Raw genomic sequence first — 272,500 nt, 5'->3', positions numbered from 1 at the left:
GCTCTAACTTCTTCATGTATGTGCAATGTGATGGGCATGGTGGCAGCGCTAGGCTTGCACCAACCAGCCCACAAGGGTAAGGGCGGTGACAGGGTAAAAGGGGTTTGGCCGGTAAATGAGAGGGGTTTGGACCAGGGGGATAGGGCAGTGTGCAGAATGAGAGGGGTTCAGGAAGAGGCGGGTGTCAGGGTGGCTGGGGTGGATGAGTTTCGTCCACCGGGAGAAGGACCACCAGTCTTCTCACGTCTCTTCTGATAATTGTCATGGGCAGTGAAGTACTCCTCTTCTTCCGGCCATTCACCAAGGAAACAGGAAGGCCAGTACATGTTACAATGTCAGCATCCCTGACAATTCCTTTACTGTCAGGATAAACTGTCAGAATCCGGCCCAGACGAAACTGACCTCTCAAAGCATTTGGGTCAGCAATCCAGACGAGGTCGCCGACTTTGATGTTCCTCTCTGTCCGGTGCCATTTATGTCGAATGAACAGATTTGGACCAGCTAGTTCCCTCCACTTTGCCCAGAACCGGTCAACTCCGATTTGAATAGCCCTTAGACGACGCCAGGGATGGGTCTCTAGATCAAGCCCGCTGGTGTCTCCTCTAAGCGATGCTCGACCCAGTATGAGGGAGTTAGGTGTTAAATACTCGACCGAATCCTCCTGTTCTTGAGCTCTGGCATCGATTGGGCGTTCGTTTGTCAGGTTGGCTGCCTGATAGAACAGAGTTTGGAGCTCACCCCATGTAAGAGACCCTGTAGTTCCTCCGAGGCTCATGAGCGCCCTTTTCAAAAGCTTTACAGCAGCCTCCGCAGCTCCATTCCTGTGGGGTGCATCTGCTGGGTGAAAATCCCACTTCCACTCAGTCCTGTTCTTAGCAGCTACATCTTCTATGGATGCAGTCTGCAAGCAAGCCAGATGTTTATGTAGCTCACACAGAGACGACTTAGCACCAACAAAGTTGGTGCCTCTGTCGGACCATAGTTTCCTTGGATGCCCCCTCAGAGCAACAAAGCGGGAGTATGCTTGGAGGAAGCTTTCTGCCGACTGGTCATCAGTGAGGTCCGCATGGACGGCTCTCGAAGACATACAACAGAAAACAATGCCCCAGACCTTCTTGCTCGTTCTTCTTTTAACAGCGTCCTTCACCTCAAAGGGGCCAAAAAGGTCGAGGGTTGTATACTCGAATGGGCTTGCTCTTTCGGTACGCTCTTGAGGGAGATCACTCATAACTTGCTGGCACATCTTGGCTCTTTGCTTTCTGCAGGTGACACAGTTGTTCAGCACCTTCTTAACTATTCTTCGTCCCTGTATGACCCAGGCTTTCACTCTTGTCCGTAGAAGGGTAGAGGCAACACCTTCATGGTTTTCTTCATGTGCCTCCCTAACCAGTAGGGTTGCGAGCCACGACTGGCATGGGATTAGCGGTACAGCCACTCTATCCTCATTCCAGCGTTGGATTCTCCCTCCGCAAAGCAAAAGTCCTGTCTTTTCCTCTTTCTGAACAACCAGGCGATCCAGGGTTGTGTCCCGGAACTCGATACCATCTTGAGCTGCAAGAGCTAGATCTTTGAAAGCTATTGCTCTTTCTTCCACAGACAGGTATGGTCTTGCCTCCCACTTTGACCGAACTGGGGCCTGTCTGTTGCCCAGCCAGATTTCTACCGCTTGTCTCATCCAGGCGATGGTCCCGCATAACCGTGCCAGTGAACTGAACCTTCGGGGGTCTACAAGGCGCACAAGCGCAACGCTGGTTGGGCCCAACCATTTCCTGGGCTGGGCTCCTGCTGTGACCAGTGCCGAGAATGCCTTCCTCCGTAGTTCCCCGATCTCTTCAACAACAGAGGGGTTGATCTCTCTGGCAGTTTTCACAGGCCAATCTGATTCAGGCAATTTCAAAAATTCTGGGCCTTCCTGCCAGACTGATCCTTCAGCAAGCTCCTCGGGGGATGCCCCCCTTGTGATGAGGTCAGCGACATTCTGTCTTCCTTCGACCCACCTCCAGCTATCTACTGATCCGGCCTTTTGGATTTCTCCAATCCGGTTTGCAAAAAATGTCTGATAGCCATAGCTATCCTTCTGGATAGCTCCCAGGATTGTCTGACTATCGACAAAATGGATCCACTGATCAATCTTGATGTAACAGTGCTTCTCGAAGTATGTCTTCAGGCGGGATGCAAAGACAGCCCCGCACAGCTCTGCTTTAATGACATCACCTTTCTGGTCCAAAGGGGTGAGCTTGGCCTTAGACTCAACCAGCTTCACTACGACTCCATCTTTTGTCTGCCACCGTAGGTAAAGAACGGCTCCGTAGGAAGCTTCACTACCATCAGAAAACGTGATCCCCATTGGGTGACCTATGGCTCCAAGGGGTGTGAGACTCCTGTCGAATCTGAGTTGGCCAAGCCTCACATATTGTTCAAAGAGTTTTATTGCAGCATCACGAAGACGTGGTGAAAGAGGATCATCCCAGGTGTCCTTGGAGGAATGGTATCGTCCTGCTTCCTGAAAGGACTCTCTGATGAGCATCGCTCCTCGTTGCTTGGCAGGTGAGGCCAGGCCAATGGGGTCATAGAACCCTGCAATCTGACTCAGCAGCATGCGTCGGGTAAGAGGGTCGGGAGTGCTGCCTTTGATCTCATCCTCTCGTAGATCCAGACCTGTCCTCATCTTTCCTCGCCTCCTTGAGAAGTTCACCGACGTCAGCACACGGAGTTTGTCAGCTTCGGGCTCATATCCCAATCCCAATGCTTTATTCTCCTCATCCCGCATCTGGTTGGGGAGTATCAGGGTCTTGGGTTCTGTTGACCTAACGTTGCTGGGGTCAGTGGGTTTTCCACTCCTCCCACTTTGGCCTGTCAGTATCCAGGGCTTGAGAGAGAAGCCACCTGCTTTTAGGATCTCTTCCACTCCTTCGGTCATCCTAATCAGAGTTTGGAGATCATCGTGCGATGTCAAGATGTCATCCACATAGCAATCCTCTGTCAGGATCCGGCGCTCTTCAACCATGGATGTGAACTGAGGCAAATTTGCCGTCTCTCTCATGGCAACCTGAGCGATGCATCCGGCAGGCTTGTCGCCGATGTTAACCCTGACGACGGCAAACACACCGATTTCATCTTCGGGGTTATCCCTCCAAAGGAATCGATGGAGGTGGACCTCCTCATCCTTCAACCACACTGAATTATACATTTTTTTAACATCGCCAAGGGCAGCATACAATCTGCTTCTGAATCTCAGCAAAACACCTCGGATTGGGTTGAGGACATCAGGGCCTTTGTGCAGGAGGTTGTTCAGGCTCAACCCTTTAAACTCCTGACTACTGTTCCAGACTATCCTCACTGGCGTTGAGCTAGAATGAGGATTTGGGGCAACCAAATGGCTGATGTACCAGATTGGGCCGTTCCAGTCCTCGATCTTTTCCTTCGTGAACTCGATGGCAGCTCCTCTTGATACCATCTCGCGGATCTGCTCTCCATATGCCGCTTTCCACACAGGTTCTCTCGCCAGCCGAGCCTCTGTGTTCAGGAAGGTTGCTTCCACTGCTCTGCGGTTATCTGGCAGAATCTCTGGGCTTACTTTCCATGGGTAGGCAGCATCCCAGTGTGGGGCGTCACTGTGTTTGTCCGCTAGCACATAAAAGAGGCAGTCCTTTATCTTTTCTAAGTCCCTTTCTTCTCCAAGGGTCATCTCTTTGCCTCCCGGAGGGCACTTGCTGCACTTGCAGCTCCCGCATTTCGGGTCACACGCTGCTCCAATACTATCCCACTTAAACCACTCAAACACCTCCTTATTCGTAGCAGTGGTGCTGCTGAGGGTCACTTCTTCCATCCTCTTTCGGTTCTCACTCAGGTCTTTGGTGTCTACAACAACCTCCTTGTACACCCTTGAGGATGTTCTCATAGACCTTGCAAAGTGGGTTTCAGACTGGTGCAGCGTTAGGTCCACTACCTCGAAGAGGTCAGGGTGAGTACCACCAACAGTTTTGCCCAATGGGCCGTCCCAGAGGACTAAATCTCCCTCCAACTTGAACGGCTGTGGAACTAGACGACCTTCCCTGTGGCTGATCAGAAGATCGATGTTCTCAGGGCGGACCAGCTCTTCAATAGCGACGTCAGGAAAGATCTTTTGCAGTTGTTGCGGAGTGACAGGCTGACTTATCTCCGCAATACTCTCCAGGCCATAGCAGAGCAGTTTATGTTCCATTACCGTCCCCTTGGTGGCTGCACACCGGGTTGAAAGTGATTACAAACTGAATGAATCTCACGCTTCCTTTTCACGTAGTAAACACCGGTCACATGTGCTCACAGCACACTCCTCTCTTAAAGAGGCACTACACTATTTGGGCTGATAAAGTGTTACTTGCAACATTGGTAGCTCTGGGTTAAGATAAACATTTAATTAAATATGTAAATCAGAAATAACAAACCTTTACAAAAGAAAAAACTTCACACAAAACACAACACTCACACACACACTCACACACACACTCACACTCACACTCACACACTCACACTCACACACACTCACACTCACACACACTCACACTCACACTCACACACACTCACACTCACACTCACACTCACACACACACACACACACACACACACACACACACACACACGTTTGTTTTTGTGAAATGTGGTGACATTCCATAGGCGTAATGGTTTTTATACCGTACAAACCGTATTTTCTATCCCCTTACACTGCCCTTGCCCCTAAACCTACCCATCACACACACACACACACACACACACACACACACACTCTCACTCTCACACACACTCGATTGTGATTTCGTATTTTTCTTTTTATCTTTATTTTATTAAATGCAAGTGATCGCGCAGCTCTAGCGTTGTTAGCTTGACATTTCAGCTGTTCATCATCAAACTAATGAAGTCAAACAAACATAAAGTTACACTGCTCAAATTAAATGGTCCGCTGTAAAAATCAGCCCAGCGCCCAAACAAACACATTTCTGCGCATGTGGAAGATCTGTTTTACGTAATGTAAACTCTAGGGGTGGGGCTTCTAAACCGTGACATTTTAGGGTCGTGATATTCAAATGACGTTGGTTTTTTAGCCCCACATTTATCAACATACGATCATTCGTACGATGGGATTGGCAGCATATGAATGTTTGATGAATTCCATGTGAACCCTGTCGTAAGATTATTTCTGCTGTCACATTATGGGGAGGAAAACATACAAACACCAAAGGCAGAAGAATAGAAGAATTCATATATAATAATGATTTGTGCTTATTAAATGATGGCTCAAGCACATATCTGCATCCAGGATATGGAACTTATTCTGCTATTGACTTAACTTTGTGTGAACCTGAAGTACTAATTGATTTTGCATGGCAAGTATGGAAGGATCTCTGTGGGAGTGATCATTATCCAAGGATTTTAACATCCACTGAAGAAGACATTCAACAAGATACTCCAAGATGGAAAGTGGAAAAAGCTAATTGGTATATTTTTCAAAAATTGTGCTATGAGAAGTTTAATATAGACTGGAAAGAACATCAAGATCCAATAAAGAAATTCACTGACATACTGATTGAAATAGCAGAAAAATCAGTTCCAAAAACATCAACAAAGTCATGCCGTCGGAGAAACCCATGGTTTAATGAAGACTGCAAAAAGGCTATTACTGATCGGAAGAAGGCAGAAAGAAATTTTAATAAACATCCAACAACAGAAAACCTCATCAGACTGAAAATCTGTAGAGCACAAGCACGAAGAATTATTAATGAAACAAAGAGGCAAAGTTGGAAAAAGTATGTGTCAAGTTTAACATCACAGACACCAACAAAGAAAGTATGGGATATGATACGAAAGATGAAAAATAAGGAATGAGGATTACAAATACAACATATAAAAAATCAAGATACCCTGCTAACAACGAAACAGGATATTGCTAATAAATTGGCAGAGACATTTGAGAGAAATTCATCATTAGAAAACGGTCTTCCCAGATTTAAAGAAATGCAAATAAAGCAGGAACGGAAAGAAATTGATTTCTCCTCTGATAACGCTGAATCGTATAACCAGCGTTTTACAATGGAGGAACTTTTGAAAGCCATAAAAAACTCTAATGACACTGCAGTTCGGCCTGACAAAATTCACTATCAGTTTTTGAAATATTTACCCTATAGTGTATTAGTGATTCTACTGGAAAATTTCAACAACATCTGGAAATCAGGAGAATTACCATATTATTGGAAAGAGGCAATAGTTATACCAATACCTAAACCTGGAAAAGACCATACTGATTCAAATAATTATCGTCCAATAGCACTAACTAGTTGTTTATGCAAAACCATGGAAAGAATGATAAATGACCGGCTGGTGTGGATTTTGGAAAAAGATCAAAAGATCAGTAAATATCAATGTGGATTTAGACGAGGAAAAAGTACTCTTGATCATCTTATAAGATTAGAATCTTTTGTACGAGATGGTTTTATTAAAAAAGAACATGTAGTAGCAGTATTTTTTGATTTAGAAAAAGCCTATGATACTACGTGGAGGTGTGGTATTTTAAAAGATTTGTACGATATGGGCTTCAGAGGATATTTACCCATTTACCCAGTTTTTCGTGTTTGCGTAAGAAATATATTATCTGACTTGCATGTACAAGAATCAGGAGTGTCTCAAGGAAGTATACTTTCAGTTACTCTTTTTAGTATTAAAATGAACAGTATTGTAAGTGTTATGGGGTCTAATATATTTTGTAGTTTATATGTAGTTGATGTGTGTATTTGTTATAAAGGAAAAAATATGAACGTAATCGAAAGACAAATACAAATATGTATAAATAAAATGTATGAATTGTCAGTAAAAAATGGCTTTACATTTTCTAAATCAAAAACTGTATGTATGCATTTTTGCCTTTTGCGGTCTATGCATTAGTTCCAGAGCTTTTTTTAGAAAGAGAACCTATTAAAGTCATAAAAGAGACAACATAAAGCAAATATTTGTCATTTAACTTTATCGTTCAATTATCATTTATATTTACAATCAGCAAAAAGATGGAAATTGTTTTATTTGAATTATAATTATATTTTTGTAATACCATGTAAAGAGAACCTATTAAAAACATAAAAGAGACAAATATTTCAGCAAATATTTGTCATTTAACTTTATCGTTCAATTATCATTTATATTTACAATCAGCAAAAAGATGGAAATTGTTTTATTTGAATTATAATTATATTTTTGTAATACCATGTAATGTTGGTTGGTATAACCAGCCTTTTACAATGGAGGAACTTTTGAAAGCCATAAAAAACTCTAATGACACTGCAGTTCGGCCTGACAAAATTCACTATCAGTTTTTGAAACATTTACCCTATAGTGTATTAGTGATTCTACTGGAAAATTTCAACAACATCTGGAAATCAGGAGAATTACCATATTATTGGAAAGAGGCAATAGTTATACCAATACCTAAACCTGGAAAAGACCATACTGATTCAAATAATTATCGTCCAATAGCACTAACTAGTTGTTTATGCAAAACCATGGAAAGAATGATAAATGACCGGCTGGTGTGGATCTTGGAAAAAGATCAAAAGATCAGTAAATATCAATGTGGATTTAGACAAGGAAAAAGTACTCTTGATCATCTTATAAGATTAGAATCTTTTGTACGAGATGGTTTTATTAAAAAAGAACATGTAGTAGCAGTATTTTTTGATTTAGAAAAAGCCTATGATACTACGTGGAGGTGTGGTATTTTAAAAGATTTGTACGATATGGGCTTCAGAGGATATTTACCCATTTACCCAGTTTTTCGTGTTTGCGTAAGAAATATATTATCTGACTTGCATGTACAAGAATCAGGAGTGTCTCAAGGAAGTATACTTTCAGTTACTCTTTTTAGTATTAAAATGAACAGTATTGTAAGTGTTATGGGGTCTAATATATTTTGTAGTTTATATGTAGTTGATGTGTGTATTTGTTATAAAGGAAAAAATATGAACGTAATCGAAAGACAGATCCTTTATTCCTCATATTAAAATGCTGCGAAATAGATGTTTTAAAGCAATGGATATTATAAAAGTGCTAGCAAGGATTAAATGGGGAGCCGATTGTGAAGTTCTCTTGAGACTTTATAGGACACTTGTTCGATCAAAAATGGACTATGGGAGTATTGTTTATGGATCTGCTAGGAAGTCATACATCAAAATGCTGGGCACAGTACATCAAACAGGATTGAGGACTTGCCTTAGAAGCATTTAGGACTTCCCCAATACAGAGCTTGTATACAGAAGCAAGAGAACCATCGCTATATAACAGAAGACTGAAATTGGCTCTCAACTATGTAGTTAAGCTAAAAGCCAATGAAAGTAACCCAGCATATCCTTCAGTTTTTCATCCTCAGTATTCACATTTGTATGAAGCCAGACCCACATACATCAGTCCTTTTGGAATTCGTATAAAATCACACTTGGAAAATATGGACATTAATTTGGATATCCTTACATCGACGCATCTGTGTCCTATACCGCCTTGGAATATTAAAAAACCCATCATCATGATGAACCTGGCTCAGTATATAAAAAACATAAATCATCCAAATGTCTATCAGGAGGAACTTTTGGATATAATGCACAGCTTACCAACTCATGTACCTGTGTACACAGATGGATCAAAGTCAGACAGTCGGGTATCTGCTGCAGTAGTGATTGGGTCAAAACGCTACGACAAGTGTATCTCTGGACAAAGTTCAATCTTCACAGCTGAAGCATGTGCATTACTTCTAGCTCTTGAAAAAATAGAGAAGGAACAACAACGTAACTTTTTAATTTGCACAGATTCTAAATACTGCCTACAAGCACTTGATTCTTTGAAAACTGAACATCCTATAATTACCAGCATAATAGGAAAAGTGGACTCTTTAAAGAAACAAGATGTTACTATTGTTTTTTGTTGGATACCAGGCCATATGGGTTTGACTGGTAATGAACAAGCAGATAAAGCAGCAAAGGAAGCACTTCAGTTGGAAATGACAGAATGTAAAATACCAGCATCTGACGTTAAACCCATATTGAACCTGTACATTTACAAGAAATGGCAAATGGAATGGAACGAATGTGTAAATAACAAATTATATGAGGTGAATCCAGTTTTTTAAATCAAGGAGTTATTAGTTATTATTTTGAAAATAGATATGACCAGGTTGTATATACGAGATGCCAAATTGGACATTCAAGACTCACTCATTCCTATTTATTGAACGGGGAAGAGAAACCGGTTTGTGATCTGTGTAAGAATTTCACGAGTGTAAAACATATTTTAATAGAATGTCCTTTTTTAAATAATATTAGAGAACGGTTTTATTCAGAAAACACATTAATGGACATTTTTAAAAAGGTTTCTCCTGGAGTAATTTTAGAATTTCTGTCAAATATTAATTTGAAAGATTCTATGTAATTGGTGTTATTATTGCTGTTGTTGTTATTGGTATATATGCCTGATTTTGTATAGTGATTGTTTTTAGGACAAGTTTGTTAAATTATTGTAAACAATGTATTGAAGTGATACGGCTGATTGCCATGAATATAGCCATTGTTGCTGATATGGCATTACATCATAAATAAATAAATTATTTCTGCTGTCAGATCTGCGCTCTTTTTTACGTTAGATTGATAAATTCGACCCAATGTCTGCTAGTCTTAGGGCCTATAGTCTGCTTTCCTCTTTATTGAACTCGGTCTGGAGCATCTTTACAGTAATACAATTACAAGGAGGCATAAATTCACCATGGAAAATAGATCTTACAACCAAACATGAACATGTCCTTCAGTTCATCTGTAGTCATAGATGGACAAAAGTACAGCTCTACTGCATTTAATTACTATTTGCAACATTAAACCCTTTCAAATGAAACCTGAAGTATCTCCTGTAGTGACGTGTTTTATCTTTCTGTTCTGTGTGTCATTAGTGTAAGATCAGGCTCACATGTGTCCAGCTCTGTGTCTGTGAAGAGTGACGGGTCACAAGAACTAGGACCAAACTTCAGTGAGAGAAAACCATCAACTAACAAAAGGTATCTCATGTGTTTCTTATTGTTGGTCACACACTGTTAGAAAATCTTTCAGCAAATATTTGTCATTTAACTTTATCGTTCAATTATCATTTATATTTACAATCAGCAAAAAGATGGAAATTGTTTTATTTGAATTATAATTATATTTTTGTAATACCATGTAATGTTGGTGCGCCGATATAACTGCTGTACAACATATTAAAAAATACCTATTGTCAATGCAGAATTAATTATATATTTATATTTAAATATATCCTATACTTCAACAGCATAAACTCTTTTTCTCTGTTAAAATTTCTAATAAAATTTTGCCTGAAAATGCAGTATTTTATTTTATTGGCTAACAGGCTTCAATGTGAGACATTAGACTCAGACGTTCAGACTCACAGGAAACACGAGAGTTTCAAAGATAATCTCCTCGGGATCTTCCAGGTAGGAAAACACATTTTCATACATGTTTATGATTATAACAAACAAATGGGTTAATGAACATTACTTGTGAAAACAATAGGATAAAAACTTAAAATAATATAATAATAAAAATGTAAAAAAAAGAAAAGAAGAAAAACTGTTGTTTTTGTACTTTTTGTGTGTTAAATTAATATTATGTTAATTAACATGTTTGGTTTTTAATTGGTTTCTTTTCTTCGTTTTTTTTATTACTGAATAAATCGTTTCTCCAAAATATGGATGTGGATCTGGTTAAATTGTGTTCTGTCTCTTATTTTTCTTGCTTTGTTTGTAGGATCTTGAGAACAAAATGATCACGTTTCTGAAGAATGAACTGGAAAAGTTTAAGAAAATATTACAAAAAGAGAACACAGAATCCTTTGTGAAGGATTTTAATGAGAATAGATGCAGTATCAAAGCAGCAGCTCTTGATCTCACACTACATTACCTGAGAGAGATGAAGCAAGATGAAGCTGCTGATGCTCTAGAAGGTCTGAGACTCATGGCCACCTGTCAGATTGACACTTATGAATGTAAGAGAGAAGATTAAGACTAAAACTATCTGTTTTCTGTTCCTGTGTTTAGATGAGCTGCTCTTCATTCCTCAGCTAAAGTGTGGCCTAAAGAAGAAGTATCAATGTGTGTTTGAAGGAATTGCGAAGCAAGGTGACTCCACACTTCTGAATAACATCTACACAGATCTCTATATCACTCAGGGTGGCAGTGAACAGGTCAATACTGAACATGAGGTAAGACAGATTGAAGTTGCTTCCAGGCGTCATGAATCTCAAGAGATACAGGTGGACTGCAAACATTTGTTTGAAGCACATGAACAAGACCAGGAGATCCGAACTGTTCTGACAAAAGGAGTCGCTGGCATTGGAAAATCAGTCTCTGTGCAAAAGTTTGTTCTGGACTGGGCTGAAGGAAAAGAGAATCAAGATATCAGCTTCATATTCCCTCTTCCGTTCAGAGAGATCAACTTAAAGGAGAAAGAAAAACTAAGTTTGATGGATCTTTTAACTCAATTTTTCCCAGAGACAAAAGGACTGAACCTTACAAGAAGGAATCGATTCAAAGTCCTGTTCATCCTTGATGGATTGGACGAATGTCGCCTTCCTCTGAAGTTTGACTGTAATGAGACGTGGCGTGATGTATCGTCACCAGCCTCTCTGGATGTTCTCCTGACGAACCTCATGAAGGGAAATCTGCTTCCTTCTGCTCTCATCTGGATCACCACCAGACCAGCAGCGGCCAGTAAGATTCCTCCTGACTGTATCGACCGGCTGACAGAGATACGAGGATTCAGTGACGCACAAAAGCAAAAGTACTTCAAAAAAAGATTCAGAGATGAGAATCAGGCCAACACAATCATAGATCATGTTAAAAAATCAAAGAGTCTCTTTATCATGTGCCACATCCCAGTCTTCTGCTGGATTTCAGCCACTGTTCTCCAGAACATTCTGGAGGAGAAGAGAAATAATGATGTGAAAAACACTCAGGCTGATGAGATCTCTCAAACACAGCAGGAATCAAACACTGAAGACACTCCCAAGACTCTGACACAAATGTACACACACTTTCTCCGCTTTCAGATCCAGCAGAGCCGCCGAAAGTATGATGGAGAATACACACCAGATGTTTCCTGGGATAAAGACGCCATCCTTTCACTGGGGAAACTGGCATTTCATCAGCTGGAAAGAAGCAACCTGATCTTCTATGACACAGACCTGGAAGCCTGTGGTATTGACGTCTATAAGGCATCAGTGTACTCAGGCATGTGTACCCAGATCTTTAAGGAGGAAACAGGGATCACTCTTGGCACCATGTACAGCTTTGTTCACTTGAGCGTTCAGGAGTTTATTGCAGCCATTTATGCACATCTGTTTCTAGACATCAACAAAACAAGTGTGTTTGATCATGAGTCTACAGAACAGGAAAACACAAATGAAACCATGATTGATTTACTCAAGACTGCAGTGGACAAGGCGCTCGAGAGTGACAATGGACACCTGGACCTTTTCCTTCGCTTCCTCCTCGGTCTGTCTCTCCAGTCCAATCGACGACTCTTACGAGGACTGATAACACAGCAAGACGACAATGACCAGAGCAACAAGGAAATAGTTCAGTACATCAAGCAGAAATTAGAAGATAATCCGCCTGCAGAGAGATCCATCAATCTGTTCTACTATCTGAATGAACTGAACGACCAAACTCTGGTGAAAGAGATTCAGACCCACCTTAGCAAAGGAAGTCTCTCATCTGACCTTTCACCTGCCCAGTGGTCTGCTTTGGTCTTTGTGTTGTTGACATCAGAGGAAGAGCTGGAGGAGTTTGAGCTTCAGAAATTCAAGAAATCAGACGAGTGTCTCATTAGATTATCGGCAGTCATCAAAACCTCCAGAAGAGCTCTGTAAGTCAATTAATGTTTTGTCATGTTTTGGCGTCAACCAGGCTATAACAGACCATTTAAAGTTCATATATTATCAGTTGTCATTCTATATCTCCAGATAAAAAAAAATTTTAAATGCTAAACTTCATAATAGTTTTAGTTCTGTAGTTTTAACTATATTTAAACATAATGTAAACTATCAATCAGACGATAGAAGGCCTGTAGCTGTTTTTCAGCATTTTCAGTAAAGTGTTGATCATATTGATGATCATTTAGAGGTCTTAGACATTTATACAGTATATCACATACGATACAATAGGTTTTATAGGGTTGAGTTAGCAGAGGATGAAGCACAACAGTGTTGTTGTCATATAACACATTGGTTTAGTTATTTTAACTAAGTTCCACTATATAGTTCTCTTCGGCTTCTGCTATAAAGCACAAATGCTCTTCCATAACTTCAATGCTAGAATCATTAAACCCCCAGAATCTCTACCTCAAGACTAATGTATCATTGTCATCTGAGCTTTAAATCTGAACAAAAATATTATTCAAGCATGCTTCATTTTCTCTAGCAAATATGTCACTGACAAAAACTAGCATTTCCTATATATTATTTTTGATTCACTGTAGCTCACCCTACGATTAATCGCAATTGAAAGCTTTTCTTGAAGAGTTTTAATATTTTGCTGTTTTTAATATTTTAATATTTATCACTGATACTAACACTGATGTCTCTATGAAAATGAGTTTTTTAAATATTAACGATTGACATTCAACATTACAGTATAATTGAAAGCTATCAATTTCAACATTTATTAGGCTGTAAAAAATATTGTTTAATTTAATTGAACTTAAAACAATCTTCACATAAATCCATTATTATAAATGTCATATTTACCTGTGGCCTTCCTTTCTAACAGGTAGGAAAAATACAGAAATTGAATATCAAACACTTTACAGTCTTAGCTGCATGAATTATAAATTAAACCTAGATTAATGATTATTAAAGCTACAGTTTTGTTACAGCTTTGTTCTAGCTTTGTTCCCTTTGTTCTTTGATTAACATTAATGACAGACAGCATTAGCCACTGTTGAACATTACGCAGATCTAATGCGCATCTCAGATCATTTGAGCACTTATGAGAATTCTTGACAAAACTGACATTTTGGCACAATTCTGTGTGTTATTGTTTGTTCAAGCGTGAAAGAGAACTCGATACTGGAGTGCGTCTTTCTGTGTGTTGTGTGTGTGTGTGTCAGGACATTTCCCAGACTCTTTTTTTCCTTGTCGCGCTTGAATTGTTTAAAAGCTTTTGCATGAATGAGAGCGTGATCATAAAATGTAACACTAGCCAAAGGATGACAGAAAAAATGGATGCTGCGTTAATTATTACTATTTATGTAAATATATATAAAATAATGTAAAGTATTCAATTCACATTTATTTGTATAGCACTTTTCACAATACGTATTGTTTCAAAGCAGCTTTACAGAAAATGCATGCATTACAATTTAGAGTGATTTATTATTAGAGACTTTGTCCAAGTTATGGATTTCAGAATAGTACATATACACAGTTAGCTAACAATGTATTAATAAACAATGTAGTAATTTAAGACTATTATAATAGTATATACACATGTTGCACCTAATTCTGTGGTGTAATGTATTTGTCTTGTAGGTTAAATGATTGTAAATTAACAGACAAAAGCTGTTCAGCTCTGGCTACAGTTCTTGGATCGGATACCAATCTGAAAGAGCTGAACATGAACAATAATAATCTGCAAGATTCAGGAGTGAAGCTACTCGGCTCTGGATTGAAGAGTATAACGTGTAAATTGGAGATACTGAGGTAAGTTGTGGAACAATATAAGACATTTTTAGATGTTCTTTACTTTTAAATATATTTCAATCATGACAACTCTCAGAATAGGCTTTAGCATGTTTTTAAATCTGGCAATGTAATTTTGGCAATGTATTTTTTTGGTATTTTTATCTTCAGTATTACTCAGAAGTCTAGCTACTGTATACAGGCCACCAGGGCACAATACAGACTTTATCAAAGAATTTGCTAATTTTCTATCAGAGTTAGTTCTGGCCGTAGATAAAGTACTAATTGTTTGTGATTTTAATATCCATGTAGACCATGAAACAGATGCATTGGGATTAGCATTTAAAGACATTCTAAACTCTACTGGAGTTAAGCAACACGTGTCAGGAGCCACTCATCGCCATGATCATACTTTAGACCTAATATTGTCACATGGAATAAATGTTGATACCATTGAAATTCTGCAGCAGAGCGATGATGTTTCAGATCATTACCTAGTATCATGCATACTTAATTTAGCTAAGGTTGGAAAGCCACCCCCTTATTTAAAAAATGGCTGGATAATCACTGCCGCCACTAAAGATTGCTTTTTAAATACTCTTCCTCATCAGTATCATCTCCTCAGCATCCCAGATAGCCTAGAGGAACTCGATGTTGCAACAGAAACTATTGTCTCTCTCTTTTCCAGTACTTTAGACATAGTTGCCCCTCTGCGCTTAAAGAAGATTAAAGAAAATAGTCCGACGCCGTGGTACAACGAGCACACTCTGGCCCTTAAAACAGCAGCCAGAAAAATGGAGCGCAGCTGGAAGAAAACAAAACTAGATCTGCTTATTTCTCGACTCTCTTGGAAGAAAACAAACACAACCCTAGGTATTTATTCGATACAGTGGCTAAATTAACCAAAAATAAAGCTTCAACTTTTGTTTGTACACAGCACAGCAGTAATGACTTTATTAACTTCTTTACATGTAAGATTGACACTATTAGGAAGAAAATTTTAACCATGCAGCCGTCTACCACAGTAGCACATCAGACAGAGCATTGTAGTTTCACTGAGGAAGAAATCCACTCATTCACTGCTATAGGAGAAGAAGAATTGGCTAAACTCGTTAAATCATCAAAATCAACAACATGTATGCTCGACCTTATACCGACTAAGCTATTAAAAGAGATGCTACCAGAGGTCATAGATCCTCTTCTTAATATCATTAATTCATCTTTGACATTAGGATATGTACCGAAAACTTTTAAGTTGGCTATTATTAAACCACTTCTTAAAAAAACGCAACTTGATCCTACAGAATTAGTCAATTACAGGCCAATCTCAAATCTACCCTTTCTGTCAAAAATACTTGAAAAGGCAGTGTCTTCACAATTATCCTCCTTTTTAGAAATAAATGGCATCTGTGAGGATTTCCAGTCAGGATTTAGACCGTATCATAGTACTGAGACTGCTCTCATTAGAGTTACAAATGATTTACTCTCATCACCCGATCGTGGCTGTATCTCTCTATTAGTGTTACTCGATCTTAGCGCAGCATTCAATACTATCGACCACAACATTCTTCTGAATAGACTCGAAAATTATGTTGGCATTAGTGGAACGGCATTGGCATGGTTTAAATCATACTTATCTGACCGTTATCAGTTTGTAGTAGTAAATGAAGAGATGTCACACCGATCACAAGTTCAGTATGGAGTACCACAAGGCTCAGTGCTAGGACCGCTACTCTTCACCCTGTACATGCTACCACTGGGAGATATCATTGGGAAGCATGGCGTTAGTTTTCATTGTTATGCAATAAACAATGAAAATATTGCTTATTACTTACAAAGCACTAAATGTTTTAGCTCCCCAGTACTTGAGCAAGCTCTTAACACATTATACTCCATCACGTCTACTGCGGTCTCAAAATTCTGGCCAGTTAATAATACCTAGAATATCAAAATCAACTGCAGGTGGTCGATCCTTTTCCTATTTAGCACCTAAACTCTGGAATAGTCTTCCTAGCATTGTACGGGAAGCGGACACACTCTGTCAGTTTAAATCTAGACTAAAAACACATCTCTTTACTGTGGCATACACATAAAACACTTTTTCAATTAAATGATTCTTAGGCTGCATTAGCTAGGTCGGCCGGAACCGGGAACACTTCCCATAACACCTGATGTACTTGTTACATCATCAGAAGAATGGCATCTACGCTAATGATAGTCTCTCTGTTTATCCCGAGGTTTACTGCAGTCAGCCGGATCCAGTCCGTGTCCAGATCAGATGGTGGACCTGCGCCCAGACATGACTAACGCATGACCCTGAAGTGTCTGCAGAGACCGTGTCAATTGGCCTCCTGAAATTGCCTCACAGACACGGCATCCTCAATAAACCCGTCTCCGGCGTGATGACTCCGATTGTTCGAATAATCTTATTTAATAATTGTCAAATCGATATGTTATCCTCAGTAAACCCGTCTCCGGCGTGATGACTCCGCTTTTCGATTATTCCTATTTAATAATTATTTCATCGACACATCATCCTCAATAAACCCGTTTCCAGTGTGATGACTCCGATATTTCGAATATTCCTATTTAATAATTGTTAAATTACATTTACAGTACATTTATGCATTTGGCAGACGCTTTTATCCAAAGCGACTTTGCATTGCATTGAAGGTACACATTTTACATTTTGTCAGTTCTTGCTTTCCCTGGGAATCGAACCCATGACCTTGGCGTTGCTAGTGCCACGCCACTGTTTGAGCTACAGGAAATCGATATGTCATCCTCAATAAACCCGTTTCCGGCGTGTTGCCTCCGATCTTTCGAATATTCCAATCTATTATGACCTGACCTGTAAAGTTGCCAGAATAATAATAATACGCTGTTTGTTAATTGGCCAGAGGAGAACTGGCACCCCGACTGAGCCTGGTTTCTCCCAAGGTTTATTTTTCTACTTTAGGTCACCTAATGGGGTTTTGGTTTCCTTGCCACTGTTGCCTCTGGCTTGGCTTGCTCAGTTGGGGACACAATTTTTCAACTAAATATCCAAATAAATCTAATTATTAAACTAAATTAACCATGTAAACTAAATTACTGATCTAAAGCCCACACTGTCACTGTATGATAATTGAAATGAACTGATTACATCACAGTTTTCTCCAGAATGGCTAGACGGCTGAATAAAATTCTGTTGCATTATTTTCCTGTTTAACACTGTGAAGCTGCTTTGAAACAGTTTACATTTTACAACAGTTTAAAAGCGCTATATAAATAAACTTGACTTGACTATTTGGTCTTGGCAGACTAGATCTGCTACGCAGCTGCTGTTGATTATTTCTGATGCTGTAGAGCAAGTATGTACTTGCTACTGCTAATAGATACACAGAAACACTGCTGTGAGCATGTAAAATACAGTGCATCCGGAACGTATCCACAGCGATTCACTTTTTTCAAATTTTTGTTAAGTTACAGCCTTATTCCAAAATGTATTAAATTCCTTAATTTTCCTCAAAATTTTACAAACAATACCCAATAATGCCAATGTGAAATAATAATTAGAAGAATCAGAATGAGCTTTATTGCCAGGTATGTTTACACATACTAGGAATTTGTTGTAGTGACAGAAGCTCCACAGTGCACAGAATGACAGTGACAAGACACAGATAATAAAAATAAACAAATATACAGACAATGTGCAAAATAGTATAGACCCAAAATGTTATGTTTGAAATCTTTGTAAATGTATAAAATACAATAGAAAAGAAAAAAAATCACATGTACTGAAGTATACACAGCCTTTACTTTACTTTTTTCAGCTCAATACTTTGTTGAAGCACCTTTGGCACCAATTACAGCCTCAAGTCTTTTGAGTATGATGCTACAAGCTTGGCACACCTATTTTTGGGCAGGGATCCATTTGCATGCTTTATTAGTAAGAACGTAGTCGTACAGGCAGGGTCAAACGGTAGCAGACAGGGATAACAGAGACAGGCAGTATGGTAAGTCGAAAACTGGCAAGAGGTCAGGGCAGGCAGATATCACGCACAGAACGGTGTAACAGGCAAGGGTCAAAGGCAGGCAGCAATGGGTCGAGAGCAGATAACAGCAGGATCAGTAACAGGTAGTCAGACAAGGAGATAATGCTCAGAAATGTTCACCAGGGTAATACAAGACTTTGCTTAAAGCTGAATGGAGAGTGGGTATTTAAAGAGTCTGGTAATGAGTGTCAGCTGGGGATGTAATCAGTGCAAGGCAAAGGCTTGTGGGGAATGTTGTACATCAGTGTAAGTGTGAGTTAGTTTTCGGGAGATGGTTCCCTCCGATGGCCAGAGGAGGGAATCACAGAGTTCGTCTCGGTGACATCAAGTCTGACTGCAAGCTCAATTTTGATATGCATGTCAAAGGCTGTACTTATGTATATGTTAATTTATATTTCAAAAGATTTCAAAGATTTCAAACAAACTTCTTCCGCATTGTCATTATGGGGTATTGTTTGTAGAATTTTGAGTAAAATAGTGAATTTAATCCATTTTGGAATAAGGCCATAACATAACAAAATGTGGAAAAAATGAAGCGCTGTGAATACTTTCCGGATGCACTGTATTCTGCTGCTACTTCACAAATATACATTCATAAATCCTGTAGCAGATTTAGGCAGGTTTAGCAGAGGGAGGTGGAACTCAGCCTACTGCTACCAATGAACCAGACTATTTAAATGTTGAGCAAGCAATCTCATTGGCTGTGGGATCAGCAGAGGCTAATCAGCTTGTGCCATGGTGTGATATTGATCTGGTCCCATTTGGACTATGGGAGCATAATTTATGATCATGCCAGGAAATCATAAACAGATGCTTGATATTGTGTAGGCTCCTGTGTTCTTAATCCCAAAGACTCTTTTCTTTGTTTGTTTTTGTCTATAAATGTTGAAGGGATTACCTCCCCTTTCATTGAAAGTGGTGCATCTTTGTGTGTCATCCTTTTCTCAAGTATTGGTAAATCTTTATATAAAATATAAATCAGAACTTAGTAGCATTGTTTTCCAACTTGGTGAAATCAAGTTATGGTTGATTTTCTGTATTATAAGTCTATTGATGATTTAGTCACATTTTAATGTATTTGGTGTTACGATGAGTCTCTGTGATCTGTTTTTGAGGGTGAGTTGATTTTTTTTGCATACTTTGTGAGTATTTTTTTTTAAAAGTTTGTTTTTCTCATTTCTCCTAATGTAGGTTAAGGCGCTGTGATTTGACAGATGAAGGTTGTTCTGCTGTGACTTCAGCTCTGAAATCAAACCCATCACACCTGAGAGAGCTGGACCTGAGCGAGAATAAACTAGGAGACTCTGGAGTGAGAAACCTCAGTGATCTACTGATGAACCCACAATCACAGCTGGAGAAACTACAGTTAGTATCATTATACTGTACAGTTACAGTGTGATTACAGTTCACTGTTTAGTTCAAGTTACATCATTTATACTGTAGCATTTTTAGATCACATATCACTTAAGGTGTGGTTATGAGTGTATCAGATGACCACTTCCCGCTTTTGATACGGGGCAGCAGCTAAAAATACTCTATTAACAATATAAGAACACTCCCAAAAGAGCTGTTCAGTAATTCAGAATCACTGTAAACTAGAGGGAGTTGGTCAGCTGATTTATCTGAAGGATTTGCGAGTCTGGACAACTAGTAGAGTCTTTGACCATCAACACAATGAAGACACAGTGTAATAAAATGAATTAAATGTATTAACAATAGATATGCAAGAGTAAATACTTCAACGATTATTAATTGTAGTAATGAACATGCACTTCTAAAGGATAGTTAACCAATAACCAAAAAGAAAAGTACTGAATGAACCAATAAAACCAATAAATGATGTGAACACAGAATGGATAAATACAATGCTGTTGAACAGAAAGGAGCAATGGAAGAGAATTGTATGGGAATGCTTCTTATGGAAACCACCTAATGGTTCTGGCAAATGGTGATTATCTGTTCCATACGATGCCTAAGCATTTATTTATAGACCAAACATGATAATAAATGGTTAAATCATCATCCACGCATTTGTTTATCTGTTAATGGATCTCTCCCGTGGACTGTTGTGTTTATAGTCAATAACCATTAACATAAACTGTGCTTTGTATGAAGATGAAGTGGATGTTGCAGTTTATATAAATGTAAGGCCTCTGAACATGTGTATGAATGGATTTAGATAGATCTCTGTGGCCTCTCTTTTGCTGCTGCATCCAGGAGGTCCTGAAGGATCTTTTATCACAGCTCTTGCCTAAACCTTAGGAATGAGTTTGGTGGTTAAAGTCAGCTTTTAGAGAGAAGGATATAAACTGGTGTCTGGAATGCCATCCTAACTGATGTTCCCCTCAACACATTCTGTAAGAGTTTATTGGGCTGATGCATCATTATATCCTGCACATGCTAAACTTCTCTTTAAATATGTTACAGTTTAACAGTAAATCCACATTGTTCTGAAGAGGGGCATCTTCCCCATCTTACCCTACATGTTGTTCTGCAGAAATATCATGAGATCTGCATCTGCTGCTACAATAAACAACAGAGATTAAAACAGAATGGTTTAAAAAATGAAAGAAGAAACAACAGTTTCCAGCAAACAGAACAAGTGTGACACGATTACAAGCTGAATATGGAAACTATAGACTAAATAACAGACTATATGCTGTAGCTCTTCAATAAGATGATCATCACAGATCTGAGTCATTTTCTCTTTCTGTCTTCAGTCTGAGTGTCTGCAGTATTACAGAGAAACAGTGTCTCATCCTGACTTCAGCTCTGAAATCAAACCCATCACACCTGAGAGAGCTGGACCTGAGCTGGAATAAACTAGGAGACTCTGGAGTGAGAAACCTCAGTGATCTACTGATGAACCCACAATCACAGCTGGAGAATCTACAGTTAGTATCATTATACTGTACAGTTACAGTGAGATTACAGTTCACTGTTTAGCTCAAGTCACATCATTTATACTGTAGCATTGCATCTTCTGGCCTTTGCCATTGGTCACAATTAAAATTAAGTGTTGAACTAGTGAATAATTGCATTTCAAGTATTTGAAACGGATTGTGTAAGTCTGGGTAAGATGCCCCCGGGGTAAGATGAACCACACTTCATTATTTTTGTAAACAAACTTTGAAGTTGGCTTGAGAAAGCTGGACCATAAAGTTTGAAGCGAGTGAGTAGACAGACAGATACACACACTCTCACTCTATCTCTCTCTCTCTCACACACACACACACACACACACACACACACACACACACACACACACACACACACACACACACACACACACACACACACACACACACACACACACACACACACACACACACACACACAGGGGGGGTTTGTGATATGTGGGGACATTCCATAGGCGTAATGGTGTTTATACCGTACAAACCGTAATTTCTATCCCCTTACACTGCCCCTGCCCCTAAACCTACCCATCACACACACACACACACACACACACACACACACACACACACACACACACACACATACACACACACACACACACACACACACACACACACTGCCCCTGCCCCTAAACCTACCCATCTCACATACACACACACACACATACACACACTGTAGAATGGCTGTTAATGGAGTCTGACGAGCCTCTCCAACTGTCACATTTTGAATTTTGACAGTTGGAGTTTGAATAGTCTTGGCTCATCTGAACATTCCGTCAATGAAAGTCAATGGGATTTTTAATTCTTAAATCGTCATTTTTAGGAAAACCGTGAGTCGGATCTGAAGGTCTGAGCCGAGTTTGGTGGTTGTGGCTTTAAAGCTCTAGGAGGAGATACTGTCAGAAATTTAGTCTCAGAAGAATAATCTTTGATGAAAGGCTAATTTATCTACTGGCAACTCAAAGTGCATTACACATAAATTAAAATATTAAAAAGAAAAAAAGGGAAACTATAGACTAAATGACAGACTATATGCTGTAGCTCTTCAATAAGATGATCATCACAGATCTGAGTCATTTTCTCTTTCTGTCTTCAGTCTGAGTGTATGCAGTATTACAGAGAAACAGTGTCTCATCCTGACTTCAGCTCTGAAATCAAACCCATCACACCTGAGAGAGCTGGACCTGAGCAGGAATAAACTAGAAAACACAGGAGTGAAGCCCTTATGTGCCGCACTGAAGGATTCACATTGTAAACTGGAGAGATTGAGGTCAGTCACATTCACCCACAAGAAAGAAATTGTGTTTTGATATTTGAATGAAACAGAATAAAGAGTTTGTTTTTCTCATTTCTCCTAATGTAGGTTAAGCTGCTGTGATATGACAGATGAAGGTTGTTCTGCTGTGACTTCAGCTCTGAAATCAAACCCATCACACCTGAGAGAGCTGAACCTGAGCTGGAATAAACTAGGAGACTCTGGAGTGAGAAACCTCAGTGATCTACTGATGAACCCACAATCACAGCTGGAGAAACTACAGTTAGTATCATTATACTGTACAGTTACAGTGAGATTACAGTTCACTGTTTAGCTCAAGTCACATCATTTATACTGTAGCATTGCATCTTCTGGCCTTTGCCATTGGTCACAATTAAAATTAAGTGTTGAACTAGTGAATAATTGCATTTCAAGTATTTGAAACGGATTGTGTAAGTCTGGGTAAGATGCCCCCGGGGTAAGATGAACCACCACCACCTTCATTTTTTTGTAAACAAACTTTGAAGTTGGCTTGAGAAAGCTGGACCATAAAGTTTGAAGCGAGTGAGTAGACAGACAGATACACACACACTCTCACTCTATCTCTCTCTCTCACACACACACACACACACACACACACACACACACACACACACACACACACACACACACACACACACACACACACACACACACACACACACACACACACACACACACACACACACACACACACACACACACACACACACACTGCCCCTGCCCCTAAACCTACCCATCACACACACACACACACACACACACACACATACACACACACACACACAAACACACACACTGCCCCTGCCCCTAAACCTACCCATCACACACACACACACACACACACACACACACACACACACACACACACACACACACACACAGGGGGGGATTTGTGAAATGTGGGGACATTCCATAGGCGGAATGGTTTTTATACCGTACAAACCGTATTTTCTATCCCCTTACACTGCCCCTGCCCCTAAACCTACCCATCACACACACACACACACACACACACACACACACACACACACACACACACACACACACACACACACACACACACACACACACACACACACACACACACACACACACACACACACACACACACACACACACACACACACACACACACACACACACTGCCCCTGCCCCTAAACCTACCCATCACACACACACACACACACACACACACACACACATACACACACACACACACAAACACACACACTGCCCCTGCCCCTAAACCTACCCATCACACACACACACACACACACACACACACACACACACACACACACACACACACACACACACTGCCCCTAAACCTACCCATCACAGGAGACATTCTGCATTTTTACATTTTCAAAAAACATCACTTAGTCTGATTTATAAGATGTTTTCCTCATGGGGACCTAAAAATGTCCCCACAAGGATGAGGATATTGCCATCTTTGCCATTCATAACGTAGGGATTACCAGTCCACTGCCCCTGCCCCTAAACCTACCCATCACACACACACACACACACACACACACACACACACACACACACACACACCCACACACACACACACCCACACACACACACACTGCCCCTGCCCCTAAACCTACCCATCACACACACACACACACACACACACACACACACACACACACACACACACACACACATGTTGGGTTTTCATGTTTTATGGGGACTTTCCATAGGCGTAATGGTTTTTATACTGTACATACCGTATATTCTATCCCCCTACACTGCCCCTAAACCTAAACCTAACCCTCACAGGAGACATTCTGCAATTTTACATTTTCAAAAAACATCACTTAGTCTGATTTATAAGATGTTTTCCTCATGGGGACCTAAAAATGTCCCCACAAGGATGAGGATTTCGGATATTGCTATCTTTGTGGGGACATTTTGTCCCCATAACGTGATGATTACCAGTCCACACACACACACACACACACACACACACTGCCCCTGCCCACCCATCACACACACACACACACACACACACACACACACACACACACCCACACACACACACACACACTGCCCCTGCCCCTAAACCTACCCATCACACACACACACACACACACACACACACACACACACACACACACACACACACACACACACTGCCCCTGCCCACCCATCACACACACACACACACACACACACACACACACACACACACACACACACACACACACACACTGCCCCTACCCCTAAACCTACCCATCACACACACACACACACACACACACACACTGTAGAATGGCTGTTAATGGAGTCTGACGAGCCTCTCCAACTGTCACATTTTGAATTTTGACAGTTGGAGTTTGAATAGTCTTGGCTCATCTGAACATTCCGTCAATGAAAGTCAATGGGATGATCATCCAGGATTCCCGCGGGGTCTTAAAAAGTCTTAAAATGTCTAAAATTAATTTTTTTAAATTTAAGGCCTTAAAACGTCTTAAAAACGGCCAGATTTTCGCCAGAGGTCTTAAATTTAATTTAGTTAGGTCTTAAAAAAAGTGTTATCCTCGTTCATTTCCAGAAATGCTGGCTGCAGAAAGTTATTAACGTTACACTGAAGCAAAAAAGTATCGAATCGCGAAAGCGGATCTCAAAGCGGAGCTCTAGAGTCTTTGCGCCGCCCTCAGAGCGTTCGTTCGGTGTGTTGTAGTTCTTTCTGGGGGTGTTGGTACACGTACTCAGTGATAAAACTACAAATCCCGTGATAAATGCAATTACCTGCCCGCAAAATACGTCTACATTTAATAACGTTGTATTTTTCTGGACAGAATGAGGCAGACATGCATTGTTTTATATTATTCTAAACAGTGATAAAGTCTGCACTCAATCAGCACTGCATACCTTATTATTATGACAATAGTGAAGGCTTGAAGAACTCAAATACACCATAGCTTGATGCAGTCGTGTTTATTGTCTTCGTTTCATCAGTCAAAGCGTTTCTATCTTCAGTTTATCCTACATCGCTAGCTTCACATTAGAGTGATTACTTCTCTGAGGGAAATGTGGAGTTTCTGCTCGAGGGCGCCCTCTGGCTTCCAGTATGAATGAAACGTTTGGGTAACAAATATGAAAAATAATACTTCTCTCTAAATAAATTTATATGACAACCCATATGTTTTTCTCCAATGTACAGTTTTTGCCCCACAGTGGATGCATAAGAGGATCATATTTCATATTAAATACATAGACTTTAAGAAATTGATATCACAGATAAAAAGCACAGAATTTCTTTATTTAGGGCCCAAGCCCTGAAAGGGCGCAGAGCCCTATTGTTCTTCCTCAGATTATTCTTTGTTTGTTTTTTAGGGCCCAAGCCCAAAGGGCGCAGAGCCCTATTGTTCTTCCTCTGTTTCTTATTAGGGCCCAAGCCCAAAGGGCGCAGAGCCCTATTGTTCCCCTAAGGATTATTCTTTGTTTTTTTTTTTTTTTTTTTTTTCGACTTCTCGGGTACTTTTGGGGCACTTAACATGCTCGAAAACTCTTGAAACTTCGCACAGGCGTTGGAATGCGCGGCCATCAGAGCCGGGCTGAAGCTGGTACCCGGGCGTGGCAGGGGGGCTCGACAGCGCCCCCTAAAGTGGGGTCTGAAAACTTGGTCCATATATCAAACACACTTGCACGTACATGTATGAAACTCGGTACACATTTAGACCTCATTGGGCCAAACAACTTTCGTGCTCTAAGTTATGCGTCAGCCCTACAGGAAGTGAGCTATTATGGGTTGTTCGGAAAACGCATGCTCTGGAATTTAATATACTCCTCCGAGGCCATTGTTTCGATCATTGCCAAACTCGGTCAGCATCAAGTGAACATATCCAGGATGCTAAATTGCGAGCGGATTTTTGATATCTCAATCGGTTTGGCCGTGGCGAAGCAACGAATTTATGGCGAGAAAAGGGAAACAGGAAGTGTATTTTAACTTTTGCAAACATGGACTGATTTGGATGAAACTTCAGCTGTGTGTTCGTTGTAAGAAGCCGATCACATGGATATGACTTTTGTGAGTCAAAGTTATAGCGCCACCAACTGGCAGCAGGAAGTGTGTCACTTTCAAAAATGCTTTGAATCACCATTTTATTTTGACCCGATTTATTTCAAACTTCATCAGTATAATGTGAAAACATGACAGATAGAGACTTATGAAATGGATTCCTGAAATTTCAAATACTGTTGCCATGGCAACGTGTCAAAGTTTAATAATGTTTTGGCTGTTCTGAGGCTCTTAGCATGCTTGAAATTGCTTGAAACTGCTTGAAACTCAACACACACATCAGAGATGTCAGTCAGTACACATGGACAAAGCCTCAGAAACGGGCGGGGATGAGGGGCTCTCTAGCGCCACCTTTTGACAAAAGTGGGGGGGTTAGTTTTATCTTCAGTCACCAAACTCGGTACATATATTGTTCTCTTCGAGCCGGACAACTTTCTAATTTACAGTCATTAGCTCCGACCAACAGGAAGTCAGATATTTTGGTTTGAAGATTAATATTTATGTAATTCAGGGTCTGAGTTTTTACGTTCTCCTCGTAGGCGATTTATTCAATCTCCACCAAACTCGGTCAACATGAAACAAAGATACGGAAGATGCTAAAATGCGAACGAATATTGGATATCTCAAACGGTGTTGCCATGCCGAGGGATTAAATAAGGACAAAAAAAGGGGAACAGAAATTGTCTCATATCTTGTAAAATAATATTTTGATTTAAATTAAATTAAGATTGTATGTTTGGTAATTGAACTTAGATTAATTTAAAATGACTGTACTATTTTTCAGATGAATATATATATATTTTATAAATATTTATTTGTATAATGTATTGTGCCCGTGTGTGCTGCCCTTCCCTCAATGAACACAAGATGGCAGCATTGTGTTAGTTTTGAAGCAGGATAAAAAAAAAAAACTTGTTTCTCTCTCTCTCTCTCTCTCTCTCTCTCTCTCTCTCTCTGTGTGTGTGTGTGTGTGTGTGTGTGTGTGTGTGTGTGTGTGTGTGTGTGTGTGTGTGTGTGTGTGTGTGTGTGTGTGTGTGTGTGTGTGTGTGTGTGTGTGTGTGTGTGTTTCTGTGATTTCTGAGGACATACATTTGTAGACATTTCATGTGTCCCCGTACATATATTGTTCTCTTCGAGCCGGACAACTTTCTAATTTAACTAATCTAATTTAACTAATTTAAAACTTTCTAATTTTAAATAAAAACGTCATGTGCTGTGTTTGCCAAGATCACGTATGATGCATATGCAGGGTATATGCAGGAATCCTGAAGTAAATTTTAATACCTTTTTAAGACTTTTTTAAGACCTTCTCAAAATATTTAAAGACCTCATCGGCGATGAGAACTACTGTTGAGCAATAAAATAAAAATATATAATCATAAGCTATAACAAAAATATATATTAAATTAGGTGAGTGGATAGTTAAAAAAAATTGCAATTACAAAAAGTAATTCTTGAAAAAACATCTCTGGACTAATTATCTTATCACCTGACAGCCGTGATTTCATGTACTCATTCAGACAGAACTCTTTTTTAAAACAGAGGAGTGTGAGTGTGTTTTCTATACATGTGCTTTAAGGTCATGTGCTGTGTTTGCAAAGATCACTTTTGACACATTTGTCTTTAAATTCATTATTTACTGGCATAGTTCAAATTTATTTTAAAACAAAATTCACATTGTTTTCTACAAGTGTCTGTTTATAAGTGTCTTTTTTTCACAGAAAGTTTTTGTCTGTGTGTGTGTCAGTGTCCTGTCTCTGTGTGTGTGTGTGTGTGTGTGTGTGTGTGTGTGTGTGTGTGTGTGTGTGTGTGTGTGTGTGTGTCAGTGTCCTGTCTGTGTGGATGCGTCTCATGTCAGCTAATCAAGGGACACTGACACACACACACACACACACACACACACACACACACACACACACACACTCGACGCATAGATAGACACGCGTTAGTTTCCTGCTTACATCGAGTTCTCTTTTGCTCTTGAACAAACAATAACACAGAGGATTTTGAGTATTCTCATATTAGAGTCTTAAATTAGTTAAATAACGTCTTAAATGAACTTAAAGAGTTGTGAGGAAATGAGATGCGCGGGACAGCGCGTGAGACCCGCGGCTGTTCTTAAAGTGACAGTAGCACTGATGATGCCTGTCATTAATGTTCATCAAAGAACAACGGGAACAGAGAAAATTGTAGCTTTAATGATGATTCATCTATATTTGATTTATTATTTATGCAGTTAAGGAAGGTTTGATAACTATTACATTTCTGTATAACAGGTAAGGCCATGGGTAAATATAACATTTATTATTTTGGGTTTATGTAAAGATTGTTTTAAGTTCACTTAAATTAAAAGTTGTTTTTTAAAGCCTAATAAATGTTGAAATTGGGAGCTTTCAGTTATACTGTAATGTAACGTCATTAATGTTTCATAGAGACTTTAGTATCAGTGATACTGGCCTTCATTCATAAAAAATGACAACACAACACATATTTACAATATGCTGTCTTTAAATTGTTTCTAAATTAATTTGGAGAGTAACTGAAATTATTACAATATCAAAATATTAAAAACTTAAAATATTAAAAACTTGCGATTAATCGCGATTAATTACAGAAAAAAATGTGATTAATTAGTTAATTTTTTTGTTAACGATGCCCAGCACTAATATATATATTATAAATATTTCTTTGAATAATCTATTGTGCCTGTGTGTGCTGCCCTTCTCTCAATGAACAAAAGATGGCAGCATTGTGTTAGTTTTGAAACAGGATATAAAAAACATTCCATGTCTTTCTTTCTGCCACTCTCTCTTAGGCTTTCACAAATAACTATCACTTGAAATAAAAACGTCATGTGCTGTGTTTGCCAAGATCACATATGATGCAGATGTCTTTTAATGAATAATTTACTGATATAATTTAAATGTATTAAAAGTAAATTTCACATGGTTTTCTAAAAGTGGCTGTTTATAATAAACTTCCATAAAATGTAGACACGTATCTTACTCTTACCTGACACTGATATTAAAATCATCTTTGCATTTTACTGTGATTTGGCTCAATTTATAAATTTTTTTATAAAAAAAAATTTATTGGACCACCCATATTGAAATGAAAGCACGCTTTATGGTGCATAAGATTGGTGCACAAACGGTAGCTAAGGTAGGTCAAAAACACATGAAGAGAAATGTTAGGATAATACAACATCAGCATTTGAATGGTATTGTGAACTCATTCCAATTTGACCTTTGACATCATCTGACATGAAATTAATTTAAATTTAATTGATCTCATAGATGTGGCTGTTGTGGTTCGTTGTCATAGCAGCACCAACTGCTGCAGTTAATGTGGTGAATTCAGATGACTTTGACATAGTCCTTTTAGTTTTTCCAATTTTAAATGCCTATTGCCTGCTGTGCACAGTTAAGCTGATGCCACCGGCGTGGCGGTGCCACCGGCTTGGGCCCGTCATCGCTGCTCGCAGCTTTAATTATTATTTTTCTTATCGACTATTCGGGCACTTTTGGGGCCCTTACCATGCTCGAAAACTCTTGAAACTTTGCAGATACATCGGAATCTGCGGCCATCAGAGCCGGGCTGAAGCTGATACCCGGGCGTGGTAGGGGAGCTCAACAGCGCCCCCTATTAAAATTTGGTCTATATATCAAACACACTTGCACGTATATGTATGAAACTCGGTACACATATAGATCTCATCGGGGCGAACAACTTCCGCACTCATAGTCATAAACTTCGCCCAACAGGAAGTGAGCTATTTTGGGTTGTTCGGAAAACGCATGCTCTGGAATTTAATATACTCCTCCGAGGCAATTGTTTCGATCATTGCCAAACTCGGTCAGCATTAAGACAAGATATTCAGGATGCTAAATTGCGAGCGGATTTTTGATATCTCAATCGGTTTGGCCGTGGCGAAGCAACGAATTTATGGCGAGAAAAGGGAAACAGGAAGTGTGTTATAACTTGTGCAAACATTGACTGATTTGGATGAAACTTCAGCTGTGTGTTTGTTGTAGGAAGCCGATCGCAAGGATATGACGTTTGTGAGTCAAAGTTATAGCGCCACCAACTGGCAGCAGGAAGTGTGTCACTTTTTTAAAAAAATGCTTTAAATCACAGTCTTATTTTGACCCGATTGACTTCAAACTTCATCAGTATAATGTGAAAACATGGCAGATATAGACATATGAATGGATTTCTGAAATTTCCAATACTGTTGCCATGGCAACGTGTCAAAGTTTAATAATGTCTTTGGCTGTTTTTGAGACTCTTAGCATGCTTGAAATTGCATGAAACTTAACACACACATCAGAGATGTTAGTCAGTACACATGGGCAAAGCCTCAGAAACGGGTGGGGATGAGGGGCTCTATAGCGCCACCTTTTGACAAAAGTGGGGGGGTTAGTTTTATCTTCAGTCACCAAACTCGGTAGATATATTGTTCTCTTCGAGCCGGACAACTTTCTAATTTACAGTCATTAGCTCCGACCAACAGGAAGTCAGATATTTTGGTTTGAAGGTGAAAATTTATATAATTCAGGGTCTGAGTTTTTACGTTCTCCTCGTAGGCGATTTATTCAATCTCCACCAAACTTGGTCAACATGAAACAAAGATATGGAAGATGCTAAAATGCGAACGAATATTGGATATCTCAAACGGTGTTGCCATGGTGAGGGATTAAATAAGGACAAAATAAGGGGAACAGAAATTGTCTCATATCTTGTAAAATCATATTTTGATTTCAATTAAATTAAGATTGTATGTTTGGTAATTGAACTTAGATTAATTTAAAATGACTGTACTATTTTTCAGATGAATATATACATATTTTATAAATATTTCTTTGAATCTATTGTGCCTGTCTGTGCTGCCCTTCCCTCAATGAACACAAGATGGCAGCATTGTGTTAGTTTTGAAGCAGGATTAAAAAAAACCTTGTTTCTCTCTCTCTCTCTCTCTCTCTCTCTCTGTGTGTGCTTCTGTGATTTCTGAGAACCTACATTTGTAGACATTTCATGTGTACCCGTACATATATTGTTCTCTTCGAGCCGGACAACTTTATAATTTACAGTCATTAGCTCCGACCAACAGGAAGTCAGATATTTTGGTTTGAAGATGAATATTTGTATAATTCAGGGTCTGAGTTTTTACGTTCTCCTCGTAGGCGATTTATTCAATCTCCACCAAACTCGGTCAACATGAAACGGAATGACTATACTATTTTTCAGATGAATATATATATATATATATATATATATATATATATATATATATATATATATATATATATATATATATATATATATATATATATATATATATATATATATATATATATGAACTCAATGTACACAAGATGGCAGCATTGTGTTAGTTTTGAAACAGGATAAAAAAATCCCATCTCTCTTTCTCTCTAAGGGGTTTGTCTGTGTGAGTGTGAGTGTGAGTGTGAGTGTGAGTGTGAGTGTGAGTGTGAGTGTGAGTGTGAGTGTGAGTGTGAGTGTGAGTGTGTGTGTGTGTGTGTGTGTGTGTGTGTGTGTGGCCACCAACTGGCAGCAGGAAGTGTGTCACTTTCAAAAATGCTTTAATTCACTGTCTAGCTTTCTAAACAATGTTTTATTCAAAATGTAAAAATGCAGAATGTTTTCTGTGATGGTAGGTTTAGGAGTAGGGGTAGTGTAGGGGGATAGAATGTACAGTTTGTACAGTATAAAAACCATTAAGTCTATGCAATGTCCTCTGCCTTTCCTTCCCCTCCCCCCCTCACTCTCACTTTCTCACTGTGTGTGTTTGAAGGGGGGTGGGGGTTGGCCGCTTAAGCATGCATCTCTGCCTGTGTATGTGTGTGTGTGTGTGTGTGTGTGTGTGTGTGTGTGTGTGTGTGTGTGTGTGTGTGTGTGTGTGTGTGTGTGTGTGTGTGTGTGTGTGTGCTTGTTTATGTGATTTAAGAGGACACAAATTTGTATGACATGGGTATTACACTGGTATTACATGGTTTATGACATTTCATGTGTCCAAAAAAAACCCAGACTAAACAATGTTTTATTAAAAATGTAAATGCAGAATCTATTTTGAAGATAAAACTTATTCCTATAGTAAAATAAAGTTTCAGACAATGAAATACCAACTCTCTCCCACTGTTTAGATTTTTTTTAAAAATGTTTTTATTCAATCAGAATCTCACTCTCTCTGTCCTTCCCCTCTCCTCCCCTCCCCCTCACTCTCTCTCTCACACTCTCTCTCTCTTTCTCTCTCTCTCTCTCTCTCTCTCTCTCTCTGTGTGTGTGTGACTTTCTCTCTTCATGATGATAATTTAACCCTTTCATATAGGCTTTCACAAATAACTATCACTTTAAATAAAAATGTCATGTGCTGTGTTTGCCAAGATCACGTATGATGCATATGCAGGGTATATGCAGGAATCCTGAAGTAAATTTTAATACCTTTTTAAGACTTTTTTAAGACCTTCTCAAAATATGTAAAGACCTCATCGGCGATGAGAACTACTGTTGAGCAATAAAATAAAAATATATAATCATAAGCTATGACAAAAATATATATTAAATTAGGTGAGTGGATAGTTAAAAGAAATTGCAATTACAAAAAGTAATTCTTGAAAAAACATCTCTGGACTAATTTTTATAAAATCTAATGTTCTAATGTTAATGAAAAGGTACAAATTACTTTGTGTTCTTATTAAATACATTTATAAAAAAACTATTTATATTTAATTTATATATGAATGTAAATAATTATATGGGCCTACACAAATAATATAACATTTCAAGATTTATAGTTTATTGTAAACATAATGTGCAGCTCTGTAAAGGGACAACAAATATATGATAGATACGTGAGAACAAGAATCAAAACTATGAAAATATATTAAAGCGCGGCACAATGTGCTTATGCGCATCCCGGGTGCAAAATGATGCGCTTAAAGCAACATGGAGTCAGAGCACACATTTGAACATTGAAAAGTTCACGGCATAAAGAGACGATGAGCGTTGAGCGCACAAATCCTAGTCTACTATGTATATCGGTCGGTTTCTTCACAGTTTTAAATTCCGGTTATTGTGCGTGTGATGCCTTGTGTTGTCACCCGGGTGGCGAGCACAACATCGTTCAGAAACCGCTAGATAAACTCCAGGAAGATAAATTATTTTATCTACATATCAAGTATTATAACGGGAATATATCATCTTGGAGTGAGCTTTACCGAACAGCTGACTGACTGTAACCAAACGCGACGCGCAGTTTGAATTCTGAACGGAGAATGATGGACAGCTACAGCGGAGGAAAGACATTCAGCTATGGAATGGCTTTAGATGACTTTGTACTAGCAAATCATAAAATAATAATAATGATTGCTGAAAGATCATGTGACAATATATATTTCTGATGATTATTTAATTACCACGACATGCCTAATCTGAGCAAGGGACTGCCTGTCTTGAGTTTTGTCGACAGACAGCGGTGGCACGAAATTTGACGGATGCGGCCGCTATGCAGGAAAAACCATAGAAAAACCCTGCGGTCATTGTTTAAACTCATCCTTCTCCAACCAGGAGTCCGCAAATTTACATTTCCCCATTTCGGAGTCTGTTTCGCAATGTGTGGAGGGCGACACATCACCTAACCGTGCATTTCGCAAAATATGTGACGTCACCCGTAGACGGTGCGCGCGCCCCGAGCTGATCTCACTGACCGAGCAAACCGGTTTTTTTTTTTATATAGTTATGGGGATGAAAATAAATATATTCATGAATACTTTTTGGAGTCAAACTCTTTTGACAAAGCTTGAACAAAATGTAATACCTCATAAAGGGCGGCAGTGGCTCAGTGGTTCATGTAGGTTGTCTACAAACCGGAAGGTTGGTGGTTCGATCCCCGGTTCCACCTGACCAAGTGTCGAGGTGTCCATGAGCAAGACACCTAACCCCAGCTGCTCCCGACGAGCTGGATGGTGCCTTGCATGGCTGACACCGCCGTCGGTGTGTGAATGAGTGTGTGAATGGGTGAATGTGAGGCAAAATGTAAAGCGCTTTGGATGGCCGTAGGTCTGTTAAAAGCGCTATATAAAAATGCAGTCCATAAAATCGTGATTAAGACTTTTTAATACCTTTTAAGGGCCTTCATTTTCCAAAAATGAATTTATCAACTTTTAATACTTTTTAAGACCCCGCGGACACCCTGATATGCATATGAAGAGAAGTGTTACAATAATACAACATCAGCATTTGAATGGTATTGTGAACTCATTCCAATTTGACCTTTGACATCATCTGACATGAAATTAATTTAAATTTATTTGATCTCATAGATGTGGCTGTTGTGGTCATAGCAGCACCAACTGCTGCAGTTAATGTGGTGAATTCAGATGACTTTGACATAGTCCTTTTATGTTTTCCCATTTTAAATGCCTATTGCCTGCAGTGCACAGTTAAGCTGATGCCACCGGCGTGGCGGTGCCACCGGCTTGAGCCCGTCATCGCTGCTCGCAGCTTTAATTATTATTATTATTATTATTATTTTATCGACTTCTCGGGCACTTTTGGGGCTCTTACCATGCTCAAAAACTCTTGAAACTTAGCACACACATCGGAATGCGCGGCCATCAGAGCCGGGCTGAAGCTGGTACCCGGGCGTGGCAGGGGGACTCGACAGCGCCCCCTAAAGTGGGGTCTGAAAACTTGGTCTATATATCAAACACACTTGCACGTACATGTATGAAACTCGGTACACATATAGACCTCATTGGGCCAAACAACTTTCGTGCTCTAAGTTACGTGTCAGCCCAAAAGGAAGTGAGCTAATATGGGTTGTTCTGAAAACACATGCTCTGGAATTTAATATACTCCTCCGAGGCCATTGTTTCAATCAGTGCCAAACTCGGTCAGCATGAAGTCAAGACACAGAGGATGCTAAATTGCGAGCGGATTTTTGATAACTCAAACGGTTTGGCCGTGGCGAAGCAACGAATTTATGGCGAGAAAAGGGAAACAGGAAGTGTGTAATAACTTGTGCAAACATTGAATGATTTGGATGAAACTTCAGCTGTGTGTTCGTTGTAAGAGGCCGATCACATGGATATGACTTTTGTGAGTCAAAGTTAAAGCGCCACCAACTGGCAGCAGGAAGTGTGTCACTTTCAAAAATGCTTTGAATCCCCATCTTATTTTCACCTGATTGACTTCAAACTTCATCAGTATAATGTGAAAACATGACAGATAGAGACATATGAATGGATTCCTAATATTTCAAAAAATGTTGCCATGGCAACATGTCAAAGTTTAATAATGTTTTTGGCTGTTTGTGTGCCCTCCCCTCTATCACCACAAGGTGGCAGTGTTGTATTATTTTTGAAACTCCCTTTCTCTGTATGTGTGCTTGTTAATGTGATTCATGAGGACACAAATGTGTATGATGACATGGGTATTACACTGATATTACAACGTAGTGGTTAATGTGGACATGAACTATGACACTATATCACTACAGGACTAATTTTCTAAATGACATTTGAGTTACAATTCTTTTCACCTGACAGCCGTGATTTCATGTACTCATTCAGACAGAACTCTTTTTTTAAAACAGAGGAGTGTGAGTGTGTTTTCTATACATGTGCTTTACAGAAGGTCATGTGCTGTGTTTGCAAAGATCACTTTTGACACATTTGTCTTTAAATTCATTATTTACTGACATAGTTCAAATTTATAAAAAAAAAAAAAATTCACATTATTTTCTACAAGTGTCTGTTTATAAGTGTCTTTTTTCACAGAAAGTTTGTTTGAACGTGAATATTTGTATAATTCAGTTTCTGAGTTTTTACGTTCTCCTCGTAGGCGATTTATTCAATCTCCACCAAACTCGGTCAACGTGAAACGGAAGCTTAACGCATTAAAAATATTTAACGCAAATAACGCAGCGTCCGTTTTTATATCCATTTTTGCTTAGCGTTACATGATCACGCTCCTATTCATGTAAATGCTTCCAAGCGCGACAAGACACAAGAGAACACGCTGTATGCCAATGTCCTGTGTGTGTGTGTGTGTGTGTGTGTGTGTGTGTGTGTGTGTGTGTGTGTGTGTGTCAGTGTCCTGTCTGTGTGTGTGTGTGTGTGTGTGTGTGTGTGTGTGTGTGTGTGTGTGTGTGTGTGTGTGTGTGTGTGTGTGTGTGTGTGTGTGTGTGTGTGTGTGTGTGTGTGTGTGTGTGTGTGTGTGTGTGTGTGTGTGTGTGTGTGTGTGTGTGCAGGCCCGTCGCGACAAGGCAGGCAAACCAAGCAATTGCTTGGGGCCTCGAGCTGGCCTGGGGCACCAAGACAGCGACAGGTTAAGAATAAAATGAAACGACAAACTGTGTGAGCGCCCCATTGATAGTCAATGCAGTAAAGTGCAATGACACTGTTATCGGGATCCCCCTTAAGGGGCCCCTCTCAGAAGTCGCTGACAGCAGCCAGCCAACCACGCAATCTCTGCTGTCGGCAAAATACAAAATCTTCGGATTTGAAGCGGAATTTTATGCTTCAGGAAGCCAGAAAAGAAAAAAGAGAAAGGAAGAGGAGGATAAGAAAAAACAAGATAGTGGTATGTGATAAATTACACTGGATAAAATAGCTCTACTTGTCTTGTACAAAAAAAGTGTAAGTTTGCAGCAGGTAGGCTAGCAAAAATATGTTTATGTTAGCTATCGTTACCTGCCTGACGGCAAATGCTGCTTGTAACGAACAGTTAGTGCAACTTTTTTTTCGAACAGACGGAATGACATGAGATTGCTATAGCTTTGTAATATGTTTTGATGAAAGTGGCATAGCATGCTATACTAACTATTATTTATGCTATGCATAAATAACCTGGAATAGTTAATATAGCATGCTATATTAACAATTATTATAAACATTATTTAACCAGAAAGAGGCAGAGGAACATGATTTTTTTCATAGCTTATCTTAATGTGCTAGTGTCGGGATATACGGTAGTGACAGTTTATGCAAATATGACATTATTTTTATGAGTTACCAATAGATCTTGAACAATTACTTTATTCTGTGGCAATTTTTACACTATTACATTTTGAAGTACAGTATCAGGACAACCCACATGTTTGACTGGTACTGTTTACATGTTTTACTGGTACTGCCCACGTTTTACTGGTACTGTTTATTAAACTATTTAACAAGGTATTATAGTCATCGGTTGCAACTTTACAATAACCATCCAGATAATGTTTATAGACAGTTTACAAAACAACTAGTAACCCTAAAGTATTCCCAAAGTGTTAGGAATATCTGGTCCGTCTATCTATGTAAATGTAATGTTTATAGATGTTTAAAAAATGGTTACTTAAAGGTTTAAAAAAAAAATGTAATGATACAGTGGTGTTTTTTGCAAAGGTTTTCAAATTTTATGCACAGTATTTGCAACAACAGTATTTGCACTGTAAACCTTTTTATTAATATATAGTGTGGGTGAACTTAAACTGTATGGCTATGCTGCGGTGTGTGTGTGTGTGTGTGTGTGTGTGTGTGTGTGTGTGTGTGTGTGTGTCTGTCAGTGTCCTATCTGTGTGGATGCGTCTCATGTCAGCTAATCAAGGGACACTGACACACACACACACACACACACACACACTCGACGCATAGATAGACTCGCGTCAGTTTCCTGCTCACATCGAGTTCTCTTTTGCTCTTGAACAAACAATAACACAGAGGATTTTGAGTATTCTCATATTAGAGTCTTAAATTAGTTAAATAACGTCTTAAATGAACTTTAAAGAGTTGTGAGGAAATGAGATGCGCGGGACCGCGCGTGAGATCCGCGGTTGTTCTTAAAGTGACAGGAGCACTGATGATGCCTGTCATTAATGTTCATCAAAGAACAACGGGAATAGAGAAAATTGTAGCTTTAATGATGATTCATCTATATTTCATTTATTATTTATGCAGTTAAGGAAGGTTTGATAACTATTACATTTCTGTATAACAGGGAAGGCCATGGGTAAATATAACATTTATTATTTTGGGATATAATCATGGTATATATAACATAATATATATATAACATATATAGGTGGAGGGGTGTTTATTACAACATAATCATGGTTTATGAAGACATTTCATGTGTCCCCGTAAATCAAAATAGCTTTAACAGCATATTAAACAATTTTTTAATAAAAATGTAAAAATGCAGAATGTTTTCTGTGATGGTAGGTTTAGGGGTAGTGTGTGTGTGTGTGTGTGTGTGTGTGTGTGTGTGTGTGCGATATGTAGGCTTAGGGGTAGTGTAGGGGGATAGAATGTACAGTTTGTACAGTATACAAACCATTAAGTCTATGGAATGCCATCTGCCTGTCTTTCCCCTTCCCCCTCTCTATCTGTGTGTGTGTGTGTGTGTGTGGGGGGGGGGGGGGTCTCTCTCTCACCCTGTGAGTTTGTGTGTGTGCCTTTCTCTCAGTCCTTACCCTCCCCCTCACTCTCACTCTATCATTGTGTTTGTGTGTGTGTGTGTGTGTGTGTGTGTGTGTGTGTGTGTGTGTGTGTGTGTGTGTGTGTGTGTGTGTGTGTGTGTGACTTTCTCTCTTGATCATAATTTAACCCTTTCATATAGGCTATCACAAATAACTATCACTTGAAATAAAAACGTCATGTGATGTGTTTGCCAAGATCACGTATGATGCACATGTCTTTAAATTAATTATTTACTGATATAATATAAATGTATTAAAACATAAATTTCACATGATTTTATAAAAGTGGCTATTTATAATAAACTTCCATAAAATGTAGACACGCATCTTACTCTTACCTGACACTGATATTAAAATCATCTTTGCAGTTTCTGTGATTTGGCTCCATTTATACATTTTTTATTAAAAGAAATTTATTGGACCACCCATATTGAAATGAAAGCATGTTTTATGGTGCATAAGATTGGTGCACAAACGGTAGCTAAGGTAGCTCAAAAACACATGAAGAGAAGTGTTAGAATAAAACAACATCAGCATTCGAATGGTATTCTGAACTCATTCCAATTTGACCTTTGACATAATCTGACATGAAATTCATATAAATTTAATTGATCTCATAGATGTGGCTGTTGTGGTTTGTGGTCATAGCAGCACCAACTGCTGCAGTTAATGTGGTGAATTCAGATGACTTTGACATAGTCCTTTTATGTTTTCCCATTTTAAATGCCTATTGCCTGCCGTGCACAGTTAAACTGATGCCACCGGGGTGGCGGTGCCACCGGCTTGGGCCCGTCATCGCTGCTCGCAGCTTTATTCTTAGTTTTTTTTTTTTTTTTTTTTTTCGACTTCTCGGGTACTTTTGGGGCACTTAACATGCTCGAAAACTCTTGAAACTTCGCACAGGCGTCGGAATGCGCGGCCATCAGAGCCGGGCTGAAGCTGGTACCCGGGCGTGGCAGGGGGGCTCGACAGCGCCCCCTAAAGTGGGGTCTGAAAACTTGGTCCATATATCAAACACACTTGCACGTACATGTATGAAACTCGGTACACATATAGACCTCATTGGGCCAAACAACTTTCGTGCTCTAAGTTATGCGTCAGCCCTACAGGAAGTGAGCTATAATGGGTTGTTCGGAAAACGCATGCTCTGGAATTTAATATACTCCTCCGAGGCCATTGTTTCGATCATTGCCAAACTCGGTCAGCATCAAGTGAACATATTCAGGATGCTAAATTGCGAGCGGATTTTTGATATCTCAAATGGTTTGGCCGTGGCGAAGCAACGAATTTATGGCGAGAAAAGGGAAACAGGAAGTGTGTTATAACTTGTGCAAACATTGACTGATTTGGATGAAACTTCAGCTGTGTGTTCGTTGTAAGAAGCCGATCACATGGATATGACTTTTGTGAGTCAAAGTTATAGCGCCACCAACTGGCAGCAGGAAGTGTGTCACTTTCAAAAATGCTTTGAATCACCATCTTATTTTCACCCCATTTATTTCAAACTTCATCAGTATAATGTGAAAACATGACAGATAGAGACTTATGAAATGGATTCCTGAAATTTCAAATACTGTTGCCATGGCAACGTGTCAAAGTTTAATAATCTTTTGGCTGTTCTGAGGCTCTTAGCATGCTTGAAATTGCTTGAAACTGCTTGAAACTCAACACACACATCAGAGATATCAGTCAGTACACAATGGCAAAGCCTCAGAAACGGGTGGGGATGAGGGGCTCTCTAGCGCCACCTTTTGACAAAAGTGAAGGGCTTCGTTTCATCTACAATCACCAAACTCAGTATATATATTGACCTCATCGGGCCGGACAACTTTCTAATTTACAGTCATTAGCTCCGACCAACAGGAAGTCAGATATTTTGGTTTGAAGGTGAATTTTTGATTAAATCGGGGTCTGAGTTTTTACGTTCTCCTCGTAGGCGATTTATTCAATCTCCACCAAACTCGGTCAACATGAAACAAAGATACTGAAGATGCTAAAATGTGAACGGATATTGGATATCTCAAACGGTGTTTCCATGGCAAGGAATTAAATAAGGACAAAAAAGGGGAACAGAAATTCTCTGTGTCTGCTGCTCTCCCCTCAATGAACACAAGATGGCAGCATTGTATTAGTTTTGAAGCAGGATAAAAAAAAAACTTGTTTCTCTCTCTCTCTCTCTCTCTCTCTCTCTCTCTCTTGTTTGTGATTTATGAGGACACAAATTTGTATAATGACATGGGTATTAAACTGGTATTACAACGTGTATGTGTGTGTGTTTAAAAACATACTAAAACAATGTTTTATTCAAATGTAATCAAATAGCTTTAAAATAATCATACTATTTTTCAGATCAATATATTTATTTTATTTAATATATTTCTTCTGAATATTTATTCTCTGTCTGCCCTCCCCTCACTAAAAGGTAGCAGTGTTGTTATTTTTGAAACTCTCTCTCTCCGTGTGTGTGTGTGTGGGCATGTTTTTGTTAAATATCAGGACACAAATGTGTATAATGACATGGGTATGACATAGGTATTACAAAAAGAGGGTGAAATATGAGGACGTTCCCCATGTCCTCACTTTTCAAAATGCTTATAAATCATACAGAACAAGTTTTTTTTTCACAGAAAGTGAACTGCACAGTCTCCTGTGAGGGCTAGGTTTAGGGGCAGGGGCAGTGTGTGTGTGTGTGTGTGTGTGTGTGTGTGTGTGTGTGTGTGTGTGATGGGTAGGTTTAGGGGCAGGGGCAGTGTAAGGGGATAGAAAATACGGTTTGTACGGTATAAAAACCATTACGCCTATGGAATGTCCTCACATTTCACAAAAACAAACGTGTGTGTGTGTGTGTGTGTCTGTGTTTGTGTGTCCACCAACTGGCAGCAGGAAGTGTGTCACTTTCAAAAATGCTAAATCACTGTCTTGTTTTCACCCGATTTACTTCAAACTTCATCAGTATAAATGACAAAACATGGCAGATGTAGACATACGAATGGATTCCTGATATTTTACATACTGTTGCCATGGCAGTGTGTCAAAGTTTAATCATCTTTTGGCTGTTTTTGAGGCTCTTAGCATGCTTGAAATTGCTTGAAACTCAACACACACATCAGAGATGTCAGTCAGTGGAAATGGGCAAAGCCTCAGAAATGGGTGTGTTGGAGGGGTGTTTATTACAACATAATCATGGTTTATGAAGACATTTCATGTGTCCCCGTAAATCAAAATAGCTTTAAAAGCATACTAAACAATGTTTTAATAAAAATGTAAAAATGCAGAATGTTTTCTGTGATGGTAGGTTTAGGGGTTGTGTGTGTGTGTGTGTGTGTGTGTGTGTGTGTGTGTGTGTGTGTGTGTGTGTGTGTGTGTGTGTGTGTGTGTGTGTGTGTGTGTGTGCGATATGTAGGCTTAGGGGTAGTGTAGGGGGATAGAATTTACAGTTTGTACAGTATAAAAACCATTAAGTCTATGGAATGCCCTCTGCCTGTCTTTCCCCTTCCCCCTCTCTATCACTCTCTGTGTGTGTGTGTGTGTGTGTGTGTGTGTGTGTGTGTGGAGGGGGGGGGGGATGGTCTCTCTCTCACCCTGTGAGTATGTGTGTGTGCCTTTCTCTCAGTCCTTCCCCTCCCCCCTCCCTCTCCCTCTATCATTGTGTGTGTGTGTGTGTGTGTGTGTGTGTGTGTGTGTGTGTGTGTGTGTGTGTGTGTGTGTGTGTGTGTGTGTGTGTGTGTGTGTGTGTGTGTGTGTGTGTGACTTTCTATTTATTTTTTATATTGGACCACACATATTGATTTCAAATATATTCAACATATTTTTTTCAGAGAGTGAAATAAAAAAAACTTTCTCCCACCATTTAGATTTTATTTCTTTTTGTTGTTAAAATCTTGTGAACCTTGTTCAATGTGCAGAGTGCATCTCTCTCAGTCCTTCCCCTCCCCCCTCACTCTCAGGCTCACCCTGGGTGGGTGTGTGTGTGTGTGTTTGAGTGTGCGCGCACGTGTGGTGTGTGTGTGTGTGTGTGTGGGGGGGGGTGTCTCTCTCACCCTGTGAGTTTGTGTGTGTGCCTTTCTCTCTCGGAATGATAATTTACCCCTTTCGTATCATAGACTATTACAAAAAACTATCACTTTAGTGTGAATAAGTAAAAAAGAACTACAAACACCTTGAATTAAATACTGGCCTTCTGGACTTACAAAATTTTGAGCAGGAAAATATAACTTTTATTTATTTTATCCTATGACATTAAAATGAATCTAGATTTAAATTACATCATGGGTGTGGCTTGTGGTGATAGTGGCACCAGTTGCTGCGGTAAATGTGGCATATTCGAGCGATTCTAAAATATTCTCCTGTTTAAATGCATATTGCCTGCCGTGCACAGTTAAGCTGATGCCACCGGCGTGGCGGTGCCACCGGCTTGGGCCCGTCATCGCTGCTCGCAGCTTTAATTTTTTTTTGTTTTTTTCGACTTCTTGGGTACTTTTGGGGCACTTAACATGCTCGAAAACTCTTGAAACTTCGCACGGGCGTCGGAATGCGCGGCCATCAGAGCCGGGCTGAAGCTGGTACCCGGGCGTGGCAGGGGGGCTCGACAGCGCCCCCTAAAGTGGGATCTGAAAACTTGGTCCATATATCAAACACACTTGCACGTACATGTATGAAACTCGGTACACATATAGACCTCATTGGGCCAAACAACTTTCGTGCTCTAAGTTATGCGTCAGCCCAACAGGAAGTGAGCTATTATGGGTTGTTCGGAAAACGCATGCTCTGGAATTTAATATACTCCTCCGAGGCCATTGTTTCGATCATTGCCAAACTCGGTCAGCATCAAGTGAACATATTCAGGATGCTAAATTGCGAGCGGATTTTTGATATCTCAAATGGTTTGGCCGTGGCCAGAGCCATAGAGAGAGAGAGTTGCGACAACTCCATAGACTCCAATGGAACGGTTTTTTTTACAGCAATGGCGGCTCGCGGAGACTCTCAATAGTTCCCGGAAGTAGCAGCCGCGCCATAGAGTTACAGCAGAACAGACCATTTGTGATGCACTTTTAAAAGGTAAGACGTTTAATCAGTAAGATTTTAAATTATCAGCACATTTTAATCAAAATAACTTGTACATTAAAGCCTGCTTGTGTAGATTATTCATCATTAAAAAAATATATATTTTAAAAACAACATCGCTGTAACTACATACTCATGCTACATACACATGTCGATGTGTAATAAAATTATTGAAAATCAATGCATTTATTGACTATTAATTACCCAAAAGCGCAGTTCTGTCACTGTGACTATCAATTTGAATTGCCCGTCAAAGCACTTCCTGGAACTATTCGAGGTCTACATGAATCACGTGACTATCAAGCGTTTTGAACTTCCGTTGTCGCAACTCTCTCTCTCTATGGCTCTGGCCGTGGCGAAGCAACGAATTTATGGCGAGAAAAGGGAAACAGGAAGTGTGTTATAACTTGTGCAAACATTGACTGATTTGGATGAAACTTCAGCTGTGTGTTCGTTGTAAGAAGCCGATCACATGGATATGACTTTTGTGAGTCAAAGTTATAGCGCCACCAACTGGCAGCAGGAAGTGTGTCACTTTCAAAAATGCTTTGAATCACCATCTTATTTTCACCCCATTTATTTCAAACTTCATCAGTATAATGTGAAAACATGACAGATAGAGACTTATGAAATGGATTCCTGAAATTTCAAATACTGTTGCCATGGCAACATGTCAAAGTTTAATAATCTTTTGGCTGTTCTGAGGCTCTTAGCATGCTTGAAATTGCTTGAAACTGCTTGAAACTCAACACACACATCAGAGATGTCAGTCAGTACACATTGGCAAAGCCTCAGAAATGGGCGGGGATGAGGGGCTCTCTAGCGCCACCTTTTGACAAAAGTGGGGGGGTTAGTTTTATCTTCAGTCACCAAACTCGGTACATATATTGATCTCTTCGAGCCGGACAACTTTCTAATTTACAGTCATTAGCTCCGACCAACAGGAAGTCAGATATTTTGGTTTGAAGGTGAATATTTTTATAATTCAGGGTCTGAGTTTTTACGTTCTCCTCGTAGGCAATTTATTCAATCTCCACCAAACTCGGTCAACATGAAACAAAGATACGGAAGATGCTAAAATGCGAACGGATATTGGATATCTCAAACGGTGTTGCCATGGCGAGGGATTAAATAAGGACAAAAAAAGGGGAACAGAAATTGTCTCATATCTTGTAAAATAATATTTTGATTTAAATTAAATTAAGATCGTATGTTCGGTAATTGAACTTGGATTAATTTAAAAGGACTATACTATTTTTCAGATCAATATATTTATTTATTTTAAATATTTTTTTAAATAATCAATTCTGTGTCTGTCTGTGCTGCTCTCCCCTCAATGAACACAAGATGGCAGCATTGTATTAGTTTTGAAGCAGGATAAAAAAAAATTCCATCTCTCTTTCTCTCTAAGGGGTTTGTCTGTGTGTGTGTGTGTGTGTGGTGTGTGTGGTGTGTGTGGTGTGTGTGTGTGTGTGTGTGTGTGTGTGTGGCCAGGCCACCAACTGGCAGCAGGAAGTGTGTCACTTTCAAAAGTGCTTTAATTCACTGTCTAGCTTTAAAAACATTCTAAACAATGTTTTATTCAAAATGTAAAAATGCAGAATGTTTTCTGTGATGGTAGGTTTAGGAGTAGGGGTAATGTAGGGGGATAGAATGTACAGTTTGTACAGTATAAAAACCATTAAGTCTATGCAATGTCCTCTGCCTTCCTTTTGAAGGGGGGTTGGGGGTTAGCAACTAAAGCCTGTGTGTGTGTGTGTGTGTGTGTGTGTGTGTGTGTGTGTGTGTGTGTGTGTGTGTGTGTGTGTGTGTGTGTGTGTGTGTGTGTGTGTGTGTGTGTGTGTGTGTGTGTGTGTTTGAAGGGGGGTGGGGGTTGGCAGCTTAAGCATGCCTCTCTGCCTGTGTGTGTGTGTGTGTGTGTGTGTGTGTGTGTGTGTGTGTGTGTGTGTGTGTGTGTGTGTGTGTGTGTGTGTGTGTGTGTGCAGGCCCGTCGCGACAAGGCAGGCAAACCAAGCAATTGCTTGGGGCCTCGAGCTGGCCTGGGGCCCCAAGACAGCGACAGGTTAAGAATAAAATGAAACGACAAACTGTGTGAGCGCCCCATTGATAGTCAATGCAGTAAAGTGCAATGACACTGTTATCGGGATCCCCCTTAAGGGGCCCCTCTCAGAAGTCGCTGACAGCAGCCAGCCAACCACGCAATCTCTGCTGTCGGCAAAATACAAAATCTTCGGATTTGAAGCGGAATTTTATGCTTCAGGAAGCCAGAAAAGAAAAAAGAGAAAGGAAGAGGAGGATAAGAAAAAACAAGATAGTGGTATGTGATAAATTACACTGGATAAAATAGCTCTACTTGTCTTGTACAAAAAAAGTGTAAGTTTGCAGCAGGTAGGCTAGCAAAAATATGTTTATGTTAGCTATCGTTACCTGCCTGACGGCAAATGCTGCTTGTAACGAACAGTTAGTGCAACTTTTTTTTCGAACAGACGGAATGACATGAGATTGCTATAGCTTTGTAATAGGTTTTGATGAAAGTGGCATAGCATGCTATACTAACTATTATTTATGCTATGCATAAATAACCTGGAATAGTTAATATAGCATGCTATATTAACAATTATTATAAACATTATTTAACCAGAAAGAGGCAGAGGAACATTATTTTTTTCATAGCTTATCTTAATGTGCTAGTGTCGGGATATATACGGTAGTAACTTAAAGGTTTAAAAAAAAAAATTTATGATACAGTGGTGTTTTTTGCAAATGTTTTCAAATTTTATGCACAGTATATGCAACAACAGTATTTGCACTGTAAACCTTTTTATTAATATAAAGTGTGGGTGAACTTAAACTGTATGGCTATGCTGCGGTATGCTGTGTGTGTGTGTGTGTGTGTGTGTGTGTGTGTGTGTGTGTGTGTGTGTGTGTGTGTGTGTGTGTCTGTCAGTGTCCCTTCTGTGATTTCTGAGGACATACATTTGTAGACATTTCATGTGTCCCCGTACATATATTGTTCTCTTCGAGCCGGACAACTTTCTAATTTAACTAATCTAATTTAACTAATTTAAAACTTTCTAATTTTAAATAAAAATGTCATGTGCTGTGTTTGCCAAGATCACGTATGATGCATATGCAGGGTATATGCAGGAATCCTGAAGTAAATTTTAATACCTTTTTAAGACTTTTTTAAGACCTTCTCAAAATATTTAAAGACCTCATCGGCGATGAGAACTACTGTTGAGCAATAAAATAAAAATATATAATCATAAGCTATAACAAAAATATTAAATTAGGTGAGTGGATAGTTAAAAAAATTTGCAATTACAAAAAGTAATTCTTGAAAAAACATCTCTGGACTAATTTTATAAAATCTAAAAATGTTAATGAAAAGGTACAAATTACTTTGTGTTCTTATTAAATACATTTATAAAAAAAACTATTTATATTTAATTTATATATTAATGTAAATAATTATATGGGCCTACACAAATAATATAACATTTCAAGATTTATAGTTTATTGTAAACGTAATGTGCAGCTCTGTAAAGGGGCAACAAATATATGATAGATACGTGAGAACAAGATTTTTTTTAATCATCTTTAAGTGCACAAAACTATGAAAATATATGAAAGCGTGGCACAATGCGCTTATGCGCATCCCGGGTGCAGAATGATGCGCTTAAAGCAACATGGAGTCAGAGGGCGCAGTGCACCGCGAGTGCACATTAAAAAGTTCACGGCATAAAGAGACGATGAGCGCTGAGCGCACAAATCCTAGTCTACTATGTATATCGGTGGGTTTCTTCACAGTTTTAAATTCCGGTTATTGTGCGTGTGATGCCTTGTGTTGTCACCCGGGTAGGGAGCACAACATCGTTCAGAAACCGCTAGATAAACTCCAGGAAGATAAATTATTTTATCTGCATATCAAGTATTATAACGGGAATATATCATCTTGGAGTGAGCTTTACCGAACAGCTGACTGACTGTAACCAAACGCGACGCGCAGTTTGAATTCTGAACGGAGAATGATGGACAGCTACAGCGGAGGAAAGACATTCAGCTATGGAATGGCTTTAGATGACTTTGTACTAGCAAATCATAAAATACTAATAAGGATTGCTGAAAGATCATGTGACAATATATATTTCTGATGATTATTTAATTACCACGACATGCCTAATCTGAGCAAGTGACTGCCTGTCTTGAGTTTTGTCGACAGACAGCGGTGGCACGAAATTTGACGGATGCGGCCGCTATGCAGGAAAAACCATAGAAAAACCCTGCGGCCATTGTTTAAACTCATCCTTCTCCAACCAGGAGTCCGCAAATTTACATTTCCCCATTTCGGAATCTGTTTCGCAACGTGTGGAGGGCGACACATCACCTAACCGCGCATTTCGCAAAATATGTGACGTCACCCGTAGACGGTGCGCGCGCCCCGAGCTGATCTCACTTTTTTTTTTATATAGTTATGGGGATGAAAATAAATATATTCATGAATACGTTTTGGAGTCAAACTCTTTTGACAAAGCTTGAACAAAATGTAATACCTCATAAAATCGTGATTAAGACTTTAATACCTTTTAAGGGCCTTAATTTTCCAAAAATGAATTTATCAACTTTTAATACTTTTCAAGACCCCGCGGACACCCTGATATGCATATGAAGAGAAGTGTTACAATAATACAACATCAGCATTTGAATGGTATTGTGAACTCATTCCAATTTGACCTTTGACATCATCTGACATGAAATTAATTTATTTAAATTTATTTGATCTCATAGATGTGGCTGTTGTGGTCATAGCAGCACCAACTGCTGCAGTTAATGTGGTGAATTCAGATGAATTTGACATAGTCCTTTTATGTTTTCCCATTTTAAATGCCTATTGCCTGCAGTGCACAGTTAAGCTGATGCCACCGGCTTGGGCCCGTCTTTGCTGCTCGCAGCTTTAATTAGTATTATTATTATATTGTTATATTTATTCTTAAATACTCTATTTTTTAATTTTTTTAATAATTAAAATGTTATTGTAATAGTAATATTTCTAATTTTGTTAAATATTTGTATTTATTGAATATAATCATTATTATTAGTCTCGTTAATATATAAACATTAATATATAAAATGTTATATGCATACACTTTTAATTTGTAAAAAAAAAAAAAAAAAAAAAAAAATTGCATTTTAACCAGAATAATCGCAATTAGATATCTTCCCCAAATCGTGCATCCCTAGTTTCTCCTATCTCCCTAGAGCATCCCCTGTTCAATCTCTATTAGGCTATTAATATGCTGTTTTGTAATCTATTCTATTTGAGGGCAAGTTTGTTTTAGCCTATTTTCATTTTGGGCCTAAGGTTTTGGGCATTTGGCACGTTGTTGGCTGTGGAGGGTTACTAATGTCATTGCTTTATTGCTTTTTTTATTATTTCTTTGATTTAAATAATTTTGGTAATGCATCGTATAGGTCTTAAATTTCAATCTTTATGGTCTTAAAATGTCTTAAAAAGGTCTTAAATTTGACTTTCTGAAACCTGCAAGAACCCTGTCATCACAGATCTGAGTCATTTTCTCTTTCTGTCTTCAGTCTGAGTGGATGCAGTATTACAGAGAAACAGTGTCTCATCCTGACTTCAGCTCTGAAATCAAACCCATCACACCTGAGAGAGCTGGACCTGAGCTGGAATAAACTAGAAAACACAGGAGTGAAGCCCTTATGTGACGTACTGAAGGATTCACACTGTAAACTGGAGAGATTGAGGTCAGTCACATTCACACACAAGAAAGAAAATGCTTAAAATCACTTTAGCAGTTTAAACTAAACACTTTATTCTCAATATCTCATGAAGAGCCTGAGTTCACATTATATCGGTGTAAAATTCTTCATCTTAATGATTTGTTTGTGAGATAATCTCTCTTCCTCTGTTTGTGTCTTTCTAGTCTACAGGGCTGTGGCATTACAGATGTTTCTTCTTTAACTCAGTCTTTGACTAACTCAAAAGCACAGCAGTTTTTAAAAGAGCTTGATCTGAGACTCAATAATATCGGAGACTCAAAGCAGCGGCTCAGAGACGAGCTACGAGACTCAAACTGTGTCCTGAGGTGAGGAAACATCACTGTGATATTAAAGAGAGCTTCATTTACCTCTGATATGAGAACAAACCTTTCAAATATTCATGAGAGGAAATTATCATTCAGCTTTATTGCAACAAAGGGTTTGTGTGAGAACAAAATGTGAAGTTGATTAAAATGTTTAACACAGAGGAAAGAGAACAAAAGCACACAGTCACAGCTTTACACAGCAACACCTGCTTTATTAACTGTGTCAGTAATAGAGAATCATTTCAGTTTGAAAATAGACTTGGTCAGATTGTAGGAAAACGCTGCTAAAATCAGTTCAGCTTCAGCTCACAGCCGTCCAGCCTCACATGAGAAATGTCTCTGTCTCGAGTGTGTTTTTACTGTGACAAGCAACACGTCACACTACTTTACACTCACTTTACTGTCAGTGATTTACTAAGAGCCCTACAAACATGTGTAAACTAGAGGGCAAACATATAGTAACTAATTTGCACGTTGTTCCACTGAACACTGATTGTTTTCTCTTCTGGTTCCTCCTTACAGAGATGAAGATCAATCACCAAACGTCCCTGATAGATCGATTACATCATAGTTTAAATCTGTGAAATGGCCATGAGAGGATCAGAAAGCATCAGGTGATCACAGAAGAGCCTCACTACTGTGTCTATGAGGAGATAAATGTGTGATTAATGTGTAAATGTGTCTCATACAGCTGGAAGAGACTAAGACTTTACAATTAAATAAAGCAGCGTGTGTGTTAGCATGCGTATCAGAAACATGTGATATTGAGGATTAATGTTGGTTTAGTGTTCAGCCAAATGATGGTTTTGTTTTATGTAAAGGAGGAACAGAGGAAGAGCTCAGATGAGTCTGTCAGCAGAAATCTTCAGGCTCTTCAGTATCAGGCCTACAAATATAATAATCTTTGATTGAACTCGTCCATAATGATTCAAATGTTTCTAATCATAAATGTGATTGTCAAGTATAGCACATAAATCTATCATATGATATAAAGTCTACAATGTGATATTTGAATGCGATATTTTTACATGATCTCTTATATTTTATGCACAGAATATATTTGTTTTGTGTTGTATTGTATATTAAGTTAGCTCTGTGTCTGTTAATGCTCAGATATACAGTATATTGTCTTTGTTCTGCTATAATGGATCCCCCTATTTTGACTTTATTAAATCCAAACTCCCCTCCTGAAATTATTGGCATAGCCACTGCGTGATATTTGTTGTCTTTAACTGATCATTAAGGTTTTTAACTCCTCGCTCAAGTCATGGCCTTCGCCTTTTTCATGCCCTATGGAATGTATTATAGTTTATCATTCGGCCCCCCTGTTTTCTGTAGGATTATATCTCCGGTCTTGAGGGGGGTCTGATTCTCTTTTTGTCTGATTCTCTCTGGAATCCTGTCCTGCCTGCTTTTAGAGGTCTGCGGCGACCTCAGCCCCGTGGCTGAGATGGTTATTGGCCGCTGTAACGGAGTTCTTTGTTCAGGGAAGGAGGAGGCAGGAACCGGCGAACGTTCAACAAGACTTTAATAAACAAAACAAATAAACTGAAAGTAAAAGTGTCAGCCCCTCACGGACGACTGCCACACACACACAATAATAAAACACAACATAAAGTCGTTAGTTATATACGTTAGTTTCTTTAAAGGGATTGTTCACCCAAAATGAAAATTACCCTATGATTTTCTCTTCCTCAAGCCATCCTAGTGTATATGACTTTCTTCTCTCAGACGAATACAATCAAAGTTATATTAAAAAAATATGCATCTTTTACCGCCTGCCGGTCTTGCTGTCTCCTCCTCCTGAAGGTCTGTCCCCAGAGCAGTATCTGCAGCGTGCCAATTTATTTATTTATTTATTTGACAGGGACAGTCTACATTAATTGACATTGCTGAATACTTGAATACTTAATGACATTTTCCCAACTTAAAAGCTTATGCTTTTGTAAAATGGCACAATGATGATATCTTAATGGTTTTTTATTCACAATTTTGATTGTTTGTTTATAAAGCGACTCTAAAGAGAGTCATGAAATATACCAGAGAGGCATGAAATCGCTCTCACGGAGCTTTTCCTGGGCTGTTCCCACCTGGTGGAATGACCTGCCTATCTCAATTCGTGCGGCCGAGTCTGTAACCATTTTCAAAAAACTAGAAAAATTATTATTCTATTCATTTTCTGTCTGTCTAATTTATTTAAAAAAAATAAAAAAAAAACTGTCCTGTGTGTTCTGAGCTAGATTAACTGAGACTTGCTACAGCACTTGCATACTGTTGCCCTTGACTGTTCTAGTTGCTTCTTTTGCTCTCATTTGTAAGTCGCTTTGGATAAAAGCGTCTGCTAAATGACTAAATGTAAATGTAAATGTAAAGATTTTAGTGTTGTTTTATTTGCCTGTGACCAGGTTGTAAGACAGTAAGTGATGTGAGACAGAACCATTCTGTACATGAACATTTTAGCTGCCTGAAGTGACAAGTTTGATCTTATGAACCGGAAATTTGCAATATTAAATTTGACTCGATTGCAGACCTTTTTTATCTGTGATTTAAAAGTTAGTTTAGAGTCTATTATGATAGACTATTATGATATAACTTTTATTTTTTCCCCTGTCACATAAATATCTGCATGATTATTTGCAATGTTTGATTTAGAAAAGAACATTGAAACGGTTTTATTTACATTAAGTTTTAAGCAGGATTGATTTAGCCATTCAGAGACATGGGCCATAGACTGTGTAAGTTTTTCAGCAACTTGATTTGTGTTTTTACCATGGGCATAAATGACTGTGTCATCTGCGTACATCTGAATATAGACGTCTGGACAAACAGAAGGGAGGTCGTTTATATAAAGTGAAAATAGCAGTGGCCCCAAAATAGAACCTTGAGGAACCCCCGTGGACATGGCGAGGGGCGGTGAGTGGTACTCACTGATCCTAACTGACTGAGCGATTCGATAGATATGATTCTATCCATTTTATTGCATCTGAGGACAAATTAAATTAGCTTAGTTTGATTAATAATATTTTATGGTTTACAGTGTCAAAAGCTTTTTTTAGATCGAAAAACACAACTCCAACCACACCACCTTTATCCAGTAGATGTTTGATATTTTCAATGAAAAAACAATTAGCAGTTTCTGTGGAGTGTTGAGTTCTGAAACCAAATTGCATTGAATGAAGAGAAAATGTAGTGGTATTTAAATGTGTTATTATTTGTTGGGAAATTAGTTTCTCTGCAACTTTTGACACTGTAGGTATGATGCTGATAGGTCTATAATTGTCCACTGACAACGGATCTCCATTTTTGAGAATTGGAACAACAGCAGCTGACTTCCACACACTTGGAAACATCACCTCAATAAAGGAGAGATTGACAATTTTGGTTACTGGTGTTAATAATGTGGAACTGAGTTCTTTCAGCATGCACATATCTATGCCAAATATGTCTTTAGTTCTGGAAGCTTTTAGTGATTTTATTGTCTGTAAGACTTCAGATTTTGTGACTGTGCCCAGGTTGAAAATTGGCTCCGAATTAATTATCGGACAATCGGCATCTTCCTTTTATAATTATAATAAAAATAAAGACTTTTCGGAGATATGCAGGATGCAATGCTACTCTATAGGTACTCAAGATTGACATGAGACTGACTGAAACTGAGTGTTTCCCCCCCCCTTTAAGCTTCATGAGCACGTGCACGGGTTGAAGCGCTATTTTTAGCACGAGTGTAATGTTTGTTAATAGATTTAACGTAAAAAAACATCATTCATCTTGACAAACTATATATCATTCTAAAGGTCTAAACCTCAAGCATCGAGGACAGACCACTGTTTTTCAATGAAAAGCTTATAACGGCTGTATTTTTGCATGAATGTAAGCAATACACATCAAATCAAGCATAAATAAAAACAGAGCACATACCTTTAGTGTCCTAATTACGAGCCACACACGCATCCACTGCTAAAAGTTCCAGAATGAATGGAAAGGTGAGGGTCCACTGAATAACATCCCATAGAGCATTTTAATCCAACGAAACAATAACGGTGTAATATTGATGGTTAATCCTTTGTTTACATCGCATTTCTGCGGAGCGGAGTATCATACTAGACTGTTATGCAATAAAATAATGCACCAAAAACAGTCTCCCGGTAGCATAAAGTGGCATGGGTTTATAGCTTAGAATGTTACGAACATAATACAACTAACCCCACTCAAAAACATGCAAAGATAGCCGCGATATAGTCAAAAATATCCAACCATGGCACTCGTTTTATCTGATGTCATGACGTGCTCATCCAATGATAATGTCTGTTTATCTGGAGCCAATAAAAGCATTGAATCGTCATGACTGACTGAAAATGTAGCCAATGAGCACACGATTCCAACGAGACCTCTCATGTTTATATTTGTCACATGGGCGTGAATATTTATTCATTTGAATGTGCCAATGTGGCACTATCTCCCCACGAGATGCTCCCCCATCTGACAGCTAACAGCTAACGGGCTAGTAAACAAACAGAGGTCTCTTTGTAGTTACTGTTTGCTAATCTTACTAACTGGACGGAATGTATTATCCAATGGATCGTCAAAAGAAGTTTTTATTGTGCTGAAGATGTTTTATTTGAGCTCACTCGAAGCAGCGATGTGGAAAACATTGAGGAGAGTGAAGACAGCGATGACGGTGATATGCTTGTTGATGGAACTGATCCAATAATATACCGGAGAGTTGCTATGTGTAGTTGTTTATGTATATTGAGAATGTGTGTGAGAATGTGTTTATTTTATTGTTTCTGTGTGCTAGAAAAAATGCAATATACCAGTATGCATTATACATATGCTGATATTTTGCATTTTTCCTAGCACACATGGGGAAAAAGTATATATAATTTTTCCCCATGTGTGTGTAAATAAAACATATATATATATAACACATGTAATTGTTTATATATATATATATATATATATATATATATATATATATATATATATATATATATATATATATATATATATATATATATATATATATATATATATATTGAGACTGTATTTATTTTATGTTTTTCCTGTGTGCTAGAAAAATTACAATATACCAGTATAGATTATACATATACTGATATTTAGCATTTTTTCTAGCACACACAGAAAAAAAAATATATATATATATATAATATATAAAATGCATTTTTTTCCCCTGTGCTACAAAAAAAACTAATTGACGAAAAAAGAAAAGTTCTGGACGGCCGACCATCTGTGTGATTGTTGAATGCCCACTGTATCACCGGCCATTATATTGATTGTAGGACTGTGTGCGAATGTATGGGCCGCCGTCAATATGAATGCTCACTGTATAGCCGGCCGTTAGATTGATGCTTGGGCTGTGTGAGAATGTATAGGTGGCCGTCAATATGAATGCTGTCTAACCGACTGCCCATCAGTTTCATTGTTCATGGGATGGCCTGTAATTAGAGTGAATGATGACAGTGTGATTGTTGATTAAATGGGCAAACTATACAGAAATAGGACATGCAGTGCTAATTCTCTTTCCTTTCCTTGCCATTCTACAGGCATCAGGTTGAGTCTTCAGATGAGCTATGGCATCCAAGCACCAGCCAACCAGCAGAAAAGAGAAGAACGCTTTCAGATTCTTCAAGATCTGCACTTGCTGTTGTAGACCTGAATCCGCCAGTAAAAGGCCAGTAAATGTTTTTTTTTTTACATTTGCAAATTGTGTGTGTTTTTATAGCTATATATTTATATTATATTGTTATTTATATTACTAGTTATATTTATAGTTATTATACTTATATTACTTGTTGTATTTTCAGTTGCAAAGAAGTTTAGCTCTTTTTTATTAATATTTCATTTTTATTATATTTTTATAAGTTCTGTTGTACAAATAAATCACTAATACAAAGTCTTATGGTTCTGCCTATTATTTTATAGTTGAAAAAGCATTCAAGCATCATATATGATGGCTAAAACAGCTTGCAGTACACTTCATAACATTAGGTTATCAAGTCTCCTGTAGGTTTCTTGGCACCTGGACATATTCTTAGAAAAAAGCATGCAGGAACCCCATTTTTCATGATATCTTCGTCAAATTTTAAATATAAACTGATGAGACTTGTGCCTTTCAATTCATTAACTTACTGGATTCCTCCAGGCTTATTTTCATATATTTTTACATCAAATAATAAAGTGTTCATTGTAGCACAAATCATCTTCAAGACACTTCAACTTCTATAACTGTTTGTCTTTCTAAGTTTTTTTCTACTTTAATGTTTGGGTAATAAACTCTAAAGTGTCTTCTTTTTAAAGATGTCTAAATTGTGCATGTAGTGCAAATTGTTCAGCAACTGCAATTGTTTTAGTTGGGAGATGTCATTTCTGGGGATGTGCCTCAAGCAGGCGGAGGGAGAAATGGAACAGACATAGTCTTGGAAAAAAGCTTGCAGGAACCACATTTTTCATTATATCTTCCTCAAACTTGAACTATAAACTGATAAGTCGTGTGGCTTTCAATCCATAACTGAACTGGATTCCTCCAGGTCTATTTTCATATATTTTTACATGAAATAATACAACATTCTGTGTAGTGCAAATAATTTTTGAGGCATTTCAACTATTATAATTTTTTATCTGTTTGAGAATTATCAACTCTGATTGCTTTTTATTAGAGTCCCAAGTGTCTTCTTTCCAAAGATACCTTAATTGTGCCTGTAGCACACTGTTCTCAGGAGCTATAATTGTTTTAATTCAGGTAGGTCGTTTTCAGCTGTGAGCCCCAAAGTGGGGGTGAAGCTTAACAGGTTTTAAAGTAAAAAAAAAAATCTGCTTTGGCCTTGCGTATAGCTTTAACAGTCTTATTCCTCAGTGTTGTAAATAGATTTTTAGCACTAGCTGACTTAGTTTTAATTGCATTTTTTTATGCATAATCCCTCTCTTTCATTACTTTGAGTATGTCCGAGTTCATCCAGGGAAGTATATTTTTATTGTGTTTGTATTTAACTTTACAGCTAAAATCTTTAATTGTTCTCTCAATTGTCGCCACAAAAGATTCACAGTCCATTTCACAATTGGTTCCCAACAATATTTGATCCCAGTCAATCTGCTGGACAGCATTATTAAATCCTTCCTGGCGTTTTTTTGGGATTCCAACGAACTCACGCTCTCTGACAGAATAATCAAATCTTTTTTTTTGAGAGCTTTCTGGCCACAAGGACCAAATTGTGATCAGAAAGACCAGCTAACATATTGTATGATTGAAATATTCTCTCAGGTCGGTTGGTAAATGCCAAATCAATCTGGGTGCTGCTTGATGTGGTGATTCTTGTGGGCCCTTTGATCATTTGGACTAGATCAAATTTGTCAGTTATTTGTTTAAGATAATAATTTAACAAAATATGACTTTGTCAGCAGTAGACTCTTGTCTTAACCCTCCTGTTACCCTCGAATCTAGTAACATTTGTTACCCTCTGGGGTCAATTTGACCCCAGCAATTTAAACCTCCAGAATATGATTTTTTTTTTTACAAAAGTTTATGTCTCAGGTCATTTATGTCTGACAGCATATCTGGTGGGCCCTGGAACCATATTGATGACATTAGCAGCACTATGGCTATCCTGTCATTCACGTGGGGTGGCAGGACCATAATAACATGAACTACTAGTGGTTCTCGCAATACTACAGGTATGGTTTGGTTAGGTTAGATTAGAGCCCTAAATCAGAGGGAAGTTGTTTGAATGTTACATTGAATATATGAAATTATAGCATGTTATAGTGACCTCAATAAAACAACCTAAACAAATGGGTGTAACATTTTTATATTTCTTATGTTTTATACAGCTAAATGAGCCTGGGGTCAAATTGACCCCAAGGAACACAGATGCTACTAAAATGTGTACAGGACATTGGAAAAATATCATCATGTTAATTTTATGTTTAAAGAGTTGTCCCCATTAAATTAAGAAAAGTCATTCAATCTAAAGCAAAAAAAAAAGATGTCAATCGTGTTTTTACAGACGTTAAACATTGAATGGGGTCAAATTGACCCCAAAGATAATAGGAGGGTTAAATGAAAATGCAAAGAGGTAGAGTGGTGTTTTATAAGATATTTTATTTTATTGTAGACTAAAATACACATACAGAGAATCACGGACTTGCTCCTCCCACCCTCTGGAGTTTGTTCTCTGGAGTCCGAAGTTCATGTGCTTGTTATTGAGAAACAGCCCTGGATTCTGTTCCTGTAGGACAAGACCGTCTGAACTACTGCAAGTAAGCTTTAATACTTACACCATTACATTTTTGGGGGGGAATATTCAGATTTCATATGAGTTAGTGTGATAATGATTACGTTATGACACAAGTCATGACTTATAGGCTACATTGTTGCAAAAGTATAAAAAATGATCAAGAAGTGGCCAGGAGTTACTAAAACAAACCATTTTGTAGAAATTAATAATGCTTTTTCTTAAAAGGTTTATTTGCAGTTTTAGGATCGTTTTGTGATTAATGCGGGATTGACAGTTTTCTTTGGACAATCTGTTTAGTGGTTTACTTCTATGGCCGTAGCACTGAGGCCTGGTTCTCTGTATTTTTCAGAGGTGTATAAAGGTTGTGAAATAATTGTCTAATTATTAACTTTATTTTAGTGCCACATTGATATTGCACAAGATCTTCTCATCTGAGCTGTCATTGGTCTGTCACCGCTCATCAATGTCAAAATGTTTGAGATGACCAATCAAATCAAAGTAGGCGGGCTTTATTTTCACAGAAGCTGAGATGTAAGGAGATAAACTTAACATTTCATATTTGACAGCTGTTTTATTATATAAATGTTAAACAACCGTCAAAAATAATCAGTGATGCAAACTAATAAACTTTTGTTGAGTTTTGTCCCCTTTTGAATTGAAAATACAGTAGGCCTATAATTTACATGATTCATGTAATAATTAGTATCTGTTAATGTGAGGTGAAAGAAACATTAACGAAGACATTTTCATCATATAAGGCATAAGATTAATAATGAATGAGCACATATTGTGAATTAATTTAATAAACTGAGTTTCCTAACTTTCCTCATAGCCTTCAGTAAATTAACTTGTCTGAGAAACTGATTCATAAATATATAAACTTTTTAAGTTTTTAATGTATGGGAAAATTTAAATTTAAATACAGAAATACATTGCCATTTTACACACTCCATTATCATTTTCCATATTACATTTCAAATTGAATATTGCTACCCATAAGCTTCAATACAAATGTTCACTTTCTTCGCTGACAGAGGAAAATGAAAATACTATCAGTCAAAGCTCAGCTTTAGGAGGGAAGAGACAGAGCAAGAGAAGAGACTGAGAGAAAAAGAAAGAATGATGGAGATGAGGAGAGAGCAGGTAATCTCACATGCTTTTAAAGCTAATATTGATGATTTTTATGGCCTTCATATGTCTTGAAATGCACATATGTAGATCAGAAATCAAATGTTCTCTGGAAACCCCTGAACCCCTCAAATCATCAACCCCTTATCATCAAACTAAAATCTGGGCCTTCATTGATGATAAACCCCTACGGCCCTGATTATTTCATAAAGGTAATATATAGTTTCAGCGTTGCACTGACTTTTGTCTAAACTACAAATGTTTACATTTTCATAGCAGTTTATAATAATTTTAATACTAGCCTTTACTTTTCATGCAGTCGTCATTGAATGACAAGCATTCATTTCAGTTAAAGACACAATATGTAAGATTTTTGGATTAAAATATCCCAAAACCACTTGAACAATGTTTTATTTTGTTGCCTTGTGTACTTACTTTATCACAAATATTTCCAACAATGTTTAAATCCAGAGAAATCCTCTATTTTGACCAGTGTAACGGCCCGTGTCAATGCGTCGTATCCGCCTTACCCTCGATATCCGGTTTTACTGCGGTAGAAATCATGGAAACACTAAAGCCGCTTTAATATCTGATGTGTTTTATTAGACAGGTGAGCAACTGTTTGGGTCATTGATGGACAGAAATGTTAATTCATCAGATAAAGTGTAGAAAGTAATGTAAAAAGTAATCCATTACAGTTGACACCACGGCAAAGCAACATAAACATCCTCATATTTTAACCATAATTATGAACTAGAGTTTGTGATCTAGTGTTTAAAATGTTAAAAAGAGCATCCACTGTTGCTGTTTCTCACTAAAACCAAAGGAAAATTGGTAAAATAAATATATTAATATTTAACATAGTTGTAGTATATTTTCTTTGTCTTATTGTTTAGCTGAGCATTGGTCATTAGTTGTTATTTTTCCTCCTCATTTCTCCCTCTGAACGCTCATGATATTAATCTCACTGACTCATTGTCATGTCCAGGTCATGCTGAGCATCTGATGGTCTTCAGCCACACAAAGATCCCAGCGCTGAGCTGTTTTCAGTGGCAGTTTCTCTGCAGTAATGTCAGAGGAGCGAGGAAAGGACGCTCTCTCTAAGATGAGTCTCTCAGAGGAACAGAGGTAAGACTGCCACTGTTTTCACTCAATCATTTTAAACACTACTGGAGCTTCAGGTTTGTCCTGTAAAGAGCAAAGCCTGACCAACAACCAGTGTTTCTCTCACCATTGCCGTGTCAAATGCTCTGCAAAACAATTGAGAACTTCCTATAAATGTTTTAGATTGTCGCAGGTTAAAATGGCTTGAAACTGGTTTCATATTTAGTTTACAGGAACATTTATCACAGTTAATTATGTTTAATGCACCATATATGTAAAGTCCTGTACAAACCCAGATTAAAGTGTATTGCATTACGGTTTAAAGGTGCACATTAGTGGATAGTAAATGTGAATAATGTGGAAACTTTAATCAGAACAAGTCAAATATACATGTCAAACTGGGCTTTATAGACAATATCACAGTTAATATCTAACTAATGTACAGAGCTTCTACCATGACTGTTGATGTTTTGAGACTGTGAACAAATCACTTTAAAGGTCCCATGGCATGGCATTTTTCTATTATTTTATAGTGTTTCCTGAGGTGTACTTATATTGTTAGTATGATTTTTACATCATAAAATGTCATAATTTAGAAATAAAAGGCATTTTTTCTATACTGCTGTTTGCCCTGTGGCTGAATGCCCTGCTTCAAGAGGCGTGTCTGCTGTGAGACTTCAGTAAAAACGCCCACTGTTGTGATTGGCTGACATCTTTGCATTTTCAATGAGCGGAGGGGGCGTGGTTTAACGAGGCACGAGCAGGCACGAGTCTGCCAGAGACGGATGGACCTGTGTTCACTTCTCATCAGTTCTCTCAGCATGTCTCAGTTCAGGGTGAACTGTTGTAGTTACTAGCATATACTTCAGGTTATTAGTTTATTTCTAGTCGGAGGGACTGTCACTCATGTCAGAAAGTTAGTAACTTTAGTAAATTATGGATCAGCGCTGACTCGAGACGCGAACCGTTTAGAACGATTCAGTCCGATTTGGTGAACTGGTTCGGTTCACTAAAAAGAACCGATTCAAAAGAATGATTCGTTCGCGAACCGGACATCACGGAGACGGAGCGATTGCTAACAAAGTTATTTATAGTAACTACTGAGTTATGAGAGCGCTGTCTGTCAGCGCGAGTTTATTGTGTTTGTATCTGAGAGTTTTGAATAAACACGAGTCCCAGTCACGCCGAGTCTGTCTTCATCATTATTCTGCCAACTTTGTAACACATGCAATGTACCATTACAGCGAGATGAACGAGTTAGTAAGTGTTGAGCAAAGCATTATTTCTAGATATGTTCCAATCATATGAAAAGCATCAGTGACGCCCATTGAGTAACGTTACACAGCGCAAACAAAGACACAACAGCAGTAATCGAATGTAATCCAGTTTATTGTGGGTTAGCTGGCTAGCCTAGCCCAGATATGCTCACGCTTATCCTCCTTCTGCTTAATCTCACGCCGCGTTTGGTGCCTCCGCTGTGGGCCAGATGCAGTACTGGGGGTCGGGGATGTTGAAGGCCGAGCTTCGGCGTGTGTGAGGTTTATCTCTAAAGACGTGACTCTGCTGGTGTTGAGCAGAAAAGACTGTATGCACATTTAAGAACAGATAGACGCGACGAGGACGTACAAAAACACTGACTCACAAGATAGAAAACACCTTTCTGTCGGGAGAGAGAGAAGCCACAGCGTGTGCACGAATAATAAATAATTAGCTACACATAAGAAATCAATGATCACAGATCAGAAGGAACTGAAGAAAGACTTCTGTTTTCATTTGTACATCCAAACACTGAGAAACTGCCAGCGTTCACTCGTTCACAAGTAACGTTAATGATCTCTCGAGCGTTTGCATGGGTGTGCCAGATTCTCTGGGCGGAGGAAAGGGAGGAAACCGTTCCTGCTTGGACGTCAAACCAGGAGACGTCAGGATTGGCTCGTCTGGCCTGTCATTTTCTCAAAGGCAGAGAGAGACAGCCAGAACTCGGGTTTACACCGATCAACATTTCTATCCACTTGGGGACAATATTCAGGCTAGGGGAACTCATATCAATGTTGAAATACCTCATAAAATGAAAATTTCATGCCATGGGACCTTTAACATCACACTTGATGCACACTAGGAATTACTGAAAATTAACATTGAAAACCAAAAACCTAGAAAAGATAACAATAAACACCTGAAATCGTCGCTCTTAAATCAGTGGATATTTGTAAAAGAAATGTAAAAGGTTTTCTTCTATTTTTCAGCCTCTCATTTACTGCACACCGTTCAGTTATATATAGATATAGATACTAGATGAGATTTCAGTTTTAGTATTTTACAGACATTAGTCTGTACGTTAGTCATCTGGTTACTGCGGTCAACAGTGTTTGTTTACTCCACAGATTTAATTTGTTTTAATTGGATCAGTTATTCTGGTCTCAGATCAGGAATTAATTTGTGTTAAACTGGGCTTAATTAAACATGAAACCTGAAGTATCTCCTGTAGTGACGTGTTTTATCTTTCTGTTCTGTGTGTCATTAGTGTAAGATCAGGCTCACATGTGTCCAGCTCTGTGTCTGTGAAGAGTGACCGCTCAAAAGGAGGTTTACCACCAGACTTCAGTGAGAGAAAACCATCAACTAACAAAAGGTATTTCATGAGTTTCTTATTGTTGGTCACACACCGTTATAAAATATTGCAACAAATATTTATCATGAAACTTTATCGTTCAAATATCGTTCCAATTGACAATCAGCAAAAATATTGAAATGATTTGATTTGATTTGAAATTATAATTATAGTTTTTGTAATACCAGTTAGGGTTCGGCGATATGGATATTACATTACTCTGTGATATCTCTGGTTTTTGATAAATGCATGTTGATGTCATCGCAGGACCGTCACAAGGGCTGTGCCAAGCAAGTGTGTGACCGCACAGGGCCTCGGGCACAGTAAAGTGACCGCTGACTCCATGATGTAAAGACTATAGTTAAAGCTCATGTTTTTGTCCTTCAAAATACTATAGTTAAAAGACACAGCTAAAAATGAGACTGTGTATCATGATGCCGTATTATTCTGCTCGTTAAACATGTGTTATGCAGTAACTCACAATATTTCTCTGTGTGTGTTACAGTGATTCATGCCCATGTGATCAGCGCGGCATTGCACGTCAGGCTCGTAGAGAGAGATTTATTCAGCCCATTCATTATTCTGATTTTGGCCTACTCTATCTCTACACTTCACATTTTTAAGTCTGGAAACTGCAAAAAGCAACAAAGTCAGACATCCATTTAGCGCATGTTCAGGAAAACTACTGAAAATCAGTGCTGGTTGTTCTCTCAATACTTTCTGTTTATTGAGAAAATTTATTTGACTGAGAAATTGCTTCAGATGATTCAGTGAGAGCAGTCCAAACTAATTCAAGTGGATTAGTTACCGTTTTGATCAGTTATTCAGGTCTCAGATCAGGAATTAATATGTGTTAAACTGGGCTTAATTAAACATGAAACCTGGGGTCCGTTCTTCGTACCTCGCTTAATACATCTGAGATGATTTGACAGATCCCAGATCTTTTAACAGTGATAACTGATGTCTGGCTAATTTGATTCTTCAAATGAATTTGCGGATTGGATTTAAATATCTGGATTAAGTGATCTAAAATCACTGCGCGTTCTTGTGTTCCCTGAAGAGGGCAGATGCATCGATACTCGAAACCACGATCAGCAATGCAGCGATTGGCTGTCGGCAAGACAACGTAATGACATCATATAATTAAAAAAAAAAGCCACCTGGCAAAAACCTTGACAAATTACACAAAAAACCTCCACGAATTTCTGGACCTTTATAAGGAAACAGCCAAACGACCAAACCAACATAGAAGTTATAATACATAAATTATATATTTTTTTTTACATGATTACCAATTATTTATATTCAGTCTTTACATTTTTATTTCAATGTTGTAATTTAATTTATTAATTCAATTTGAAGCAGATTTGTAACGTGACAGTATTAAAGTTTCTTAAAGATTAGATTAAACTTTATTGTCATTACACAAGTACAGGTACAAGGCAACGAAATGCAGTTTAGGTCTAACCAGAAGTGCAATAGCAGCAAGTGCAGGATATACAATGGTTGAATAAGTGCAGGACAGGGATATGTACTGAATATATATAAATATATATGTCACACCACGGTCTGTCCAGCAGAGGGAAACCAAGAGCACGAGATCTTCCTAGTTCATTGCTCGTTATTGGTTCAATGATATTACCTGTACCTAGCTTGTTAGAGGGCTAACAGGTGTATATTTAAAGACTTGCATTTGTTTGTACCTTTGCTCAGTCTTGAAGTTTTTCTTGCCTAGCCTACGTTTTTGTGTATACCCTTTTGGTCCACCCTAAAAGACTTTTGCTCAGACATTTTTGACCAGCTTCTCTGGTAATCTTTGTTTTATGTTTTGGACTCTTTTGCCTGCATCATCCAGTGTGGATATGAATCTTGCCCTACCAAGCTCTGATGCTAGATCTTTTGTGTTCGCTCAAGATTACAAGAATTACAAGAATAATAAGTGAAGACTTTCAGTTTTCCTTCTAAACCTGCCTCTTGTGATTATCTGCCAATTGGGTCCACACTGCCCCAATAGAACAGTGGTTAGAACCTTGGGTTTTCCAGCAACACACTCTGGGTTCGAATCCGGACCTGACAGTAAGACTGAGCCAAACAAGATATGGACCTGGCAGATACTGAACAAATTCACGGAGCCATTAGCAAACAGGGAGTTTTGCTTGGATCACATGAGACACAGCTCCAGAGATTGACCGATGCTGTGAACCAGATTGGGGAGTCGCTGCAACAACTACAAGTACGCTTGCCTCGAGAACCTGTGGTATTACCAGCACCAGAAACCCCACCATTAACTGCACCAATGCCCCAAGAACCAAAGATTCCACCCCCTCAGCGCTACGGTGGGAAGCCTGGTACCTGCAAGGGCTTCCTTACTCAAGTGTCACTCATCTTCGAACTCCAACCAGCCACCTTTACTTCTGAGAAGGCTAAGATTGCATACATTATCTCCTTGTTGTGTGATCGTGCACTGGATTGGGCCTCAACCCTCTGGAGACAACAGTCCCCCATATGCTCTGATCTAAAAGTGTTCACAGAGACTATTCAACAAGTATTTGACCATCCAGTCAGTGGCCGTGAGGCAGCAAGGAGACTATTAGACCTTCATCAGGGGCATCAATCTGTGGCCGACTACGCCATAGAGTTTCGTACTTTGGCTTCTGAGAGTAAGTGGGATTTAGAGGCGCTCATTTCAACCTTCTATCGTGGCCTTTCTGAGGGGGTTAAGGATGAATTGGCCAGTAGAGATTGGGGTAAAGATTTAGAGGAACTCATAACTTTGGCTGTCCGAATTGATAACCGTATTCGTGAGAGAAGAAGAGAACGTTGCACTACCCAAGACATGTCCATGTTTTCATCCCCTAACGCCCCAGAAGTTTCCCATTTAACTCAACAGACAGAGGAAGAGCCTATGCAGCTGGGTAGGGCCCGTCTTTCACCAAAGGAGAGAGACAGACGCATGAGAGAAGGTCGGTGTTTCTATTGTGGTGACTCTAACCACTTGCGCTCTGCTTGCCCTGAGTTAGCAGTAAAAGCCAAAGCTCGCTAAGGGGAGTGGGGTCCTTAGCGAGTGGTACTGCTCAGTTTGACACTCCTCACTCCCGTTTACTGCTGCCAGCTACTCTTACCTGGGGGGACATCAATGAGAAGACAGTGACTTTGAAAGCGTTTGTTGATTCCGGTGCAGCGGATAACTTTATGGACATTAATTTCGCTAAGGAAATGTGTATCCCCTATGAGACTTGCTCTTCATTCTGGAAGGTTGAAGCCCTAGATGGCAGACCGATAGGGTCTGGAATAATCAAGTTCAGAACCGTTCCTTTGTGCTTGACCATTGAGACTAACCATCATGAAACTATCTCATTTTATCTGATCAAGTCTTCCAGAGAACCCCTTATTCTAGGTTACCCTTGGCTGCGGCTTCACGACCCTCAATTCTCCTGGACCTCTGGAACTCTCCTTCATTGGGGCTCTGCGTGTGATTCCTGTATCTCTCCTGCTTCCACTGTGGTCGGGAGTAAAGAAATTCTGGCAGCTGTTGAAGAGGTGAGTGTCAGTCTCTTGAATAAGCCACAAGATCTTACACTCATGCCCCCTGAATATTATGACTTGCGAGAAGTGTTTAGCAAACAGCGTGCTACTAAGCTACCCCCTCATAGACCATACGACTGCGCTATTGACCTTCTTCCTGGCGCACTCCCTCCAAGAGGTCACCTATATTCCCTCTCTGCACCAGAGACTAAGGCCATGAACGAATATATCAAGGATGCTTTGAGTACTGGTTTTATTCGACCATCATCTTCCCCAGCTAGTGCTGGTTTCTTTTTTGTCCCTAAGAAGGACGGTAGTCTTAGGCCCTGTACAGACTATCGTGGGCTTAATAAAGTGACTGTTAAGAATCGTTACCCTCTCCCGCTAATGTCATCTGCCTTTGAACTGCTCCAGAAAGCTAAGATCTTTTCAAAGTTAGATCTGCGAAGTGCGTACAACTTGGTACGAATAAAGGAGGGAGACGAATGGAAAACAGCCTTCAGTACCCCAACTGGCCACTGGGAATATCAAGTCATGCCTTTCGGGTTAGCTAATGCCCCAGCAGTGTTTCAGGCCTTCATTAATGACGTCTTGAGGGAGATGTTGAATCGCTTTGTGTTTGTCTATTTAGATGATATACTGATTTTCTCAGATTCTCTACAGGAACACATTCACCATGTCCAACAGGTCCTGAGGAGGCTCCTTGATAATCACCTTTTCGTAAAGCTCGAAAAATGTGAGTTCCATGTGCCCCAAGTCTCATTCTTAGGCTATGTTGTCTCACAAGAAGGCATCCAGATGGAACCAACAAAGGTATCTGCCATCACCAACTGGCCCCAGCCCAAATCATTAAAGCAGGTACAAAGATTTCTTGGGTTTGCCAACTTTTACAGGAAGTTTATTCGCAATTTCAGCACTATTGCAGCACCCATCTCCGCACTTACTAGAGGATCACCTGCTTGTATCCACTGGACTGCTGAGGCTCAGCAGGCGTTCGACAGGTTAAAGGGACTGTTCTCGTCTGCCCCTATCCTGGAACACCCAGACCCTGAGTTACCATTTATCGTGGAGGTGGATGCATCAGAGGAGGGAGTTGGAGCAGTACTCTCCCAAAGGTCTATCACAGATGACAAGGTCCATCCATGTTCTTTCTTTTCCAGACGCCTGTTGCCAGCAGAGAGAAACTATGATGTGGGTAACCGAGAGCTCCTTGCTGTGAAACTTGCACTGGAGGAGTGGCGCCACTGGCTGGAGGGGGCTAAGCATCCTTTTATTGTGTGGACAGACCACAAAAACCTGGCCTACCTACAGCAGGCAAAGCGCCTTAATCCCCGGCAGGCCAGGTGGGCTCTCTTTTTTACCCGTTTTAATTTTGTGATCTCTTACAGACCTGGATCCAAAAATCTAAAGGCTGATGCCTTGTCACGCCAGTATGATGGTTCCCAGAAGGACCGTTCCCCAGAATTCATTATCCCCAGAGACTGCATTCTTGCACCGGTTTGCCGGTCCATTGAGGATACAGTGCGTGAGGCTCTACGGGGTGTACACATTCCTGATGAAGTCCCAGCAGGATGCTTGTTTGTGCCCAAGGAAGCAAGATCCGAGGTCCTCCAGTGGGGGCATGCTTCTGCCCTTGCTGGACATTCAGGAACTGAGAGGACGTTGGATTTCATTCAGAGACGCTTCTGGTGGCCAGAGATGACAAGAGCAGTCCGATCTTTTGTACAAGCCTGCCCAGTCTGCGCTCAACAGAAATCATCTAATCAGCGCCCTGCCGGCCTTCTACATCCCTTGCCTATTCCACAACGCCCCTGGTCTCACATCTCCATGGATTTTATCACAGGTTTACCAACTTCTGAAGGTAACACTGTTGTACTGGTGGTGGTGGACCGCTTCTCTAAGTCTGCACACTTCATTCCATTACCTAAACTCCCTTCTGCCAAGGAAACTGCTGATCTTATTCTTCAGAATGTTGTAAGAATCCATGGAATTCCAGTAGACATTGTTTCTGATCGAGGTCCCCAGTTTATGTCTCGTTACTGGAAAGCATTCTGGTCCCTGTTTGGCTCTTCTGTCAGTCTCTCCTCAGGTTTCCACCCTCAGTCTAACGGCCAAACAGAACGGATAAATCAGGAGTTGGAGAAATACCTTCGCTGCTTCACATCTCATCAGCCATCCTCCTGGAGTCGTTACTTACTATGGGCAGAGCTGGCACACAACACCTTACAAAGCTTCTCCACAGGTCTGTCTCCATTTAAGTGTCAATTTGGATTCGAGCCACCATTGTTTTTCAGCCAAGAGATAGAGGTTGGAGTCCCTAATGCTGAGAGATTCGTTGAGCGCTGCAGAAGGACATGGAAAAGGGCTCATATAGCCTTGAAGAGCGCTTCCACCCGCTACAAGAGGTATGCAGACAAGAGAAGGAGGGCAACTCCACACTTCAGAATCGGACAAAGAGTCTGGCTCTCAGCTAAGGACTTGCCGTTAAAGGTTGAATCCAAGAAACTTGCCCCAAGATTTGTTGGCCCATTCAAAATCACCAGACGGGTTAACCCTGTTACATACCAGCTTGCCCTACCAAGATCTTTAAGAGTAAGACCTACTTTTCATGTGTCCCATTTGAAACCCTTATTAACCTCTACTTTGTCTCCCCCAGCCCCCACCCCTCCTGCCCCTCGCATTATAGAAGGTGGTCCCACGTACACCGTGAAAAGGTTGCTTGATTCAAGACGTCGTGGCCGTGGCTTTCACTACCTGGTCGACTGGCAGGGTTATGGGCCTGAGGAACGTACCTGGGTGCCAGCACGACACATCTTAGACCCAGACCTGATCAAGACGTTCCATCACTTGCATCCTGACCGTCCTGGGCCGTCGGGAGTCGGCCGTAAAGGGGGAGGCCCTGTCACACCACGGTCTGTCCAGCAGAGGGAAACCAAGAGGACGAGATCTTCCTAGTTCATTGCTCGTTATTGGTTCAATGATATCACCTGTACCTAGCTTGTTAGAGGGCTAACAGGTGTATATTTAAAGACTTGCATTTGTTTGTACCTTTGCTCAGTCTTGAAGTTTTTCTTGCCTAGCCTACGTTTTTGTGTATACCCTTTTGGTCCACCCTAAAAGACTTTTGCTCAGACATTTTTGACCAGCTTCTCTGGTAATCTTTGTTTTATGTTTTGGACTCTTTTGCCTGCATCATCCAGTGTGGATATGAATCTTGCCCTACCAAGCTCTGATGCTAGATCTTTTGTGTTCGCTCAAGATTACAAGAATTACAAGAATAATAAGTAAAGACTTTCAGTTTTCCTTCTAAACCTGCCTCTTGTGATTATCTGCCAATTGGGTCCACACTGCCCCAATAGAACAGTGGTTAGAACCTTGGGTTTTCCAGCAACACACTCTGGGTTCGAATCCGGACCTGACAATATATATGTATATATAGAGACGGTTGTTACTATAAATAGAATTTACAGGTGAATATGTACTATCAATACAATATAATATACAGATGGCTATTACTATAAACAGAATTTACAGGTGAATATGTACTATGAATATAATATAATAAACAGATGGCTATTACTATAAACAGTTTTACAGAGAGAGGTATACAATGATATGTTAGGCTAAGATGAGGAATATAGCAGTGGATTTAGGTAGTGCAATAAAGTATGGACAGAAGCTATCCGAAAAAAGTGTAAAAGTGCAGTGGAAAGTGATTGCATATTACAGTTAGAAGTAATATGTAATACGGTGCAAAATGCAAATGTAAACAGTTGGTACTGTAAATAACAGTCTGCAGTGCAAATGAGCATAATCCAGTTAAGGTATGGTAGTGCAAAATGCATAAGTAAACAGTTGTTACTGTAATAAACAGTCAGTAGTGCAAATAACAAAGTGAAGGCAGATGTGAGGTAGGAGAGTTAGCAGTATATAAGGGAAGTGATCAACGGGGGCTCGAGTTCAGTAAAGAGACAGCTCTGGGGAAAAAAACTGTTCTTTAGTCTGCTGGTCCTGGTCCGGTGGATCCTGAGACGCCTGCCGGAGGGCAGGAGAGAAAACAGTCTGTGGGCTGGGTGAGAGGAGTCCTTGAGGATGCTGTGAGCTCGATGCAGACAGCGTTTCCTCTGGATGTGCTCGATGGCAGGCAGTGGAGTCCCTGTGATGCGCTGGGCAGTTTTCACCACCCGCTGCAGTGCAGAGCAGCTCCCATACCACACTGCCACACAGTTGGTCAGGAAGCTTTCTATTGCGCAGCGATAGAAGTTCACCAGGATAGCCGAGGAGAGCTGATTCTTCCTCAGTGTCCTCAGGAAGAAAAGGCGCTGGTGAGCCTTCTTGACCAGGCTGGAGGTGTTGGTTAAGGGTCAAGATCAAATTATCTGCATCTCTTGCGCTGCATCAAGCCATCCCAAAATATCCATGATCACTTAAATGAATGCAGGGCTCAGAGTAACTGAACAACATATGTGTAAACCTCCAATAAAATTATGAAGTAATTATTCCATCACAAATAAATCGCTCAATCAAGTGGCTGTGTCTAGTATTATACACAACATTATAATTGTATATACATTCTCATACAAATATAAAATATATAATTTTTTATATTATTATTATTTAAAATTATTATTATTGCCCCTGGTTCAGTAATGAACTCTTGTAATAAAGTAGCAGTGGCTGGGACAGATTTTAAGTATCACCTCAAGATGCAATCTAACCCTGTTTACATGAAATAAGCCTCCCGAGCAGGTTTAAGCTAAAGGACCTGTTACTATGACAGCAAGTCCAGGATGAGCGTCGAAGAACCAAACAATCCAAGATCATGCCAAATCGTCAACAATCAAATCCGGCTAACTGAGTTAGCGACGCACAAAGAACGGACCCCAGAAGTGTCTCCTGTAATGACGTGTTTTATCTTTCTGTTCTGTGTGTCATTAGTGTAAGATCAGGCTCACATGTGTCCAGCTCTGTGTCTGTGAAGAGTGACAGCTCAAAAGGTAAAGGACCAAACTTCAGTGAGAGAAAACCATCAACTAACAAAAGGTATTTCATGTGTTTCTTATTGTTGGTCACACACTGATCGCGAATATTTATCATGAAACTTTATCAATCAAATATCGTTCCAATTTACAAACAGCAGTGCTATAAAAACCTAAAGGGAGCATCAGCAAAAAGATTGAAATTATTTGATTTGAGTTATAATTCTAGTTCTAAAAAAAATAATTTTGGTGCGCTGATATAACTGCTGCACAACATATTAAAATACCTGTTGTCAATGTCAGAATTCACTATATATTTATGCTTTTATAGATTTATATACTTTAACAGCATAAACTTAAATAGCTAAAAAACATTCTGCTTGTTAAAAAAGTTTTCAAATATTTCTCTAATATTTAGCTTGAACAATATATTTTGTATTTATTTTAACAGTATTTTATTTTATTGGCTAACAGGCTTCAATGTGAGACATTAGACTCAGACGTTCAGACTCACAGGAAACACAAGAGTTTCAAACACAATCTCCTCGGGATCTTCCAGGTAGGAAAACACATTTTCATAGATGTTTATAATTACAACAAACTGAACAGCATTTCTTAATTTTAAGAACCAATAAAATAATAATCAACATGTTAGAAAACGCTATTTTTGTACTTTTTGTGTGTTAAATGGCAGCCAATTGACATTTTTGACTGGTTTATTTTACAAATATTTTTAATTACTGAGTAAATCGTTTTGACAAAATATGGATGTGGATCTGGTTAAATTGTGTTCTATCTTTTATTTTTCTTACTTTGTTTGTAGGATCTTGAGAGCAAAATAATCTCATTTCTGAAGAATGAACTGGAGAAGTTTAAGAATATATTACATAAAGAAAACACAGAATCCTTTGTGAAGGACTTTAATGAGAATAGATGCAGTATCAAAGCAGCAGCTCTTGATCTCACACTACATTACCTGAGAGAGATGAAGCAAGATGAAGCTGCTGATGCTCTAGAAGGTCTGAGACTCATGACCATCTGTCAGATTGACACTTATAAATGTGGGAGAGAAGATTAAGACTAAAACTATCTGTTTTCTGTTCCTGTGTTTAGATGAGCTGTTCTTCATTCATCAGCTAAAGTGTGGCCTAAAGAAGAAGTATCAATGTGTGTTTGAAGGAATTGCAAAGCAAGGCGACTCCACACTTCTGAATAACATCTACACAGATCTCTATATCACTCATGGGGGCAGTGAACAGGTCAATACTGAACATGAGGTCAGACAGATTGAAGTTGCTTCCAGGCGTCATGAATCTCAAGAGATACAGGTGGAATGCACACATTTGTTTAAAGCACATGAACAAGACGAGGAGATCCGAACTGTTCTGACAAAAGGAGTCGCTGGCATCGGAAAATCAGTCTCTGTGCAAAAGTTTGTTCTGGACTGGGCTGAAGGAAAAGAGAATCAAGATATCAGCTTCATATTTCCTCTTCCATTCAGAGAGATGAACTTAAAGGAGAAAGAAAAACTAAGTTTGATGGACCTTTTAACTAAATTTTTCCCAGAGACAAAAGGACTGAACCTTACAAGGAGGAATCAGTTCAAAGTCCTGTTCATCCTTGATGGATTGGACGAATGTCGCCTTCCTCTGAAGTTTGACTGTAATGAGACGTGGCGTGATGTATCGTCACCAGCCTCTCTGGATGTTCTCCTGACGAACCTCATGAAGGGAAATCTGCTTCCTTCTGCTCTCATCTGGATCACCACCAGACCAGCAGCGGCCAGTAAGATTCCTCCTGACTGTATCGACCGGCTGACAGAGATACGAGGATTCAATGACGCACAAAAGCAAGAGTACTTCAAAAAAAGATTCACGGATGAGAATCAGGCCAACACAATCATTGATCATGTTAAAAAATCAAAGAGTCTCTTTATCATGTGCCACATCCCAGTCTTCTGCTGGATTTCAGCCACTGTTCTCCAGAACATTCTGGAGGAGAAGAGAAATAATGATGTGAAAAACACTCAGGCTGATGAGATCTCTCAAACACAGCAGGAATCAAACACTGAAGACACTCCCAAGACTCTGACACAAATGTACACACACTTTCTCCGCTTTCAGATCCAGCAGAGCCGCCGAAAGTATGATGGAGAATACACACCAGATGTTTCCTGGGATAGAGATGCCATCCTTTCACTGGGGAAACTGGCATTTCATCAGCTGGAAAGAAGCAACCTGATCTTCTATGACACAGACCTGGAAGCCTGTGGTATTGACGTCTATAAGGCATCAGTGTACTCAGGCATGTGTACCCAGATCTTTAAGGAGGAAACAGGGATCACTCTTGGCACCATGTACTGCTTTGTTCACTTGAGCGTTCAAGAGTTTATTGCAGCCCTTTATGCACATCTGTTTCTAGACATCCACGAGGAAAATGTGTTTGATCATGAGTCTACAGAACAGGAAAACACAAATGAAACCATGATTGATTTACTCAAGACTGCAGTGGACAAGGCACTCGAGAGTGACAATGGACACCTGGACCTTTTCCTTCGCTTCCTCCTCGGCCTGTCTCTCCAGTCCAATCAACGACTCTTACGAGGACTGATAACACAGGAAGACGACAATGACCAGAGCAACAAGGAAATAGTTCAGTACATCAAGCAGAAATTAGAAGATAATCTGCCTGCAGAGAGATCCATCAATCTGTTCTACTGTCTGAATGAACTGAATGACCAAACTCTGGTGAAAGAGATTCAGACCCACCTTAGCAATGGAAGTCTCTCATCTGACCTTTCACCTGCCCAGTGGTCTGCTTTGGCCTTTGTGTTGTTGACATCAGAGGAAGAGCTGGAGGAGTTTGAGCTTCAGAAATTCAAGAAATCAGACGAGTGTCTCATTAGATTATTGGCAGTCATCAAAACCTCCAGAAGAGCTCTGTAAGTCAATTAATGTTTTGTCATGTTTTGGGCTCATCCAGGCTATAACAGACTATTTAAAATACATATATTATCAGTTGTCATTTTATATTTCCAGATAAAACAACATTTTAAATACTAAACTTCATAATAGTTTCAGTTCTGTAGTTTTAACTGTATTTAAACATAATGCAATGCAATACATAGATGATTGAGAGATTCACAGATAAACGTTAATCAAAAGCATGTTGAATCATATTTAATGTATACATTTTAACATGTTTTTTCTTAAACAAAAAAGTTGACCTGAAGGTGGGACATTTTAAGAATTAATCAGACGATAAATGACATGAGAATTAATTTGACACACGATTCAAACAGTCATTATGGGTATTCTCTAGCTTTTGAGCATACATTAGTTGTACACTCATTATTGCAGTGAATTCTGGGATTGAAAGAGGTTCAATTGGTTTCAGACACCACTACAAATGGCTGTCCCTTCAAATAGTGCCCTATTTAAGGGCCTAGGGGGCGATTTCAGACACAGCCATAGGTTTACTTAAATCAGTTTCACGAGTTCACACTTACATATAATTTATGGAGAGTAATTTAAATGCGTATTTGGCGTGCTGTCCGGGGGGAGGGCTTCGAGCTCGGAATTTGGCCCGAACCCAGAGTACCCCCCGTGTATGTAAGTGCTTGATAAAATAAAAGTGTGGAGAAGGGGTGGTGGAGGGATGCTAGAAAACTGTCAATGAATGGAGGTAAGACAGCTGCGTGTATATATACCTCTATTGTTGATTAGCTGAGTGCTCTCCACCTGTGTCAATTATCTGAACGTGCTCCTCCCGAACTTTGTTCATAAAACATCATTTCACGAGTTCACACTTACATATAATTTATGGAGAGTAATTTAAATGCGTATTTGGCGTGCTGTCCGGGGGGAGGGCTTCGAGCTCGGAATTTGGCCCGAACCCAGAGTACCCCCCACAAATGCTAAAGCATAGGACAGCCGCCTCGCTAAATACCCCCCAAGAAGTGCCGAGCTTGGCGGGCTGGCATTCAAGAAAGGGCCTGGTTGCTTGACCAGTAGGCCCCTGAGGGCGGTTGTGGTGCATCGTGCCGGGGGAATTGCCTGCAAGAGAAAACGGGAAAAGAGAAACATGGGAGAGACAACAATATTAAAAATATTATTAAAACATTTCCTTGCTGCGTGGAAGCCTTCCACTCTGCGTGGAAACATCAACTCTTCGTACTACGTGGAAACTTTCCACTCTTTCGTACTCGTACTACGTGGAAACTTTCCACTCTTTCATACTGCATGGAAACTTTACACTATTTCGTACTTTACACTCTTTCGTACTTTACACTCCTTCATACTGCATGGAAACTTTCCACTCTTTCGTACTGCGTGAACTTTCCACTCTTTCGTACTGCGTGGAACTTCCACTCTTTCGTTCTGCGTGAAATTTCCACTCTTTCGTACTGCGTGAACTTTCCACTCTTTCGTACTGCATGGAACTTCCACTCTTTCGTTCTGCGTGGAAAGTTCCACTGTTTCGTGCTGCGTGGAAACTTCCACTGTTTCGTGCTGCGTGGAAACTTCCACTCTTTCGTACTGCGTGAACTTTCCACTCTTTCGTACTGCGTGGAACTTCCACTCTTTCGTTCTGCGTGAAATTTTCACTCTTTCGTACTGCGTGAACTTTCCACTCTTTCGTACTGCGTGGAACTTCCACTTTTTCGTACTGCGTGGAACTTCCACTCTTTCGTACTGCGTGGAAACTTTCCAACTCTTTCAAGCTGTAAGGAACTTCCCGCTGTGCTGCGTCCATGGAAACTTTCCATTTCTTACTGGAACCTGAGAACATAAAGGATAAAAAATATGAGTGTTTGATCAGGAGATTCTCACTGTAGACTAGTCAATAAGGGTTTGGTGGGCTTTTTTGAAGTGGAACCGATTGGTCCTGATATAGCTTTGGAAAGCGTCAGAGGACCTTCTCCCAAGAGCTTGAATCTGCTGTTGGGAGAGGACTTTTTGAGCTGCTGAGGTTGCTGCCCCAATACGGAAGGAGTTGCTTGAAAAGTTCTTTGCTGGGACCCCTGATGGTTGGAGAACGGATTTGAGGTGTTTCTGGAACCAAAAGCGTGTCACAGGTTTGTTAGATTCATCTGAAACTGGGCTTCCAGGGGAGAACTTCTCCATTTAAATTAAGCCAGAACTGACTGGTCAGTCATCTCGCCTTTATTTATAGCGCTTTTTTTTACGATGCCGATTGGTTCAAAGCAGCTTCACAGTGTTAAACAGGAAAATAATGCAGAATTTGATTCTGACTGATATGATTAGATTGGCGATGAGTGGGTTGAAAATGTAGATGAAATCCAAGCATCTAAGGAAACCAGAAAAGGCTAGGAGGACATGGCGTTGAGTGTTCGGGTGGTATTGAGGGGCTGGTAGTCTGTGCGGAGGGTGTCAATACCTTTGAGGATACCAGCATTATAGGTTGTCTAGTGTCGGGACGGGTGGGCTGGGATCTTTGAATCCCTTTGATCACAGAGAGGTCGGTGAATTGTTTATCTCGGAATCGCCGTACATCAATTGTGGAAAACTGGATGCAGCTCAAGTAACCTTTGATGTATTAAGGTAGAAAATAAATTAGGTGATTGAAAGGAGAGAAATTGGGGAACGGTATGTTTATAAGAGAAGTGAAATGCTTTAAACATCTCCAGGCCGTCATGTAGGATTGAGGTTTCTGGGAAAGAACATCACTGCTTTGGCAGTGGAGAAAATTAGCCAGAGAAACTGAGCTCCTGTGAGAGCAGAAGGGACAGCACTGCTGTAGTAGTGGAGAAAATTAGCCGGAGAAACTGAGCTCCTGTGAGAGCAGAGGGGACAGCACTGCTGTAGTAGTGGAGTAAATTAGCCAGAGAAACTGAGCTCCTGTGGGAGCAGAAAGAACAGCACTGCTGTAGTAGGAGAAAATTAGCCAGAGAAACGAAGGTCCTGTGGGAGGCGAGGGAACAGCACTGCTGTGGCAGTGGAGAAAATTAGCCAGAGAAACTGAGCTCCTGTGGGGGCAGAGGGAACAGCACTGCTGTGGCAGTGGAGAAAATTAGCCAGAGAAACGAAGCTCCTGTGGGAGCAGAGGGAACAGCACTGCTGTAGTAGGAGAAAATTAGCCAGAGAAACTGAACTCCTGTGGGAGCAGAGGGAACAGCACTGCTGTAGTAGGAGAAAATTAGCCAGAGAAACAAAGCTCCTGTGGGAGCAGAGGGAACAGCACTGCTGTAGTAGGAGAAAATTAGCCAGAGAAACTGAGCTCCTGTGGGAGCAGAGGGAACAGCACTGCTGTGGCAGTGGAGAAAATTAGCCAGAGAAACTGAACTCCTGTGGGAGCCGAGGGAACAGCACTGCTGTAGTAGGAGAAAATTAGCCGGAGAAACTCAGCTCCTGTGGGAGCCGAGGGAACAGCACTGTTGTAGTAGGAGAAAATTAGCCAGAGAAACAAAGCTCCTGTGGGAGCCGAGGGAACAGCACTGCTGTAGTAGGAGAAAATTAGCTAGGGAAACAAAGCTCCTGTGGGAGCCGAGGGAACAGCACTGCTGTAGTAGGAGAAAATTAGCCAGAGAAACTGAACTCCTGTGGGAGCCGAGGCAACAGCACTGCTGTAGTAGGAGAAAATTAGCTAGAGAAACAAAGTTCATGTGGGAGAAAAAGGAGAAAAAGTTAGACGGACAAATGGAGAAACACATTGTGTAACCGAATGGACTCTTATTTTGAAATGTTTATGTCTTATTATTGCAGGATGCTCATTCAAAATCATATGAAAGATATAAAACAACAACAAAAACCTTTATTTCTATAGCACGTTAAAAACAACATAAGTTGACCAAAGTGCTTTACTCTCTCAACAGTACTAATAAAACATTGACAAAACGCCCTGATATAAACACACAAAACACAAACACACATCTCAAACTCCCAGTCCTTATGGGCAGTTGTAAGCAAGAGAGAAGAGATGTGTTTTTGACACAGATTTAAAACATCCTAAGGATTCACAAGATCTGATATGCAGAGGGAGGCTATTCCGGAGGCGTGGCGCAGCCACAGAGAAAATACAGTCTTACAACTGTATACACCGTTTTCTTTACTGTGATTTATATCATATGTTGTCATTGTTGATACGAATTTGCTTTGCATAAATGTATGCTATTCATTGATTGTGAAATGCTCTGAACTGAAGCATTCTGAAGCATTGTTCAAGCCAGTAGAACGCACAACGGTGCCACATTCAGAAACGTGATCGCTCACATTAATTCAATGAAATCATAGCCTTTGAATTTTTTCTGTTTCATAAAATATATATATAGGCCTATATATATATATGATGGTATAACAATCATTGATACGCTTGTTATACAATAGCCTGCCCTACTATAAGGTATTGATGTTACATTTAAGAAAGCGTGTGCTCCCAAATACATTGTTCAGTTCGCACACATCTATTTATAGTCACAAATGCTAGTATGGTCGCACTGTGTTGAGCCCTGTGAGCTAATGTGAGCGTCAAGTTGAGAAGTATTGAATCAAGGCGGTGATTATCAGCTGATTCCAACTAGTAGCTGATTGTTTGGCATAATATGCACTGTTGCATTGACAGCATTTTAGTGATTTAGCCTCACAAAACGTTCGCTCGCTTTACCCGCATCAAGTAAATTGATCGTTCATCACCACGGCGACCGCATGCGCGTACATGATGAACGCATTTCTCCTGTGCGAAAAGTATCTGTCTGTACTGTAGTACACAGAGGCGGAAAGATCGCAAGAAAAGAAAAGTAAAAGAGCTGTAATACATTATCTTAAGACAGGAACTGTTGTAGTTCTCCCTATTGCAAGTCTGCTGTGAGCACTCCTTTACACTGTCCGAGCACTGCTCTCGCGGTTGGCTCGTGAATGCTGATGGAAGCGGCCGAAAGGGGTTTTTAGATAGCTTATAAATTTGTAAGGAAAATATTTTAGTATTGTAGAGTTACTTCGAGCCGTGCAGACAGCGTGGGCGGGCGGGGCGAACTGCCGGAAATGCCATCCGTGCTAGAAAATTGTCAATGAATGGAGGTAAGACAGCTGCGTGTATATATACCTCTATTGTTGATTAGCTGAGTGCTCTCCACCTGTGTCAATTATCTGAACGTGCTCCTCCTGAACTTTGTTCATAAAACATCATAAAGATTTCACTGCAAAAAGACATGTGAACCTTGACCTGAAGGCAGGACATTTAAAGAATTAAACTAAAAGGCCTTTTACTTGCTAAAAAACGTAAACAATCAATCAGACGATAGAAGGCATGTAGCTGTTTTTCAGCCTTTTCAGTAAAGTGTTGATCATATTGAAGATCATTTAGAGGTCTTAGACATTCATAAAGTATATCACATACGATAAAATAGGTTGAGTTAGCAGAGGATGAAGCACAACAGTGTTGTTGTCATACAACACATTGGTTAATAGTTATTCTCACTAACTTTCACTACGTAGTTCTCTTCAACTTCTGTTCTAAAGCACATATGCTCTTCCATAACTTCAATGCTGAAATCTTTAAACCCCCAGAATCTCCACCTCAAGACTAATGTATCATTGTCATCTGAGCTATAAATCGGAACAAAAAATATTTTTATTCAAGCACGCTTCATTTTATCTAGCAAATTTGTCACTGACAAAAACTAGCATTTCCAATATATTATTTTTGATTCAGTGTAGCTCACCCTTGGATTAATTGCAATTAAAAGCGTCCGAGTTACTAAGTAAAAGATCTGGCACCCATGGTAGTTAGTCGAATCTGAGGTACCACAAGAGAAATTGATTAAATGAATACCATAAATAAGTATAACCAAGCGGAAGCACATAAATAATGAAATGAAGTGGACCCAAGACAGAACCCTGGGGAACACCAGTGGTGACTAGAGGTTCTTGATTTAAAACATTTTAATCGAATACTCTGAGTGCGTCTAGATAGAAATGAGTTAAACCAAGAAAGATCAGTATTTGTTGTAATTGCATCTTATTATGAATGAAGGCCTGTATCACTGACTCTAACACTGATGTCTCTATGAAAATAATTTTTTTAAACATTAATGATTGACATTCAACATTACAGTATAATTTAATTGTTTAGGCTTTTATTTGGCTTTACATTTTTTTATTTATTTAATTGAACTTAAAACAATCTTCACATAAATCAATTATTATAAATGTCATATTTACCTGTGGGCTTCCTGTCTAACAGGTAGGAAATGTACAGAAATTGAATTTCAAACACTTTACAGTCTTAACTGCATTAATTATATCTTAAATATAGATTAGACAAAACTAGTGTTAATTTCGTCAGCTATTCTTTAAATTAGTCTCGTCTTAGTCCTGTTTAAATGTGCTTTTTAGATTTTATCATATTTAGTCAACCGTGTCCTTTTTTTGTTTAGTCACGTTTTAGTCGATTAAATGTCTGAGCATTTTAGTCTAGGTTTCATCAATGAAAATTTTCACATTTTCGTCACACTGCACTGATAATCTAGATTAATTTGCGCAAAATTATAATTTACAACTATTGTTGTAATTTGAGAAATATATTTATTGTTGCACTTTCACCTATAAACACAACTCAATGGAATGTTGACCTATACGCATGGTTTATTTTACCTCATCTAGTTTAATTATTTTTTATAGGATATTTATCACATAGGCTTAATGGAAAAATAAGAAACTTATCTAGAAATTTAAAACCGTGAAATTTCACATTAATTTAATGTTTTTCTATTAAAACAACAGCAAAATGTCACACAGAGTAATCACAAATAATCAAGAGATCCCTGCTTGGAAATTACAGTTCATCACTGAGAAGCTTTGATAGCAGAGCTTGTGTGCACAAAAATCATGGTTGTCAGATTGCAACATTTAAGAAAACCCTGGATAGAAAAGCGCTGATTGGGGGATTTACAATAATTTAAATCTGGCAACCGCAAGCATGAACGCTCAAACGCTCCTTTGTTTTCCCCCAACAAAAAACAAAGTGATTTTGGTCATGTTTTTATTCTCTAAACCAGGGGTTTTCAAACTGGAGTCCGGGGACCCCCAGGAGTCCTCCAGAAGGTTCTAAGGGGTCCCCAGAAAATTTTAGAGAATAAAAAGACAAAGCAAAAATGAATAAAGTCTACCGAACATTCTACCCGTTTTATTTCTAAATATTTATCTCCTTTATTGCGGTATGGCCATTTTCCAGAATTGTATATATTTGCTTTGTATCTTTCTAGTGAGTTTTGCTCACTATAGTCTCCTTTATCTTGCTCACTGGGATTGTAAGGCAGTATCCTTAAGGCAGTATCCTTAACGCAGTACGGACGCTGCTTACATACATTTATTGTGAAAGTTGCTTATAAAAATAAGTTTTAATTGAAAAATGTTCTTCTTCGGGTTTATACATCCAACATTAAGTATAGCCAATTTAAGTTTTCGAAACAATATGTTATATTTATAATGTCTTACTCTAACTTAGCCTACTATTTATCTCTATGTTTTTTCATACATACAAATATATAGATGGATTTTAGGAAGGGGGTCCCTCATACAAGGTTTATCATATTTGGAGGTCATTGACATGATGAAGTTTGAAAACCCCTGCTCTAAACTACATTTTAGTTAATGATATTGCATGTTGATATAGTCATAGTTATCATTTAAGGACGTTTGTGTCATCTCGTCTCGACTTAGTCATAGAAATAAAGGTCGTCAACAAACATTTTTCATCATATTTTTGTAAACGAAGTTAACACTAGACAAAACAGACATTTTGGCATAATTCCGTTTTTTTATTGTTTGTTCAAGCGTGAAAGAGAACTCGATACTGGCACACTTCTTTCTGTGTGTCGTGTGTGTGTCAGGACATTTACAGGCGAGTTCTCTTTGTCTTGTCGTGCTTGAATGGTTTAAAAGCAAAAAAACGAATGCTGCGTTAATTGTTTTTCTATATATAAAACATTTTAAGAAATATAAAAATATATAATAAATATTAAAATATATAAATATATAAAAGAATGCAAAGTATTCAATTCACATTTATTTGTATAGTGCTTTTCACAATACGTATCATTTCAAAGCAGCTTTACAGAAAATGCATGCATCTACATTACAATTTAGAGTGATTTGTTATCAGAGGAGACTGTGTGCAAGTTATGGATTTCAGATTAGAACATATACACGGTTAGCTAACAATGTATTAATAAACAATGCAATAATTTAAGGCAGAAATACATTTAATATTTGTATATAAAAATGTTACACCTAATTCTGTGATGTAATTTATGTCTTGTAGGCTAAATGATTGTAACTTTACAGACAAAAGCTGTTCAGCTCTGGCTACAGTTCTTGGATCGGATACCAATCTGAAAGAGCTGAACATGAACAATAATAATCTGCAGGATTCAGGAGTGAAGCTACTCTGCTCTGGACTGAAGAATATAACGTGTAAATTGGAGATACTGAGGTAAGTTGTGATTAGAGGTCGACCGATTCATCGTTTTTTGCCGATTAATCAGCACCGATAGTTGATTGGTGGGACAATCGGTTATCGGCAAAAATCCACACCGATAGTTTTTCTGTGATGCGTTCGTTGCTGGAGCGGCTGAGAAGGGTGCGCTGTCATTACACAGTACAAGAGCTCTGAGAAGGTCTCTGGCAGTATATAACACGAGGGCGGCCTCTAGAGGTGAAAAAAAAACCCTCACTGACGGCTTGTATTTACATTCACACGTGAGTCTGCTCGCTGCACGGAAAGCACACGCTGCACAGAGAGCGCTAACACATCAGATGTGCGTTTAAAACACAGACAACGAAACGGTATGAATACTGAACACTACAGTACTTGTTGCCAAATCATTATAAAGTAATTCATTTCTTGATTAGATGCTGCATTAACAGGTAAAGAACAGCAGTGTGAATGTTTGTCGACGAGGCTGAGAGGACGTTAAAAAATTAGCAGTACCTCAGGCAGTTAAAACAATGTGATTAAAAACACACACAAGTCCGACCCAAATGTTGCACATATTAAATTGTGAGAAAGCAAACTGTATCGTCATGCTGCTGACAGAAATATAAAGCAGAAACGCATTTGTTTTGTATTAGATAATCTCCTTCTAATAAAGCAGACTGTTTAGATTTGTATGAAATTGTAACACTGCAATAAGATTCCATTTGTAACATTAAAGGGTTAGTTCACCCAAAAATGAAAATTCTGTCATTAATTACTTACCCTCATGTGGTTCGACACCCGTCAGACCTCCATTCATCTTCGGAACAGAAATGAAGATATTTTAGTTGAAATCTGATGGCTCTGAAAGGCCTCCATTGGTACAATGCACGTTACACTCTCAAGACACTTAAAAGGTACTAAAGACGTCATTACGAAGTCCATCTCACTACAGTGGTTCTAAAATAACTTTATGAATCGGCGACAATAGTTTTTTGCGCAAAAAAACCCTAAATAACGACTTACATAGTGATGACGATTTCAAAACACGGCCTCATGAAGCTTCGAAGCATTATGAATCAGCGTGTTGAATCAGCGGTTTGAATCGCCAAATTTCAGCAGTTTGGTGGTTTGACACGCGATCCGAATCATCATTCGGCTCACTGATTCATAACGCTTCGAAGCTTCATGAGGCCGTGTTTTGAAATCGTCATCACTATGTAAGTCGTTATTTAGGGGAGTTTTTACGCAAAAAAACTATTGTCGCCGATTCATAAAGTTATTTTAGAACCACTGTAGTGAGATGGACTTTGTAACGACGTCTTTAGTACCTTGTAAGGGTCTTGAGAGTGTAATGTACCATTGAGCCAATGGAGGCCTTTCAGAGCCATCAGATTTACACTAAAATATCTTCATTTCTGTTCCGAAGATGAACGGAGGTCTGACGGGTGTCGAACGACATGAGGGTAAGTAATTAATGACAGAATTTTCATTTTTGGGTGAACTAACCCTTTAACTAAGGTTAATAAATGCTGTGGAAGTATTGTTTATTGTTAGTATGTTATTTTCAACATTAAATTGAGTTTGAATTTTTATTTTATCTGGTAACCTTGGTTATGCACTATGAACTAACATGAATGATCAAGGTACAATAGTGCTCATATTAAATGCTATAAAAAATTTTGCATAATGCATATAGTTCATGTAAGCGAACACATCCTTGTTGCATAGGGACTTGCATAGTGTTACCTATGATATGTACATGCATGTTTCTAGGTTATAGATAAAGAAACAAATTTGACCTGTAATATTTTAATGTTTAAATTATTTTCTGAAGAATTTGTTCTGTTAGAACTTCTTATTTTAATATTCATATGTTTTTAATTTAGCACATTTTCATGAATCAGTACTGTTTTTTATTTCTTGTTATAAAGTTCAGCACTGTTTTACTTATGTTTTTTTATCCAGTATACATTTTAAATGTAAAATCCACTATCGGTCAACCTCTAGTTGTGATTCAACAGAAGATATTTTTAGATGTTCTTTACTTTTAAATATATTTCAATCATGACAACTCTCAGAATAGGTTTTAGCATGTTTTTGATTCTGGCAGCGTAATTTTGGTATTTGGTCTTGGCAGACTAGTTCTGCTACGCTAATGCTGCTGTTGATTATTGCATCTGCTGCTGCAGAGCAAATATGTACTTGCTATTGCTAATAGATACACAGACACACTGCTGTGAGCATGTAAGATACAGTACATCCGGAAAGTATTCACAGCGCTTCACTTTTTAAAATGTTTGTTTACAGCTTTAGTCCAAAGTTACAGCCTTATTCCAAAATTCTCTCTCTCTCTCTCTCTCTCTCTCTCTCTCTCTCTCTCTCTCTCTCTCTCTCTCTCTCTCTCTCTCTCTCTCTCTCTCTCTCTCTCTCTCTCTCTCTCTGCTAATGTAGGTTAAGCTGCTGTGATATGACAGATAAAGGTTGTTCTGCTGTGACTTCAGCTCTGAAATCAAACCCATCGCACCTGAGAGAGCTGGACCTGAGCTGGAATAAACTAGGAGACTCTGGAGTGAGAAACCTCAGTGATCTACTGATGAACCCACAATCACAGCTGGAGAAACTACAGTTAGTATCATTATACTGTACAGTTACAGTGGCCCTCATTTATCAATCTTGCGTAGAAACGGGTGTATATGTTGCTGTAAGATTATGCTTACACTCCTCTCACCGCCTGATTTATGAAGCTGTGCGCACCTCTGAAATCCAGGTGTACGCAATACCTGCCCTTGATAAATGCCGCGGCTAAAAACGATCGTCATTAGAATAACACGCCCCTATATATTCAAGCCTCTGCCTCCCCCACGCCCTCATTTTACGCCATGGACACACGGAAGACGGCAAAGAAGCGAAACTTCTCCTACGTGGAGAACGAGACCAACACCACCAGTGGAAAAAAACAAAATTGTTTTATTTGGGAGTTTAAAGAGTGGGATTAAAGGCGCCCACAAAAACAAAATATGGTGTACGGTGGAAATCCAGTTTAAATAGCTGTTTGGATGAGAAATTACCTATCACAATGCATTATTTTACAGCACGTGTTTTGAAACCATTAGCATTTAATTTCGTATCACGTCACATGTATTGGGGTGTACAATAGTGATTGTGATGTGATGTGGAGTACCATTCATTCACATTAATAATTGCATGACAATTTGTAAGATTCTTCTTCTTATTATTATTATTATGATTTTTATTATTAATGACGCTTATTGTTATTTAGAAGAAGAATGTCATTATTATTATTATTTTATTATTATTATTATTATTATTATTATTATTTAAAAGAAGAAAAATGTCATTTTTATTATTTTGTCAGTCTGAATTATTTTCAGTCCCAGTCTGTGCGCAGCTGCTGGGCCTAACCCTGAAATGTCAGGTAAAGCACACAGGCTCACAACTGGAGGAATACATATGCCTAAAAATCAAATGCTTTGGTAAAGTCACACAAATTAAACATTGAAGTCCATGTTGCTCAAAAATAAACACTGAAGTTTATAATTACTATATCCCTATTCGCACGGGATTAGTATTATGTGGGGACCTCTGGTGATTTGTAATAACTGCAGAGAATGTCTGTGATCTTAATCCCGTCCGAATCGGCCATGTCTGTAATTTGTAAAGTAAAAATTCCCCCGCAAATTACCTACCATATTTCGCCAAACACCGAGGTCCTGTGATAATATTAGTCCCGTGCGAATCGGCATCTCTGTGATTTGGCCGGGATTAGGCGGATTGTATATCATTTTTGCAAGGTTGTTTCCTGTGCGCATTTCTATCTTTATCTTTCACGAAGAATGGAGCACGGCTGCATATAATGCGCACCATTATGAATTCCCGTGCGGCCGCACGGATTATACTTTCACTTTAGAATGAGCACCAATTTGGGAGTAAATTGCTTGAATGGTGTGTTTAATATTATTCTTAATGAAAAACACAAAAACAGAACAGTACAATGACAACTCGCTTAAATGGGCACTTTTACATTTAGCTTTGAAACTGAATCTTCCGCCGAATATTTTTATTATATTGCTCAGTTCAGTTTTTAATTGCTTCTGTTCTCGAACTGAACGAAATGATTTGTATTACTATAAAGCACTCAAAATGATATCGATACAACTGTTTATAATTTCTTACAGCTATATATATATAACGAAAAAACATTTACAAGTCTTGACATCATATCCGGGAGATAAGTCAGTAAATTCGAGTAAAATCACAGGCTTTGCTTATCCCGTGCGAATGCGCCACGCAAAATTCAGATGTGGGGGAGTAATTTCTAAATCACACGAGGTCCCCAGATAATAGCCTACTTATCCCGTGTGAATAGGGCTTTAGTTGTTGTTGTTGTTTTTTTACAGTGGGTCATAATATAGCATATCTTTGTCAGTGCGTTTTGTGGTGTTAGGAATTGTTTTTCTGCGCATTTTCGCACTAACTCAAAACGTGCGTACACCCCCTCCTGAGCTGGCGTAGGATTTGAGCGTGCTGTACGCCAACGTCCATATTGAAAAATCTCAACGTCACTGTGGTTTTGGGTGTACGCCAGGTGTACGCTAGAAATTTGGTGTATGCACTTTTGATAAATGAGGGCCAGTGTGATTACAGTTCACTGTTTAGTTTATTTTAAGGCAACTGGACTCAAGTCAAATACTTTATAGCTCTGCACTTTCTGGTGTTTCTCCATCTGAAGAAAGATTCAGAAATACTATTAGTTAACGGCTTGTTATGTGTATCAGTAGAAGAGCATTAAACTTTGAAGCATTTGAAACTGTGGCTATAAATAGTTTCATATGCTGAAATCTGACAAATCTTTGCTTTGAAACAATACAGAAGTGAGAACAGACTTGGATTGTAACTAGTGAACTCAAATGCTCCTGTCTTGGTTTGATCATATCATTAAGTTTCCATGATTTTGCTGGTGTATTATTTACTGTATGGCGTTTATTAATGATGCATTTAAAGGACAACTCCGGTGAAAAATGAACCTAGGGGTAAATAACACATGGTTACCGAGTAGATCGTTCTCTGGGATGCGTTTTCATGAAAATCGAATGTAAAGAGTTTTATCTCTAAAAACAGACTAGCTTATAACGCTAGTATATGGGGCATATAATAAGTAAAATTAAATCGAGCGAATCGAGCCACGAATGCTGTGCTAAGTGAGCTGGTCGATAGGAGATTCCAAGTCACAGTTCATCACTTAGCACAGCGTTCTTGGCTCGACTTGTCAAGACTGTTTTCCAAGATGGCTCCTGTCTGTATACGCGTAATGTACTGTCTTTATAAAGTATCTTCTTATTAAACTGTTTGTACACATACAAAGTTCTCAATGCTTCGGTTTGCACGTAGGGACCCTCATTATGCTACCGTGTTAGTGTGAGGCTATTTTGAGCATTGTTAGTGGTATTAACTAGCAATTTAATTTGACTTATTATATGCCCCATATACTAGCGTTATAAGCTAATCTGTTTTTAGAGATAAAACTCTTTACATTCTATTTTCATGAAAACGCATCCCAGAGAACGATCTACTTGGTCACCATGTGTTAATTACCCCTAGGTTAATTTTTCACTGGAGTTGTCCTTTAACTCACACATGAACTTAACATGGATTTGAGTCATTTTCTCTTTCTGTCTTCAGTCTGAGTGGATGCAGTATTACAGAGAAACAGTGTCTTATGATTTCGTTGAATCGCACAGCTCTAGTTATGGCACTAGTTTAGAGTCAGAATTCAGATCAGTCTGTTAGAGCTGGTGAACCTGACTCAGAAAGGAGGGCGAGATCTGGTAGTTATCACTAATCTTGCAGATGGTCTGGACTAAACACTTCCTGTAGTTGTTTGAATGTTTTACTGTGGAGGAATTATGGCCAGTTTGTCCCACTAGGTTTTCCAGCATGAATTGGACATTTCAGGTCCTTCCACAGCTTTTCAATGGGACCTTTGTGTGGACTTTTATTGTGTGGCCATTATTAAAGTTCTCTGCCTTTTTGTTTTACTCCATTTTAAGTAGGGATGCACCGAAATGAAAATTATTGGCCGAAGCTGAACGCGATTTTATAATTTTTTCATAATTGCATAAATGAGCTTTTTTACTATTTTGTCTTGCTTTTAAACTAAATTACAAAAAAATTACAAAATTATGTAATTTAAAAATATGTATTTAACACTGAACATTTTTAGCATTCCAGCAGACATTATACAAACAAAGCACAATATAACTTAAGATGGCCAAATAGAAATATTTTTTTTTTTTTTTTTTTTTTAAAGTTATATTTGGCCTATTATGCCTACAGGCAGGGGCGTATACAGGGGAGGGGCCATGGGGGCACTTGCCCCCCCTGAAAACTGATTGGCCCCCCAGTGTGCCCCCACTGTAAGATTTCTTTTTTTTCCCCAATTAGCGATTGTTGCAGCGCTAGATTTTGGTTCCGTCTTTCAGTATTAGGATAGACCAGGTTTGCTGTTAGAGCATAGACCAAGATAATGCAAATTATTACAACGATCTGTGTGGCTGAATGTAATACTAGCTACATAATAACACAAGCAGGGTTTTTTCCTGGGCGATAGCCTACACAAGTTATATTGCAAGCAAGATGCCGAAGCAAATCGTATGATTATCTCACCTTCCACACTTTAACAGGGAGATACGTGACCGCACTTACGAATTTAAAGATTTCTAATAAATGAAGAAAATTAGGCTACTTGACTTGAGAACAACTAGGCCTACTCTAAATTAAACCAGTCTCGAACCACATGACTCGATAATGACTTTATAATAATTGTAATTAAACTTTCTTTCTTTTTTTTATAATTTTTCATCATTACGACATTTGACTAATATAGGCTACAAACGGCAAGCCACGGAAGCAGCGGCGTCTGTGCCTCTGATCAGAGTTTACACGGCTGCACAATGCTGTGGGTAACACTTTAGAATAATGGTCCGTCATTAATAGGTAACTATGCAGGAAGTAATGCAGGACTAATGAGTAGTACTACATTAACACTTCAGCTACTACTATTAACTAATATAGAAAAAAGATTAAAAGGGGTAGGTTTTTGTGCGCAAAAAAACCCCTAAATAACGATTTATATAGTGATGACCGATTTCAAAACACTGCATCATGAAGCTTCGAAGCGTTATGAATCAGCAAGTCAAATCATGATTCGGATAGCGTGACAAACCGTCAAATTGCTGAAATCACATGACATTGGCTATCCAAACCGCTGAATCAACTCACTGATTCACAACGCTTCGAAGCTTCAAGATGCTGTGTTTTGAAATCGGTCATCACTATATAAGTCATTATTTAGGTTTTTTTTGCGCACAAAAACTATTCTCGTCGCTTCTTAAAAGTTATTTTATAAGCCATCGGATTTCAACTAAAATATCTTAATTTGTGTTCCGAAGATGAACGGAGGTCTTACGGGTGTCGAACGACATGAGGATAAGTAATTAATGACAGAATTTTCATTTTTGGGTTAACTAACCCTTTAAGTAATCAATACTTACTGAATGAGATTAGCCTCATTAATAACTATTAACTAACTGACAAATTATAAAGAACATTATTGTGTGTCCCAGACGTAAACTATCATCTTTTTTACTTAGAATAAATTCATAAAATGCATTACTAATTACTCAAGGTTTACCTAAGCTGCGTTTCCACCGCAGGAACTTTCCCCAGGAACTAGGAACTTTGGGCTGGTACTCGGTGTGTTTCGACCGCAGGAACCGGGGTCTAAATGAAGTTCCGGGTAAATATTTCCCCCTCCAAACGGCCCTGCTCCCGAGGTAGTACTTTTTCAAAGTTCGGGAACTTTCGGGGGTGGGACTTGGGCGCTGAACATGCTGATTGGTTGAGCTAACGCAGCATTTTATTTCAACCGGCATTTTTAAAAGTCTTTTGTGAGGATCGTTCTGCGTTCAGTAAATATCAGTCTTGCTCTTTCTGTCCGATGGTGCGCGTTCGTCTCAGCAATCACACGGTCAATGTCCGTAATAGCTGATAATAACATACGTTGTCAGACGTACACGCTCTCAGAATACGCTTTAGTATCAGTGCTCGTCTCCTTTCCGCAGTTTTGTTAATGACCTCTTTAGTAAACCAATACATAACCAGCAAAAGCAGCGCTGCTTGCATCTCCTCCATACTTGTTATTGTTGCAGACAGTGTCGCGCAAAAATTATTACTGTCTGTCGCTGACTGGGAGGAGTAGCCGCGCGCAGTCCTACATCACCGGACTAATTTGCCTAATCTTCACGGTACTTTAGACCGCAGTGGAAATGGAGACAGTAGCAGGTCATGGTAGTTCCTGTACAAAAAGTTCCTGGTACAAATTGTTCCGGGTAATTTCGGTGGAAACGCGGCTCTAGTCACTATACAGGAACAACTAGTGATCTGGACCATTATTTTAAAGTGAAAAAGTTGTTTTTTCACTTTAAAATAATGGTCCAGGTCACGAGTAGTTCCTGCATAGTGACTAGGTAACACTTGAGTAATTAGTGTTGCATTTTATGACCACATTGAGAGTAAAAAAAGACAATTTCTCACATCTCAGATATGTTAATGTTGTGATTAGTAATTAATTAGTAATTCTTTATAATTTGTCATAGTGTTACCTATCAGTTCTTAGTGATGCCAATCCCCTTCAGTAATTATTGATTACCTAATAAGGAACTATCTTAGTTCTACATTTGATATTACTTACTGATTAGTTAAGCTTGTTTCTATATTAGTTAATAGTAGTAGCTGAAGTGTTAATGTAGTACTACTCATTAGTCCTGCATTACTTCCTGCATAGTTACCTATTAATGACGGACCATTATTCTAAAGTGTTACTGTCACAGGCCGGGGTGGGCTGATGGCGCAAAGCCAGACCACCGACACCCCGAACCACCACACCACCATGAGGAGCTACCCCGCGGGACAGAAGAGGTTGGACAACAGGATGCACAATTGAAACTTATTTATTAAAGGAATGTCTCTTAAAATCAAGCAGTCTCTTCCTGTGTCTCTCCTACACACGTCGGCTCTGTTCTTCCCATCCACAGGACTGGATTTCATGAGGAGGGGGACTCAATTCAGCAGTTCTGATGTGCTTCAACACAGACAGGGAACAGACGAGGATGTCAGCATTAACTCTATATTTCGTACTCACAGGACTGGGTTCCAGCAGGAGATGAACTCCATTCAGCAGCTCTGATGTGCTTCAGCACAAACAGAGAACAGACGAGGATGTCAACATTAACTCTGTATTCATACTCACAGGACTGGGTTTCAGCAGGAGATTAACTAAATTCAGCAGCTCTGATGTGCTTCAGCACCGACAGGGAACAGACGAGGATATCAGCATTAACTCTGTATTTCGTACTCACAGGACTGGGTTTCAGCAGGAGATGAACTCCATTCAGCAGCTCTGATGTGCTTCAGCACAGACAGGGAACAGACGAGGATATCAGCATTAACTCTGTATTTCGTACTCACAGGACTGGACTTCACGAGGAGGGAGATTCAATTCAGCAGTTCTGATGTGCTTCAGGACAGACGGGGGACAGACGAGGATGTCAGCATTAACTCTGTATTTCGTACTCACAGGACTGGACTTCACGAGGAGGGAGACTCAATTTAGCAGTTCTGATGTGCTTCAGCACAGACGCGGACCAGACGAGGATGTCAGCATTAACTCTGTATTTCGTACTCACAGGACTGGGATTCAGCAGGAGATGAACTCAATTCAGCAGTTCTGATGTGCGTAAGGGTTTTTATCCACTCAGTCGCCCGAACAACCTGCCGAGGTCCCACACTCGTGTGTACACTGTAAACATACTCAACTCCACACGTGAAAATATCAACTCAGCACTGCAAATCACTCCAAACTTCACAATGAATAAGGCAGTATTCGGGCTCAGATGGACACCTTGATAAATGGAATCTTCATACGCTGACATAAAACAGGACTCTATTGCACCATCATCTCCACGCCACTTATCTTCCTCATGTAACATTCATGCCACAGCAAGTTAGCTAATTAGTTGGAAAAATCCTGCTTCCTCAGTCCCCAGTCCTTCCTTTGCGCTTTTACTGCGGCTCCCGCTGTTTCTTCCTCTTTTCCCCCACCCTCCTTCGCTGTTCCACTCTCTTTTTCTCCTCTCTCTATAATGTTAGCGTCTTTTATGTTTCTCATGCCCCGATAATCAGTTGGGGTTTTCCTCTCACACGTGCCGGTGATGCCGTTCGATCAGCTCTCGCTGCACTTCCGGCCTGTTCGGGAGCCTGGAACCGGCCTGGTGTTGCACCGGAAGTGTTCCCGCATAACAACAACTCCCGTGCAACAAAGGTTCCGGCCCTGGTCACCCCGTGACATCCTCCCCAACCAATGCGTTCTAGTCCCTAGAACTCCTGACCGGAGGTCCACTCACCGTATCTCGCCGGTGGTTGCCCCCGATTGTCTCGCTACGATAGTTAGGGCAGGGCCGAAGCAAATTCCGATGCAACACCCGTCCTGGGCCCGACCTTCCTTCAGGGCGAATGGTATACACAGGTACGTCAGGGTCTCTCTGTCGTTCCACCACGTAAGGCATAACTTGAGGCCTAGCCGCTGGTGCCCCTTCGTCTGCCATCTCCCGAAATGCGGGTGCTCAACTCAGGTGGAACCCTGCCGACTACGCCAAGTGTCACAGGCCGGGGGTGGGCTGATGGCGCAAAGCCAGACCACCGACACCCCCGAACCACCACACCACCCTGAGGAGCTACCCCGCGGGACAGAAGAGGTCGGACAACAGGATACACAATTGAAACTTATTTATTAAAGGAATGTCTCTTAAAATCAAGCAGTCTCTTCCTGTGTCTCTCCAACACACGTCGGCTCTGTTCTTCCCATCCACAGGACTGGGTTCCAGCAGGAGATGAACTCCATTCAGCAGCTCTGATGTGCTTTAGCACAGACAGGGAACAGACGAGGATGTCAACATTAACTCTGTATTTCGTACTCACAGGCCTGGGTTTCAGCAGGAGATGAACTCCATTCAGCAGCTCTGATGTGCTTCAGCACCGACAGGGAACAGACGAGGATGTCAACATTAACTCTATTTCGTACTCACAGGACTGGGTTTCAGCAGGAGATGAACTCCATTCAGCAGCTCTGATGTGCTTCAGCACCGACAGGGAACAGACGAGGATGTCAACATTAACTCTGTATTTCGTACTCACAGGACTGGGTTTCAGCAGGAGATGAACTCCATTCAGCAGCTCTGATGTGCTTCAGCACAGACGGGGACCAGACGAGGATGTCAGCATTAACTCTGTATTTCGTACTCACAGGACTGGGATTTAGCAGGAGATGAACTCAATTCAGCAGTTCTGATGTGCTTAAGGGTTTTTATCCACTCAGTCGCCCGAACAATCTGCGGAGGTCCCACACTCGTGTGTATACTGTAAACATACTCAACTCCACACGTGAAAATATCAACTCAGCACTGCAAATCACTCCAAACTTCACAATGAATAAGGCAGTATTCGGGCTCAGATGGACACCTTGATAAATGGAATCTTCTCACGCTGGCATAAAACAGGACTCTATTGCACCATCATCTCCACGTCACTTATCTTCCTCATGTAACATTCATGCCACAGCAAGTTAGCTACTTAGTTGGAAAAATCCTGCTTCCTCAGTCCCCAGTCCTTCCCTTGCGCTTTTACTGCGGCTCCCGCTGTTTCTTTCTCTTTCCCCCCACCCTCCTTCGCTGTTCCACTCTCTTTATCTCCTCTCTCTCTAATGTTAGCGTCTTTTATGCTTCTCACGCCCCGATAATCAGTTGGGGTTTTCCTCTCACACGTGCCGGTGTTGCACAGGAAGTGTTCCCCCACAACAACAACTCCCGTGCAACAAAGGTTCCGGCCCTGGTCACCCCGTGACATTACCATGTTGTGCAAGCGCAGAACAATACAGGGGTAGAGGAGAATCTACGAATGCTGTTCGTTTGGATATAAACACTTTGAAATGGATTCATAAAAAGAAATGTGGTGTACGACTCGAGTATACGCACAATTTGTAACCCGAACATAACCGCCACAACCTCAAACTTTATTCACCCACATGTAAATGCGGTATAGATATGGGCTGTTTCTTATGGATAATTTGACTAATATCTAGAGATTATGAAGATATTTTGTATATGTAGCTTGTGTTTTATGACTGTCCTTATATCCACATTAGTTATTAACCTTGTTAATAATCATTAATATGTTTCAATAATGTGACCAATGTCAAACTTTAATTTAACTGTCATTTTTTCTTTTAAAAACTTAGCTTTAAACCTTTTACACGTAGGCTATTTAGTTTAGAGTTTTCCAGCTGGTCAAGCAAAGTGAAAGAAATGAGTCTCAAATTAAATTTAGTGTGTGTAGACCAGTGTTGGGGAAAGTTACTTTGAAAAGTAATGCATTACAATATTGCGTTACTCCCTTAAAAAGTAACTAATTGAGTTACTTAGTTACTTTTTAAGAAAAGTAATGCGTTACGTTACTTTTGCGTTACTTTTTCTCACCTGGGCTGGGCTTGTTTTTGTTTTGTTTTTTATAACAAAAAAGTTATATTTTTGTGCAACGGTAAAGACCTCTTCATACCAAAATTGAAATAATAAAAATGGTAAGAATGCAAATTCACGCATGAACAGTAGAGGGCGCAGCTCTGCTCTGCTGTGCTTCCATTCTGGATAATGTAGAATAGGATGCAGGAGAAAAAAGTTTTACCAATAAAAACAAAAAATCTAGTAAATTTCATCATCAAAGGTCAGCAGCAAGACATTGGTAAATTAAATATAAAGGTAGATTATGCATAAAAATAGTTGTTTTATTTAACATTTAATTATTGGAGGTTTGCATAGTACTGATTTTATTCATTTTGAGGAGGACAGAATCTTTATTGTGCAAGTTAAATAAATGCTCACATTTAGTCTGGAACTACAATAACCATCATGTTTACACACAACGCCTCTGCACTTATTTTTCTCAACATGGGGGCAGGAGAGCTGTCAGTCAAATTAATGTGAAAAAGTAACTTGCGTTACTTTTTTAAAAAAGTAACTCAGATATTTTGTTGTAAATTTGAAAAGTAATGCGTTACTTTACTAGTTACTTGGAAAAAGTAATATTATTACGTAACTCAAGTTACTTGTAATGAGTTACCCCCAACACTGGTGTAGGCCTGTGTTTTTTCTTTAGAGAAGTGACAAAACGTCCTTTGAAACATTCTCAAAACAAAACAAAAAATCATACATTATAATTTTACATATAAAATATTTGTATTATTATTGTTTAATTCATAAAGTTATAGCCTATTAATTAATTAACTGTGTAGGCTATTTATTAAATACATGATTAATATAATTCTGTTTTTGTAGGCTATAAATAAGGCTGTTCTGTAATTTTTTTTAAACCTGGTCTTTTTGTTCTTCCCATGTATAAGGTTGTGAGGATTTGTAAGGATCAATCGGCGTCTCGGTTCACAGTGAATGAACGCGGTGATCTCCGTCTGTGCATGTGCTGAGTTTAGCGTGCATTTGGGAACGTAACGGGCACCAGCAGTTACCCATTATATTCACATCTGCATTGTTGACGATTACCACATTTTAGATTTGTAATGAGCGTTTGTAAACACGTTTTCCACCAAAATACATGCTTGACTGCTGTTTACATAAAAAAAAAACTCACGCATTTGTTTCCAGTTAATTTGTTTTACAATATATGGCTATTACCATCATATAAATTATATTATAACTATTATTATTAATACTATGGAGTGTATGAGTCCCCTTTAAAGTTGAGGTTCAAGTCAGTGCTTGAAGTCAAGACTTTTTCTTTGCTCAATTTGCACACTGAATATGGGTTGGAGATCTTAATTTTGAACTCTCAAAGTGCACCACATTAATGAATTTAACATTAAAATGCACAAAATTTCCTCCGGGGGGGGCATTCCCCCCAACCCCCCTAGAGTGACAGAGGTCCACCCAAAGTTTCACTAAATCCTATGGCAAATACTGAATATCATTAAAAGATAATAAGATATTATGTTCATCACCGATTTTTAAGCTTGCTGAACTTTAAATTATTTGGATATCTACAGTTCTACATATAAAAACACAACATAAGATTGGCCCCATCTGTATTCATTGTGGCCCCTCTTGTGCCCCCCATTTGAAAAAATCCTAGAATCGCCCCTGCCTACAGGTATCATAATCAAACCATGATTTAATTTAGTTTGTTTGTTCATGAGAGGTTTTGCAAGCCTGTATAACTCAGCACTGAATAAAAACTTGCATTTGAGGGTGGTTAGACAATTCAGCAGAACAGTGTCTGCGGCCCTTTCTGCGTCTTTCTCAGACACTTTAAAGCCTTCTTTAGGCCTTGTTTATACTCGATGCGTCCGACTCCACACCATAGACTGTAAAAAAAATGAGGCGCATGCACAATCAGCGGAGGCTCGAGCTGTGGAGCCAGACGAAAGTATAGACAAGGCTTATAATGCTTCCACACTTCCGACTAGTGATGGGCAGACTGAGGCTTCGTGAAGCACTGAAACAGTTGAAGCAAATGTGTCATATTGTTTCGAAGCTTCGAATCAATCACCCGTCTCTACGGTGACACCTAGTGGTCACTTGCATGTGTTGTTCTGAAATAACCTACATGATCTTGTTTTTTTAACCTGTAGCCTCCCCATTGTGAATAACTATAGTTTTTTTTGGTCATGAAAAATGATTAATGATTAATAAAAATGATTAATAGAAATAAATAAAGCCAAAATGTGTCACATTTGTTACATGAAATTTGTATTCAAAAATATTATTTGCTCTGCTGTTGAAGGACTTAGCTGACTTCTTTTTTTTTTTACATATAATTTCTCCAGCCTTTGAAAAAATCCTCTCACAAGGGACACTTGTTGCTGGCATGCACAAATATTTTTTAGCAAGTAACTTGCATACAAATGAGGGAAAATTACTGCTATCACAAAATCACTGCAATCACAAAATCTCTCTCCTCTCACAAAAACACACAAGGTGAAGATGGGTTAACTTCACTTTTAAACTGGGGAATTGGCTTCATACAGATGTGTGACTGTGTGGTTTGTTCCCGCCCCTTTCAATCAAACGCAGTTTCGGCAGGCGCCACCTGATGAAACACTTTGCTAAACTTAATTTAGCCATAGTCACGTGACATGGGTGTTTCGAATCACAGATCGGAGCAGTGTTTCGAAACATCTGCGCTTCGGGATCTCGGCAAAACCCTGAAGCGTCAGTTTCGCGTCAGCCATCCCTACTTCTGACATGTTTGCTGCATTTAGAAGTGTGCGCACCTCTCTCACACGCGCTGGTTGCTATATTTGATTGCGTCATCAAAAACCTCATTGATTGGTAAAATTGATTTGATCTTTTCACTTATTCTATCTGAATAATATCAGTTGCCAAACATTCGGTGCATCCCTAATATTAAGTTGTCATTCTTCACTTTAATGATTTATATTGTTCTGGTGGTGTTCAGAATAACTGATTAATCAGCCGAATGTAACGTGTTCCTCTCTGTTGTAGACTCTCTAACTGCAGTGTAACAGAAGAAGGTTATAAAGCTCTGGCTTCAGCTCTGAGATCAAACCCTTCACACCTGATAGAGCTGGATCTCACAGGAAATGATCCTGGACCATCAGGAGTGAAGGAACTCCATGATTTACTACAGGATCCAAACTCTCAACTGAAGACACTGAGGTGAGACGGGATCAAATAACTTACTAAATAAATGATAGAAATATTATTTCAGTAAAACAATAAGCTGTACGATCTGTTGTTGCATCACAGTTGACAGTGATTTGAAGACAAAGATCATATAAATGGTTTTCCTCACAACAATGGCTGGATGTGTTCATTACAGCAGGTTTAGTTGAGAACTGAACTGAATCCGCTTCATCTTCCCTTCTGCAGGTTTTTGAGTCCTGCTGCAGATGAAGCCTGTCAGTATGTGAATAGAGTTGTGGGAATAAACCCGTTACTCCTGAGAAAGCTGAATCTGAGTGGACGTAAACTAGGAGACACAGGAGCGAATCAGCTCGCTGCTCTACTGCAGGATAAACACTGTCAACTCAACACACTCACGTGAGGATTGATCATTTATAATCTTACTTTACTCTTAATACTAATTTTACTGGAGCTGATATAATATTTCCTGACATGAGCCTGAGTTCACATTATATTTGTGCAACATTTTTCACTTTAGTATTTTGTGATCTGGTGAAATGAGGATGATCTCACTTTCTCTGTCTGTTTTATTTGCTGATAAAGATGATGTGACTTTACAGAATAAAGACTTTTCTTTTCTTTCTCTCTCTCTCTCTCTCTCTCTCTCTCTCTCTCTCTCTCTCTCTCTCTCTCTCTCTCTCTCTCTCTCTCTCTCTCTCTCTCTCTCTCTCTCTCTCTCTCTCTCTCTCTCTCTCTCTCTCTCTCTCTGCTAATGTAGGTTAAGCTCCTGTGATATGACAGATGAAGGTTGTTCTGCTGTGACTTCAGCTCTGAAATCAAACCAATCACACCTGAGAGAGCTGGACCTGAGCAGGAATAAACTAGGAGACTCTGGAGTGAGAAACCTCAGTGATCTACTGATGAACCCACAATTACAGCTGGAGAAACTACAGTTAGTATCATTATACTGTACAGTTACAGTGTGATTACAGTTCACTAGTTAGTTCAAGTTACATAATTTATACTGTAGCATTGCATCTTCTGGCCTTTGCCATTGGTCACAGATAAAATTAAGTGTTGAACTAGTAAATAATTGCATTTCAAGTATTTGAAACAATGAACTGATTGTATACACTGTAAGTCTGGGTAAGATGCCCCCCGGGGTAAGATGACCCACCACAACCTTCATTTTTTTCTCCCGATTCTCTAATGTTAAATAGAATTGATGATTTAGTATTTTACATTAAAGGAGGGGTGTAATGCTATTTCATGCATTCTGCCTTATTTACTGTTAAAGAGTTGATTCTCATACCAAACGATTTGGACGCATGATGGAATATTTCTGTGCCAAATACACTCCTTCAGGATTCAAACAAGCTTCAGAAAGTTTGAGTATGGCCCTGTATGACGTCATAAAGGGCGGGATTCCTTCTGTGTGCACTTCTTCTGGATATAGGACACACACACACACACACACGCACTCACTCACTCACACACACACACGCACACACACTCACACACACACACACATACACACACGCACACACGCACACACACACACACACACACACACACACACACACACACACACACACACACACACACACACACACACACACACACACACACACACACACACACACACACACACACACACACACACACACACACACATACACACACACACACACACACACACACACACACACACACACAAGCACACACACACACACACACACACACTCACTCACTCACACACACACACATCACCCAGAGCGAGAGCAAGAGCGTGTCCATAACTGAGCTTCGTTCGGGTTACGGGATCCGTCGGCGGCACTGGCGTTGTGTTTTTAGACACAAGATCAACAATGTCACTAAAGAAGTGTGTGTGTGTGTGTGTGTGTGTGTGTGTGTATGTGTGTGTGTGTGTGTGTGTGAGGGAAAGATCACCTTGTTCAGCTTCACAAATAACCCAGCGTTAAAGGGTTAGTTCACCCCAAAATGAAAATGCTGTCATTAATTACTTACCCTCATGTCGTTGGACACCCGTCAGACCTCCGTTCATCTTCGGAACACAAATGAAGATATTTTAGTTGAAATCTGATGGCTCTGAAAGGCCTCCATTGGCACAATGCACGGTACACTCTCAAGACCCTTAAAAGGTACTAAAGACGTCGTTACAAAGTCCATCTCACTACAGTGGTTCTAAAATAACTTTATGAATCGGCGAGAATAATTTTTGTGCGCAAAAAAACTCTAAATAACGACTTATATAGTGATGACGATTTCAAAACAAGGCATCATGAAGCTTCAAAGCGTTATGAATCAGTGAGTCGAATCAGCGGTTTGAATCGCCAAATTTCAGCAGTTCATCATGATTCGACTCACTGATTCATAACGCTTCGAAGCTTCATGATTCCTTGTTTTGAAATCGTCATCACCTATGTAAGTCGTTATTTAGGGTTTTTTTGCACACAAAAACTATTCTCGTCACTCCATAGTTATTGTAGTTATTGTAGAACCACTGTAATGAGATGGACTTTGTAACGACGTCTTTAGTACCTTTTAAGGGTCTTGAGAGTGTAAAGTGCCATTGTGCCAATGGAGGCCTTTCAGAGCCATCAGATTTCAACTAAAATATCTTCATTTCTGTTCCAAAGATGAACGGAGGTCTTACAGGTGTCGAACGACATGAGGTTAAGTAATTAATGACAGAATTTTCATTTTTGGGTGAACTAACCCTTTAAGGGAACAATGGATGCAGTTTGTGTTTCCGGAGTTCTGCAATTGTGTGTGTGTTTGTTCCCGGTCATGAGTGGAAACTGCAGGCGGTGACTGTGTGTGTGTGTGAGTGAGTGTGTGTGTTTGTTTCCTGTCATGAGTGGAAACCGCAGACAGTGAGTGAAACTGCATCAAATGTGTGTTTTGTTGGCAATCGGCGCATTAAGTGCATATAATGTGAACAACACCAACGTATAGTGTGTGTGTGTGTGTTCTGTGTGTGTGTGTGTGCGCGTGCGTGCGTGCATGCTTGCGTGTGTGTTTGTGTGTGTGTGTGTGTGCATGCTTGTGACTCTTCTGCACGCCTCCAAAAGCTCGGCTGTTTTCTGAAAGAATCGTATTTGTCTTCTATGTAAGGCTGCTAAAATCTCGCTTCAATGAACGGTAACGAGCTGCGGTTGAAGGTCGCTTCGCGTTTGTGTTTCCGCTGGGCAAAATGGATTTGATTATAATATTCTTTATCTGACTCCATTTATCATATTGTCGAATTTAGGATAGAATGCCAATTGGTTGTTTGGTCATTTATATTTAATAGTTAGTCACACATTTAATCATTCTGTTTTAACCTTTTGTTGCAATTATATCGTTCCATACTGGAGATCAAAATGTAACAATTTTATTAACAGTCAGGTAAATGTATAATGCCAATTACATAATCAATTCAAAGATAATTCATACATAACATCAAATATTCCAAAATAGCCAAAAGACTGAAAGATTTCCTGACTTTCTGAATATTACGTAACACAGAGCATTCGCTGTGTTACGGGCCAATCTTGATCTTATTAAAGTATTGCGCCCCGAACTCATTGCTGTATCGCTTTAAGTAACTCAGACTAGACCGAAACCTCTTTCAAATGGAAATACATGATAAAGGGAATTTAAATTGGATCAAGTTCCCATTTGCCTGAATTGAAGAAGAGACCAAATGGCTCCAAAGGCCACACCCATCATAATATGCGAAATATCTCAAAGCTCTAAAAACTCTTATTAACTTCTTGTATATTTCTATGGGGACGAGATTGTTGTACCAGTCGCACTGACACATTTCAAACAATATCAAACACATATAATACTGTATAGTGAGAACCTACATCCAAATCACACAGATTTTGGGTGATCTCTCAGCATGAGGTTGAGTGGGATGTGGGGGAAAAAGGAGAAGGGAAATTCATATAAATTAAGGCTTTTTTCAGTTGATTCGCTCAGCGTGACGTCGTCTGTGAAAAAGTGTCCTCTCAGTGAGTAATTGTTTTCCACCAGACAACTTGGCGTTATGCAAGTTTTCTCAGCCTTTCATTTATAACGGGCAGAAACTGTGTTATGCACCCTTTAATAACACTTTAAAATGTGTATAAATATTATTAGGAGTTATATCAGAAGCCATTTACACATTCTGTAAGAGTTTATTGGGCTGATGCATCATCATATCCTGCTCATGCTAAACTTCTCTTTAAATATGTTACAGTTTAACAGTAAATCCACATTGTTCTGAAGGGGGGCATCTTCCCCATCTTACCCTATATGTTGTTCTGCAGAAATGTCATGAGATTTGCATCTGCTGCTACAATAAACAACAGAGAGTAAAACAGTTTCCAACAAACAGAACTAGTGTGACACGATTACAAGCTGAATATGGAAACTATAGACTAAATGACAGACTATATGCTGTAGCTCTTCAGTAAGATGATCATCACAGATCTGAGTCATTTTCTCTTTCTGTCTTCAGTCTGAGAGGATGCAGTATTACAGAGAAACAGTGTCTCATCCTGACTTCAGCTCTGAAATCAAACCCATCACACCTGAGAGAGCTGGACCTGAGCGAGAATACACTAGGAGACTCTGGAGTGAGAAACCTCAGTGATCTACTGATGAACCCACAATCACAGCTGGAGAATCTACAGTTAGTATCATTATACTGTACAGTTACAGTGTGATCACAGTTCACTGTTTAGTTCAAGTCACATCATTTATACTGTAGCATTGCATCTTCTGGCCTTTGCCATTGGTCACAGTTAAAATTAAGTGTTGAACTTTTAAATAATTGCATTTCAAGTATTTGAAACAATTAACTGATTGTGTAAGTCTGGGTAAGATGCCCCTGGGGTAAGATGACCCACCACAACCTTCATTTTTTTCTCCTGATGAAAATCTCATCTCAGCACTTTTGATGAATGGCCACGCTATTTTAAAAATAATAATAATTTCATCTGAATATAAACATTTGTGAGGTTTAGTCAGTTGAAATGGTTTTGAGGTTAATTTATCTAATTTTGTGTGTCTGGAGAATATTTATCAGTGACATTGTATTATGTTGAATACCAACGTTTTTGTGTCTATTTGTTAATGAGGGATTTGTGGACTCATTCATGTTTTTATATTTGTGGAGTAAAAGATATAGTTTTTATTTTGAAGTGCAAAGATCAAATTAGAAGTGTTGCTATGACATATGTTGTGAACTTCCTTTTCCTCGTTTGAAGAAGAGACCAGGAGACGTTGGGATATCTTTAAAGGAAACTTTTCTCTTTATTGAGACACGTGCTGTTCTTCGCTGAGGTCATCCAATAAGTCTAACTAAAGGAGCTGTACATTGTATTTTATTTACATTTCAGGGGGAGTGTTGTGAACTATCCGGGTCACAGCACCATCTGTTGTGAACTTCGTTTGTTTCTTGAAGTAGAGACCAGGAGAACTTGGGATATCTTTAAAGCAGACGTTACTCGTTTATTGAGAATAGTGCTGTTCTTCGGCTGAGGTTCCATGTCTAACTCAAGGAGTTATACATTGTATTTTATCTACATTTTAGGGGGAGGGATTATACAACAGGGGAGGAGACACTCTGAACAATACAATGCAAATGTTGTATAGGTAAAAGGACACACCCTACATAACTGTGTCACCTGTCCAGATTCAATCAGCATAACAATGTCATTCAAATGCATAGATGCTAATCCAATCACTCAAGGGCTCCAAGAGCCATTAAAGACAAATGGTGCTCATTTTACTTACAATGAAGAGAACAGGAACTGGTCTGGAAGATACAGGTTTTGGGAAACCTGCCCATACAGAGTATCACCAATCTCTGAGCTTGTTATGCTAAATGGTCAGGAAGTGCATAAAGACAAAAGACTTAATGTCTCCAACCCATGGGCTGATTAACTTGATCATGTTAGAATGTAGTCAATCTTTACCTTAAACCAGTGTTACTCAAAGTGTGGGGCGCGCCCCACTGGTGGGGAAAAGAGACATGACAGGAAGGGCGCGACAACCGGGAGGAAATGTGGTCATTTTTGAGCCCATATTTATTACCCTTTTGAGCGGTCCCACATGTTGGATTTTTATTTCGTGACCTGAGATGAGATGTGCTGCGCTGGTGGAAACACGAGACCATGACACCGCAACTGTCAAGACGGCTCGCACAGTGTTTAGAGGATGGCGCGGTGCTGGCGCTATGCAACGCATCGCCACAAATGAGTAAATGAGTCTGGGGAGGAGCTTGCGCAGTCAGCGGAGGCTCACGCTGTGGAGCCAGGCGAAAGTATAAACAAGGCTTAAAGCAAGCCAACACGCAAACTGCCACAAGTGAAACTGAAAATAGGCAAAAACACAATCATCTTCATTAAAACGAATGAGACTAAATGCTCTTACAAGTGCTTAGGTCGCTCTCTCATATTGCAGTCTTTGATCTTGAAATGAGCTGATATAGGCTAATGCAGCTCATATCTGTTGCTTTCGTTGACATGAACTCCGTTAAATGTGCATATAGCTCAGGCCGGGAATTGAAGATCGGATTTATATTCATTTTGTAGAGAGGTGTAATGTAAGACAAACAGCATGTTTGCTTTTTTAGCGTGGTTATTTTTCGATTAGCCCATTTTGTTTGTGAGCGCCGGAGCAGCATCTGCCTCAGCTTGAAAAAAAAAGCCCTTTTTAGGCTAAACGTTTAAATTAACATTGTGATGCTTGAAATGTTTTATATCTATGGATTTTATTATAAGCAAGAGACAAGTCCAGTGTTGATTTGAGAGGCTAAATTGGTCAAACGTGGTTAACTCACTGTCGGCCACTTGGTCTTTACTTTTTTTTTTTTTTTTACTTTAATTTAACAAACCAAAAAATGCTTTAAACATTTTTCTAAATTAACTTAATAATGAAACGAAACGAAATGAAATATAACAACTTTGACATTAAAAACAAAACTGAACTATTTTAATGGCTGCAACAATGTTTAGGCCTAATAGGGAGGATAAAAAATAGAGAATAACACAGGCTTCAGTCGGACTCAGGCCGAAAATTTTGATAAGCTGTCGGACACGGGCCGGCCTAGGGCATCAGTGCTTGATTATAATAATAAAAAAACCTACTTTAGCTTTTCTTCTAAAGCAAAATGTAGCCTATTTCCGATTATCTTTGAAGCAATCCGTGTTGTAAAAAGCGCTATATAAATGAAGGTGACTTGACATATCATGCATTGTTTTCAACCACATAATGTTTATTTTAGGTTTCAAACATTTAAATACACATAAGTACTAGTAAAACAATACATTTAGAGTTTGTAAAATACACACTGGTGTCACTGGAAGCAGCAATAACAATCCATTCAAAAATAATTTGCTGACGTTTTATTAATATCAGATACACATAGGCACACATTAGTGTAAGTAACTATAAAGTTTACTCTATTCTTCTCCCAGTTCAGCGGTCACTTACTTGCATGTGTTTCGGGAGAAACTGATAAATTCAGAACTCTCTGAACTGCGACGCAAACAAACATGGGCGCCCATCTCACATTATAGATCAAAATCAAGATAATTTATGAAGGTTTTTAAATTCTCACATATTTGAGAATTGGATTATTAGATTTGATGACATGGTAAGCAGGTTTGTCAAGTTCGTCTGATATATTGGCCGAGATATATAAATACAGAAAAGCATATATAGATTTCCCTTACATTAGTTATTTGTAGTTATTCATGATCCCTCAGCCTCTCTAAAATGTGATAATGCAGTTTAAAAATAAATGTGTTTGTTTTATGGTCACAACAGAACAAAGGAACATAAAAATATATTAAAGTTCTGATAAATAAAATGTATAAAACTATGAAACGCCAACACGCATAATGTGGTTGAGCGGTGTTTCGTCCATTTTTATAATTTTGTTAAATATTCATTTCTGTCAGGTCCACTAAAGTCAAAAAACACAATAGACAAACATTTAGTACAATTTTTTAATTGCATATTTTGTAAAGATTTAGATTTGGCGGTATGGCTCTGTTCTAAATTCCCCATCCTTTCATGAGCTCCATGAAAAGCCAAGACAGGGAACAGCAGCAGATTCTGGGGACGACCTCCCATTTGACTGGGAGGGCAGAGCAAATCCCCCATTTAGAACAGAGCATGCATCAATGACAACAGAATGACATGATTAAGTTAGCAATTTAAGGAGGAGCTGGGGAGGAGGTGGGTTGCAAAGCAGCGTGCAGCAGAAGCGTCCAAGCAGGCAGATTGAAGTGAAGCTATGCTTAAGTAAGCCGCCCTGTTTGAGAGAAGCCAATTGAGAGCATAGGATCAGCTGAAACAGATCAGCTGAAAGAGGGGCGGAGTTAGAATTTCCCAATCAGCTGATAGCGGAGCTTGACTACGTGGCCTGCCAGAACTAACGCTGGCGCTTGATTTCTGTCAGGTCCACTAAAGTCAAAAAACACAATAGACAAACATTTAGTACAATTTTTTAATTGCATATTTTGTAAAGATTTAGATTTGGCGGTATGGCTCTGTTCTAAATTCCCCATCCTTTCATGAGCTCCATGAAAAGCCAAGACAGGGAACAGCAGCAGATTCTGGGGACGACCTCCCATTTAACTGGGAGGGCAGAGCAAATCCCCCAACAGACCATACCAGGCAATCCTCCCTGGCTCTTCCAGCTGATTGAAGAGACAGCAGAGGATACGAAAATGAGAAAATGTAATCTATGTGAAGCTAGCACGAGGAATGTAGCTACAGTTAATGATACGAGTAAATAAATAGTAAATAGGCGATATGGCGCTGTTCTTAATTTCCCTTCGTTATCATGGTGAGCTCCATGAAATCAAAAACAGGGAACAGCAGCAGCTTCTAGGGGCAATCCTCCTATTTAATAGACTGGAAAGTAGCGAAAATCCCCCCAACAGACCATACCGGGCAATCCTCTCTGGCTCTTCCTTCTAATCGAAGAGCCACGGAGGATCCAAGAAATAAAAAAGCGTTCCGAGAAGGTCGTCTAACTGATTTTAATTGTAAGATCTAATCGATCTACGTGAAGCTAGCATGATGAATGTAACCAGCTAATAATATAAGTAATTTAAATTTGTATATGGAGTAGCACTCATAGGTTTCTAATGGATGGCTCACGCATCAGGCCAAATATAACGATCATAAGCGGCCGAAGACACATCGCCTCATGGCCTCAATGTAGAGACTGGAGTTGCAGTTGCAGGAAGCTGCAGTTGTAGCAGCCTCTATGCACGAGAATGAGCTGTATAATGCTCTGAGGGAAGCTTGCGGTAGGCATAGCAGGCGGAGACAGGAAGCAAACCAGACTCTGGGCACAAGCTTTCCCTCCTCCAAGACAAATAATGGATCCTGTTGAACAGCTTGTGGATGGCTCCTCAGGTAGGCTAACATAGATGACAAAGCAGAGTCAGATTCAGAGATAAAACGCCGTTCATCCCCTTATCCTATCAGTTTAGTGTGCTTAGGATTATGCTGAAGTGCTAGGAATAAATTGATACATAAGAAATGTGAGGTCATGTGACCGCGAGTAAAACGTATTAGCAATATATCAGGTTTAAACTACCGCTTTAATAATATCAAATTCCCATAGTGCCTATAGCTTTGAGGAAAAGCTTATTATTTAGGGTGAGTCTAAGGGTGAAAGAGTAATCGGTGCAAGTTGATACACCAGAAAAATAGTGTTGTGGTAATCTTAATCAAATCTGAAAAGTACCTCCAAAGTTCTACTCTAAAGTTAGTTATAACTTTAAGAACAAGTGTGTTTCCAATAGCACCTACAGTTTTAAAACGAGCACGTTTCCAAACTCTACTATAGCTAACGATATCGCTTTAAGACAAGCCCATTTACAACATCTATAGCTTGAGAAAACGTAGTTCTCTTACGAGAGGTTCTCTCGTATTGCGTAAGTTCCTTACGCTACGGGAAAGTATTCTTTCTTCGAGATTTCTGAAAAACCCAAAATTATCCTTAATTTTGTAACATTGTCAACGCAGTGCGGTAGCCTGGCAGACCATAGCAGGCTATACCAGCGTGCTATTGGCTGCTCTGCTGGCAACTGCAGCAGCCTATCGGTGAGCCCGCGTGACGTGGCGACCAATGAGCCAATGACCACCTGGCTTCATTTGCCTACAGGTGGGGCGTGGCCACGTGTATATAAGCAGGGCTCACGGGCTGCATATTCGATTTTCTTTTCTTCAGCGAAGCCCTTCGCATCGCTGGATCTGGAACCCGCCGCCGTGATCGTGCAGACGAGCAAGCAGAGGACAGCGCCTGAAGAAGCCGGCAGCATCGCGCCACCTTCAGCCATCCGTGCCTGCTCTGCTATCCGGCAGCCTATATCCTTTCTTGCTCAAGTGTTGTCGCCGCTGCGTCACACTTTTCACAAAAAGAGCCGAGCGTTTTTCTAAAAATGTCTCGTTCCACCTGCGGCTCGTGTCACGCGCAGCTCAGTTCCGGGGACCGCCATGTGATCTGCGCTCTCTGCCTGGGCCGTGATCACGCCGCCGCACTTCGCCACCTCTGGCTCACACTCGCGGACATGCGAGAAACAGCCTTCCTAAACGCCCCGCTCTCCCCGTCTGGGCTCTTCGGACCAGCGGTCAAGGGGATCGTCGACCGCTTCTCTGAAGTGCAGAAAACGACGCAGGCCATGAACCTCTTCCTGCCTCGACGCCCCGGCACTGGCAATAGCTCCGTTGCTCGCCGTCCTCACGACCAGCCAGCACCGAGCTCCACGCAGCGCCCAGCGCGGCCCCCTTCGTCTCAGCGAAGACCGAGCGGCCGCCCCAGATCGGGCTCTTCCAGCCGTGGTAAGCCGCCTCCCCCTCGGGGCCCCCGGCCTAGGATCGTGCTGAAGTCCGAGCCTCCAAAGCCCTCCTAGCCAGAGGCAAGAAACGACGGTTAAGTCCCGCCGCGGCCGGACCACCGTCAAAACTCTCTTTCCTGTCAGCCCCCACCACTGTGGCTGCTGCAGATGGATTTCACGCAGCCAACGAGCCGGCAAAAACGCCCTCTCGCCTGTCAATAACCGCCGTTTTTACGGCGAACCAGAGAAATCACAAAAGTTGCATTATTTCTGGTTGCACGGCTCACGTCGTATGTGTTTCAAATGCAGTAAATGTGCCCACTTTTCTGTGTTCACCCCTGCACACAAGCACTATAAACCCCGTGTCCCCCACTCACATAAAGCGGCCACCAGCCGCTCGAGTGCTAGAGTTAGGTCACGTGTCCGCTTGTTTGCGTCCACGCCTAGCCACCACACGCGCTGTCACACAGCCACTCTTAACCGGTCATGTTCCACGCGTAAGAGTTGTGCCCGCTCAAACGCGCTCACACATTTTCGCGAACATTATGCCTCAGGCGCTACGCGCCGCGCCACACACTATTTGTTCTCCGCCCAGGGTGGCCGAAGCAATGAGTGTAGGGCCACACACAAGCCAGTCCCCGCTCAAAGCGGCAGAGATACAGTGTGTAAGGCGGCCAGCCATCGAGAGCGATCGGCTGGCCCACAGCACAGAGAGCGCGCGCACCGCGCCCGCCCCTCCTATACTGGCCGTCAAACGCGCGAAGCGCGGCGTTTCGAGCCCGGAGGCCGTTCTATCCCGTGTGGCACACGCGAAAACGTGGGAAGCCATTCCAGGTGTATCAGAATGGGTGCTGAGAACAGTGAAGCACGGCTACACTCTGCAGTTCGCTCGCCGCCCTCCGCGCTTCTGTGCGCGTACAGAGACGAGAGTGAGCGAGGAAGTAGCACATCTACTTCGAGCGGAGATAGCCACACTGCTGTGCAAAGGGGCTATAGAACCGGTTCCCCATTCTATGAGCGAGTCAGGCTTTTACAGCCGGTATTTTCTCGTGCCAAAAAGGGACGGGTCGCTCAGACCGATTCTGGATCTGAGGCGTCTGAACAACAAAGCTCTTATGAGGAGATCGTTCAAGATGCTCACGACCAAGCAGATCCTCGCGCATATTCGCCCGAGAGACTGGCTAATTTCCCTAGATTTGAAAGACGCATATTTTCAAATCAAGATAACGCCGCGTCACAGGCCATTCTTACGATTCGCCTTCGACGGCCAGGCTTATCAATACACCGTCCTTCCGTTCGGCCTGTCACTAGCACCCCGTACATTTACGAAGTGCATGGACGCGGCCCTCGCTCCCCTGAGAAACCAGGGGATGCGAATATTGAACTACCTGGACGATTGGCTCATCCTGGCGCAGTCAGAGGCCGAGCTCCTTGCCCACAAGGCAATGCTGCTCAGCCATCTGGACAGCCTGGGGCTCACGGTCAATTGGACCAAGAGCTCATTAGTGCCCACGCAATCAACCTCATTTCTGGGTTTGAATCTGGACACTGTGACTATGTCTGCCCGCCTGTCACCCCAACGCGCGCGCCAAGTTCGGCGCATGGCTGCGTACTTCCGGCCGGGCAAAATCGCACCTCTCAAGCTTTTTCAGAGGATGCTGGGACGTATGGCCTCAGCTGCAGCTGTGCTCCAGCTGGGCTTAATGCGCATGCGCCCGCTGCAACGCTGGTTAAACGCCCGAGTGCCTCACAGAGCCTGGGCTTCCGGAGGCTTCAGGATCAGAGTGACTCAGGGCAGCGTTGCAGCCCTAGAGCCCTGGTTAGTAGCCGACTGGTATCAGCGGGGAGTGACAATGGGAGCCATCTCACACCGCAAAGTCATCTCGACGGACGCCTCCACCTCGGGTTGGGGCGCCGTTTTCGAGGGCAGACCGGCCTCGGGCCTCGGGCCTCTGGTCGAGCGGAGAAAAACTCCTACACATAAACTGTTTGGAGATGATAGCGGTAGAGAACGCGCTCAAGGAGTTTCTCCCGTTTATACGAGGACACCACGTGTTGGTCCGGTCGGACAATACCACGGTGGTGTCCTACGTGAACCGGCAGGGCGGTGTCAGGTCCAGGTGTCTGGGCAATCTGACGGAACGCCTGCTCGTGTGGGCACACAGCTCGCTGAGAGCTGCGCACGTACCGGGCCACCTCAATGTGGGCCCGGACAAGCTGTCCAGGGGCCTCATTCTCCCAGGAGAATGGTCCCTGCACCCCCAGACAGTCCAGCTGGTATGGCGCCTATTCGGCAGAGCGGAGCTCGACCTCTTTGCAACAAAAGAGAACGCCCGCTGCCCGACGTTTCTGTCCAAAAGCGAGGATGCGCTGTCCCAACCTTGGCCCAGCCTCCCGCTGTATGCTTTCCCGCCGATTTCCCTATTAACCCAGGTCATAGCGAAAATCAGGGAGACGCGCCGCCCGGTGCTCCTTATAGCGCCGCGCTGGGAGAACCAGATTTGGTACCCAGAGCTGGTGAAGCTGTCGCACTCACCCCCCTGGCCAGTTCCGCTGAGAGCAGACCTCCTCTCTCAAGCAGGAGGGTCAGTTTGGCATCCCCATCCAGAGCGATGGTCTCTGCATGTATGGGTGACCAACGGATACCCGTTGACCTGCCCGAAGGGGTTATGAACACGATTTCACACTCTAGAGCCCCCTCGACGAGGCGGTTATATAGTTCTAAGTTGTCGGTGTTCACTGAGTGGTGTGCTTCCAAGGGATTGGAACCGCAGCAATGTGGGGTCCAGCGGGTGCTCCCCTTCCTCCAGGAGCTGTTGGAACTGGGCAGGTCCCCTTCCACGCTCAAAGTGTATGTAGCGGCTATAGCAGCGTTCGCTCAGACGATGCTAGGCAGCACGCTAGGAAGGAACGAGCTCATCATCCGTTTCCTCAGAGGAGCCAGACGGATGAATCCCCCGCGGCCCCCATCGGTTCCTATTTGGGATCTGGCCTTGGTCCTAGAGGCCATGAAGGCTCATCCTTTCGAACCGCTCGAGACTGTGGAACCGAGGTTCCTTTCGCTAAAAACCGCGTTCCTGATAGCTCTGGCTTCAGTAAAACGCGTGGGGGATCTACACGCACTCTCAGTGAGCCCGACGTGTATGGAGTTCGGCCCAAATGACTCCAAGGTCATTCTTAGGCCGAGGCATGGTTATATCCCCAAAGTGATAGGCACTCCCTTCAGGGCGCAGATTGTCTCCCTCTCGGCTCTGCCAGCACCCGACGAGGGGGACGGTGGCAATGTCCTCTGCCCTGTCAGGGCATTGAGGGTTTACGTCACACGCTCCGCCGCCTTCAGGCGTTCTGAGCAGCTATTTGTTTCGTTTGGAGGGCGCACTAAAGGTCTCGCCTCCTCGAAACAGACCCTATCCAGGTGGATAGTGGACGCGATTGCAGTAGCTTACGCTTCCAAACACCTGCAGTGCCCGCTAGGTGTCAGAGCACACTCCACTAGAGGCATGGCCTCTTCGTGGGCTTGGGCCAGAGGGATTTCCATCCACGATATTTGCATGGCGGCAGGCTGGGCCTCCCCGTCTACGTTCGTGAGATTTTACAATCTGGAAGTTCCTGCCTTACAGGCGAAAGTGTTATCAGTTCAATAAGGCTGTTGGTTCTGCCCAGTGATTCTGCGCAGACATAGCTCACATACTGGTAGTAAGTTCGGTACGAGGCTTACGTGAATTTGAAGGAGATCGGCGGTGCCGTTCCCTCATTTACGAAAAGAGCTGTCGTGAGTTTGAAGGTGACCGACGGTGCCGTTACCTCACTCATATGACTAGATATTGTGAATTTGAAGGAGACCGGCGGTGCCGTTCCCTCATTTACGAAAAGAGCTGTTGTGAGTTTGAAGGTGACCGGCGGTGCCGTTACCTCACTTATATGACAAGATATTGTGAATTTGAAGGCGACCGGCGTTGCCGTTCCCTCATTCATGAGACAAGGTGTGGTGAATTTGAAGGCGACGGGCAGGTGCCGTTCCCTCATTCATAAGACAGGGTGTTGTAACCACCCGTTGTAACCACCCGTCAGTTCGAACGAAGTGTCTGTATATGTGGTGGCCCGTTTTCCTTACCGGCCACCCTGCCCGAGCAGTGTTTTTTCCCCGGTTCCCTGGGATACATATGCTGTATGCGAGGCGCGCACGGCGTTGACAATATGTTCCCGTAGCGTAAGGAACTTACGCAATACGAGAGAACCTCTCGTAAGAGAACGATACTCGGTTACTTAACGTAACCTCGGTTCTCTCTAGAAGAGGGAACGAGTATTGCGTTCCTTGCCGTGCGCCCCGCGGGCTTTTACGCTTCAGAACTACGAAAACCGAATATGCAGCCCGTGAGCCCTGCTTATATACACGTGGCCACGCCCCACCTGTAGGCAAATGAAGCCAGGTGGGCGCGAAACGCCCTCATTGGTCGCCACGTCACGCGGGCTCACCGATAGGCTGCTGCAGTTGCCAGCAGAGCAGCCAATAGCACGCTGGTATAGCCTGCTATGGTCTGCCAGGCTGCCGCACTGCGTTGACAATGTTACAAAATTAAGGATAATTTTGGGTTTTTCAGAAATCTCGAAGAAAGAATACTTTCCCGTAGCGTAAGGAACTTACGCAATACGAGAGAACCTCTTCTAGAGAGAACCGAGGTTACGTTAAGTAACCGAGTATCGTTTTCCAGTAGCTATATCGCTTTAAGACAAGCATGTTCCTGACACCATAGCTTTAACAACAAGCTATTTCCAATATACTTAGTTTTACCAAGCATGTTCCCAATATCACTATAGCTATAACAACAAGCACTTCCAATATTACAGCTTTAAGAACACACATATATCCCAATATTAACTATAGCTTTAAGAACAAGCATTTCCAATATTAATTATAGCTTTAAGAACAAGCATTTCCAATATTAATTATAGATTTAATAACAAGCACTTCCGATATTACCGTAGCTTCAAGAACAAGCATTTCCGATATTAAATATAGCTTCAAGAACAAGCACTTCCAATATTAATTATAACCTTAATAAGAAGCACTTCCAATTTTAATTATAGCTTTAAGAACAAGCACTTCCGATATTAACTATAGCTTTAAGAACAAGTATTTCCAATATTAATTATAGCTTTAATAACAAGCACTTCCGATATTAACTATAGCTTTAAGAACGAGCATTTCCAATATTAATTATAGCTTTAATGACGAGCACTTCTGATATTAACTATAGCTTTAAGAACAAGCTTTTCCCATATTAATTATAGCTTCAAGAACAAGCACTTCCGATGTTAGCTATAGCTTTAATAACAAGCATTCCAATATTAATTATAGCTTTAATAACAGGCACTTCCGATATTAATTATAGCTTTAATAACGAGCATTCCCAATATTAATTATAGCTTTAATAACAGGCATTTCCGATGTTAACTATAGCTTTAAGACAAGCATTCCCAATATTAACTATAGCTTTAAGAACAAGCTTTTCCCATATTAATTATAGCTTCAAGAACAAGCACTTCCGATGTTAGCTATAGCTTTAATAACAAGCATTCTAATATTAATTATAGCTTTAATAACAGGCACTTCCGATATTAATTATAGCTTTAATAACGAGCATTCCCAATATTAATTATAGCTTTAATAACAGGCATTTCCGATGTTAACTATAGCTTTAAGACAAGCATTCCCAATATTAATTATAGCTTTAAGAACGAGCATTCCCAATATTAATTATAGCTTTAATACAAGCATTCCCAATATTAATTATAGCTTTAAGAACAAGCACTTCCGATAGTAACTGTAGCTTTAAGAACAAGTATTTCCAATATTAATTATAGCTTTACAAATGAGCACTTTCAATATTATATTAATTATAGCTTTAAGAATGAGCACTTCCAATATTAATTATAGCTTTGAGACCAAGCACTTCTGATATTGATTATAGCTTTAATAACAGCATATCCGACATTAATTATAGCTTTAAGAACAAGCATTTCCAATATTAACTATAGCTTTAAGAATGAGCACTTCCAATATTATAGCTTTAAGAACGAGTGCGTTCCCGATTTCAACTATAGCTTAAGACAATATTTCTAATAGCAACTTTAGCTTTAAGAATGAGCACTTCCAATATTATAGCTTTAAGAACGAGTGCGTTCCCGATTTCAACTATAGCTTAAGACAATATTTCTAATAGCAACTTTAGCTTTAAGAATGAGCACTTTCAATATTATAGCTTTAAGACAAGCGCTTCCGATATTAGTTATAGCTTTAAGACAAGCACTTCCGATATTAGCTATAACTTTAATAACAAGCATTTCCAATATAAGTATAGCTTTAAGGCAAGCACTCAATATTAGATATAGCTTTAAAGGGGTCATAGAATGACATTTTTGTACAAGTTAATATGATTCTTTAGTGTCTAAATGAAAAGTTTGTAATATACTTTAATTAAAAATTCTCATTAGTATTGTAAGAAAACACTCATTTTACCTGGTCAAAACCAGCTTAGTTTTCAGCAAGTCATTTCAGTGTATGTGACTTTAAATGATAATGAGCTTTGCTCACCCCGCCCCTCTGCTCTGTGGGGCGTTCGGTTCGACCCGACACAACACACGTGGAGTGTTGCCTTGACAACAGTTGAGGGTATATTTTCGAGAAATAATGGCAACGGGAGTCTCTGAGGACACATCTGAGCAACCTTATCATTTTGAACCGGAGTCGGACCAGGAACAGATGACGAACGTATCTGAATGGTTGGTTAACGTCATGTCACTTTTATCTATCTTTGTACTGGCAGAGTAGCGTAGTTGCTATGTGTTTACTGATGTGTTAGTTCATTGACAGATTGATGTTATGTTATAAGATTTTTTTTTTTTTACATTACTTCTTAATCAGTAACAGACACCGTTATAAACCATGTACAAAAGTAAGCTTAGTGTAGTGTTACCACGTTAACTTTATCACCCGAGTAACTTACACAGTTTGTAATAACAAACATAACGCGTTGTTCATTATAAACGTGGGATTATGAATTATATTGAGAACGTCATACACAGAAAGCATGCCGTAATGTAACTTACCCTGTAAACTTTAGCCTCATTCATCGTGAAGCGTGCAAGCGATTTGCAAAGATTAATATAAAGGTTAATAAAACGTTACACTCACATCTTCCTGAGGTGCAGCAGGAACACGATCCTTTTTTCAAGAGCAGCTTATTAGCAAAACCTGCTTTATACTGACGCTCGTTTATAAAGCAGTCTGCTGAGAAATGATTCGCGCAAACATTGAACAAACAATCGCTTAGACGCCATTCTGCTCCAGAGTATCAACAATGGCGGACTGATGACAGCTTGCTCAGGGCGGGTCTGTGTTGAAACGCTGTTGTCAATCAACAATCTTAGGAGGGGTGTACACCGTGTAACGTCACACGATCAGACGGCTCGATTTGAGACAGGGGAAAATATATAAGGAGATTAAAAAAAAACACTGGATGTATTTTTATCATTATAGGATGGTTGTGTACAGGCACTGCCAACACACATTTCCGTATAATCAACTTGTAAAAGTGCATGTACCATTCTATGACCCCTTTAAGAACGAGCACTTCCAATATTAATAATAGCTTTAAGACAAATGTGTTCCCAATCTCAACTATAGATTAGACAAAATTTCCCATATCAACTTTAGCTTAAAATGAGTTACAATTTACAAATACCAACTATAGAGACAAGAACAATATCCATAAGCCTAGCATTTTACTGAAAACGACTAAGCTTAAGCAATGCAGATACCATTTTCAATTACGTTGCCAATGACCTGATAATTTTAACAGAGTTAAAAATAAACGTAGCTTCGTGAAGACGGATGAATGAGTGTGAAATTGCCAGCTGAGACATAGGCTTGATATACTTAATTTGTGGAGTGCAGATTTCTCTGAAATTGTTCTTGAGTCAGTCACATAACATATGTATACCTTCAGAGAGTCCATGAAAATAATGCAGCGATGCAAACTCCAAATTAGACAGTTTGTGAACCATGCGACGAAAACGCGAGTTTACGTTTACAACCTGAATGAATGTGAGGTGAACCGTGTGGGGGCGAATTGCTCTCGCTATATTTCGCACTACTCAATTCCTTGTGATATGATTCTGTTTTGCTTGCCGAATTCCACATTTAATTAGCTCCTGACAAATCTTGTTTTAAGCAAAACATGCATTTGAGCAGTGAGTGATTTTAACTAATAAATCCCTCTCTGACGACCACCTCTCAGGATCACGTTCATGACGATCGGCCGCCACCCATCGCTGCAAACACGCTGCAATGGAGCACGTATCCCAGAGCCCGAGACACAAAACCCAGTAAAACGTTTGCCAAATGATAAAATAACAGGCTCAGCAAGTGGGGTTGCTTTCGTTGAGGAAATAGCTTGTAATGTTAGACTTGAACCGCCATACTCGGGTAAGCTGGGAAAAATAAATAAATAAATAAATCATTCGTACAAGACAGCAGTTAGTCTAGTAATAAGCTGACGAAAGTATCCAACACATGGTCATAATTGTTACTGCTCCCATTGTTATGAAATTGTACATGTCCTGGTATAAATCTGATGAAAATGCAGCTGCAGCTCATGTTCGTCTTACGCAAGTATGTAAATATTGAATACATATTTGCCAAAATAATGCTCACATTGCGTGATTGAATCATTAGCCAAAACATAGCCTACTTATCTCACTCAAAACGAACATAGAATTGCTGTAGCTCCGTTTGATACATGAATACAACGTGAAAGGCAATTGCACTTTAAAAAGCCTTGTGTATGGTTTGGTGATTTGATAAAGCAGACTGCACAAAATGCATAGATGATAAAGCATAGGAAAACCATAAATTCTTATCCTGATTGCAAAGCAGCGGAGAAGGGTCTGGCTGCAGACTTGCACTCTCAGACTTGCACGCTCAGTCAACTGCACTTCCGCTGCAAGTGACGTCACTTGCACTCTCAGACTTGCACGCTCAGTCAACTGCACTTCCTCTGCAAGTGACGTCACTTACAATCGACACCTGCTCTCCTGTGACGTCACTTGCAATCGACAAAAATAACCCGGAAATACATTTCCAGCAATTCATTCGCATTGTATTGACGCTGTTAAACGCGTTAAGATTAATTTGCATTGTATTGACGCTGTTAAACGCGTTAAGTACTTACGTGCTACAACGACATCAAAATGTCATCACATTCCCCCACCCCACCCCTATCGAAATATAATGCTGTATTATTTATTTAGCATTCATGTTAATAAAGTCCGTTTTAATAACAGCAAAGCAAATAATCAATGATACAAGGGTCTACACAATCAACAAAGAAAAATATAAACCGATGCAATTTGAGTTGTAAATGTCAATTATAGTAACAATTTATTATGTGTACAAATACACTATTCAAATAGTACAATATAAAGATACAAATTTAAAACATTTACATATTTAAAAACAAACAAAAAAATATATGTAAAAGAGACATTATGTACTTTCTTCTACTTCAGTTTTACAGAATACTTTTAGATTCATGATATCAACTGAATGGTTAAGGAACATATGCATGTCATTCACTTCCGTAAAGACAAAGCTAAAGGGTTCTAGAGCACAGATTCTGTCTTCTGTAAACTCCGCCTTCTCTAAACGGTCCATGGCTTCAGCAACATCTTGGTCTTCCATACAGAGTACTTTGGGCAGCTGAACAGTACCAAGCAGCACACTTGACTGTTCCAAACACCACTTGCTGGCTATCTTCAAATCCCCCATCAATGGATTCTGTGAAATAACAGAAAAAAAGGGAGATACAACAGTAATAAACCAAATGCATGAATGACAACAAAACCCAAAACAAAGCAACAATTATTTTGACTTAATTACTAGTCATGTAACAAAACAGTGTACCTCTTGTGATTCAAGTGGTGCATCCTCCAACACAGGATGTAGTACATTTAAACTAGCATCATCTGCCTAAAAACATAAATACAAAGAAATAAATAGTATATGCAAGTCCGGTAACTTCATAACTTTTCACTTATAGATGATTACCCACTACACAGTAAATATACCTGTGATGGCAATTCTTGAACCTGATGTTGTGGCTCTTCCTGTAGGTCAAACACCACAGCATAAGCAAAGCAAACATTCACAAGGTAATATGACATCTTAAGTGTCATATCCCCTAGTACAGTGTTTTCCAATCCCGGAGAACCCCTAACACTGCACATTTTTGACAGCTCTCGTCTGACATTCATTGGAGGGGTGTTTCTCAATCAGCTTAGTCAGGGCACTGATCAGGACATAAGTCAATGGGTTGACTCCCTGATCAGTGCCCTAACTACTGAACAAGGGAGCTGATTGAGACAAGATTGAGATCTTGGAGTCTTTACTAATGAGCTGACGAGTTGAATCAGGTGTGTTTGATTAGGGAGACATCAAAAATGTGTTGGGGGTTCTCCAGGACCAGAATTGGGAAACACTGCCCTAGTATATGCTTTCACCTGAAACCTCTCCTCCAATTTTCTTTTCTTCAGCCTAAAAACAGGCTGTCGTTCACCAATTGATGGCAATTCTTGAACCTGATGTTGTGGCTCTTCCTGTAGGTCAAACACCACAGCATAAGCAAAGCAAACATTCACAAGGTAATATGACATCTTAAGTGTCATATCCCCTAGTACAGTGTTTTCCAATCCCGGAGAACCCCTAACACTGCACATTTTTGACAGCTCTCGTCTGACATTCATTTGAGGGGTGCTTCTCAATCAGCTTAGTCAGGGCACTGATCAGGACATAAGTCAATGGGTTGACTCCCTGATCAGTGCCCTAACTACTGAACAAGGGAGCTGATTGAGACAAGATTGAGATCTTGGAGTCTTTACTAATGAGCTGACGAGTTGAATCAGGTGTGTTTGATTAGGGAGACATCAAAAATGTGTTGGGGGTTCTCCAGGACCAGAATTGGGAAACACTGCCCTAGTATATGCTTTCACCTGAAACATCTCTTCCAATTTTCTTTTCTTCAGCCTGAAAACAGGCTGGCGTTCACCCCTCAAGAAGGCTTTAGACTCCTCAGTGAAGTGTGCAAAAACCTTTCCATGGCTGTAAAGCATGCCAATATTACACATTGTTCTATTATTTATCTGTTTATATCCATAAAGTATAAAAAAATAAATAAAAAAAACTGTACCTATCCAGCCCATAGTTCTCCATCAACATCACACACCACCATTTCCGCAGTCCTGGCATGTCCAGCTTCTCAAAACATACAAATTATTACCCGCTTTGCATTTAAAAAAAATACAAAAATTATTCACACTGATTCAACATTATTGTAAACAAGTACTCACAATTGTGTAATCAAATGAGGAATCCATCACCACGTAAAATGCAGACTATACAGGGGGGAAAATCATGATGAGGCAAAAGAGAAATTAAAAACAGCCAGAGCCCAGAGGTTTAAACTAAACAAACACCCATCTTACCATCAACATGAAGACACCACAGTCATTACCATATGGTTGCCCTGGAAAGCCCTTTAATACAGAAGTAAACAGAAATAAATAAGTGACTTAAACATTACAATAAGTAACACTTTGAGAATTGACCAAATTTACCTGTAAATCAAGGCCTGTCTTTTCAGCCCATTTCCCAGGCATTATCTTGTTTGCAATGTCCCTGTTGATTAGAGGGGAAACAAATAATGAATGATAATTTGTGTTCTTTTTTTTTTAGCATTTTTTGCTTAACTTTTATGCACATTTAAATTTGTAGAACAGTTTCTCAAAATTGTGTTCTGTGAAAGAGCTAGGGGTTCCATAATTTTTTTTAAAATATGGCCTACAACAATATTGATTACAAACAAGAGCTCAAATCAAACAGGGATCCCCTAGTACTCTCAATAACCTCTAAGACAGTGTTTCCCAACCCTGTTCCTCGAGGCACACCTACAGTGGACATATTGCATCCCTTATTTGAACCATCTATTTCTGGTCCTGGAGTCTCTACTAACAAGCTGATGAGTTGAATCAGGTGTGTTTGATTAGAAAGTTCAAAATGTGTAGTGTTGGTGTGCCTCCAGGAACAGGGTTGGGAAACACTGCTCTAAGAAACCGGTTCAAGAACACAACCTTCATGCATTATACAAGAACATCTGAACAAGCCATACAAACCTATGAACTTCATGAAATAAGTCACAAAACTATGACTATTAGTGAACAACTGAACATGCAAGCATTGTTAAATCATACAGATTTCTCAGACCATTAGCTGTAAGAATGAAACAAAGGTGTTGAAATCTATGAGATCATCACTAATGCAAAAAAGTTCTGAGAAACATGAAGTACATCACAAGAAGTACAAACCTTCAAACAGATGAAAAACAGCAACTGCGTACAGCATAGAGACAGGTCATATGAACGCGACCATCTCTGAACAAAAGCGCAACCGCGCATTTTAATTAAGTTTATCCTAAAGACCTCATCAGAGCTCTGTAGCTCTCGGAACAAAATCCGTGTGGTGTCTCAGAACATTTCGAGTCTAAAAAGAGAATTACTTTCTGGGCTGGCTTCAAAGCCTGAAGAAAATACAGTAGATAATTGATTTTCTTTAGATTACATTATAACAGCACAATATACCTTTTTGTATTTTCACGTGCTACAAAAATAACACAATAAAAGCACTACTTTCATACAAAGACAATTTATTTTAATTTCTTTTTAAATATTCACTAAATGCAATGTGAATACTTACACACAACTGGTAGTGTCCTGGTGTCCAAATCGGAACCACAAGGGCATCTTTCAAGTGAGCATCATCCTGATATAAATTAGAAAGTTTAAGTGAACACATAACAGCATGCATAACAGGGAATAGAACAACATATACTTACAGGTAGACTCAAAAATGGATCACAGTTGTTTGGTGGTAGCCATGTTGATACAACATAAAGATTGCATACGTAAATGTTCTTGCCCTGCAGGGTATTGTGTGTAGGTGTCATTTTAAAATATGTACTGTAATAATATGAATATTGTAAAACTCAATGTATTTCTAAATAACTAAATATAATTAAAATACCTTTGATCGTGCAATACTTGCAATCAACTGAAAACAACTATTTCCAATCTGAAAAAGTATAAAATTACAATATGAATTAAAAATATATGTAACCACATATATAAAGTAGTATAAAACAGCTCTGATCTCACAGTTGACTCCATGTCTTTGTTCAAGCCCAGTGTCCAAAAGTCAGCACGATTTAGGACTGCGTTCGGTGTTCGAACAATCAGTTCCTTTCCTGGTCTCTCGATGTCTAGTACGTAGTTGAGCTATAAACAAAAAAAAAAAGGTTTTAACACTGAAGATGCCACAGTTAAACAGAGATGTTATTAACAATTTATTGAAACTAACTAGTTCTTTTTGAGCTGGATGATTTGCCAAAGTCCATGAAGCTCGACAGGCTGAAATAGTTTCACACTTGGTGAATGCTTCACATTGAGGTCCACAGTCTTCTGCATATGTTAAAAAAGCAGTATTAGCATGAAGACAAAAAACATTTAAACTCACAAGGACAAAAAAAAAAAATCCCCTCACCAATGTCCTGATTTAACTGTGGATGTTGCCTGACAGTTTCTCTTTTACTGGGTTGTGGGGCTGAGAAAAACAGCGTAAAAGAAGTTACTATTGTTAAGTTACTCAAAATATTGTGGTGCATAAAAAAGTAGTGTAGTATAATTATTGGCTACTAACCTAGAATTGCTTGTCCTAAGTCAGAGAGGATAATATCTTCCAGTCCATGAGGTCTGTGACCACGTTGCAACTGTACTTGAAGAAGCTTATGGTTTGTGGATGCATTCTTATGATTTATGATGTTGCGCATCATGAAGATGTGTGTTGAGGGTGCCATGTTGTTGAGGAAATAGTTGTTCTTTCGCAAACTGGCAAAAAACTGTTCGGCAACTTGACTATTCAGCCAACCATGTAGCTCTGAGACCAGACTGATTCTTCTGAGTATATCCTGGGGGTCTTTTGTGTTCGATTCATGTAGTTTGTCATACAAGACGTAGTGCTCTGTTGCTCCAGTGATGGGATGGCCCTTGATATTCAAACTTTCGTTCTTCTCAAACAACCAAGGAAGAGACACCTTCAGTTTGCCCTGCTTTGCTTTGCTGATGTTATCTGGTGTTGGCTCAGCCAGTCTTCCTTCATGAGGCTGAAATGGGACAGCTGTAGGAACACGTAAATTACCATGTGTGGCCAAGCCTCGTGCAAAGTCATAGACACTAACATTAGGAATGTGCTTCCATGACAACAGCATGTCCACAAAATCTCTTGGACTCTCTGCTCTCAAATTGAACTTGATACTATACACTACACCATGTGGGCATAGGATGACTGACCAGCCACCTGGAAAAGTCATAACAAAAACTGAATTAGGACATGTAAAAATAGGATATCTCCATTGTTATCTCATTAAAGTACAATATCATTATGCCCACCTGATGCTCCCCAGATTTTCTGGAACATTTTGTCATAGGACTGTCTGGTCTGCATCTCCGATCTCAGTCTTGTAATGAGATCCATGCGTGAACCTTTCGAGTCAATGTTACAGGCCTTGCAGAGTTTTCGGACAACGCCAACCTGTTGTATAATGCATCAGAAAAATAATTGTCTCAAAGATCATGATTCAACTGAAGTTTAATTTTATGAAGATTTCTACCTTCTGCTTCATCAGCTCATCTATAAGACGGTCTTCTGACACATTCATCATTTGAGCTTCAGCTGATGTGACCTTTGCGGTTCCAACTTTAGCATATTCTGTGTTTAACACAGTGTCATCCATCCTTGTCTTGTTTCCTATCCATGGAGCCCACCTTTCATAAGTTGGTTGCACAGCAAATGGATTCTTAGCTCGGCCTGAGGCACATGCACACATTTATTAGTCTACATTACAAATTTCGGACCCACTTTATATTAGGTGGCTTTAACTACTATGTACTAACATTTTAATTAATCATTTGATACAATGCACTTATTGTGTACATACATGTTTTTACATTGTACTTACATTTAAAAAAAATACCTGCATGTAATTACATCTGTAATTCATTTCTGTAGTTACATTTGTAATTACACAGTGACACTTCCCTTACACCTAACCCTACCCTTAAACTTACCCATACCACCACACCTGTCCCTAACTCTACCCTTAAACTGACCCACACCACCACACCTGTCCCTAACCCTACCCTTAAACTTACCCACACCACCACACCTGTCCCTAACCCTACCCGTATCCCACCTCAATATCAGCAAAGGTGTTTTGCAATACGATTTGAACACAGTAAGTACATTGTACTTATTTTTTGATGTAAGTACATTGTAGTTAAGGCCACCTAATATAAAGTGGGGCTCACACTTTATATTAGAAGAAGTTGTGGGTTAAAAGTAGAAAAAAAACACTTACTGGGAACAAATCCTCGAGCAATCATCTCAAGATTTACTGATTTCCAGAAATCCTCAATGTCGACTTCTCCTCTAAAATCAGGTGAAGGCTCTTTAAGGTCACTCACTTGAAGAAAAGAGAAAAAAAAAATCAATAAACAAGTGAGACAGGTAGGTAGATAGGTAGACAGACAGACAGATAGATCAGACAGAGACAGACAGATAGGTAGATGGATAGACCAGACAGAGAGACAGACAGACAGATATAGACAGATAGGGTCAGATGATAGTAGTTCTATCTATCTGTCTATCTGACCTTATCTATCATCTGACCCTATCTGTCTATGTCTGTCTATCTGACCTTATCTATATCAAGAAAAGTACTTTTACATTGTTATACTGGTTATTATATTAAAGCAAACAAACTCTTACCTGACATGCTGAAAACACCCTTCTTGTGCAAGTCCATGATGACCACGGGAGGATGGTAGCCACAGTTAACACAAGAATACAAGTAGTCTGTATCTGTCAAGGCCTCAAAATGACAATATCCATGGAGTATGGTGTCTCTGTTGGGGTATTTTACTCTCCGGAGGCTCTCCAAAGTGTCTATAGCCCTGGACACTGATATATGATTCTAGAATAGACATAATCGGAAAGGGTCAATAAAATTATTTGCATAGTTTAATTATTGGATAGATGTGTGTGTGTCTTAAGACACTATGCAATATAGACAAACCTGTAAACTGTGTCTTAGGTAAAGACAAAGTTCAAGACTCAGAAGTACATGATTATCAAAATTGTGGAGACCATCCTGCCATTCCTGATACCTATACATCATATTACACCCTGGGCACCTTCTGGTGTAAGTAGAGATACCTAAAAAGAGTAAGTGTAAGTAACATTCATGAATGTTTATGATACAACCTAATATAAATAAAAAAATAAACATATTTGAATGTTGAACTTACTGTCAATGACATTTTCCATGGTGACAATTTTAGCCTTTGCAGTCATCAGCTGTGGCATGTCAAGTGCTGTTTCACCACTGCAGATCATACATGTGGTCTCAACTGGAAGAAAAGTTGATGGAAATGCCTTTGATTTGGCTGCTGCTTCTGGAAGATTAGCTGGAATTTTTTTCTCTCTATATATATATTCCACAGTGTTTTGAAGGTCAATAGAAGTGAATATGTGTTCCTCTGAGTGCTGGGGTCCCAAGGTGTCACTTGATTTAGCAGTTTTGTCTGTAATGAACAAGTTCTTATTTATTTGGAACAAGTGCCATTTGGCAATGTTTTTGTGAGGGCAAGACATTCGTGGTTTTGCACATGGGCAGTGCCAAGTACAAGCAGCTGAATTGTACGTTACCATTACTCTGCCAAGACGATTATAATGATGAACAGCAGGCTCGTGTATGGAGAGAGTGATTTGTTTTTGAGATCCACCTAATGGCACCAACACCGAAATTGGAACATGAGATGTCTGAGCTATTTTTTGTCTTTTCAAACAAACTGCCTTCTTAGACTCTCCTATGAATTTAAAATGGACCATCTCATCAAGGACACTCGGTTCCAGGTGCTCCTCAAATGCTGTCTCAAAACAGTAATCCAGTGAACGAAGGTGTTCACAGAGACTAAATGTGTATCCACTGCGATGAGCAAGAAGCTGATACTGGTGACACTCCTCCAACTCACACCTACCATAATGAACTTTGCCCCAAGTCTTTCTCTGAACATGAACTGGTATAGTGAAACCATGACCACTTCTTTGAACTGCTGACAGTCCATTTGAGGGATCAATGCACACACTGGAAAGATGTGACTGCATTGTAACATCTTTCGAATGGTCAGTATGTTTTCTGTTAATGTGGATTATCAAGTTCTTTTTTAGTACAGTGTTAGAACAATGTGGGCATTTAATCACATTTTGCCTTTTGGACAACTGTGAACCTGACGGCGTTGCAGATGGCAGAGAAGACGGAGCAGGTGTTGTTGCAGATGGCAAAGAAGACGGAGCAGGTGTTGTTGCAGATGGCAAAGAAGACGGAGCAGGTGTTGATGCAGATGGCAGAGAAGACGGAGCAGGTGTTGTTGCAGATGGCAAAGAAGACGGAGCAGGTGTTGTTGCAGATGGCAGAGAAGACGGAGCAGGTGTTGATGCAGATGGCAGTGAAGACAGTGCAGGTGTCGTTGCAGATGGCAGTGAAGACGGAGCAGGTGTTGTTGCAGATGGCAAAGAAGACGGAGCAGGTGTTGTTGCAGATGGCAGTGAAGACGGAGCAGGTGTTGTTGCAGATGGCAGTGAAGACAGTGCAGGTGTCGTTGCAGATGGCAGTGAAGACGGAGCAGGTGTTGTTGCAGATGGCAAAGAAGACGGAGCAGGTGTTGTTGCAGATGGCAGTGAAGACAGTGCAGGTGTCGTTGCAGATGGCAGTGAAGGTCCCACTGCATAAGGAGGTGATGAGAGTGCAGGTGTCATTGCTGACAAATTTGATGATGGGCATATTTGTAAGTGAGCTTCCATAACGTATCTCCTGAGAACAGTTTTGCTGCAATTTGGACAATGGTAATGAGGCTCAATTCTGCAAGGCAAATGGCAATGACATATTCTTTTGCCTGTAGATAAAGCACAGTATGAAAATCAGGAAAACACATCAACACATCAATATAGAACCCATACAATAAAATAATTAGGTCCAGTATTATGAAGATTAAATGATGCCAAAAAGAATTGCATACGTAAGGTAAGATTTGTGGAAGTGTACATAAGATTGTACCCGTAAACTAAATTTGCATGCACAAGAAAAGCTTTGTAATAGTGTGTTGCATTTCAAACGTAAGTTTGTAAAAAAAATTCAAGTTTAATTGAAACTGCAGCTTCACGCTAACACAAAATAAATATGATCTGCATTCTTCAGACACTTTTGGCAGTTTTCTCCCCACCCAAATACAGACGAAAGCATTGCAAGCCTGTGAACAGCGATTTACAAGCAAAAACAACAGTTTAGAGACTGCTAAACGGATTGATCATGTAAAATGAATCTGCATGTGCAAGTGTCTAAATAAATTGTATATAGGGCAAGGTTACGGGAAACTTACCTTTACAAAGCTTCTCTTGCATATGCAAATGCTTCCAATCTTATATACAGTTCCACAAATCTTACTGTGAATGCAAATCTTTTTGGCATCATTATCAAATTTCATATGGTGTTTTTCTTAGCACAAATTGTTTCAGAGCGTCACCTTAGGTTTATTTGAAGGAAAAATATTTATGAAGGTGTTTGTGCCACCAATAATCAACTACAATTATAGTAAAATAGTGTAATGCACCTACCTTGGAAAACAATTGCTTTTTTAAAATGTCCTTCCCAGTGTTGCTTTATTCTTTTCAGGGTTGTTGGCTTTAGGGTAGGGCATAAACTGCAGTGATACAAAGTGCAACATGATGTGCACTGTGGTACCAGGGGGTTTTCAGATAGTAAAAATATTGATTGGTGCATCTGTAATGAAATCAATGATAATATTGATATTAGAACTGTGTAACTTACAGGAAATTACAATTCAAGAACTGAACTGAGGCGCAAGGTCGTATTTTACGATACGTATTTTACTAATAATTAACCCCGCAAAAAATAAAACAAAATGGACGGTAATATATACTGTGCTTTCAACGTGTAAGCCATGTAGCACAGTATTTAAGACATATGTATATAAAAAGTTTATATACCACTTTTATTTAAGAGTAAGACTAGTTAGCATGAGTAGACAAACAAGTAACGTTAGACATACTTGCGCATATTAGATATTAAAATGAGTATTTACATTGACGTAGAACGTATTATCATATATTAACCAAGTATATTTATATATATATATAAATATACTTGATAAATATACTTTATATATATATATATATATATATATATATACTTACGGCAATGATTCTTGAACCACATTGGGAGTTCTCAATCTGACACGTGCCACTAGTGTACACCTGGCGTCGGTCGCAGGAGAGTGGAGAGCAGGTGTCGATTGCAAGTGACGTCACTTGCAGAGGAAGTGCAGTTGACTGAGCGTGCAAGTCTGAGAGTACAAGTGACGTCACTTGCAGCGGAAGTGCAGTTGACTGAGCGTGCAAGTCTGAGAGTGCAAGTCTGCAGCCAGACGCTATTGAAGCAGCGTGCAGCAGAAGCGTCCAAGCAGGCAGATTGAAGTGAAGCTATGCTTAAGTAAGCCGCCCTGTTTGAGAGAAGCCAATTGAGAGCATAGGATCAGCTGAAACAGATCAGCTGAAAGAGGGGCGGAGTTAGAATTTCCCAATCAGCTGATAGCGGAGCTTGACTACGTGGCCTGCCAGAACTAACGCTGGCGCTTGATTTATCCCCATCATAAATGCAGATACCGATAGTTAAGAAAAACTTTGTTGGGGCGATTGGGGACAGGTGGGGCTCGGAACCCTTCACTACCTCCAAAGTGGGGAATGGCAGAAAAAGTTTGAGAAACACTGCCTTAAACTGTTCCAAAATATATTTCAAACATTAATACATTTGTAATCTTACAGGAGGGATTATACAGCAGGGGAGGAGACATTCAAACAAAGGAATGCAAACATTGTATAGGTTAGAGTTCGACCGATGCATCGTTTTTGCCGATTAATCCACATGCGTCCGTTGCTGGAGCGGCTGAGACGGAAGCGCTGTCATTACACAGTACAAGAGCTCTGAGAAAGTCTATGGCAGTATATAGCATGAGAGCCTCCTCTACAGGCGAAAGAACCTCACTGACGCCTTGTATTTACATTCACACGTGAGTTTGCTCGCTGCACGGAAAGCACACATTGCAAAGAGAGCGCTAACACATCGGATGCGCATTTAAAACACAGCAAAACGGTTTGAATACTGAACACTACAGTACTTGTTGCCAAATCATTATAAAGTAATTAATTTCTTGACTAGATGCTGCATTAACAGGTAAAGAACAGCAGTGTGTATGTTTGTTGACGAGGCTGAGAGGATGCTCAAAATTAGCAGTACCTCAAGCAGTTAAAACAATGTGATAAAAACACACGCAAATCTGACCCAAATGTTGCGTAAATAAAATTAGTGATGTGAGAATGCAAACTGTATCGTCATGCTGCCGCAAGAAACATTTGTTTTGATTTGTATGAAATGGTAACACTGCAATAAGAACTAAGGTTGATAAATGCTGTGGAAGTATTGTTTATTGTTAGTATGTTAATTTCAACATTAAATTGAGTTTGAATTTTTATTTTATCTGGTAACCTTGGTTTTTTATTTCTTGTTATAAAGTTCAGCTCTGTTTTACTTATGTTTTTTAATCCAGTATCCATTTTAAGAACTATCGGTCAATTAATCGGTTATCGGCAAGTGCGGTCCAACCTAGTTATCGGTATCGCCAAAATCCACTATCGGTCGACCTCTAGTATAGGTTATTGTATTGGTAAAAGGACACACCTCAGACATAACGGTGTCAGCCGTCCTAATTCAATCAGCATAACAGTGTCATTCAAATGCATAAATTATAATTCAATCACTCAGGGGCTCCAAGAACCATTAAAGGGGTCATAAAATGCCATTTTTGTACAAGTTAATAGGATTCTTTAGTGTCTAAATGAAAAGTTTTTAATATACTTTAATTAAAAATTCTCATTGGTATTGTAAAAAAACACTCATTTTACCTGGTCAAAACCAGCTCTGTTTTCAGCAAGTCATTTCAGTGTATGTGACTTTAAATGATAATGAGCTTTGCTCACCCCGCCCCTCTGCTCTGTGGGGGATTCGGTTCAACCGGACACAACACCACAACACACGTGGAGTGTTGCCTTGACAACAGTTGAGGGTATATTTTCGAGAAATAATGGCAACAGGAGTCTCTGAGGGCACATATGAGCAACCTTATCATTTTGAACCGGAGTCGGACCAGGAACAAGATGACGAACCCAACGAAGTTCGAACAGGAAGTTTCTGAATGGTTGGTTAACGTCATGTCACTTTGATCCATCTTTGTACTGGCAGAGTAGTGTAGTTGCTATGTGTTTACTGATGTATATGTTAGTTCATTGACAGATTGATGTTATGTTATAAGATTTTTTTTTGACATTACTTCTTAATCAGTAACAGATACCGTTATAAACCATGTACAAAAGTAAGCTTAGTGTAGTGTTACCACGTTAACTTTATCACCCGAGTACACAGTTTGTAATAACAACCATAACGCGTTGTTCATTATAAACGTGGGATTATGAATTATATTGAGAACGTCATACACAGAAAGCATGCCGTAATGTAACTTACTGTAAACTTTAGCCTCATTCATCGTGAAGCGTGCAAGCGATTTGCAAAGATTAATATAAAGGTTAATAAAACGTTACACTCACTTCTTCTGTAGGTGCAGCAGGAACACGATCCTTTTTTCAAGAGCAGCTTATTAGCAAAACCTGCTTTATACTGACCCTCGTTTATAAAGCAGTCTGCTGAGAAATGATTCGTGCAAACATTGACGTTGATCGGGGGGAATATTCCCTTCTAAAACAAAACTCAGCAGCCACTGGGTCTTCAGCGGTTCGGATTTAGGAACATCAAAATGACTGCTGTGTTCGTTATTACACCCAACAACACAACACCACAATCGCTTGGACGCCATTCTGCTCCAGAGTATCAACAATGGCGGACTGATGACAGCTCGCTCAGGGCGGGTCTGTGTTGAAGCGCTGCTGTCAATCAACAATCGTAGGAGGGGCGTACAGCGTGTAACATCACATGGTCAGACGGCTCGATTTGAGACAGGGGAAAACATATAAGGAGATAAAAAAAAACACTGGATGTATTTTTATCATTAAAGGATGATGGTGTACAGGCACTGCCAACACACATTTCCGTATAATCAACTTGTAAAAGTGCATGTACCATTATATGACCCCTTTAAAGACAAATGGTGCTCATTTTACTTACAATCAAGAGAACAGGAACTGGCCTGGAAGATTTGCATAGCAGACTAATTCATCTGATATCATCATTTTTACCTTAAATGCTCAATACAATGTACTTCAAACATATTCTTAAATTTGTAATCCTACATTTCCCCCTTTGAGAGTTCTAATAATTCTCACATAATACAAATTTAAACCTTCATCAGTCCATTCTATAGCTTATGTTTGTTAACATAAGCCCCATCTTTTAGTCATGTAACTTGGAAAAAGTTACAGGCACAAATCACTTGCTCTGTGTTGATTGTCTGTAGTGACGAATGACATGCTGACACAGAAACAAACATGCCACTAGGGTCTGTGTAGTTCTTACGGGTAATGTTCTTTTGTGGTTGGAACAGTCCTTGTCAGTCATATGTTGACCTTACAGGTTTCCGAACCATGAAGAATTATCTTCAGTCATCTGATGTCATTTTGCTGAAAGATCAAGAATGTCTTGTTGGATTTTGTTCAAGAGTACTTGACCATCATGTTTGTGCATAAGTGAGTCCTTGAATGCAGCCCTCTTCTTTGTTGGTGGTAGGAGCTGAATTATGTAGCTGTGAAGAGCTTGGGGTGGTGTGTGTATTTTCTCTGATAGCCAGTAGAACATAAACCAGGGTGCACCTGCCGTTGACTTGGCAGAAACAAGGTGTTTCTAGACATATTCATCAGCTCTAAGAATATGTTGTTTCTGGAGTCCATGATGATTAGTAGCAAGGCAATCTTGATCATGTTGATGGATGACTAAAGTTCCCGTAGGTGATTCTCTGCGTTGTGTTTTTTTTTCTTCTTCTAATTTTCTTTGTGACAGTTGACTCAGTAGTGGGTCTAGTTGTCCTTCAGAGGTTGTGGCTTCATACGCAGGTGAGGATCTGTGCGTATGGGTCTAGTCGTCCTTCAGAGGTTGTGGCTTCATACGCAGGTGAGGATTGGTGCGTATGGGTCTAGTTGTCCTTCAGAGGTTGTGGCTTCAGACGCAGGTGAGGATCGGTGCGTATGGGTCTAGTTGTCCTTCAGAGGTTGTGGCTTCATATGCAGGTGAGGATTGGTGCGTATGGGTCTAGTTGTCCTTCAGAGGTTGTGGCTTCATACGCAGATGAGGATCGGTACGTATGGGTCTGGGGACAGCCATTGAATCAGTGCGAACAAAAGCGGAGCTAGTGTGCAAGTGAGTCATTTTATCAGAGCAATATTGTCAACGTCAGCGAGTATTTGCATTAGTTTATTATTATTTTCTAATGTCAACAATAAAGCTTACCCGCAATGAAGTGTTGGGTCTTCTATTCACGGACCCTGATTCTGAAGGGAATATCTGCCTTCAGAAGATGACGTGATTCTGAAAGTGAAACTGTAGCCCTACACCAAGCACAAACGGTGAATCCTTTGCCCAATGTAGATAGTCCTTTGCCCAATGTCAGTGGTGGGAACACAGTGGTGTTTCCTGGGGTCGGAGTGTTCATCGCAAAGTTAGCAGGCGTGTTACGCCGGCTTCACACCGCACGCGCAAGCAGTGCGTTGGCAGGGCAGGAGTGGTGCGTATGGAGAGCGGAAGCCGTAAGTTGTGCATTCACACTGGCAGCGTTTGTCTCGAGCAGCTGAACCGCGGCTCGTGTATTGCAAATACAGTTAGGGGGCAACGTGAAGGCAGGTGGGGAGTCGCAATGACAATGACAGTAGTCCTAACTGTGCACACTCGCAAGCGCGCGCGTGCGCGTCTGTCTCTCGTCTTGTCTCATCTCACTCATGATCTCTGCCTTGCCGTGGCGAGTGATCTTTTGAACTAAACAGGTCTTGTCTACTTGTGTTTGTGTTTCATATGAATAATATATATGTGCCCCATACATGGAATCAGAGTGCCTACTGTAAGTAGTAAATGGAAAGTCTCTACAGCAAAAGGCCAACCGTTACATGCATTTGGTTTGTTTCTGCCATTTATTAGTAACGATTTACACAGTTTGTTTACTATTTACTATTTACCTGAGCATTCATTATTGTGCAATATATTGGGGGGAAAGAAGTGCTGCATTTTATCATTTAAACATGTGACTTTTCATGAAAATTCTATAATCCAAGGTGACCACCACCATATGACGTCATAATATGCAAATTAGATGGGAAAATGTATCCCTACATAAACTTTGGGTCATCCTTAATATTTCTCTAATTTACAGAAAGTCTCTATCTTTTATCACTTTCAAGAAATAGCCTTTTGAAATTAAGATGTCAAAATCGAAAGTTTTAGGAAAAAAACTCTGGCACCTAAAGGGTTAAACAAAGTTTAGTTTTCTTGTACAGACTGTTTAAACCTTCAGCCAATTTTGTAGGAATTTTGTAATTTCTGCACCTGTATCAAGCAAAAAGTCAATCTCGTTCTCTTGTATGCTACCTTTCACAAAAATTATTTGGTCATTGTGATGGATTACTGGGGAAAGGTAGCTACTCACAGCCCCAACAATCAGTTTTTTGCCTGTTATTTTTGTATTCTTAGAAGAGCCTGAGTAAGCTGTCCTAAAGTTTCAGTGTATCCTGGCTGAACTATTTCAGGGTTCTAGGCAGGCTGAGAAGGAACAGAATTATGCAAAGAATTTCTTTTACTTTCTCGCAACTTCTTCCTACACACTTTCTCCCAGTGCCTGATTTTTCACAGTAGTTACATTTGCCTTCTCACTTAGGCCATCTGTTGTCTGGATTCCTTGTGCTAAACGTAGCTGCTGCTACTCTCACTTGTGCCTTAACATCAGCATCTCTTTCCTATGTAGCTAACCTTTCTAGGTTACTTCTGAGGGTTTTGTTAGACCAAGTTAGATCAAGGAATGGTAATGCTTTTCTGTACTCGGCTAAAAGGCCATCTGACCAGACACGAACAAAAGCTCCCTGCACACATTCAGAATCATCAACTATTCCACTGTACGTTACAGCTGACTGACAAAATCTTTCAGTGAATTCACTCACAGTTTCTTCTTTCCTTTGCACACAGTTAGTGATTCAGGACCAGTCTATTTTGGGTCCCATGATATTCTCTAGAATTTTCAAAACACCTTCTCGCAAATCGCCTTCACTGGCATGTTGTATTTCAGAAGTAACAGCAGACTCAAAACTTTTGAATTCAGATTCAGTTAGAATCTGTGACATCAGCTGTATGACTTCTGTTAACGACATGTTGCAGAGACGCATTTTGCATAACAATGTCCTTCTAAATTCAGAAAAATGTGTACGTGCTGAGGGCAAGCTCTGGGATAATCTTTCTATATCTCTAGGTCCTAGCAATTTGGCAGTTTGAACTTGGACAACAGAATTAGCAGGAATACTTTCAATTACCTCAATTCACTGAGACCTTCTCCTAGCACCACACACCTTCACTGAATCAACAGGCACATCAGATACTGATTGAATGGCTACATCTGTTTCAAAGAAAGCTTGATAGTCAGGATAAACGTTATCAGGCTGACTAAATTCAGTCACATCAGTTTTCTCTGCAGCTTTGTTGCGGTTAAATTCTTAGTCAAAGAAGCTACTCTAGCACAGAGTTCTTTGTTCTGTTTCTCTAGCTCTGAGATCTGCTGAGACTGTTGTCTAGCTAGTGCTAAACCAAATTCTCTGTGACAACAAATAATGCCTTTCACATTGTTCTTGCGAATACATGCTCCTAAAACTTTTTGACATTCATCAATTGACCAAGTCTTGTCTGGATGGATCTCATTTTTCTGCGTTAGTTTTTGCCTAACTTTCTCTGTGACAATTAAATCCATTTGCACTCCTAACTGTGATTTGAATTCACTATGTGTCCACAAAGGAGCTGCGAGACCACCTTTTTCAGTTGTGGGGATCAGTTTAGCATTCTTTCTAAACATTTTTGTGAGTTTCTTTGTTACCACACAATCAAAACACTAAAACTTCTCTGATCAACAGACTTGTTAACACAGATCAACTATTGTTAATAGGGGTGTAACGATTCATCTACTACATCGATGTATCGATTTATTTTCCTATTATCTAACTACATCGATCTGTGCTTGTCAAGTTGGCCTTCTGGACGACATATATCGATCTAACATCGTTTTAAAAGGTAATCAATCGATTGTATCGATCATAGGAAATAACGCATTGGATTTAAGCACGTCAGACTTTATATGGATGTTTTTTCTTAGCACTTTTAATGATAAAGGCGTTAAACGTTACTCGATTCAGTCTGCCTATCTGTGACATCATCGCAACGCACCAGCAGCAGCGCTCATTGAAATGAATGGGATCGTGTCGCTTTGTCGCTGCGTGTCGCTGGCGGTGTGAACGGGGCTTGAGAAAACAAAACATAGCATGGCACATGGCAGAGGAGAAGCCAACGAGCGAGAAATGATCAAGCCACCAGGAGAAAGAGCTACCTGTACTTTCAACCCTTGCTAAATGTTACCTGTGAATTCCTGACACCAGTGTGCCAGCAGAGCGAGCTTTAGTACTGCTGGTGACATAGTGAACGCACAGAGAAGTGTTCTGCGGTCAGATCATGTTGATATTTTTGAAAAAGAAATCTGTAGAGTCATTGAAGAGTAGTTGGTTACATTTTATCTTTTGTTAAATATTGTTTGTTTATTAAACTGAGAGTAGTAGCAGGCCAGTTTATTCAATCTGAAGAAATGTTGGTTGCACTTTATTTTTGATATTAATATTGTATTTGTATTATTTTAATGTTGAAAAACAACAGCAAAAGTAGCAGGCAAACTTACAATTAAAGGGGTGGTTAACCACGATTTCACTATTCTAACTTTAGCTAGCGTGTAATGTTGCTGCTTGAGCATAAACAACATCTGCAAAGTTACAACGTTCAAAGTTTAAAGCAAAGGGAGATATTTGCTTTTAAAGAAATCAGTTTCTAAGAACTACAGCAAACGGCCAGTAGGCGACTACAGACATTCCTCCAGGGTTGGTGACATCAACAGGCTCAATATTTACATAAACCCCTCCTCCGAGAATATTAAATAAGGGGGGGGGGGGGGGGGGTGAGGCCATTTTGTATCGCGGCGCTGTTGTGGTATAGTTACAACACTTAGGCTGGAGTGTTGTTGCCGCGATGCCGAGGAAACGCTGTTATTTCCATCCGGATTGCAGGTCTGGGGTACTTGCTCTGTTCAGCAGTCCTTGGGACGGGGGTGCGTTGCAGAGCGTTTAACATACAGCATGTTGCACGTGTGTTTGAGTCAGCGGGGAATCAGGCGCGCGCAGGGCTCCCTGCAGCACATCTAACAGAGGAAAACATCCACCGTCTTTGCGATTTCAATTCCGGATTTGCACAACGTCAGCTGCGTGAAAAAAACACTGCCGGTGCGTGGATGCACGACGCGCGCGCTGCACATTTCACGGAGGACAACACAAACTTCCACAAACTTCGCGAGTTCAATACAGGATATGCACAACAGCTTGTCTTGAAAGCTGGATTTACAAACAGAAGCTGTTTACGGGCCACAACCTGTAAGTCTGATTTATTTCATCGATGTGTTTTCCTGTAATATGTTGTAGCAAGGAAGTAAACAGATGACAACGCTGTTCTGCAAACCAGTCTGTTAAATGCTCATTCATACTTAACGTTATCCGACGAACACCTAACATTACAAACACCAACGTTAAAATCTCAACAGCGAACCTGGCATTAGTGTAAATGATTCTTTGATTAGAGCTTTTATGTATTGTTTATCTTCAGGCATGCTAAACATGGTTCTGTGTGTGATTTGGCTAACTTACTAGTTAAAGCCAGTGCTTAGTGTTCGTTTTGGGTTAGTTCTTGCGACAGATATTTGGCTATAATCGTTCTAAAAATACAAAAGTTAAAGTGCCATTCAGTAGCGATCACTATAGACCCGCAGTCTTTACTCTTGAGGACTGAACAGGTTCTGCTCGACCATCTTCACTCAAATGTTCTGGGTCTGATTCGGGCTCATATGGTTTTATTGACGCCGACCAAAGCACAGCCTCCGGTAAAGGTAAGGGGCGTGACGTTTCCGACAACCGTGCACTGCGGTTAGCGAATCAGAACACACTGGGCCAGCTAACCAATCAGAGCCCACTGCGTATTTTTGAGGGACTGGCTTCATACAACCCGGAAAGCATCAGACCGTTTTACAAGGAGGGACAGAGCAGTGTAGAATAAAGGTCAAATATATGAAAAATAAGGCAATTTTTTTTAAAACGAAGCATGAACACATGTTACAGTGCACCCCACAAACACAGTCAAGCCTTCAAAAGAATTTGTTTTACCACCCCTTTAATTAAACCTGAAGAGAAGTTAGTTGCACTTTATTTTTGATATTAATATTGTAATATTTTTATGTTGGAAAACAAAAGCAGAAGTAGCAGGTTAACCTACTGTTGAAATGTTGGTTGCACTTACTGTGCTTTTATTGAATATGTATTGAATATTGAAAATGAGAGCAGAAAAGGTTAACTTCCTGTTAATTCAACCTAAACTGTTGGTTGCACTTTATTCAAATACAATTTTAATGCATTTGCCATTAATTGTTGTTTACTTGTTTGTTTATATCCATAATTAATTGATATACCGGATTCCCTTACAAGAAAAAACAGGAATCTTGGAAATTTCACCTGCACTGACCAGTATCCAGATATTTATTTCAGTCACACAATTTTTGGCTAAAAAGTTACTGAATCGATTTCAAGTCCCTGAATCGTTTCGGATCGTATCGTTCTAAATTAACCAATATCGTCCTTGAATCGTATCGACAACCTCAAATCGTGATACGAATCGTATCGTTGTTAAAACGAATCGTTACACCCCTAATTGTTAACTTTCCTTTGCAAGACAGAGGACAACACAACAATTAGCCTGTATGCTAATCTTCCCTGCCTGAACAGAGGCTTAAACAATTCTTCTCTGCCTGAACAGAGGCTTAATCAATTCTTCCCTGCCGAAACAGAGGCTTAAATAATACTTCCCTGCCTGAAAACAGAGGGTAACTCATCTCTAATACAAACTTTTTAGAGGATAACTTTAGTTAACCAAACCCTACAGCTGTCTGATAACTCTTCCCTGGCAGCGCAGAGGAAAACACTTGGGGTTACTTGACTGTAACCCTGTTCCCTGATAAAGCGGAACGAGATGCTGCATAAGCTTATGCAAATGGGAAATGTCTTTGACATAACCAGCTGTGAAAATAGTGTGAAAACACGTCAATGAAATTGACCCGGAGGTATTTATAGCCTCGGCCGGTGACGTCATAGGCGCACCTGCTGCACGAGGCTATAAATAGATGAGCTTCCGCTGGAGCAAACCAGATCTTCTTTGTTTGAAGACCAGTCCTGAAGCATCATCAGCACGGCCTAGCAATGCAGCATCTCGTTCCGCTTTATCAGGGAACAGGGTTACAGTCAAGTAACCCCAAGTGTTCCCTTTCAAAAGCTACACTCAATGCTGCATAAGCTTATGCAAATGGGAACGAGAATACCCACGCCGCCGTGCTTGATGGTGCCTGGACCCCTTACGGTTGTGTAGGTGTGCACAAGAACGCAAGAAGCCTCAGGCATTAGCCTGTGATGTCGACTCAAGGACATGAGAGCCCAGAGTGGCATGAGCATCCAAGCTATAAAGTCTTAAGAATGTGTGCGGAGAGGACCAACCTGCCGCATCACAAACACTTTGTAAGGGAGCACCCCTTGCTAACGCAGTAGAAGAGGCGACTCCCCTGGTGGAGTGAGCCCTTAATCCTATAGGCGAAGCTCCCATGAAGGGATCTTGGTTCTAACAGGTGGCCTCAACCGCCTACCCCACGAATGAAGCGAGCGAGTAGAGGATGTCTCCCGAGCGGCACCCCATCCACCAAGGCGTGGCAAGCCGAAAGAGCGGCCACATGAACCCTGAGAGTGGAGGGGCAGGTGCCTGATGACAACTTTTCTTGCAGAAAATCCAGAACTGAAGTTACCTGGCAGTTGACTGAATCTACATTGTGTCGTACACCACCTTTCAAAGACACCCCATTTATTAGCATAAACTTCCGAGTGGAGGAAGCTCTAGCACTTAGAATGGTCTCAATAACTGCAGGCGAAAGCCCCGTGTCCCTCAGTTGGTGCCCTTCAGGGGCCAAACATGAAGGTTCCACAGGTCGGGCCTGGAATGGAATATCGTGCTCTCTGCCTGAGACAGAAGGTCCCTCCTCGCCGGAATCGCCCAAGGCGAGCCGTTGAGGAGAGACACTATCTCCGAGAACCAAACCCTGTTCGACCAACGCAGCGCTATTGATAAGAAGCAAGACCCTTGTTGGCGAACCCCGGCTAGAACTCCCAGGAGCAGAGCGACTGGAAGGAGGGCATACAGACACATTTTGGGCCATGTATGAACCATCACACCCAGACCCAGCGGGGCTGGGTGACAGAGAGAAGCAGGGACATTGCGCTGTCTGAGAAGAGGCGAAGAGGTCCACTCCCTGTGGTCAGCTCTGTAAAATCTGATCCAGATCTGCTTGACTACTTCTGGGTGGAGTTTCCACCCCCCCATCTGTAACTCTATCTGGACAGTAAATCTGCTCCTGCCCTTGAATGTACACTGCTCGAGTGACAGGAACTTGTTCTGAGCCCAGAGAAAAATCTGTCTCGCTATTCTGATAGCGTGAGCACAGACCCCCCTGGTGATTATATACAAGATATTTAGCTGTACTGTCCACCCGCACTAGGACATGACAGCCCCTCAATTGGGGGAGAAAGTATTTCAGGGCCAGAAATACAGCCGTCAACTCGAGGCAGTTGATGTGCCAACTGAGTTGATGACCCTCCCATTCCCGTTGGGCTGGACGACCACTTAAGGCCGCACCCCAGCCCGTCAGGGAAGCGTCCGTCGTTAGCAACTTGCGACGACAAGGTACGCCTAGAGTGGGACCCAAGGCAAAAACCGGGGTCTGAACCACATAGTTAGTGTAAGAAGCCACATGGCGCGCCACTTTATTTGCCTGAGGATTGGCCCTAAGTCCTCTGGCTTTGAGCCACAACTGAAACGGTCTTATGTGCAACAACCCCAAAGGGAAACCCGTGGATGCTGATGCCATTAGACCTAACACTCTGGTGCTGATGATCAGTAAGATCTTGGTCTAGCCTGACTTTGCTCAGGGAATACTGAATGGTCTTGATTCAAGCGGGAAACCATTGTGCCCACCTTGTGACCAAAAACCGAACAAACCCTAGATAAGTCGTTCTCTGGGCAGGAGAAAGAACACTTTTCTTGGTGTTGAGTCTCAACCCTAGAGAAACTAGATGAGCCAACACACTGTGTTGAAGCACCATCTCATGTGATTGTGCTAATTTTAGCAATCGCCTTTGTAATTCAAAATTTGAATGTCCCGGAATCCCAATGGAGCCAGTAATACATCCATACATTTTGTTTATGTGCGGTTACAAGGCTAGCCAAATGGAAGACCCGAAATTGGTAAGCTTTTGCCCCCAAGAGCGAACCTCAGGAACTTCCTGTGTTGTGGCAGACTTTATATGCGAATACATGCGTCCTTCGGATCAATCGTGCCGAATCCAATCACAATGTTGAATATGCGACACGACCGCCTTCACTGTAACATCTTGACCTTGAGTACTTTAACTGCTTCACGGTTTAAGACTCGAAGATCTGAGATTAGACCCCCCCCCCCACCCTACTGGGGACCAGGAAGTAACTGCTGTCACTTGTGACAGTACGAACGCCAACTCCGCCTTCACGGAAGTGGAGACCACGCCGTTCAAACAAGGAGGATGACAAATAAATTAGTTTACTAATTTTTACTGTGCTTAACACCAATGCAGAAACGCCTGGCAGAAGTTAACACGCTGCCTGAGACTCTGAGAGTGACAATTTTAACACTTCCTGTTGAGGGGATGTTAGACGTTCTATGTCCTGGATGATAGCAGGATTTAAACACTGAACGTCTAACATTTCACTGGAAACCACTGCCCCCCCGAATCACCAGAGGCGGCGGGGATGGAGTAGTTTTGAGGATAACGGGGTGGGGCGAGCAAATGTTTGACACGCCCTGTCCCGTGGGGGCAGACTGGGCACCAGACCACCGGACTTCTTATATTGACGAGGTCTGCCCTGGGAGGTTGTTGAGGATGACGAGCCGGTCTCCAATCTTTACGAGGGAGAGCGCGACTCGCCACACTCTGCTTATTACCCCCCTAAATCTTGAAGGACTGAAGAGAGGTTGTGTGGCTGATAGCCCCTCCCCTTGAGTGCATTGAGGAAGAAACTGAGTGAACACTTCATGTTTCTTCCACTCCTTTAAATCTGGCCACTACAGAGTTAACTGAGTCACCAAATGAACCACTCAAATCCTTCAGAAGGTCAGCCTGATATGCTTGCAAGACAGCCATAGTGTGCAGCGCAGCACCAGCCTGTCCCTTTATATTTATTATTCTTATATAAATCATATACAATATATATTGATATAAAATAATATATTATATATATATATATATATTCCATATAAAATAATATACAATATATAATTCATATATATAAGCTTTGCCCATGACAGCCGATGTTTATTTTCTACATGGCTTTATGGGGAGGTATGTCTCTTTAATGAAAATGCAGACCCAGGCGAGAGATAGCTCGTGAGCGTCTCCCACCTGGGGTATTCTCACATATCCACGCGATTTCGCACCCATGATAGTCGAAAATGTCGACGTCAAGGGTACAAAAACACGTGAAGTAAATGTTTTTTTTTTTTTCTAGACAGAAACCTCAAGCTCACTGCGTTCGGGGATCTCTCATTCACGGTACCAGACAAACTGCCCTGGCCACCGCGCGAACAACCACCTCGATAAATTCCTCGTATGGATTCACCATCATGTGAGGAACGATCGCAGGTGGCTGCTCGAGGTCCGCGGACCCAGAGATTCATCATCATTCCCCGCGCGAGCCGAAGAAACGCTGGAGCGCGCTTCGGGATGACGCGGGGAAACATGCATTTGTTGAGCGAGCAAGCGAAAGGGACGGACCCGTCTCTTGCTCGTCAACAAACCCATTCGAGAGCTCCGAAAACTGGTGCGGACTGAAAGTAGCCCAGACGAGCATAAAGCATTCTAACTGTAAAGGCTTGCAATGCTCGCACTCGTCTGACTCAATGCAGCAACCGCATGCTCTTCCCCAAACACACACAGCAATACACGTGTGCATCCAGTTCTGTTTTTTGAAAGAGAACATGGATATACAGCGTTTTACTCTGCTGACTCGTTTCCAACTGATCAGATTTAACTAGAACTCTTTCCACTTATGTTTCTTTGTAACAGAGATGAGAAAGAGAGAGAAATCTGCACACTGCCATGTTGAAAACTAACTCCTAACAAAGATCTCGAGTTGAGTCTTGAAAGAGAGAGAGAATTTTTTTTTTTTCAGAGACTTTGTAACACACCATAACACAGAGTTGGTCTGAAAACAAAAAGACCTGGTTTGCTCCAGCGGAAGCTCATCTATTTATAGCCTCGTGCAGCAGGTGCGCCTATGACGTCACCGGCCGAGGCTATAAATACCTCCGGGTCAATTTCATTGACGTGTTTTCACACTATTTTCACAGCTGGTTATGTCAAAGACATTTCCCATTTGCATAAGCTTATGCAGCATTGAGTGTAGCTTTTGAAAGGGAACAAATTTTTACTGGTCTTTAAGGTTCTTTTGGATAGAGTGACACTCACCAACCCTTGGTTGTACAGAAAAATTTCAGTCTGGAACATAGTCAGATCTTGGAGCTTGAAGTTTCAATCTGGAGTCTGGATTTAGGTGAGGAGCTCCATTCGGGTCACGGCACCAAAACTGTTCTGAACATTCAAACAAAGGAATGTCTCAAACACTTACACTGCCTGACTTAATCTCCTTAGAATGTCCTCAAGTTTACCTCAAAATATTAAACACAATATAGATAATGTTTTCAGTTTTATTCTATTACATTGGAACCTAGATATAACAATTTATAAATTTGTAATCCCACAGCCAATACCGGCAGACTGCAGCCAATGGAAATGCTCCATCGGTGCGTGTTCCTCACAGAACTTCATTCCAGATCATTTACCTCTTGCGCTCTGCTTTGAAGAACTGTGATTTTGACCGAAAATCTGAATAGAAACCGTTACCACACAAATGGCGACCTATGCTGGTCAAAACTGGAAATGCAATGAAAACACAGGCCAAGCTTGTAATAGATACCTGAAAAATAAAATAAGGATTAAAAGGGATTTAAGGGAATAAAGAAAAAAATAAGAACGGTAAAAGAAGTTCTAGTCTAATTGTAGCCTAGCTGTGAGGTTGTTACAAGCACTACAAGCCTCACTACCACAACGATCCCAATCACCAGAGTACTGAGCACACACACCTGCACGTCATCACCACAGTAATCACCATCTGCACTAAAGCCCCACGCTCACACTCAGTCACTGTCCGGTATCGTTTGCACATGACCCTACATGCTTGCTTCCTCGGACTCACCTGATAACTTACCTGATCTCCTACGAACCCTGAGTGTCTCCTCGTCTCGTCCTGTCTCCTGGTCCTCGTCTCCTTCGATCCGTTGTTCCTGTGTTCAAGATTCCAAGACGTATCGTATTACCAACATATCCAGCATTACCAGCAACTCTCACTCTGACTCTCACTGCACATGCTCACTTCCTGGTTCAGTAATAAACTCTGCTTTCACTTGCCTTTGTTCTCCGTGTCACCTCTGTTTGTAAAAGAGGTAATCCATTTAGGCTAAATTCTTGGAAATAGTATTTTATTTTAAATATGCACACATTCAATATTCACTTATATGACAAAAGTGCAAAACATGGCTTATATTTTAATAAAATATGGCAAAATTCCATAAAAAATATGAACCGAATATGAATATGGCCTTTTATTGTGTCCAGCCTAAGGAACACATGTGCAATAATCCTGATATCTAATTCGCATCTTAATATGCTACACCTGTGAGGTGGATGGATTATCTCGGCAAAGGAGAAGTGCTCACTAACACAGATTTAGACAGATTTGTGAACAATATTTGAGAGAAATAGGTACATTTCTCTTGGTACACTTTAGTGTACATAGAAAAAGTCTTAGATCTTTGATTTCAGCTCATGAAAAATGGGGGCAAAAACAAAAGTGTTGCGTTTATAATTTTGTTCAGTGTATATATATATATAGTTCTTACCGTAACAGTTCAGTATCCATGTTCACACAATCACATAACACTGCAGGTTAAATCCCAGCTGATACTGGTAACACTCTAACTGGGTGTCCACACTGGCAGATTCATGTGTCCACATTCACGCCAAACTTTTCATATAACAAAAGAGAAGGAGAAAAAAACTTGAATACACATTTCACGGGTGAAAAACAAAACAAAATGCAATCTCAAAGATCAACGATAATGCATTCAACTTAAAACAATTAAAAAGCACGGACAAGCAATAAACCAATGTGTGGATGTGAATGGAATGATAGCATGATAGTGTCTGATAGCGTGTGAATGAGTGTAGTGTGAGATTGCGGCGTCAGGCACACTGACCAATTTGGCTGACGGAATAGCAAACTGGAGAGTGTAGTTCGAGCCTCGCCAGTTAACGGACCTTGGACTCGTCTTGTGAACCCTATAGAATCGCGTCCCTATAGAATCGCCAGACTCCACGTCGCATCAGACAGTTTGCACGGGAAGCGTCAGTTCAAACAAACGCCGTCTTCCACTCCACACGGTAACATCTCCTTCACTCTCGTTATCACGAATCAAACCAACACACCCTGGTGACGTGTCCTCTTTCCACCTAATGAAATAGACATCGCCTCCATTTCCCTTTCCGCCGTTGATTACTCACTCCACCCTTTCCGTTAAAAGTGAAAGTAAAAGTAAATATTGCTGTATAGTTTACTGCACTGTCACAACAGAATAAAGAGTTTGGTTTCGCTGGACCTGAGCTGGAATAAACTAGGAGACTCTGAAGTGAGAAACCTCAGTGATCTACTGATGAACCCACAATCACAGCTGGAGAAACTACAGTTAGTATCATTATACTGTATAGTTACAGTGTGATTACAGTTCACTGTTTATTTTATTTTAAGGCAACTGGACTCAAGTCACATAATTTATAGCTCTGCACTTTCTGGTGTTTCTCCATCTGAAGAAATATTCAGAAATACTATTAGTTAACAGCTTGTTATGTGTGTTAGTAGAAGAGCATTAAACTTTGAAGCATTTGAAACTGTGGCTATAAAATAGTTTAATATGCTGAAATCTGACAAATCTTTGCTTTGAAACAATACAGAAGTGAGAACAGACTAAAAACAGGTCAACAAATGACAGTAGAAAATTCTGACAGAGTTACAGTTATACTGGACTGAACGGACTATACACTAAATCTTGATTTATGCAAAATGTGTATTTTAGAGATTGCAAACTACTCTTTAAAAAGCTTAACATTGTGATTCATGTACAAGACTTTCTTGCATTGAAAATGTGAAATCAGTCAATTTAAATGTTATCTTTTCTATTGTTTCTATATTGATCCTATATTATAATTAATCTACAGTGATAAATTATCTTATTTGTGGAGTGAAGACGGATCCAGACTTGGATTGTAACTAGTGTCCTCAAATGCTCCGGTTTGATCATATCATTAAGTTTCCATGATTTTGCTGGTGTATTAATGACTGTATGGCGTTTATTAATGATGCATTTAACTCACACATGAACTGAACATGGATTTGAGTTATTTTCTCTTTCTGTCTTCAGTCTGTGGGGATGCAGTATTACAGAGAAACAGTGTCTTATGATTTCGATGAATCGCACAGCTCTAGTTACGGCACTAGTTTTGAGTCAGAATTCAGATCAGTCTGTTAGAGCTGGTGAACCTGACACAGAAAGGAGGGCGAGATCTGGTAGTTATCACTAATCTTGCAGATGGTCTGGACACTTCCTGTAGTTGTTTGAGTGTTTTACTGTTTTACTTTCATTCAACGTTCCCAGCTGGTGGAACGATCTGCCTACCGCCATCCGAAATGCTGATTCATTGACAACATTCAAAAGTCAACTAAAAACTCATCTCTTCCATGAGCACTTAACCTCTTAATAATTTTTTTTTTTTAAAAACTAACTTTCCTTTCCTCTTTCTACTCCTCTTTCCCTCCCTACTCTAGCCTGTGCTGCACTGAGAGATGTACACGGACTAAGTATTTCAGGCACTTGTTGCGCTCACTCGACTCTTCACGACCAATTGCTTATTGTACCCCCAAGTTGTAAGTCGTTTTGGATAAAAGCGTCTGCTAAATGCATAAATGTAAATGTAAATGTTACTGTGGAGGAATTATGGCCAGTTTGTCCCACTCCTCCTTGCAAAGCTGCTTCAGCTCAGTGCAGTTTGTAGGTTTTCCAGCATGAACTGGATGTTTCAGGTCCTTCCACAGCTTTTCAATGGGACCTTTGTGTGGACTTTTATTTTGTCGCCATTATTAAAGTTCTCAGCCTTTTTGTTTTACTCCATATTAAAATTGTCATTTTTCACTTTAATGAATGATATTGTTCTGGTGATGTTCAGAATAACTGATTAATCAGCCGAATGTAACATGTTCCTCTCTGTTGTAGGCTCTCTAAATGCAGTGTAACAGAAGAAGGTTATAAAGCTCTGGCTTCAGCTCTGAGATCAAACGCTTCACACCTGATAGAGCTGGATCTCACAGGAAATGATGCTGGAACATCAGGAGTGAAGGAACTCCATGATTTACTACAGGATCCAAACTCTCAACTTAAGACACTGAGGTGAGACGGGATCAAATATCTTACAAGATAAATGATAGAAACATTATTTCAGTAAAACAATAAGCTGTACAATCTGTTGTTGCATCAAAGAATTTGAAGACAAAGATCATATAAATGGTTTTCCTCACAGCAACGGCTGGATGTGTTCATTACAGCAGGTTTAGTTGAGAACTGAACTGAATCTGCTTCATCTTCCCTTCTGCAGGTTTTTGAGTCCTGCTGCAGATGAAGCCTGTCAGTATGTGAATAGAGTTGTGGGTATAAACCCATTACTCCTGAGAGAGCTGGACCTGAGTGGATGGAGACTGGGAGACACAGGAGCGAATCAGCTCGCTGCTCTACTGCAGGATAAACACTGTCAACTCAACACACTGACGTGAGGATTGATCATTTATAATCTTTCTTTAATCTTAATACTAATGTTACTGGAGCTGATATAAGATTTCCTGACATGAGCCTGAGTTCACATTATATCTGTGCAACATTTTTCATTTTAGTATTTTGTGATCTGGTGAAATGATGATGATCTCACTTCCTCTGTCTGTTTTATTTGCTTATGAATATGATGTGACTTTACAGAACTTATTTTCTTTTCTTCTCTCTCTCTCTCTCTCTCTCTCTCTCTCTCACGGGAGTGGGTTGTTGTGTGGACTGTTGTGACTGTCCCTCCTTTTCGGGTTTTCTGTTTTATTTGTTTATGTTTGTAATTTACTTTTTCTTTTTCCCTTTTGTTAGCTGTTAGTTTTTTATATTAAGGAAAGAGTACTTTGTTAGTGAAAACCCGCCATTTGGCGTGGTTTGCTGGTATGGCGTCTCCTCCAATTCAGAGAATGCCACCAATATCGCTGCAGAATGGGTGCAGGTGTGTGCCTGAACCCTGTTGAGGATGTGCTTTTAGTAGTGGGTGAACAGGTGGGGTTCGATAATATTCTCTGCGTCATGCATGAATAAAGCAGTAGTGGTGTTTTTAAAAAGTGAAGCACTGGTTAATGAGTTAACCGTGAATGGCATTTGGGTGAAGGAAACTTTTGTTTCTGTGACTCCGCTATCGGCTACTGCAACAAAGATCACTATCTCTAATGTACCCCCTTTCGTGCCTAATGAATTAATCACGAAATAACTTGTAAGATTTGGAAAAATCGCGAGCTCGATGAGATCAATTCCTCTAGGATGTAAGAACAGTATGCTGAAGCATGTGTTGTCTTTTAGAAGACAGATCTATATGTTTTTGACCACACCAGATAAATCATTGGAAATATCTTTCCGTGTTAATCACAGTGAGAGTTCGTATATGGTTTATGCAAGCACTGATAATCTGAGGTGCTTTGATTGTGGAGATGTGGCATAAGCGTCTTTCTTGTCCACATAAACAAATTAACGATCAACTGCTGCTGTCATCAGAACAAACAAACGAAAGTGGAGATACAGAGAGTAATTGAAGTTCATAACAACCTGAAGTAAAGAGTATGAAGACTACAGATGAGGTGAGTGGAAACTTTAATAATATCAGAAGTGAAAAGCCGAGTTGTAGTTATGTTGGAAATGTTGATGTAGGCCTGAGTGGTGATTTGGATTTGGCTGTAAACATTGCTGAGATTTTTGGACAGGATTCAAAGTGTGTGGATCAGGCAGAGGAGGAGTTGGGAGAAGATAAAGGGGATGATTTAGAAGTATTTTCTCAATGCACGTGTAGCGGGACCGTGGCCCTTCGCACTTGGGGCAAATATAGAAACACTGCCGCTAGCGTCACATGACTACGCCACCCTATTTAATAGGGAAATATAAATGTTACTACTAAGAATTGGTAAAAGATACACAGGAACGTAAGTAACAAGAAAAGGCTAGAGACGTGGATACCAATCATCAAAAGGTTTATTTAATTACTCACAATGATTGTTTTTAAAAGAGTATCAAAACTGGGTCATCAACATCCACAATAAAAGGGGAGACCATGAGATAAAGGAAGCCGAGGCTTAACGGCAGATACACAACCTAGTAAGCACAAGGCCTCTATATCACTCTCAGCCCCTGTGTACAAGTGTCAGCACACACACACCGCAATAACATCAAGAAATAACCACGCAGCACTCTGTGACAAGCCCGCCACCGCGTAAGGGCTCACTAGTGGCCCGCCCTAAAGCCTCGGCTCCTGTAACAAGAGCAAAACATTACTACAGGTCTCATACAATAACACTCACAAACATACACGAATAACATTTAAATTAATAAACCAAAAAAACAATAGTACAATGAAAATATGAAGGTTCAGTGCCAGCGAAATTACCTTCACTGGCCTTCTACCAAAATCTTAGAAACAAAACATAAATCAAACTAAATTAACAAATACCGTACTGCAAAACACTCAAAGTAAACCAATCAAAACAATCAACACAAACAATGAAAATTAGTATAATAGAAAGATCCAAAAAAAAAAACAAAAAAAAAATATATATATATGAACACAAATCCAATACAAAACAATTAGGAGATGTCAGGTGGAAGATATCCAGCGATCACGGTGGCACATACTAGAGGACGAGCGAGAGTCACACACACACACACACACAACACGTAGGCTGTGTACACACGTGTGTGGATAAGAGTTTGTGATCAAGATAATCTTAACATATAAAGCAGCAGCGTCAAATCAGCGTTGCTCACCAGGCGTCACAGAACATCTATTCGTCCTAAGAATAAAAACATCAGCAACTTACAATATATAAAAATAATGAGCACTGTACAAAGTGGGCGTTTCACATACCTTTCATTCACAAACCCGGCGTATAGAGGACACGGAACACAACATCCCTCCGAAGCACGGGAATGCCAGAGAGGCAGGCGAAGAAGAGCAGCCGCCACTTAAGGCTCACACAGCGAACGATCCCCGCAGCTATGAATCACATCGTCATTACCACCAGCTGCATCACTTTACCTGTGTACTGACTGCTCAGCCAACGCACACACATAAGGCTACCTCAAAGTACCCTGAGACACGGGACTGCAATAGAGGCATGTAACAGGAGAGCCGGAGCCACCCACGGCCGCGAACAATCCTGAAGTAGTGAATAAAACAGTTTACGCACAATCCCACATCAGTATTCACCGCCTAGTTCAAACAGTGCCTACCTGAAAGCGGAAGCGCTAGGCGAAAGAGGGGCGGTCCCCCGGGCAATGACGCGATACCAAACCGGCAAACACACACACAAGAGTGCCTACCGGTTCTCCCTTTTATACGGTACCACCAAGTCTGTGATTGGACTCACACTACCCCAGCAACATTAGTTTAATCACCACGGGCCATATACGTCCCACTACACACGGACGAGGGCTCAAGAGATGATGAGCAATGGTTAGATGGTTTGGATGTGGTAAAGGACTTGTATACTGTTGATGAAATTAATAGATTTCTGGATGACACAAAATGAAAAGTAGGAGTTGAAGTAAAAGGTAGTAAAGTAAAAGGTTTTTGTCAAGAATATGTTTCTCATTCCACAATGTGTATGCAAATGACTATAGAGTGGATTGAAAAATAAATTAATGCTACTGAGGAAAAGATGTTTGATGCCAATTCTATTAATTTACAAGAAAAGTGGACTGATTTGAAACGAGAATTGTATTCAGTTTTAAATGTAAAAGTTAAAACCACTCTTGTGAGAAACAACAAGGGACATGGATGGTCCAACATCGTATTTTTTTAATTTAGAGCGTAAAGTTGGACAAGAAAAGATAATGTATCGGTTAAAGGACAATGATGGACACAATACAGAGGATCCGATCAAAATGCGTAAAAACGTTGTGGATTTTTTTTCCAATCTCTATGCCATGGACAATACAGATGAACAGGTTAGAGATGATTTGTTGAAGGATCTTCCTCGAAGATAGATCTATCACAGATAATTTACACTTAATGAGAGATCTTATAGATTATGCTCATTGTATAAATAGTAATGTGAGTATTTTGTCGCTTGATCAAGAAAAAGCATTTGATCGGGTAGATCACAAATTTCTGTTTAAAACTTTACAATCTTTTGGGTTTGGTAAAAAATTATTTCAATGATTCAGCTACTTTATACTGATGCGACATGCATGATAGGAATGGCAGGTGGTTTGAGTACTCCTATAAAAGTAGAGAAAGGTATTAGACAAGGTTGCCCACTTTCAGGCCAACTTTACAGCAATCAAACCCTTTCTATGTATGCCAAGGAGTGGTTTACGGGTTTACAGATTAATACTGCTGCTTTACAAAATTCTATTAAAATAACTGCATATGCAGATGACGTAACAGTCATAATAAGGAACTGTAAAGATGTTGATTTTTTAAAGGAGAGTTTAGAGAGTTTTGGAAAGGCTGCATCTGCTAAAATAAATTGGTAAAAGAGTAATACTTTGTGGTGCAGTTCCAATGATGTGGGACCACTGCTTCCAGCTAGATTGCAGTGGGGAAAAAATGGTTTTAAACAACTTGGAGTATTCTTGGGTACAGAAGAGTACAGAAAACAAAACTGGTTAGGTTTAGTGGAAAAAGTGTGTGCTCGGTTGTCTCGCTGGCATTGGCTGCTACCCCAGCTGTCGTATAGGGGAAGGTAGTGTTGTAGTCAAGACCACCTAAACCGAGACCAAGACAAGACCAAGACTTTGAAGGGTCGAGACCAAGTCAAGACCAAGACCAAGACAGGCCGAGACCGAGTCAAGACCAAGACCAAGACAGGCCGAGACCGAGTCAAGACCAAGACCAGTGCAAATCCCCACATTGCATGACACACTTCTGATAAAATGTGGAATATGCATACGATTGGCACTTCTCTCGTGTGTGTGGGTGTGTAAGAGAGAAGTTTTGATAAAATAATCAACAGGCATTGCTGATATGTGGGAATTGATCTTTTTCTTCTATAAGCAAATAAATGCGAATAAACACTTAAGAGCTGAAATGAACTTAACCATTTATTCAGAACTCCTTTTCAATGGTTTGCCATCCACCTAACACGATGCAGGCATTTTGGCCAAAAAAATTACAAAAATTGTAATTGGGAGAACCTCAAACATTGATGACATTATATGCCAGACCTGAATGAACTGCCGTGGCAAAACACTTCTAACAAGCTTGCCACCAAGGACAAAACATAAAGCTGTAGTTAATGAGAAAAATTAAATGAAATCTGATCAATGGGAAAAGTGGGTAAAACTTTACAATACGGGTGCACTAGTATGCATTAATTCATCCTTAATTAATGCACAGATAATCATGAGTTAATGTATTACTAATGGTGAACTAACCCATTTATTAATGATCACTGCATCAGCAACTAATGAAGATTCTACATGATTAATAGATTAAGTCATCATTAAATTGTTATCAGTTAAATATATCATAATGTATTAATTCCTTAATAACATATTATACTAACTAATCATTTAAATTAATTACCACAACGGGTCAAAGCCACGCATTTCAACTTCCAGTTGTCTGCTTTAATTAATCATTAGCTAATGATTTACAAATGTGTCATTATGTTATGACTTGTTGAGGCACATGACTATTAACTAATTGATTAAGTAATATTTACTTGTGGTAATGGGTTTTGAATTAATTTTGAATTAGTTAATAGTCATGTGCCCCAACAAGTAAAGTCATAACACAATGATACCTTTGTAAATCATTAGCTAATGATTCATTAAAGCAGACAACAAGTTGAAATGCATGGCTTTGACCCATTGAGGTAATTAACACGTTGCTTTACATTATTAGTTCATATAATATGTTATTAAGGAATTAATACATTGACACATTTAACTAATAACAATTAAATGATTACTTAATATATTAATCATGCTGAATCTTCATTAGTTGCTGATGCAGTAATCATTAATACATGGGTTAGTTCACCATTAGTAATACATTAACTCATGATTATCTGTGCATTAGTTAAGTATGAATTAATGCATATTAGTGCAAATATCGATAGAAGTTTGACGTGGTCCCAGCCGTCTCAGTAAGCGTCGCGTTGCAGAACTTACACACTGCTGTATGTTTTCTTTTGGATGCATTTTTGCAGATGAACTCTTTGTGGTTTAGGTAGCAAAATTGTATAACAGAAGATTTGGCTGACATCTCTCCAACAGCCACGGTCACGGTGACGGCACAGCTTGCTCTCCTGTCTCAAGCATTCACGTGTGGAGTGTGTGTGTGATGCGATGTGGGGGTTGGCGGCGCGGCGCGGCGCAGCGCAGGGAGGGGAGTAAAAACTAAAAGTATTTAAAATTAGAGACGAGTCAAGTTTTTTGTCTAATCATCACAGTAATGATGTTAACAAATAATTTCGTGATATGCTCTCAGTTGTGGTCTTGACCGGTCTTGAAATTAAATCCCGAGTCCTCTGAGTCCGAGACCGAGACGAGACCGAGTAAAAATGCGGTCGATTCCGAGACGAGACCAAGACCTTTAAAAGGTGGTCTCGAGACCGGTCTCGAGACCAAGACCGATCTCGAGTACTACAACACTAGGGGAAGGGTTCTAATTTGTAATAATCTGGTAGCCTCGTCCTTGTGGCATAAAGTGACCGTACTTGAATATCTAGTAAGGCAAAGAATGATGCATTGTTATAACTTAAGTTAAAAAATATTAATGTTATCATGTTGCAAGAGACTCATAGTGATTATAGGAATGAGGTAGACTGGGGTTTATGGTGGGAGGGGGAAAGAAACATTTTTGTATAGTACCATCATTCCTACAGCTTTCTTGTACAAAAATTCCAAAAACATCTAGTGGACTTTTTTTGGTCTGGCCAGCATTGGCTGAGAGCTCCAGTGTTGAAAATTTCAGCTGCAGTTGGTACATGGAAGGAAGTAGAAGGAGGTCTACTTACCTTTAAGACACCTCAGCTGGATTTGTTCAGCAATACCAGCAAGAAAACGTCTCTGGTTACGTATGTAACCTATGTTCCCTGAGAACAGGGAACGAGACACTGCGTCAGCTGACGCTACGGGGGAACGCCTCCAGCGTGACAGGTGCCTGAAATCACAATCACAAAACGTCAATCCTATTGACCGGCGACAGCCTATGACGTCATCAAGGTGCAACCAGGAAGTATGAAAGGGCGCCTTGCCAACATGACAATATCTAAACGTCTGAAGGGACTGTTTGGCAGGCAAGCTTTGAGGCATGGCAAAGCGTCGCAGCATCTCGTTCCCTGTTCTCAGGGAACATAGGTTACATACGTAACCAGAGACGTTCCCTTTCGAAAGGGAACTCGCGCTGCGTCAGCTGACGCTACGGGGAACGATATACCAACACCGCCATGCCGAAAGGAGTGCATGCCCACTGGCAGTGACAACTGTCAGGACAAGCAAATTCAACCGAAATGCCTGAACCACTCCCCTTCTGGTCACATTAGGCTGTCAGTGACAGCGCTCCCTACGGTCAAAGCCCAAGCTATAAACCTGAGAAGGAACCTTCGCATACCATATGAAGTCCTACCCTGGCCGCTCGAAGGCCTGGAACCAGCCCATTCGACAGAAGGGGTTCCTTTAAGGGAACGTGGCAAGGGGACCCGAGGGAACCCGTGCCAGTCACTATTCGGGAAGAATTCACCGAATGTCACCAGGGAGGCCTGACCTAGCGACCTCTATGTGGGACACGTCAGTTCGGCCAATCCCTGTCTAGTTTAAGTACAGAGCCTCTGGTACTTGCCTCCGGAGAGACATCCTGCTAGGGTACTGCAAAAAGGCAGTGTCCTCCACCAGCCGGACCTCAGAGACGGGTTATCCTGGAGAGCAGCGCTCAGCGAAGTGCTTTCTAACCCTTGCTAGCGAGGGGAGTTTTAGCCGCTCGATCCTAGGATCTACCAAGCACTTATTTTAAAACGTGCTCAGGAGGCCGAACAGGCCTACAGGCTGATCCTAACTGGGAGGCCTTGAGGGGCCTACAACCGATGGATCAGTGCCAAGTGGCTATAGGCTCACAGAAGACTCTCACTTGAGAGGAGCTCCCAAGCCTGCCTGGTAGGTAACCATGCTGTAGGCGATCTATGAGAGTCCCTTCCTGTAGGGACCGCATAGTCACAGTGTCGTCTCGTCATGCTAGGGTATGAACACCGCCTTCAGGTGCTAACGGCCGGAAACCGACGCCTGATAGCAGGTGACCACCAGCTGTCAGCGTAAAGCCAGTTATGTGTTCCCTCCTAGGGAACTCGTCCCCCAGGGAGGCCAGAAGGGGCCTCCACCTGGTAACCTGTGCCGACTGCTCGCGTGTCCAAACTGCGGAGCTCGCCCTCAGGGAGGCCTAGCAGGCCTACCACCTGACCGCAGTCGAGCTAGCCCTCGAGGTAGCTGGGAGAACAGGGACTCGCTCCGTCAGGGAGGCCTAGTGAGGCCTACCACCTGTTTAGTCGTTGGGCGTTCCTCCAGGGAGGCTTAGTTAGGCCTACCACCTGACAATAGGTGCGCTAGAGATAGCTTTTTCACAGTGACTAGACTCATCTAGTGACTGCGAAACCGGAACATGCCCTTAGAGGAGGCCAGGTGAGCCTACAATCCAATAGCAAATCCCCCAGGGAAGCCTGTGCCGCTTGCTACCTGTTAGCAACCCCTGCTAACACGTGTTACCGAAACTGGGGACCGGTGAAACGATCTCAGGGAGGCCCGGTGCCTATGACCTGATGGCAGAATGTGCTAGCCTCCAGGGACCTCGGCCACCTGGAGCCCGGGAACACCTCCTCAGAGGAGGTCAAGTGAGCCTGCTTACCCCACAGCAGGCCCTTAGGGAGGCCTGGTAACGCCTTCCACCTACAAGCAGCTCGTGCCAGACTGACGCCTCAGGCATGCCCCCTCAGGGGAGACTGAGTGTGGCCCGCTATTCACAGCAAGCTCTCAGGGGGGCCTGGAGGGGCCCACCACCTGAGCCAAGGTGACCCAAAAACGGGAGCCTACCCCTCAGGGAGGCCTGGCAGGGCCTACCTCCAAATAGGAGGTATGCAGGTTCTATGAACCCTATCCTGGACAGAAGATTGGCTGCTGCACCCAGGCTGACGGTAGCTGTCTGCTGCTGAAGAAGAACTGGACATCCAGATATCAGCTGGGGACTCATCCCCAAGGAGGCCAAAGAGGCCTACTAGTTGACGAGATTGTCGCTGAAGTTTGACGTCGATGGTTTATAGTCGCGACGTCGAGACTCTCTCCTGGAGTCTGCTGACCAGACTGCCCAAGCTGGCCAAGCTCACAACCAGCTGGCCTTCACACGCCCGCACCTGGGGCTGGCTCCATCCCAGAGTCTAAAGGGCCTCCGCGATACCGCAGTCTCACAGGGCAGTACCTACAGACATGAACCTAATCACATTGCCAACAGCAGTGCACTCAGCAAACAAATGCTTAGGAACCCTCTAAAGAGAGGGGAGTACAACTTACGTCACCTGTTTCAAGGCGGCCGCCTTACTTTTTATACAGCGGTCTGCCGTTCGTGCAAGGACGTCAGCCATTGGTAATGCTCGGGCCTCAGGGGAGCATTCGATCAAACCGCCATGCAGAAGGTTGCGATTTTCAGCTCGACCCGAGCCCTAAAGAAGGTGGAGCAGAGGACATAGAGCAGAGGGTAAAACACATCATACAAAAATGTAACCCACCGGCCGTACCATCCTCCAGGACGAGGCCGGGGGCCGCCACACCAGCTCTGAAAGGCGGGGCACAGCAAAACTAAAGTCTTATACGCACACAGCAAAAGACGCTCAGCCCGGCCCCACGACCACTGGCAAAGTCGCTATCCCTGCTGCAACACCTACACCGCAGAGAAGGGGGCGGGCCTTGGCCGGACTACTCTGTAATAAGAGGAGGCTGAATCAAGGATGCAGAAAAACAAGCACTGTTCTTATACTTAAAGACAGGCCTGGGGCGACATTACCTGCTTTTAAAGGAAACGCCCCCCATCCTTAGCAAAGCCTAGGCCAAGTGGTGCGGTGCTAAACCTGCACTAGATCTACCCAGGGCTCGGGAAAGAAATATTATCACCCCTTACATAAACAACGGGGCCCCGAAACCCATTTAAAAGCCCAACAGGGCTGGGCGCAGATCTCACTACAGCTCACACATTAGTGCTTAACCCGGTCGTAAAGCTGCTTTATACTTAAAGCTAGGAAAACAAACAACTCGCCCCCGCACGCCACAAGCCCGCGAGCAAGAGTGGCAAATACAAACACTCACGTAAGTGAGAGAGATAACACGGAGAGGCGGTAGATCTCTACTAGCTAAAGTATAGCATTATGCACAAACATATAATGTTGCAAAGAAGATCCTTCTTAGCTTACTCACGGGGAGCTGCAGGCCCTGCGATGTCCAGCGATGTTCCATAATCCCCCGAGCCCTCTCAGGAGAGCGAAAAACGGAGTCCTGAAAACAACACCCTTCTCGAGGGGGACTCACCACTCGCTCCTCTCGGCGCTTCAACCCAGCCATCAAGCTAGTATACGACCACCATCCTGAGGGGGGCGCTTTCACCAACCAAACCAGGCGGGCCGTCAGAATCTTACATTTTCTGCTCATCATTGGCCCACCGGCCTGATGTAAAGCGCCCAGGGGAAAGCACAGGAGGAAGGGAAAAAAGGCAGCGCTCATCTGCGCGCCCTAGGAGGCGGAGTCCGCTGCCTGCGCTGGTTCCGGTTACCAGCACCGGCTTCCTTCCTCTTCTTGTTGCGGGTGTCCCGCCTTCTCTGCGCACCAGTCCTCCACGGAGGGGGCGCTCGAGAGGCGACGCTGGTTTGGTGGTCCCGTCTCCAGTCCTCAGACCGTGACGGGCCAGGGACACCCGACTGCCTGGGCGCGGTCCCGGACCTCAGCGGGATGCATGTTCTAAATGCAGCCGAGCGCGCCTTTGCCTCCCTGAACTTTCCGACCACCGCCTCCACGGAGGTGCCGAAAAATTCAGAGGGCGAAACCGGGGCATCCAGGAGAAAGGACTTCTCTTTCTCCCCGATGTCCGCCAGGTTCAACCACAGATGTCTCTCCGTGGCTACCATCGCGGCCATTGAACGACCGATGGCAGCCCGGAGAGCGAGATCCGTGGTCCGGCGCAACTCGGTCACTGCATCAGGGGTTAGTCCCTCCCCCTGATCGAGGTCCCTCAGCAGGTCCGCCTGGTAGGCTTGTAACACCACCATGGTGTGCAAAGCCGCCCCAGCGTGACCCGCTGACATGTACGCCCTGCCGTTCAAACGTGATGTTGTCCTAAGAGGTTTGGTCGGCAGGGTGGGAGCCCTCAGTGTCGATGGCCGCCCAGAGGCGAGATAGTTCGCGAACGTCTCATCCACGGGCGGCAACGACACATATCCAGCCTCAGCCAGTCCCTCGACATCAGCGAAGTTAGCTCGCTGATGCCGATGGATGCGGGCTGAATAAGGCTTCTTCCATCCCTTCGAGATCTGTTGATGGAGATCTGGAAGAACTGGAAGACTCCCGGGAGCTGGGCGGTCATGAGCGAAGAGAAACCGGTCATCCAAACGATTAGGACGCACAACCTCTCTCCTCGCGCGCTGCCACGGCAGCTGCAGTCTACCTGCAGCGCGCTCCATGACCTCCACCAGCTCCCCGTACATGGGACAGGATGGATGTGAGGTTTCAGCCTCAGCTGACTCACCAACCTCTTCATCCATCCTTTGCTCAGTCGGAAGAGCCGCAGACGAGGAGGAGGAGCCCAGATCCCGCTCCTTCTCCGATGTCTGCCCCTCGTGATCTGGATCGTCATCTGCGAGCACCACACCAGTCTCCAGACGACGAGCCAGATCCATCTGGGAACCCCAGGACTTCAGACGCCGCTCAGCCTCAGCTCGGGCGGGGCCGTCCCCAGATACTGAACTCTCTCCCCTCGAGAAGAGAGCCAGACGAGAGCGAAGCATTTTCAGGGGAAAACGCTCGCAGTTTGCACAGGAAGCTCCCTCGAGGAACTTCCCGTGCATGCTCCTCACCCAGACAGTAGACACAGAGTGTGTGTGTATCCTCAGGTGTAAGATACCTGGTACAAGGGTCCACACATCTGCGGAAGTGGCGTTGCTTCTGAGCACACTTCATTCTCTCGCTTGCAAAACTTTCTTTGAAGCTTTACGTGTGATACGCAAAACAGTCCCTGAAGACGAAAAGATACTGTCATGTTGGCAAGGCGCCCTTTTATAGTTCCTGGTTGCACCTTGATGACGTCATAAGCTGTCGCCGGTCAATAGGATTGACGTTTGTGATTGTGATTTCAGGCACCTGTCACGCTGGAGGCGTTCCCCGTAGCGTCAGCTGACGCAGCGCGAGTTCCCTTTCGAAAGGGAACTCTGTACACAACGTGTGTTAAAGTGTTACATCTCAAATCTCTTGAAAATCTTAAAGATTCAAAGTGGCATGAAGTGCTTGGGTCAGATGCTTCCCCGAAAGGCAGCTGGAGGACCTTGTACAAGCCCCCCATTGAAAAGAGAACTAGTGTCATTCAAGGGGGGGATTATTTCATGTTTTATGCCACTACGGATAGTCTACGCTGTTTTGATTGTGGAGATCTGGGACATAAGCGCTTTGCGTGTCCACACAGAGACGAACCGCGCGCGTCCACATCTGACGCAAATAACACCGATAAATCAGCAAATAACACAGGAACACGGAACGCCGAGGAGCATGATACAGTCACTACTGAGGAAGAGCAGGGACAGCAGGAGGTGAGTGAAAATAATGTAAATATTGTAAGTAAGGAACGACCTGGCTGCAGTTTTGTTCCTGAAAAATCAGTGTGTGAATTGTCTGATGTTGATAAGAGTGAGACTCAAGGTGATGTTGTGGATGTGTGTAAGAGTAATGATACAGTACAGGTAGAAGGTGAAATGGAAAACATGACTGATGAGATGGAGGTTTTATCTCAGTATAGTAATGATGGAATGAGAGATGATGAGCAGTGGTCAGAGGTTGAAAAAGATATGTATACTGTCGAACAAATCAACTCTTTTCTTGACAAAACAAAAGGAAAATCAGGTGTTGAAATAAGTGATTATTTCCCGGATGTGGAAAAGTTTATGTCTTCTGTAATGTGGGCTAGAAAAAAGAGCACAACAAAACACAACAAAAGAGGTTTTGTTTAAAGAAACATATAACTGCAATACGATTAGAAAAGAAAGCAGGAAAAGCGAGGGGAAAAATTAAATAAATATGATGGCTGTTGACTTTTCTTTTCTATATTGTTTTCTTTTTCTCTCTCTCTTCCTTATGGAGACCTTACGGGTGGGATCCCTAAATGTAAATGGGATGAGGGATGGGAAGAAAAATTGGTTACTTTCAGAAACCATACGCTTGAAAGATCTCAGCCTTGTTTTTTTGCAGGAGACTCATAGTGACCAAAGAAATGAGGTAGACTGGGGTTTGTGGTGGGAAGGAGGGAAGGTTCTAAGTCATGGGAGTAATCTTAGTGCTGGAGTGGCTGTGCTTTTTTCCCCTAGTCTTCAAGCTAAAATTTTATTTAAAAATGAGATAGAACCAGGGAGATTATTACTTATTAGGGCTGAAATTATAAATCTTGTTTTTGTTTTCATAAACATTTATGCTCCTAATTTAGGATCTGACAGGTTGCAGTTTTTTTCCAAACTGGAAAAAGTTTTAAGCCAGCAGCAGGATGGGGATTTAATAATTTTAGGAGGAGATTGGAACTGCACTTTAGATTTCACAAAAGACAGGAATGGAGAAGAACCTCATGCACAGTCAGCTGCAGTTTTAGCAAATGTGATTAAAAAAAACGAAATTTATCAGATGTATGGAGGGAACACAATCTAGCAGCACAACAATATACATGGGTACATTTTAGTAATGGTAGAATTTCTGGGGCACGATTGGACAGGTGCTACACATCACTCAATATGAGGAATAGAGTAAAACATACAGCTATCATTCCTACATCTTTTTCTGATCACAAACTCATTACAATAGAGTGTTCGTGTCAGGGTGCCGGTCTGATCTGCTTTAGGCTTGTTTGTGTTTGTCTGGTCCACTTGGTTATTTGTGTTGCCATGCCATGTGCTCTGTCTATTGTTACTCCGCCCCTCTTGTTACCTTGTTATCTCATTATAGCTCACACCTGTTTTTGTTCGTTTGCCACCCTTAATATTCCCCTCTTGTTTTCTGTCCTGTGCCAGATCGAATCTTTGCTCCGCTGAGTTACCTGGCTCTTGTCTATGGTCTCTGAGACTTAGCGCTTCTGCAAAAGTTTTTGTCTGGAGTCTTAGTCTAGTCTTGAGTTCCTGTCTACTTTCTTCAGTTGTGGTTATTTCTTTATTTTCCTTTTTTTTCTGGCTAGTTTTCGTTTTTGTTTTTCCCCTCTCCTTTTCTTTTTGCTCCCAGCTCCCCTGTCTGCTTTGGCTGCCAGATCCAGGCCTCCCTCCTTTTTGGATCTTCCCTGCCTGCCTACCACTAAGGATTTCAGCATCCACTGCCAGGACCCAACCTCCACCCTTCAGGTTTACTCATCTCTCTCTCTTCCCCCTGCCATTGTGACGTTACGTCACCAGCTGATCATCTGTGAACTTGCCTACTTCATTGTCTTTGGATTGCACTCATTTCTACCTCCACTCTCCAGTGTTGCAGCTTGGGCCTGCTCTGCCATTCCCTCTGAGAATCCTTTCTCCAACGCCCCCTGTTGGGTCGACATAGTACTCCCTTGTACCTGGCTGGCATCATCCCTGTTTGCTCTTCTGACCGTGGACTCTCTTTTCTCTGTGTTCCTGATTTTGTCTGCTTTTGTCATTTAATAAACAGTTATTCCCGCAACTGGTTCCTCTTTTACCATCCTGACAGTTCGTTGTTGAACAGAGTTCAGAAGAGTTACTACTGGCATTTTAACATTAAACTTCTGGATGATAAGAATTTCTGTGAGAACTTTGGAGTTTTTTGGGAAACCTGTAAAAATGAATGTTTTATATGAAAATATAATTCAGTGGTGGGAAATCAGTAAGGTTCATATAAAAGGGTTCTGTCAGCAACATGCAACCCATTCTTCTTTGTTTTTAAAATAGACACTAGAGTTGCTAGAAAAGGAGATCTTTGATATTGAGAAGACAATGACTGTTAGTGAAGTTACTAAACGTAATTTCGGGAGGAAGTACGCCCATCTAATCTTCCAATTAATACCAAGGTATAAAGCCAGCAGCTTACCTCTTCCCGTTGTTAGTTCTTGCAGCATTTGACCCGCCCAAACCGCATCATGACTGACTTCCAAGAAATAGAATTGTTTCCCTCCGACGACGAACTTTCTAACGTGCCAGAAACACCTGCACGCGTTTCTCCCAACAGTTTGGATCCTCCTTCACTGCACATTTCACCTGTTGATCGTCCAGGTCGCCGGTCTCTCCGCTCCACAAACCAGCATAAAAAACCTCGCTCAAGGAGACCTCTTTCTCCTCCTCCATCTAGATCATCACGGGGCTCGGCTAATCCTCGCCGTGATTCATCTCGTCCTTCAACATCATCATCATCATCATCATCAGCAGCAGCAGCATCACCATCATCTGCAGCAAGCCCTTCAGTCCCTCCTGTCCAGAAATGGACCGTCAACGCGCTCAGGCAAGCGTTATCCAACGCGGGTATCCATTTCTCCCGGAAGAATTCAAAAGCGCAACTTCACGATCTGCTCGTGCGCTCTCATCAAAACACCCAGCGTCCTCCAAGCACCACGCAAGCCTCAACGCGTGCAAACGTACGATCCATACGGTTCGCCTCCAACCCGCTACAGTTTCAGCCGGCAGCCGTAGCTGCCACAGCTTCCTCGTCCGCCGCTCATTGCGGCCGGCCGTCTATCGCGGCCGCGAACATTAGTTCCGCGGTTGCCCGCGATAATTTCGCGGCCTCTCCAACTGTGACTGTTACCTTTCCTCCTGCCACAGGTGAGTCTATCACAGCCTCTTCTGCCCACGCTTCCAACATTTCTGTTCCTCCGGTCTTTCATCCCCAGTTAAATCCATCTAGCCATGGAATAAATACAAATTCGAGGCTACCTTTTCCCCCCTACCCCCCCTCTTACTTTCCTCTCTCCTCCGCTATCGGAGCAGACCCAAGCGTGAGGCTGCCTCCGCAAACGGTCATGCCCCCCCCTCCCTTCCCCCCTCTCTTCAATTTATCCTCTGCTATCGGCACAGACCCAAGCGTGAGGCTGCCTCCGCAAACGGTCATGCCCCCCCTCCATTCCCCCCTCTCATTAATCTCTCCTCTGCTATCGGCACAGGCCCAAGCGTGAGGCTGCCTCCGCAAACGGTCATGCCCCCCCCTCCCTTCCCCCCTCTCAGTAATCTCTCCTCTGCTATTGGCACAGACCCAAGCGTGAGGCTGCCTCCGCAAACGGTCCTGCCACCCCCTCTTTTTCCTTTTTCTGCCGCCGTTGGAGCCGATCCAAGCATGGGGTTGCCTCCCCAAGTGATCTATTCTCCAACCTTATTTCATCCAGCCACTGCTTCCTCAACAGTTCCTCGCCTCCCAACATATACACTGTCAACTGCTTCTGCTCTTCCAGTTCCTTCCAACGCCCTTGCTATGGATCCACCACCCATCTCCACCCATCTACGTTCCCAGATTTTAGCAGGTGCAGACATTGACCTCTCTTCCCTCCTTCCCTCTGTTTCAATAAGTGAACCCCATCGCACCCTTGACTGTGGTCCTATGACAATCAATCTGAAAACCACAAATTCCAAATCAAATCGCACACTCACCATGGCAGAATTTTGTATCGCTTTCGGTAGATATACAGAAATTATTTGTTCTGTCTTCCCCTCTAGACGCAAGGAGTTGAATGACTTTTTAACTATCATTGCAGAACTGTCACACACTTTCGGCGGTACCCATTTCTTCACTTATTACAGGCTTTTTTCAGCCAAATGCACAGCTCGAGTCACCCAGTGGAATCAATGTCCTTATTGGGGAGCTCTTGACTTGGAGCTATACAATAAGGTTTTTCTGGGCTGCCGTAATGTCTCTTGTGTCTTGTGTAATTCCACCACACACGAGCCTTCCTCGTGCCCCCTCTTTAATTCCGGCCCTTCAAGCAATATGAGCACCAATTCTGGCACCCCTCAATTCGTCAATTCCACATCTTACGTACCACAGTCCAGGGGCGACTCAAAGAGCCGCAACTTCAGGTTCGCTTCAGGCAGACAAGTATGCAATAATTTCAATCAGTTTGGTTGTACTAGACAAAACTGCAAATATCTACATGTGTGTAATTTCTGTGGTGGAGCTCATGCTCGCTCCGTATGCCCTGTCTATCGCTCCTCAGCAAACTCCAATAAAGAATTGCGAAAGTATCTGTCTTCTCCCATCATTGTCTCCTCTCTAGCCCACGAACTGGCAAATCACCCAGACAAAAACTTCACACAATATCTTCTCAAAGGTTTAAAGGAAGGTTTTAATCCCGGTCTGGAAAGCCTCCCTACCAGTAGCCTTATCTGCAAAAACCTTCAGTCGGCAAACGCTGAACCTGAAGCAGTTGACACCTTAATAGCCAAAGAGCTAGAGTCTGGATTCATGATTGGCCCCTTTGATTCCCCACCTTTCAAAGTATTTCGGATAAGTCCTATCGGTGTAGCCACAAGAAAATTTTCAGGGAAAAAACGCATGATCATAGATCTCTCGGCTCCCCACAACAATACTCATCCGAGTATAAACAGCCTCATCCCGCTAGAAGAATTCTCCTTGTGCTACCATAACATAGACCAAGCCATTCACCTAATCAAAAATGCTGGTTACGGAGCCTGGTTAGCAAAAGTTGACATCACATCAGCATTTAAAGTCATGCCCATACATCCAGACTTTTGGCACCTTTTTGGCATTCAATGGAGAGGAAAATTCTTTTTTGCAGTACGTTTAACTTTTGGCTGCAAAAGTAGTCCAAAAATGTTTGACATGCTGTCAGAAGCGCTTTGCTGGATCCTGCAAAACAACCATGCTGTCCCTTACCTGGTGCATCTTCTGGACGACTTTCTCACTGTTTCCCCCAGCTCTTTTCCTCCAGCAGCTCACCTTTCTACCGTTCAGAGTGTTTTTTCTGAATTAGGGGTTCCACTCTCTTCAGAGAAGACACTGGGCCCTACAACATCTCTAGAGTTCCTCGGAATTAACCTCGACTCTGTTAAATTCCAAGCCTCCCTTCCCAAAGACAAAATCGACAGGATAATCGCCATCTCCTCCAATCTGCTCGAAGCACCTCAGTGCAGCAAACGAGATTTGCTATCCCTGCTAGGCCACTTAAACTACGCCATGCGTATAGTGCCTCAAGGACGCCCTTTCATCTCCCACTTGCTGTCTCTTGCATCATCCATTCAGGAATTGGATAACACCACATCTCTAACCCCATCTTGCCTCGCCGACCTGAATCTATGGATCATGTTTCTTAAACAATGGAACGGCCTTACCTTCTTTTACGATGACTTTCAATCTCAACCTTGTGATCTCCCACTGTTTACAGATGCCGCTCCCTCAGTAGGCTTTGGAGGATTCTACAAGACTCATTGGTTCGCTTCAACCTGGCCTCCTGAGCTCTCCATGTTAAACCAACATGTTGCATCCTCAGCTCTTTTCGAGCTTTATCCCATCGTCATAGCTGCATATTTGTGGGGTCACGAATGGTCTTCTAAAAACATAGAATTCCACTGGGATAATCTAGCCACTGTACACTGCATCAACAAAGGCCGTTCAAATTCCCCTGAAATCATGCCCCTCTTGAGACGCCTCACCTGGTTATCTGCCTGTAAACAATTCATCTTCAAAGCTGTCCATATTCCAGGCCACCAAAACCAAATTGCTGACGCACTCTCTCGCTTTCTCTTTCAGAAATTCAGAGCATTAGCCCCGGAGGCGGACCCAGATCCAACCCCAGTTCCTCCCTATTCAGACTTGATATTCCAGTAACTCACCCACTCAAACACCTCCACACTTCATCTCTGGATTCGATATTTCACGCTCTCTCACCCAGAACACTGCAATCTTACTGGACAGCTTGGAGAGCTTTCAAACAATTCCATTCCTCCTACAACCAGTTTTTCCCCAACTTTTCCCTCCTTTCAATTTCTTCATTTATCTCATATCTCCACCAGATCAAGTCCATCCAACCCAGTACCATCAAAGTCTATCTCAGTGGCATTCAATTTTTCTTCAAACTAATCTACGGCCATCCATGTCCTGCCATAACAAACCCCCAGATCACACTCCTAATCAAAGGAATTCAAAAAACCAACCCTACTCATCCTGATTCCAGGCAACCTCTAACCATTGATCTTTTAGCTAAATGTCTGACCTTCCTCCGCTCTGGTCACATGCCCCCAGAAACAGCAAGAACTCTAGACGCTATGTTTACCCTGGCCTTTTTTGGATTCCTCAGAGTGTCTGAATTCACAACCAATTCTAAATTCAACCCAGCCATCCATCCAACCTTCTCCGACCTCCAAGTTTTAGACAAGGACACCATCCGTTTCCTGATCAAACACGGCAAAACTGATCAATTAAAAAACGGTCATTTCATCCATATCTTCAATCTCCCGACACCCATCCAGCCATATCAATCTCTTTCCTTCTTCCTTGCACACAGGGAGGCTCAGATCTCCTCTCAGCTCGACCCACTTTTCATTGATGAGAACAACCTTCCTGTCACCAGGCATTGGTTCCATAAAAAGCTTAAACACATCCTCACCCACTCTGGTATCCAAGCTCACTTGTTTTCATCTCACTCCTTTCGTATTGGAGCAGCCACAACCGCAGCCCAAAAAGGTCTGCCAGACCATCAAATCAAACTACTGGGACGGTGGTCCTCAGACGCCTTTCAGTCTTACATTCGATCTGACCTCAGCCTCATCAAACAAGCCCATCTAAATCTCACTTCTCTTTAAGGTAGCTGCCCTACGAAACTCAAGCCAACTTGTGCCTGTAAACCTTGTTTTATCGATGTTGCTGTGTCGTGCTCCACTTCACTTGATACTACTGCTGGCTTGAGACTGCCGCTGCAGTGCCCGCCAATTGAGACTGCCGCTGCAGTGCCCCGCCAATTTGAGACTGCCGCTGCAGTGCCCCGCCAATTTGAGACTGCCGCTGCAGTGCTTGCCAATTGAGACTGCCGCTGCAGTGCCCCGCTAATTTGAGACTGCCGCTGCAGTGCCCCGCCAATTTGAGACTGCCGCTGCAGTGCCCCGCCAATTTGAGACTGCCGCTGCAGTGCCCCGCTAATTTGAGACTGCCGCTGCAGTGCCCCGCCAATTTGAGACTGCCGCTGCAGTGCCCCGCCAATTTGAGACTGCCGCTGCAGTGCCCTGCCAATTCGAGACTGCTGCTGCAGTGCCCCGCTAATTTGAGACTGCCGCTGCAGTGCCCCGCTAATTTGAGACTGCCGCTGAGGTGCCCCGCCAATTTGAGACTGCCGCTGCAGTGCCCCGCCAATTTGAGACTGCCGCTGCAGTGCCCCGCCAATTTGAGACTGCCGCTGCAGTGCCCCGCCAATTTGAGACTGCCGCTGCAGTGCCCCGCCAATTTGAGACTGCCGCTGCAGTGCCCTGCCAATTTGAGACTGCCGCTGCAGTGCCCCGCTAATTTGAGACTGCCGCTGCAGTGCTTCGCCAATTTGATGCAGTACCCTGCCAATTCGAGACTGCCGCTGCAGTGCCCTGCCAATTCGAGACTGCCGCTGCAGGGCCCCACTCTATCCCATTCAGTCGCTGCAACACCTCAGCTGTTTTATAAACTGCCACGGTAGTTACCTGCCTACCTCAATGCTGCTGCAGTGGCATTTTTTCCATTCCATCTTTTTCCATTTTTTGGGGGGGTTCTGGACTATTGAAATAATTATGCAGATTCTTAAGTAATCATGAGCTGTTCCAATTCCCATAATTTGTGCTTGCTGTCTATTTATGCATTTATGTTTTTGGGGGGCAATCGGAGCTCGGGTAGAATATCCTCTCCGAGCCCCTCTATAGCAGACAGCAAGCCAAATCCGTTTACCACTTTTGCCAAGATTATATGGGCACACAAACTCGTGAAGTGAAGTTACTAAACGTAATTTCAGGAGGAAGTACGCCCATCTAATCTTCCAATTAATACCAAGGTATAAAGCCAGCAGCTTACCTCTTCCCGTTGTTAGTTCTTGCAGCATCCCTCCTCCTCCCCGGCTCCTCCCTTTTGAACAATTTTGCCTGTTATAGGGGGGCAATCGGAGCTCGGGTAGAATATCCTCTCCGAGCCCCTCTATAGCAGACAGCAAGCCAAATCCGTTTACCACTTTTGCCAAGATTATATGGGCACACAAACTCGTGAAATGATATTGCAGATTTACAAGAACTGTGGACAGGAAAGAAAAACCAGCTGAGCTTCATTCTAAATGAAAAAGTTAAAGGAGCTCTTGTAAGGAGCGGTTTTTTAACCACAAGGGACATGGATGGTCCCACATCTTATTTTTTTAATTTGGAGAGAAAAACTGGACAGGAAAAGCAGATGTACTGTTCAAAAGAAAACAACGGAAAAGAAACCTCTGACCCAGTCACAATGCGAAGAATCGCTGTGGATTTTTATTCTGATTTATTTACTGCTGAAACCTCGGATGAACAGTGCACAAATGAACTGCTTCAGGAACTTCCTGTTTTAACTCCAGAGCATAAACATTTGTTAGAAACTGAACTCACCTTTGAGGAGGTTGCTGCTGCAGTAATGGGACTCTCTTCAGGACGTTCACCTGGTTTGGATGGATTACCTGCAGAGTTTTATAAGAACTTTTGGGCTGTTTTAGGACATGACTACTTTGAGGTTTTGCAAAACTGCATTACAGAAGAAATTCTTCCCACAAGCTGTCGGCGGGCTGTATTAACATTGCTCCCAAGAAAGGGAGATTTAACATTATTAAAGAATTGGAGGCCTGTAGCAATTTTATGCTCAGAATATAAAATATTTTCTAAATGTCTGGCAAACAGGCTAAATACTGTATTGTATGAAATCATACACAAAGACCAGTCTTACTGTTTAAAAGATCGATCCATCACAGATAATTTACATTTGGTACGGGACATGCTTGATTTTGCTTTTCAAAACAATATTAATATTGGGTTTCTGTCATTAGATCAGGAAAAAGCTTTTGACAGAGTAGACCACAATTTTCTTTTTAATACGTTAAAGGCTTTTGGTTTTGGGGATGTTTTTATCACTAAGATTAAATTGTTGTATACTGAGGCTACGTGTATGGTTAAAATGGCTAGTGGCCTCAGTACTCCTGTGAAGATCCACAGAGGTATTAGGCAAGGGTGTCCTCTCTCGGGTCAGCTATACAGCATAGCTATTGAGACACTGTTATGTAGATTAAGATAGCAGCTCACAGGCTTAAATGTTAGTACACTGGTTTTTAAAGAACCTACTAAACTCTCTGCATATGCAGATGACATTACAATGTTAATTAGTGGTCAGAGTGAGGTTGATTCTTTAAAAGGAGGTCTAGCATGTTACGGGAAGGCATCTTCGGCTAAAGTTAACTGGGGTAAAAGTGAGGCTATTTGGTGTGGTACTTGTCTGAATAGTCCATCACTTCCTGGTGGATTACAGTGGGGGAGAACAGGATGATGATTCTAGAGCCTCCAGAAGAGCTAGTAAGGAAAATCCAGAAAAACCTGGTGGACTTCTTCTGGTCGGGACAGCACTGGCTGAGGGCATCAGTGTTGTATCTGCCTATTCAGGAAGGAGGACAGGGGCTGGTCGACATCAGTTCCAGACTCCAGGCAGTTCGGAGACTACTCTACGGGGAGCACGTGAGCTGGGCCGAGGTGGCCTGTGCTCTTCTGAGGAGAGCAGGAAACATGGGGTTTGACTGACACCTGTTTCTCATGGACATCGACAAGCTGGACTTAACAGGACTGACACCTTTCTACAGGTCAGTACTGAGAGCATGGACACTTTTAAAAATATCTCGGGAGTCAAATGGTGTGCTGGACCTGTGGATAAGGGATAACCTCTGCTCTTGAACCCAGCACTGGCTTTGGACATTTTCAACTCAGTCTCCCTCACAAGAGCTTTATGGACTGCAAACATTACTAAAGTTGGACTTTTGATTTCTGAGAATGGGTGGATATCTTCTGAAATTTTGGCTCAAAAGCTGGACATTAGATCAGTTTGAGTGGTGGAGAGAATGCTGACTCAAATACGTGAGTTTTTGCCCCAGGACTATAGACTGGTTTTAGAGTCGTCTGGTGGAGGGGAGGAAACCTCTACTTTCCCAGAACTGACTTTTTCAGCAGACACTGGAGAATGGCAAGAAGCTGAGGGAAGCCTGCTGTTATTTAACAAAATAGAAGAGTGGTGTCAGACCCTGGGGGAAGTTTTTATGCCTATGTTTTTTATTTATGGGCCTAAGTACAGCAGGAAAAAAAAAGAAGTTCACGTTTTATTAAATTTTTTATTTGGGCAAGCAAAAATGTCAATTTGGTTGTCACGAAAGAGAAAATTGAATAATGGTGGATTAACTGATGTGGTTGCAGTGTTACAGGGGTTAATAAAATCCCGTATAAATATAGAGTTTAACTATTATAAGTTGGTTAATGACTTGGATGGTTTCAGAGGTAAATGGGGCATAAAGAATGTTATTTGTGATGTTGACATTGATGGCTGTCTCCAAATTTATGCATGAGTGAGTTTTGATCATAAAAGGGGAATTTTATTTTATTTTAATTTTATTTTTATTAATATATTTTTTTTACTAAAAATTTGATATATTTAAAGGTCCCATGGCATGGCATTTTTCTATTATTTTATAATGTTTCCTGAGGTGTACTTATATTGTTAGTATGATTTTGACATCATAAAATGTCATAATTTAGAAATAAAAGGCATTTTTTCTATACTGCTGTTTGCCCTGTGGCTGAATGCCCTGTTTCAAGAGGCGTGTCTACTGTGAGACTTCAGTAAAAACGCCCACTTTTGTGATTGGCTGACATCTTTGCATTTGAAATGAGCGGAGGGGGCATGGTTTAACGAGGTCTACGACTCACGAGCTGCTGCCAGATAGACGGATGGACCTGAGTTCACTTCACATCAGTTCTCAGCATGTCTCAGTTCAGTGAACTGTTGTAGTTACTAGAATATACTTCAGGTTATTAGTTTATTTCTAGTCGGAGGGGCTGTCAATCATGTCAGAAAGTTAGTAACTTTAGTGAATAATGGATCAGCGCTGACTCGAGACGCGATTCAAAGAACCGATTCAAAAGAATGATTCGTTCGCGAACCGGACATCACGGAGACGGAGCAATTGCTAACAAAGTTATTTATAGTAACTACTGAGTTGTGAGAGCGCTGTCTGTCAGCGCGAGTTTATTGTGTTTGTATCTGAGAGTTCTGAATAAACACGAGTCCCAGTCACGCCGAGTCCGTCTTCATCATTATTCTACCAACTTTGTAACACATGCAATGTACCATTACAGCGAGATGAACAAGTTAGTAAGTGTTGATTATAGTATTATTTTTAGATATGTTCCAATCATATGAAAGCGTGACGCGCATTGAGTACACAGCGCAAACAAAGACACAACAGCAGTAATCGAATGTAATCCGGTTTATTGTGGGGATAGCTGGCTAGCCTAGCCGGATACCCTCACGCTTACCCCCCTTCTGCTTAATCTCGCGCCGCGTTTGGTGCCTCCGCTGTGGGCCAGATGCAGTACTGGGGGTCGGGGATGTTGAAGGCCGACTGGCCAGTGCAGCCCGAGCTTCAGCGTGCGTGAGGTTTATCTCTAAAGAGATGTGAGTCTGCCGATGTTGAGCAGAAACTCATGACTGTATGCACATTGTAGAACAGATAGACGCAACGAGGACGTACAAAAACACTGACTCACAAGATAGGAAACACGAAAACACCGTTCTGTCGGGAGAAAGAGAAGCCGCAGTGTGTGCACGAAAAATAAATAATTAGCTACACATAAGAAATCACTGATCACAGATCAGAAGGAACTGAAAAAAGACTTCTGTTTTCATTTGTACATCCAAACACTGAGAAACTGCCAGCATTCACTCGTTCACAAGCCATGATCTCTCGAGCGCTTGCATGGGCGTGCCAGATTCTCTGGGTGGAGGAAAGGGAGGTAACCGTTCCTGTGTGGACGTCATAACAGGAGACTTCAGGATTGGCTATTCTGGCCTGTCATTTTCTCAAAGGCAGAGAAAGACAGCCAGAACTCGGTTTTACACCGATCAACATTTCTATCCACTTGGGGACAATATTCAGGGTAGGGGAACTCCTATTAATGTTGAAGTACCTCATAAAATGAAAATTTCATGCCATGGGACCTTTAACCCTTAATCGTCCCTTGGGGTCCAGCTGACCCCACTGGACTTTTCCTCCATTTTTTAAAAGTGTTCCCTTCATCTCAGGGCCATGAGACTCGGTGACTTTTCCTAAATAATCTATCTAAACATGCACAAAAAATCTGGGCTTGATTTGGTTGTTCTAAGGGTGTGTAAAAAAAAAGTTACCGTTTAAGTCCCTCGGGGTCAGATTGACCCCACATTGAAAATGAATGGGAAAGTGTAAAAAATGAACTGCAACAGAGAGTATTTTTATTGAAATTGGCAAATAAAATCAACAAAACTGGCATAAATCTGAAAGATTTTCATACATAAATGAAGTACTAATACTAGAGCACAAATGCAATATGGAACAAGCATGTTCACTCACACGCACACACACACAAACACAAACACAGGTGTCTGGAGCATTTTTTTGGATTTTGGCAATGAATGGGAAAATGTAAAAAATGTTTTTTTTTTCACTTTGTTTGTAAAAAAAAATCAACTAAATCCAGTATAAATCTGAAAATGTCTACATTTATATCAAGATCTGGTCCTAGAGCATAAACACAAAGTGGAATGAACTTTCTGTCTCATACACACACGCACACACACACACACAAACACACACATGTGTGTGACTGCAACAGAGAGCATTTTTATAGAAACTGGCAAATAAAATCAACAAAACTGGCATAAATCTGAAAAAATTCCATACATAAATGAAGGACAAATACTATAGCACAAATGCAACATGGAACAATCATGAGAAAGAGAGGGAAAAGAGCAAATAAAAGAAAGATGAAAGGCAGCTTAACTTCTGCATAACTTCCCTATGGACCTCTAGTGGATAATGTGGTCATTGCACTATTTCTCTTTAACTATAATTCCTAAAGTTTTTCCACAAACCTACAGATGGCGGTATTCTATCCCTAACACATAGAGCAATGTCCAAAAACTATTTATATTTATTTAAGATCATCATTCAAGTGATTTTTTCATAAAAAAATAATTTTTAATGAGCTAATTTATGACATAGTTAGATATTTGTGCAGCAAATAGGTAAAAAACTACCAAATACCCACAAAAACACAGCATAAATGTATAGTTGAGAAGTAAATAAAAAAAATGATATATAGTTTTCTATGTAAAAAAATTATATTTCCTTATGCAATCGCTCTGTAAAAGTTTGGGGTCTATCTGACCCCAAGGGACTCAAACGTAAACCCTACTTGAGGGGCGATTAAGGGTTAATATTTTTGTAAATAAACTGATCTTAGAGTCAAAATGTCTCTCTCTCTCTCTCTCTCTCTCTCTCTCTCTCTCTGCTAATGTAGGTTAAGCTACTGTGATATGACAGATGAAGGTTGTTCTGCTGTGACTTCAGCTCTGAAATCAAACCCATCACACCTGAGAGAGCTGGACCTGAGCGGGAATAAACTAGGAGACTCTGGAGTGAGAAACCTCAGTGATCTACTGATGATCCCACAATTACAGCTGGAGAAACTACAGTTAGTATCATTATACTGTACAGTTACGGTGTGATTACAGTTCACTGTTTAGTTTATTTTAAGGCAACTGGACTCAAGTCACATAATTTATAGCTCTGCACTTTCTGCTGTTTCTCCATCTGAAGAAAGATTCAGAAATACTATTAGTTAACAGCTTGTTATGTGTATCAGTAGAAGAGCATTAAACTTTGAAGCGTTTGAAACTGTGGTTATAAAATAGTGTCATATGCTGAAATCTGACAAATCTTTGCTTTGAAACAATACAGAAGTGAGAACAGACTTGGATTGTAACTAGAGTCCTCAAATGCTCCTGTCTTGGTTTGTTCATATCATTAAGTTTCCATGATTTTGCTGCTGTTTTAGTTACTGTATGGCGTTTATTAATGATGCATTTAACTCACACATGATTAACTTAACATGGATTTGAATCATTTGCTCTTTCTGTCTTCAGTCTGAGTGGATGCAGTATTACAGAGAAACAGTGTCTCATCCTGACTTCAGCTCTGAAATCAAACCCATCACACCTGAGAGAGCTGGACCTGAGCAGGAATAAACTAGAAAACACAGGAGTGAAGCCCTTATGTGACGTACTGAAGAATTCACACTGTAAACTGGAGAGATTGAGGTCAGTCACATTCACAGACAAGAAAGAAAATGCTTAAAATCACTTTAACAGTTTAAACTAAAACACTTTATACTTAATATCTCATGAAGAGCCTAAGTTCACATTATATTTGTGTAAAATTCTTTATCTTAATGATTTGTTTGTGAGATAATCTCTCTTCCTCTGTTTGTGTCTTTCTAGTCTACAGGACTGTGGCATTACAGATGTTTCCCCTTTAACTCAGTCTTTGACTAACTCAAAAGCACTGCAGTTTTTAAAAGAGCTTAATCTGAGACACAATAAGATCGGAGACTCAAAGCAGCGGCTCAGAGACAAGCTACGAGACTCAAACTGTGACCTGAGGTGAGGAAACATCTCTGTGATATTAAAGAGCTTCATAGAGCTTAATTTACCTCTGATATGAGAACAAACCTTTCAAATATTCATGAAAGGAAATTATCATTAAGCTTTATTGCAACAAAGGGTTTGTGTGAGAACAAAATGTGAAGTTGATTAAAATGTTTAACACAGAGGAAAGAGAACAAAAGCACACAGTCACAGCTTTACACAGCAACACCTGCTTTATTAACTGTGTCAGTAATAGAGAATCATTTCAGTTTGAAAATAGACTTGGTCAGATTGTAGGAAAACGCTGCTAAAATCAGTTCAGCTTCAGCTCACAGCCGTCCAGCCTCACATGAGAAATGTCTCTGTCTCGAGTGTGTTTTTACTGTGACAAGCAACACGTCACACTACTTTACACTAACTTTACTGTCAGTGATTTACTAAGAGCCCTACAAACATGTGTAAACTAGAGGGCAAACGGCTTTAACTAGTGAAAGTTTAACTGACAGGTTAAACTGAAGGTAACATTTGTGTTTGCTCGCTGTGGTTTATTCCATACGCTGTACACTCATTAGCATGTGTTTCTCCTTTACAGTGACTCAATAGGAGTCGCAGGTCCTTCTGCAGTCACACCAACACACACACACACACACACACACACACACACACACACACACACACACACATACACGTCTATATTACCAACAGGGGACCATCACTCCACACTGACCAAGAGGGGACCTGTGTTTCTAGTCATTTTGAAGAAACAAAACTTAGATACAAAATTTTGTTTTAAGGTCTTTTTTCATAATATAACTTCAAATAAGCATTTATTTTTTTATTTTTAAACATGCCAAGAGGGGACCTGACCGATGTCTACCTATCCAACAGGGGACCTCCATAGCCTGCAATGGAGCTGTGTGTGTGAAAGGGAAGAGAGCTGGCAGTCAAGTCTGTCTTCATTATTTAATATATATATATAATTATAATTATATAATGTTCACACAGGCATCAGGGAACACAATGAGCACACAACGGAGAAAAAGCCATGTTGTGGACATTACAGAAAAGAATTTAAGAAATTAAAAAATTCTTAAAATTAAGAGTTATCTTTAAGAAATTCATTCTCTGTTGTGTCTTCATACTTACAGTATATGATCCGTCCACATCTCTCATTTAAGCTTATTTTCAAGAACACCAACACTGTAAAAAAAAATCAGGTCTCCAATTGAAAATTTTCTAGTGAACGATCACATCTAAATTTTTTAGTTGGCCAAATTGAATTTCTTGAATTTTAATTGAATTAAAGTGCATCAATTTACAGAAAATTTTCAATTGGAGACCCACATTTTTTTTACAGTAAAGGTATTTCAATGTGTGACTTATTTTTGAATAAAACATAGTTTCTGCTCTCTAAAATCCCAAATAATGTCCTTTGTTTTTGAGATTTTTAGAGTGAGATTTGATTTCTTGCACCAATAAAAAATATATATATATAGGACTGGACAAGCAGAAATTGTTCTTTAAGGTAATAATCACAGGTCATCACTTTATATAGTAAATAATGATTATGTTAAACACAATGACTCGGTCCCCTGTTAGATAGTAAATCACGACACCAGTGTGTTTAATTTTTCATTTCTTGCCATAAACACACTGTAGATATTTAGAGTTTTTATAGCAATAACTGAGTTTTAAGAGTTAAATCAAGCAGAAATAGTTCTCTAATGTATAAATTTCAGATCATCTTTGAATAATGATTATGTTAAACACAATGACTCGGTCCCCTGTTGGATAGTAAATCACGACACCAGTGTGTTTGCGTTGTCATTTCTTGCCATAAACACACTGTAGAGATTTAGAGTTTTTATAGCAATAACTGAGTTTTAAGAGTTAAATCAAGCAGAAATATTTCTATAATGTATTAATTGCAGATCCTCTTTGAATAATGATTATGTTAAACACAATGACTCAGTCCCCTGTTAGATAGTAAATCACGACACCAGTGTGTTTGCGTTGTCATTTCTTCATCTCAAACACACTGTGGAGATTTAGAGTTTTTATAGCAATAACTGAGTTTTAAGAGTTAAATCAAGCAGAAATAGTTCTCTAATGTATTAATTGCAGATCATCTTTGAATAATGATTATGTTAAACACAATGACTCGGTCCCCTGTGAGATAGTAAATCACGACACCAGTGTGTTTGCGTTGTCATTTCTTGCCATCATAAACACACTGTGGAGATTTAGAGTTTTTATAGCAATAACTGAGTTTTAAGAGATAAATCAAGCAGAAATATTTCTCTAATGTATTAATTGCAGATCCTCTTTGAATAATGATTATGTTAAACACAATGACTCGGTCCCCTGTTAGATAGTAAATCACGACACCAGTGTGTTTGCGTTGTCATTTCTTCATCTCAAACACACTGTGGAGATTTAGAGTTTTTATAGCAATAACTGAGTTTTAAGAGTTAAATCAAGCAGAAATAGTTCTCTAATGTATTAATTGCAGATCATCTTTGAATAATGATTATGTTAAACACAATGACTCGGTCCCCTGTTAGATAGTAAATCACGACACCAGTGTGTTTGCTTTGTCATTTCTTGCCATCATAAACACACTGTAGAGATTTAGAGTTTTTATAGCAATAACTGAGTTTTAAGAGATAAATCAAGCAGAAATATTTCTCTAATGTATTAATTGCAGATCATCTTTGAATAATGATTATGTTAAACACAATGACTCGGTCCCCTGTTAGATAGTAAATCACGACACCAGTGTGTTTGCTTTGTCATTTCTTGCCATCATAAACACACTGTAGAGATTTAGAGTTTTTATAGCAATAACTGAGTTTTAAGAGTTAAATCAAGCAGAAATATTTCTCTAATGTATTAATTGCAGATCATCTTTGAATAATGATTATGTTAAACACAATGACTCGGTCCCCTGTTAGATAGTAAATCACGACACCAGTGTGTTTAATTTGTCATTTCTTGCCATCATAAACACACTGTAGAGATTTAGAGTTTTTATAGCAATAACTGAGTTTTAAGAGTTAAATCAAGCAGAAATATTTCTCTAATGTATTAATTGCAGATCCTCTTTGAATAATGATTATGTTAAACACAATGACTCGGTCCCCTGTTAGATAGTAAATCACGACACCAGTGTGTTTGCGTTGTCATTTCTTCATCTCAAACACACTGTGGAGATTTAGAGTTTTTATAGCAATAACTGAGTTTTAAGAGTTAAATCAAGCAGAAATATTTCTCTAATGTATTAATTGCAGATCCTCTTTGAATAATGATTATGTTAAACACAATGACTCGGTCCCCTGTTAGATAGTAAATCACGACACCAGTGTGTTTGCGTTGTCATTTCTTCATCTCAAACACACTGTGGAGATTTAGAGTTTTTATAGCAATAACTGAGTTTTAAGAGTTAAATCAAGCAGAAATAGTTCTCTAATGTATTAATTGCAGATCATCTTTGAATAATGATTATGTTAAACACAATGACTCGGTCCCCTGTTAGATAGTAAATCACGACACCAGTGTGTTTAATTTGTCATTTCTTGCCATCATAAACACACTGTAGAGATTTAGAGTTTTTATAGCAATAACTGAGTTTTAAGAGTTAAATCAAGCAGAAATATTTCTCTAATGTATTAATTGCAGATCATCTTTGAATAATGATTATGTTAAACACAATGACTCGGTCCCCTGTTAGATAGTAAATCACGACACCAGTGTGTTTAATTTGTCATTTCTTCATCTCAAACACACTGTAGATATTCACTGTATATATTGAGATAACTCAATTTTATGGTGACTTGCATTAAAATGTTTATCCGTCTCAATTAAATTATGTGAACTGAATGACTTTTAACATTGACACTTTAGTTATTTAACCAACTGATGATTTTCAAGTCAGCAATCAACACACAACTGAGTTTTGACCTCCAAAATCTTATTATAGTGTATTTTTATGGTAAGTATTGGTGTTTTATGTTTTAAATCAAGCAGAAATCACTCTTTAAGGAAACAATTGCAGGTCACACTTTATACAGTGAACGTGATTTCCTTAAATTGACTTAAGTCCCCTGTTGGATGGTAAAACACGACACCTGTTTGATTGCTTTGCCATTTCTTGCCATCACAAACACACTGTAGAGATTTTGAAGGTCAGAACTAAATTTTTTGGTGACTTGCATGAAAATCTTCATCCGTCTCAATTAAATTATGTGAACTGAATGTCTTTTAACATTGACACTTTAGTCGAAGATTTTCAACTCAACAATCAACACACAACTGAGTTTTGACCTCCAAAATCATTATACAGTGTATATTAAATTTAAATAAAAAATAAAAATTTCCTTACAAAACAGTTTGACTCAAGTTTGACTCTCTACTGCTTATTCATTATTGTTTATGTTACATGGTCCATGTTTACATTACAGTATAAAATTGTTCCTAAGTTTTCCCCTTTTATATAGATGGTAATGACTAAATATCCTCGCACACCGAAATTTTCACACGTTAAAAAAAAGATCAAGCACGTTTACACACAGCCTCTGAAACTTTCCTTCCTTCATCATAAAAAAAAATCTGATCAGGTTCAGTTTTCTGCATTTTTCGCATCCATAGCAAGCATTTAAAGAGGGGTTTCAAATTTCTATGTTATTCATTTTTGTGTTAAAATTTTGAACATAAGTTGAACAGTTTAAAAAAGAAAGTGTGAACCTTCAAATTAGCCATTATAGTTCATAAAGTTTTGCTGGCGTTTGTATCTAATTGAGAAAAGAATGAATGTAAATTGAAAGATGTCGTCATTGAACGCATTTTGTGCCAAAGCAAATAAATGATCCACAGTTTAGCCACATAGGCTGATGTGATCCCTGAGTGAAGAGTTTTGAAAAAGTGATGAGTATTCAGAAATGTGTCCTAGCAGATGTTTAAAAAACCCTGTAATATCACTATTAGTAAGGGATCACTGTATAATATCAGTCTTTAAATGTGAGATATTTAAAGTGAACCTAAAGTATACTTGCAATAGTGTGATTTTAGCACAATTAAATATACTTAATGGATGTTTCGCAAAAGCGTTGTTTAGTGATATTGCGTCCTTGTGTTTCTGCTGTACGTCATCAGCAACTGTCTAAGTTCAATTACAATACTCAAGAACACATGTACAGAGGATGCACAAAAGTACCCGGATGTTATAAGATATATGAGTATAAATAACTCCATACAGATCTATTGTTTTACAAAAATAATTTATTGTTTACAAAAGGAGAAAACGTGTGTACTTTAATGAAAACTTGGACCATGTGACATAAACTGAAGTTAACAGCAAAAAAATATACTATAATGCTGACTGATGTTAGTGTTTTTTGTTGTATGAGTTAAAAGTGTATATGTTGGGTGAATCCTCATTGTGTTCTGGAAGAATGAGTTGATTTAAGACATCAATGAAGTGTTTTGGTAGTTTTAGCACATTTTGAACGTGAAATTAACTGCTTTGCTTTGAAAGGTGTCCTAGCGATTGTAGCTGAGAGATAGACGTCAAACAGACTCAAACAAAGACCCAGAATTCTGTGGTGTTACAGCACTGTGGCTGCTGTAAATGGCTGCTGTACGGTTTCTTTATGAAATAACAGGCACAATGGCAAAGATATTTCTGCAAAAACTCCAAAGTAATGTTCGGTTGCAGTGAGAAAGTCACAAGAGACAACTAAAAAAACTCATGCGTGTATTTAGCCTAGTGTAGATCTGTTTGCTTACACATCCCCCAAACTCCATTTACATATGAATACAGGAAAGGCCAAAGCCATTGTCTCACAGGTGAGGAACAGGCCTAACAGAGCTGTTACACCCATGTCACAGACACAAACTTCTCATCCAAACTAGAGAAAACGCTGGGATTTACCTGGGAAAATTAAATCAATGTACACTTTTTCCAATCCCTACGACACATTTTTCAATACTTGGGTCACTTTTTTAAAACTCTTCACACACTTTTTCACACAAATTCACACAACTGAATTTCAGCTTGGCACAGCAGTTATTTTAGTGTTCAAAATGCACTAAAACTACCAAAAAGGACCCAACAAACACACTTTTTCAATCATAAAACACAGACCTAAAACACATGATCATTACACAATGTTTTCTTCTGTAAAATTTTCTTTTCAAAAAAAGACTTACACTATAATTCACTGCAGTTTATGTTACATGGTCCTTGGTCCAGTACAGTATAACATTATTCCTAAATTTTTCCCCTTTGAATGGATGGCAATGCAATTTAAAAACTAACACCAGCTAAAGCAGGAATTATACTGAAATATAAAATCTTAAAATCCAAAGGGACCCACTTTATATTAGGTGGCCTTAACTACTATGTACTAACATTTTAATTATCCATTTGATACAATGCACTTATTGTGTACATACATGTCTTTACATTGTACTTACATTTTTAAATATACCTGCATGTAATTACATCTGTAATTAATTTATGTAGTTACATTTGTAATTACACTGTTGACACTTCCCTTACATCTAACCCTACCTTTAAACTTACCAATACAACCACACCTGACCCTACCCGTATCCCACCTCAATATCAGCAAAAGTGTTTTGCAATATAATATGAACACAATAAGTACATTGTACCTATTTAAGTACATAGTAGTTAAGGCCCCCTAATATAAAGTGGGGCCATCTAAAGTCATAATTTATCATTGATTTGGCATAAAATACATTCAATGGCGACATCTTTCGATTTATAAGAATTATTTTCTTACTTCAACACAAACACCACCAAAACATTATGAACTGTATAGGCCAATTTGAAAATTTTTTGATTCTCTTTTCAAAACTCCCTAACTTATGTTCAAAACTTAACTAAAATTAATTAAAAAAAAACAAAACAATTTGCTACATTTAGGCAGTATTACCATATTGAAATATTGGGTGATTCTTTTGAATCCTCAGAATCCTTTTTGGTAGTTTTAGTGCATTTTGAACACTAAAATAACTGCTGTGCCAAGCTGAAATTCAGTTGTGTGAATTTGTGTGAAAAAGTGTGTGAAGAGTTTTAAAAAAGTGACCCAAGTATTGAAAAATGTGTCGTAGGGATTGGAAAAAGTGTACATTGATTTAATTTTCCCAGGTAAATCCCAGCGTTTTCTCTAGTTTGGATGAGAAGTTTGTGTCTGTGACATGGGTGTAACAGCTCTGTTAGGCCTGTTCCTCACCTGTGAGACAATGGCTTTGGCCTTTCCTGTATTCATATGTAAATGGAGTTTGGGGGATGTGTAAGCAAACAGATCTACACTAGGCTAAATACACGCATGAGTTTTTTTAGTTGTCTCTTGTGACTTTCTCACTGCAACCGAACATTACTTTGGAGTTTTTGCAGAAATATCTTTGCCATTGTGCCTGTTATTTCATAAAGAAACCGTACAACAGCCATTTACAGCAGCCACAGTGCTGTAACACCACAGAATTCTGGGTCTTTGTTTGAGTCTGTTTGACGTCTATCTCTCAGCTACAATCGCTAGGACACCTTTCAAAGCAAAGCAGTTAATTTCACGTTCAAAATGTGCTAAAACTACCAAAACACTTCATTGATGTCTTAAATCAACTCATTCTTCCAGAACACAATGAGGATTCACCCAACATATACACTTTTAACTCATACAACAAAAAACACTAACAACAGTCAGCATTATAGTATATTTTTTTGCTGTTAACTTCAGTTTATGTCACATGGTCCAAGTTTTCATTAAAGTACACACATTTTCTCCTTTTGTAAACAATAGATTATTTTTGTAAAACAATAGATCTGTATGGAGTTATTTATACTCATATATCTTATAACATCCGGGTACTTTTGTGCATCCTCTGTACATGTGTTCTTGAGTATTGTAATTGAACTTAGACAGTTGCTGATGACGTACAGCAGAAACACAAGGACGCAATATCACTAAACAACGCTTTTGCGAAACATCCATTAAGTATATTTAATTGTGCTAAAATCACACTATTGCAAGTATACTTTAGGTTCACTTTAAATATATCACATTTAAAGACTGATATTATACAGTAATCCCTTACTAATAGTGATATTACAGGGTTTTTTAAACATCTGCTAGGACACATTTCTGAATACTCATCACTTTTTCAAAACTCTTCACTCAGGGATCACATCAGCCTATGTGGCTAAACTGTGGATCATTTATTTGCTTTGGCACAAAATGCGTTCAATGACGACATCTTTCAATTTACATTCATTCTTTTCTCAATTAGATACAAACGCCAGCAAAACTTTATGAACTATAATGGCTAATTTGAAGGTTCACACTTTCTTTTTTAAACTGTTCAACTTATGTTCAAAATTTTAACACAAAAATGAATAACACAGAAATTTGAAACCCCTCTTTAAATGCTTGCTATGGATGCGAAAAATGCAGAAAACTGAACCTGATCAGATATTTTTTTATGATGAAGGAAGGAAAGTTTCAGAGGCTGTGTGTAAACGTGCTTGATCTTTTTTTTAACGTGTGAAAATTTCGGTGTGCGAGGATATTTAGTCATTACCATCTATATAAAAGGGGAAAACTTAGGAACAATTTTATACTGTAATGTAAACATGGACCATGTAACATAAACAATAATGAATAAGCAGTAGAGAGTCAAACTTGAGTCAAACTGTTTTGTAAATAAATTTTATATTTTTTATTTAAATTTAATATACACTGTATAATGATTTTGGAGGTCAAAACTCAGTTGTGTGTTGATTGTTGAGTTGAAAATCTTCGACTAAAGTGTCAATGTTAAAAGACATTCAGTTCACATAATTTAATTGAGACGGATGAAGATTTTCATGCAAGTCACCAAAAAATTTAGTTCTGACCTTCAAAATCTCTACAGTGTGTTTGTGATGGCAAGAAATGGCAAAGCAATCAAACAGGTGTCGTGTTTTACCATCCAACAGGGGACTTAAGTCAATTTAAGGAAATCACGTTCACTGTATAAAGTGTGACCTGCAATTGTTTCCTTAAAGAGTGATTTCTGCTTGATTTAAAAAATAAAACACCAATACTTACCATAAAAATACACTATAATAAGATTTTGGAGGTCAAAACTCAGTTGTGTGTTGATTGCTGACTTGAAAATCATCAGTTGGTTAAATAACTAAAGTGTCAATGTTAAAAGTCATTCAGTTCACATAATTTAATTGAGACGGATAAACATTTTAATGCAAGTCACCATAAAATTGAGTTATCTCAATATATACAGTGAATATCTACAGTGTGTTTGAGATGAAGAAATGACAAATTAAACACACTGGTGTCGTGATTTACTATCTAACAGGGGACCGAGTCATTGTGTTTAACATAATCATTATTCAAAGAGGATCTGCAATTAATACATTAGAGAAATATTTCTGCTTGATTTAACTCTTAAAACTCAGTTATTGCTATAAAAACTCTAAATCTCCACAGTGTGTTTATGATGGCAAGAAATGACAACGCAATCACACTGGTGTCGTGATTTACTATCTAACAGGGGACCGAGTCATTGTGTTTAACATAATCATTATTCAAAGATGATCTGCAATTAATACATTAGAGAAATATTTCTGCTTGATTTAACTCTTAAAACTCAGTTATTGCTATAAAAACTCTAAATATCTACAGTGTGTTTATGGCAAGAAATGACAACGCAAACACACTGGTGTCGTGATTTACTATCTAACAGGGGACCGAGTCATTGTGTTTAACATAATCATTATTCAAAGATGATCTGCAATTAATACATTAGAGAAATATTTCTGCTTGATTTAACTCTTAAAACTCAGTTATTGCTATAAAAACTCTAAATCTCTACAGTGTGTTTATGATGGCAAGAAATGACAACGCAAACACACTGGTGTCGTGATTTACTATCTAACAGGGGACCGAGTCATTGTGTAAATCATAAATAAATCAAAAGTGGTTTGTTTAAAAAAACTCATAAATGTATAAGGTGGTAAGGTGGGCCTTTTACACCCCATTTTACATGGGGCAAAAGTCACACATTATTTATACAAATACTTGAGCTAAAATGTTTTTTTTTTAATAATGTCTTAACACTTGTTTAAAAGAATAGTAAAGTTTGTACTATTTTCTGTTTATTTTGATAAATACAATAATATTCAATGAATATAGGCTACTGTCATTAAAATATGTTAAAATAAAAAATACAAAAACAAAACTTCTAATTACATTCTGGTTGTTTAGATTTTTAAATCCTTTTTTCTTGGATTCTGTGTAGAATTTAATGGTAATGTAATGCAAAGTTTGAAACTAGTCAGGGTATCTAGTAAAGAGATGTAATGCTTGTTCCTTTAGTAAGCAGCCTGTTAAACAGCAGAGTCTCTCTGGGACAGCAGGCCATTCAAACAATAGAGGAGTGTGTGTGAACGACGTGTGTTTAAGAGCCCTTACAGTTCCTGCTCCAGCCTACAGGGGAGCTGCTGAGTATGACCTTAAACACACACACACACTTAGGTCCCCACTTGGTCATAAGTTTTAAAAAAATTACCAGAGTGTTTTTACTTAATTTTCACATGATTTAAACACACACACTTGTAGGTCCCCACTTGGTCAAAAGTAAAAAAAATCACCAGAGTGTTTTTTTAGTGTTTTTACTTGATTTTAACATGATTTAAAGCATGACCAACAGGGGACCTGAAAAATGTCCCCTCTTGGCTCAGAGGTCCCCTGTTAGTGAGTGTGTTACGACACCAAGGTCCCCTGTTAGATAGGTAGACAAGTACACACACACACACACACACACACACACACACACACACACACATATGAACGCCATTCATGTTTGAAATCTAGAGTATTTAATGCACAAATATTGTTTGAGGAATATCTCTGCAGGATAATGTAAAGTCAGTAATTAATCTGATCACAGGAATTTAATGTCACTTCTTTTTACTCAAAAACAGTCATTGAAATATAATTAATTTACACTTTGTTCGACTGAACACTGATTGTTTTCTCTTCTGGTTCCTCCTTACAGACTAGATGAAGATGAAGATGATGAAAATGAAGATGATGAAGATGAAGATCAATAACCAAACGTCCCTGATAGATCGATTAGATCATGGTTTAAATCTGTGAAACGGTCATGAGAGGATCAGAAACCATCAAGTGATCACAGATGAGCCTCACTACTGTGTCTATGAGGATAAATAAATGTGTGATTAATGTGTAAATGTGTTTCATACAGCTGGAAGAGACTCAGACTTTACAGTTAAATAAAGCAGCGTGTGTGTTAGCATGCGTATCAGAAACATGTGATATTGAGGATTAATGTTGGTTTAGTGTTCAGCCAAATGATGGTTTTGTTTTATGTAAAGGAGGAACAGAGGAAGAGCTCAGATGAGTCTGTCAGCAGAAATCTTCAGGCTCTTCAGTATCAGGCCTACAAATATAATAATGTTTGATTGAACTCATCCATAACGATTCAAATGTTTCTAATCATAAATGTGATTGTCAAGTATAGCACATAAATGTATCATATGATATAAAGTCTACAATGTGACATTTGCATGGTAAAAATGTATATACTTTTACACAATCTCTTATATTTTATGCACAGAATATATTTGTTTTCTGTTTTATTGTATATTAAGTTAGCTCTGTGTCTTTTAATGCTCAGATATACAGTATATTGTCTTTGATCTGCTATAATGGATTATTTTGGATTAATTGAATTATTACTATTTTGACTTCATTAAATCCAATCTCCCCTCCTGAAATTATTGGCATAGCCACTGCGTGATATTTGTTGTCTTTAGCAGAGACACTGATTTTATTTATTAATGTGTCAAGGATCATTAAGGTTTTTAACTCCTCGCTCAAGTCATGGCCTTCTGCTTTTTCATGCCTTATGCTTTATTTTAGGCTTGCAGTGATAGAGTGTGACTTGGATAGAGTGTCCAAGTCTCCCTGTATGGGGGAGGGAGACTCACCTGTTGCACTGCTAGGTCTGGAAGAGTCCTCTAAACCCTTAATGGAGTGGAGTTATCACCCACCGTCTGCCTCTGATGGCGTTTGGCAATACCCCAGCACCTGACCTCACGTCTGAGTGTGTACGTAAACTCACCGTCTCACGTCCAGATTCTCTCAACTCTCCCAACCAGACAGACTCACCTGTCGCACTGCTGGGTCTGGAGGAGAGATTAGGAGGGAGAATTGCATCTGCTTCTCCAAGAGTTGAGCAATCATCTCATCAGCTTCCTCCTCCTCTTTATCCTCCGCCAAAGGGTCTGATTCAAAGAGAAGGGGAAGTTGGGGAGAGATTTGGTCCATTAACTCTTCAGCTTTACTGGGTTTGCTGAGCAGGCCCGTCTTTCTCCGCAAATGGAGCAGAAAAGCTTGGATCCTCCTTATTCGCTGCCACGACTCACATTCTACGCTCTAATACCCTTAACGGGAAAAGAGAGCAGTGCGGGCAGCACTCGGGATCAGTGAGCTCGGCCTGCGCGTGTCTAACCCCCCGACACACAATGCATAGAAGATGAGAGTCTTTGGGCGAAATCATAGAACTCAACTCAATGCGTTAGTTCCCACTAGAGACAGCAGAAGAAAAAATACTCACTTTGACAGTGAATATTCCCTCTGGAGAATAAGGAGTGAAGTGGGGGCCGCTTACAGCAATATTATGAGGAGACACTGTCGTGATTGGTCTGTCAACTGACAGGTGTCATTTGTGCTTCCAGGATTGGTCACGCCCGAGGCGCTCCCTGATGATGACATGGTTTGCTGTTTGGTTGACCAATCGGTGGAAAGGGGCAATTCATTCCCACCCATGTAGAAATCGGATATTCAAGCTTTTTATCCATTTGTAACATTGATCAAACAATATTATTCTTTTTGTTAATTTCAGCGTTGATTCAATGACATTTTCATTGACTTTTTTGTTGAAATCTCACCATTGTTTCAGCATTCAATGATAATTCAATGGAATTAGCACTGACGCCTCAACATTGACTCAACATGTTTCAGTAATTGCTTGCTATCTGGGTTATATTTCAAATATTCCCATTTATCCCTATAGGTAAAATTTCAGTCTCCACTTAAATTATTAATTGCAGTTATACTTTTGTAAGAGTGGACTCCTGCAGATGGTTCAGATGGTTCAGAAGACTAAAGAAACGTTATCAGAAAGATGGAAGAAAACTACATTTCTCATCTATTTCCACCCACTGCAACTCATACCAACGACGGAGATAAGCGCAGTTACAATAGCAAAATATGTGGGAGAGCGTTGCTATAAGGCAGTGGTCACCAACCTTTTCAAGCCAAAGATCCCTAACCTCGGCCTTGATGAAAGGCAAGATCTACTTATCGAATAATAGATAGAAAAATATAGCCCAGATTCGCCTTCCAATTTGAGGCCTTTTATTTAGTATTTTAATTGTATTTGAATTACATTTTCAACTTTTTTTCAAACTGATGCAACCAAGAAAATGCTGTAACAATGTAACAACACTGTAACACTTGCAGTGATCAGATCATATGAAATGGCACTGAACTGAAAAAAGTGCCATTGTCAGCAGTAAATGTACTACCATTAACATTTTATAAATGAACTGTACTAACAAAATGCTTGACAATCTCAATTAAGCTAAGTGCAGTTATATGTCCCATCTTATGCAACATCACTTTTCACAATGCCATCAGAAGGCAAAACTGCTGCAGTAATGTTACTCACTCAAGTCAGTGTGATGGCTGTGACTGAAAACTGTCTGTGAGTCCTCTGAAGTCTGGCTCATAGCTAGAGACAGCAAGTTTGAGGCAGTCTGTGAGGTGTCTGTCAGTGAGGCGGGTCCTATACTTTAATTTAATTATTTTCATCTGTGAAAATGCCATTTCACAGAGGTAAGTTGATCCAAAGTAGGCAGTCACTTTTAGTGCACATGCAGTGAGGAGAGGAAACTTCTCTCTGTTGACAAGTCCCCAAAAGTTACTGTCCCTTGATCTGGCTTTCAGCTCTATGTCATTTTGCAAATCAATCATCTCCATGTCAACTCCACTTGACAAAGAAAATACTTGCTGGAATTTGGCTGCAACCTGTTCTATATCAATGAGCATGAATGGGTTTGAGACAAATGCAGCAATACATTCCATTTCGTTCAACTCACCAAAACGCATATTGAACTCTGTTGCAACTGTGTCCAGGTGAGCACAGTATTTCTCAGGGTGAAAAACATCCTTGTCTTTAATGCTCTGTGACATTTTTTCCAGGTTGGGAAAGTGTGTTAGCCTCCCGTTTTTTAGATGCGTGATCCAAACGTCGAGCTTAGACTTAAAAGCGTTCACTGCGCTGATCATGTGGGGCAGGTGTCGGTCTTTTCCCTGGAGCTCGTTGTTGAGTGTATTCAGCTTTGCGGTCAAGTCTGTCAGAAACCCCAGGTCCAGCAGCCACGCATCATCTGATAGTTCCTTGTGCTCCTCGTTTCTTGCAGACAGAAACGTCTTTATCTCAGGCAGTAAGTCAACAAACCGCTGCAGCACTTTCCCGCGGCTCAACCACCGCACATCAGCATGAAGTAGTAGATCTCCATACGCGGCATCGAGCTCATCCAGTAACGCCTTGAATAAGCGTCGCTGAAGTGCTTTTGCACGTATCGAGTTTATCAGTTTGACCACCAGTGACATAACGTGAGAAAAGTCCACGACTTTCCCTGCCAAGGCCTGCTGGTGAATCACACAGATTTACATATTTTTTAAACTCATTGTACATATCCTCACCTCGCGTTCTCTCCTTTAAGTGCAAAAGAGTGAGGAAGTCCTCTTTTGTTGTAAAATCCTGGAAAACCATTCTGACAAAAACAACAAGCTGAGCTGTGTCCACTGCATCCAGAGATTCATCGAACTGCAGTGAAAAATATTCACAAAGTGACAAGTCCTTTAACACCTGTCGATCCACGTCCTCTGACAGTGACTCGACCCTCCTTGTCACTGATGCAGGACCGAGAGGTACAGCACGGAGAGAGGCTTGTAGATCTGAAAATTCAGCTTTTGTCCCCGTTATGATTGAATCACAGGACCGGAATACCAGTAATTTGCCAAGAGATCTCTTTTTATTATTTTATATATCAGACATAGTTGAGACATTGAAAAGTTATTGTCTCATGCCAGCTGTATGTTTCTCCATTCCTCCATTTCTCTCCCCTCTCCCTTCTTCATCCTCTATCTTCCCTCGTCCGTCTCGTCTCGTCCCGTCCCGTCTGATCTCGTCTCTCCTCGTCTGAGTCCCTTATCTGAGGCCGGACACTCAATTTGGATATTATATATACTACTAACAGAGGATCTCACTTGGAAGAGACTTCCATAGAAGGAAGAGAAACATGCATCCTATGTTTAAAATAGAGCGTATACATCATGCTTACATCAGTTGCACAATCCACTTTCCTTATAAAGAATCAGTTTACAATACATCATAGAACAGATGCATGCTACTGTGTGCATCAGTGGAAACATGTTCTATAAGAGTGCACATTCCTGTAACAGATATAGCTCATCCAAGTCTCTCCTTGGGACACAATGTTCAACACAGTCTGACTTTACATTGTACATTATACAAATAATTATGAAAAATAATAAAACATAATAATACTAAATAAAAATAACATTAAACAATAAAATTTCGATCTTCAGGCTTTTATGTCGTCTTTATTTTTAAAATCTTTGAAAATGGTCTCCGTGGTAATGGTCATTGCTTCTTTGAATAATTCGCCATCCGTAAAAGGTTTTTTGTTTTTAGCCAGAAGGTGGCTTATAAGAAATGATGCTTTAGTAGCGGCCTTATTTTGATCAGCAGATTTAGTAAAAAAAGATTGCTGGGCCTTCAACTCGGATTTAAGCTCGTCAACTTTCTTTGCACGGATCGCGCTCTTTGGCGGGTAGCTGTCCTTAAATTTCGGATGGTTGGTATTGTGGTGCCGCTCCAGATTCCCTCTTTTACATAATGCTTATTTTTGGTGGCACAACATGAATACGCAATTATCTTTTACCATGGTAAAAATAAATTCCTGTTCCCATTCTTGATGGAAATGGTATGTTTTACCCTTCTTTCGTGGAGCCTCCGCCATTCTAACTTGACAGTTACCTCGCGGCCGCGGGCTATCACCATGGAGATCTGTAAATTGACGTTTGCGACAGTTATCTTACCGGTCCTCGTCTCTTATCTCATTCGTCATTTTATTGAAAATAAATACAGCACTTGGATTAAGAAATACAGATGATTGCAAAGCTGAACATTAATAGGGCGTGATCTAGGCCTATTTTTTGTACTTTTTTATCTTTTCTTTTCGGGAGCTACCAGGATAGTGGCAAAGATCTCGATCGCGGGTTGGCGACCACTGCTATAAGGTGACTATATTGTATTGCAATAGGGAGCACTTCAAAGTCAATACTAAATCAAAACTAGTTAGCACAGCATTCGTAATAGAAAGGATTTAATGGCAAAATCTGGTTATGGTTACACTTAAAATAGTTTCAAATGGATGAATGAGATGATAAACTTATACCATTAATCGTACACAGCATGAATCGTCTCGGTTACGTATGGTAACCCTCGTTCCCTGAAGGAGGGAACGGAGACGTACGTCGGACGTACCGATGAATTGGGATCACTTCTGGGAGCCCCTATCAGCTTCGAGCTATATAGAACCGGCCAATGAACAATTGGCGTGCGAGATTTGCATCTCGCGCTCCGCCCCGCACTGCGGGTATAAACAGGAAGCGAGAGCGAATGCACACTGTTTTTCACTGAGGAGCCAAACGTAGTGGCTCAACCTGCAGTGATGGTACAGCAACTGTGGCGATGGGACGTACGTCTCCGTTCCCTCCTTCAGGGAACGAGGGTTACCATACGTAACCGAGACGTTCCCTTTCAGTCGAACGTACCGACGAATTGGGATCCCTTTGGAAAACGCCATAGTTACTACCACTTCCAGCGCCCCTCGATGAGCCCCTCAGACCCCGATCTGATGCGGGGGGGAAATTCACGCAGGGAGAGTCCAAGCTGCTGTTCCGCAAGACCCATTCAGCTGACTGTATTGGATAACGCTGGGAAAGCGTGCCTGAGAAGGCCGCTGCGGAAGCCACATCATGCCCAGAGGGAGTTACCATGTGGAGAATACACGTATGGGCTGGCCGTGGGCAGCACAACATACGGAAGTCCCAGGGGTGGCCCCGGCCAATTAGAGGAGGGGGACAACACGTACCTGGGACGGCAGAGGAGACTCTGCCGAGGGAAAGACACGGGCTCGCCGTAGGGAGCCGTACCGTGGAAGAATACATATATGGGACCGCCGTGGGGGTCACTACATATGGAACCCAGCCTAACACAAGTTCCACCAATGCATACGAGTGTTAGACCTGGCATCGAACGCTCCGCCACGTCCGACTGCCGCGGGTTGCGGAGGACTCAACAGGGTTCGTCGTTCCGGGGAACTCGACTGGAGCAAAATAAGCGCACGCATCCGTCTACCATAGGGGAGGGAATGGCGCAGCAAGCCGACACTAGAACAGGCACTTCGGTGTTACTGACTATGGGAAGTAAGCACACAGGAAGATACCGGCTCTACACGGAGGCTATAGAATCTAGGCAACGTGTTAGGTGTCGCCCAGCCCGCAGCTCTACAAATATCTGTCAGCGAGGCGCCACGAGCCAGCGCCCAGGAAGAGGCAACATCCCTAGTGGAGTGGGCTCTTAACCCGAGCGGGCAGGGCACGTCTTGGGACTCATAAGCCAAGACGATGGCATCCACTATCCAGTGGGCCATCCTCTGCTTGGAGACAGCCTTTCCCTTCTGCTGTCCTACGTAACAGACGAAGAGCTGCTCTGAGGTCCTGAATCTTTGTGTTCTGTCCATGTAAGTCCGGAGAGCACGGACGGAACAGAGAAAAGCTAGGGCTGGGTCTGTCTCCTCCGAAAGCAGCGCTTGCAGGCTCACCACTTGGTCCCGGAAGGGAGTAGTGGGAACCTTGGGCACATATCCAGGCCGGGGTCTCATGATCACATGAGAGTTATTGGGCCCGAATTCCAGGCACGATTCGTCGACCGAAAATGCCTGCAGGTCCCCTACCCTCTTGATGGAGGCCAACGCAGTCAGGAGTATTGTCTTTAACGACAAGATTTTCAACTCAGCTGACTGCAGAGGCTCAAAGGGTTCTCTCTGTAGTGCAGTTAGCACCAGAGTTAAGTCCCAAGAGGGTAGGGAGGGAGGACGAGGCGGATTTAGTCTCCTCGCCCCCCTTAGGAATCTGACGACCAGATCATGCTTACCTAGAGATTTTCCATCTACTAGCTCATGATTAGCGGCGATAGCGGCAACATAGACTTTGAGGGTGGAGGGAGACAGCCTTCGCTCCAACCCATCTTGTAGAAAGGAAAGCACAGATTCGATCGAACATCTTCGGGGGTTTTCTCGGCGAGAAGAGCACCAATCGACGAACAGGTTCCACTTCAACGCATAGAGGCGCCTCGTAGAGGGGGCTCTAGCGGAAGTGATGGTGTCAACTACCGCTTGCGGTAGGTCACCTAGAACCTCTGCGTCCCGTCCAGGGACCAGACATGGAGTTTCCAGAGGTCTGGACGCGGGTGCCATAGGGTGCCCCGTCTCTGAGTCAGGAGGTCCTTCCTCAGAGGAATGGGCCAGGGAGGTGCTGTAGCAAGGAGCACTAGTTCCGGGAACCAAGTCCGGTTGGGCCAATACGGAGCGACCAACAGGACTTGCTCCTCGTCCTCCCTGACTTTGCACAGTGTCTGCGCAAGAAAGCTCACTGGGGGAAACGCATACTTGCGTTCTTCCCAGGGCCAGCTGTGGGCCAGGGCATCCGACCCAAGGGTCCCCTCGGTCAAGGAATAAAACCACTTACAGTGGGTCGTCTCTGGGGAGGCAAACAGGTCTACCTGTGCGGCCCAGAAACGACTCCAGATTAGCTGGACCGCCTGGGGATGGAGTCGCCACTCTCCCGGGCTGCACGATTGAGCAGGCCTGGAATGTGAATGGCACGACGCGACCTCAGATGCTTCTGACTCCATAAGAGGAGATGGCGGGCGAGTTGTGACATGCGACGGGAGCGTAGACCACCCTGTTTGTTGATGTACGCTGCGGCCGCAGTGTTGTCCGTTCGGACAAGAACGTGCTTGCCTCTGAGCGGCACTTTGAAGCGGCTGAGTGCAAGACAAACTGCTAACAACTCGAGGCAATTGATATGCCATTGCAGTTGAGGCCCCGTCCACAGACCCGAAACTGCAAGCCCGTTGTACATGGCACCCCAACCCATGGATGAGGCATCCGTGGAGACAACGGAGTGCCTGGACACTTGTTCTAGGGGAACTCCCGCCCATAGAAACAAAGGGTCCGACCACGGGCCGAAGGTTTGGCGGCACCTCGGAGTCACTTGGACACGGAGGGATCCGCTGTGCCACGCCCATCTCGGGACTCGGTCGTGTAGCCAGCGTTGAAGCGGTCTCATATGAAGCAATCCGAGCGGCGTCACTGCGGCTGCGGATGCCATATGCCCCAGGAGCCTTTGAAAATGTTTCAGTGGTACCGCTGTCCTGCCTTTGAACGAATTCAAGCAGTTCAACACTGACTGGACGCGCTCCTCTGTGAGGCGCGCTGTCATGGCGACCGAGTCTATCTCCATACCGAGAAAAGAGATCCTCTGTGTGAGACCCGAAGTCCCAACTGGCTGAGGTGACTGAGCACCTTGTCCCTGTGTTCGCACAACTGCTCTCGCGACTGGGCAAGGATCAGCCAGTCGTCGAGGTAGTTGAGGATGCGAACGCCATGCTCTCTCATGGGAGCAATGGCCGCCTCCGCAACCTTCGTAAAGACGCGGGGCGACAGGGACAGGCCGAAGGGCAAGACGCGGTACTGATATGCCCGTCCCTCGAACGTGAAGCGCAGAAAGGGCCGGTGTCGAGGGAGAATCGAGACATGAAAGTACGCGTCCTTCAGGTCGATCGCTGCAAACCAATCTCGGGAACGGATGCACCTGAAGATGCGCTTCTGCGTTAGCATCCTGAACGGCAGCCTGTGAAGGGACCGGTTCAGGAATCGCAGGTCCAAGATTGGCCGTAACCCGCCGCCTTTCTTGGGTACAATGAAGTACGGGCTGTAGAACCCGGACCTCATATTGGCTTGAGGGACCGGCTCTATCGCGTCCTTCGCCAGTAGGACTGCGATCTCCGCCCTGAGCACGGGGGCGTTCGCCTCCACTACAGTCGTGAAGTGAACGCCCCTGAACTTGGGGGGACGCCGGGCGAACTGAATCGCATAGCCGAGTCTGATGGTATGGAGGAGCCACTGAGACGGGCTGGGAAGCGCTAGCCAGGCTCCCAGACTCCGAGCAAGGGGGATCAACGGCACCACAGACGTTACCGCAACGGGGCAGCGAGGCGGAACGCAGGGATCCAGCTCGGACGGCATGGGAGCGGCCCGAAGCGGAATCTGAGTGTGCTGTGCAACACTTACCTGCATCCGCGGAGGGGACGTGCGAGTGTGGGGAGGCCGCTTGTGTGCGTCCCAACAGCCGGCGTCCCCTGCTGGCGAAGGGAGAGGCACCTGAGGGTGGCGAGGCATGGGAGCGTCGACCACCGCCAAGCTCGCTCTCTTGGCACCCAGAGATATTGGAAACTGCTCTTTTATTGTAGTGTGGAACAGACAGACAAAAGATTCTTCCCCGGCCCTCCTCCGGGGGAGGGAGTGGTGCTGCAGCCATCTCCCGAAGAGCAGTTTCCTCCATCTCTGGGCGGCCCGGCCCGTCTCAGGGTCGCTTGCGACGGCGCTTGCCGCCTGGCTTGGCAGCGGCCTGAGCGGGCTGGACATCCTTCCCACGGCCGGCCCCACGCCGTCGGCTGGTGTTAGGCTGCTGCGGTGCCTTGGCGGGGGCAGAGGCGGCGGCGGGTGGACGTCCTCGGCGACGAGCAGTCGGAGGCAGTGCCGCCGGTGGCGGGGTGGAGGCAGCAGCGGGCCGCCGGGGCAGGATGTGCTTAATCGCCTCCGTCTGCTTCTGGGCGGCCGAGAACTGTTGGGCAAAGCTCTCGACCGCGTCGCCGAATAACCCGATGAGATGGGGGAGTCCAGGAACTGATACTTATCGGTCTCCCTCATGTCAGCTAGGTTTAGCCAGAGATGACGCTCCTGGACCACAAGCATGGACATCGCCTGACCAATGGCACGGGCGGTGACTTTCGTCGCCCGGAGGGCGAGGTCCGTCACCTTCCGGAGCTCCCGGAGGAGCTCTGGGTCAGGCCTACCCTCGTGCATGTCAAGGAGTGCCCCGGCCTGGTGGACCTGAAGCAGTGCCATGCCATGCAAGGCGGACGCAGCCTGTCCGCAAGCCTTGTAAGCCTTTCCAGTCAGACCGGAAGAGAACTCACAGGCTCGGGACGGGAGACGTGGGTCACCGCGCCAGTTAGGGGCGGTCGCTGGACACAGTTGCATCGCGACGGCACGCTCCACTGGCGGGATCCCCACGTAACCCTTGGCTGGTCCGCCGTCGAGGGTAGTGAGGGGGGAGGAGTCACTCGGCCGGTTTCTGGCAGAAAAAGGTGCCGTCCACGACCTCGTGAGCTCCTCATGCACCTTCGGGAAGAAAGGTGTCAGGGCGGGACGCTCAGGGTTCCACACGAGCCCTACCCTTTCGGCGGCCCGGGCAAGCATAGCAGCCATCACTGCATGAAAAGTGGGATTTTCGACCCCGTAAACGCCTGTAGACTCCCGGAAATCTCCCTAATTTTCGGCAGTTTTCGACAATTTAGAGGCAGCGAACGTCGCGTTCATCTGTGCAACAAATTGTCGTAAACGAACCATGACGTAGGTGGAGAGCCCCCTGCTGAGAGACCATCTAATGAGGTGTGACGCATCTAATTAGCATATGAATAGCAGCGAAACCAGAGAGTCAACGGCCTGACTTGAATTACTCACTCAGTATTGGCTGAAGCCACTACTTTTAAACAAGAAAAATCCCTCTGGTTGGCAGATCACTGCAAACCAATCATTATTGGTCACCCTGGCTCATTATAAATGTAAACCCCTATAATAATAAATATATAATTTGTTGTAATAATTTATGTTTTATATTAATGTTATTGTGCTATGAACTACACTATTCATACCATCAAGGAATATATGGGAAAATTTGCCCGGACCGTGCCGTTTATTCAAAGAAAGAGCTTCATTTATAAACACACAGCTGTTTATTCAAAGAAAGAGTTTTATTGTTAAACACACAACTATGTACAGTGCAGCAGTAATGTCTCTTATGTTGTCCTCCAAAAACGTTAAAAAGAAGCGCCCAACACATTCGGGAAACACAGGCGTATATGGTGAGTTGCCCTGTATTTCGGTATCGCCTCTAATCTGGATTGCAAAGTGGCACAGAGTTCGGCGAGCTCCAGGCTGCGAGAGGGCGGTGGCCGCACAATCCATCCAGACACCCCGTCAACAATGCCGTCTTTCTCCTCAGATATGAGTTCAATGGTCGCGCACTTCCAAATGTCCATCTCATCCTCAGCCAGCACACTCTCGCTTCCAGCAACTGTAATACAATCCATAAAGACAATAAGCAACCTGAAAAATACTCACATTGACAAAAAAACTGATCTAATATAATAAATCTTACCCTTTTTCTTCTTGATCGACTCCGAGCTAAACTTCGCAGTTTCCGCCTGCGATGTAAGTTCAGGTTGTTTGTATCTGAAGCTCTGGCGTGTCGATTCATAATACGTCTTACAGGCAGCTGGAAAACAATTACATGAGACTGGTATTAATAAAAACAGTCACTGTAAAATTAAACAAGGAATGAGAAACACATTAGAAGTTACTTACACACAATTTCGTCGTGATCAGCGGTTAAATCTGGACTCGCGGAAATCGCTCCAAGCAGATAAGAGGTCACGGCTTCGTTATGAGGCGAGGATAGTCTGTGTAAACAAAATGTGCAGTTTTAAGCTCGGATCTATTAACGCATACATTTCCTTATACAGCTGAATAAAAGCATATTCTTTAAATCGTAACGTTACATTACCCATGCTCTGGTTCATAGCGCCTGCAGTTTGCCTCAGAATTGTGAAAACGCCAGACTGCTGAAAAATAGTCCAAAAAGTTGGCCGCGTCCATGCAGAGGAGTTGAAGGCGAGCTGAAGGCGAGGCGGCGTCCTGTCATTGTTGATCACGAAAAAGCAAAGCAGCAAAAACACAGGAAATGTATAAAAAAAAAGAGTCCAAAACACGTCTGTTTAAAGCTCGTCTTCAAGTTTTGTACGCGTCATGGCCATGACCTCGTCGGGCTCCTCCAATCACATGCGAGGTCATTGTTATAAGGATGTTTTCCAGAATTAATGAACAAACTCTGTATTAATACATTTTCCTGGACAGAATGGAAAATGTATTTAGTACCACATGCATGTACAGACTACAGTTCTCGCTCACAAATTTGATGGGATTAGGATTGATTGTCTTGATATAGTCAGTTTATGACAGTTTACAAAGAAGGGAGTCTAACAACAAACTGATTTTAAGAAATGTATTAAATTAACAAGAAAATGAAACAAAAGAATGTTAAGAGGTGAATAAAATAAAAAAATGTTGATGTATTTTGGCTGTGTGCGTGTGTGTGTGTGTGTGTGTGTGTGTGTGTGTGTGTGTGTGTGTGTGTGTGTGTGTGTGTGTGTGTGTGTGAGTGCGTGCGTGTGATTGTGTGTGTGTGTGTGTGTGTGAGAGAGAGAGAGATAGAGAATCACAAGAGTCCGGAAATCAGTCCACAGAGGGGCTTAATTTATCCCTATATTCTTCAACCTCATTGAGGTTTCAGACCACCAGCTCCAGAAAAACCTATTATATTTATTTTCACTTTATTTAAGTTACTTGGTGTGGCAAAAGTGCTTCAATTACATATAGGCATAACACCGTAACTTTTTATTTTGTGTGTATTTTTTTTTTTACATAACATTGGTTATTGCTAATGACATACAGAGTAATTAATCTACTCTGTTAGCCCGGACAAGTTGAATCTACTTAAAAAATTGGAGCAAACTGGTTGCCCTAAAAATGTAGTAATGTGAACTAAAACGAGTACATTTAACTTAAAATGTTTTAGTTTAAAAAATTCAGAACATAGATAAAAATCCCCCTGCTGCTACTCTGATTTGCATTTGTGTAGCTCACAGCATGTTCATTTACATGTTAAAGCCTCCCCTAGAATTAAGGGGAGGGGGGGTCATGGGGGGACAACTGCCAAACAAGGCCCACGTCAATTTCCGACAATTTCCGGCAGTTTTCGATGTGGCCTGCAAATTGCCGTGCACAGTCGTAAACCTGAAGTTTCACGGCAATCTACAGTGCCACATACATTCATCCTCCGAGAACTGAAACTCCCCCTCCGATGCAGCGATCGACATCTGCTCGTCTGCTGGAGCTCCGAAAGTCACCACTGGTCTCCCGTGGGAGGGTCCAGCGGATTCTCTCGGAGGCTCTACCGGCTGCGGAGCTGAGGGATTAGGGGCCTGCGGAGTTTCACTCAGCGGGTTTGCCCTAAACGTGATCCTCAGATCAACCTGGCCATCCAACGAAGTAGGTCTACCCGGGTTAGGGGTAGAACTAGATCGTGGGATGGGTAAGGGGACTCCCCCAGCCCAGAGGTAGGAGAGTCTAGATCTTAGCTCCGAGATAGTCATGTTCCCGCAGTGGGAACATGAACTATCCACAAACGCCGCCTCAGCGTGCTGTGTGCCCAAACACGTGAGACAGCGATTGTGACCGTCAGCAGGCGCCAGGGAACGACCACATCCAGAAACGTACTGGTGGTATGACATCTTGAAAAAGACGCAGCGTCACCCGTGAAGCTCTTTTGTGAGGAAACGCTCTTGTGCTGAAGCACTCAGGGGGAAACGCGACAGCGCACGGGATTGTGTGCAGCCCGTGCCTGTACTCAGCAGGAAAAACGCCCAACCAGACCAACAGTGCTGTTGCTGTGAAAACAGCAGTTTTTCTCTGCTTGCAGAGGCAGCCAATGAGTCAGCGCGGATCCCGCTGAAGTGTGCCGTTCCTCCAACACGCGTCTCCTCTGGATTCTCCGGTCTTCTATTTTCGTCTTGCTGATAGCAACGATATACTCAAACAATGTGAGAGTTGCCGTTTGGCTCCGAAGTGAATGACAGCGTGCATTCGCTCTCGCTTCCTGTTTATACCCGCAGTGCGGGGCGGAGCGCGAGATGCAAATCTCGCACGCCAATTGTCGCACCTCCGCGCGGTCTCTCAGCGGGGGGGCTCTCCACCTACGTCATGGTTCGTTTACGACAATTTGTGGCACAGACAAACGCGACGTTCGCTGCCTCTAAATTGTCGAAAACTGCCGAAAATTAGGGAGATTTCCAGGAGTATACAGGCGTTTACGGGGTCGAAAATCCCACTTTTCATGCAGTGTTAGAGGCAGCGAACGTCGCGTTCGTCTGTGCCACAAATTGTCGTAAACGAACCATGACGTAGATGGAGAGCCCCCCGCTGAGAGACCGCGCGGAGGTGCGACGCCTCTAATTAGCATATGAATAGCAGCGAAACCAGAGAGTCAACGGCCAGACTTGAATTTACTCACTCACTATTGGCTGAAGCCACTACATTTAAAAAAGAAAAATCCCCCGTGATTGGTTGGCAGATCACTGCAAACCAATCATTATTGGTCCCCCTGGCTCATTATAAATGTAAACCCCAATAATAATAATAAATATATAATTTATGTTGTAATAATTTGTTTCATATTAATGTTATTGTGCTATGAAGTATTCATACCATCAAGGAATATATGGGAAAATTATACGGATCGTGCCGTTTATTCAAAGAAAGAGCTTCATTTATAAGCATACAGCTGTTCATTCAAAGAAAGGGCTTCATTTATAAAACACAGCTGTTTATTCAAAGAAAGAGCTTTATTGTTAAACACACAACTATGTACAGTGCAGCAGTAATGTCTCGTAATGTAATGTAAAGTTCGGCGTGCTCCAGGCTGCGAGAGGGCGGTGGCCGCACAATCCATCCAGACACCCCGTCAACAAAGCCGTCTTCCTCGTCAAACATGAGTTCAATGGTCGCGGACTTCCAAATGTCCACCTAATCCAGCACACTCTCGCTTCCAGCAACTGTAATACAATCCATAAAGACAATAAGCAACCTGAAAAATACTCACATTGACAAAAAACGGATCTAATATAATAAATCTTACCCTTTTTTCTTCTTGATCGACTCCGAGCTAAACTTCGCAGTTTCCGCCTGCTATGTAAGTTCAGGTTGTTTTATCTGAAGCTCCGGCGTGTCGATTCATAATACGTCTTACAGGCAGCTGGAAAACAATTACATGAGACTGGTATTAATAAAAACAGTCACTGTAAAATTAAACAAGGAATGAGAAACACATTAGAAGTTACTTACACACAATTTCGTCGTGATCAGCGGTTAAATCTGGACTCGCGGAAATCGCTCCAAGCAGATAAGAGCTCACGGCTTCGTTATGAGGCGAGGATAGTCTGTGTAAACAAAATGTGCAGTTTTAAGCTCGGATCTATTAACGCATCCATTTCCTTATACAGTTGAATAAAAGCATATTCTTTAAATCGTAACGTTACATTACCCATGCCCTTGTTCATAGCGCCTGCAGTTTGCTTCAGAGTTGTGAAGACGAAGACAGCCTCCTGAAAATTAGTCGAAAAAGTTGGTCGCGTCCATGCAGAGTTGAAGACGGCGTCCTGTCATAGTTGATCACGAAAAAGGAAAGCAGCAAAAAACATAGGAAATGTAAAAAAAAAAAAATGTAAAGCTCGTCTTCTACGCGTCATGGCCATGACCTCGACCTCGCACGTCATTGGACTAGGGCTCTACTATGGAACGCGCCCGGGGCCAAATCTCTTTATACGAAACGCGTGACTTATGACTGTTTTTTACGGTCTATGGTTTCAACACGCACTGTTTTCCGCGTCAACGCAGCAATTTTTTACGTGTTTCTTTTGTATGTGTAGACACGCACATTCTGGTCGTGTAACAGGCATACACGCACAGTCGACGCACAGTTTTAACATGTTAAGAAGACACATTTGAACGTGTTTTCTTAGCGCGCACATTCTGTACATGTCAAAGTGTAATATATATTTTTTTTAAAGCAGACTTACCTTTAGATGTAGCCTAGGCTACATACATATTAATATAAGATATTAATTAATTGCTTAACTGACTACTGTGCTAGAGTAAAGTAGCCTAATGTTACAATGTATATTAAGTAAATGCTTAATATTATACAATTATTATAATTTATCTATATGGGTTATTGTTTGTTTTTTAAAGTTAGGCTATATATAATTTCTAAAATATAGGCTATATATAGGCTAATTTACACAGCACATATTTATAACTGAAAACACACACACACACACAACTTTATTCACTTTCACATAATAATGTTTTTGTAATTTGGTGTTTAGTTTGTTGTATAGTTTGTTTATACTGTTCTGTCTCTGTTTTGTTTCCAGGAACATCTGATGAGTGCTATAATAAAATTCATTATATTTAAAATATGTTTTGATATACATTTTATTTATATTATTAATATTTTATTTACCCATAAACGTGTCTTTAGGAAGCCATAAGTTATAGAGACAAGAATAACTTTTGCCATTTAAATGCCACATTAATTTACTGAGGACCTATACAGCCAATGATCATGTGTGAAAACACTTATACATAAATTGATCACTTAGAAATCAAAACTAAGGTTTGAGAAATAAAGAATATGCATACAACAAAATGTATTGTTTCATAGCAGCTTCAGTAACAAGTTCAAAACAAATTCTGCTGTAAACCGGCTCTAACAAGCCAATATAGTGTCAATATTCAGCTCGTGACTTCAGTGTTGATTCAGTTCAGCTGATTTCAGTTCAACTGTAAATTCCTCAGTTGTGCATATTTGTGTGTAGTTAGATATATGCAAAAACAACATTTTTGGAAGAGTTAAAATAGTTTTGCACAAAGTGTTGCTTTTGCAAGCGATGTCTGATGTTTTGCATGTTGTGTGTTTTGTAGAGTTACAAGAAATGGAGCCGTATTTTCAGAAATTGTGTGTACGCAATTAGATAAAACTGTAAATAAATCCAGTTTATTTTAGTTCAGGACTCATAGTCCAGGTGTTAGTAATCTTTGCTTAATCTTTGTTCCAGGCAACAATTTTTTAACTCGCGATTTACTAGATTAGGCCTACTCTTGGCATAATTTAAACCAGGAAACCACCTCTTGAAAATCTGCATTGATAATTCATAAAATGTGGTGTGAGCTCAATTTAAATGACAATTACAGAAAAACACAATCTGACTTAACTATAAACACACAAACTTGTACTTTTCACATTTATGATTAATAGCCATTTAAAAAATCATTCACAGTGCAGGGTGGAAAAGTTAATTTTGATATGTAAACTGTATGCTTTACTTGATTTATTTGTGTGCTTTTTTTTACATAACATTGGTTATTGCTAATGACATACAGAGTAATTAATCTACACTGTGAGCCCGGACAAGTTGAATCTACTTAAAAAATTGGAGCAAACTGGTTGCCCTAAAAATTTAGTAATGTGAACTAAAACGAGTACATTTAACTTAAATTTAAGTAAAAAAATTTCGGCAATTTTGCCTGCAAATTGCCGTGCACAGACGTAAACCTGAAGTTCCACGGCAATCTACAGTGCCACATACTGACGAAAATCCCACTTTTCATGCAGTGCTTACCAATTCACAAGACTAATGGAATGCATAGCTGATATAAAAAATTGGATGACCAGAAATATCCTGCAACTCAATTCAGAAAAAAAATGAATTTTTGGTAACACTTTATTTTAAGGGTCCAGAATAATGCATTAGTTAAGCATTAATTAAGGGTTAACTTGTTCACAACTAAGCATTAGTTAAGCACGAACACACTAGTAATTAATGATTAACTTTACATTTTAAGGGTCCGTAATTATGCATTAGTTAAACTAGTAATTAAAGATTTGCTTGTTCACAATTATGCATTAGTTAAGCATGGACACAATAGTTATTAATGATTAACTTAACATTACAGTAAGGGCATATTAGACATTATTTACAACTTAATAAGCCATATATCATTTTTCTGTAGCTGTGTAATTATATGTCTGTATTTTCTGTTAAGTTAACTGAACAATAAGCTAGTAATTATGTTTAATTACTGCTGATTTTGCCGTTATAAATTGCTAAAATAGTGTAATAAAGACAATTTGAGCCCCTATTCTGAAGTGAAAGTTTTATTCTCATTAATTATGGCACTTATTCAGTGATATTTAAGTTTATTAACCAGAATAAGCCAATAATTAAGCCTAACTACCATTAATACAGTACTAATAAAGGCAATTTGACCCGCTATTCTAAAGTGAAACTTTAATCCTCATTAATTATGGCACTTATTCAGTGATATTTAAGTTTATTAACCAGAATAAGCCAATAATTAAGCCTAACTACCATTAATACAGTACTAATAAAAGCAATTTGACCCCCTATTCTAAAGTGAAAGTTGTATCCTCATTAATTATGGCACTTATTGAGTTATCACTAAACATTTCGCTGTTTGTGACTTCTGCTGCAAACTCGGCTCAAAGGATTACGTAAAACAAAACTTCACTTTAAAACTCTAAAATGAATAACATTTCTGTAATCATTTAACCATTATTTATCATGTAATACTTATTTTGTTTGCCGTGGACACAATGACTAGAAAGTACACCAAAACGCAACATAAATTCACTAAAATTCATAAATGATGATCTTTATCCAGCGATCTTCATATTCATGTTCAACAGCGACAGTAAACAAAGCCCGCGCACGTTATGAATTCAAAAAACTCGCTTTACGGCAGTGATATCAAACACTCATTGGCTCTCGCCTGCTTCGTCACAGATTGCGACATGCCGTGTTTTAGTGTTTGAATGAGAAACGCGCGCGCCTTCAAATAGTGGAGTGAAGCTTAAATTAAATAACTTAAATTCTCTATATCGCCAGAGAGGACTCCGACTGCAACACATCGTCATTTGGACTACTATTGGTACCGCTTTTGACATTTTCACAATAAAGAAATTATTGTGATTACACTTTTATGTTTTTTCTTCATAAGTTCACCCTAACGTTACATACTTTTAAGAAATGTTTATATGTAGGTTTAGAGGTTTGAGTGAGATTAGTGGCTCAACATATAATTGTAATGCTATATTGTTACTAAAATTTAAATTTTCTGCTCATTAAGTTGTATTGTCATTTTTTATTCTCTGTTTGTTATGTTTGGGTTTAGGGATATAACATGTATCTATAAAATGGTAAAAGGGGAATTGTACATCTTTTTTCATGATATAAAATATATTTTTCGGTTTTTTTTTCTCTGTAATACATGATACGTTTGTTTCAATGTTAACCTTACCTTAAACCATTTATCCAAATATACAACAAAAGTATGTTTTGTGTCCGTAAAAGCTGCTTATTCTGGTCAATAAATTTAAATATCACTGAATAAGTGCCATAATTAATGAGGATTAAACTTTCACTTTAGAATAGGGGGTCAAATTGCCTTTATTAGTACTGTATTAATGGTAGTTAGGCTTAATTATTTGCTTATTCTGGTTAATAAACTTAAATATCACTGAATAAGTGCCATAATTAATGAGGATTAAACTTTCACCTTAGAATAGGGGGTCAAATTGCCTTTATTAGTACTGTATCAATGGTAGTTAGGCTTAATTATTGGCTTATTCTGGTTAATAAACTTAAATTTCATTCAATAAGTGCAATAATTAATGAGAATAAAACTTTCACTTCAGAATAGGGGCTCAAATTGTCTTTATTACACTATTTTAGCAATTTATAACGGCAAAATCAGCAGTAATTAGACATAATTACTAGCTTATTGTTCAGTTAACTTAACAGAAAATACAGACATATAATTACATAGCTACAGAAAAATAATATAAGGCTTATTAAGTTGTAAATAATGTCTAATATGCCCTTACTGTAATGTTAAGTTAATCATTAATAACTATTGTGTCCATGCTTAACTAATGCATAATTGTGAACAAGCAAATCATTAATTACTAGTTTAACTATTGCATAATTACCGACCCTTTAAATGTAAAGTTAATCATTAATTACTATTGTGTTCGTGCTTAACTAATGCTTAGTTGTGCACAAGTTAACCCTTAATTAATGCTTAACTAATGCATTATTCTGGACCCTTAAAATAAAGTGTTACCGAATGTTTAATTATTGGACAAAAAAGCTCCACAAGTACCAACCTAGAATACTTTCTAACACTTGATGGCTGTTCTGTCAAGTCCTCGTCATCAGTGAGGAACCTGGATGTGCTCTTTGATACCAAACTTTCGTTTCAAAGCCACGTTTCTAGCATCTGTAAAATGCATTCTACCATCTTAAAAATACAGTATATCTAAATTAGTAAATTAGTTAGTTCATGCGTTCATGACCTCAAGGCTAAATTATTGTAATGCCCTACTGGGTGGTTGCCCTGCTCGCTTAATAAATAAACTCCAGCTGGTCCAAAACGCAGCAGCTCGAGTTCTTACTAGAACCAGGAAGTATGACCATATTAGCCCGGTTCTGTCAACACTGCACTGGCTCCCTATTAAACATTGCATACATTTTTAAATATTGCTTATTACTTACAAAGCACTAAATGGTTTAGCTCCCCAGTACTTGAGCAAGCTCTTAACACATTATACTCCATCACGTCTACTGCGGTCTCAAAATTCTGGCCAGTTAATAATACCTAGAATATCAAAATCAACTGCAGGCGGTCGATCCTTTCCTATTTAGCACCTAAACTCTGGAACAGTCTTCCTAGCATTGTACGGGAAGCAGACACACTCTGTCAGTTTAAATCTAGACTAAAAACACATCTCCTTACTATGGCATACACATAAAACACTTTTTCAATGAAATGATTGTTAGGCTGCATTAGCTAGGTCAGCCGGAACCGGGAACACTTCCCATAACACCTGATGTACTTGTTACATCATCAGAAGAATGGCATCTACGCTAATGATAGTCTCTCTGTTTATCCCGAGGTTTACTGCAGTCAGCCGGATCCAGTCCGTGTCCAGATCAGATGGTGGACCTGCGTCCAGACATGACTAACGCATGACCCTGAAGTGTCTGCAGAGACCGTGTCAATTGGCCTCCTGAAATTGCCTCACAGACACGGAATCCTCAATAAACCCGTCTCCGGCGTGATGACGCCGATTGTTCGAATAATTCTATTTAATAATTGTCAAATCGATATGTCATCCTCAGTAAACCCGTCTCCGGCGTGATGACTCAGATTTTCGATTATTCCTATTTAATAATTATTTAATCGACACATCATCCTCAATAAACCCGTTTCCGGTGTGATGATTTTTCGAATATTCCTTTTTAATAATTGTTAAATTACATTTACATTACATTTATGCATTTGGCAGACGCTTTTATCCAAAGCGACTTACATTGCATTCAAGGTACACATTTTACATTTTGTCAGTTCTTGCTTTCCCTGGGAATCGAACCCATGACCTTGGCGTTGCTAGCGCCACGCTCTACTGTTTGAGCTACAGGAAATCGATATGTCATCCTCAATAAACCCGTTTCCGGCGTGTTGCCTCCGATCTTTCGAATATTCCAATCTATTATGACCTCTGACCTGTAAAGTTGCCAGAATAATAATCATTCGCTGTTTGTTAATTGGTCAGAGGAGAACTGGCACCCCGACTGAGCCTGGTTTCTCCCAAGGTTTATTTTTCTCCATTAGGTCTCCTGATGGGGTTTTGGTTTCCTTGCCACTGTTGCCTCTGGCTTGGCTTGCTCAGTTGGGGACACTAAATGTTTCTAAATTGTTCAACTAAATATCCAAATAAATCTAATTACTAAACTAAATTAACCATATAAACTTAATGACTGATCTAAAGCCCACATTGTCACTGTATGATAATTTAAATGAACTGATGACATCACCGTTTTCTCCAGAATGGCTAGACGGCTGAATACAATTCTGTTGCATTATTGTCCTGTTTAACACTGTGAAGCTGCTTTGAAACAGTTTACATTGTTAAAAGCACTATATAAATAAACTTGACTTGACTATTTGGTCTTGGCAGACTAGATCTGCTAAGCAGCTGCTGTTGATTATTTCTGATGCTGTAGAGCAAGTATGTACTTGCTACTGCTAATAGATACACAGACACACTGATGTGAGCATGTAAAATACAGTGCATCCGGAACGTATCCACAGCGATTCACTTTTTTCAAATTTTGTTAAGTTACAGCCTTATTCCAAAATGTATTAAAGGTCCCATGGCATGAAATTGTCATTTTATGAGGTTTTTCAACATTAATATGAGTTCTCCTAGCCTGAATATTGTCCCCAAGTGGCTAGAAATTTTGATCGTTGTAAACCGAGTTCTGGCTGTCTTTCTCTGCCTTTGAGAAAATGAGAAAAGTGAGATTAAGCAGAAGGTGCTAAGCGTGAGCATATCCGGGCTAGCCAGCCTAGCCCACAATAAACTGGATTACATTCGATTACTGCTGTTGTGTCTTTGTTTGTGCTGTGTACTCAATGCGCGTCACTGATGCTTTTCATATGATAGGACAATATCTAAAAATAATGCTATAATCAACACTTACTCGTAACTCGTTCATCTTGACAGCTGTAATGATACATTGCATGTGTTACAAAGTTGCTAGAATAAGGAGGAAGACGGACTCGGCGTGACTGGGACTCGTGTTTATTCAGAATTCTCAGATACACACAAAATAAACTCGCGCTGACAGCGATCTCACAACTCAGTAGTTAATATAAATAACTTTGTTAGCAATCGCTCTGTCTCTGGTCCGTGATGTCCGGTTCGCGAACAAATCATTCTTTTGAACCGGTTCTTTTTAGTGAACCAAACCAGTTGACCAAATCGGACTGAATCGTTCTGAAACGGTTCGCGTCTCCAGTCAGCGCTGATCCATAATTTACTAGAGTTACTAACTTTCTGACATGAGTGACAGCCCCTCCGACTAGAAATAAACGAATAACCTGTAGTATTTGCTAGTAACTACAACAGTTCACTGAACTGAGACATTCTGAGAGAACTGATGAGAAGTGAACTCAGGTCCATCCGTCTCTCTGGCAGCAGGCTCTGCTCGTGCCTGGTAGACCTCGTTAAACCACGCCCCCTCCGCTACAAGATCTGATACTCATTCAAATGCAAAGATGTCAGCCAATCACATCAGTGGGCGTTTTTACTGAAGTCTCACAGCAGACACGCCTCTTGAAACAGGGCATTCAGCCAGAGGGCAAACATCAGTATAGAAAAAAATCCTTTTATTTCTAAATTATGACATTTTATGATGTCAAAATCATACTAACAATATAAGTACTGTGGCGAGGGGGGCGTGGTTTAGCAAAGTCTGTGACGGGAGAGAGAGTCAGAGGACGAGCGGCACGTAAGTGGATCAAGCACAAATGATGAACACCTGTCTCTTGTTGCAGTAATTGGCGTGGAGAGAGTACATAGAGCAGGAGGAAACGAGAGAGAAGGAGAGAGAGCTGGAGACGGAGTGACACACTGGGACTCGGCTGGCCACAGAGCAGAGAGGAACTGCTGGAAAGAAAACCGACGATTGATACTGAGAATTTATGAGTGACTTTTGTTTGTGCGATGTGCACAGTGTTGTAACCTGAGCGAATTGAGTTATTAAAACCCAGTTACGAGTCCCAGTAAGCCGACCCCTTTGTCTTCTTCCTTACCATCCCACGAACATCACTACAAGTACACCTCAGGAAACATTATATTTTATTAATTAACCCTCAGAGCCCGACGGCATTGCCCACGACGTCACACGGCACCTCCGATAAATATCTATATTATTTCATGAAACTTTTATCGATTTTCTTACCGTTTTTTCCAGCAGAAAGCTAACGAGCTAGCCATCACGGGGGTGTCTTTGGTGTCTTTGTAGCCTTTACAGAAGGTTTTCTATCCAGCCTGGAACATGTGCATCTTTTTGGAGTTGTTCAGCAATAAATCAAAACGCTTACATCCAAGATTTATCCACTTGATGTCCATAATTTATAAATTTTCCGTCATTTTTGCCGCTAGCGCGATGCTAGCTGCCATTTTGGATGAGGGTTTGACCAATGACAGGCTGATCCGTCATCCACGTTGGTGTGCGTCATTACGCATGAACCACAGCTCTGTTATTGTGGATAGAGAGAGAGACGCACGGCTAGTGTTGAGGAGATAGAGAGAGAGACGCGCTGCAGTTTTGTGGAGAAAGTTTGAGAAGAAAGTTTGAGGAGAAAGTTTGAGGAGAAGTTCCTGATAGGAACTGTTTTGAGGCTTGGCACCAGTAAATATCCAAAATCCAAAGAGGCCAAAAGCGCCTGGACTTTTTTTGGAAAAATGTAAATAGTTTTGGTTCTGTATAAGTTATCATGTTTATTCCTGAGTTCCAGGAGTCCAAAGACTTGAACAAACTGTTTTCCAGAGGAAATATGCTTAGCTTTTATTTATTTGTGTGTGTTTTCAATAAATATTTGAGTGATTCAATTTCCGTTTTATGTTTTCATTTGTCTTTATGGTCCCATAACTTATTTTACATTCAGGTGACATCAATGCAACACAAATATACTGACAGTGCAACTTGTCTTGAAAAAAAAGAGGTGTGTCAATTGTCTGTGCACAACAGGGTTGATGTTTTACAAGCTTTTTTAGTAAATAACATCAGGCGGTAAAATTAATTGTAAAAATACCCTTAGGTCTTAAAGGGTTAATAGAAAAATGCCATACCATGGGACCTTTTAAACTCCTTATTTTCCTCAAAATTTTACAAACAATACCCAATAATGACAATGTGAAATAATAATTAGAAGAATCAGAATCAGAATGAGCTTTATTGCCAGGTATGTTTACACATACTAGGAATTTGTTGTAGTGACAGAAGCTCCACAGTGCACAGAATGACAGTGACAAGACACAGATAATAAAAATAAAAATAACAATGTACAAATATTCAGACAATGTACAAAATAGTATAGACCCAAAATGTTATGTTTGAAATCTTTGTAAATTTATAAAAATAAAAAAAAAACATGTACATCACATGTACAGAATCCAAGATGAATCCAAGATGGCGGCGTGAGTAGTTCGCGAGGCTCTGGGTCTCTCCAGATTCTGCAATTTTGCGGTATTTTTCCTGCTCATCTCGGGTCTGTTCGTTCAGAATAGTTGTGCCTTAACATCGTACACCCGTGGTGAGATTTTGGATATTGGTTTGCGAATTTCCGACAGTTTTATGGACAATCTTCGACTCCTTCCTGAGATCGCTAGGACACCCGAGGCTATGCACTCTACCCGGCCGGGCGGAAGTGCTCGCAGGCGGCGCCGAGATCGTAAACAAAGGCGGGGAAAACGCGGAGGTCTGAGAGCTAAGCTAAGGCTCAAGCTAAGGCTAACCCCACATCGGCTCTCTTTACCCAGTATTTTCCTTGCCAACGTACGGTCGCTAGTGAACAAAATGGAGGAGATTCGACTCAGCATCACACACAGCAAGAAACTTTTGAACTGTAACGTCCTAATCTTCACGGAAACCTGGCTAAACGGCGGAATACCGGACACCGCTATTGAGCTAGCGGGATGCCACACGCTCCGGGCGGATAGAACATTAGATGGCTCCGGTAAGACCAGAGGTGGTGGATTGTGCATTTACATTAACAAAGCCTGGTGCACAAACTCTGCTATTGTTGGGAGTCATTGTTCAGCTAACCTCGAGTTTCTCATGGTTAAATGTAGAGCGTTTTATCTACCGCGGGAGTTCACTTCCACCATTATAACTGCAGCCTATATTCCCCCGGATGCTGATGCCAAGCTTGCTATGAAAGAACTTCATGCAGCCATCAGTAAACAACAGACTCATCACCCGGAAGCTGCTTTTATTGGTGCAGGTGACTTTAATCATTCAAACTTAAAGTCAGTGCTACCCAAGTTTCACCAGCATGTTTCCTGCCACACCAGAGGAAATAAAACCTTAGACCATGTTTACTCAAACATGGCTGGCGCTTACGTTGCGACACCCCTCCCCCACCTGGGACAGTCAGATCACCTTTCTTTGTTCCTCATCCCCAAATATGCACCCCTCATCAACCGTGTGAAGCCATCAGTGAAGACCATCAAGGTGTGGCCTGCGGGGGTTGATTCCACACTCCAGAAAAGGTTTCTACACACAGACTGGAGTGTGTTTGCTTCTCAAGCCACCAGTGGCGCTCACACGGACATTGACTTCTACACCTCCTCTGTATTGGATCATATAAATACCACCATTGACAGTGTTACAACCCAGAAACAGATCACCACATACCCAAATCAGAAGCCATGGATGAACAGGGAAGTGCGACTCCTGCTGAAGTCACGCAATACTGCCTTCAGATCAGGAGATGCACAAGCCTACAGTACGTCCAGAGCAAACCTGAAGAGGGGCATCAAAAAGGCCAAGCACTGCTACAAGCTAAAGATAGAGGGTCACTTTTCCAACTCTGACCCTCGACGCATGTGGCAGGGCATCCAGGCCATCAGTGACTACAAACCCCCCCACTCCACCCCCGCAGCCACTGATGTCAACTTCCTGAACGAGCTAAATCACTTTTATGCTCGCTTTGAAAGAGACAACAGAGAAACTGCCACCAAGCTCAAACCCTCAGCTGACCACCCACCTATCACACTCTCCTCCACAGATGTCTGCAAGTCACTGAGCCGGATCAGCGCGCACAAGGCTGCTGGACCAGACAACATCCCTGGTCGTGTTCTCAGGGCATGTGCGGAGCAGCTCGCTGGGGTTTTTACAGACATTTTCAACCTGTCTCTTGCCCAAGCAGCTGTACCTTCATGCTTTAAACGCACTTCCATTGTGCCAGTGCCAAAACACTCTAACCCGAGGTGCCCTAATGACTACCGCCCTGTAGCACTCACACCCATCATCATGAAGTGCTTTGAGCGGCTGGTCCTGGAACACCTAAAAGACTCTCTACCATCCACATTGGACTCACACCAGTTTGCCTACCGCAGCAATAGGAGCACAGAGGATGCCGTTTCCATGGCACTGCACTCTGTGCTCACTCACCTGGACAATAAGAACACTTACGCACGCATGCTGTTTGTTGACTTCAGCTCAGCATTCAACACTGTCATCCCAACCAAGTTAATAGCCAAACTTGGAGACCTGGGCATCAATACCTCAATGTGCAACTGGATTTTGGACTTCCTAACTGACAGACCCCAGAATGTTCGTTCAGGATTCACCTGCTCCACATCCATCACTCTTAACACTGGTGTACCACAGGGCTGTATGCTAAGCCCGTTTCTCTACTCCCTCTTCACCGCCGACTGCAAGCCTGTGTATGGATCTAATTCGATCGTCAAGTTTGCGGACGACACTACCGTGATTGGTCTCATCAGCAACAACGATGAGACTGCCTATAGGGAGGAGATCAAGCACCTGGCCACATGGTGCGCTGATAATAACCTGCTCCTCAACACCACCAAAACGAAGGAGCTCATCGTGGACTTCAGGAAGGAGTCAAGAGGCACACACGACACCATCCACATCAATGGAATGGCTCGTAGGGCTGTGCAATTAATCGAATTTCGATTTCGATTTCGATTTTGCCTCCCAACGATCACCAAAATAGTACAATCGAGAAAAAACGATTATTTTGCCTTGCGTTCTGAATGAAACGCGCACGCGCACATCCGCCCCTCCCGAGCCCACAAATCTCTCTCAGGTCGTGAGTCTCGTGTGCATATCATCCGCTGGAATTTAAAAACTCGGCGCGAGTAAAGATGGCAGAAGGAGGGCAGTTACAGCAGCGTTTGGTGAGCAAAAAAGACAAAACCAACTCCGTTGTCTGGGAACAGTTTGGCTTCGAGGAATCAGACGACGAGCAGAAACATGCTAAGATTTGCTACATGGTAGTGGCTGCAACGCAAGGGAACATCACGAATTTGTTTAACCACTTGAAAATTAAACACAGAGTGACCTATGACAATCTAATAAAGAAACAAAAACTGAGGAGAGCAGGGGAGCCGTGTAAACGTCCTTTTTTTCCTTCATATTTTTCAAATAATTCTCTCTTTGTAAACTTTGTTCAATGCATGCGAGATTGCGAGTGCTGCCATATTTTCGAATATGACCAGTCGTTTTCACCGTCATCACCCGGGTTTAGTGCTTTAGGGTTTAGGTTTAGAATGAGAAGCCGCGCGTGCTGTGAGAAAATGTGTCTCTGTGCGTTCATCCGAGAGCGCGCACACGTCTCTCAGCGCGCAAATATTGAGTTCGCTTTCAAGTCTTGCTCTTAAACGGACAAACTCACACAAAACGTATGTCAACATGTCCATCTTGATGAGTATCTTAGCAGACATAGTCTCTATATGCCTTAAGTGAACTTTATACAGTCGATAAAGAAGACGCGAGGTCTTAAAGGGGCAGTAGCCTTTACTGCTGTCTGTTTAACCATTTCCTCTGCTACATTAAAGGGTAACTAAACCCTAAACCAACTTTTTTTAGTTAATGATCTGTAATACTGGGGCTTTATTAATGCTGTTCATTGATTCGAGTAAATGTTTTGACATTTGAGTATAAAGTGTTTTAATTCTATAAAATATGGTGTAAAAACCGCCAAAGTGCTGCCCTCTTAAGCTTGAACGGTGGCTACTGCAGTTGAATTTTCCTATTGGACGTTGTGGTACATCGTGACGTAGGATGGTACCTCCAACGGCTCACTATCCGCGCCCCTGGCACGAGCTCACCACGCCCTCAGAAATGTTTCCCCCAATCACATGATGAGAACGGCTTTACTCCAGTATGAACTGTCATATTACATGAAGTGGAAACATTATGAATGAAACTCAAATCAAATCAAAATCAAAAAATCAAATCACTTTATTGTCACACAGCCATGTACACAAGTGCAACAGCAGGTGAAATTCTTGGTGCAGTTCCGAGCAACATAGTAGTCACGACATGACATGTACAACATTTAGAGCAGCATCAGATTACACTGATGCGCCCACAATTACTCACAGCACAGTAAACTCTACAATAAACAATAAATAATTTACACAATGTGAGTGTGGTTCTCACAGCTTTAACCAATATACACATACTTACAATATACATATACTTTAAACAATATACTTTAAACAATATACACACTAAAACATACATAAACAATATACATTACGCTATAATAATAATAATAATAGTATACAATGTACAGTATACATTATTATTCACAGTAGAGATCCAATGTGCAATAGGTGCTATATGATAAATAATAAATTATAGTAAATGTGTATATAATGTGTGTGTATCGACAGTGGGTTGTGCTGAGTGATATTCTGTCCAGTGTGTGTTATGATCCTGATGGATCAAGAGTTCAGGAGTCTAATTGCTTGTGGGAAGAAGCTGTTCTGGAGTCGGCTGGTGCGTGTTCTGATGCTGCGGTACCGCCTGCCTGATGGCAGCAGTGAGAGCAGCCCATGGCTCGGGTGGCTAGAGTCTCTGATGATCCTCTGAGCTCTCTTCACACACCGCCTGGCGTAAATGTCCTGGAGGGAGGGAAGCTCACCTCCGATGATGCAGCTGGCCGTGCGCACTACCCTTTGCAGGGCTTTTCGGCTGCGGGCGGTACTGTTGCCGTACCAGGTGGTGATGCAGCCAGTCAGCAGGCTCTCTGTAGTGCTGGTGTAGAACCGTGTGAGGATGTGGCGGTTCATTCCAAACCTCCTCAGCCGTCGCAGGAAGAAAAGGCGCTGATGAGCCTTCTTCACAACGGCCTCGGTGTGGACGGACCATGAGAGTTCCTCTGTGATGTGGACACCGAGGAACTTGAAGCTGCTGACTCTCTCCACCGGTGCTCCATCGATGGTGATGGGGCGGTGTTCTCTCTCATTCCTCCTGAAGTCGACCACCAGCTCCTTGGTCTTGCTGACGTTGAGGGAGAGGTTGTGCTCCTGACACCACCGTGTCAGAGTGTGCACCTCCTCTCTGTAGGCCGTTTCATCATTGTCAGTGATGAGACCTACCACCGTCGTATCGTCAGCAAACTTGATGATGGTGTTGGAGCTGTGGGTTGCCACACAGTCATGTGTGTACAAGGAGTACAGGAGTGGGCTGAGAACACAGCCCTGAGGGGCTCCAGTGTTGAGAGTCAGTGGTGAGGAGATGTTACTGCCCATTCTGACCACCTGGCGTCTGTTTGACAGGAAGTCCAGGATCCAGCTGCATAACAGGCTGTTTAAGCCGAGAGCCCGGAGTTTCATGTCAAGTATGGAGGGCACAATGGTGTTGAATGCTGAGCTGTAGTCTACAAACAGCATTCTCACATATGTGTTCCTCTTTTCCAGGTGGGAGAGAGCAGTGTGAATAGTGGATGAAATGGCATCATCAGTGGAGCGCTTTTTGCGGTATGCAAACTGCAGTGGGTCCAGTGAGGGGGGGAGAACAGAGCAGATGTGGTTTCTGACTAGTCTCTCAAAGCATTTGCTGATGATGGGGGTCAGAGCAACAGGACGCCAGTCGTTTAAGCAGGTGGTTTTTGCTTGCTTCGGTACAGGAACAATGGTGGACGTTTTGAAGCATGTGGGGACCACAGACAGGGAGAGGGACAGGTTAAAAATGTCCGTGAAAACTCCAGCCAGTTGGCGCGCGCACGCTCTGATGATGCGGCCCGGAATGCCGTCTGGACCCGCGGCTTTACGGACGTTCACCCGCCGGAAGGATCGGGTAACATCCGCTACAGATACGGAGAGTGCACTAACCTCTGTATCTTCAGCCACGAGCTCTCTCTCCGCGAGGGCGGTGTTAGTTCCCTCAAAGCGAGCATAGAAGGTGTTTAGCTCGTCCGGGAGAGAGGCAGCGGTGTTCACGGTGGAGTTTGTGTTCCCTTTGTAGTCCGTGATGGTGTTAATTCCCCTCCACATGCTTCTGGAGTCGGTGGTGTTGAACTGTCCTTCAATCTTGTCCCTGTACTGGCGTTTTGCTGCTCTGATGGTTTTCCGGAGGGCATAACTTGCTTGTTTATGCTCCTCCGCATTACCGGAGTTAAAGGCGAAGGTCCGCGCATTGAGTGCCGCGCGAACATCCACATTTAGCCACGGCTTCTGATTTGGGTACAGCCGTATTGTTTTGGTCGGAACAACGTCTTCTACGCACTTCCTGATGAAACACGTTACGCTGTCGGCGTAGACCTCGATGTCGTCATCAGAGGCCGACCGGAACATCTCCCAGTCCGCGTGATCAAAACAGTCTTGTAGCATAGAGTCCGATTGGTCCGACCAGCACTGGATGGTTCTGAGGGCGGGTGCTTCCTGTTTCAGTCTCTGCCTGTAAGCGGGCAGAAGGATGATGGAAGCGTGATCCGATTTGCCAAATGGTGGGCGCGGGAGTGATTTGTAACCATCCTTGAAGGGAGAGTAACAATGATCCAGAACTCGGTTCCCGCGTGTGTTGAAGCTAACATGTTGGTGGTATTTGGGTGCGATGCGCTTGAAGTTGGCTTTGTTAAAGTCCCCGGTCACAATAAACGCAGCCTCAGGATGCACGGTTTCCTGCTCACTCACTGACCTATACAGTTCCTTCAGTGCCCGGTCTGTGTCGGCTTGTGGGGGAATATACACCGCTGTGATGATGACCGCTGTGAATTCCCTCGGTAGCCAGAATGGTCGACACATAACCGTGAGAAATTCCAGATCAGGAGAACAGAAAGACTTGATAGAATGTACGTTCCTCTGATCACACCAGGATCGGTTGATCATAAAACATACACCCCCGCCTTTGCTTTTCCCGGAGAGATCTTTTTCTCTGTCCATCCGATGCACGGAGAACCCCGTGGTTTCGATGGCCGAATCTGGAATCTCAGCGGACATCCAAGTTTCTGTAAGGCAGATAATGCAGCAGTCCCTCGTCTCTCGTTGGAAAGAGATCCGTGCTCTCAGCTCGCAGAGTTTATTGTCCAGAGACTGAACATTTGCCAGTAAAATACTGGGAAGCGGGGGTCGGTTTGCGCGGCGTCTTACTCTGATGAGCACGCCGGCTCTGCTTCCCCTTCTCCGGCGGCGTTTCCGTGGTCGGGCCGCCCAAACAAAAGGATCCGCTGCTGTGTTTGTAAGCAGCGGTTCGTCACTGGAGAATTTAAAGTCCGGTTTTCGGTGTGCGATTGCCGAACCAATGTCCAAAAGTGTCTGTCTGTCGTACGTAGTGAGGCAGACAACATCCAAGACAAAAAACACAAAAACTATAAACAGAGCAAACAAAAAACTACAATGTTTCAGCAGAGCTTGCGACGTTGCGGCCATCCTCGGCGCCATCTCGACTCGACTCGGCGCCATCTCAACTCACTTGACACATGCTTTAACATTGTATTGAAGAAAATACGGTTAAATAATGAAGTTGTCAGTACACGTCAGGCTTTTCTTGCGATTTTATTGCCGCCCGTCATGTGTACAGATAATTTTCATACATGAGACGCGCTTTCAAACCCTGACACGCAAGTGGTTGCCGCGGACGCAGATAGATTAGGTCGGTTCTCTTGCGCGGCTGCTTCACTAGCATCGTCGGCATCGGGAGTTAACGCAGTTTGAGCAGCGGCTCGCATTGATAAGGCTCCGGGTTTATGTCTACAGACAATCCACCCTCCTCCACTTCAGGTGAAGGTAGGAGAAATGACCGCTCTGTTGCAAAGCTGGCGTCACTCCAGTCATTCTCCAACTTTGCGACTCGCGAGTCTGACAGCCGTCAATCAACCCGTCCCTGCGGGTCTCAGGTGCACGCCCTCCGCTCAGCCCCGCCCTCGGTTCGTCCCCTCTGTGTCCGCCGGGCTCTGCCCACTTTTCCAGCATTTTTTGAAAATTGCCAGTGGGTGGAGTTAAGCTCTGAGCAGGGGTTTAGTTACCCTTTAATGTCAAACAACAAAAGACAAGGACATCACTCACCGCTCTTGATTGAATAGCTTTTGTAAGTTTAATAGGATTAATCTTTAATTTATGCACTCAAATATGCAATGTTATTTTACATTTGATACATTTCTGTACCTGAAAACTAATGTTAGACGTACATGAAAAGCATAGCCGAACCATATTGTTGATCTTATTTATTTGTGGTTATAATTTTTACTTGAATACTTTTATACTTTGATTCGAATATATGTTATATTATTTATTTTAATAGTTCAAAAAGTACAACAAATGTTACAATTTCAATTGAATTGTTGAAAGGTGTATTTTTAATAAATACAACACATTCCCAAAGTCATGTGAAATAATCGTGTTACATAATCATGATTTCAATATTGACCAAAATAATCGTGATTATGACTTTTTCCATAATCGAGCAGCCCTAGTTGAACGTGTCTCCAGTTTCAAGTTCCTGGGGATCCACATCTCGGCGGACATGTCGTGGACGACCAACACCTCCAGCCTGGTCAAGAAGGCTCACCAGCGCCTCTTCTTCCTGAGGACACTGAGGAAGAATCAGCTCTCCTCGGCTATCCTGGTGAACTTCTATCGCTGCGCAATAGAAAGCATCCTGACCAACTGTGTGGCAGTGTGGTATGGGAGCTGCTCTGTTGCGGAGCGCAAGGCACTGCAGCGGGTGGTGAAAACTGCCCAGCGCATCACAGGGACTCCACTACCTGCCATCGAGCACATCCAGAGGAAACGCTGTCTGCATCGAGCTCGCAGCATCCTCAAGGACTCCTCGCACCCAGCCCACAGACTGTTTTCTCTCCTGCCCTCCGGCAGGCATTTCAGGATCCACCGGACCAGGACCAGCAGACTAAAGAACAGTTTTTTCCCCAGAGCTGTCTCCTTACTGAACTCAAACCCCCGTTGATCCACTTCCCTCACATACTGATAACTCTCCTACCTCACATCCACCTTCACTTTGTTATTTGCACTACCGACTGTTTATTACAGTAACAACTGTTTACTTATGCATTTTGCACTACCATACCGTAACTGGATTATGCTCATTTGCACTGCCGACTGTTATTTACAGTACCTACTGTTTACATTTGTATTTTGCACCGTACTTCTAACTGTAATATGCAATCACTTCCACTGCACTTTTACACTTTTTTTCCGGATAGCTTCTGTCCATAATTTATTGCACTACTTTAATCCACTGCCATATTCCTCATTTTAGCCTAACATATCATTGTATACCTCTATCTGTAAAATTATGTTTATAGTAATAGCCATCTGTATATTATATTATATTCATAGTACATATCCACCTGTAAATTCTGTTTATAGTAATAACCATCTGTATATTATTCACTGTACATATTCACCTGTAAATTCTGTTTATAGTAATAACCATCTCTCTATTTATAGATATATTTATATATACTCAGTACATATCCATGTCCTGCACTTATGCAAACGTTGTATATCCTGCACTTGCTGCTATTGCACTTCTGGTTAGACCTAAACTGCATTTCGTTGCCTTGTACTTGTACTTGTGTAATGACAATAAAGTTGAATCTAATCTAATCTAATCTACAGAAGTATACACAGCCTTTACTTTACTTTTTTCAGCTCAATACTTTGTTGAAGCACCTTTGGCACCAATTACAGCCTCAAGTCTTTTGAGTATGATGCTACAAGCTTGGCACACCTATTTTTGGGCAGGGATCCATTTGCATGCTTTATTAGTAAGAACGTAGTCGTACAGGCAGGGTCAAACGGTAGCAGACAGGGATAACAGAGACAGGCAGTATGGTAAGTCGAAAACTGGCAAGAGATCAGGGCAAGCAGATATCACTCACAGAACAGTGTAACAGGCAAGGGTCAAAGGCAGGCAGCAATGGGTCGAGAGCGGATAACAGCAGGATCAGTAACAGGTAGTCAGACAAGGAGATAATGCTCAGAAATGTTCACCAGGGTAATACAAGACTTTGCTAAGAGCTGAATGGAGAGTGGGTATTTAAAGAGTCTGGTAATGAGTGTCAGCTGGGGATGTAATCAGTGCAAGGCAAAGGCTTGTGGGGAATGTTGTGCGTCACTGTAAGTGTGAGTTAGTATTCGGGAGATGGTTCCCTCCGATGGCACAGAGTTCGTCTCTGTGACGTCAAGTCTGACTGCGAGCTCAATTTTGATTGGCATGTCAAAGGCTGTATTTATGTATATGTTAATTTATATTTCAAAAGATTTCAAAGATTTCAAACAATCTTCTTCCGCATTGTCATTATGGGGTATTGTTTGTAGAATTTTGAGTAAAATAGTGAATTTAATCCATTTTGGAATAAGGCCGTAACATAACAAAATGTTGAAAAAATGAAAGGCTGTGAATACTTTCCGGATGCACTGTATGCTGCTGCTACTTCACAAATAGACATTAATAAATCCTGTAGCAGATTTAGGCAGGTTTAGCAGAGGGAGGTGGAACTCAGCCTACTGCTACCAATGAACCAGACTATTTAAATGTTGAGCAAGCAATCTCATTGGCTGTGGGATCAGCAGAGGCTAATCAGCTTGTGCCATGGTGTGATATTGATATGGTCCCATTTGGACTATGGGAGCATAATTTATGATCATGCCAGGAAATCATAAACAGATGCTTGACATTGGGTAGGCCCCAGTGTTCTTAATCCCAAAGACTCTTTTCTTTGTTTGTTTTTGTCTATAAATGTTGAAGGGATTACCTCCCCTTTCATTGAAAGTGGTGCATCTTTGTGTGTCATCCTTTTCTCAAGTCAAGTCAAGTCAAGTCAACTTTATTTATATAGCGCTTTTAACAATGTAGATTGTTTCAAAGCAGCTTTACAGTGTTAAACAGGAAAATAATGCAGCATAATTTTATTCAGCTGTATAGCCATTCTGGAAAAATTTCAAGTATCATACAGTGACAGTGTGGGCTTTAGATCAATAATTTGATCAGTAATTTAGTTTAAATGGTTAATTTAGTTTATTATTTAGATGTATTTCGATGTTTAGTTGAAAAATGTAGTGTCCCCAACTGAGCACGCCAAGCCAGAGGCAACAGTGGCAAGGAAACCAAAACCCCATTAGGTGACCTAATGGAGAAAAATAAACCTTGGGAGAAACCAGGCTCAGTCGGGGTGCCAGTTCTCCTCTGGACAATTAACAAACAGCGTACTATTATTATTATTCTGGCAGTTTTACAGCTCGGAGGTCATTATAGATCAGAATATTCGAGGGACCGGGGGCAACATGCTGGAGACGGGTTTATTGAGGATGATGTTGATTAAATAATTATTAAAGTGCAATATTCGAATGATCGGAGGCAACACGCTGGAGACGGGTTTATTCAGGATGACATATCGATTTAAGTATTATTTAATTGTAATATTCGAACAATCTGAGTCAACACGCCGGAGACGGGTTTATTGAGATGCCGTGTAGATGAGGCAGTTGCAGGGGGCGTCTAATCACCGTCTCAGCAGACACTTCGGGGGCCTGTGTTGGTCTTCTCTGGGCGCAGGTCCACCATCTGAACTGGATATGGCCCGGATCCGGCTGACTGCAGTAAACCTCGAGAATAAAACAGAGAGACTATCATTAGCGTAGATGCCATTCTTCTGATGATGTAACGAGTACATCAGGTGTTATGGGAAGTGTTCCCGGTTCCGGCTGACCTAGCTAATGCAGCCTAACAATCATTTCATTGAAAAAGTGTTTTATGTGTATGCCACAGTAAAGAGATGTGTTTTTAGTCTAGATTTAAACTGACAGAGTGTGTCTGCTTCCCGAACAATGTTAGGAAGACTGTTCCAGAGTTTTGGAGCTAAATAGGAAAAGGATCGACCGCCTGCAGTTGATTTGGATATTCTCGGTATGATCAACTGGCCAGAGTTTTGAGACCGCAGTAGACGTGATGGAGTATAATATGTTAAGAGCTCGCTCAAGTATTGGGGAGCTATACCATTTAGTGCTTTGTAAGTAATAAGTAAGATTTTAAAATTTATGCGATGTTCAATAGGCAGCCAGTGAAGTGTTGACAGAACTGGGCTAATATGGTCATACTTCCTGGTTCTAGTAAGAACTCGAGCTGCTGCGTTTTGGACCAGCTGGAGTTTATTTATTAAGCGAGCAGGGCAACCACCCAGTAGAGCATTACAATAATCTAGCCTTGAGGTCATGAACGCATGAACTAACTGTTCAGCATTTTGCATTGAGAGCATGTGCCGTAATTTAGATATATTTTTAAGATGGTAGAAAGCAGTTTTACAGATGCTAGAAACGTGGCTTTCAAACGAAAGATTGGTATCAAAGAGCACACCCAGGTTCCTCACTGACGACGAGGACTTGACAGAACAGCCATCAAGTGTTAGACAGTATTCTAGGCTACTACTTGTGGAGCTTTTTTGTCCAATAATTAAAAATTCAGTTTTTTCTGAATTGAGTTGCAGGAAATTACCAGTCATCCAATGTTTTATATCAGCTATGCATTCCGTTAATCTTTTGAATTGGTAAGTTTCTTCAGGGCGTGCAGAAATATAGAGCTGAGTATCGTCAGCATAACAATGAAAACTAACGCCATGCTTCCTAATGATATCTCCCAGTGGTAGCATGTACAGGGTGAAGAGTAGCGGTCCTAGCACTGAGCCTTGTGGTACTCCATACTGAACTTGTGCTCGCTGGGACATCTCTTCATTTACTGCTACAAACTGATAACGGTCGCATAGGTATGATTTAAACCATGATAATGCAATTCCACTAATACCTACATAATTTTCGAGTCTTTTCAAAAGAATGTTGTGGTCGATAGTATCAAATGCAGCGCTAAGATCGAGTAACACTAATAGAGAGATACAGCCACGATCGGATGATAAGAGCAAATCATTTGTAACTCTGACGAGAGCAGTCTCAGTGCTATGATACGGTCTAAATCCTGACTGGAAATCCTCACCATTTACCATTTACCATTTCTTTCTAAAAAGGAACATAATTGTGAAGACACTGCCTTTTCAAGTATTTTTGACAGAAAGGGTAGATTTGAGATTGGTCTATAATTGACTAAATCTGTAGGATCAAGTTGCGGTTTTTTAATAAGTGGTTTAATAATAGCCAGCTTAAAAGTTTTCGGAACATATCCTAATGACAAAGATGAATTAATGATATTAAGAAGAGGATCTATGACCTCTGGTAGCATCTCTTTTAATAGCCTAGTCGGTATAGGGTCGAGCATACATGTTGTCGATTTTGATGATTTAACGAGTTTAGCCAATTCTTCTTCTCCTATAGCAGTGAATGAGTGTAATTTTTCCTCAGTGACACTACAATGCTCTGTCTGATGTGATGCTGTATGAGACGGCTGCATGGTTAAAAAATTTTTCCTAATATTATCAATCTTACATGTGAAGAAGTTCATGAAGTCATTACTGCTGTGCTATTTACAATCATCAGAAGTTGAAGCTTTATTTTTGGTTAATTTAGCCACTGTATCGAATAAATACCTTGGGTTGTGTTTGTTTTCTTCCAAGAGAGTTGAGAAATAAGCAGATCTAGCAGTTTTTACAGCCTTTCTGTATGTGATCATGTGCTCTTTCCACGAATTACGAAATACCTCTAATTTTGTTTTCTTCCAGCTGCGCTCCATTTTTCTGGCTGCTGTTTTAAGGGCCCGGGTGTGCTCGTTGTACCACGGCATTGGACTATTTTCTTTAATCTTCTTTAAGCGCAGAGGAGCAACTGTGTCTAAAGTACTGGAAAAGAGAGAGTCAATAGTTTCTGTTGCAACATCGAGTTCTTCTATACTATTTGGGATGCTGAGCAGATGATACTGATGAGGGAGATTATTTAAAAAGCAATCTTTAGTAGCGGCAGTGATTGTCCTGCCATTTTTAAAGCGAGGGGGCGGCTTTGCAACCTTAGCTAAATTAAGTATACATGATACTAAGTAATGATCTGAGATGTCATCGCTCTGCTGCAGAATTTCAACGGTATCAACATTTATTCCATGTGACAATATTAGGTCTAAAGTATGATTATGGCGATGAGTGGCTCCTGACACGTGTTGCCTAACTCCAATAGAGTTTAGTGTGTCTTTAAATGCTAATCCCAATACGTCTTTTTTGTTGTCTACATGGATATTAAAATCACCAACAATTAGTACTTTATCTACGGCCAGTACTAACTCTGATAGAAAATCAGCAAATTCTTTGATAAAGTCTGTATTATGCCCAGGTGGCCTGTATATAGTAGCTAACACAAATGTTGAACGGGTTTTATCATGTACACTACATAGCGTTACATAAAGCACCAAAACTTCGAAGGAATTATATTTGAAACTAGACTTCTGAGTAATACTGAAGATATTATTATAAATTACAGCAACCCCTCCCCCTTTACCTTTCAGACGCGGCTCATGTTTATAACAATAATCTTGGGGAGTGGACTCATTTAAGGTAATGTAGTCGTCAGGTTTTAGCCAGGTTTCTGTCAAACAGAGCACATCTACATTATTATCTGTAATAATATCATTAACAATAAGCGCTTTTGGGGAAAGGGATCTAATATTCAGCAGCCCAAGCTTTATCAATTGTTCATCTGTATTATATATTTTGTTTATTTGTTGGACATCAATTAAATTTTTACTGTTGAATGGTTTTGATGTTTTTTTGTATTTACTAATTCGGGGAACAGACACAGTCTCTATATGATAATATCTAGGTGAAAGAGTCTCTATGTGCTGGGATTTATCTGACTCCGGTAACGTGAGACAGCTAGCAGACGGTCGGTTTAGCCAGTTTGTCTGCTTCCTGACCTGGGCCCTAGTGAGTCAAGGTTTAGCTCTAAGACTATGTGCCAGATTACTAGAGAGAAGAGCGGCACCACCCCAAGAGGGATGGATGCCATCCTTCTTCAACAGGTCAGGTCTGCCCCAAAAACTTTTCCAATTGTCTATGAACCCTATGTTATTTTGCAGACACCACTTAGACAACCAGCCATTGAGTGATGATAGTCTGCTAACTATCTCATCACTCCTTTTTGCCGGGAGCGGTCCAGAACAAAAAACAGCCTCAGACATCGTACTAGCGAGTTCACACACCTCTTTAATGTTAATTTTGGTGATCTCCGACTGGCGAAGTCGAACATCATTAGTGCCGACGTGAATAATAATCTTAGAGAATTTGCGATTAGCTTTAGCCAGCACTTTTAAATTTGCTTTGATGTCAGGTGCTCTGGCTCCCGGTAAACAAGTGACTATGGTGGCTGGTGTCTCTATCTTCACGTTCCGTGTAATAGAATCGCCAATGACTAGGGCACTTTCAACAGGATACTAAGTGGGTGCTTCACTGAGAGGGGAGAACCTGTTTGATGTTCTAACTGGAACGGAAAAGCGGTTCTTTGGTCTGCGACTATGCTGCCTCACTGTTACCCAGTTTCCCTGCTGCGAGGGCCCTGCAGCCGGAACCGAAGAATGTACAGAGTTCACTAAGCTATTCGCATCCAAATCAGTGTCTAAAGCTGTTACATCCTCACTACTCTCAGATAAAGTATGGATGCGTGTTTCTAATTCTGAAATCTTCTCCGTCAGCCTAACTATCTCCTTACATTTATCACATGTGAAGCCCTCTTCGCTAGCGGAGAAGCCTATACTGAACATGCGACATGCAGTGCAGGTGATAATGACAGGAGAAGACATGACTTACCGTGTTTGTTGATTAATCCAATTTACCACTTACCACAATCGTTTGCTGGACACAATTTACTAATCCAAGTTATGAACTCAGAAAAAGGGAGACCCGGGTGCAGAGATAACAAGCTAACAGGCTAGCAAAATGCTAACGTGTGATGGTGATTTAGATTAAAAGCTAGCGATGTCAAATTTAACGTGATAGGCAATTTTTAAACAATGTATGGTGATGAGTAAGTTATATTTAGCAGTAGAAGAAAGAGGAAATATCAAAATAAATATTCAAACGTAAGCAAGGCTCTACAGAGCTACAGACGTGAGCTACAGAGCAACAGACACAGCAGGCAGACAGGAGCAATCGATCAGCCAGGAGCAATCCCAAATAAAAAAGTATTGGTAAATCTTTATATAAAATATAAATCAGAACTTAGTAGCATTGTTTTCCAAATTGGTGAAATCAAGTTATGGTTGATTTTCTGTATTATAAGTCTATTGATGATTTAGTCACATTTTAATGTATTTGGTGTTACAATGAGGCTCTGTGATCTGTTTTTGAGGGTGAGTTGATTTTTTTTGCATACTTTGTGAGTAATTTTTTTTTAAAGTTTGTTTTTCTCATTTCTCCTAATGTAGGTTAAGCTCCTGTGATATGACAGATGAAGGTTGTTCTGCTGTGACATCAGCTCTGAGATCAAACCCATCACACCTGAGAGAGCTGGACCTGAGCAGGAATAAACTAGGAGACTCTGGAGTGAGAAACCTCAGTGATCTACTGATGAACCCACAATTACAGCTGGAGAAACTACAGTTAGTATCATTATACTGTACAGTTACAGTGAGATTACAGTTCACTGTTTAGTTCACGTTACATCATTTATACTGTAGCATTTTAGATCACATATCACTTAAGGTGTCGTTATGAGTGTATCAGATGACCCCTTTCCGCTTTTGATACGGGGCAGCAGCTAAAAATACTCTCTTAACAATATAAGAACACTCCCAAAAGAGCTGTTCAGTCATTCAGAATTACTGTAAACTAGAGGGAGTTGGTCAGCGGATTTATCTGAAGGATTTGCGAGTCTGGACAACTAGTAGAGTCTTTGACCATCAACACAATGAAGACAGTGTAATAAAATGAATGAAATGTATTAACAACAGATATGCAAGAGTAAATACTTCAACGATTATAAATTGTAGTTGTAGTGTCTTAGGGTTACATATATATTTAAATAAAAATTTAGCTCAATAGGGAATTGTTGGTATTAATATTTAGGGATTTATGATCAATCATAACGGGTTATAATCTAATCACAAATCTCCAAAATCACCCAAAAGGGGAATACCTAACCTCGGTATTTATGCTATATATAATATATATATGGTTAACAACAATTTATTGCAATTAACTACAGATATATCTATATTAAATAATCACAGAATAACCTCTAGGGAGTTGATTTAAAATTCCTCTCCGTTCCGTTTAAAGAACGAGCGGTAATACTTTATCCACTCACCAGGTCTATTCTTCCTACCCAATTTTCAGGAAGTTTATCCCTCTGGCCACAAAGGACAAACCTTCCGAGTTATGGTATTAATTAAAGCATTCAACGATGCTTATAAGAGCTCGTAGCTTAGATCTGACATTAAAGGGACTCGTGTTCTGTGAGCAAAACAATGACAATCAAAACGTGGATATCATGGTTTTAATAAAGATTAATACTACGATTACATATGACTACATAAAGAATACATGTATTTACAGAATAGTGGAAAGTAAAGAGGAGGATGAAAATGATAGAAATAGAGGGAGGACAGAGGAGAAGGGAAAGGAAGAAGGGTATGATCGTGTCCGATCCGACACCTTCCCGAACACAACCACTAGAGCCAGCAAGAACCATATCACCTTAAACAGGGGTACAATCTTAAAACGCATCTAAATTTCGATAGAATTGATACTTGCATGTTTTTTTTGTGTTGTGTAAAGCGAGATGCGTGCTTTGGCGTTTCTCAGTGTTCGTGCGCTGAAGCGTTCTCTCCGTTTGGTTTTTCCGGAGCTTAGTTGGTCCGCGGGAGTTTTAAAGGTGTTTGGGAAGGGAGCGTCTTGGAAGGGAAAGTTCATCTCGTCCAAGCTAGGTTCCTAGGTCTGATGGAGCGCGCCGCTGGCTGTGTCGCGGAGCGCGTCGATCTTCAAAGGAAACAACAGCTTGGCTGGACCGCGCCGGCTCGCAGGTCGAAGCCCACGAGCCGCGCTGATGATATGGGAGGAAAATAAATTTGTCTCGTCGGGGTCCTTGCAAGTTGACTGAGCAACAAATGTGTTGGTGTTTCTGTCTTTTAAAGTCCATTAAACTCCGCCCATTTTCCCTGAGACGACCAATCGTTGGTGTGAATTTCAGGCGGGAGAGACTTTCTTTGTTCGGACTTTATTACTCAATGGAATGTTCTTGCTGGAAGCCAGAACTAGTAAAGTTTCACTCAAAAAGGACTAAACATACTAGCGGTACATCTCATAATCATATACTTTGTACCATTGACTAAGACAAAGAAAAAGGAACTTTTAGACATCAAACATGCCTTGGTTTAGAGACCTAAAGACAGTGCATCTTCTATACAGAGCAATTTTGAGCGTTTAAGATAGCTCTTACATCACGCAAACATAAGAAATATGGGGAGCATGCATATACTTAAGAAATCATCAAAAATGTAATTTCTGGGATAGTTTAATTAAAGGCTAAAAAGAGGGGAATGCTTGTGTGTGTGTGTGTTAGGGTCAGCTGCACCCCCGGTGAGGTAGGTGTCCTGGCTGATTAGAATCTGATTGAAGCTCAGAAAGGGCCATCATAGTATCTTCTGGTCACACTCTAGCCTGTCTTAATCAGTCGGCGGTGCAATCTGACTCAGACTTGTTGGAGCCAGTGGGGCAGGGATTTAATTTATATGCAGAGCTGTTTGGAGGAAAGCATCTTTTGATGTTTCTCTAAACGACTCACCACTTTGATCCCATGAGAAAGAGAGACACTCCAGACGCTACATAGTAATGAACATGCACTTCTAAGGGATAGTTAACTAATAACCAAAAAGAAAAGTACTGAATGAACCAATAAAACCAATAAATGATGTGAACACAGAATGGATAAATGAAATGCTGTTGAACAGAAAGGAGCAATGGAAGAGAATAGTATGGAAATGCTTCTTATGGAAATCACCTAATGGTTCTGGCAAATGGTGATTATCTGTTCCATACAATGCCTAAGCATTTATTTAGAGACCAAACATGATAATAAACGGTTAAATCGTCGTCCACACATTTGTTTATCTGTTAATTGATCTCTCCCGTGGACTGTTGTGTTTATAGTCAATTAGATTAGATTAGATTAGATTCAACTTTATTGTCATTACACAAGTACAAGTACAAGGCAACGAAATGCAGTTTAGGTCTAACCAGAAGTGCAATAGCAGCAAGTGCAGGATATACAACGTTTGCATAAGTGCAGGACATGGATATGTACTGAGTATATATAAATATATCTATAAATAGAGAGATGGTTATTACTATAAACAGAATTTACAGGTGAATAATATACAGATGGTTAATACTATAAACAGAATTTACAGGTGGATATGTACTATGAATATAATATAATATACAGATGGCTATTACTATAAACAGAATTTTACAGATAGAGGTATACAATGATATGTTAGGCTAAAATGAGGAATATGGCAGTGGATTAAGGTAGTGCAATAAATTATGGACAGAAGCTATCCGAAAAAAGTGTAAAAGTGCAGTGGAAAGTGGTTGCATATTACAGTTAGAAGTACAGTGCAAAATACAAATGTAAACAGTAGGTACTGTAAATAACAGTCGGCAGTGCAAATGAGCATAATACAGTTACGGTGTGGTAGTGCAAAATGAATAAGTAAACAGTTGTTACTGTGATAAACAGTCGGTAGTGCAAATAACAAAGTGAAGGTGGATGTGAGGTAGGAGAGTTATCAGTATAAGAGGGGAGTGGATCAACGGGGGTTAGAGTTCAGTAAGGAGACAGCTCTGGGGAAAAAACTGTTCTTTAGTCTGCTGGTCCTGGTCCGGTGGATCCTGAAACGCCTGCCGGAGGGCAGGAGAGAAAACAGTCTGTGGGCTGGGTGAGAGGAGTCCTTGAGGATGCTGCGAGCTCGATGCAGGCAGCGTTTCCTCTGGATGTGCTCGATGGCAGGTAGTGGAGTCCCTGTGATGCGCTGGGCAGTTTTCACCACCCGCTGCAGTGCCTTGCGCTCCGCAACAGAGCAGCTCCCATACCATACTGCCACACAGTTGGTCAGGATGCTTTCTATTGCGCAGCGATAGAAGTTCACCAGGATAGCCGAGGAGAGCTGATTCTTCCTCAGTGTCCTCAGGAAGAAGAGGCGCTGGTGAGCCTTCTTGACCAGGCTGGAGGTGTTGGTCGTCCACGACATGTCCGTCGAGATGTGGATCCCCAGGAACTTGAAACTGGAGACACGTTCAACAGCCATTCCATTGATGTGGATGGTGTCGTGTGTGCCTCTTGACTCCTTCCTGAAGTCCACGATGAGCTCCTTCGTTTTGGTGGTGTTGAGGAGCAGGTTATTATCAGCGCACCATGTGGCCAGGTGCTGGATCTCCTCCCTGTAGGCGGTCTCATCGTTGTTGCTGATGAGACCAATCACCGTAGTGTCGTCCGCAAACTTGACGATAGAATTAAATCCATACACAGGCTTGCAGTCGGCGGTGAAGAGGGAGTAGAGAAACGGGCTTAGCACACAGCCCTGTGGTACGCCAGTGTTGAGTGTGATGGATGTGGAGCAGGTGAATCCTGAACGAACATTCTGGGGTCTGTCAGTTAGGAAGTCCAAAATCCAGTTGCACATTGAGGTATTGATGCCCAGGTCTCCAAGTTTGGCTATTAACTTGGTTGGGATGACAGTGTTGAATGCTGAGCTGAAGTCAACAAACAGCATGCGTGCATAAGTGTTCTTATGGTCCAAATGGGTGAGCACAGAGTGCAGTGCCATGGAAACGGCATCCTCTGTGCTCCTATTGCTGCGATAGGCAAACTGGTGTGAGTCCAATGTGGATGGTAGAGAGTCTTTTAGGTGTTCCAGGACCAGCCGCTCAAAGCACTTCATGACGATGGGTGTGAGTGCTACAGGGCGGTAGTCATTAGGGCACCTCGGGTTAGAGTGTTTTGGCACTGGCACAATGGACGTGCGTTTAAAGCATGAAGGTACAGCTGCTTGGGCAAGAGACAGGTTGAAAATGTCTGTAAAAACCCCAGCGAGCTGCTCCGCACATGCCCTGAGAACACGACCAGGGATGTTGTCTGGTCCAGCAGCCTTGTGTACGCTGATCCGGCTCAGTGACTTGCAGACATCTGTGGTGGAGAGTGTGATTGGTGGGTCAGCTGAGGGTTTGAGCTTGGTGGCAGTTTCTCTGTTGTCTCTTTCAAAGCGAGCATAAAAGTGATTTAGCTCGTTCAGGAAGTTGACATCAGTGGCTGCGGGGGTGGAGTGGGGGGGTTTGTAGTTACTGATGGCCTGGATGCCCTGCCACATGCGTCGAGGGTCAGAGTTGGAAAAGTGACCCTCTATCTTCAGCTTGTAGCAGTGCTTGGCCTTTTTGATGCCCCTCTTCAGGTTAGCTCTGGATGTACTGTAGGCTTGTGCATCTCCTGATCTGAAGGCAGTATTGCGTGACTTCAGCAGGAGTCGAACTTCCCTGTTCATCCAAGGCTTCTGATTAGGGTATGTGGTGATCTGTTTCTGGGTTGTAACACTGTCAATGGTGGTATTGATATGATCCAATACAGAGGAGGTGTAGAAGTCAATGTCCGTGTGAGCGCCACTGGTGGCTTGAGAAGCAAACACACTCCAGTCTGTGTGTAGAAACCTTTCCTGGAGTGTGGAGTCTGCCCCCGCAGGCCACACCTTGATGGTCTTTACTGCTGGCTTCACACGGTTGATGAGGGGTGCATATTTGGGGATGAGGAACAAAGAAAGGTGATCTGACTGTCCCAGGTGGGGGAGGGGTGTCGCAACGTAAGCACCAGCCATGTTTGTGTACACATGGTCTAAGGTTTTGTTTCCTCTGGTGTGGCAGGAAACATGCTGGTGAAACTTGGGTAGCACTGACTTTAAGTTTGAATGATTAAAGTCACCTGCAACAATAAAAGCAGCTTCCGGGTGATCAGTCTGTTGTTTACTGATGGCTGCGTGAAGTTCTTTCATAGCAAGCTTGGCATCAGCATCCGGAGGAATATAGGCTGCAGTTATAATGGTGGAAGTGAACTCACGCGGCAGATAAAACGGTCTACATTTAACCATGAGAAACTCGAGGTTAGCTGAACAATGACTCCCAACAATAGCAGAGTTTGTGCACCAGGCTTTGTTAATGTAAATGCACAATCCACCACCTCTGGTCTTACCGGAGCCATCTAATGTTCTATCCGCCCGGAGCGTGTGGCATCCCGCTAGCTCAATAGCGGTGTCCGGTATTCCGCCGTTTAGCCAGGTTTCCGTGAAGATTAGGACGTTACAGTTCAAAAGTTTCTTGCTGTGTGTGATGCTGAGTCGAATCTCCTCCATTTTGTTCACTAGCGACCGTACATTGGCAAGGAAAATACTGGGTAAAGAGAGCCGATGTGGGGTTAGCCTTAGCTTTAGCCTTAGCTTAGCTCTCAGACCACCGCGTATTCCCCGCCTTTGTTTACGATCTCGGCGCCGCCTGCGAGCACTTCCGCCCGGCCGGGTAGAGTGCATAGCCTCGGGTGTCCTAGCGATCTCAGGAGGGAGTCGAAGATTGTCCATAAAACTGTCGGAAATTCGCAAACCAATATCCAAAATCTCACCACGGGTGTACGATGTTAAGGCACAACTATTCTGAACGAACAGACCCGAGATGAGCAGGAAAAATACAGCAAAATTGCAGAATCTGGAGAGACCCAGAGCCTCGCGAACTACTCGCGCCGCCATCTTGGATCAGAATCCATTAACATAAACTGTGCTTTGTATGAAGATGAAGTGGATGTGTTGCAGTTTATATAAATGTAAGGCCTCCAAACATGTGTATGAATGGATTTAGATAGATCTCTGTGGCCTCTCTTTTGCTGCTGGATCCAGGAGGTCCTGAAGGATCTTTTATGGCAGCTCTTGCCTAAACCTTGGGAATGAGTTTGGTGGTTAAAGTCAGCTTTTAGAGAGAAGGATATAAACTGGTCTCTGGAATGCCATCCTAACTGATGTTCACCACAACACATTCTGTAAGAGTTTATTGAGCTGATGCATCATCATATCCTGCATATGCTAAACTTCTCTTTAAATATGTTACAGTTTAACAGTAAATCCACATTGTTCTGAAGGGGGGCATCTTCACCATCTTACCCTACATGTTGTTCTGCAGAAATATCATGAGATCTGCATCTGCTGCTACAATAAACAACAGAGAATAAAACAGAATTGTTTAAAAAATGAAAGAAAAAACAACAGTTTCCAGCAAACAGAACTAGTGACACGATTACAAGCTGAATATGGAAACTATAGACTAAATGACAGACTATATGCTGTAGCTCTTCAATAAGATGATCATCACAGATCTGAGTCATTTTCTCTTTCTGTCTTCAGTCTGAGAGGATGCAGGATTACAGAGAAACAGTGTCTCATCCTGACTTCAGCTCTGAAATCAAACCCATCACACCTGAGAGAGCTGGACCTGAGCGGGAATAAACTAGAAAACACAGGAGTGAAGCCCTTATGTGACGTACTGAAGGATTCACACTGTAAACTGGAGAGATTGAGGTCAGTCACATTCACACACAAGAATCAAAATGCTTAAAATCACTTTAACAGTTTAAAACACTTTATACTCAATATCTCATGAAGAGCCTGAGTTCACATTATGTTAAAATCTTCATCTTAATGATTTGTTTGTGAGATAATCTCTCTTCCTCTGTTTGTGTCTTTCTAGTCTACAGGACTGTGACATTACAGATGTTTCTTCTTTAACTCAGTCTTTGACTAACTCTAAAGCACTGCAGTTTTTAAAAGAGCTTGATCTGAGACGCAATAAGATCGGAGACTCAAAGCAGCGGCTCAGAGATGAGCTACGAGACTCAAACTGTGTCCTGAGGTGAGAAAACATCACTGTCATATTAAAGAGAGCTTCATTTACCTCTGATATAAGAACAAACCTTTCAAATATTCATGAGAGGAAATTATCATTAAGCTTTATTGCAACAAAGGGTTTGTGTGAGAACAAAATGTAAAGTTGATTAAAATGTTTAACACAAAGGAGGAAAGAGAACAAAAGCACACAGTCACAGCTTTACACAGCAACACCTGCTTTATTAACTGTGTCAGTAATAGAGAATCATTTCAGTCTGAAAATAGACTTGGTCAGATTGTAGGAAAACGCTGCTAAAATCAGTTCAGCTTCAGCTCACAGCCGTCCAGCATCACATGAGAAATGTCTCTGTCTCGAGTGTGTTTTTACTGTGACAAGCAACACGTCACACTACTTTACACTCACTTTACTGTCAGTGATTTACTAAGAGCCCTACAAACATGTGTAAACTAGAGGGAAAACGGCTTTAACTAGTGGAAGTTTAACTGACAGGTTTGAACTGAAGATAACATTTGTGTTTGCTCACTGTGGTTTATTCCATACACCGTACACTCATTAGCATGTGTTTCTCCTTTACAGTGACTCAATAGGAGTCGCAGGTCCTTCTGCAGTCACACCAACACACACACACACACACACACACACACACACACACACACACACACACACACATATGAACGCCATTCATGTTTTAAATCTAGAGTATTTAATGCACAAATATTGTTTGAGGAATAACTCTGCAGGATAATGTAAAGTCTGTGATTAATCTGATTACAGGAATTTAATGTCAATTATTTTTACTCAAAAACAGTCATTGAAATATAATTATAACTAATAATAGAATATAACTTATTTGCACTTTGTTCTACTGAACACTGATTGTTTTCTCTTCTGGTTCCTCCTTACAGAGTAGATTATGGATCGATCACCAAACGTCCCTGATAGATCGATTAGATCATGGTTTAAATCTGTGATATGGTCATGAGAGGATCAGAAACCATCAGGTGATCACAGAAGAGCCTCACTACTGTGTCTATGAGGAGAAAAAAATGTGTGATTAATGTGTAAATGTGTTTCATACAGCTGGAAGAGACTCAGACTTTACAGTTAAATAAAGCAGCGTGTGTGTTAGCATGCGTATCAGAAACATGTGATATTGAGGATTAATGTTGGTTTAGTGTTCAGCCAAATGATGGTTTTGTTTTATGTAAAGGAGGAAGAGAGGAAGAACTCTGATGAGTCTGTCAGCAGAAATCTTCAGGCTCTTCAGTATCAGGCCTACAAATATAATAATGTTTGATTGAACTCATCCGTAATGATCAAAATATTTCTAATCATAAATGTGATTGTCAAGTATAGCACATAAATGAATCATATGATGAAAAGTCTACAATGTGATATTTGAATGCAATATTTTTGCATGATCTCTTATATTTTATGCACAGAATATATTTGTTTTCTGTTGTATTGTATATTAAGTTAGCTCTGTGTCTGTTAATGCTCAGATATACAGTATATTGTCTTTGTTCTACTATAATGGATGCCCCTATTTTGACTTCATTAAATCCAAACTCCCCTCCTGAAATTATTGGCATAGCCACTGCGTGATATTTGTTGTCTTTAGCAGAGACACTGATTTTATTTATTAATGTGTCTAGGATCATTAAGGTTTTTAACTCCTCGCTCGTCATGGCCTTCGCCTTTTTCATGCCTTATGCTTTATTTGAGGCTTGCAGTGATAGAGTGTGATAGTTTGGTTCCTCCTGTTGTGATGGCCAGTCCATAGAGAGTTAGCAGCTGCTCTCCTACACATTTTAATACGGTCCAAGTCTCCCTGTATGAGGAGACTCACCTGTTGCACTGCTAGGTCTGGAAGAGTCCTCTAAACCCTTAATGGAGTGGAGTTATCACCCACCGTCTGCCTCTGATGTCTTTCGGCAATACCCCAGCACCTGACCTCACGTCTGAGTGTGTACATAAACTCACCGTCTCACGTCCAGATTCTCTCAACTCTCCCAACCAGACAGACTCACCTGTCGCACTGCTGGGTCTGGAGGAGAGATTAGGTGGGAGAATTGCATCTGCGTCTCCAAGAGATGAGCAATCATCTCATCAGCTTCCTCCTCCTCTTTATCCTCCGCCAAAGGGTCTGATACAAAGAGAAGGGGAAGTTGGGGAGAGATTTGGTCCATTAACTCTCCAGCTTTACTGGGTTTGCTGAGCAGGCCCGTCTTTCTCAATGAATGGTGCAGAAAAGCTTAGATCTTCCCCACAACTCACATTCTAGGCTCTAATACCCTTAACGGGAAAAGAGAGCCGTGCGGGCAGCACTCGGGATCAGTGAGCCGGCCTGCTCGTGTCTAACCCCCGACACAATGTGCATAGAAGATGAGAGTCTTTGGGTGAAATCATAGAACTCAACGCGTTCCCACTAAAGACAGCAGAAGAAAAAATATACTCACTTTGACAGAGAATATTCCCTCTGGAGAATAAGGAGTGAAGTGGGGGCTGCTTACAGCAATATTTATGAGGAGACACTGTTGTGATTGGTCTGTCAACTGATGTGGTGTAATTGGTGCTTCCAGGATTGGTCACGCCCGAGGCGCTCCCTGATGATGACAAGGTTTGGTGTTTGGTTGACCAATCAGTGGAAAGGGGCATTTCATTCCCACCCATGTAGAAATCAGATATTCAAGCTGTTTATCCATTTGTAACATTGATCAAACAATATTATTCTTTTTGTTCATTTCAATGTTGATTCAATTACATTTTCAATGACTTTTTTGTTGAAATCTCACCATTGTTTCAGCAATCAATGATAATTCAATGCAATTACAGTGACACCTCAACATTGACTCAACATGTTTCAGTTATTGCTTGCTATCTGGGCTATATTTCAAATATTCCCATTTATCCCTATATGTAAAATTTCAGTCTCCACTTGTTATTAATTGTAGTTATACTTTCTTGACAAAATGGTAGTGAGTTGATTTTTATGTATTAATTGTATTTATATATTGAACAGACAAATAGGTAAATACACTATAAAGTACAACAATAGGGCAATAAATATTAGTTGAACAGAATTAACATCACTACTTTTTAGTCCTGAGACCCGACTTGGAAGACATCTGCAAGATCATATCAGAAGACAAAATTAAATAAATAATCAAGCATTTTAACAACACCATATTTCAGGGATTTAACCAAACCCCATTGACTTCAGGATGATGGAGCCAGAAGTGGTCAAATGCTCTCTCAGTTCTGGGTTTCAGGACTCATTCCTGCAGCTCTCAGACGCCTGAGGTCAGACAGCCGTATGGACGAGTATCTCCATCAGTCCATCGAGGTGTCTGCCCACACTGAAGCTCTGCGGTCTGGCCGTCACATACTCCAGAAGGTCTCGAGCTCCAGGCGTCAGAGCTCTGTTGATCAACACAACACAGGAGGTAGAGAGCAGATTCCCTCTCTGTAAGGCCAGCAGGTCTTGAAGGTAAAGCTCAGGGTCATGATCCATTAGAACCAGATCCAGACGATCATTCCCAGTGTGAGAGGGTAAAGAAGAGATGGCCTCAGCCGAGGAGCATGTCAGCACCTGAAACTGAGCTCAGTTTACCATGAGTGTAGTTTAGCATCAGCAATAGGATGATGAACAAGTTACCCCCCCCCCCCCCGGCAGATAAGGGTTATGCGTCCCGCTTTGTTCATTTAACATTTGCCTGATTTATAACATTTTATTGCAAAAAATATATATAGTGATTTTCCAATGTTTAGATGTCTTTTCTGGAAATATATGCAAACTAGTGCGTATGTATTCAGATAATGCCTCATTTGCATATTTAAACAGTACATTTCAGAATATTCTTGTAATAAAACAACCATTTTAATGTACTGTGATTATTAAACGAAAGGGAAAATACATAGTAAACCCTATTCACCTGCAGTGTCTAGCCTTAATAATAATCTGGTTACACTTTAAGGTGACGTAGTTACATTGCACTTACTCTACGATACTTACCTTCATCCCTTGTTACCTCCAAGTCTCCATCGAGTTCCATCGTCGTGTGTGTGTGTCTTCAGTGTCTCCACCGCTCCAGCCTGTCTTCAACGATCACCATCTGCAAGTATAAAGACTGTGTCATTCAGGATCTCATCACGAACTCCAAGAACTTCTGCACCTCTCACCTGCACTTCCGTTTGCACTACTGGATTGTTCAATAAACTTCACTAACCTGCACTTCTTGTCTCCGACCCTTCTGTACCGTAACATATCCGCATATCCATCTCCATATCATTTATTTGAATGCATGGATGCAATACATGTAAAATAATTTTCCAAAACTTTCAGTGCAAAGCTTCATAATTTAATATTAATGAAAAAACCTTAGTGGGGGTCACACTGTACGCAAAAATATGTTTTTCAAACCCCAGTGTTTCCCACTTCTGCACAACAAGCTTTATTCTCCACCTGCCCATTTGCTCCAGAATCAAAATGGTTTTAATACGCCCAAACTGAGGGTCCCCATCTTTGTCATAAGACATAAACACCATTATGCCTGATCTATAAGTGGTTCCCTTAACCGTGACCCTGGCCGGTACGTACAGCTCTGGGAAAAGTGGGAGCCCTATCAGACCAGTTTGGATGTCTTTATAGCCTGACTGTAGCTCTGCATAATCTGGTGTCGATATGCCATTGTTTTACAGATGTTTCGGAAGTCGCAGTTACACGTTTGAAGAACCCATGTTTGCCTTCAAAACGCATTGACCACAGGTGTATCAAGGGTCCGAGTGTTTGAAAGACCTTTGGATAATGGAGCATGAAATGATGTTTTGGCCACAGATGTAAATGAGGATAGAGCTCCAAGAAAAGAGAGTGGTGGTCTTCAATGATGTTGCTCAGGTGTTGCTGCAAGAGTAACAGATGCTGAGAAGATGATCTCCATGGACATGAGTAAAAGTAGGAGAAGCTCCATTCCTTGCTATCAGTGGGGATCAGGTCACCTATCATTAAAGGCAGTAAACGAAGTAGGCACCACATCTGAGCTGCAGACGGTCTCAGAGGGCTGTCAATATTCTTGCTTATTAACCATGGCTTGTTTCCCACATTAGAAAAGCCATAATCAAAGCTTGTAATGCGGTAGTTAAGCTGATCTAGTGACATGTGCTTTTGCTCAATTCATTTTTCCGCCTTCACTCTGTTATTTGCACTACTGACTGTTTATTACAGTCACAACTGTTTACTTATTCATTTTGCACTACCATACCTTAACTGTATTATGCTCATTTGCACTGCCAACTGTTATTTACAGTACCAACTGTTTACATTTGCATTTTGCACCGTACTTCTAACTGTAATATGCAATCACTTTTCACCGCACTTTTACACTTTTTTCGGATAGCTTCTGTCCATAATGTATTGCACTACCTTAATCCACTGCCATATTCCTCATTTTAGCCTAACATATCATTTTATACCTCTATCTGTAAAATTATGTTTATAGTAATAGCCATCTGTATATTATATTACATAATCACCTGTAAATTCTGTTTATAGTAATAACCATCTGTATATTATTCACTGTACATATTCACCTGTATATTCTGTTTATAGTAATAACCATCTCTCTATTTATAGATATATTTATATATACTCAGTACATATCCATGTCCTGCACTTATGCAAACATTGTATATCCTGCACTTGCTGCATCCATCTGGAGACACTTTAATTCATCCACGATTGGGCGCAACACTGCATCAATGCCAGAGGTCTTTGCGGCGTCGGATTTATAAACTGCTAGCCGGAAGTGTGATTGGACAGGAGATCTGGTGGCAAACTCTTCAGGATGAAATATATCAATCCTAACTTGTGAACTGCAGTCTTGGACCCGAGAGGATTAACGGTTTCACAATCATCATTGCACAACAACAATGGCACAGACGCCTCTTTCGCATCCTGAAGAAAATCCCTCTTTTTCCTTTGCCATTCCATCATTGCCTGTGAAATGCCAGGCCGTTCCAGTATCTTGACTAGAAGAGGCTTGAGGGGAATACGCTGATAGGGATCAGCCACAGCAACTTGTGGGACACTGGCGGCGACTGAATCCCTCTGGACATATGAGACGCTTGGGAAAACCTCCTGGACTGGCTGAAGGAAGTTCCCAGAGTTTGTGAAACACTTGATCTGTTTGTGGTCTGTCTCCAGTCCTTTGAAAGGCTGGGCTGCGTCTGAAACTCCTGCTGGAGCTCTTCTACCTGTGGGCTCTGATCATGACCTCACTGACTAAACACTGACATTGTCTTGGTTTTTAGTCTGTTCACAATGTCACCAATTAAACTTGAGCTGTGTTTAGCCACATAGTTTATGTTAGTAAATTGTTTGGGAAGACCTGGATCTTAGATGAGCTAGAAAAAGGGCTACTCTGTGTGTAATTCCCTCTTGCCCCAGTTCATCCCAATCCTCGTCTAACTGCTCTGCTTGCACACCTTCAACTTGCTCTTGATTATCATCTTCATCAACATTAAAAACATTGGCAGGGCCAGAGCCTGGTTCTCTTCGTGTCCCCTATGTAGGGCCTTCTATAAGAACGGATGAAGGGAAATGTTCTGTTACAGCTGCTTTCACAACACTGGAAATATGTTGAAGTGCCCCTGGGGCGCAGGAGCTGCCCAAAGTTGCCCCATTGACTTATAATGGGGAGGGACGGCCCATTAAACGCATGTGTTTCTCCTACTATGGGAACTTGCATAGGGATTTTGTATTGACCATAGCTCTGGATCACAGTGTCACAGAGACAAGGGGGTGGGCTCAATTTACTCAGGCAACCAATCACTATCTCATAATCATCATAAAGTTATCAAGCCATGCCCTAGCAACCATTTACAGCTCCTTAGCAACACGTTCCATAGACTTCCATTCAAAGAGATCAAAGGGATATCTTTTGATAGAAGTGTCATAGAAATATGAGGGTGGGTTTATTTGACTCAGGTTATCAACATCCAATCACAAATCACCTTCAACAGTTCCTAGCCACACCCTAGCAACCATTGTCGAGCACCCTAGCAACCCAAATCCACAGAGGGATATCTTCACATCTGAATGTCATAGAGGCATGGGGGTTGGTTTTTATCATTCATACTGGCAAGCAGCTTTCGGAGTTTCATCATTGGATGCTGCCAAGCCACTCCATAGCAACCAAACAGAGTAGCCTAGCAACTGTTTAGCAAGACCTACATCTCTGCATCAGAACATCATAGAGAAATAGCGGTTGGGTCTTTTGAGTAATGCTAGCAAACAGCACTTCCAACATGCTACACATGCTAGCAGTAATTAGCTACATGCTAATAGTGATTAGTAGTAACCATCTGTGGCAACTACCAACTGACTAGCAACAGCATAGCAACCACCCAGAATACCTTAGCAATCGCCTAGCAACTACCCAGAATGCACTAGTAACTGCCTAGCAACGCCCTAGCAACCATCCAGAATACCCTAGCAACCGCCTAGCAACCACCCAGAATACCTTAGCAACCACCTAGCAACCACCCAGAATACCTTAGCAACCGCCTAGCAACGCCCTAGCAACCACCCACAATACCTTAGCAACCACCCATAATACCTTAGCAACCACCTAACAACGCCCTAGCAACCCCTAGCAACTACCCAGAATGCCCTAGTAACCACCCAGAATACCGTAGCAACCACATAGCAACCACCCAGAATACCCTAGCAACAGCCTAGCAACGCCCAAGCAACCACCTAGCAACCCCTAGCAACTACCCAGAATGCCCTAGCAACCACCCAGAATACCTTAGCAACCACCTAGCATACCCTAGCAACCACCTAGCAACACCCTAGCAACCACCTAGCAACCCCTAGCAACTACCCAGAATGCCCTATCAACCACCCAGAATACCTTAGCAACCACCTAGCAACGCCCTAGCAACCACCCAGAACACCTTAGTAACTGCCTAGCAACGCCCTAGCAACCACCTAGCAACCCCTAGCAACTACCCAGAATGCCCTAGCAACCACCCAGAACACCTTAGCAACCACCTAGCAACCACCCAGAATAACCTAGCAACCGCCTAGCAACGCCCTAGCAACCACCCACAATACCTTAGCAACCACCCATAATACCTTAGTAACCACCTAGCAACGCCTTAGCAACTATCTAGCAACCCCTAGCAACTACCCAGAATGCCCTAGCAAGTACCCAGAATTCCTTAGCAACCACCTAGCCACCACCCAGAATACCCTAGCAACCGCCTAACAATGCCCTAGCAACCACCTACAATACCTTAGCAACCACCCATAATACCTTAGCAACCACCTAGCAATGCCCTAGCAACCACATAATGCCCTGGAATACCTTAGCAACCGCCTAGCAACCACCCAGAATACCCTAGCAATGCCCTAGCAACCACCCACAATACCTTAGCAACCACCCAGAATACCTTAGCAACCACCTAGCAATTCCCTAGCAACCACCCAGAATACCCTAGCAACTGCCTAGCAACGCCCTAGCAAACATCCAGAACACCCTTACAACCACCCAGAACACCTTAGCAACCGCCTAGCAACTACACAGAATATCCTAGCAACTGCCTAGCAACGCCCTAGCAACCACCCAGAATTCCTTAGCAACCACCTAGCAACACCCTAGCAACCACCTAGAATGCCCTAGCAACGCCCTAGCAACCACCTAGAATACCTTAGCTACCGCCAAGCAACCACCCAGAATACCCTAGCAATGCCCTAGCAACCACCCACAATACCTTAGCTACCACCCAGAATACCTTAGCAACCGCCTAGCAATTCCCTAGCAACCACCCAGAATACCCTAGGAACTGCCTAGCAATGCCTTAGCAACCACCTAGAACACCTTAGCAACCACCTAGCAACGCCATAGCAACCACCTAGAATACCTTAGCAACCGCCTAGCAATGCCCAAGCAACCACACAGAATACCCTAGCAACCACCTAGCAACACCCTAGCAACCACCCATGAAGCCCGTGTTTTTTGTTGTTGTTTTTTTCCCCTCCCCATTACACACTGTTGCAGCCATTAAAATAGTTCAGTTTTGTTTTTAATGTCAAAGTAGTTATATTTCGTTTCGTTTCTTTATTAAGTTAATTTAGAAAATGTTTGAAGCATTTTTTTTGTTTGTTAAATTAAAGTTTTTGTTTTTTAAAGTGACGACCAAGCGGCCGACAGTGAGTTAACCCGTTTGATCAATTTATCCTCAGGACATTCTGGAAGAGGCAAATGAAGACAAGCTTGTGTTAAAATCATGAATTGAGCAAAAGCACATGTCACTAGATCAGCTTAACTACCGCATTACAAGCTTTGACTGAACGTGTAACTGCGACTTCCCAAACATCTGTAAAACAATGGCATATCGACTCCAGATTATGCAGAGCGTCTCGGTTACGAATGTAACCCTCGTTCCCTGAGGAGGGAACGGAGACGTAACGTTAGTGACTAACGAATGGGGGTTTCGCTTAGAAGCCTATCATCTTCGAGCTTAGATAAAACGCCCAATGGCGTGCCAATGCCATGGGGCATGCGGAATTTGCATACGTAACTCCGCCTCACCGCGTGAGTATATAAGGAAGTACGTGGCAATATCGCATTATGTTACCTGCTTGAGGAGCCAAGACTGAACTCCTGCGTTCCAGGTAGCACAACTGATGTGGCAAGGGGACGTTACGTCTCCGTTCCCTCCTCAGGGAACGAGGGTTACATCTGTAACCGAGACGTTCCCTTTCGTTCAGTCACTACGACGTAACGTTAGTGACTAACGAATGGGGGTCCCAATATAATCCCGCCACTCAGCTGTCTTCCAGTGCCCTGCGTAAGTGTGAGTACCCTGTCGTAAGACTAGTACGGACGAAGGACTCCCACTTAACACAGGAATACCAAGGTACACTGGGAAGCATATCCCAGTGAGGGAATGCCAAAAATGCCTACCCGTGGGGAGGACTTAAGAGACACATATGACCCGCTGAGGGTTGCATATGGAAGATCTCTAGGGTACCAGCCGAAGGTGGATTTTTAACCCTAGGGGTGGCGGGGACACGCCAAGGGAAGAAACCCGCTCACTGCGGAGACTTACGGTGAAATACACATGTGGGGGTCGCCGGAGGGAACCATGCACATGGGGCACCTGGCCGGACATGAGGGTCTGGGCTCGAAAGGGCAGACTGAACTGATGTCGGCGTCGACAGTGCGGGAGGAGCTCAGGGCTCTCGGGGAGCTCACCTGAGGAAATATCGCACGTATCCAGTCCGAGGAGTGGAGTGGCGAGCAAGCGAAGACACCTGAGCCTGGCCCATCACCGGCCCCTCGGGGGGGCGAGTACATAGTCGGACACTGGCTCCACTCGGAGATAGTAGAATCTGGCGAATGTGTTGGGTGTCGCCCAGCCTGCAGCTCTGCAGATGTCTGCTAGCGAGGCGCCATGCGCTAGAGCCCAAGAGGAGGCCACACTCCGGGTGGAGTGTGCCCTCACACCAAGGGGACATGGTCGGCCTTGCTGCTGGTAAGCCAAAGCAATGGTGTCCACTATCCAGTGAGACAGCCTTTGCTTTGAGAGAGCACTTCCCTTCCGCTCTCCACCATAACAGACAAAGAGCTGGTCTGAGGTCCTGAAACACTGCGTCATGTCTACGTAGGCGCGGAGGGCGCGTACTGGACAGAGCAATGTCAAGGCTGGGTCTGCCTCCTCCAAAGGCAGCGCTTGCAGGTTCACCACCTGGTCCTTAAACGGAGTGGTGGGAACCTTGGGCACATATCCAAGCCGGGGTCTCAGGATCACGTGAGAGTTAGCCGGCCCGAATTCCAGGCACGCTTCGTCAACCGAAAATGCCTGCAGGTCCCCGACCCTCTTGACTGAGGCCAATGCGGTCAGCAGAGCCGTCTTCATAGACAGAAACTTAATATCAACCGACCGCAAAGGCTCAAAGGGAGGTCTCTGCAGAGCAGTTAACACTACTGTGAGGTCCCAAGAGGGTACGAGAGGAGAGCGAGGAGGATTCAGTCTCCTGGCTCCCCTCAGAAACCTGATGACCAGGTCGTGCTGACTTACCTTCTTGTTCTCCAGGAGATCGTGGTGGGCAGATATTGCGGCCACATATACTTTGAGGGTGGAGGGAGACAGCCTTCGCTCCAGCCCCTCTTGGAGAAACTCAAGCACGGACCCGATCGGGCATTTCCAGGGGTCTTCTAGGCGGGAAGAGCACCAGGTGACGAAGAGGTTCCACTTCAACGCATAGGCATGCCGAGTGGACTCTGCCCTAGCGGAAGTGATGGTGGCGACCACCGTAGGTGGTAGGCCACTCAAACCTGCCACGTCCCGTCTAGCAGCCACACGGAGGCTCCAGAGGTCGGGACGCGGGTGCCAAAGGGTGCCCCGTCTCTGAGTAAGGAGGTCCGGTCTCAGAGGAATAGGCCAGGGAGGAGCTGTCGCAAGGAGTATGAGTTCGGGGAACCAGGTCCGGCCGTGCCAGTACGGGGCGACCAAAAGGACCTTCTCCTTGCCCTCCCTGATCTTGCACAGGAGCTGTGCGAGTAGGCTCACTGGGGGGAACGCATATTTGCGTAGGCCCCGCGGCCAGCTGTGCGCCAGTGCATCCGTGCCGAGCGTGCCCTCGGTCAGGGAATAATACAGGCTGCAGTGGGAAGAGTCGTGGGAGGCAAACAGATCTACCTGTGCGTCGCCGAACTGTTCCCAAATCAGCTGAACCGTCCGGGGATGGAGTCTCCATTCTCCCGGGAGAGGCTGAAACCGCGAGAGCTCGTCGGCTGCGTGGTTCACGAAGGGACCTCAGGCGCTTCTGACTCCATAGGATGAGATGGCGGGCGAGTTGAGACATACGGCGGGAGCGTAGACCGCCCGAGTGGTTGATGTACGCTACTACGGCCGTGTTGTCTGTCCGGACAAGCACATGTTGACCCTTCAGCAGCGCTCGGAAGCGGTGCAGGGCGAACCGTACTGCCAGCAACTCGAGGCAATAGACATGCAGGAGTCCTGTCCAGGAGCCCGCGGCTGCTTGTCCATTGCACATGGCACCCCAGCCCGTGGCAGAGGCATCCGTCGATACGACAACATGCCTGGAAACTCGTCCTAAGGGCACACCGGCCCGTAGAAAACTGAGGTTCGACCACGGGGTGAGCGTCTGTAAGCAGGCCCGAGTCACTTGGACCCGGAGCGTGCCAGACTGCCATGCCCATCTCAGGACTCGATCGCGAAGCCAGTGCTGAAGCGGTCTCATATGAAGCAATCCGAGCGGCGTTACCGCGGCTGCAGATGCCATATGCCCCAGGAGCCTCTGAAATAGTTTCAGTGGAACCGCACTCTTGCTCTCGATTTGTCGGAGGCAAGTCAGCAGAGACTGCGCGCGCTCGCTTTCTCGAAAGCTGCGCGTACATGGCGACCGAGTCGATCTCCATACCGAGAAAAGAGATCCTCTGCACGGGGCAAAGTTTGCTCTTCTCCCAGTTGACCCGAAGGCCCAGACGGGCTAAGTGGTGGAGAACCAGATCTCTGTGTCCGCAAACCTGCTCTCGAGAGTGGCCTAGTATAAGCCAGTCGTCGAGGTAGTTCAGGATGCGGACCCCGTGCTGCCGAAGGGGCGCAAGAGCTGCCTCGGCGATCTTCGTGAAGACGCGAGGGGACAGAGATAACCCGAATGGGAGAACCGCGTACTGGTATGCCCGCCCCTCGAAAGCAAACCGTAGGAACGGTCTGTGTCGAGGAAGGATGGAGACATGGAAGTAGGCGTCCTTCAGGTCGATCGCTGCAAACCAATCGTACGGACGAACGCATTCGAAAAGGCGTTTCGCAGTCAACATCTTGAACGGAAGCCGGTGAAGGGATCGGTTCAAGATGCAAAGGTCCAGGATTGGTCGTAACCCACCGGTTTTCTTGGGTACAATGAAGTAGGGGCTGTAGAACCCCTACCTCATTTCGGCTGGAGGGACAGGCTCGATCGCACCCTTCGCCAGTAGAGTGGCAATCTCCGCACGCATGACAGGGGCATGGGCCCCGGTCATGGTATAGCGGACTCCCCTGTAACGGGGAGGAGCTAGCGCGAACTGAATCGCGTAGCCGAGCCTGACGGTCCGGGCAACCCAGCGGGACAGCCCCGGAAGCTGAAGCCAGGCTTCCAGAGACTGCACCAACGGGGTCATACGGACGACAGACGTACCCTGGGTGGGGCAGCGAGGCAGCGTTACCGGCGCGGACAAGGGAGGCTGTTGGGCGTCCCGGGGTCGGAGCACGGTTAATGGCTGCGCCCTGACAGAGGAGACCAGGGAAGGACTCGCGTTCCACTGGGGTCTGCTCTGCCAGGGGGCTGGCGACAGAGAGGGATGCGAGTGGCGAGACCCGAGGGTGGCGCGCACTGTCATCACCGGTCTCTGGGTGCTCAGAGACAGGAACATGAGTTCTTCCCAAGCGCTGCTAGCCCGGGGGCCAGCAGCGGAAGGATTTTCCCCCGGCCCTCCACCGGGGGAAGGAGACTCGGGGACGGTAGATTGGGGTGTGGCAGAGGGGACTCTCTCTCCTCACGGAGATCATTGAGTCTCGACCGCGACATCGCGATGGTCACGCCCCCGCAATGGAAATGTGACACATCCGCAAACACTGCCCGAACGTGCTGAAGCCCAAACACGCTCGAGCAGTGAATGCGTCCACAGACAGCAGCGGAAAATCGATCGCACCCGGAAGTGCACGGGCGAGCCGTCTTGAAAAAGACGTGCCACGCGCAAGCTCTTTTTGTGAGAGGAAAGCCTCGCAGTCGATGCCGAAGCGCCCAGGGAAACACACACCAGCTGTCAAACGGACCACTGCGCAGATCAGCAGGCAGGAAGTATGCGATCACTGGAACGCGCCTTCACACCAACACCGACTGGAAAGCTGCTCGTCTCGAAGAAGCTGACAGAGTCTCAGAAGGCTGTAGGAGTGAAGAGGTAGGTACTCTTGGCTCCGAAAGCAGAACATAATGCGATATTGCCACGTACTTCCTTATATACTCACGCGGTGAGGCGGAGTTACGTATGCAAATTCCGCATGCCCCATGGCATTGGCACGCCATTGGACGTTTTCTCTAAACTCGAAGTTGATAGGCTTCTAAGCGAAACCCCCATTCGTTAGTCACTAACGTTACGTCGTAGTGACTGAACGAAAGGGAACTACAGTTTCATGTGTGGGTCTTTGTTAAGTCACAACACAGAAATTGGTCCAGGATACACAACATTTCTAGCCAACCTCGAAGGCTATAAAAACATCCAGTGGAGATCCTCTTCTCTCCATCTGTTACTCTTGCAGCAACACGCCTGGAGTCTTCTTCCACTATCAGTATAAATAAATACTGATACAAAAAACACAAGAGATGACATTTATTTATTATGACTGATTTGAGGAGCTCAACAGGGGCCGATGCACACAGAGACCCGTCCCAAACGGCCCCTAAACACTCGACCCTGAAGAAAACAGCAGCCCAGCCTCAAACATCTTCCTGACACTTTCTGCTTCCCGTAGTGACGCTCGTGCTGTGTTTGCTCACTTTATCACAGCTGAAGTGAAATAAATGCAATGTTTGTCAAATACACAGATGTTTCAGAGACATGTTCATCCAATACTTTATGTACAGCTTAATACAGCATCTGATTATACAAGAGTAAAGTTCAACATAAGCCTATACTCTTTAAATATCATGAAGTGGCGTCTACGTTTTTATCTTATTTTGATAAACATGACACAATATAACATCACGACTACATAAAAAGAGCTTTTACTGATATATTTCATAATAGTTCTCCTTGTGTCCCTCCATCATCCCCAGGAAACTCATTTTATGTGATCGCACACAATATTTAAAATATATATTAACAATAAATTAGTTACATAAGTGAATTACTAGAAACATTGAGTGGTTATATTTTTATTATACTTCAGGTGTGTTCATGCCATGCTGGAATTTCCGTAATTACAGGATTAAACCGTGTATAAATCATTCATGTCCTCGTCCACATCTGTTTTCTGATCAGTTTTCCACACTTCTGCTCAGCTCATATCTGATCTCTTCTCTGGACGGCCACTGACTATCAGTCTCTATTTAAAGGCACATACACCAATGATACAGGGACACACACTCATGGAAAACTGGACATGTTTTTAGAAAAAAATTGTGATTTCCAGGCCATGAAAAATCATGAAAATAAATAAATTACAAACTTAAAAAAAAACATGTGACTATTCTAGTAAAATATGTAATAGTTTTGCTCAGTTATGCTCATCTCTAAAATATTTGATCATACTCTTTGTTGTATAGTTTCTTACTAGTGGAAGTCATAAGTTACACACACCTTGCAGAATATCAATAATTAAAAACAGAGATAATAAATGACATGTTTTTATTCAGCACTGCAACAGAAATGTTTCTTTTTAACAGATGTTTACATAAAGTCCACAAGATATGATAATATCTGCATTTACACAAATGAAGCCGTTACTTTACAAGCTCTTAATAGATTCTCAGTGCTGTGTGTCTTTATCTGGAGGATCCACGGCTGTTTTTATGAAGTCCATGTTTGCCCTGAGTTTGTTCTGTCCACAGTTCTTCAGAAAAATCCTGCAGGTCCTGCACAGTCTTGGGTTTTCCAGCATCTTCTGCACATTTGAACTCTTTCCAGCAGAGACTGTGAGATGCTGAGATCCGTCTTTACACACTGAAGACAAAATGAGGAACTCATTCACAACTATTACAGAAGGTGAACACATTCACTGAAGCTCATGAAGGGACAAATCAGGCGGTGGAAACATTTGCACAGGATAATTGGGGTAAATTGTTCTTATTTTGTCTTTTGGGAAATACTTTATGAAAATATACTACAAAAAAAAATGTAAATTGATAAAAAAATAATGATGAAATGCGCTGCAAACTCTGTCCAGTAGGTGGCGGTGATGCACCAAAGCTGGTTTGCCAAACACCAGTAGGGAGAGTGGGGTAAGATGAGCCAGTGGGTAAGTGGACCCACCCCCTTTATCTTGGCAACTGTACACTTTTATTTTCATATGACCATATATTTTGGACCCACCCATCATTTCTGCCAGACTGTGAAAATGAGAAGCACACAGGAGGAGTGGAAGGCACACATTTACTTTAGAAACTGAACTTTTATCATAACAGATGTAACGACTGTTGCATCAAAGCAAATGTGTCCAGGTCTAAAGTATTTATGATCCATATTGGGGATTTAGCAATGTATAAAACCCTGCAAATCATTTAGATAAATATTAGCTTGAATTGGTAAGCTAGCAAGTTTTATCCAAAATGGCAGCTATGGGGCAAAGTGAGCCAAATGATGTGGGGTAAATTGAGCCAGTGTTTTAACTTACCCAACCAAAGGCACTGTAGTTGAGTTAAATCTCTGAAGTATAAACTGGTATCATTTCAATGTAATGATACACAACTGGTTTGGTTCATCATTTTCTCCTTAAAAAAAAGAAAAATTTGAGTTGATTAAGATTCAATTAGATGGTCCGTTTACACCCAGATCAGTGATGCGCGGGTCAATGTATAAACAACCCGCACCCGACCGACGTTTTCAACAAACCCGCCCGCAACTCGGACCGCAAAAAAAAAAGAAGAAAATATTGTACCCGACCCGCTTCCTGACCCGCATTTTTTAAAAGTAGTAAATGCTCATCGTAGCTCATTGGGCCATTGAAAAAAAATTTCAGGCCCTGACGGTGCTCAGAGGTGCAGCAGCGAGAGCAGGAAGTTCTTGAGGCGGCCCATCATTTTCCATTTCAGCTCCAGATGCATATTATTGATGAACGCGATGTTTATGTTTCGACCCGGCTTGAAGAATTCATCAGCCCACATTTGGAAAACATTTGGAAAAGTGTGAAAGCCCTTAGGAGCGCAAACTGTTATTTTTCTGAATGCTGTATGATATAGCCTAGTGTTATGTAATACAGGCTTGATTTATTCATTTATTTCGTTTAATTTTCTTAACAATTAAGATGCTGCATGTGTTTATCCAGTCTAATCGAAGTGTGCGTCTCTCCCCCGACTTTCCCAACAAAAATCCCGCCCCCTCTCAGAAAATACATAAAACTGACTTTAAATGCGTTTAAAAGTAGCCTATTAAAATGGTACAATGGCATTGCTCAGTTCAACGTTTTGGGAAATCGGGCATTTTGTCCCGCGTCAGCATTTATTCAAAAGTTAATAACGCTCAACATTCAAAAGATAAATAAGGATTTATTGACGATCCGACCGACCGTGACCCGAATATCATTAAAAATATTTTTGGATGACTCGTAACCGCGGGTAACCGCGGGTGGCCGCAGGCACCCGCTCATTTTGGATCAACCCGCGCATCACTGACCCAGATGGTGCAACTAACCCACTGACTCGGATCAACTTACCCCTAACCTGGGGTAAATTGAGCCACACTTTTTTTTTTATAAGAAACCATATTTTTAGAAGCCATTGTCATAGATGTATTCTGATCATTTAAAATGATAGCAAACATCCTGAAATTACTTTAGATACTTTCATTACTTCTGCCTTATTTTCTCTTATCTTGAGGAACACATAATTAAAAAAATACTCATCTTACCCCATTCTCCCCTAAACCTCAGAACAACAACAGCACAGGTGTAACCTCATTTATATAATGTTTCAGATCTTCCTGCTCTCCCTGTTAAACATTAAAGTCTTCAGATGATGAGGCAGAATCTCTTTTAGCACAGACTGGACTATTTGACTAAAGATTGAATCGTATCTCGTGCCAAACAACAGTCCTAAAGGATCGCACAGGTGAGTCTCGATCTCAAAGCGAAAGTGTTTGACAGACTTCTGGGCCGTTTCTCAATATGTGTTCTTGTCTGTACTTGTGGACTTGTGAAATGTTATTTGTTATTGTATAGCTTCTTATACCTTTTACTTATGCTTTTATAATGGCTATTGATCATTAAAACTGACATTTAATAAAAATAGACTGGGTTGTGTTTTATGTGAATTTTATTACAGTGAAGATAATCATATAAATGCACATTTATTGCCTGAACCACATATTCATGTTTAATATTTTAAAAATGTAAATGAAAAGAGGCAGGGTTGTTATATTTAGTTTTTTTTTTAAATATACATGCAGTTCATATAATGAATATATCTACACATTGCCTGATCCACATTTGTGTGGCTATTAATATGTTTAAATGAAAATGCAAAGAGGTAGAGTGGTGTTTTATAAGATATTTATTTTATTGTAGACTAAAATACACATACAGAGAATCACTGGCTGAGCTCCTCCCGCCCTCGGGAGTTCATTCTCAGGAGTCCGAAGTTCGTGTACTTGGTATTGAGAAACGTCCCTGAATAAGGCAAGACCGTCTGAACTACTGCAAGTAAGCTTTAATACTTACACCATTACACTTTTTTGGGGGAATATTCAGATTTCATATGAGTTAGTGTGATGATGATTAGGTTATGACACAAGTCATGACTTATAGGCTACATTGTTGCAAAAGTATAAAAAATGATCAAGAAGTGGCCAGGAATTACTAAAACAAACCATATTGTAGAAATGAATAATGCTTTTTCTAAAAAGGTTTATTTGCAGTTTTAGAATCGTTTTGTGATTAATGCGGGATTGAAAGTTTTCTTTGGACAATCCGTTTAGTGGTTTACTTCTATGGCCGTAGCACCGAGGCCTGGTTCTCTGTATTTTTCTGAGGTGTGTAAAGGTTGTGAAATAATTGTCTAATTGTTAACTATTTTAGTGCCACATTGATATTGCCCAGCACAAGATCTTCTCATCTGAGCTGTCATTGGTCTGTCACCGCTCGTCAATGTCAAAATGTTTGAGATGACCAATCAAATCAAAGTAGGCGGGCTTTATGTTCACAGATGCTGAGCGATTCCAGTTAACGGTCATAAAGCGCGAGATAAGATGTAAGGAGATAAACTAAACATTTCATATTTGACATCTGTTTTATATTATAAATGTTAAACAACCGTCAAAAATAATCAGTGATGCAAACGAATAAACTTTTGTTGAGTTTTGTCCCCTTTTGAATTGAAAATACAGTAGGCCTATAATTTACGTGATTCATGTAATAATTAGTATCTGTCAATGTGAGGTGAAAGAATCATTAACGAAGACATTTTCATCATATAAGGCATAAGATTAATAATGAATGAGCACATATTGTGAATTAATTTAATAAAATGAGTTTCCTAGCTTTCCTCATAGCCTTCAGTAAATTAACTTGTCTGAGAAACTGATTCATAAATATCAGTTGACCCATCATAGGTATGTAAGCTATATCATATTTATTGAAATATTAAAACGAATGTATGAAATGGCAAATGTTAATTATATAATGTAATTTTCATTTTAATTTTGCACCAAATTTTGCATGTATGGGAAAATGTAAATTCAAATACAGAAATACATTGCCATTTTACACACTCCATTATCATTTTCCATATTACATTTCAAAATGAATATTGCTACCCATAAGCTTCAATACAAATGTTCACTTTCTTCACTGACAGAGGAAAATGAAAATACTATCAGTCAAAGCTCAGCTTTAGGAGGGAAGAGACAGAGCAAGAGAAGAGACTGAGAGAAAAAGAAAGAGTGATGGAGATGAGGAGAGAGCAGGTAATCTCACATGCTTTTAAAGCTATTATTGATGATTTTTATGGCCTTCAAATGTCTTGAAATGCACATATGTAGATCAGAAATCAAATGTTCTCGGGAAACCCCTGAACCCCTCAACTCATCAACCCCTTATCATCAAACTAAAATTTGGGCCCTCATTGATGATAAAACCCCTACGGCCCTGATTACTTCATAATGGTAATATATAGTTTCAGCGTTGCGCTGACTTTTGTCTACACTACAAATGTTTACATTTTCATAGCAGTTTATAATGTTTTTAATACTAGCCTTTACTTTTCATGCAGTCGTCATTAAATGACAGGCATTCATTTCAGTTAAAGGCACAATATGTAAGATTTTTGGATTAAAATATCCCAAAACCACTTGGACAATGTTTTATTTTGTTGCCTTGTGTACTTACTTTATCCCAAATGTTTCCAACAATGTTTAAATCCAGAGAAATCCTCTATTTTGACCAGCGTAACGGCCCGTGTCATTGCGTCGTATCCGCCTTACCCTCGATATCCGGTTTTACTGCGGTAGAAATCATGGAAACACCAAAGCCGCTTTAATATATGATGTGTTTTATTAGACAGGTGAGCAACTGTTTGGCTCATTGATGGACAGAAATGTTAATTCATCAGATAAAGTGTAGAAAGTAATGTAAAAAACTTTTTTTTTACATGTCCATTACAGTGGACACCACAGCAAAGCAACATAAACATCCTCATATTTTAATCATAATTATGAACTAGAGTTTGTGATCTAGTGTTTAAAATATTAAAAAGATCATCCACTGTTGCTGTTTCTCACTAAAACCAAAGTAAAATTGGTAAAATAAATATATTAATATATTGAACATAGTTGTAGTATATTTTCTTTGTCTTATTGTTTATCTGAGCATTGGTCATTAGTTGTTATTTTTCCTCCTCATTTCTCCCTCTGAACGCTCATGATATTAATCTCACTGACTCATTGTCATGTCCAGGTCATGCTGAGCATCTGATGGTCTTCAGCCACACAAAGATCCCAGCGCTGAGCTGTTTTCAGTGGCAGTTTCTCTGCAGTAATGTCAGAGGAGCGAGGAAAGGACGCTCTCTCTAAGATGAGTCTCTCAGAGGAACAGAGGTAAGACTGCCACTGTTTTCACTCAATCATTTTAAACACTACTGGAGCTTCAGGTTTGTCCTGTAAAGAGCAAAGCCTGACCAACAACCAGTGTTTCTCTCACCATTGCCGTGTCAAATGCTCTGCAAAACTATTGAGAACTTCCTATAAATGTTTTAGATTGTCGCAGGTTAAAATGGCTTGAAACTGGTTTCATATTTAGTTTAGAACAAGTCAAATATACATGTCAAACAGGGCTTTATAGACAATATCACAGTTAATATCTAACTAATGTACAGTGCTTCTGCCATGACTGGAGATGTTTTGACAGGGCCGGCCCGTGGCATAGGCGGAATAGGCAAATGCTAGGGGCGCCACTCATCCATAGGGGCGCCAAAATAAATTACTGATACTATTTTATTAATATTAATTCGAAATATTAACTTAACTAAGTCCCATGCCTCTTCCCGGTCTGCCTCATCAATCTCCCCCCGCCGAGCTACTTGAAGTGCGTCAGAAATATAACGCGCGATCAGTTTAACGTTGGGAATTTGTTGTGTTGCGTCGCCTCTCGCCGCATCTAATGTAGACAGGATTGCTTTAATTTTTTAGGGTGCTTGGCCGCTCGCGCCAGGTGTAGACAAGGTGAAAGTTGCCTGATAATTTATGACGGATGGCCGAATTGTATCAAAAAAGACAGAAGCCCTCTGATGCAGGGAAGATAAGGGATACACTGCAAAAATGCTCTTCTTACTTAGTATTTTCGTCTTGTTTCTAGTCCAAATATCTAAATATTTGAATTAAGATGCATTTACTAGATAAGTAAAATGACATGATACATTTTCTTGTTTTCTTGAAAATAAAATCAAAATGAAGTGAGTTTATGCTTAAAACAAGCTAAATTATCTGCCAATGGGGTGAGAAAAATAATCTAGTTTCTGATTGAAATCTTGTTTCTTGTTTCTGTCCCAAACAGAAATAAGATAATTTTTCTCACCCCATTTGGCAAATCATTTTGCTTGTTTTAAGCAAAAACTCACTTCATTTTGATTTTTTCCCCCCAGAAAACAAGAAAAAATATCTTATGTCATTTTACTAGTAAATACATCTTGATTTAAGAATTTTTAGATATTTGGACTGAATAAGAAGAGCATTTTTGCAGTGTAAAGACAGAGGTAAAGTGATGTAGGCTAATGAATCAACAGTTTATTTAATTGCATAATAGTAAATTACTAATGTCTGCTAATTAATTCCAGTTTTACAGTAAACAATATATGCAAGCAGCCGTTCTGGGTTCTCCAGAGGCCACAGCCAGTGTGATTTTGTACAAAAAAATCATATCCGTTTTTTTTAAACGCATGTAATATCATTTTTTAATAGCCAAATGTTTTTACTCTACAGTTGTGCAGTTTTAAGGGGACATATGGACATTTTAAAATGTATTTGCCGAAATTAGTAATGATATTTATATACAGGTTTCTTTAAAATAGCAACATTTTATGTAAAATTCACATTAAATATAGAAATTTCTCAGTTTAATTCATGGTGAAAACATAAATGTGCATAGTTTAGTGGAAGATTGCTGCCATCTACTGGAAAACAAACACTTTTGCTAGATGCTAGATGCAATTACTCTTGCCATTTGTGTTTAGGCTGTAGGCCTAATGTGGCTTAAGTGCTATTTTTGTATGGTTTAACTATCATCAGCCTTTAAACAATAAAATAATAATAATATCAAGAACATAACGGGGTAAAAGGGACTGGACATCATATAAAACAATAACAATAAAAATAAAAACGTCAATGCATTACAAATATAAAACAGTAATAATTCCACAACTTAGACCGATAACATGTAGTGCTAAACCTTGATACACGGGGCACCAAGTAAAATCTTGCCTAGGGCAGCAAATTGGTCAGGGCCGGCCCTGTGTTTTGAGACTGTGAATAGTAAAAGGTTTTCTTCTATTTCTCAGCCTCTCATTTACTGCACACCGTTCAGTTATATATAGATATAGATACTAGATGAGATTTCAGTTTTAGTATTTTACATACATTAGTCTGTACGTTAGTCATCTGGTTACTGTGGTCAACAGTGTTTGTTTACTCCACAGATTTAATTTGTTTTAATTTGATCAGTTATTCAGGTCTCAGATCAGGAATTAATTTGTGTTAAACTGGGCTTAATTAAACATGAGACCTGAAGTATCTCCTGTAGTGACGTGTTTTATCTTTCTGTTCTGTGTGTCATTAGTGTAAGATCAGGCTCACATGTGTCCAGCTCTGTGAAGAGTGACCGCTCAAAAGGACTAGGACCAGACTTCAGTGAGAGAAAACCATCAACTAACAAAAGGTATTTCATGTGTTTCTTATTGTTGGTCACACTGTTAGAAAATATTTCAGCAAATATTTATCATGAAACTTTATCATTCAAATATCGTTCCAATTGACAATCAGCAAAAATATTGAAATTATTTTATTTGAAATTATAATTATAGTTTTTGTAATACCCGTTAGGGTTCGGCGATATGGATATTACATTACTCTGTGATATCTCTGGTTTTTGATAAATGCATGTTGATGTCATCGCAGTGCCAAGTGTGTGACCGCACAGGGCCTCGGGCACAGTAAAGTGACCGCTGACTCCATGATCTAAAGACAATAGTTAAAGCTCATGATTTTGTCCTTCAGAATACTATGGTTAAAAGACATAGCTAAACATGAGACTGTGTATCATGATGCTGTATTATTCTGCTTGTTAAAAATGTATTGTGCAGTAACTTACAATTTTTCTCTGTGTGTGAGACAGTGATTCATGCGCATGTCATCAGCGCGGCATCTCACGTCAGGCTCGTAGAGAGAGATTTATTCAGCCCATTCACAATTCTGATTTTGGCCTACTCTATCTCTATACGTTTTAAACGTTTTTAAGTCTGGAAACTGCAAAAAGCAACAAAGTCAGACATCCATTTAGTGCATGTTCAGGAAAACTACTGAAAAACAGTGCTGATGTTACATTCCACACCTGTCCCGGACTCCATTTCCCAGGATCCTCCCTGCCTCACACCTGAACGCACTCCCTCATCATCTTCCCCACTCTCCCTGGATTCCCAGCACCTCATCATTTGCACTCCCTTCTTATAGACCTTTCTCACAACTTCCGTATTTGCGACCGGAAATACGCGATCGTCGTGATAATCTTCTTCCTCCCCGGGCAGGGCTACATGTAAACAAATGGCGTAAGCAACGAGCAAGTGTGATTGTGGCTTACCGGGCTGTTCTTGTTATTCCCAAAAGCAGCCGTATCTGTCGTTTCATTCCTTCCCTGTTGATGGTGGAGTTTGACGGAAATGGATTCAGGCTAACCGGCGGGATGAAGGACCAAACTTCTCTGCTCGTGTCCTACAACCCTTTAAACGCAAAGCAGCTTATGACGCACCTCTGTGGGGAAATGAAAACGAATATTTTTTTAAAACTAATATTTAACTTCTATATATTACCATTATTTACTGAAATCTATTTAAATGTTTCTCAGGCTGTAGTATTGTTTCACTGACGGAACTACGAAAATAAACACGCATGCTTAAATGGATGTTGCCTCGTGAGTCGTGTATATATTTTTTTAGTTTCAAAATGTATGATATTTGATTTAATATATATAAAATTCACTTTTGCAAAATGCCTCCATACATATTGTGAATTTATTTTGTCTTAAAACATAACGTGATTTTATTGTAAACATATATTATTATAGATTGTCTTTTAAAATAAAAACATATCTATAATTTTATTAAAAGTATTATGTTGTATGTTAAAAAATAGAAGTGTGCACACTGCGTGATATTTAAACTGTTTTGAACTGTAGCCAAATGTAATTATTTGGCAAATCCGTTAGCAAAGTTGTGTAGACTCGCTGATCCATTTTCTCTTGACCGGGTATGCTTTTCTGATGTGTTGACGCTTGACAGGAACTCCGGTTCCGCAACGATTGCGTATTTCCGTTTTTTGTGAGAAAGGTCTATTGAACTCACCTCCCTGCACTCCTAGTCCGATCTTGATGTTGTTATGCTTGTTTGTTTGGTTGGTTGGTTGATTAAACCCATCTATTGATTAGAAGCTCTGATTCTGACTCTTCCGTACTACACCCAACGATTGAAAACTACTAAAAAACAGTGCTGGTTGGTGTCTCAATACTGTCTGTTTATTTCACTGCCTGAGAAACCGCTTCAGATGATTCAGTGAGAGCAGCCCAAACTAATTCAAGTGGATTCAGGCCGTTTTGATCAGTTATTCAGGTCTCGGATCAGGAATTAATTTGTGTTAAACTGGGCTTAATTAAACATGAAACCTGAAGTATCTCCTGTAGTGTCGTGTTTTATCTTTCTGCTCTGTGTGTCATTAGTGTAAGATCAGGCTCACATGTGTCCAGCTCTGTGTCTGTGAAGAGTGACGGGTCAAAAGGTCGAGGACCAAACTTCAGTGAGAGAAAACCATCAACTAACAAAAGGTATTTCATGTGTTTCTTATCGTTGGTTACACACTGTTAGAAAATATTTCAGCAAATATTTATCATGAACCTTTATCGATCAAATATTCCAATTTACAAACAGCAAAAATATTTAAATGATTTGATTTGATTTATAATTCTATTTTTTGTAATACCCATTTAATTTGGTGCACTGATATAACTGCTGAACAAAATACCCATCGTCAATGCAGAATTCAAAGCATAAACTTAAATAGCTAACGTTTCCATTTTCTCCTCGTTAAAAATGTTTGCAAATATTTCTCTAATATTTTGTTTGAACAATAAATGCAGTATTTTTTTTTATTGGCTAACAGGCTTCAATGTGAGACTTTAGACTCAGACGTTCAGACTCACAGGAAACACAAGAGTTTCAAACACAATCTCCGCGGGATCTTCCAGGTAGGAAAACTTTATAATTGTTTATAATTATAACAAACTGAACAACATTTCTTAATTTTAAGAACCAATAAAATAATAATCAACATTTCAGAAAACCTGTTATTTTTTTACTTTTGTGTGTTAAATGGCAGCCAATTGACATGTTTGGTTTTTAACTGGTTACTATGGCAAATATTTTTTATTACTGAGTAAATACTGACTGCATTTTGACTAAATTTGGATGTGGATCTGGTTAAATTGTGTTCTGTCTCTTATTTTCATTGCTTTGTTTGTAGGACATTGAGAGTAAAATAATCAAATTTCTGAAGAAAGAACTGAAGAAGTTTAAGAAAATATTACAAAAAGAGAACACAGAATCCTTTGTGAAGGACTTTAATGAGAATAGATGCAGTATCAAAGCAGCAGCTCTTGATCTCACACTACATTACCTGAGAGAGATGAAGCAAGATGAAGCTGCTGATGCTCTAGAAGGTCTGAGACTCATGACCATCTGTCAGATTGACACTTATAAATGTAGGAGAGAAGATTAAGACTAAAACTATCTGTTTTCTGTTCCCGTGTTTAGATGAGCTGCTCTTCATTCATCAGCTGAAGTGTGGCCTAAAGAAGAAGTATCAATGTGTGTTTGAAGGAATTGCGAAGCAAGGCGACTCCACACTTCTGAATAACATCTACACAGATCTCTATATCACTCAGGGTGGCAGTGAACAGGTCAATACTGAACATGAGGTCAGACAGATTGAAGTTGCTTCCAGGCGTCATGAATCTCAAGAGATACAGGTGGACTGCACACATTTGTTTAAAGCACATGAACAAGACGAGGAGATCCGAACTGTTCTGACAAAAGGAGTCGCTGGCATTGGAAAATCAGTCTCTGTGCAAAAGTTTGTTCTGGACTGGGCTGAAGGAAAAGAGAATCAAGATATCAGCTTCATATTTCCTCTTCCATTCAGAGAGATGAACTTAAAGGAGAAAGAAAAACTAAGTTTGATGGATCTTATGACTCAATTTTTCCCAGAGACAAAAGGACTGAACCTTAAAAGAAGGAATCAATTCAAAATTCTGTTCATCCTTGATGGATTGGACGAATGTCGCCTTCCTCTGAACTTTGACTGTAATGAGACGTGGCGTGATGTATCGTCACCAGCCTCTCTGGATGTTCTCCTGACGAACCTCATGAAGGGAAATCTGCTTCCTTCTGCTCTCATCTGGATCACCACCAGACCAGCAGCGGCCAGTAAGATTCCTCCTGACTGTATCGACCGGCTGACAGAGATACGAGGATTCAGTGACGCACAAAAGCAAGAGTACTTCAAAAAAAGATTCACGGATGAGAATCAGGCCAACACAATCATAGATCATGTTAAAAAATCAAAGAGTCTCTTTATCATGTGCCACATCCCAGTCTTCTGCTGGATTTCAGCCACTGTTCTCCAGAACATTCTGGAGGAGAAGAGAAATAATGATGTGAAAAACACTCAGGCTGATGAGATCTCTAAAACACAGCAGGAATCAAACACTGAAGACACTCCCAAGACTCTGACACAAATGTACACACACTTTCTCCGCTTTCAGATCCAGCAGAGCCGCCGAAAGTATGATGGAGAATACACACCAGATGTTTCCTGGGATAAAGACACCATCCTTTCACTGGGGAAACTGGCATTTCATCAGCTGGAAAGAAGCAACCTGATCTTCTATGACACAGACCTGGAAGCCTGTGGTATTGACGTCTATAAGGCATCAGTGTACTCAGGCATGTGTACCCAGATCTTTAAGGAGGAAACAGGGATCACTCTTGGTACCATGTACTGCTTTGTTCACTTGAGCGTTCAGGAGTTTATTGCAGCCATTTATGCACATCTGTTTCTAGACATCAACAAAACAAGTGTGTTTGATCATGAGTCTACAGAACAGGAAAACACAAATGAAACCATGATTGATTTTCTCAAGACTGCAGTGGACAAGGCGCTCGAGAGTGACAATGGACACCTGGACCTTTTCCTTCGCTTCCTCCTCGGTCTGTCTCTCCAGTCCAATCGACGACTCTTACATGGACTGATAACACAGCAAGACGACAATGACCAGAGCAACAAGGAAATAGTTCAGTACATCAAGCAGAAATTAGAAGATAATCTGCCTGCAGAGAGATCCATCAATCTGTTCTACTGTCTGAATGAACTGAACGACCAAACTCTGGTGAAAGAGATTCAGACCCACCTTAGCAAAGGAAGTCTCTCATCTGACCTTTCACCTGCCCAGTGGTCTGCTTTGGTCTTTGTGTTGTTGACATCAGAGGAAGAGCTGGAGGAGTTTGAGCTTCAGAAATTCAAAAAATCAGACGAGTGTCTCATTAGATTATTGGCAGTCATCAAAACCTCCAGAAGAGCTCTGTAAGTCAATTAATGTTTTGTCATGTTTTGGCGTCATCCAGGCTATAACAGACCATTTAAAGTTCATATATTATCAGTTGTCATTCTATATCTCCAGATAAAACAAAATTTTAAATGCTAAACTTCATAATAGTTTTAGTTCTGTAGTTTTAACTATATTTAAACATAATGTAAACTATCAATCAGACGATAGAAGGCCTGTAGCTGTTTTTCAGCATTTTCAGTAAAGTGTTGATCATATTGATGATCATTTAGAGGTCTTAGACATTTATACAGTATATCACATACGATACAATAGGTTTTATAGGGTTGAGTTAGCAGAGGATGAAGCACAACAGTGTTGTTGTCATATAACACATTGGTTTAGTTATTTTAACTAAGTTCCACTATATAGTTCTCTTCGGCTTCTGCTATAAAGCACAAATGCTCTTCCATAACTTCAATGCTAGAATCATTAAACCCCCAGAATCTCTACCTCAAGACTAATGTATCATTGTCATCTGAGCTATAAATCTGAACAAAAATATTATTCAAGCATGCTTCATTTTATCTAGCAAATATGTCACTGACAAAAACTAGCATTTCCTATATATTATTTTTGATTCACTGTAGCTCACCCTACGATTAATCGCAATTGAAAGCTTTTTTTGAAGAGTTTTAATATTTTGCTGTTTTTAGTATTTTAATATTTATCACTGATACTAACACTGATGTCTCTATGAAAATGAGTTTTTTAAACATTAACGATTGACATTCAACATTACAGTATAATTGAAAGCTATCAATTTCAACATTTATTAGGCTGTAAAAAATATTGTTTAATTTAATTGAACTTAAAACAATCTTCACATAAATCCATTATTATAAATGTCATATTTACCTGTGGCCTTCCTTTCTAACAGGTAGGAAAAATACAGAAATTGAATATCAAACACTTTACAGTCTTAGCTGCATGAATTATAAATTAAACCTAGATTAATGATTATTAAAGCTACAGTTTTGTTACAGCTTTGTTCTAGCTTTGTTCCCTTTGTTCTTTGATTAACATTAATGACAGACAGCATTAGCCACTGTTGAACATGACGTAGATCTATATGAGAATTCTTGAAAAAACTGACATTTTGGCACAATTCTGTGTGTTATTGTTTGTTCAAGAGTGAAAGAGAACTCGATACTGGAGTGCGTCTTTCTGTGTGTTGTGTGTGTGTGTCAGGACATTTCCCAGACTCTTTTTTTCCTTGTCGCGCTTGAATTGTTTAAAAGCTTTTGCATGAATGAGAGCGTGATCATAAAATGTAACGCTAGCCAAAGGATGACAGAAAAAATGGATGCTGCGTTAATTGTTACTATTTATGTAAATATATATAAAATAATGTAAAGTATTCAATTCACATTTATTTGTATAGCACTTTTCACAATACGTATTGTTTCAAAGCAGCTTTACAGAAAATGCATGCATTACAATTTAGAGTGATTTATTATTAGAGAATTTGTCCAAGTTATGGATTTCAGAATAGTACATATACACAGTTAGCTAACAATGTATTAATAAACAATGTAGTAATTTAAGACTATTATAATGGTATATACACATGTTGCACCTAATTCTGTGGTGTAATGTATTTGTCTTGTAGGTTAAATGATTGTAAATTAACAGACAAAAGCTGTTCAGCTCTGGCTACAGTTCTTGGATCGGATACCAATCTGAAAGAGCTGAACATGAACAATAATAATCTGCAAGATTCAGGAGTGAAGCTACTCGGCTCTGGATTGAAGAGTATAACGTGTAAATTGGAGATACTGAGGTAAGCTGTGGTACAATAATAAAACATTTTTAGATGTTCTTTACTTTTAAATATATTTCAATCATGACAACTCTCAGAATAGGTTTTAGCATGTTTTTAAATCTGGCAATGTAATTTTGGCAATGTATTTTTTTGGTATTTTTATCTTCAGTATTACTCAGAAGTCTAGCTACTGTATACAGGCCACCAGGGCACAATACAGACTTTATCAAAGAATTTGCTAATTTTCTATCAGAGTTAGTTCTGGCCGTAGATAAATTACTAATTGTTGGTGATTTTAATATCCATGTAGACCATGAAACAGATGCATTGGGATTAGCATTTAAAGACATTCTAAACTCTACTGGAGTTAGGCAACACGTGTCAGGACCCACTCATCGCCATGATCATACTTTAGACCTAATATTGTCACATGGAATAAATGTTGATACCATTGAAATTCTGCAGCAGAGCGATGACGTTTCAGATCATTACCTAGTATCATGTATACTTAATTTAGCTAAGGTTGCAAAGCCACCCCCTTATTTAAAAAATGGCAGGATAATCACTGCCGCCACTAAAGATTGCTTTGTAAATACTCTTCCTCATCAGTATCATCTCCTCAGCATCCCAGATAGCCTAGAGGAACTCGATGTTGCAACAGAAACTATTGACTCTCTCTTTTCCAGTACTTTAGACATAGTTGCCCCTCTGCGCTTAAAGAAGATTAAAGAAAATAGTCCGACGCCGTGGTACAACGAGCACACTCTGGCCCTTAAAACAGCAGCCAGAAAAATGGAGCGCAGCTGGAAGAAAACAAAACTAGATCTGCTTATTTCTCGACTCTCTTGGAAGAAAACAAACACAACCCTAGGTATTTATTCGATACAGTGGCTAAATTAACCAAAAATAAAGCTTCAACTTTTGTTTGTACACAGCACAGCAGTAATGACTTTATTAACTTCTTTACATGTAAGATTGACACTATTAGGAAGAAAATTTTAACCATGCAGCCGAACCTAATACAGTAGCACATCAGACAGAGCATTGTAGTGTCACTGAGGAAAAAATCCACTCATTCACTGCTATAGGAGAAGAAGAATTGGCTAAACTCGTTAAATCATCTAAATCAACAACATGTATGCTCGACCTTATACCGACTAAGCTATTAAAAGAGATGCTACCAGAGGTCATAGATCCTCTTCTTAATATCATTAATTAATCTTTGACATTAGGATATGTACCGAAAACTTTTAAGTTGGCTATTATTAAACCACTTCTTAAAAAAACGCAACTTGATCCTACAGAATTAGTCAATTACAGGCCAATCTCAAATCTACCCTTTCTGTCAAAAATACTTGAAAAGGCAGTGTCTTCACAATTATGCTCCTTTTTAGAAATAAATGGCATCTGTGAGGATTTCCAGTCAGGATTTAGACCGTATCATAGTACTGAGACTGCTCTCATTAGAGTTACAAATGATTTACTCTTATCACCCGATCGTGGCTGTATCTCTCTTTTAGTGTTACTCGATCTTAGCGCTGCATTCAATACTATCGAGCACAACATTCTTCTGAATAGACTCGAAAATTATGTTGGCATTAGTGGAACGACATTGGCATGGTTTAAATCATACTTATCTGACCGTTATCAGTTTGTAGTAGTAAATGAAGAGATGTCACACCGATCACAAGTTCAGTATGGAGTACCACAAGGCTCAGTGCTAGGACCGCTACTCTTCACCCTGTACATGCTACCACTGGGAGATATCATTAGGAAGCATGGCGTTAGTTTTCATTGTTATGCAATAAAAATAAGAAACAGTTTACATTGTTAAAAGCGCTATATAAATAAACTTGACTATTTGGTCTTGGCAGACTAGATCTGCTACGCAGCTGCTGTTGATTATTTCTGATGCTGTAGAGCAAGTATGTACTTGCTACTGCTAATAGATACACAGAAACACTGCTGTGAGCATGTAAAATACAGTGCATCCGGAACGTATCCACAGCGATTCACTTTTTTCAAATTTTGTTAAGTTACAGCCTTATTCGAAAATGTATTAAATTCCTTAATTTTCCTCAAAATTTTACAAACAATACCCAATAATGCCAATGTGAAATAATTAGAAGAATCAGAATGAGCTTTATTGCCAGGTATGTTTACACATACTAGGAATTTGTTGTAGTGACAGAAGCTCCACAGTGCACAGAATGACAGTGACAAGACACAGATAATAAAAATAAACAAATATACAGACAATGTGCAAAATAGTATAGACCCAAAATGTTATGTTTGAAATCTTTGTAAATGTATAAAATACAATAGAAAAAAAAAAAAAAAAAAAAAAAAAAATCACATGTACTGAAGTATACACAGCCTTTACTTTACTTTTTTCAGCTCAATACTTTGTTGAAGCACCTTTGGCACCAATTACAGCCTCAAGTCTTTTGAGTATGATGCTACAAGCTTGGCACACCTATTTTTGGGTAGGGATCCATTTGCATGCTGTATTAGTAAGAACGTAGTCGTACAGGCAGGGTCAAACGGTAGCAGACAGGGATAACAGAGACAGGCAGTATGGTAAGTCGAAAACTGGCAAGAGGTCAGGGCAGGCAGATATCACTCACAGAACGGTGTAACAGGCAAGGGTCAAAGGCCGGCAGTAGTGATGTTACGTATGACACTGAAGCGCCGATGCGCGTATCGCGCATGCGACACATTTTGTAGTGAAGCTCCGTATCGGGGTGTGTATTGGTTTCCTAGAGTCACGTGACCGATGACAAATGAAGCCTCACTTTCTGTCCAATCACGTGCGCGTTTCACTTTGCGTGTCAGAAGCTTCGAACCCCCAGATCTTACTTAACAAGTCCTTGTTGCCTCAGTCTGGTTGATGGTTTTGTGAGGAGAGTGCTGTACTTTGAAAGTTAAACAATATATTACATTTAGATAAACATTTATTAGTCACTATTTATTATTTTTTGTTTGTTGGAGTTGTGTCTTTGTATTTTGGTAAAATATTTGCACTTTTTTTAGGTCATTTGGTGTTGGTATTTGGGGTTAGGGTGGGATTAGGGGATAGGGTGTTGGTGTTTGGTGAAGGGTTTGTATTTAGAGCAATGGCAACAGGGAAAAAAAGAAAGACTTCCCCTATCTGGGAACATTTTGAGCTTATAGCTTCCAATGTATGTATGCTTTAAAAAAAATATATATATATATATATATATATATATATATAATTTTATGTATTGTATTCTTGTATGTAATTTCTTACTTTCATATAACTTTATCAGAAGGTGAGATGCTTGGTGTGTGACAAGGAGCTTGCTTATGGAAACAGCACATCATCCATGCTAAGGCATTTCAGAGCTTTGCATGACATTGCACAGCCCCAGGACAATCCTACAAGCACACAAAGTAGGACTGTTGCTTAATGATTTTTATGCATAATTGTGAATACATTATCATGATTTAAAGTAATATATGTATAATATATGTATATTATGAACTTCTTTCATTATAGCATCTCGCAAGCAAGTGGTTGATGAGGCAATGGTCAACATGGTCATAAAAGACTCTCAACCATTTACAGTGGTTGAGGATGAGGGTTTCAGGGGCCTCATCCATGCCCTTGATCCTTCCTATATAATCCCAACCAGACAGGTGAGTGTAGCACAGTTGGATTTTTATGTATAATGTATATAATATATATGTATCTATAATAATATACTTCTACTATTAATGTTTTTTTTTTTTTTAACTCAAAAAGGCTTTAAAGAAAATGGTGGCTTCAAAATATGAGGAAGCAAAGAGGAAGGCCAAGGCTAACATAGAAAAAGCAACCGCTGTGTCTCTAACATCAGATATGTGGACTTCTATCAACATGGATGCATATCTTGCAATAACCTGCCATTACATTGATGACAGTGATAAGCTGAATACAGTGTTGTTGGATGTTGAGAAGTTCCCAAACAGGCACACAGCGGAAAATCTGGCTCTGGTGAAAAATAATGTCATGATGGAGTGGGCAATCAAAGACAAAGTGAAGTGTCTTGTCACAGATGCAGCAGCAAACATGATTGCTTGTGCTAGGATTCTGCAAGTGAGACACACAGTTTGCATTGCACATGCACTGAACACAATGGTTAAAAAGTCTTTTGATCAGGTACCAGCTCTGTGTGACATCCGGACCAAAGCCAAAAAAGTGGTCACCTATTTTCGAAGCAGCACCTCTGCCAAAGAAATGTTGACACAGGTGCAGCAAAAGATGAACAGGCCAGTTCTTAAACTGGTTAATGAAGTGGAAACACGTTGGAACAGCACTTTACACATGCTTCAACGGCTGCATGAGGAAAGGCAAACTGTGGGAGCATCCCTTGCCTCACTTAAAACTGATATAACAGCACTTCATGCACAGGACTACGAAGCCATACATCAAATTTTGTGTGTTCTCGCCCCATTCCACCTGGCCACTGTAGAGCTGTCTGAAGAAAAACGAGTGTCTGGCTCTAAAGTGATTCCTTTGTTAAAAATGATTCACCATACATTACAGACTGAGCAAATTGGGTATTTATTTACAATACTCTTTAGCAATGTTTTATTTATTTTTTATTTTTTTGCACAGAGTAAATCATTTTGTATTTCATAGGTTAACCATGGACATCACGAAGGAGTTAACTGAAAACCTCATCAGGCGTCTGAGAGAACACATATGGAATATGGAGTCGCTCAGCATAATGACCCTGCCAACTCTGCTGGACCCTAGGTTTAAAACCTTGGGTTTCCTTAATCAAGGTAAAATGACAGAGGCTGTGAAACGGCTAAAAGTAGAATGTGGCAATCTCATCAGGGCGGAGGAAGAAACACCATCCACATCAGCAAGCACTCAGTCAACAGAAGCACCATCATCAACCCAACAGCCCACACCAAGCTCAAGTATTTATTTATTATTATTGTATTTAATATTATTCAATTTTATCATTGTTGACCGTTGATGTGTGTTATATTCAGTCAATGTACATGTACAGTCATTCCCAATTAAATATTTTTCTCCTCACACTTCTTAGGTGGAAACCTTTGGCTCCTGTTGGACACTGATGTAGACCAGCACAAACAAAGCTCAAATGCCACTTCTGATGCGATCATTGAAGTGGATAAATATCTTACAGAGGCAAACATACAAAGAGCTGAAGACCCACTTGAATACTGGAGAATTCAGAAACATGTGTACCCACATCTATATTCATTGGCATTACAGTTTCTTTGTTCCCCAGCCTCCTCTGTACCATGTGAAAGAGTGTTCTCCAAGGCTGGGGAAGTGCTGTCTAAGAGGAGAAATAGACTCAGCCCCAACACTGTGAAACAGCTTTTATTTCTTAATAAAAATAATTAAAACCTTTATCACCTTACTGTCATTCCTACTGTTACACAAGCACTATCACTGCCAAGTGTCATAAGCACATTTAATTACAGATGATCCTATCACACAATGTCCTTATTTTGTGTTTGTGTGTGTGTGTGTGTGTGTGTGTGTGTGTGTGTGTGTGTGTGTGTGTGTGTGGAGAGAGAGAGTAGGCCTACGTTACATCTTTTTGAATCATATAAGCTCATATTATATTTTATTGACACACTTTAATGGGTAAATTAATTTATTTACTGGACACATTAAACACAAACATATAAAGCTTTTATTTGTACACATAGCATTAAAACGATGGAGTGTGCTGTGGTTGCTTCATCTGACAGAGTTTCTTCCACAGACTTCTGCCTGCTTTATTTTAAATAAGCACCAGATGGCGCTGTTCTTGACACTCTCGAAGCTTTGAATCTTTTCCCGAAACAGTCAAGGTGAAGCCTCACTGCTTCATGAGGCTTCATTTACACATCCCTAGCCGGCAGCAATGGGTCGAGAGCGGATAACAGCAGGATCAGTAACAGGTAGTCAGACAAGGAGATAATGCTCAGAAATGTTCACCAGGGTAATACAAGACTTTGCTAAGAGCTGAATGGAGAGTGGGTATTTAAAGAGTCTGGTAATGAGTGTCAGCTGGGGATGTAATCAGTGCAAGGCAAAGGCTTGTGGGGAATGTTGTGCATCAGTGTAAGTGTGAGTTAGTTTTCGGGAGATGGTTCCCTCCGATGGCCAGAGGAGGGAATCACAGAGTTCGTCTCTGTGACATCAAGTCTGACTGCGAGCTCAATTTTGATATGCATGTCAAAGGCTGTACTTATGTATATGTTAATTTATATTTCAAAAGATTTCAAAGATTTCAAACAAACTTCTTCCGCAT

At 41.1% G+C, this 272,500-nt stretch overlaps 4 protein-coding genes across 10 annotated transcripts in view; 3 read left to right on the top strand and 1 right to left on the bottom strand.

The window, feature by feature from the left end:
- LOC307139815 (uncharacterized protein) overlaps window positions 1-53,199 on the top strand; it is a 72,445-nt gene extending 19,246 nt beyond the window's left edge. For 2 of the 4 annotated variants that reach the window (XM_079838925.1, XM_079838924.1), the window contains 13 exons: window positions 9,953-10,057; window positions 10,405-10,489; window positions 10,803-10,998; window positions 11,093-12,920; window positions 14,584-14,754; window positions 19,962-20,135; window positions 21,491-21,664; window positions 22,785-22,958; window positions 23,052-23,225; window positions 50,159-50,332; window positions 50,512-50,673; window positions 51,196-51,287; window positions 51,495-53,199. In XM_079838925.1, coding sequence (XP_079695051.1) covers window positions 9,953-10,057; window positions 10,405-10,489; window positions 10,803-10,998; window positions 11,093-12,920; window positions 14,584-14,754; window positions 19,962-20,135; window positions 21,491-21,664; window positions 22,785-22,958; window positions 23,052-23,225; window positions 50,159-50,332; window positions 50,512-50,673; window positions 51,196-51,244 — 3,466 coding nt within the window. In that variant the 3' untranslated portion in view covers window positions 51,245-51,287; window positions 51,495-53,199. Of the gene's footprint in view, window positions 1-9,952; window positions 10,058-10,404; window positions 10,490-10,802; window positions 10,999-11,092; window positions 12,921-14,583; window positions 14,755-19,961; window positions 20,136-21,490; window positions 21,665-22,784; window positions 22,959-23,051; window positions 23,226-50,158; window positions 50,333-50,511; window positions 50,674-51,195 lie in introns of all 4 variants that reach the window. The other 2 variants (XM_079838923.1, XM_079838922.1) reach the window with 1 other exon arrangement.
- Window positions 53,200-58,857: 5,658 nt separating this feature from the next.
- On the top strand, window positions 58,858-188,183 carry LOC307139807 (NACHT, LRR and PYD domains-containing protein 12-like). 4 transcript variants are annotated; one of them, XM_079838908.1, is made up of 21 exons: window positions 58,893-58,947; window positions 59,960-60,068; window positions 61,042-61,181; window positions 63,682-63,789; window positions 72,232-72,336; window positions 72,747-72,831; window positions 73,096-73,291; window positions 73,386-75,213; window positions 83,553-83,723; window positions 86,160-86,333; window positions 99,353-99,526; window positions 99,740-99,910; window positions 100,272-100,445; window positions 104,004-104,177; window positions 147,987-148,085; window positions 148,432-148,605; window positions 148,811-148,981; window positions 175,221-175,394; window positions 175,846-176,019; window positions 176,200-176,361; window positions 187,429-188,183. In XM_079838908.1, exons 3-21 carry the CDS (start codon window positions 61,123-61,125, stop codon window positions 187,481-187,483), a joined length of 4,428 nt encoding a protein of 1,475 aa, XP_079695034.1. In that variant the 5' UTR covers window positions 58,893-58,947; window positions 59,960-60,068; window positions 61,042-61,122; the 3' UTR covers window positions 187,484-188,183. The 4 variants fall into 4 exon arrangements, with proteins under 4 accessions (XP_079695033.1, XP_079695035.1, XP_079695034.1 ...); XM_079838907.1 differs by lacking the exon at window positions 59,960-60,068 and having other exon boundaries at window positions 58,858-58,947; XM_079838910.1 differs by lacking the exon at window positions 147,987-148,085.
- LOC307139814 (uncharacterized protein) lies at window positions 119,766-129,603 on the bottom strand. The gene is made up of 23 exons (XM_079838921.1): window positions 129,191-129,603; window positions 126,826-128,472; window positions 126,594-126,733; window positions 126,287-126,491; window positions 125,877-125,981; window positions 125,130-125,326; window positions 124,909-125,050; window positions 124,160-124,816; window positions 124,004-124,063; window positions 123,821-123,921; window positions 123,619-123,738; window positions 123,488-123,535; window positions 123,300-123,383; window positions 123,161-123,226; window positions 122,026-122,086; window positions 121,894-121,944; window positions 121,759-121,803; window positions 121,599-121,663; window positions 121,402-121,510; window positions 120,913-121,008; window positions 120,481-120,519; window positions 120,317-120,382; window positions 119,766-120,190 (listed from the first exon to the last, which is right to left on the bottom strand). Exons 1-15 carry the CDS (start codon window positions 129,354-129,356, stop codon window positions 122,048-122,050), a joined length of 3,777 nt encoding a protein of 1,258 aa, XP_079695047.1. The 5' UTR covers window positions 129,357-129,603; the 3' UTR covers window positions 119,766-120,190; window positions 120,317-120,382; window positions 120,481-120,519; window positions 120,913-121,008; window positions 121,402-121,510; window positions 121,599-121,663; window positions 121,759-121,803; window positions 121,894-121,944; window positions 122,026-122,047.
- Window positions 188,184-262,455: 74,272 nt separating the features above from the next.
- On the top strand, window positions 262,456-264,430 carry LOC307139819 (NLR family CARD domain-containing protein 3-like; the record flags this gene model as incomplete). Its single annotated transcript, XM_079838929.1, has 2 exons — window positions 262,456-262,504; window positions 262,599-264,430. Exons 1-2 carry the CDS (start codon window positions 262,471-262,473, stop codon window positions 264,428-264,430), a joined length of 1,866 nt encoding a protein of 621 aa, XP_079695055.1. The 5' UTR covers window positions 262,456-262,470.
- Window positions 264,431-272,500: the final 8,070 nt, after the last annotated feature.

The sequence above is a fragment of the Gobio gobio genome (genome assembly GCF_949357685.1).
Source record: "Gobio gobio genome assembly, chromosome: 16".
NCBI classification, from domain to species: Eukaryota; Metazoa; Chordata; class Actinopteri; order Cypriniformes; family Gobionidae; genus Gobio; species Gobio gobio.
The sequence above is the reverse complement of the archived record's forward strand: the minus strand, read 5'-3'. Positions and strand labels throughout refer to the sequence as shown.

What these genes read in the sequence shown, in the direction of transcription:
- LOC307139807 (XM_079838907.1), top strand. Translation starts at nt 61,123, where the DNA reads ATGTCAGAGGAGCGAGGAAAGGACGCTCTCTCTAAGATGAGTCTCTCA. An exon ending in TCACAGCTGGAGAATCTACA is followed by an intron (nt 104,178 to 147,986) that starts GTTAGTATCATT and finishes TCCCTACTCTAG; the next exon opens with CCTGTGCTGCACTGAGAGAT. An exon ending in TCTCAACTTAAGACACTGAG is followed by an intron (nt 148,606 to 148,810) that starts GTGAGACGGGAT and finishes TCCCTTCTGCAG; the next exon opens with GTTTTTGAGTCCTGCTGCAG.
- LOC307139814 (XM_079838921.1), bottom strand. Translation starts at nt 129,356, where the DNA reads ATGCACCAATCAATATTTTTACTATCTGAAAACCCCCTGGTACCACAG. An exon ending in ATGAGCTGATGAAGCAGAAG is followed by an intron (nt 125,051 to 125,129) that starts GTAGAAATCTTC and finishes ATTATACAACAG; the next exon opens with GTTGGCGTTGTCCGAAAACT. An exon ending in ACAGTTAAATCAGGACATTG is followed by an intron (nt 123,922 to 124,003) that starts GTGAGGGGATTT and finishes TAACATATGCAG; the next exon opens with AAGACTGTGGACCTCAATGT.